General features: G+C 31.8%; 23 protein-coding genes across 32 annotated transcripts in view; 15 read left to right on the plus strand and 8 right to left on the minus strand.

Moving 5' to 3' along the window:
- LOC125069565 (carbohydrate sulfotransferase 4-like) overlaps positions 1-855 on the plus strand; it is an 11772-nt gene extending 10917 nt beyond the window's left edge. Inside the window, exon 5 of the mRNA XM_047679093.1 lies at positions 511-855. The gene's annotated coding sequence lies outside the window, so the exon portion shown is untranslated. The remainder of the gene's footprint in view (positions 1-510) is intronic.
- An 8370-nt stretch (positions 856-9225) lies between these two features.
- LOC125074142 (kynurenine formamidase) lies at positions 9226-44814 on the plus strand. 2 transcript variants are annotated; one of them, XM_047685381.1, is made up of 5 exons: positions 9226-9415; positions 25622-25757; positions 29017-29118; positions 36766-36979; positions 44049-44814. In XM_047685381.1, exons 2-5 carry the CDS (start codon positions 25640-25642, stop codon positions 44506-44508), a joined length of 894 nt encoding a protein of 297 aa, XP_047541337.1. In that variant the 5' UTR covers positions 9226-9415; positions 25622-25639; the 3' UTR covers positions 44509-44814. The 2 variants fall into 2 exon arrangements, with proteins under 2 accessions (XP_047541337.1, XP_047541329.1); XM_047685373.1 differs by lacking the exon at positions 44049-44814 and adding an exon at positions 41361-42179 and having other exon boundaries at positions 9231-9415.
- A 6255-nt stretch (positions 44815-51069) lies between these two features.
- On the plus strand, positions 51070-105991 carry LOC125073729. The gene is made up of 3 exons (XM_047684744.1): positions 51070-51250; positions 104640-105378; positions 105775-105991. The coding sequence occupies exons 1-3, from the start codon at positions 51242-51244 to the stop codon at positions 105987-105989; spliced, it is 963 nt and encodes a 320-aa protein (XP_047540700.1). The 5' UTR covers positions 51070-51241; the 3' UTR covers positions 105990-105991.
- Positions 105992-107082: 1091 nt separating this feature from the next.
- LOC125071904 (probable maleylacetoacetate isomerase 1) lies at positions 107083-119081 on the plus strand. The gene is made up of 5 exons (XM_047682336.1): positions 107083-107243; positions 107531-107717; positions 115148-115266; positions 116331-116548; positions 118942-119081. The coding sequence occupies exons 1-5, from the start codon at positions 107229-107231 to the stop codon at positions 119054-119056; spliced, it is 654 nt and encodes a 217-aa protein (XP_047538292.1). The 5' UTR covers positions 107083-107228; the 3' UTR covers positions 119057-119081.
- A 1706-nt stretch (positions 119082-120787) lies between these two features.
- Positions 120788-136966, plus strand: LOC125069772 (collagen alpha-1(I) chain-like). Of its 2 annotated transcripts, none has more exons than XM_047679346.1 (32): positions 120788-121025; positions 121654-121875; positions 121997-122159; positions 122516-122678; positions 123132-123468; positions 124111-124217; positions 124946-125068; positions 126138-126335; positions 126419-126493; positions 126585-126695; positions 126780-127040; positions 127127-127324; positions 127401-127517; positions 127593-127683; positions 127799-127896; positions 127977-128138; positions 128287-128331; positions 128924-129130; positions 129281-129532; positions 129871-130051; positions 130597-130739; positions 131336-131552; positions 131778-131938; positions 132199-132468; positions 132791-132952; positions 133228-133443; positions 133615-133873; positions 134417-134566; positions 135758-135912; positions 136082-136197; positions 136282-136384; positions 136654-136966. In XM_047679346.1, exons 1-32 carry the CDS (start codon positions 120959-120961, stop codon positions 136789-136791), a joined length of 5268 nt encoding a protein of 1755 aa, XP_047535302.1. In that variant the 5' UTR covers positions 120788-120958; the 3' UTR covers positions 136792-136966. The 2 variants fall into 2 exon arrangements, with proteins under 2 accessions (XP_047535302.1, XP_047535310.1); XM_047679354.1 differs by having other exon boundaries at positions 120794-121025; positions 122000-122159.
- LOC125069788 (repetitive organellar protein-like) lies at positions 136657-143731 on the minus strand. The gene is made up of 6 exons (XM_047679366.1): positions 143495-143731; positions 141998-143408; positions 140924-141089; positions 140527-140789; positions 139677-139860; positions 136657-139602 (listed from the first exon to the last, which is right to left on the minus strand). The coding sequence occupies exons 1-6, from the start codon at positions 143558-143560 to the stop codon at positions 138243-138245; spliced, it is 3450 nt and encodes a 1149-aa protein (XP_047535322.1). The 5' UTR covers positions 143561-143731; the 3' UTR covers positions 136657-138242.
- A 724-nt stretch (positions 143732-144455) lies between these two features.
- LOC125072508 (NEDD8-conjugating enzyme Ubc12) lies at positions 144456-149334 on the plus strand. Its single transcript, XM_047683160.1, has 4 exons — positions 144456-144641; positions 144811-144944; positions 145811-145978; positions 149123-149334. Exons 1-4 carry the CDS (start codon positions 144533-144535, stop codon positions 149261-149263), a joined length of 552 nt encoding a protein of 183 aa, XP_047539116.1. The 5' UTR covers positions 144456-144532; the 3' UTR covers positions 149264-149334.
- Positions 149335-149652: 318 nt separating this feature from the next.
- Positions 149653-174856, plus strand: LOC125070077 (2-oxoglutarate-Fe(II) type oxidoreductase ppzD-like). The gene is made up of 7 exons (XM_047679774.1): positions 149653-150404; positions 169867-169982; positions 170369-170503; positions 170989-171142; positions 171821-172038; positions 172644-172757; positions 173816-174856. The coding sequence occupies exons 1-7, from the start codon at positions 150335-150337 to the stop codon at positions 174041-174043; spliced, it is 1035 nt and encodes a 344-aa protein (XP_047535730.1). The 5' UTR covers positions 149653-150334; the 3' UTR covers positions 174044-174856.
- A 10893-nt stretch (positions 174857-185749) lies between these two features.
- On the plus strand, positions 185750-187662 carry LOC125073918 (zinc finger protein GLIS3-like). Its single transcript, XM_047685028.1, has 4 exons — positions 185750-186130; positions 186227-186453; positions 186592-186739; positions 186897-187662. The coding sequence occupies exons 1-4, from the start codon at positions 186002-186004 to the stop codon at positions 187623-187625; spliced, it is 1233 nt and encodes a 410-aa protein (XP_047540984.1). The 5' UTR covers positions 185750-186001; the 3' UTR covers positions 187626-187662.
- Positions 187663-187885: 223 nt separating this feature from the next.
- On the minus strand, positions 187886-196404 carry LOC125073896 (probable nucleoporin Nup54). Its single transcript, XM_047684983.1, has 13 exons — positions 196165-196404; positions 195929-196048; positions 195020-195115; positions 194168-194397; positions 193758-193911; positions 193440-193596; positions 193051-193159; positions 192716-192899; positions 192362-192450; positions 192088-192255; positions 191780-191899; positions 188370-188457; positions 187886-188221 (listed from the first exon to the last, which is right to left on the minus strand). The coding sequence occupies exons 1-13, from the start codon at positions 196223-196225 to the stop codon at positions 188088-188090; spliced, it is 1710 nt and encodes a 569-aa protein (XP_047540939.1). The 5' UTR covers positions 196226-196404; the 3' UTR covers positions 187886-188087.
- Positions 196405-196696: 292 nt separating this feature from the next.
- LOC125073963 (endothelial differentiation-related factor 1 homolog) lies at positions 196697-197506 on the plus strand. The gene has a single exon (XM_047685099.1). It carries the CDS (start codon positions 196813-196815, stop codon positions 197251-197253), a length of 441 nt encoding a protein of 146 aa, XP_047541055.1. The 5' UTR covers positions 196697-196812; the 3' UTR covers positions 197254-197506.
- Positions 197507-202126: 4620 nt separating this feature from the next.
- On the plus strand, positions 202127-203803 carry LOC125073947 (general transcription factor 3C polypeptide 6). Of its 3 annotated transcripts, none has more exons than XM_047685070.1 (4): positions 202127-202439; positions 202538-202732; positions 202860-203033; positions 203535-203803. In XM_047685070.1, exons 2-4 carry the CDS (start codon positions 202576-202578, stop codon positions 203660-203662), a joined length of 459 nt encoding a protein of 152 aa, XP_047541026.1. In that variant the 5' UTR covers positions 202127-202439; positions 202538-202575; the 3' UTR covers positions 203663-203803. The 3 variants fall into 3 exon arrangements, with proteins under 3 accessions (XP_047541026.1, XP_047541035.1, XP_047541043.1); XM_047685079.1 differs by having other exon boundaries at positions 202127-202274; XM_047685087.1 differs by having other exon boundaries at positions 202127-202265.
- LOC125073927 (cyclic GMP-AMP synthase-like receptor) lies at positions 203536-206530 on the plus strand. Of its 2 annotated transcripts, none has more exons than XM_047685039.1 (2): positions 203536-203666; positions 205197-206530. In XM_047685039.1, the coding sequence occupies exon 2, from the start codon at positions 205205-205207 to the stop codon at positions 206372-206374; it is 1170 nt and encodes a 389-aa protein (XP_047540995.1). In that variant the 5' UTR covers positions 203536-203666; positions 205197-205204; the 3' UTR covers positions 206375-206530. The 2 variants fall into 2 exon arrangements, with proteins under 2 accessions (XP_047540995.1, XP_047541004.1); XM_047685048.1 differs by lacking the exon at positions 203536-203666 and having other exon boundaries at positions 204889-205539; positions 205744-206530.
- A 1433-nt stretch (positions 206531-207963) lies between these two features.
- On the plus strand, positions 207964-214404 carry LOC125073901 (zinc finger protein ZFP2-like). 3 transcript variants are annotated; one of them, XM_047685006.1, is made up of 11 exons: positions 207964-208097; positions 208475-208660; positions 208775-209084; positions 209258-209383; positions 209800-209943; positions 210099-210242; positions 210767-211070; positions 212142-212232; positions 212556-212632; positions 213028-213185; positions 213468-214404. In XM_047685006.1, exons 2-11 carry the CDS (start codon positions 208529-208531, stop codon positions 213602-213604), a joined length of 1623 nt encoding a protein of 540 aa, XP_047540962.1. In that variant the 5' UTR covers positions 207964-208097; positions 208475-208528; the 3' UTR covers positions 213605-214404. The 3 variants fall into 3 exon arrangements, with proteins under 3 accessions (XP_047540962.1, XP_047540970.1, XP_047540952.1); XM_047685014.1 differs by lacking the exon at positions 207964-208097 and adding an exon at positions 208240-208356; XM_047684996.1 differs by lacking the exon at positions 207964-208097 and having other exon boundaries at positions 208367-208660.
- A 369-nt stretch (positions 214405-214773) lies between these two features.
- On the minus strand, positions 214774-215403 carry LOC125073938 (nucleoside diphosphate kinase). The gene has a single exon (XM_047685059.1). The coding sequence runs from the start codon at positions 215291-215293 to the stop codon at positions 214832-214834; it is 462 nt and encodes a 153-aa protein (XP_047541015.1). The 5' UTR covers positions 215294-215403; the 3' UTR covers positions 214774-214831.
- Positions 215404-218677: 3274 nt separating this feature from the next.
- LOC125074008 (DNA-3-methyladenine glycosylase 1-like) lies at positions 218678-219505 on the minus strand. The gene has a single exon (XM_047685177.1). It carries the CDS (start codon positions 219303-219305, stop codon positions 218721-218723), a length of 585 nt encoding a protein of 194 aa, XP_047541133.1. The 5' UTR covers positions 219306-219505; the 3' UTR covers positions 218678-218720.
- Positions 219506-222227: 2722 nt separating this feature from the next.
- Positions 222228-223629, minus strand: LOC125075102. The gene is made up of 3 exons (XM_047686721.1): positions 223497-223629; positions 222549-223264; positions 222228-222476 (listed from the first exon to the last, which is right to left on the minus strand). Exons 1-3 carry the CDS (start codon positions 223627-223629, stop codon positions 222228-222230), a joined length of 1098 nt encoding a protein of 365 aa, XP_047542677.1.
- Positions 223630-225189: 1560 nt separating this feature from the next.
- LOC125073988 (anaphase-promoting complex subunit 15-like) lies at positions 225190-226351 on the plus strand. Its single transcript, XM_047685140.1, has 3 exons — positions 225190-225478; positions 225727-225823; positions 226085-226351. The coding sequence occupies exons 1-3, from the start codon at positions 225359-225361 to the stop codon at positions 226258-226260; spliced, it is 393 nt and encodes a 130-aa protein (XP_047541096.1). The 5' UTR covers positions 225190-225358; the 3' UTR covers positions 226261-226351.
- Positions 226352-226817: 466 nt separating this feature from the next.
- On the minus strand, positions 226818-230148 carry LOC125073973. 3 transcript variants are annotated; one of them, XM_047685112.1, is made up of 7 exons: positions 229892-230148; positions 229599-229795; positions 229275-229388; positions 228699-229102; positions 228473-228607; positions 227527-227775; positions 226818-227431 (listed from the first exon to the last, which is right to left on the minus strand). In XM_047685112.1, exons 1-7 carry the CDS (start codon positions 229913-229915, stop codon positions 227301-227303), a joined length of 1254 nt encoding a protein of 417 aa, XP_047541068.1. In that variant the 5' UTR covers positions 229916-230148; the 3' UTR covers positions 226818-227300. The 3 variants fall into 3 exon arrangements, with proteins under 3 accessions (XP_047541068.1, XP_047541087.1, XP_047541078.1); XM_047685131.1 differs by having other exon boundaries at positions 228699-229057; positions 229892-230147; XM_047685122.1 differs by having other exon boundaries at positions 226820-227431; positions 229599-229777; positions 229892-230147.
- Positions 230149-232400: 2252 nt separating this feature from the next.
- Positions 232401-233470, minus strand: LOC125069504 (venom serine proteinase-like protein 2). Its single transcript, XM_047679024.1, has one exon. The coding sequence runs from the start codon at positions 233468-233470 to the stop codon at positions 232463-232465; it is 1008 nt and encodes a 335-aa protein (XP_047534980.1). The 3' UTR covers positions 232401-232462.
- An 893-nt stretch (positions 233471-234363) lies between these two features.
- Positions 234364-242727, plus strand: LOC125071724 (ATP-binding cassette sub-family F member 1). The gene is made up of 17 exons (XM_047682077.1): positions 234364-234710; positions 234785-234901; positions 235119-235220; positions 235452-235574; positions 235806-235907; positions 236028-236125; positions 236465-236648; positions 237169-237456; positions 237540-237616; positions 238060-238208; positions 238410-238493; positions 238740-238977; positions 239813-239993; positions 240580-240758; positions 241333-241566; positions 241993-242151; positions 242599-242727. The coding sequence occupies exons 1-17, from the start codon at positions 234476-234478 to the stop codon at positions 242698-242700; spliced, it is 2652 nt and encodes an 883-aa protein (XP_047538033.1). The 5' UTR covers positions 234364-234475; the 3' UTR covers positions 242701-242727.
- A 15294-nt stretch (positions 242728-258021) lies between these two features.
- On the minus strand, positions 258022-259526 carry LOC125074103 (dynein axonemal light chain 1-like). Its single transcript, XM_047685334.1, has 4 exons — positions 259372-259526; positions 258655-258766; positions 258351-258497; positions 258022-258171 (listed from the first exon to the last, which is right to left on the minus strand). The coding sequence occupies exons 1-4, from the start codon at positions 259524-259526 to the stop codon at positions 258022-258024; spliced, it is 564 nt and encodes a 187-aa protein (XP_047541290.1).
- A 3016-nt stretch (positions 259527-262542) lies between these two features.
- Positions 262543-271866, plus strand: LOC125074643 (probable ATP-dependent RNA helicase DDX31). The gene is made up of 12 exons (XM_047686024.1): positions 262543-262653; positions 262723-263261; positions 263335-263503; positions 263887-264044; positions 264315-264594; positions 265190-265427; positions 265627-266336; positions 267645-267733; positions 267814-267915; positions 268766-268917; positions 269548-269767; positions 271671-271866. The coding sequence occupies exons 1-12, from the start codon at positions 262615-262617 to the stop codon at positions 271804-271806; spliced, it is 2832 nt and encodes a 943-aa protein (XP_047541980.1). The 5' UTR covers positions 262543-262614; the 3' UTR covers positions 271807-271866.
- Positions 271867-288358: the final 16492 nt, after the last annotated feature.

Here is a 288358-nt window from a genome sequence, read left to right on the forward strand (position 1 = left end):
GTAGATATTTAAAAGATCTACAATTAATTTGAACATTTTATGGTTCTATCTTTTATAGTATAGGTAGCGTTCGCAAAATATGTAATTTTTTTGGTTGATTTTTTACACCTTGTGTCCGAAAAACCCAAATATCTTACGGAACCCTATTTTTTTTCAAAATAAAATTTAGCCTATGTTACTCGTAGATGTTGATGTAGATTTCGAATGAGAGTTTTTGAGCCAATTCATTACAAACAAACAAACAAAATGTTCCTCTCTATAATATTAGTATAGATTACAGTAAATGACACTTTATTTTTCGCATTGTCAAATAGCCTATTGTGATAAATTTTCGAAGTAGTTTTCGACGGTCACATAGCGATTGCTTGTTGCCGGTTACACTTAAAATAGGAGAAAATACATTGCTCGTCGAGTAGCTTCGTTTGTATAAATACAATGTAAAGATTTAAAACGACTATTGTTTTATTTTGAACACCTGTATATCTAATGTACAATATTATCTATTTACAGATGATGCTGCATTATTTTCACATCAACAAGTATTTTTAATCGTCATTAATATTTTTTTTAATTTAGTTTGTTACGAGGATATCGCTCGGTGACTTCTTTATATTATAAGTATATGAAAGAAATGTGGCTTACATTTTGGTGTAAAATTTAATTGTAAGTTTATTTTTTGTGATTCCTGTATTTCCTTTTTTCGGTTTAATGATTATTATGAGATTAGCTGGCTAAACCCAATGATAAAAACTAAATATATAAAAAGATCACATAAATGAAAATAATCTGACGTCATCGTACGTATATAATATAGGAGCAATTATTTAAAAATTAAAATTAAAGGCAACTAAGAAGATATATAAATTAATCTCCCTGTTTAGCCGACTAATCGAAAACTTTAAATATGAAAGAAGGTACTAGATGATTTTCAAATTATAATATTTAAACAAAAAATGATAATAAACAAAGATTATAGGTGTAGTGAGCGTGTATTGTGTAAACGCAATGGGTGTGTTATATCAAAAAGGTCCGTCCATTAGGTAATAAAAAACCTCCGACAGTAAATATTGAGGTGATCTTAAATTAATTCTCAATTTGATTGTAATAATTTTCACCTCTTCCTCTAAACGTTTCTAGTTAGGCTTTAGATTTTAACATAACCGAATTAGTTTTAACAATACACCAATATATTATTATTATTAAAGTAAATATATACAATTAAAGTCTTCGCTTTAGCACATAAGAACTTTTATGCGATTTTTCGCTTATTAACGCAATAAAACGAGTGCCTCCTTAATTGTGATGAACGTGCACGCTCAATGCATTAGTATTTTTACACTTTGAACGCCTTAATACGTATATTTTGTTCACCGTGAATAGTGCACTTGTTACACAATGGACGATAGTTATTAACATTTTCTGGAAATTCGTTACATTTTAAAACGTTAATTTACAAATATTTCCCAGTCATATAATGTAACCGTTTTATTTAATTAAACTTTCAATGACTATAGTCCATTCACAGTGATTTTACCTATGGCTCTTAAGCCAAATGGAGAATTATATTTTAACCCATATACAGTGGTGGTCATATACCTGCATAATTCGGTGCAACCAGTGGTAGCCAGAGGAGACAGGCCCGTAGATGGATGTAGGCGTGGCGTGTAATACATGTAATTATATCTGTACCAATACTTACCTTGTATAGTCATAAACATCTTATTGTAACTATATAATTTTTTGGTAATAAATAAAAACAAGTATGGATTGGTCAAAGCTTTTATTTAGAATAAGAAGGATCTAAATGGACATCATTAGAAGAGAATGAATAATCAGAAGTGCTATCAGACTCAGTATGCGAGCCATCATTTACTTGTATTATATTTATTTTCAATTTCTTCGTCTACGTATCCATGTGTTTGGTAAAATTTATCTTCAATATGATGAACATGTTTACATTGTCTTTATATAGCTTAGGCTGGGTTTATACTGTCATTGAAAGTGAGATAATTATACATTTCTTAAGATATCCTTGCAAATAATAGTAAATAATATAATTGCAGCCACTAATAGCTTGGTTCGTATTTTTTTTTGTCTTATTGTTTCTTTAAGGAAAAGGGAAAGGCACCATAAGTCAAGATATACCTATCTTGGCCTTGACTTCTTTAATTAAAATCTAATTTATTATTATTTTTTAAATGATTGTTACAAATAAAATCCTTATGATGGTAAAATGGCATTGACTGTCAAATTATAAAACAAATATATTGAATCACTCAGAACAAATTAAAGACAAAATAAATGATTTTGATTGAAAGATGTTTATGTGGACTCAATAGCTACTCAAAATAATTTAACTAATTATTATTGCTTATAGTAATAAGTAAAAACGATCTAAGTCAGGAAGCGGCAAAAGCAGGGCTTAAAATCAACATCCGGAAGACCAAGGAGATGAGAACTGGTTTGAAGAATCGCTCACCGTTGCTGATAGGCACAGAGGCAGTGGAATGCGTCCACAAATTTACATACCTCGGGAGCGTCGTGTCAGAGACTGGTGGAAGTGAAGAGGACATCGCTTCACGGATAGCCAAAGCCCGAACTACCTTCGCGCAGCTGAGACCTGTTTGGCAATCACGGAAACTGACTCGAAGGATTAAACTTAAGATATTCGGGTCCAACGTAAAATCCGTGTTGCTTTACGGGTGCGAAACGTGGAAGGTTACAAAGAACATCTCACGCCAAATCCAAGTTTTCGTCAACCGCTGTCTTCGTCGCATTCTCGGTATTTACTGGCCCGAGACCATCTCAAACTTAGAGCTGTTGGAGAAATGCCATGAGAGCCCGATCGACAGTCAGATCAAGCGTCGTAAGTGGAGATGGATTGGACACACGCTCCGAAGGGACCCCGACCATATTCCCAAACAAGCTTTGGACTGGAATCCCCAAGGGAAAAGAAAGCGTGGCCGTCCCCGTCCCGTCAAACCTGGCGACGCTCCGTTTTGGCAGAGGCGGCGAGCATCGGAATGACGTGGAGCGTGAAGGCTGAAGCCCAAGACCGATCGCGATGGAGGACATCTGTGGACGCCCTCTGCCCCATCTAGGGGACATAGGACATTCATCATCACTATAAGTAAATATCAACTCTGGTAACACAGTATTTCTCTAAATAAATGCTTGTTTAAGAAAATAAATTGTATTAGGCTATGAAGTAGTCCGTTCGGCTTCATTAGGTTCATTGAATCGAATGTTTAAAAATGTTTCACGGTGACATGTAATCCTACATTTACAATGAACATGTTTACATTGTCTTTGTCATTCCTCTGTAGTAATTGATTGGAAAGCTTCATTGGACATTGGTCTCACATTTTTACAGGCTATTCACCTTTTTAGCAGACTCCATATAAATTTGAATAGTTTAGTCGCATGGTATGGTATAGGGGCAATTTAGCCAGTTTGTGTCCATGAGCCTCAAGTATTTGGTCAGCTTTATATATTGGCATATATTGTCTTTCTGTATTACTTTTTATTCAATGTGTTTCTTTCTCGGTGTAGAGATTTTTCGAGACATGGAAGCAGCAATGTCACCTTCTTTATTAATGGTGCTGATGGTTTTCTCAGACAAACCTGAAATTTGAAAAGCCTTAATTAATATAAACTTACAACATTTAATAAACACTTACACATAATGTTACCGTTCACCATTAAATTAACGATTTCTCTTGTACGCACTTAGAAAATACTTTTACTAGATATAGTGTGCCGTGGATGAAAGGTGAATAACCCCATAACTTACATTGGTACAAATCTATTCATTTTGTAAAAATCGTAATTTTATGTAATAATCATTTATCTTAAATCATAGCATTTCACTAAAGTGGAGAATAATTTTTCAACATACCGGAATTGATTAATAGTAGGTAATATTATTGTACATACCTGTCATGGAAGCTACCCGTTTCAAACGGAATTTCAGAACCTTTATTAGCTTTTTCCATTTCACAAAATTCACGGACAGCTAGCACGATTTTTCTTCCACTACTCTGAATTATTTTTGGCATGATTAAATGTTATTAATCACTGAATTTATCACATAACGCGAGGAGCTCTGAAGTCTGAACAATTAGACCGTCACCGTCAGTAATGCCAAGTTGCCAAGTGTCAACTAGTGCTGGGATTGCCAACCTAACGCGTAGCCTCAATGATAGATGAAATATCAACTCGGGCAACACAGTATCTCTCTAAATAAATGCTCGTTTAACGGCCGTTTTCAATAACCTATCTAAGTTCACGGATACATTGCTATCTCCGATTATCAGCGAGAACTTATCTATCTTTAATTTGCTTTTCAGAATCAAGGATAAGTGTTATCTATCGTTAATCAATGACAGATTAATTTTTCCCTCTCACCTATCTAAACTTTTTCGAACGTTTCGTTTTACTACAACTACTAACCCAATTGTATGCTAAACATATGTTTTAATTTTTTTTTAATTGCTTATTATATATAATTCAGCAATAAATTGTTTTAAATACAAATAAAGTTTTAATAGATAAATAGATTTTTTTTCGTTTGATTTACTTTGATTTTTATCGAACCAATTACTAAACGCAAATCAAACGTCAGATTGTTGACATTATACCTTTAGTCAAAAGATATACCGACATGTTTACAAATTATGTAATTAATTCTAACGGAATCCGAAATATAGTTATAGTATTATAATTATGGCAACTAAACAAAAAATAGAATAGCTACTACTACTACTACAACTTATGTCATTGAATAGTAAAAAAACATTTTAAAGGAACAAAGAGGACAAAATTAACAAAACGAAAACTTACTTTTTAATGGTTCTCTTGCTTCGTATAGCCTGAGTGGATTTGGCAGATTTTAAAATCGAGTCGACAGAACTGATACCAGCAGCAGCAGCAGAATTAGTTGCCAAGGGAACGTCATTCGGTGTGCGATTGACTAAGTTAAGCTCAACTTTTGTGACAACCCAACTTTTCGTCCAACATTTTGAAACTTTTGTTTATTTTTTTAATTGTTTTTGCTTTACATAATGCAATTAAAAATTAATGATATCCTTTTTGAAGAAAGGTTTCTATTTATACTTGAATTACCTACACATTGGTTCGTTTGTTTATGGAACTTAAAAATATATACCTACTAGTTGGTGACGAGTCGGTAAAGCCGATTATCCGGCCGCTTTCGTAGTCGGTGACTATTCGGTTAAGAGTGCCGAATAACTGGCTTCTTTTGATATACATATATTCCTTGATAAAGTGTATATAGGAGGAATTACATTATTACAATAAAAAATATTTTAGGTAAATTACCATTTGTTTCTGGTTATATTTGACTTTACATATCTAATTGGTCAAAAAAACTGAAATTTAAATCTCTTAAGCTCTTGAGCCTTATTTTAATTATCATATGCTCTTTTACTTATTTTATTCATTAAAACAATAACACTTTATTTTTTACACAAAAACAACTCTCTGACCCGTACAAAACAAAAGAGGCTGATTAGTAGATCGACTAGTCGGTTTCTGTACAACTGACTACTTCGTTAGACGGCTAGTCGGCCAAACTTATAATCGGCACATCTCTAAAATTTGTAATTGGTTGGTATTTTCTAAACTTAATAGATTAATATCATTTTCGTAAAATGTTCTTTCCTGACACTATATTTTTCTTATGTACTTATAATATATTTGAAACATACACTTTAAACTTTCGCAATGAATGTTATTCATTTTAAATATTTAATTTCGATATAATTTTACATGATGAATTGCATTTCACGAGATGACTCTCTGTCGAAATATAAAACTTTTGGTTTCGGTCACGATTAAAACTCAATCAAAATTTAATTAAATACAAAATTATCTTCTACTGATCTAATTAATCTGAGATTTAAATCTAATTATTCTGACTTAATTAGCATTGATATGGCATATAATAATTTTAACAATTGAAAGAAAAAAAAACGAAATTTTCTGCTGATTTTAAGCTAAAAACTAATAATTCATGACCTCAAGATTTTGTCATATTCAATTTTCTATTTTTTAATAATTTGACATATTCCTAACATATTTTACAGGGTGGGTTGTATACAAATTGTAAATAAAAGAATTTTATATTAGGTCAACATCATTGGCTTGTAGCAAATATTAACACAGATATTATTAACTAGCCTACTTGACATTTTTGATTCAAACAATGGAATCTTAATCAGGTTTTAAAATGCACTCTCGGTTATTTTGCAATTGTTTTAAATTCAGATATAGCAGTTTCTAAAACCCACATATCACAATATCTAATTATATTTAGTATGTATTTAAATTAAATGTGACTTACATGACTACAATAACAAACAATAAAATGTTTTAAAATTAATAAAAGATGTTTGAAGTTGTTATACAGATACACATCATACTATACAATATTTATATACAACAGTAACAGTCTGTAAATTATTAATTTTCTACTGCTGGGCTAAGGCCACCTCTCCCTTTGAGAACAAGGTTTGGAGCATATTCCACCACCCCGCACCAATACGGCTTGGTGGATACACATGTGGCAGAATTTCGTTGAAATTGGGCATGCAGGTTTCCTCACACAAATTAAGCACATGAAAATTTAGTTGTGCTTGTCTGAGTTTGAACCCGTTGTCATCGGTTAAAGGCATCTCGGATATAAAATTTAATATTTATATGCAGAAACATTTTTAACATTACTTTGTTTCCGACGCATGAAAGTTTCGATGCCATTAAAAGCTTAAAAGCTACAGGCTGAACTAAATCGCAACCAATGTTATATAGTCTGTCAAAATTCGAACAAAACAATAACAAAATGAGTAATACGAATTCTGTGCAAATGTTCACTAAAAGAATATAAAATGTTATAATTATAATATATTAAATCAAATAAAAATAATTGAATAAATATTCATGCATTACAGACTGTAGCCTAGCTCGCCTCTTTAGTGACGTAGTAACCCACCACTGCACAAACTATCATTCGTGTCGTGTTTTTTTAATTATTCATTTGTATTCTTATTATTATTTCAAAGTTAGTTGTATGAAGGAAATAATCAATCTTTTTTTAATTGAAGTAGTTTTCAAATATCATCATTCGAATAGTATCAATTAACTTTTGCAAGAATGAATTGTGTTTTTCTGACTGATTCCGACTGGCAGTAGGTTATTCTCGATGGAGACAAGAGAAGTGATTGTATATGTCGCAATTCACAGATGTGTTCGCAAAAACAGATGAATTCTACGAAATAACCCATTACACGTTCAAGATTAAATCTTTATAAAACCCTTTTTTGATCTTTATTTGAAGAGATTTCTATGTCTCTAATTTAAAATCTAACGATACTTCTCTTTTTCTTCCCCTTTTTTAAACTCATGATAGATGCCCTAATAGATATTTCTTTTTTCTTTATTTAGCGCTGTGGTTTGGGCATTTATTAATCAGTCATGACATTAAGTTTATGAATAAGTACTGAACATTAAATAAAAACTTTATATAAAAACCGATAACATTGACCGATAAAAAATATTATAATTTATAGAAATAATAATAAAATTCTGAGTCGAACTAGTTTAACTTATAACATCATCTAATTACACCGAAAGCTTATCCAATTTACTTATCTCGTAAGATAACCTTTTAAGATACACTTCTATTATTACGTTAGCTAGAATCTTGCACCAGTTTCGGTCTTTGTTTCGAACTCTGTACTAATTTTCATACTGGCTATTTATCTGTACAGTCTATTCCAATGAAAGTAGGAAAAAAGATAAACAAACCTTAGATTAAAAAACCTTAAGATTTACGTATTTTGTGCGAATTGCTAATAACTCAGCTATATTGTGCCCTACTATGAGTCTAAGATTAATACATATATCTTTATAATACAACACTATTACACTTAACTACTTATTTCCACTTTAATTTTACTTCTAATTCCGATAACAGTTTCGTCGACGTTTTCGCAAATCCATAGTGAATATCATAGATTAATCAAGCTCTCGACCAATGATATTGCGTCAATTTGCTGTGAAATGTTGTTTATTTGGCTCTTTTCCTCTTGTGTTTGGAATAAAGTGTATGTTTTGATTAATTATTAACGCTATCTATATTAAATCATACAATGTCATGATTCGTTTAACGTTATAACTCAAAAGTTAATTTCCTATGTTTTAAACTTTAAATTAAGTTATCAAAATTAAGTTTTTAGATAAATTGTTAGATAACAATCAAAACGGCTCGACCTTGTTCTAAATATAGTGAAGTTAAAATATGATACCTAGATATACAAATACATTTGTCTGAAATTTAATGCTAACTTAAAATAAAAAAGACTGTGACAAAAATGACAGTCTTTTTTATTTATTAACGATTATAGATTATATGCCATCTTCGCTTTAAAAAAAGTACTTTAATAATGTAATAATGTTTGACAAAGCAACTGACCCACCCTAACTTTTAAGTATCTCATGTAGGTATAATAACATGGATAATTGTTATAAAATGTTCAAAACTCACTAAAAATTTTTACTTAATGGCTTTATGCAAGCCTGTCTGAGTAGGATGAAAAGAAACCACTCTGCGGATATTCTACCGCCAAACAGCAATACTTTGTATCGATGTAGCCTGGTTTAATAGCGCATTGGCGATGTAAGGGTTGATTAATATTTCATATACCACCAATGTCTATGGGCGGTAGTGATTACTTCAAATCGTGGTGATTTGTCCACCCGCTAACTTATATTATATATATATATAATCCGTTCCCTCTACCAATGTTGCTTGCGCAGTTATTACTGAGACCGGTATGAAGATTCAAGTTTTAATTAGATAAAGTAAGCTCGATCCGTACTATAAGGTCTACCGAAGAATTGTTGGACGTTTTATTCTTATTTGTCACGAATCCAACGCGCGACAAGTTATACTGCTAAATTACATCATATATTAGTGTTTCCTTTATATTATGTTGGTTTGTTGAAAGAAATTACTAAGCATGTGTGTAGAGAAACAAAATAATTGATATGCGAGATTATGATCATACCCCTCTGGGATAATATTATTATTTCAAAACGTCTTATCTTTCTTGTTTAAGCATATTGGCTACTTCATATTGCGTTTATTACATAAATTCTTTGTTTATTGCACTTATAATGCGTATCCAGCCGAGCGGTTACGTAGCTTGTCGCAGAGCGGAGGCGTGGTCACACGCACGTACGAGTCTCACTCCGACCGGCGAGAGAGTTGAGCGTGCGCATGTGCGTCGGTTACCTACTCTTTGTTTATAAACAAATTTATTCTTTTTGACCCTCGATTTTTTATCGCGTCAGTTCACAAAAATTGTCATTGAATAGTGGATAAACACATTTGAAGGTAAGCTATATTGTTTAATTCACTATTGTTTTGTTCTTAATATAACTGATTAAAATATTTATAACAAAATAAGGTTCAGTTTTAGAATCGTATTGCGTCCTTTCTATGTCATTCTGGCAGCGTATCAAGTTTCTATATCGATTTATATTCGTTTTGGTTTTATTTCTGCTGCTTTTATTACTTTGAACTTAAACGAGTTACAAATTGACGGTATTTGACAAAGATAAAGTATGCGACCAATGCAAGTTAAGATAATATTTTATTTTTGGGCGCTAAGTGGTCAATAAAAATGAAGCGGCAGCAGATCGTTGAGGTTTTAAATGAGTTATGTCCCCCGAAGAGACGGATAGGGTACCGTTGTTGTTTGAGGTCGAGGTCACTGGGGAGGCCCACATTCACTCCGCCCCACTTCATGTAGGTGAAAAGCAAAAGATGTATTTCCTGCGAGATACAAAAAAAGGATAAACAAATGAAATCAGATGTAAAGTCCAGAGTCCAGGACGTCATATAGGAAAATAAAGGCTTTTCAGACAAAATGATATACCTACTTATATTTTGAAAAACAATACCTATATTATAATTTTTTTTTTATAAAATATTTTATTTAAAAAAAAACGTTTGAGTTTTTGACATTTATCTACGACTACTTTCTATATATTGAACTGCATCATAAAACTTTTATTAAAACAAGTGTTTTCAACAACGTCATTTATTTTTATAAGCTCGTAATGCCTTATAAATAGACTTGTCACGTCGTATATCTTTCGTAAAAAAAACAAATATTAGCATTCTTTAAAGATACAATTCACCTTTGTAAAACTTCGATATCTAAATATAGACGATGTTACATTTAATATTTAAATACAAGTTTCCAATATTGCCCAAGCGTACAATATTTTATATCATACTTAACTTTGAAGTTTATATCGTAAAAATTCTCATCCAGATGTGTAAAATTGAGAGCTCCATAAAAATCTGTTAGGATTTGGTATTCGAGATTAACCCTCGCTGACGATGAATAGTATTTCCGGATAATTCTAACTTTACGAATTCAAAATTCTCGCAGTTGCTCAACTGAATATTATATAATATTTTTTTAGGTGTAGTTACTTAAACTACGGTTTGTTCGATGGTCGTAATTCGTAATTCGTAATTATAATCATCATTGAAAATTTTAGGTAAGCTTAAACGAGTTTGAATGTTTCGAACATTTTTGGGTGTATTTCCGTTTCCTGTCATATTCGTTATCAGCGCGTCGAAATCGATATGTATAACAAAACTTAAATTAATCTGAGAAAAAACTAAAACCGGTTTAAACGGAAGTTTATCCCATTTTTGTCTACTCTTATGTCGATTTACATTTACCCAATATAAAAAAATAAGGATGTTATCTATTTGGTCTTTTTTTGAAGATTGTTACCTCATGTTTTATGTTTGAGAACTCCGTCATTAAAGAACTGACTGGGACGATTTTTTTAGTTTGGAATAATTATAAAAACTGCAGAATATTACTGTGAAGGAACAAAAGTGATTGCAAATTTCCGGTAGTGGGACAAGCCGCGTCTGTTTGTAAAAACGTTAAAAGTGTTGTCACTTTATTTAGTAATTTACTTATTATTCGATTTTGTTTGTTCCTCTCGTCCTACGTACTTAGTCCTTACCACCGATTGTTTAATCTAGCGTAGATATAGATAAGAATCAATGAAATTACTTAGCTTGAAATTGTAATATAAGAATATAAGTATTCAAAACTACCAAAAAAAAGGGTTATTCACACGCACACAATCATATCTCAAGACAAGTGCCAGCTACTGGTACTGATGTTAAATAAAATATTGACGTTATAATAATGATTAACATTAAGTCCTTAAATATATACAAATATGAATTAAAAATAGTTACAGCAGATATCTTGACCTTGGAATGGTGGCAAGAATGCTAGTAGCATTTACCCGTTGAATCGCAATTCTCCTCCTCTCCACCTCTCCTGTCACCAGTGGAGGTAATTTATAAAAATAAATAGTTAATATAGTTTGAATTACTTTGTACTTATTATTTAAATTACTAGCGACATGTGTATTGTTTTTATTCTAGATTATTTATAGTTGAAGGTAAATTTTAGCTGAATTAATGAGAAGCACACGGAATGTGCTTTATGTATTCAAAGCTCTTGCGCCAAGTTCTCCGACAAGTTTGGTTCAATTTTCCAAACAAAACAATTAAGATAAAATGAAGCAATCATGATGTAATGTACATATTTAATATTATTATTATTATGATAATTAATCATTATTATACCTACTACCTGCTAAGCATGTTTAATTGTTTAAATACCTATTCATTTATTTATTTGAGAAACATTGATGGAATGCCCAATATTCAATCGTATGAAACGTTACAATTTTTTCACCGATAGTTAGAAAAAAAATAGAACAATAATAATATATCTTCTGTCCTTTTATATATTTATATTTATTTATTTTTAAGATAAACAAAACGTAGTAGAAACGTGGATATTCTCGGGATGTTACTATTAAATTATAACGTTTACAGATTGGGTAAAGGAATCGTTGTGATTTAATAGTTTTACAATTTGTTACTTGAATTTGACATTTCAAATGAAGGGTACAGTTTTTACGTTCATACTTAAACATCGATTTGTTGTCGAGAGTGTGACTTACGAATAGATCTCGGTAAACTTGTTTCCAATTATTTATAAACTACATACAGTAACAAGTTTTAAAACTGATTAAAAAGGTTTATTTATAGCTCAAGGTTTAATTCATGAATAATAAAATACAATATACTTTGGAGTAAAAATTTCTTTTGCATTATGTGAGTAGACTTCAAGTTCAAATATTAGAGCAGGATTTTTATAGTGATAAAATTTGATGATAATCATATTCTGATCAATTTCGGTCTCGGCGGCAAAGCTCGGAGTCGAGCTAAGAATAGATAAAATTGGATTCGTCGCAAGATATACAGAACTTCTTCGGAAGACATTTTATGCGGAAACACAGGTTAAACAGGGAACCTCGAATAGAGGTTCAGTCCCAGGACCAATGGCTTAACGTGTTTTCCATGGCACGTTCCAATTTCAAAGTTTGCCTAGATTTACAATCATACTCCTTAAAATAAATTTTTGCTGCAATTTAATTTAATGATTACATTTTTTTTTTTTAAAGTACATGCTTTTATTTTTATTTGAAACAAATACATTGCTACATGCTAGATTATATTGTCCCGTCACCAAAATTACAGATGCAATGATCAGTTGAACGAGTTTTATATTTCACCTGCTAGATTTGTCTCTGAATTGAATACATTTTTGTAATTAATTTATTAAAAAGAGTAAAATAAAATTTAGTGTGTAGAAATTATACTGCTAAAATCTAGATCTACTATATTTACCCAGAACGTAAACGTGTTTGATTTAAACTGGGTGAAAATTGATTATGTAGATATCATACGTTCATATTTTATTTATATTTTATCATGTTTATATTTGGCCCATTCCTAGTTATGACTACAAGTTAAAATTTAAATATATTCTAATGTACTTTTTATACTGTTTAACTCCGTTATACTTATATAGTGTATATAGTCAAATTAAAATAGTTCCCTCAAAATCCGAGCCACATGTGGAATTTAATTTTGTGCAGCGTCACTGCGAAAACTTACGTTATGAACGAATTCTGTAGACATAAGATGCCTAACGACTAAATTGCGTTTCAGCGGTGTTACACACTGAGGCCTTTTACACTTGCAACTGGCAAACTTAAAAATATAAATATGAATAAGAAAATAAAAAATAATAATAAATGACATAACACGATAAAAATATTTACGCTATACAGCTCACATTGCGTAAAAGTGAATATTTAAATGTGATCGCTATGTATACTAATATTATAAAGGCGAAAGTAATTCTGTCTGTCTGTCTGTTACTCTTTCACGGTCAAACCACTGAACTGAACTTAATAATTCGCTAGCTGAAACTCTAAGGAAAGACATAGGCTACTTTTTATACCTAATACCTGACGACAAACCCTTATTCCCCTATAATGCAAGCGAAGCTGCGAGCGACACCTAGTTATTTTATAATATTTGTACAACTAAATACTTTAAAACATGAAAGAAATAAGTATGTACAAGTTATAAAACTAGTACGACGATGTTATTGTTAATGACAACATGACACGTATTTTACGCACATGTGTTGTAAAGGCCGGCAACGGAACTGCGAGCCCCCTGGTATTGTGGTAGTTACTTTCCATCAGGTATATATAGGTCCTATGACTTAAAAAAAAAACGCACGACACTAGCATGTTATGTTCGGACGATCAGGAAAAAGCTTTTTAATAAATTATTTATTTCACAAAAATATTAATTCGTCTGTTAACATTATTTATTTATTTCACAAAAATGTTAATTCGTCTGTTAACAAGCAGATCTGAGACAAAAGTGATTTATTAATATGTAAAAGATATACAAAACAAATATCCTGCGTTAGCATTTCTTTTGTTTGTGGAATTTACAGCTAGGCTAATTCGTGGTGCTGAGGTGCTGGTAACGCACTGATGGCTTTAAAACCTCAAAACATATTATAGGAATAACTCAAGAATTAATTATAATTATTTCTTGCAACATTGATAACGATGTTTTGAATACAAATACACGCATCCAAGCCATTAGGATTAGCTAATATATCAATTATTAATATTATGCTTAAGATAACACGCGTAGTTTATAAATTCATGATCACTACGTAAATGGACCCAGTGATTGAATGTATGTATATATATAATATATTAGCCGTCTCCCGCGGCTCTGTCGCGTTTTAGGAATCGGTTGTCATGTGTTAGGCAGAAAGAGTAGCCTATGTCCAAGTTCAAATTTCATCAAATTCGGTTCATTGGTTTGGTTGTGAAAGAGTGACAGACAGATTTACTTTCACATTTATAATATCAGTATAGACTGTATCTCATTTACTCGGTGGTAGAACTTTTTGCAAGCCCGTCTGGGTAGGTACCACCCACTCATCAGATATTCTACCGCCAAACAACAGTACTCAGTATTGTTGTATTCCGGTTTGAAGGGAAAGTGAGCCAGTGTAACTACAGGCACAAGGGACATAACATCTTAGTTCCCAAGGTTAATGGCACATTGGCGATGTGAGGAATGGTTAATATTTTTTACTGCGCCATTGTCTATGGGCGGTGGTAGCCAATTACTTACAGGTGGTCCATATGCTCGTCTCCCAACCAATGCCATAAAAATCTTGTTTAAAAACTTGGTACACTTGGTGGTAGACTTTGTGTAAGCTCGAATGCATAGGTATCCCCCACTAATCATATATTCTAACACCAAACAGCAATATTTAGTATTATAGTGTCCGGTTTGAAGGGTGTATGAGCCAGTGTAACAGACACAAGGGAAATAATATCTTGGTTCACAAGGTTAATGTAATGGCGCATTGTTTTTATGATGAATGATTATTATTTCTAAAGTACAAATGTCTATAGGCAGTGGTGACCACTTACCATCACTTGTCATTTGCCAGTCCTATATACATATATAACAAAAACATCTTTCGATTAAAAGTCCTCAGCAACATTACGCATCTTTTGATACCGTTTTTTTTTAAATATAAATCGTAATTAACGCCAAGTACGAAATTAATGATAATAGCAAATCAAGCACGTGAATATTCAGTGGTACTTGCTCGGGTTTAAACCCACAATCTTCAATTTTTCTACCCACTTTGCCGACGACGAGCCGAAATAAATAGAAAATAAATTAACTTAAATATTGAATTTCTAAAGACTGAGCAGTTACGGGTATTTGGCAAACCATAATCTCTTGTCCTTAGATTTATTTGAGCGCTTAATTGAAATGTCTCAGCACACCTGTTACCTTAGAGCTGTTTCCCGAAATATAATGTGAACGCTCCACATGAGTTCATTTGTTAAGATGGCTTATAAACTTTGACTACGTCGCAAAATTAATGCTTCAAATTGAGAACATAATATTAGGACTTGATTAGTTGTTCTAACAAACATCAATTTGACGTCACTGTCCATTAAAAATTTATTTTTAAAATAATTTAAGACATAGTACTGCTTGACAAAATGTTTTTTTTTTAAACATTTTAAAGAAGTAGTTTTAATATAGTCTGCGAATATTTTTAATTAGCGAGATATTCGTTTCCGGCGAAGTTGAATACAAGTAAAGTTAGCTTTAAATTTATTGCACTTTTAAAATGGGAAATTCTTAAAGATATTAATAGTGGTTATGAAACAACTCCAAATTTTTAACAAATTTGAAAATAATTCTCGAATGAAAAAGGTTTTATCACCAAGCAAAGTGAGGCGGTTTTTTTTATAAATACATTATCCTAATAATCCCTCAATACAAGTACAGTTTATACATACACATAAACACATTAACTAAATTAAGTTTCAGTTCAACTGTTAGTAGGGCTTTGTGCAAGTCCATCTGGGAAGGTACAATCAATATAAGATCATTTCCAAAAATGGGGGGCCATTATAAATTGTCCCACCAAACAGCAAAAGTTAGTATTGTTGTCTGGTTTGAAGGGTTAGTGAGCCAGTATGACAGGGTTGTCGCATTTTCGATGTAAGGAATAGTTAATATTTCTCACAGCGCCATTATGTTTGGGCGGTGGTGACCACTTACCATCCGGTGACCCATAAATCTTTCCTACATATATTATAAAAAAAAACTATGTAAGTTTATATCAAAAATCATTTTTTTTTATAATAAAGTTCATTTCGAACAGTGAAGTTTCGCAGAAGCGAAATATGCTATTATATCTACTTCAGAAGTACTAATTGGCATTTCTAAAGTGTACAAAGAACACAAGAAGCGTGTTTTTATTTCCCGTATTTTCCAAAACGTACTTCGTACTTCGTACCTTTTTAATTGTGGATTCATGCACGAGGTCACTTTAGCAATTCTAAATGTAATTATGCCATGATATCAAGTTATCAATATCACGCAATTTAGATCTATTCGTAATCGTATTAATTTAATCTCACTACGCCGATTGGCGGCTAGAGTAAACTCCTATAAGATAACGAACCCTTTACGAAGCTGCATTGAAGTGTTCTATCACCGAAACACAATAAACGGGAAAAGTTCAAGTTAGCCCTAATATTAGTTAGATATTCGCCTTTGTCTAAACACGCACACAAAACAAAAATGTTTTTAAAAATGTACGTATTATTTGTAAATGCTTATAAATATAAGGTCTAAGATAAATTACATTACGTCTGAGTACAAATATCAAAGTGTAAACATTAAGATTTTAAGATAAAGTCTTGTGTTAATAGTGAATATATTTATTTTGATAAGGGTTAACACCTTGTCACAAGGTATTTGAATTTAAGTTAATGTTATTTTCTTATTTCTTAAACATAAAAAGGTTACTATGACTTATCCATTAGATACACTGACGCAGACAAATCTTACTTGATACAAGTTTTCGTGTACCTGTCTGCTGATAGTTTTGGCAGATTAGTTGAAAATGTTCGAAATGACAGTTTTTCCGCTGATAATTCGTTGGTATAACAAATAAATATGCTATAAGAATCTATAACCATATAAGTTAATCGAAAAAAAAACTTTGTTTTTTATAATACATATTAGTGTATATGTAAGATTCAAGTAAAGTATTTCAGTTTTGAATCATCATGATACAATTTGATCGAAAGCGAATGGATACCATTCAAGCAAGAGAACCAGGCAAAATATCCCAGCAGTTCAGGCCTGTCTAAATCTGCAAAAAAACCATAACAACGCGCTATGGAGCTACCTGATAATGGTCAAGTCTTGGGCCATAGGTTAGGTGCTCTAGAAGGTATCTAAAAATATTTTTTTGATGCAAGCGACGTCATAATGTAATACTCGTAAATCTATTTTAATAATAACATACATAAAAAAAGAAGATTGTATTTACATATTAGCCTAAAAAAAAATTATAACTCTCCAATATATTTTTTTAAATTATTATATGATTAAAAAATGCCACTCATTATAAAGTATGAATCTTTTCTACTAATTATTTAAAATTATGACTTATTAAAATCAAAAATAAATGCAATTTCTCCTTATATTTCATAAAATATAAACGATTAAGTAATAACTACGATAAGTTTAATAACATGCCTGAGACAGTGTTTACTTAAGATTACATTAGTATTTAAATATTATGACTTTGTTAACTTTAATCAATGAAACTGAAGTAAATATACATTTACAGACATAAAGTCACTTTGTTATCACGTTTCGCATCATGCAACATTTTGTTTAAATAAATTAGTATATTATTTTATTATATACGAGATGCATTTATATACACCTTTAAGTCATCTGCATAAAAATTAAAATAGCTATATTTGAAGAACTTAATAGCATTGTTAATGAGAATATTAAATAATAATGGACCCAAACACGAGCCTTGGGGAACTCCAGAAATGCCATGTTGTAAATAGGTGTCATAATACAAGAAAATAAAAAGAGACATCAAAATATTAACACTATTTAATTAGTACACCTGCAACAATTGTTTTTTGATACCCTAAATACACTCCTGTCATCCAGTTGTTTCAGTTGATTCTCCATCCTGTCTATATACTTTATATCTTCTTTAAATTAATTATTATTTATCTGTATGTTTAACCAAGTTTTTGAAAAGACAATTATATCAAATTTCGAATTAGATCAAAGTATCATCGTGTGTCTTCAGAATTAGTTCTACTAAAATTCTAAAAACGCCAGTCAAAAATCTATATTTTTAGATTGGCGCTGGGAATTTTACTAATATGATTCTCGAAAGCTTAAAATTATTATTTATTTTAACACCATGCCTACATTTACTACTACTTCTTTTTTCCACTTTGGTACGTAGTGTAATTCGTGCTGTGTGCAAATGTTATTTGCTTTTGTTTTTTTCGTTTGTTTTTTTTTGTAATTATACCAATATGATTGTTGATTATTTCTCTTAACTCACTGTTACTCTTCCTACTACAGCGAATTTCACCGTTCGCATCTTCTAATACTTGTTCTATAGTATTGCATAGATTTGAAAACAACTCGATAGAGTCTTAACTAGCCAGTAAACCTTTGAATTAATCTCTTATTTTCTTTAATTCTGCACTTACGTTTATTATTATTAATTCGTTTATGTTCATGTTTTTCTAACATGCCGACTATATTTGCAAATGATGATTCCTCTATAATAAAAGAATGAGACGCCAAATACCTCGACAGCACTGGAGATTGTGTTATTGTGAACTAATTACTTCTTTTATATTGTATATACAAACACTTTAACTACATTTGCGTATATCCGAATAACATCATAGAACAGACTCCGTGTAGTCAATTAATCGCTTTTAGGTATTATTTGTGGATTTGCTGCATTTGATTCTTTTCTGTATAACTTGTAAATTACATTTACACTAAAAACATATTTTTCAATGAAAATTTTGAATAAATTACGAACCTCACTTTGATTTTATTACTTCTAGCACAAATATAACTTTTCACACTTGGTCTAAAGCATCAATTGCATGGGTTAATTGCCTGGGTAGCGGCTCGATTCTATCCTATCTTCTTAGCTATAATTAAATAAAATTATGCAGTCCAGCATTTTACTTAAAGGTATCAATCAACTACATGTTTCGGTAGTTATATACATATTTGCAATGACATTAAATAATAGTTTATTTACATAATTATGTTAATTAAGGGTTTGTGTACAAACTTATAATTCATAACAAAGCCATTACGGTTGCTCCTCGTTATATATTTACTGAAAACTAATAGCTGCTCTGTTGCCAGCCGTTATCTTAGAAATTATAAGATTGTGATTATACACCACTACATAAAACCCGCGGCTTTGTCTGCGTGTGGGAAGGGGAGGTACCTACCTTTTGGCGACAGGTGAAAGGTGACAGGTTTATTTTATTATGATGACAACAAGGCTAACGTTTCTTAAAAAAAAAACAGATGCAATACTAGATGCAAAAATATATAATTCAACTTAAATCAATGAAAACATTAACATTTAACAAATATTATTATTAGGTATATTAAAATTTTCAGGACAATATTAGAAGCAACAACTTGTATTAACCCTATTAAAAAACTCACTTTATAGGTACATTATGTATTGAGTACCGCAAGTACCGGAATTACTTGTATTCCCAGTATCGCTTTCAACAGTACTACGTGTAATTTTGATCCTCTAAAAAGTAGTATTGAAATGCAACTTAAAAACTTATAATAAAGTTGAATTTACTCCGTTAATCTCAAGAAAAAAAAACCTGTGTAATCCGTCCGTAATACAATTAGCTTGTATTTCCATATTTGTATTTAAGTCCTACCAGATTTAAATGACCTTGCCTTTAGATTAAAAGGAAAGTTCTAACTTCTTGTAAGGAAGGAAAATAAATAATGACAGCCTAGAATTTTTCTTTATATTTTAATATGTACTTACAATAAAATATAAATTAATAATTTACAAGCGCATTTTTAGTTGTCTGTTGTCAAGAATTTGCTGATTCATATGCATTTAGCAGTAGGCCTATAAGATTACATTGCGAGTAATACGACACTTATTAAGTAGGTCGATAACCTTTGATTGTAACGGTAAATCTATATATTTATAAAACCTGTGTTGTACGAATCCGACTCGGATGTATGCACCGAAGATTCTGAAAAATGTTTATAATGGAAGGTACCTGTATATGTATTAAGATGTTTTTATAAGGTTGTTCATGTTTCTCCAGAGGAGAACTCCGTCGAGCTATGAGCGGAGCACAGCACCTGAGGGGCCGCAATTAGAGAGGCCGCGGGCCGGGACACGAACCCGCAGCCTCTCTAATCCTTGCTAAAGACTGCCATCGCAGTGGTTTTAGTGGGTAGGAACCTCACATAATCCGGTTCCCTTCCCAGGGACTCGAGTACCTTTCGAAGGTACCCGGCCCACTGCGTAAGAGTATTTAAAGGTCGTCTTAGGATATACCACTAATTTTACCAGCTTATAACTTAGTATTGTAGTGTTACGGTTTGAAGGGTGTACAAGCATAAGGGGTATAACGTCTTAGTTCCCAAGGTCATTGTATCATTTACGTTGTAGGCGTGCTTAATATTCTTTACAATTTTCGACCATACACTATACTATACAATATAACTTGCTATACTATACACGAAACAGCGATGCGATTCTTTAAAAAATCACTTCTTATCTTACACGTGAAATTTTGACAAACGACTTACGGTGATACGCCATTTTGATGCGTGTTTACTGTAAATTTTATGCTTATTAAAGTCAATATCGCATAAAACACTTTGACACTTCAAACTCGTTTTCTGTGGTTAGTTTCGAATTTCTATTACAGAATAGTTCTACAGGTCCGTTGCAGTGTGAAAGAAGTAATGTTAGTGAGAATATAGACTGAGTTATATGAAATTAAATAAATAAATCATTATTTATTTTTTCATTCTCTTTTTTTTTTTTCTTTTTTCTGGCTTTTATTTGTGCCAAAAAGACACAGATTATATCGCCAATGTCACGTGCGATGGAGAAGACACGGTAGAGATTGATCGGTGCGGTCGAGATTTCTCATTTTATTATAACGTAACTAAATTATGGCACTAACAGCGTTTCACGCCAACATTTTCTTTACATGCGTTTTGTACCTTTCGATTTTGTTATCTTAATAATTTAACAATCACTATCGAAAGGCTACATGTTTTAGCTTTGATTATTTATATATCTAAATCGTCGAAAAACATTGTGTCCAACGGTTGGCCCATAAGCACACGAACACTAGTAAATGACGATGAAGTAGTATGACGTGTCAACCGCAGCTGTCACGCACACGACACATTACAGATAATAAAGTTCGACCCCTTGTTTAGTTCATTTGTAGTGCTCTATTCATACACATATATATAAAAATCTGAGTGTAGTAGACAAAAATATATACCGTACTTTTCAAACCGCACTGAACATTTATTATTATTATTAGATAAAAATTAAAATATGAACAATGGGCAAATCATTTCAGTTCATTGTGTATCATTTTTATTTTTTTTTTTTTTTTTTTTTTTTTTTTTTTTTTTATGTTATAAGGTGGCAAACGAGCAGGAGGCTCACCTGATGGAAAGTGACTACCACCGCCCATGGACATCTGCAACACCGGGGGGCTTGCAGGTGCGTTGCCGGCCTTTCAGGAAAGAGTACGCTCTTTTCTTGAAGGTTCCCAAGTCGTATCGGTTCGGAAAAACCGCCGGCGAAAGCTGGTTCCACAGAGTGGTTGTGCGAGGCAGAAAATGTCTTAAAAATCGCGCTGTTGTGGATTTTCGGACATCTAGGTGGTGCGGGTGATATTTGGAATTTTGACGAGATGTCCGAAGGTGAAATTCAGCAGCCGGGATTAATTCGAACAATTCCTCGGAACATTCCCCGTGATAAATTCTGTAGAAGATGCAGAGCGATCCAACATCTCTACGCAAAGCCAAAGGATCAAGCAGATCGGAAAGGGCTTGATCGTCGATAATTCGAGCCGCTCTACGTTGGATACGGTCAAATGGAAGGAGCTGGTACTGGGGAGCACCCGCCCAGAGGTGAGAGCAGTATTCCATGTGAGGCCGAATTTGCGCCTTATATAGTCTTAGACGATGGGCCGACGTGAAATACTGTCTTGCCTTGCTGAGCACACCAAGCTTTTTTGATGCCAATTTGGCTTTGCCTTCCAATTGACCGCGGAACTGAACGAGACTCGAAACATCAACGCCAAGTATTCCGATACTAGCTGTAGCGGCTAACGGAATGTTCTCGAATCGTGGAGATACGACAAATGGTGTTTTTTTAGCAGTTAACGCGCAAACTTGCGTCTTTTTGGGGTTGAAGTGAACTAGGTTTAGCCGACCCCAGTTCGAGACTTTGTTTAACGAAGACTCGATTTCAGATACAAGTTTGTTCCGGTTTTCTTCGACGTTTTCCCGAGAAATATTAGCACGGCCGGTGTATGAGGTGTCTACGGTGCTGTCGTCTGCATAGCAATGAATGTTACTGATTTGCAACAAGTCATTGATATGCAGAAGAAACAGAGTGGGTGATAGAACGCAGCCTTGTGGAACACCAGCATTGACGAATTTTAAGTCAGAGCATGCACCGTCGACAACGACCTTGATGCTCCGATCTGCCAAAAAACTGGTAATCCAATTGCATAATTTTCCGGGAAGCCCATAGGAAGGAAGCTTCGAAAGAAGCGCTTTGTGCCACACGCGATCGAAGGCCTTCGCTATGTCCAGACTGGCTGCTAATGCCTCCCCTTTGCTCTTAACTGCTTCCGCCTTTTTATAAAAAAAATATTTAAAAAGAGACGCAGTCGTTTTTATATTCCACCTTTAAAAAGTTCGGTAATTATATATGATTTGAAAGCTGCTTCTCCTTAATAAGATAAATTAATTTACAGTGAGTTGAAAATGTCTAAAAAATCCGATAATAAAAGACGAAAAATTAAACTGATTAAAGTTTTCCTTACCTTAAAGATTTCTTGAATAACTAATTAATCAAATTAATCAATTGTTAATTCAACGCCTAGGCAGCTATACCTATTATATCATACACACATGTAATACTACTCTCAGCGTACAGCTTAAATTATATGACATACAAGACTTATGATATGATATACGTATCGAATCGCACTGAGAAAGTTAAAGAAGTTGGGGTTCACCAATATTGTGTTAAAAATGTATAATTTATTTTATTAATAAGTGTGTGCGACGTTGCTTCTTGTAGTGCACGCTTTTGTTTAAAATTGGACACATGCAGCTAGCCCTCATCCGCAATTAAGACTATACTAATTGCCAGATAGAGTCGCTATGAATGTGAAATTTGTAATCTTTAACACGTAGTCCTAAATATTTTGTCTTCCAAGCCAAGTTCGATTGTATGTTTAGACATCAAGTGATTCTATTATCTTAACAATGATTTCACTTAACGACTACCAACATGTTGATAACACATTGTCTTTAACCGAATGATAACATTTAAACTGTGACAATACAAATTAAACATCGATATTTATTCTTAACGCAATAATTATTTCCGCATTGAACGATCCTTTTATCAGCAGGATAATGAGTCAATTATACTATCGTGACCACGATAGTTACCCATGAACCAAGAATCTATAATTCAAATATTATCAATACTTTTTTTAAATGTTAATAAAAGAAAATAATTATTAAATGATTAATTTTTATATTTCACTTATTGGTAGGGCTTTGTGTGAGCCCGTCTGGGAAAGTAACCAAATAAATCCACTCATCAGATATTTTGTCGCCAATCAGCAATATTCAATTGTCGGTGTAAAGGATGCCAGCGTGTCCCTCATTAATAATGTTATTTTTTATTTGAAATGTTTTTATTTTAGATTTTTTATTAAATTTTAATTTTAACCTTTTTTATGCTAAAACGTTTATGTTGCCTGTTCATGTAGTTACCGCTTATGATTCGGGCACAACTGTTTATTTTTATTTTCTCAACTATATTTTCATGTATTTATGTGAATTACATGCGTGAAAGTTATAAATGTTAACACATAAAAATTCGGTGGTACTCGATTATGTAACTGTTTAACTTCGGTTAAGATATACTTTTACATGGGACATAACATCTTAGCTCCTAAGGTTGGTGGCGCATTGGTTATGAAAGAAACTGTTAATATTTATTAAAGCTTTTATGTCTATTAGCGGTGGTGACTAATTACTATCAGGGGGCACATGTGTCAGTCCACATTTTTTTTTTTATTAAGAGCTGTGAAAATAACTTTAGAATTAAAGTTGCGCCATGTAAGAAAATGTTTCACTATTTACCCAATGACTGTGCTACTATTTTTAGATTAGTATGTGTCTTTATGTTTAAAATACGTTTAAATATGAATGTTAAATTAAAATTAAACATAAAATTATTAGAATCTATTGTTCTTTTTAAAACCACAACTAACAGACCGCTAATTTTTGCAGCATAATTCTTGTATTGAATTTGTATTAAAACTGTGAATTTGTAAATTAAAAAAAAGTGAGAGAACCGACTCGATTTTTTTTTTAATTTATTTTAAATGAATTTATACCTTCACTAATTAAACAATCTGAAGCCTCGTTCTTTTGTAATAGTTCAATGGACCCTTCTTCGGAACAAAACAATAAACGTCATCGAACTGAGGATTATCGTCTACTCTGCGTCGTCTTCTCTCTGATTAAGATTCCTTTATCCAGCAGATTTTTCTGACAATAAAGTATATGTAAAATCTTAGTTCACTAGGAACCCTCTTATCATTTAGAATAATTTTCTAGGAACTCTTTTAACATTAGGAGTACCAAACGACAGTACTTTGTAGTGTGGACTGAGCTAGTGTAATTACCGGACATAGCAGCTATAGGCTTATAAGAAATGGTTAACTTTTCTTACAGTAAGTACAATGTATATTGAACTATTTTGACTCAAGGTTGAACCAATGAAAACACCCTTGACCTAATAATAGTAAAATTAAAAAAAAAGTTAGACGAAAGACTCGTTTTTTTTCTTAATAGAATAATGATCACCTTACCACTAATGGGTAGAGAACAAGTTTGGTTGAAAGCAAAGATAACAAATGGATAACAAGTACGTTAATTAATTATTAATATGTTTTCGAAATTCGAGTTCACTTTTGGTCGTGACTTTCTACTAAAAGGACGGTTTCAAATACGAAATTTTGAATTTATTATTAAATTCTTAAAATTAAAGTGCGTGTTTTGAGTTAACATAATACTTTTGTTTGTTAATATGTCGAGACAAATGGTTTAGACCTATATAAAGCTGATTAGATAACGCGAAATAGCGTTTTTTAAACTATCTATAAAGATACTTTACCTTTATCTTTGTGATTGAATGTTTTCTGTGCTCCGTTTCATTAATAACACAAATAAGCGTGACTGCGCCGTTAAAATGTCAAATAAACAAACAACAAACTTTAATTATTTAATAAACAACTTTTCGAATTTATTTTCAAAAAGAAATATATCTTACACGCCTATTATCACAGAAGAGGTAGATATTTATCGTCTGAAGTGAGGATATCATTTGAAAAATATTCAGTCAAATAATTTAATTCTCAGGCCAGTGAACCGAAAAAAATGGCACTGATAACAGAAAATATGGATCTGGAAAGAGAATACTCTCCCAGCATGTGGTCGACTAGGTTTCCGTCAGCCAAGGAAGTACTTCAGCATCACATTAACTTCGTTACCGCAGGTATGTCTTTTTGTTAATTTTGAAATATATTTTTTTTTAATTTTAACTCAATGTTACTTTCTGTGAGATTCTCTATACAAGTTGGTCTCCCGCTAAACTTTGCGTTTATTCAAAAGATTTTTTAGAAGTTTCGTACCTATTTTCCTCTTTCTAAAATGAATTCTTTGTTAAATTGTAATAATTTAGTAAATTCCAATCAAGAATCCTCTTTCATTTCTGCACATCTTCGGCTGGAGCTCTTCAAAATGAGACCATAAGGATTTTTTATGTGCAGCAGTCGTCCCATAATCACTGGGATAAAAATCGGCTTACGCTATTAGTTTAATCTCTATAAATTATAAAACAAAAGTCGCTGCCCGCTATCTGCAAAGACATGTCACTTTCTATGTTGACATCTGTTAAGCTACGCATCTGTTTTTAATGACATTTTCAGCAATAAACAATCATTTGAGAAGAAGGTTCACATGTATACTTAATAGATGCATATTATAGTAGAGAACATCCAAGAATTTAAATTTTCCTATAGAGAAAAATAAATTCACATTTTATGCTTTTCTTTCATATAAATTTTGGGTGTAGACGATTATTGTAACGGCGTGAAGCCGGGATGGGTGACTGGTAAAATTATAAAGCCAAAATATGGCAGTGGCTACAAAAAGCAAATCTTAACCAAAGTTAAACGGATACAAAATACGAGTACCACGGAATTTTTATGTGTTAACATTCATAACTTTCATGCGTTTGTGTGTAATTCACATAAATACATGAAAATAGATAGTTGAGAAAATAAAAATAAACAGTTGTGCCCGAATCATAAGCGGTAGCTAAATGAACAGGCAACATAAAAGTTTTAGCATAAAAAAGGTTAAAATAACAATTTAATAAAAAATCTAAAATAAAAACATCTCAAATAAAAAATTACATTATTAATGAGGGACATTATGAGCTGCCCAATGACATTATGGTCCTTCTAAATTTGCGTAACCTGCTTGTAAAAATATCGACATCCTTGTTGGAATCAATAAAATTATAGGTTTTTATGATTCTATTGACCGATTTTAAATTAAATATTTTGCGCCAGTTCAAGCGTAAGTATTTTATATATTAAGTCAGAGTGAGCGTAAGCGGCTTGAGTGAGTGAGTTAGTGAGTGTAGTCCAAAATACAATTAATAAGTTTATACATTTATAAAAAGGCTGTATAGCAAACATCTTCGGTCAGCAAGCTCATTATAGATTATAAATATAATTTTGAAATGAATTAAGCTATATTTATAGGATATTTATAGGATACATATACTCGAATATAAAAAAATCTAAACATAATTATACGCAGAATAATACATTCATTATATAATTGCGTATAAGATTAGTCCAAAGAGATTTCTGTAATTGATTTTATTATGTGTAAATTCCTATACAATATAACCTCGTCGATATAAATCGATTAACGTCATTGTATAATTCCCAATCCCCTTTACCTTCGGGAATTGAAAAGGTAATATCAAATCCATCGCAATTAATTGCGTTGTGATTATACCTGACCACGTGTAGAGTCATAGATAAAGTATTTATGGGTCAGGAATTCGATTTTCAATTTCGTTAGGTTTTATCGCACGAAATGTCAAAGTTATACTACCTTTGGACAAAAATATAATAACGAAATAAATATGTTAATATACATACATAGATAAATAAATATACATATAGTATTTTATGAAATATAAATTCTAATTAATTATTTTATTAATGATGTTTTGTTATTGTTAATAATTATTATTATAATTATTATCAATTACTTGAAAAAATAAAAACGGAAGCAGTTTTTCTTTAGCTTATAATACAATATACGGTTATATTTATAACATTTTTACATTTTTATTGGAACCATGTTATTAAAAGCAGATCTCCAGAAACCTTCAAAATCCGGGATAAGAAATTGTGCTCATAAACATACTTAGTTTACCCATCAAGAAACAAGTAAATTCGTTAGCCTCGCGCTTGATTTGTCACCGATACTCTCAGACACGTCTGACTTCGCTTCCACCAAACTACATACATACATACATACATACATACATATATACATACATACATACATACATACATACATACATACATACATACATATTTATATAAGAAATGTAAATAACGTTACATAGTAGCGTGGCCTTAATTCGATCAAGAGAGCCGATAAATGAATTTCGGACAGGTTTTTTCAATTTTCATCAACGTTTACAATTTATTAAATAAATTAACACTTTATTACATGGAAAATATTTTGTTTTTAACACTAGTAGTGTTAATAAAAAATAGATTAAGTACATGAAAATTTACTAAGTCAGTATCAAAGACAAATCTTGTCGCGATGTATATCAAGGTTATAGTATTTTAATTAATTCATAAAAGGCGAAGTCGGAAAGACAATGACAGGAAAATGAAAATTAATTTCTTACCGTCACAGATAAAGAAAATACAAATTCAATAGAAGAATTTTATTATACTGCAAATATTCGGGGTCTGTTAGTTGTTGTTTTAAAAAGAACAATAGATTCTAAAGTCTTTATGTTCCATTTTAATATAGATATTCAAAATTAAATGTATAACTGTTCAAAATCTTGCCTTTGTGGAATTGCGAGTTACATTATGGTGGCAGACGTTGAATAACAATTTCAATTTTGTGGGTGGAAAATTCACTAGCTCTCCTGTCAGTCCTATCAGCAAAGGAGACAAAGATACAAACACTTCTTTTATTCGCACAAATTCTCCAAGACAATAATGTATAGCTTTTGTAAAAGGTGAAAAAAAAACAACTTAGTGATTTTTATTGGAAAGATGTAGGTGAACCTACCAGCACTTAATTTGACTGTTGGTACTTACAAAATTATTAGCACTTGACACCTGTGACAATAATTGCTTATATTTCGGACTAGAGGTTATTAATCACGTACTATAACAAAACACAAAGACATACATATATGTGAGATTATATTGAGTGAAACGTTTTAAAAAGAGTCATATTTCTTTAATAACTTCCGAATCAAAATCAACACGTCTTACATCGGGCTACATTTTATGACAGCTGTTTAGTGTCACCATGCTTACAAAAAATAAATCCTCCAGTAAAGAGATGTAACATTAAAATTAACTTATCTTAGTGTACCATATATATTTCAAGCGAATAGTTTCCCCCTCCGTAAACAACATAGTCAACATAGACAACAGTCATTATCTAAAAGGTTCATGTTTGTGATGTTTCAGCAAGCGAAGTAGTGGTGAACAACATACCTCACAAACTGGAAATCGAGTATGGTTCTACTCCGGGACAGAAACTAGACATACTGGGAACTGATCTACCAGATGGTGAGTACTTATTGTTTACGTGTTCAATTTCTTTCGAGATCACGCGAAGCCAATTATTTCATTAAAATAATATGTCAGAGTGAACGGTAAAAGTACACGTATGTCACAACTTCGATGTTGAATTGAATACTTTCAGTAGATTCTAGAGAGATATCGTTTCCAAAATTATTTCTTAACCTCGATATTTGATATCATTAAAGTAATACGTAATTTACAAACACGGTCCTCTTATCGTCTTTTTACTTTCTTTTTTTAATAATTGATTTCAAAACACAATCTGAGGACTAAGACTAGACTAAGATATATTGCTTTAACTATAAACTGACTAGTTTTCGCCTATGCATATGTCCTTCCTTGGAGCTCAAACTTACTTCGTATCAATTTAGTTTAATCATATAATTATTTACGTCGTCCAGTTGATACAGGACATAGTAGAAAATACCAGATCGTTTTTAAGAGATTGTTATGTCGAGATTTTTTCAAAATTTCCTCTACCTTTACGTTGCCTTTCATATAGGTAAATGCTAATGCATCTGAACGTAGGTTTATAAGCGATAAACAAGTTTTCTGACTATAAAAGTTGATCTAAATGCACTTTATTGGTGGTAGGAACTTGTTTGGGTGGGTACCATCGAATATTTTAACGTAGAAAAGCGAAATATGATTATCACTAGAGATATAGTGTCTTTAAATCCTCAGGCAGCTATATAATTCAAATTAGAATGGAACTTTTATAAAAACACACAAAAACTTATTAAAGTGTTGTTACACTATATATTATAATCTTGAATGTAGTTAATAAATATAAAGTCAATAACTCATTTTTTTTAATTACTCAGACGAAATAAATTAACACCTTTTTAATGTTAATTGCAATACAATAAAAATACGTCATTCTAGAATAATAAATAATATATTAATGTAATTATAACTAGCATATTTGTTTAAAAGAACCATGAAAAATATGCAACAATTTTATACGTTTCATGTTTCCATTTATCATTCTTTCTATTCATAAAGTTAACAAAGCATAAATAAAATGTTTTTCTGTATATGCCTGGTTAAAAATATGTATGCCGATTGGCAAGGGGGCCTGGTGGTGAGGTCACATTCGACCATATACATTGGCGTCAACAATAAGCTACGAATCTTGGGAACCAATTTTATGTCCTTTGTATTTGTATTTAAGCTGGCTCACTCACCCTTCTAACCAGAACACAATAATATCAATTATTGCTGTTTGGTGGTAGAAAATGTGATGCTTGGTTGATACCTACCTAGAATTTGTACGAATACCTAACACTAAATTTTTTATTTATTTATTTACTAAAAATTACAATAATAATTAAGTACCTAATTATCAGTTATATGTTTTTAGGTCTTGGCCTTAATCAAAGAAACATCGTTTGTTTTTATAACATGGTAATTGTTAATAATAGATAATTGAGCGCCATTTTGATCTCTTTTACCATGAAATTGTGTTTTTTTTGCCTTTTAACATAATATAAAAAGAAACCAGTACTCTTTGAATCAAGGTCTAAATAACCTTGATAAGTTAATTTAAAATTTGTCTCGATATGTTCCAAGGCTAATGTTTTCTAAATAATTTAATTTTCGAATTATCACTTTTTTTAATTTAATGTATTAATTGAGGTTAAACTTAGTTTTGTAACTCGTCTGCTATCATTTTTTTTATATTTGTTTTTAATTGGATAAATGATAATAGTTACATTAAGTTAGTAGCATTATTATAATTATTATGTTTACTTTTAACAGACTTGAAAAAGAGAAGAAAATTATTCATTTGGTTGTATTTTTTTATGTTAGTTCAGAACATCGTCGTTTATTTCGAGTTACATTTAAAAATTAGTTTTTAATTTCGGAGGATACGTTTTGTTTCCTCTTAAAAATAAATTTTTATCGTCGCGGTTCCACTGGGTTGGTGGACACAATTTTAACGGAATTTCATCCTACAAACGCAGATTTCAGATACGGAAATTACATACAAAATTTAAAGAAATCTTGGTAATATCTTTTATATCATGGGTTTGGTAAATTGGCAAATGGGCCACCTGACAGAAAATGGTAAATTATTGTAGCTTAGTAATAACTATATAAATATGTATGATATTCAAAAACCTCTTTACTGTGTAAGGAATATTGACAGAGCTTGTTTGCTAATAGGATTCATAGAAATAAATTCATAGCTTTATTATGAACTAGCGACCCACCCCGGCTTCGCACGGGTGCAATGCTCATACTAAATATACTACAGAATGTCTTTCAACGTTCATAATTTTTCAGTCATTAGACAATACAAACCGTAATGTCCCTGCTTTTTAATCTGTAATATCTTTGAAAATATTCATTTTAATTACATGCTGTAATGGGCCATATTGATCGTTATTAAATGCACAATGTATTTTACTTATATGGATAAGGATTAATGCTGTATTGCTTTAAATCGTTTCGAAAATAAGCCATTATTTCTCGTAAAAAGTAAAGGATAAAAATGATTATTGTGGGTAATAAACTAAGCGATAAACATCCCTGATATATATAACATACCATCCCTGGCTGTTTTGAAGACCTTTATGTGTACAATACTGTAGTACATTATTTTTATCTATCTCAGGGTTCAGATAGCGTTTGCAATGTGAGCGCAAGAAAAGTGTTTGTATACGTTATCACTTTAGAAACGTCAAAAAATATCAGTGTTTCTCTGAATTTCCTCCTCCTCAAACTTTCCTCTTGAATCAATCTATCTATTAAAAAAACCGCATCAAAATCGGTTGCGTAGTTTTAAAGATCTAAGTCCCTGTGTATACAGGGACAGACAGCGGTAAGCCACTGTGTGTGTGTGTGTGTGTTTTATACTATGTATCGATACACATAAAAGCTTACTTATATTGCGAAGGACTTGCGATAGCAATTATTTCAGCTGAGTGATAACTGGCTGTTGAGAAGGGTGAATCTGGTGCGAGATTACTATCAAAAATATATTTTATTGTTATTGTTTTCTTACTGTTTGGACGACGTTCCAGAAGCACTCTTTTCTCTTATTAACTTTCTCTTATCGTTCATTCTTCATGGTCAACTCTTAACGATCATTGTTCTCAGTAATAGTATGATATCAAACATATAACCAACGCATGCACTAATACGTAAATCCTATTTTAATCGTAGAAGTATATATAAACAGTGCTTACATTTACATTTATCATGCGATTTGCTAAAACTTTGCTATATTATACACTACAAACAATTCTTGATAAACATATATTTATCTTCAATACAAAATTATTCCACTTGAGTACTTATATCCACTTTTAATTTTATTCCGAAAGTTCCGATAGCGCCATTTGTTACGAAGCCATATTAAATACCATAGACTAATATTGCTCAGGTTAAAATAATCTATGGTGTCATCAAAGAATTATACGATTTAAATATCCAAGTTTGTCTGTATACATCCAGCGATTGGGATGGGCTATGTAACAATTATTACAGTGACAGATTTACGGATAGCCGTTTATTTTATTAATCAGACGTACTTTTAAACATTGCGTTTTATAATTGTAATTTTAATACAGAAAAACTCAGTTAAATTATTAAATAATTCTCACTACAGATCTAATTATTATATATAAATGACATCATGGAGTCACGTGATACTTTATTATTATTATTTTTTTATAATACAAAATCATATTGCACGACATATTTCATTATTATTAAATGAATACTAAAATAGAGCAAATTTATTATCATTAAAATAAGTAATAGTAATTTATCAATATCTAAAGACAAAGAGGTTCGATTGTTCTGGTAAGATTAAGCAAAAAACGACAGACTTTTATAGAGCAGTTATTCTTTTCCTCAAATTAAATTACCAAGTAATATAAAGTTAAGTACAGGAAATATGAAATTTCCCATGTGGAAATCAACGATGAGGTCTTTTTATTTCATCTATTACTATACAATTTCAATAGATACAGAAGGATGCAATTATAAAACTCTAGGTATTGCTGTGATTCAGTTTAAAGTATAAGTTAGCGGTTTAATATATAGACAAACAGATAAAATAAACAATTTCGATAACATAATTATGAATGCGCGCAAGGTATATTTGTATTTATATAACATAGGTCTGGCTGAAATAAAAAAAGAAATATTTGTAAAAAATTTAAAGTAATGTTTTAGAAATTATGTTTTAGAAAATGTGTCAACTTTATTGAAACAAAAAGTGAATCGCCCGCGAAAAATATAAAAAAAACGTTCTAACCGGCCAGTGACTTTTTTCCGCTCTCTAAAATTGATTATTTCTTACATATTTATTAAATTGCAATCAAGAATCCTCTTTAATTTTCTACACATCTACGACTGGAGCTCTTCAAAATGAGACCATAACCGATTTATGATGTGCAGCTATCGTAATCACTGGACCAAAAATCGGCTTACGCTATTAATATATAAGATACGCGGCTTATTCTAACAGAAAAAAAGAACGTAATGATAGAGAAAGCGAACTCCCTTCTCTATCGGTTAGTTATTAAATAAATTATACCTCAAAGCTTGTCTAACTTGCGACCTGCCCTGTCCCCGTACGGGTGAAATGTATTTGATAAAATATAAGTAATGTGTGTAACTCAGGATTAATTTACCTTTCCCCCTATATACAAACAAAAAATTGTACCACTATGTAATATTAGTATAGATATATTTTTTTTTTTCGATACCAAATTTATATAATATATACGGTGGCGTAGGTATCAAACTCTTGTAGTTACATATTTGATCGTGAGTCTAACGCCTACACTAAAGTACGTACGTACGTAATAGGTAGGTATATGTCTGATTTTAAGCTTTAAAACAACAGTACGATATGGAATATATTTCGTATTATAAATAAGACAAGCAAGTGTTTTGCGTGTTGATAAACTCATGATTAATTACAATGTTAATTCAAAATTTATCTCAGACCAAACAGGTTGTATAAATTACGCAAGCTGATAATGCCCTTAATAAAAATGCTAATTTTTATTATAGAGTTTGACAAAATGAATATAATTTTGAATGTATATTAGTAGACAAGCCATCGGAAAATTTCGATTCCAATATTTCAAGTAAAGGTCAGTCGCACAAAACAAGCACATTTATTGTGTTTTATAATGTCATTATGACGTATCACCATCGAAACGATTCAAACTTCTATTGTACTCAAAGTAAAAACGAACCTGGAACTATAGTTGAATTTTTTTTTAAATATAACTTAAATAAATTACCAGAACTAGTTACTTTTATTTAGGTAATTAATTTTGTGTAAGTTTAAGGTTAAATAGTTTCGTTACGTAATCAAATAAATATGTTTTCTACTCAATAAGATAACCAGAGGAGTGACGTACGATAGCCAAAAACATCACGCTTCAACCAAACGTAAATTTTAAAATATTACATCATACGATTAATTGGAGTTTATCATTCTTGGTCTATTGGCTATCACGAGGTCTTGGGTTCAAACCCCAGATCGGGCCGATAAAAAGTTTTTCGGGTTTTCTAACGATAAGTTCTCTGTAACAGTTTGCACACTCGTCTCTCGGAAAGTACGTAAAGCCGTTGGTCCTGTGCCTACACTTTCGATCGTGTCGGACTATGAGAGTGATGAAGACCTGTGTGTACATACACACTTTTGTACAATAATACGCAGGACATTGAGTAGCTGGCTAGTCTTTCTCGAGGTTGGGCGCCGTGATCGAAATTGCTCAGGACGACTTTCTTCATGTCATGTACTATATGTTTAAAATGGTAGAGCCTGTTACCTTGACCGATTAACAAAAATTAAGTATTCCTTATTCGTTATATTTGATACTGAATGTATTCGGACTGAAATTGACTGTAACATATATCTATATATATCTAATAAAAAGCAATACGTGGAACTTCCAGATTAGTTAGTCTCTAAGCTATAAACCAGCCAAAAACCGGCGCCACACTCTCCGTCGAAGTTTGACGCCACAATATCGCTTTTGTAGTTATTACTACTGTGATTCCAATTAATTACCGAAAAGTTACACTTTATAGTTTTAATCGAATTTATCAAAATAATCTTTGAAATGGAAATTTTATATAGATTTACTTGTCACACTGTCATGGCATTTCCGTTTTGGTCGGAAATCGTAATTCACCTATTCTACAATGTAGCGATGTTGTTTTAAATTGACTGGTTTCATTAATTTACAATTTGATTAAACTATTTTAAATTTAATAAATGAAGTTAAACTTTAAGAAATGATTGATTGGAAGTCCATTATTTTTATGTGTATGTATGTGTACGACACATAGATATGGTAGGGGTGTAATTATAGTAAGTAAAATATATACTGTGAAAACGATACATTACGGCTGCGCTCGGCGTGATTTTTTTTTTATCAATATAAAAAAACGTACCCGATATCCTATTCATGATATAATCTACATATAGACCAAAATATATCAAATTACGACCAGCTGATCGAGCGTGATTGAAGGACAGACATCCTTTCACAGCTCTACTAATAAAATCGTTTGCCCTGACTGACTATCTATCAACGCACAGACAAAGCTTCTAAGTCTAGAAAGTTGAAATTTGAAACAGGTTTATTTCATAACGGAAGCATCAACATAGAAAATATTTTTTGATATTTCAACTTGGAGTAATTTTGGTTTTTTATTTTATTTTTTGTTTTTTGAAGTTAGAAACACGAAAATTTTAACCCTAATTTTTATTATTAGTTAGTTTGAACATTATGATTACCGAATCAAAAAACCTTTCGTTATTATAACCTCAGCTGATCCATTTTCCCTTAACCATAAAATATTGTTTTAATTGACTACTCAAGGTAAAAATAACTGAGTTCATAATTATAACCTCTTAATAAATAACACAGGAAAATTGCAAACATCTTGTTATTCTTTGTTAAATATTATAATTGCTTTGTATTTTTATCGTTTATAATTATTGAGTAATATCTAAAAGTCTTCGTATTTTTAAAGTCATTAAAACAGAATAGATAACGTAATTAAATGTATCGAAATCTATTAGACCAAAGACATCACGTTTTGATAATTATATTTTATGACAAGTTTGACAGTTTATAATTACCTACTTATGAAACTCTACGATTAATAATTGAAATATCGATATTTATAGGAATTAACTATGTGGCTCTGTGCCCGTCTGGGTGGATACCTCATTATTAAAGGTGGTCTATACGTCGACAATACGTATCGTATATATGCCAACGAGTACAACGATGGAAACTTTTTTATCAATTCATCTTATTGCCGGCTAATATTTTTATTGCTATTTCTGTTTGAAGTTAGGGGCGACTGACTACCATTGACGTAATTTGTAAGGAATGGTGTATTGATCCGTCAATGGCCTTGATAAGAAAACAAAAATTTAAGAAGTGCATAGAACTCTTCGTTCTTTGGAACACGGCACAAATAGGGCACCGTATGTTCTTACGTTTCCGCAGTCTCTCCAATCCGTGTCGAGGTTAACAAATGCAGTGATTATAGTTACAAAAAGGCGTAAAGACCTTTAAAACAGAAATCCATAATTTAATAATTTATTATTAACAAGTTTTTTTTAAATTATATTTTTAGATTCCCCTATACTAGTCTTCGTGCACGGTGGTTACTGGCAGGAGCTATCGCGAGAAGTGTCACGGTATCCAGCACAACCGCTCCACAGATTCAGAATCAAGACAATCGTTGTTGGATATGATTTGTGTCCAACCGCCACATTACCAGAGATCGTCAACCAGATACTCAACGCGGCAAGATTCGTGTTCGAGTATGCCGAGAAGATGGGATCAAGGTAATTTAAAATATGTCAAAGAAATACAGGTAATATTCGTGCTGACGGGCAAATTGCCTCTTATAATATCGAAAAGAACGAATATTTCATAGCTCTGATTTCAATTTGGAAAAAATTAGTATATACTATTATAGATGTTTGTTTTTTGTCAAAACAATAAAATTGATTTCAATAATAAGATAAAAACCACAACCACAACCACACACAACATTTAAACGCATTAAGTACACACGCAAGTATAGCACCATTATAAAAAACAATAATATTTCATTAAAATATGAGCATATATATCAGATTGGTAAATTTCCCACTGCTGGGCTAAGGCCTCCTCTCCCTTCGAGAAGATTGGAGCATATTCTACCACGCTGCTCCAATGCGGGTTAGTGGAATATACATGTGGCAGAATTTCATTGAAATTAGACACATGCAGGTTTCCTCACGAGGTATAGCTTCACCGCTGAGCACGAGATGAATTATAAACACAAATTAAGCACATGAAAATTCAGTGGTGCCTGCCTGAGTTTGAACCTGCAATTATCGGTTTAGGTGCACGCGTTCTAACCACTAGGGCATCTCGGCTCTTTCATGCACTTACAGTATACATATTTTAAATAAGTAAAAATAACATAATTTGTATCACGCACTAATAACTAATGTTCAGAACATTTACAATTTATAAAAAGTGTCATGATGACTTAATTTTACCTGCCCTTATAATTAATTACATAATAAGTAAAATATAAAATAAGCACAATAATTAAATTTACAAAGTAATTCAATTACAATTTCTGATTATATAATAATCAGAATCGGAAAGTACTCACATTTACGAAGTGAGAAGCTAATAAAAGAAGTTATCATTTTCATTTTATTATTAAGGCACGATGAAAATTATGAATGATTTTGATGCCAAGTATTGATTTATATATTTTCGTTATTTACTTAGCATATATTTATATATAATGCCAATTATATAATGAGAGATTGATTCGCAAGTTTTTGTGAAATGTTTCGATACACGGAACTAATAATGACACGCAACCGTCTGGTCGCCGCAATTTACTGTGTTTTATACTACTTTATGTTGGAAACGAAGATCAAGATATTCTCGTCTACATCGAAGAGATATTCATTGAAATTCAGTCAGTCGTTTTTTGTAAGGATGTCTATGAGAGATACAACTGTCGTGAAAAGCCTTGCGATTGCACCCTAAAAGATGGTTGCCAGACAGCACCGACGAACTCAACCTCACTTCTCATAAAAGCCTTATATAAAATATATTCAGTATAAGATGAAAACTGTTTCGTTGTTCGTATTGAGTTAATGAACTCTAACTGCGCGTTTTTATTAAAGACTAGCTGTGCCCGCGACTGCGTGCGCGTTTGAATTTAATAAAAAAGCGTGTCTTTATTATAATTTTACATATAATTCTAAAATTAAAGTAGCATAAGTTCCTCCTTATTACATCAGCTATCTGCCAATAAAAGTCCTTTCAAAATCCGTCCAGCCGTTCCAGAGATTAGCCGGAACAAACAGACAAACAGACAAAAATTGTAAAAAAAATATTTAGGTATATGTACCGTGTATACATACATATGCATTTAGTAAAAAGCGGTTATTTTAAAATTACAAACAGACACTCCAATTTTATTATATGTATAGATAATGTTTGTATGAGTTTTTATTGTAAAAGAAAAATAATATCATGTTATTTTGTGGACAAATCAAATAAAACATCAAATTATAACTTGACGCTGAACAAAAATCTGCACAGCCGAAGCCATGGCATTAACTAGTTTATTATATATCTCTCGATACTTTGTATAGATCGTTTTCAGTTATCAACGTAAATGATGGTTATAATTTAAATAAAATGCCCCTCGAATTTCATGCTGTCAAACTCATCTAATCGAATTTATCTTAAATCGAATCTTATGCATTCAATTTTGTCACCGACGTCAATGTCATTAAGACTTTTAAAGGTCGGCATTAACGTTTAATTTAATAAAAAAACTCAATGAAATTTATCCTTTTTTTATATATTTTATCTCTACCGAACAGAAGTGATGACTTTTTAAAAAGAATAGATAGATAATGAATAACTGACTTGACAATAACAAATAACAATCAACGATATCAATAATTACTTTAAATGAAAAATAATTTATAACAAAAATCAATTAAAACGGTATATTTTCTGTGAGTCAGAAATACTATGGCAAACTTCGCTCCAAAAAGTATAATCGAGTTTAGGACTCGCATGATCTGTCGCGTATACACGAAGCAATCGTCTGAGCAATGTTGCTTTATGCCACAGACTCGTGAACACTTATGAATGAAGGACGAAGGAGAAATAAATCGTTTTTACACCTTTCAAATTAGATTACGCTTACTTTTCCATGTGAAGTGACAAAACAGCGCGTCCGACATGGAAGTATTATAAAGAGCAAAGCCCTACAGAAGCCATACTAATAAATTGTCTGTTGAGACAGCACGGTCAAGTTCGTATGACTCCAGACTGCAGCGGTCTTCTACTCGGAATTTAAACAGGGAAAACAAAACTCTAAGGAGTCAATTTGTACTTTTGAGGCAAAAATAGCGCCGATTTACTGATACTTTCTAGAGTAAACAATCTAAAAACTTCCAAAAAAATATTCGTACGATATTTAATTTTAATATATAAATAAAAAATGGTAAATAATTTTTTGCTGCTTTCGTTAAAATAGCAAATTACTTGAATATTTTTGCAATAATTGGTTATATTTGTATCGAGCCTTTCGTATCAAAACCGGCAAATTAACTCAAAATAGTTTGATATTAATTAAAAGTCATACCACTTCTGTCGCTTCACTTGAAAATATACAATAATTAAAGAGAAATTCAATAAACAAAACCCATCGATCTTGTTTCGAAAGTACCCACTAATTAGGAATCACAAAAGGTGTCGATCCCATTGTAACCGCGACCTCCTTTACTTGGTCGTCTCTATTCATTTTTCAATAAAGATGGTGTTATTAATTAGTTTCTCGTAATTTTTGTTTAAAGGTTTTTTAGTGTTAAAAGCGTCGGCCACCAGATCATTTGACTTTTGATCTAAGGCCAGAGTCTCTTAGGTTCTGGGTTGGTTATTTCTAATAAGAGTATTTTCCTAACTTTAAGTGTTTGTGTCCGCGTAAACCATAGGAACAATAAATTTGATTTGAAAACATATTTTTGCGATTATCATTCCATTTTATAAGGAAGATTTAAAAAAAGACTATATAAGATAATGCAAAGGCTTTATTATAGAGTGGATCAGCGACACCAACAGTTAAGAGCGGCAATATATAACGTCTATAACGTCAAATAATATGACAAACTGTTCAACACGTATAAACGAAATAGAACGCTGATGAAACTGCGAAGAACAGCTAGCAAAACATAATGTTTTCGATATATTTAAATTGAAAACCGATGTACAACAGAGATGAACTTAATCGAACGCGCAATTAGGCAATGAACTATTTCTAAAGATAAGTGTGAATGAATCGCACACAAACTTTCAATTGTCAATATTATCCTATATATCGCTGGGCAACTTGCTGGTGCACATTAACTAAAACATAATATAGTTTAATCACCGTTCTTAGTCTTTCGACGATTTACAATATCGTATTTTAATTGATTATAATTTCAAGGTGATGTATATTTTTATCTCACAATAACAATAAAATATGTTAAAATTTCAAACCACATGTTTTAACAAACTCGCAAAATTTTGCCTATAAAAATAGAATACAAACGACATCAGCGACGGATTCTAGGGAGGAGCGACTAAGGGTTTTAAGACAAGAATTTTGTGTTGCCATATAAAAATTTCGAACGTCAGCCTGATCAAGTGAAAAAGATATTAAGTACTGATTTGGTATTATAGGCAAAGATTTGTCCCGAGACAAAGTTTGAGCATCTGCCGAGACCATAAAAGTTAACCTATAAGGCCAACTTCTAAAATTATTGTAAAATCCTAATTTAAATATGACACAGGTGAGACCGTTGAATGCCGGCAGTAAAATATAAAATTTTGCGGTATATTAAAATTGAAAAATCATTGTCAGTTTTAGGCAGAAACTATATTACCTATTAATGAATATTTGGAATTAGGTATGTGTTTTAGTCTCGCATATCTTAAGTACAAATATTGATATAACTAAATTTTTTGCAACACACAATTACACAAAGAACACTTGACTAAAATTTAATTTACCTAATTCAATTACTATTTAATCAAGTGTTTTATTTTTTAACATTACATCAGTGACATTAGTGTGTATAAATATCTCGCACACAGCCTATTATTTCAATTATTAAGACACGCAAAGTCATATATATATATATTTTTCAGAGGTGTATACTTCGCCGGTCATTGCGCTGGAGCATATCTGGTTGCAAAATTGCTATCAAATTCAGATTTTCTCGAGAACACACCAGGATCTCGCAGGCTTCAAGGAGCTTTCCTCATCTCCGGAATTTTTGACTTACGTGAATTAGTACACACCACTATGAATATAGCTATCCAGCTCCCACGTGAATGGGCTGTCCCGCTTTCGCCTCAGTTCGACTGCTTCACCCACCTCCAAGCGAGAAAAGTAAGGGTGTATATTTTAGCTGCACAAAACGACAGTCCCACATTCAAGAAACAATCCAGAGAGTTCTATGAATTGCTCTACAACACTTGCTTAATGCAGAACATGTACTTAGAAATAAAGGACGATATGGACCATTTCGATATCGTGGAATGCTTCACGAATAACGACAACTATTTGAAGAATTTATTGGTACACGATATTCGTAAGCATTTATAAATCAGAAAAAAGACCATTATATGTACAAGTCGAATATATATTTGTGAAAATTTTATATAATTTTATAAGATTAGATGCGCTAGATAACTATACAATATAATATAGTATTTAATTCGATTGTTTCGTGTTGAGTTTAAATATTTTAAACCATTATTAATTAATAATTGTATTGTTGCTGTGTTTTGCGTAACGTAACGTTATTTGTTATTGTGTAAAAATTATAACAATAACATTATAATGGAACATATAAATACTCGAAATTAAAGGAAAACAATGTAGTTTTAAAATTGACTATAAAATAACATTCCATATTATAACGTTATTTAACGTTAATAAATATAACATAATAATTATGTTCTTTATTACCCTGCTTGGGTTAGGTTATAATAATTGTTACTAAGATATGTAATATGTTTTAATAATAAGAATTTATATTTGATATTGTTGCCAAAATAATATAAGTATAATAATGAATCGTTTAAAATTAAAATTTTCTTTTTAATTTTTTTTATTGTTGTACCCATCATTTATTTTTGTACTTCACATAATCAGTAGCAATGATTACTCTGGCTAATTTTATTACAATAATGATATATAATCTTTCGTATTTATATGGTATAATTGTTGCATTTTACGTAAAATAATTACTTATTTTAATTTTTCAAGAGATCAAAGTTATCTGATGAATCAATAATTTAACTTGATTAGCTATCGTCCATGAAACATAAACTACACAACTGATAAATCATATGCGATTGTTTCTAAATTTCTCTGTTGATCAACTTGGTATTCCACAGTAAGTGTCGAAGGGGGCAATTCTACTAACTTATTACAGTAATGTGTCCCGATTCTACTCCTAAAATGGTCACCCCCGCCCATAGACATTGGCGCTGTTAGAAATATTAACCATCCCTTACTTCGCCAATGCGCCACTAACCTTGAGAAGTTATTTCCCGTGCCTGTAGTTACAATGGCTCACTCATCCTTCAAACTGGAACACAACAATACCAAGTATTGCTACTTGGCGGCAGACTGGAACACAACAATACCTATTTTTAAAGATAAGTGTGAATGAATCGCACACAAACTTTCAATTGTCAATATTATCCTATATTTCGCTGGGCAACTTGCTGGTGCACATTAACTAAAACATAATATAGTTTAATCACCGTTCTTAGTCTTTCGACGATTTACGATATCGTAATTTAATTGATTATAATTTCAAGGTGATGTATATTTTTTACTCACAATAACATTAAAATATGTTAAAATTTCAAACCACATGTTTTGACAAACTCGCAAAATTTTGTCTATAAAAATAGAATAAAAACGACATCAGCGACGGATTCTAGGGAGGAGCGACTAAGGTTTTTAAGACAAGAATTTTGTGTTGCCATATAAAAATTTCGAACGTCAGCCTGATCAAGTGAAAAATATATTAAGTACTGATTTGGTATTATAGGTAAAGATTTGTCCCGAGACAAAGTTTGAGCATCTGCCGAGACCATAAACGTTAACCTATAAGGCCAACTGCTAAAATGATTGTAAAATCCTAATTTAAATTTGACACAGGTGAGACCGTTGAATGCCGGCAGTAAAATATAAAATTTTGCGGTATATTAAAATTGAAAAATCATTGTCACTTTTAGGCAGAAACGATATTACCTTTCAATGAATATTTGGAATTAGGTATGTGTTTTCGAGCCGAAATGGCCCAGTGGTTAGAACGCGTGCATCTTAACCGATGATTTCGGGTTCAAACTAGGCAAGCACCAATGAATTTTCATTTGCTTAATCTGTGTTTATAATTCATCTCGTGCTCGCCGGTGAAGAAAAACATCGTTAGGAAACCTGCATGTGCCTAATTTCAACGAAATTCTGCCACATGTGTATTCCACCAAACCGCATTGGAGCAGCGTGGTGGAATATGCTCCAAGCCTTCTCCTCAAAGGGAGAGGAGGCCTTTAGCCCAGCAGTGGGAAATTTACAGGCTGCTAATGTAATGTATGTATGTATGTATGTAGGTGTTTTAGTCTCGCTTATCTTAAGTACAAATAGTGATATAGACTAAATTTTTTGCAACACACAATTACACAAAGAACACTTGACTAAAATTTATATATATATATTAACATTACATCAGTGACATGAATGTATATAAATAACTCGCACACAGCCTATTATTTCAATTATTAAGACACGCAAAGTCATATATTTTTTTTTTCCAGAGGTGTATACTTCGCTGGTCATAGTGCTGGAGCATATCTGGTTGCAAAATTGCTATCAAATTCAGATTTCCTCGAGAACACACCAGGATCTCGCAGGCTTCAAGGAGCTTTCCTCATCTCCGGAATTTTTGACATACGTGAATTAGTACACACCACTATGAATATAGCTATCCAGCTCCCACGTGAATGGGCTGTCCCGCTTTCGCCTCAGTTCGACTGCTTCACCCACCTCCAAGCGAGAAAAGTAAGGGTGTATATTTTAGCTGCACAAAACGACAGTCCGACATTCAAGAAACAATCCAGAGAGTTCTATGAATTGCTCTACAACACTTGCTTAATGCAGAACATGTACTTAGAAATAAAGGACGATATGGACCATTTCGATATCGTGGAATGCTTCGCGAATAACGACAACTATTTGAAGAATTTATTGGTACACGATATTCGTAAGCATTTATAAATCAGAAAAAAGACAATTATACGTACAATTCGAATATGTATTTGTGAAAATTTTATATAATTTTATAAGATTAGATGCGCTAGATACTATACAATATAATATAGTATGTAATTCGATTGTTTCGTGTTGAGTTTAAATATTTTAAACCATTATTAATTAATAATTATATTGTTGCTGTGTATTGCGTAACGTAACGTTATTTGTTATTGTGTAAAAATTATAACAATAACGTTATAATGGAACATATAAATACTCGAAATTAAAGGAAAACAATGTAGTTTTAAAATTGACTATAAAATAACATTCCATATTTTAACGTTATTTAACGTTAATATATATAACATAATAATTATGTTCTTTATTACCCTGTTTGGGTTAGGTTATAATAATTCTTACTAAGATATGTAATATGTTTTAATAATAAGAATTTATAATTGATATTGTTGCCAAAATAATATAAGAATAATAATGAATCGTTTAAAATTAAAATTTTCTTTTTAATTTTTTTTATTGTTGGTCCCATCATTTATTTTTGTACTTCACATAATCAGTAGCAATGATTACTCTGGCTAATTTTATTACAATAATGATATATAATCTTTCGTATTTATATGGTATAATTGTTGCATTTTACGTAAAATAATTACTTATTTTAATTTTTCAAGAGATCAAAGTTATCTGATGAATCAATAATTTAACTTGATTAGCTATCGTCCATGAAACATAAACTACACAACTGATAAATCATATGCGATTGTTTCTAAATTTCTCTGTTGATCAACTTGGTATTCCACAGTAAGTGTCGAAGGGGGCAATTCTACTAACTTATTACAGTAATGTGTCCCGATTCTACTCCTAAAATGGTCACCCCCGCCCATAGACATTGGCGCTGTTAGAAATATTAACCATCCCTTACTTCGCCAATGCGCCACTAACCTTGAGAAGTTATTTCCCGTGCCTGTAGTTACACTGGCTCACTCATCCTTCAAACTGGAACACAAAAATACCAAGTATTGCTACTTGGCGGTAGACTGGAACACAACAATACCAAGTTACTTGGCGGCAGACTATCTGATTAATAGGGGGTAACCTACCCAGACGGACTTGCATGAAGTCCTACCACCTCGGTAATCGAATGAAAGGAACGATTACCTTTGAATTCGATTGTGATAAACTGACAATTTGTTTGTCGAATTGGGGCCCTAGTTGCCAGCACGCTAATGGACACGTAGGCCGTGGTAAATTTCGACAATCACGACTGCTGGCTTATTAAGCGTGATGGCGAATTTATAAACACACCTACATTTTCTAAGACGTGAAATAAGTTATTTGCGTAATTATTAAAAGTAATCATGCTTAGCTTATTTTTTTATTTTCAGTGCATTATAAAAGTATCAAAGAAATGAACACGAGTGTCGTGTCGAAGTTTAGAGAAATAATAAACAGTTCACAACAGAAAACAGTAGAGTAAAACAACAAACACGATTTTTCCAAACACGAGTTTTGCTCGGTTTAGAATGTAGATTAAATAAAATCGTTTTAAAATTGCTTAAGCTTGACCTTTTTTCTTTTATATATATTTTTAAACGAAAACGAGAATAAATTATCATCATCTAGTAAGATACTTAAGGTGATTAATATTTGCATATTGTTTCGCAATTTTAAGCACGTACTGCCTTTTTTGTAGATAACATCGTCCATAAACAGAAATAAACCATTGTGATACATTGTCATTTTAAATTATTCGAAATGTCTCTCTATTAAGTACATCTTATAAATATGCCAAAACTGCCAAAAAACGTAACAATATTTTATAACCACGATTTATGTTCTCGTAAAAGTATTAGATAGGTCTAAGAAAATTTACGACCGACGTCTGTACCTACTTTAAGATGTAATTAATTTACCGGATTCAGGTTTCCCTTACAAACAAGTATAAAACAGTTCGAAATTGTATACAATTGTATTAAAGTTTTCTACAATGGTTCTGTTTCCGCAATATCAATATTGTCAAAGTAATTCGCTCTATACTTTCTATCGGAGTCGATTAAGATATGTAAACTTGCCTAATCGACTATAAACAAATTCCTGTATTATTCGTTTACAGGATACAGTCAAAAATAACTTTGTAAATGGGTAACAAATGTCACGTATTTATTTTACTTATGAAGATCCTGTTTATAATTCATCTCACACTCGACAGTGAATAAATCTTGATGTGAACGTTGCGGACGAAATTCTCCAACAAGGATTAAAGCAACGTGGGAAAAAGGTTCAATCATTTACCTCAAAAGGAGAGGAGGCTTAAGCCTAGGACTGGGACTCATACAGAGTTACTTTAGTTTATTTTGCATGCTATACAAGGCCAAATGATCCACCTAATAAATGAAACGATATTCTTACTGTACGACACATCGATTCATGTATTATTTAAAAAAAAAAGTAGTTTTTAAAAAAACATTAAAAAATTGCTTCTTACGACGACAATATTTTTAAAACTGATAATTTTTTTTATTTCATTCATCACTTTCATCACTGTCAGTCGTCTTATAGGTGGTAACAATTAATTACCTATAGAAAAATAAAAACAAAACATATCAGAAACAAAAGTAATACATAAGTAGTAAACCTAAAATAAAACTAATATTAATTAACAGTTAATATTATAATTAAAAAAAAAATCAATTTAAATATCAGTAAATATCAGTGATCAAGTTTATTTTTCATACATACTCGGATATATGTACATATATACATACATATGTTTCAAATTTCCAACAGGCAGTGGTGGCGTGACAAAGATAATTATATTGAAATATCAATTGCTTTCCAAGGCTCTTTTCAAATTCCATAGCGTTGTATCGGCTACTCGAAGAACATTTTAATTTAAACCAGCGGTCTATCTATTATTTAGATAATGTACCAATAGCTATATATCCAAAATCAAAATGGTAAAATTACTTTTAAGAAACATCAACTTAGCACCTTTTAAAACTAAGTTTTATGCTAAAACTCAATTTTAGAAATAAACGTATTTTATTATATGTGTTGATCTTTATTCAATAAAATACTCTCATATTATAATCTTCAATCTTTTTGCAGATGTACCTCTTTTTTATATTCAAAAGAACTTTGAGTAATCACAGCTAATGGGTATAAGGCATTCAAATTCCGGCGTTTTTTAACGAAATGGTGACAAAAGAACCATTGTCTGGGCAGACCGTGGACGGTTTTAACGTAATTAGTCCACAAGAATCCGCCCCTTGAATGGGACATTAAAAGAGTTTTTGCGTCTTATATCCACATCGCTGAAACCACAAAGTTTTTGTTCATGAGTTATCTAGAAATTAAATTTCTTCTAAAATGAAAAATTATCAACACCAAAAATTTTTTTTTTTAATAAAATAGAATTTTGTTTTAGTTGCGACAAAAGCCGATGCTTACTTATTAATCGATCTGGCGTATCACGACACCTCAATTCAACTTCAAGATAAATAATGTGGTTGTCACGGGACAACGTACAGGTTTCCGATGATAATATAATTAAAGAAAACTTATAAATTTAGAGTAAAATAAATTAAAAATATATATTAATATACTTGTATATTTTTCTTAATATTAAAATAATATATAGAAACGAAGAATATGATAGTCACGAATACAAGACAACACAAAAGTGTTGTACGGCAGCGGAGAGAGAGGCAGTTTGTTATAGTCAATTTTACCCCCATGTCACTCCAGTAGATCTTTTACATTAATAATCCCTTAATGTACTATATTCCAAACTATAGCTCTTAAACGATAATAAAGAATAATTCTTATTTAAATAAAGTAGTTTTATGTAAAAAACAATCATAATTAAAAAAAAAAAAATGTTATCTATGACAGAGTGAGAAACTTGTACAATATACTTGTACAGTATTTAGTAAAAGAAAAATAGAAGCGTATCAGTGTGTATATGTCAGTTACAATCGTATTTAAAAATAAAACAAAAATCTGCCTATTCACTATAAATATTACGACACTGTTTTTCCTATCGTACATAAGTTCACGACAGAAACTGTCATTTATAATAATACATCGAAGCATCATAAAGTTTAATTAGGATTTATTTATTTTTATCGTACATGCTGGCAACGTCAATATTACTTAGAGAAATACGTGACAGCCGAAAGCATCATAAGTTAAAGGAATAACAAAAAAGAGATATTACGAGCGTGAATGAATAGACTTACAATTCGGATATCATATCAATTATATATTATTTTAAATAAAAAAAAGTGTCAAAAAGAAGACGTCAAGCTCGAAGTCCAGCGAATATCTGCTGATGTTCAGTAAAAATATAAAATAACGCCATAATTTATAAAAATAAAATGTAAAAAAGGCACAGGCAACTGTGAGCCCGTGGATGTTGTAAATTAAATACAAAAAAAATGTCTGATAATGAGTTGATGCCTAACCACTTTCAATATATATGCCTTCCTTTGCCTTTCTTTAGGGATACAATTTTCAAATTCCAAAATAAAATTACATTAAAGCTTAAGACTAATTATTTAATAAGCATACAAATTGCAATAGGCAGACATTATAATTCCACACTCCTTTGAGGTATGAGAATCAGTAATCTGTAAATCGGTGAATGAAATGATTTTTTCTCTACTTTCTAAAGTCATCTTATCAGCCAGGTACAGGTTTATTTTAGAATGAAGCCCGCCTATGTACAAAGTGTTTTGTCTTTCTATCGTATTAAAGTATTGAATAAGTTAAAAGTGTACTTCTAGACACCCACATTGAAAAATGCGTACGTAAATATATGAAATAATAATAAATATTTGAAAAAATCAGATTATGCACAATCTATTAATAAAATCTAGGTATAAATATATCAATGAAAGAAAAAATGAAGTTTTCATAAATGTTATTTGATATTTTCTGAATCTTTGAAGGTTGACTTGTTTGTGAATTAAATGTTACACCAACTACTAAAAAAACAGTCCACAACCATTTTTGCTGCCCCCTAAATTTAGGCGCCCTAAGCCCAACTTACGCTATAGAGAAATCCACCCCTGAGGGTATATGGTGAATGAGAGGGATCTACATAGACCGACTTGCAAAGCCATATCACCAAATTAAATGTAGAATATTTTGGATGAATCGGTATCAAAATATTTCAAGCACAAAAATATTCACGTAAGTAAACGTAAAATACCACAATAAAAAATAAAAATAATACAATACATAAAGCACTTATACACATATAGTAGGTACGAATGTTTGTCACAATCTCTAAAATAATATTTAGGCAAAATCATTTAAACATAAATAGGAGGCTGCACGAGACATTATAATTAAATTTCATCAACGATACGAGAATTCAATTAAGTAAACAGCCGCATGTCATTGTATTTACGTTACCGGCAACGCTTTGTAATGATGCTTTATTAACCCCAAATTTATTAATCGGGGATCATATTCGTGGTGTCATCCTGTACCAGTCTCGGTCGGAGCTATATGCTTCACAAGAATCGACAACAACGGCTTATTATGTTCCAGTGCACATTTTGCACGAATAAATGTATTTGTAGCTTTCATACATAAAATAATAATTACTAGTGTTAGCCCAGTGTTACGTCATAATTTTCTCAGCTAAAATTATTTTGTACCAATGAAGCGTATCTTTTTATTTTATTATCTTTAAATATTCTATTAATAATATAATATATATATCATTATTATATTGCTGATATCAATTGGCGTTTTATTAGAAACCTCTGTCAAACGTTTTTAATATTAAAGGTTTGTCGAACGTCCTTTCTAACCTTTTAGGTACCAATAATTTTCTCTAATTAAACAGGGAATATACATATCAAATACTGATAAAATTAAAACGTTTTTTAATTATATATCATACGATAAAAAAAAATGCAATGAAAATATTTTTAATACAGTTTTAAAATCAAGAAAGAAACACAATCTCTAACATTATAAAGTTTATTTTTCGAATAACTTACCTAATAGTATCGGATTTGTTTCGAAGGTACATTAAAAATATAATTTATAATCAAGTCCTCAGAAAGCATTAATCAGCTCTGCAAAATTAAAAACAGATTCAAATATTGAAATAGAAAAGGCAGCGAGTAGTAAGAATAAAAAAAAGGTTAATAAATTAACACTCTGGGGAATGTGATAAATATAAAACTAAATTTTGATTGGAGTCAAATCTGTAATTTAATTATCTGAAATATGAAAAAAGCAAAAAAAACAAATATTGTACGATTTTGTCTCATAGGCATCGTTTCCGTCTCACAGCCATAGCAAGGTAAAAAATACCATCATATCAAATAGTTATGATTGTACCATCTTATTTCGCAGCTTGTAATTAACTCCGAACAAGATATAAGAAGTTGTGTAAAAGTAGTACGCACGAATAAGAAGAAATTGGAGGGAAGGTACGTGACGGAGGCAAGACTTTCGCCGTACAAAGTGCAGGTTGTTTTAGGGCGGGCGGCGCGACTGCCTGCAGATCGCCTCGCGCACTCGATCCGGTCACACACAATGTGACTCGCCATCCGTGACTAAGATCGCGAACATGCTACGAAACTAACTTGGAAACTTACCTCCAACAGAGAGGCACTAAAGCAATATCTTCAATAATCTCAGTAGAGTAGGTTTTTAGACATTTTAAATATATATCGACGACTTTAACGTCAAAGTTCCTGTGCTTTCGTCGAAAATGCTTAAGGTGAGTCGTAGATCCAAATATCTTTATGGCGTCATTTTTTTTTAGTATATATATTTTCTTTAAAAAGTTACTTCATAACTTTCAAGTTAGGACCGGATAATAAATGCAATTGATTTAACTGTTTAAATATTCAAAATAAAAAAAAAAACAACGTAAATGTAATTGCAACGAAAACTTTTCATATGTTAACAGAAACATTAAAATAAAACTCATATAAATTCTCATTCAAAAATGTAAGCATTTTATTGAAAAAATAATTACATCAGCATTTGCAAATTAAAAAATAATATTAAAATTGCTTATATTATATAAAATGTTAATGGCTATTAGCCTTTAGACCTCTTCTTGTACTTCAAATTAATTATTTACAAACATTTTTCTGTACTATTTCCTTGTGACATGTAACAAAAGTATAAATAAATATTATTATTAAATTAATTATGGTAAAAACGTGTTGGACGGGCCACATATGATGTAGCTACAGCATATTCGATATGGCAGTTTTACACGAACACCATTAACCGCATATCAATGGTATAGAACCCATTTAAATATTTAATTCATTTGAAAACCACCACATTTGTTTTCATAAAATTTACGACATTTTCCACCTTGCATGGTTAAAAATAAATGAATATATAGAAAATAAACCATAAAAACGTATAAAATAAATAAACACTGCTACATATACTATATTTAGACGGTATATATCGATTGAATTTGTATTGAATAATAACTCAATAATGATATAGTTAGTGCTAAGTGAAGTGAAGGTAAGTGCTAAGTGCTATAAATCACTTACTTCAATAAACAATTGATTTGGTTGATTGATTCTAATCAAACAATAAAAAACTATATTGTTAATATATAATTGTTTAACAATAACCATTCATACTATACATAAATATATTTTTATTTCACAGGTATTTACGTATTCAAATAAATATAATTTGAATTAGAGTTACAGAATTGAATAGGATTAAAGAACGTGATTTAAATAAAAAAAAAAAGATACAAATATTATAAACGTTTCCACTTCTTAACTTTCGATATTTTTATAAAAAAAAAAAAAAACTTACTATAAATTTAGTTAAACAACATAAAACTTTATTATGTTTAAAACTAAAATTATTTTATTGTAGATATATTGTTACCAAAAAATACAAACAAATATTTTATATTAGGTTGAAGAAAAAGTCTTTTCATATTTAATACGCAAATTACATTTTAAAGGCACATAATCAAGTTACTGTAGAAATTATGGGACCAATAATCAAAAAACTAAGACTAGTAGTTTGACAGTCCGCTCTGGAAATTAACCTACAACCATCAAAAGGCCAAAACCGGTAAAAAAATTGAGGGTGAAAGATCTATATAGAGGATGCATTACTTCCCAACGAAGTTCTCAATATTTGCTGATTGGCTAATTATTTATGTGGTCTGGCGTCGTCATTATGGAAAACCGTATCTTTTTTCTTTATTAATTCAAGAGGTATTTTCTCTTTTTCTTGCTTAAATCTTATCAGCTGTTGGCAGTAGTGACCCGAATTGAGAGTTTCTTGCCGGTGCTTCTCAGTAGAATCTACATTCCGAACCGGTAGCTTTACTTAATATAGTTTGTTAAGTAACGATTTAAAAGTGCTTGTAAAACCCTACTTGAATAAAGTATATTTTGATTTTGATGTTGATTTTAGCCGGCGGTTGAAGATCATAATAATAAAATATATTGCTTATTTTGGGTAAATCCGGGTTTCGCTATAGTCTGTGGAACTTGACTGACCTTTACCATAATGTTTCTCGCACGTTCTTGTAGGTAGGTAATCCACGTAGGTAATCCACTTTTCATCGCTGGTGATCAATCTTTTCAAAAACGGTTCGGCTTTATTATGTTTGAATAGATAATCGCAAATGAGTATACGATTAATTAGGTTTCTTTCAGTGAAAACGTGTGGCACCCAAATACATATATATATATATATATATATATATATTTACCTTTTTGAAGTAGGACAAAACAGTTTTTTGAACCTCTAAATTTTTAGCTATTTTGTAAAGCCAATTTTTCTCCACTCTTTCAAAAATTGCGTAAACTTTATCTACAACAGGTCAACCAGAGTAAGCTTCATCTTTGACATAAAAATTTCCGGACTGAAAAAGCTTGAACCAATTTTGACCCACCCTTACTGATACTGCGTTAAATCCATAAATGTCACAAAGTTTTTTCGCGGCTTGTCCGCGTTTTTCTCTGTTTTGTAATAAAATTTCAAAACGTATCGAATTTCCTAGTTCTACTAATTTTGGTGGACAGAAAACCGAAGAAAAATGGCGGGAAATCTCTTTTTAAAATGTTTTCTATTTAATGATATTAAAAACATATAGAAACAATACAACCAAAGAGATTTAACTGCAACTTTCTACTTATAAACCAATAAAAGACTTTTAGCCCGACATGTCATTCATTATATAAATATCATATTATTACTTTCAAGGATAATGGTGATAAAAATAAAATTATATTTATAAAAACACTTTGAAATAAATAACAAAAAGAAAGTATACAGAATGTATTTTATTAAAATTTATAATTATATACTTAACCTCACATTACGCGTTACGCGCCCCCTACGTGGGCCGTTGCGTGATCTTACATAACCGATAACCTTACTTTTTAATAAGGTATCTCCATAAATGAGGTTTATCGCAAAGAGATTTTCCAAATTAAGCTATTACGTTCTGAGATACGAACCAATTTTTCAACCGTATAATATAAGCACAGATACAATTATGTTATGTAGTCAACAAAATCAATATTAACACAAACATCGTATTTGAATCATAAATTTATTGAACATGAAATACATGTACGTGCGAATAGATTTACATTTTGCGTTAATTTTTATATCCGATGAATCCGAGAGGACTAAAAGGATCAAAGGAATATTTTTTTATACACACATTCACATGTTTTCCTGAGCAAACTCGAATTTCAAATGCAATAATTTTGCTCCTGTAGATTACACATTTTTTAATTTATTTATAAAAAATTGCACTGTTGATACTTTTAGTATCTAATAGTATTTATAATGATCTCAAAATAATATCTATATATTAACATGTAAAGTAAATAGAGCAGAGATGGCCCTGGTTACACGTGAACCTGAATCTAAGTTTGCAAGTCCAAACCCGGGCAAGTACTAGTTTTTTATATAAGCCATTTGTGTTCACAATTCATATCGGCAAATAAAGGAAAGCATCGCGAGGAAACCTGTATGTGTCAATGAGAGTCCTCCACATGTGGATCCGCCAAATCTTATCAGTGCAGCGAGGTGGAATATGCTCAAGCCTTATCCACAAAAGGGAGGTCTTGTCCAAGCAGTGGGACATTTACAGACATTACTATTACTTTGTAGTTCTCAAAATAATATTAATGAAAATCGAATTCAAATACCAAAATATTTAAATAAGATCTTATAAAGACCTAGTGAACCGCCCCGAATTCATACGGGTGCAATTTATGAGTAAAGAAAATATGAAGTGCGCTTAACAAGAAATATGAAGAAGGTATATTAACATGTTTTATTACGTTTATTAATTAATATAAGTATGTTGTAAATGAAAGTTATTATTAGTAATATTGTTGTGAAACATAAATCGAAATATATGCACGGCTTTTAATTTCCAATTTGGATAATTTAAACTGACACGGTAAAAATTTTATTGTTAAGTTTATTTACACGTAATTTGAAATCGGTGATCTTCTGAAGTATACTCGAACGATATTGTCTGAGACAGTTTTAATTTATATTAAAATATTAAATACCAAAGGTAACTAACATGTTAATCTGAATAAGATTTAACATTGTTTACAAATTATTTATATATTTTAATGCTAATATATCCTGGCAGGATATATTACATACATATATAATTGTATTTAACTAACATGACTGTATTTTTACTAGCTTCACTTAATATAGTTTGTTAAATGACGATTCAAAAGTGCTTGTATAAGCCTACATGAATAAAGTATAATTTGATTTGATTTAACGCTCTTTGTTTTAGTGGAAACCACATCCGATCCGTTAAAATCCGTTAAGTAGTTAAGAAGAAATTATCGGGTGATACAGACAGTGGCAGAAAGCGATTTTGTTTAATACTATTCATAAGAAAGCACTTAAATCGTCAAATTCTCATCGTAGTTACCGATTCGTAGCTAGGTATGTAAGTAGATTCTACCCACACACCACATATCAAATCTACCAATTAAATGATATAAGTGTATAATAAATCAAATCAAATATTTATATAGTAATTGTTTTAAATTATATATATAAATATTATAAATGGGAAAGTAACTCTGTCTGTCTGTCTATCCGTCTGTTTTCACAAAATTAAATTTGTTATTAAGCGAGCTCCTGCTCATCGCGTGTTAGGCTATGTCCTTCTTTGGACATGATGAGCAACCCCTAAAACGCATGCGAATCCGAGGTCGACAACTAGTTACTTATTGACTAGTTTTTACTATTTATTACTAAGGCCTTAAGCTGTACAAAATATACACTTAAAGATACGCAGTAAGTATATGCTAGAAGTAGGCGGCGAGCAAATGGGCCACCTCCATAAACAGCACCGCCCATAGACAATGGCGCTGTAAGAAATATTCACCATTCCTTACGTCGCCGATGCGAAAACAACCTAAGAACTAAGGTGTGATGTCCCTCCTGCCTATAGTTATACTATCTCACTCACCCTTCAAACCGGAACACAATAATACTGAGCACTGCTGTTTGGTGGTAGAATATCTCATGAGTGTGTGGTAGCCCAGACGAGTTTTACACAAAGCCGTACCACCAAGTGTTTGTCCTTTCCTAAACAATAAACTTTAATCCGTTCAACCAATTCAAAGTGTCAATCATTCCAGCGCACTGAGACAATAAATATGGTATTTTGGTATTACACAAACGGATCGTAGAAAAGGGACTAATGTTTTATTACTTTTTGTTAGCGGTTTTAATACCGAATTTTCATTAATAAATCCATCAAGTACTATTACAGACTAATCTAACAAAAATTAATAATCATTGAATCTAAATAGAAATGGTTATATAGGGTATAATTTGTTTGCTTTGAACCCGTTCACACTGTCTATTGAATACATTCGATTACAACCCAACTTAGTACATATTACTTTTTTTACTTGTAATCAATTCCGTTGTACTCAATACCAGCTATATTTATACAAAATACCAATCATAATCTTTATAAACAAATCTTTATAAAATATTTGTAAATGTCAACTAACAAAAACCGGCTTAACGATTTGGCTCGCTTTTTGTAATTAGATTAGATTGGATTTTACTGTTTAATTTTACCTATAAATTATGATCTAATTATTATTTAATAATAATATTTTTTTTAAATAAATAATTTTAATAAAAAAAAATCAACTTTTTTTTTATAACTAATTGTTTTTACAGCCTAGAAAAGTTCGGTCGCCCAGGTAATGGTAGCTTAACGAAGTCACAAATAATAGGTGTAATGTGTTTAAATTATATTTACTTTTGATTTGAAATAATTTATAATTTGATAAATACATATTACTTTTTACATGTTAATATTATAAGATTAATGTGCTATGGAACATATATATACATATATATAATTATCATTATATTTATTATCGGTATCATGTACGCGTATATGCTCGCAGTCATTATGAATATTCCCCAAGTTCTTTTTTCCGTGTTTACATAATACTGCAATGATTACAAACTCTTACATTATAAAAGATTGATATTAAAAGACAAAGTTGTAAAGGCTAATGCGTATGATAAGGCTAAAATATATTTTAAAATGTGGCTCAGTGAAAGTGGCTAGATTATAAGCACGGCAGATCACATAGTCCTACGTTCCAACACCAGAACGAACCGAGCAAAAATTATTGCAAGAGTCTGGAAATCGGTAGTATATATTGGGTCCAAAATCGTGCGCCTGAACACATTTCGGTCGTGTCAAATCTGACATTCCATCTGATCATAATAATGGAAGACTATAAAGTGGATTTGTGTTTGCGCACATTATACACTTATGTCTTGATATTTATTTTTTAATTTAGGAATGTTTCCGAGCCAATTCTACGCCGTTGTGCCATTACGGGTATGTTCCGAATTAGTTAATTAGCCTTTGAAATTAATCAATTATATATTGAGTTACAAATTAATTTTATAGACAAAAATACAATTTCACAGACGCAAATCTAGAACGTACTTTTGCTGTAATGATCCATATATCTCCATTATTTACCGAGGCTCAGTCTAGATTTGCAACTCTGACATTTACGATGTCTTACATGCTTATATAATAATCTTGTAATGTATCACGTATTTGTAATATATACGCATTAAAACCTGTTTACTCGATTAGGCTTAAAGCGGTACTTGTATTTACGAGTAAATTTGCGCTTTTTGATACTTTATGATATATCTATTACGCATTCAGAAAAATCTTCGTAAGTACTATCTGTATATATATTAAAATGGATTCCTGTTTCCCTTGGTCACAATAGCTTGAGATCTTATAGAAGGTTTTTACAGAAGAAAAAGGAAAATAGAATTCAGAGCGTTGAAATCAAATCAAATCGAAATATTCTTTATTCAAGTAGAAGAAGATTTTCGAATCATCATATCACAGCGTTGAATTAAATGTAAAGCTACCACCGTTATGCCGTATTAGTAGAACATCGGTTTTCTAATAAGGACTATGAGCCAATAAAAATATACAAAATTGCACCCGTACTAAGCCAGAGCGTATTGCTTGTTTTAAATAAATAGTCGTTAGGTTGCTATTTCCAACTAAAGCCCTCCTCTCCTCAAGAAAAAAGTTTTTTTTTGTGATATTGACGTTAATCTACCACGATGTTTTAGAACGGAGTCGTGGTACATGTAATCTATCATCCGTCACCTGCATAAGATTTTTATCGTTTACCGTCAGAATGAAATTAATTTTTGACGTATGAAAATTCAGTAATGTTGAATTAAGACAAAAAAATTCAGTAATGTTGAATTAAGAATTAAGACTGGTCCTATCCTATCCTAGCAGGATCCGCCCACGACCAGGACCAGTCTTGTCCAACAATGGACCACTTTTATTTTTTCACAGACTTGTTGTTCGTGCCTTAGGTGTAACAAATTGTATAATTATCGCTATTGAGTTCTTAGTCTTGTTTAGTTATTTTTAACCCTATGTACTGATTTTTACTACAGAGTCCAGCGGCAGTACTCTTACATAACCTTCTGGCGTACTGTCTGTATTTGACTATATAATATATACAAATATTATAAATTCGAAAGTAACTCTATCTGTCTGTCTGTTGATCTTTCACAGAACCGAATTTGAGGAATTTTGGTACGAAGAAAACTTAAACTCCTAGGAAGGAAATGGGCTGCTTCTTACGCCTACTATCTGATAACGACTCCCTAAAATGTGACCTAAAATCTAATCAAATATAATGGGACAATTTTTCTACATTTTACTAATAATAATTTACTAATAGTAATATTATTAACACTTATCTATATTTTGTTTTTATTATTACAGAATTCCTGCGTATACACTGAAGTACTGTTACTTAAATACAATTGTAAGATAGCGTGATATAAACTATTTTATTTTGTGATTTTATATTTGCCACGAAATTAGAAATAACAACTACATATCCACGTGTCACAGCTACAAGTAAATGATAACGAAAAATGTATTCACTCCGTATAAGCTTAAGGTATTATCACCAGCCCATTACTTACACCTACATACATAAGTTGATGTGTTCGGATTCCCTATGTAGTTCAACACCTGCGTCGCTTCGCTGACGGTGACATTAATAACAAACGTCATGGAACTTCATAACACATACTAAACTTATCGTTATATATAGAATCAGCTGTAATACGGTATGGGCATTAAAAATCTGAATAAAGGGGAAGGATCAACGGAAATTTCAAAAAAATATAGCATTTATCTATCTACGGACGGTTCCGCGCGATCATAGTCTTGTTATAATTCATAGGATACCTTCTGTCGTTTTCACGTGATTAACACACAAAGAAAAAACGAAACATATACGTAAGGTATCGTAAGTGTGACCACTTTTTCGGGAAAATCTAAATTCTTTCATATCTTGAGAGGAAATCATTTCAACAGTAAATGGCATCAAGTTTACTGTTTCCCCTTGAATTTCAGAAGATTTCTGGTCGCTACTTTGGATTGTAATCATGCATTTTTATGCTGTGTTAATTATTCTCTTTAGGCTTTGCTGATATAAGAATGGCTACTACCTCCTTGCTACAAGTCATAAGTTATTCACCAGAAAACATAGTGTTAAACATAGTTCAGTGTTTCAGTTTGAAAGGTGAGTGAGCTACCGTTACTACCGAAGTGCTTGTACATCAAAGAACATATATAAGATTTTTTTACCCTATGACTGGTGGTGGCGTTTCGACGGTGATAACTTACCATGGTAAATACTAGCTAAATTAAAAAGTTAAATAAAAAATGAGTCATAGTACTGAAATAATTTTATTGTATGACAATCAACAAAAGGCATAAACTGGGTGATTCTCACGTTACGCGAGCCAATGAAAATAAAGTACTGAAGTAACTAGAGTATCGTGTAAAGTAGACAAGATTCATCTTAACCAGCCGTATCTCTCTTCAACCCTTGCGTGTTACTCACCATTTTTATAAAAGTATGCCTCGAACACAACAAATATTTTGCAATCGCACAATATCAATTCCTTCTAGCATTTTTGCTGAATTCCGGACCGGTAATAGAATCGATAATCAAAATTCATGAACCGCAAGACAAAGTAGGCAGGCTACCCCTGATGCTAATTTACACAGATATTTTATTATTAATTTAAAATATATATATATGTATGTATAACATTAGACCAGTTGATATTTATATAATAATATTAATTAAAAAAAAGCTGATTTAATGTATATATATATAGGTATACACATTACCATTAAGTTAAAAACCCAATACATAAATCCTCTGTTGTACATACCTTGTTAGTATAGACTGAGGTTTATAGGAGGCTTACGACAGATACCCAAGTGTTGCGGTGGTCTTACTTATTGTTAGTACCCCCTTTACTCTAATAGCTTCTCTTCAACTAAGTTAATCGTTTGCGTTATGTTACGATCCGTTAAATTCGCGATTTATTGGAGCGCGGAAATGTGGATTGATTCCTGTGACATTTAAAAATAAATTACTGCTTGACATTAACCTTATCAAATTATGGTAATGCTTAAAAAGTAAAGACATTTATGCATAGCGTTTAAAATAATCTGAACGATTAATCTCTCGTGTATATCGTCTATTTAAAAAAACCGTAGGAGTTATTGACATACAGACAGCCTAAACATGATAGTACAAGAGCACAACTAGTGGAGTGCCTAGAGCGTCAAAATCATGCAAACCTCGGACTTTCGAAGAAATAAATAATAAATAAAGGAGAAGTTCACTTTTCTTTTAATTTTTTTTATCTCTTTTCAATAAAATAATTAAAAAGCACAAAAATTTTTTTGGTAAACTTTGAAAGTTATAGTGTAAAGAAGAAAATGCCAACTCAACCAAAAAAATTCATTCACTGTAACCATTTTCCGAGGTCAAAACTCTTGGGCGCTCCACTAAACATTTTTAACAACAATTACTTAAACAACTTAGAATAGACTGAATATAATGTTTACGATTAAACAACATGTTCACGAGTGAACAACAATACCACACACAGCGTAGGATGAGACCGAAGAATCATTCCCTTAATAAAACAGGAAAGTTTATATTATGGAATGTCGTTATTTTTGATGTAAGAAATAGATAAATTACCTCTTAGCTTAGAAAAAACTACCCTTTAAAAATTTGAAATAAAAAATCGTCATTTTCGAAGCTAGAAACGTGGAAGATTCATGTTACTACGAGCATTTATTTAACTTGTAATGTTTTGTCTGTTTAGGTCTAAATCTTGCTAGCCGAATTAGAACTGCGGTCTCTTATCCTAAAGATAATATATAAAACATTTTACATAACAATAATAATTTCGTCGTAGCTAATTTCAGTCACGGCAGCAAGGGAGAAGAGTCAGTCAGAGTTAGCACGACTTGGGGTTAACTCAGGACCTCGGAATCGGAATATTATGTCTAGCCACTAGACCAACGACGCAATCTATCAATTATGTTCTCGTCATGTGTATAAGGCATAAGTATATCCATATTAAAGTTGGTGAACCGCGTCACACAGCTTATCTAATAAATTCGTATACTTAGTTTTATTACATTCAATACAGCCTTAAAACCTGGAAAGGTTAATATCTAAAAAAAAATTCCGAAGAAAAAATATAATTTAAGAAGCAAATGTTTTTTGCTGATTGATATAAATAAATTAAAATAAAAACACCAGACGGTAATAATCTGTCTGATAATAAAACCCTTTAAGCTTTACATATTGTATAATTATTACTATTGAGTTCTAAGTCTTGTTTAGTTATTTACACTATCTACTGATTATTGCCGCAGAGTCCTCCGACATAGACCCTTCTCTAACATAGCCTTCTGACGTCAAATATCATATTATGTCAATCAAAGACAATGAGATTTACACATAGACAGTTTTACAACTTTTTACTAATATGGTATTTTTCTAACAGCAATCAATTTTGTGTATTTGCTCTCCATCATTCGAGTGTCAAATCAGTGATTAAAGTAAAAAGGGAACCAATTTTCTTTTTAATGCCCGCTAACAAACGTCTCAATATAACAACGTTATATTACAAAATACAAAAAGAACTATATAATATATGCTAATAAACGAAAATACTATGTAATGCGTAAATAAAAAAACTACTAACTACTAAAACAATATAAATAAAACTTATACCAGAATATACAGCACATTTCGAAGGAAGTTTCAGTACATAATATATAATATTATATAAGAATCTGTGCTTCGCAACTTCACTCAGTTGAAATTTAGACTTGACCATATATTCACCTTCTTGTATATAGTCATTCGTAGCGAATAAACTATTTACGAAAATAACCGTTTAATTCGATCGAAAGGATTGAATGTTCAATGACTTAAAAATTAATAAATCTGATGGACTTCGCAGGTCTTTTCAATACATATTTTTTTTATTTTAATTGGTTCACCAACAACATAACATTTGTATGTATCTATTGCAGTTTTAAGCTTATAAAGTACTAAAAAGAAAATGATATATACTACATGCAATAAGGATTTAGATAAAAATCAACAATTAAGAACAATAATAAGTAACAATAAGAATATACCTACGCTAAGCCTTATTATAAGAAAAGTACAAATGAATAATTATTTAAAATATACATATAAATGAAAAAAAAGGAAACATGAAACCCAATATATATGTATACTTTTACTCTACGCTCTAGTTTAAGCTACAATGATTAATTTTCGGAATTCAGCAAGAGAGTTACTATTCAAATCACGTACATCGATATTATTGTAAAGTTGACTTATTCATGGGATTTCTTGGCGAATTTGCACCCATAACTGTTGACCGCCTTGAACAATACAGTAGTGTTTTAATTGGTTTTCTTGGAAATTTTGTCGGAACCCTTAGTCTAATGCTTTTAACAAGAACGGTACAATAAATTTTGTTATTAAGAATTAAAAAAAAATTATATCATATCTAATTTTTGTCGACGTTTTTCTAAGGATTCCATGATAAAAAGTATAGTCTTAATTATAACTACGTAGAATTTTGATTTTTGTAGCTACAAAAGTAAGACTCGCTTTTGAACTCGCTCAATCCTAAGCCTAGAGTAGTGTAGTTGCCAGAAGACACTGGAATATTCCAAAATGCTAAGAACTAAGGCTTTGTTAAAAAGTATATTTGTGGTTGACTTAGTAAATTCCTTTCCATTTCTCAATACGAATCCTAACATTTTAGATGCACGTTTGATAACATTGTTAATGTGAGGTATAAATTTAAATTTCGGTCTATATATACTCCCAAATATCCAATCAATACATATGACTTGAATGTGTACATACTCGCTTTTAATAACCAATGAAACCTTATTTGAATTAGAATAGATTGTTAGACCCATAATCCACGAATTCAATAAGTCTGATATTCGTTCTTATTTGAAAACTTTTAATCCTTATGGTCATACCATGATTTTTTTTATATCAATGAATATGAATCGAATTGTAATTAAATTTGTAATGTAATACGATTTTCCTTTATTAATACGTTCTAATATAATATTCATAGAATTATATATTACTCGGATGGTATCGATCGTATTTAATTTTATATGAAGCTTCGATAGAGAAACTATTTTTCTTTAATTTTTACATAAAAACTTTTTTGTTTTAATTAAATGAATAGATATTTGATTTAATTTATCAATCGTAATGTATTCTCGGGTGCTCTTGATAACTTTGATAGTAAATAATTTAAATTTGATTAACAAATTTCGAAGACACACGTTCGACCTTTCACGAACTTGGTACTGTTTTTATAGAACTAGACAAACAAACATACATTGAGTTTAATTATTATTAAACGATTATGTACCTACCGTTATAACCATTTTGAATATCAAGTATTTGATATGATGTTGTTACTTATTAGACGATACTATTTATATGGTATGGTATGATACCATTTACGGTTTATTTTATCCATCGCTCAATGACAATTTTCTTGGAAATTGCTGTTTGGTACGAATTCCAGAAATAAAAGCCAATTAATGAAATGACTGGCAATGCAATTTAATTTAATGGCTAATTTCTTCAACCAGTGTCTATGAATAGTAAACTTTTATATTTCAACCAACTAGATGATATATGTATGTATTTAAGTAATATTCTTATTTATATTATTATATTTTTGGATCTGATGGTAATGGTAAGTCACCACACAATAGACAATGAGAACAGATATGAACTACTTCTTTCACTAGATTTTTTTTTCACCAGATAAGATTATATGCCCTTTGTGCCTATAACTACTGGAATAGAACAGTACAAAATATTGATTTTGGACTGTGTACTGTGAATAACATTTAAGTGAGTGGTACCCACGCAATTTGGTCAATCCAAAACTTTACCACTATGTGAAACATACTCCACAAACAAACGAAATCTTCGCCTAAATCAATAATTGAAAATTAATGACGGCCGCTGGAATGAAGAAATTCAACGATCAGCAATTAGTAAGCGCTAATGACTACTCATAAATTATAGAAGGCCTGGCCAAATTAAGATTTATTAAGACGCTAATAATAATTTTAGTGGAGCTATTCATTAAACGGTATATATTACTTTACGCTAGAAAATTAGGTTAGAATATTTCTTACAAAGAACACCTATACATTGTAACTATAAGGATAAATTGTTATTAGACTAGGCTATTACGACTGAGTTGTAACGTTACGAAAAACTAACGCACTAACTAACTTTTTGTAACCTTTTCACATAATATGTTGATATTGAGAACATATTAAAGTCACTTGAAATTTATTCCTTATTATTCTTACCAATTTGAAACATTTCTACATAAAAAGTTAAATTCTGTAAAGATACCACTGCTGGAATAAGGCCTCCTCTCCTTTTGAAAATAAAACTTGGAGTTTCTTCCATGATGCGGTTCCAATTTTGATTGGTGGTTGGCAGATAGCACATATGGCAGATTTTCATGGTTTGGGTGAGATATACAGTGTAACTACACATACAAAGGAAGGAACATCTTAGCTTCCAAGGTTGTTGGCGCATTGGCGATGTACGATATTGTTAATATTTCTTAATGTCAATGTATTTGTTCATTGGTGACCATTATGTTTGTTATAAATACATTTTAATTTTATAACACGTACATATTGTTAAAGATAATAATATAAATGTAAACGAATTAATGGTCTGCTAATCTTCGTGTAGAGAGACAAATTTAACTTTTAACGAAAATAGTTGTTTCTAAACGAAAGTCAAAAAATAGTTCGAAAAAAAAACCTTGGAATATTTATTTTAAAAATAAACGAATAGATATTTAATATATATTATAGATTAAGAGTATTGATTCCAACACTACCATGATATTATGGTATGGTATGCGATTTGTCTCGTATATTTATATATTAAATAAAGAAAGTGAATTGCCACTACAGTCGAACGACAATTCATCATGAAAATAAATAATTCTAAAAAATAATAGAACAACCCATAATCGTGACCCAATTTCGGCGGTTATCATCCATTTCTAACAAGTAAACCACTCAAAGGCGTTCGTAAAAGACAATATATCCATTATCTTTTATCCGTCCAAATAGCGTCGACATTTATGTTACCATTAGCTTACATTATTATGAAAGCTTTTACATTTCGTCGCGTTATTTTGTATGTCTAAGTATTTTGTTATTTAAAATGCATGACGTTTTATTTTCCTTAATGAAATTCCTTTAAAACGCCGCGAAACCTTCAGAATTTAGGACATGCCAGTTTTCATTGTAACACACCCTAAGCATACCTGAAAAACATTCCCCGACTTAATTATTTTCTTGAACACGTCAGCGAGTTTATGGAGGTTCGCAATACTTTCCTATGAGGGACCTCGGCAAATCTCATTCCACACATGGAGTTTTCATAATGGAAATTTTACAAGGAAACATACTTTTTTAGTATGAGAATGAACGTTGAAATTGTGAAACTTTAGTTTCGTATCGACAAATAAATAAAAATGTTTATATTATTCAATAAACCATTGAATATATATTGATAAATATTTCTTAAATTTTACTATCTAACCTTAAAGTGTTTGACTATCGACGCCATATTTTATTATTTATTGTTTTCTCAATTCATATAATTAAATTTATATGAAAAACATTGTATCTTTTACCAGTAAATGAGAAGTAAAAAATAAGTTTGCCTAGTTTTTAAAAATAAAAACTCTGTGACATTCTAAGATCTAAAACTTTGTTACCAAATAATCATTCAGCCTTTCAGTACGAAGATGACATTATTAAAGTAACCTATTCGTGCTATCGCGCACCATTCAAGTATCCTGAATATTATTCCAACATGAGACATCTTTGTCATGTCAACATTTTTGTCAAAATATTGTCTCACATTTTTTTTTTTAATTTGATATTCTTATTGTAGCAAGTGTCGTACACGCCTGTAATGGTGTACCACACAGAATGAGTCTGATGTTCTTTTATTAACTACTATTTTATTGTGTATATGCCGATGGTGTGTCTTTTAAATAAATAAATAAATAAATGAGTGTTACACCAAATTTTAACATAGTCTTTCTAGCCATATAGTAACGCTACGGATTTATCTCGTACCATATATTTTCCGAGATAAAGAGGCTGAGAGAGAGAGAGAAAGAAATGCAAAAAATCACACGCAAATATACTTTATTAGTTATAATATTAGCATACATTGAACATTTTTTATGATATTTTGTATATTTCCTGACAATATTTATTTTTAAATAGCCTTTGTTAAAACCCACATGTTTTCACACTGGTCCTAATCAAAGCGTTCGCCCTTAATGTAATTATTTATAACAGCGTGATAAGATAACGCCCGCAACATTGTATATCTTTTATATATATATATGTATATGGACGACTTTGTACACGTCGCTTTTGTTTATTGCTTCATATAAATATAACGTTTAGTATATTTGCAGACGAACGAATTAAGCTTAATGCTCAAGCAGTACTCATTTTAAACGGTGGTTCTTAGAAACAACCGAATAATTCTCAACATACATATAAAGATATTCATCGTATAATTTTCCACATTTTATCCGTGTAATATATTTATAGCTAATCCTAAAAAAGGAAACAATAACAACGATTTGCATCTTTTTATCCAAATTCACTCAGTTATTACTTTTCATACCAGATATATTTCATTTTAAAAAGTCGAATGTTGTGTGCAGAGATACTAGCAGATTCAACTCGATTAACTCTATTTTCGGAACTGGCGATGGCGGTGGCGATTACTTTTGTACAGTTTAATCTTGTTCATTGACGATTTAAAAGTGAAAATGTTTAGTAATACACGTGTAGTAAAAAGGGCGGACTTATGGCTAATTAGCTATTTCTTCCAGACAACCCAACCGAAAAGGAGGCTTCAAAATAGAAACCGGGTAGGTGGCTGAATAATACACATACATACAAATATATAGAAAATAATTTTATTTATTTGAAGCGTATTTAGAGTAATGGTTTACGGGCCGTATAGCGATGCAAAAGGTCGCAGGATCGGACCCCTTGGACTATTGTCGTCACCACTCGTAACACAAGTGATGAGCTTAAAACGAGATGTATATAGGAATATTAATTATTCCTTAATTCGTTTGGGGCCTTGTAAGTATCCTTTAAATATACATATAGTTATATGAATATATATATTATACCTAGTTAGGTGTAATAGACTATATATACTCATTTACTTAGAAACTTTGTAATTTCCATTACCTTTTACCTTTTAAAAGGACTAGCGGGTTACACATATTTGACCTTTGAACTTGTGTATGTTTCTAACAGATTTAGTATCGGGATTTTTATATTTCATTTGTATAGTACTCATAAGACGCAATATGCAAAGCTTATTTTTACGTTTATTGTAAATTAATATGTCTAATTTCCCTGGACTAAAGGTTATTCGCGCGATATATTCTCTAAAAGATTTGCATTGAAGCAAATAATAAATTTTCATTTATTCATTGATTAATAAACTAAAAATTTATATAAAATGTTATATATTTAAATAAATAACAAACCATAAATATATTAATTACTAGCAGCCCAGCTTTGTGCAAGTTAAATATGTTTCTAAATTGGACTCCGATCGCTGAAAAATTACATCAAATTCAGTACAGTATGTCAGTCACACATATATAAAAACGCATACATACACAAAAATAATCCATATAGTTTTTTAATTATGTTTAATTTTATTTAAATTAAATCTAAATTTTAGCTTAAACTTTGTTACTTTATTTGAATGTAAACTATATGTTCTTCTAACTGTATGTTCTACTTCAACTAAATGTTGAATTTATAAATTTGTATAATTATCTCTTTTGAGTTCCTAGTCTTGTTTAATTACTATTTAAACCATTGACTGATTACTGCTACAGAGTCCACCACTTGCCCCCTTTTTTTTTTTGTTTAACGAGGAGGAAATGCATTTACGCATGCCGCCCGGTCGGGGGACCGGGACGGGTATGTGGGACTCAACCGGGAATTAATGCCCCATGCCAGGGCACGCTAGTGCTAATGCCCCGTCCTACTCACTAAAACCATCCTCGGGTTTCCACCATGCCGCCGAGTGGTAAGGCCAGGGGATCGCCAAGGGCATGCAACCGCGACCCCACCAGCGGCGCCTATTGCGCGCCTTCCCTCTCATCCTCCACATGGGAATGTGGTGAACTCCCCCGAGTCCACCACTGGAGGCTGGGCGTCAACGAAACTGACGCCCTGCGGCGGTTAAGATGGTAGGCTCCGCTGCTGGCTGGGAGGCTGGAGTAGCGAGCCCTCCCACTCCCTCCTAGCTAACGAGGCCACTCACATGGTCCGCCCTGACGCCGACCAGGGACGTACCAGGAGCAGAACCGCGGCATCCCTCCCGCCAGTCTTAGCCGTGGCCGACGAGCAAGCTCAAGCCGGCCCCGTTGCCCAGGGTACACCACGAGGAGGTGACTGACATGTACCCCACCACATGCACCCTACTCTAACATAGACCTCTTGCTCACTGTCAAATAATAAATGTCAAAATCAAAGACAATGAGATTTAGACATAGATAATCTTACTCCTTTTTACTAATACTATTCCTAACAACAATAATCCCGTAAAGAAATTTGAAAGAAAAATCACAAATCTTATTTAATATAAATATTTAATATTCCGATATCTTATCAAATCGAAATACTTCATTATTTGTCTTGTTACTAATTTTGAAGACAAACATTCTGAGATGAACTTTGCAATTCTAATTTGCAATCCCGAAAATCTAATTTTCATTTGAAAATTTCGAGCGCAGCTCATTCACTCCTCCTGAAATTGCGCTACTTCTTACGTCGAGTTGAAAACGGTATCTCTGAAATGTCACGAGCTAACTTAATAATGATGGAATGATTTTAAAGTATCATGAAGTCTACTTCTGGATGAGATTTCATACGATTTTTCTCGCTTCTCTTAAGGACTACCACGTTTTGAATATAAAATAGAACAGAGCTTTTTATGCCACTGTTAGGCAAAGATTACATTTCATATTGAGAACAAGGTTTGGAGCTTGAAACTTATTCAGCTACGCACTACACACATGGCAGAATTACATATTACTGATGCAGGATTCCCGATGTTTTCCTTAACGCTTTCGTTGTTCTCACTGAATAAGATATGAATGAAAAACTGAAAAGAACTGGACTTAAGATCGCGGGTTTTAAGAATTCCACCAGCCCAATGGTCTGCTTGATAGATATATCGAGGGTCAATTCAATTCATTATGAATACTTTCTAGCCTAAATGTAATGAACGCTTTTTTTTTTCGAAAAATTATTGGTTTACTTTTTAAATTCTTAAGAATATTATATACATATAAACAAGTGATTTAAATGTTAAGATGGTATCTTGAATACGTAGAAGCTATATAAATGATACACACGTGTAATCTACTATTCAATGAACATCCGCACGCTTAAGTAAGCACACACTAACCCACCTGTAACAGTATGAATATGAAGATACATTATATGTTACTAGTTTATATCTCAGAAATTAATAATAATTTATTAAAATGTCATTAAATGTGAATACATTTTTAAATAATCTTGTCCGCTTGAAGCGATCAATAATAATATATAGTGATTAGCATTTTTTTTAGCATTAGCAGCCCGTAAATGTCCCACTGCTGGGATAAAGGCCTCCTCTCCCTTTGAGGAGAAGGTTTTGGAGCATATTCCACCACGCTGCTCCAATGCGGGTTGGCGGAATACACATGTGGCAGAATTTCGTTGAAATTAGACACATGCAAGTTTCCTCACGATGTTTTCCTTCACCGCCGAGCACGAGATGAATTATAAACACAAATTAAGCACATGAAATTTCAGTGGTGCCTGTCTGGGTTTGAACCCGAAATCATCGGTTAAGATGCACGCGTTCTAGCCATTGGGCCATCTCGGCTCTAAATAAATAGTGATGTTCATACAAAATGTCTCGTTTAAATGAGTGTTTCTATAAAAGTAGTTTATTAGATTGACTTAAAACGCAGGTAATATTGAGCAATCACACTGGGAATTTACGTTACAATTCTAATTACAGAAAGTTTTCTTAGTTGTATTGCCAAAAGTGAAAATATCATTTCAGCTAAATTATAAGAGGAAAAGGTAACAAATATATATATAGAGTAATTTTCATTCCATGACGAGATACAGCAAAAAAAAATTTTTTTTTTCAAGTTGGCTGAGGAATCATTAATCATGGTCGAAAGTTTTAATTTAAATTTTTCTAAGCAAAAAAAAACACATAAATCGATCTCGGTTCACATAATTCACTTTCGAGACTTGCATTGCCTAACGACTATGCTTCATGACTTAATCCAACTCTGGTTACCGCGTATTAATTTCGCCAGTAATAAATTATTGTGATGCTATTTCCGTTAACAACAACAACATTCGGGACGAACATTCGCTGATTAAGCTATAAGCCAATAAACAAGTAATTTCCTGTCTAGGCATTATAATACATGTCATTTATCTGTAGCGTTATCTACAGATAAAAATTTGTCAGTCATAAGTGAAAAAAATAGTTCTAAACTTAGAAAACACTATAAAAATTAATATACAAGTTTAATTCGACAATGTTAGGAAAATTATATACGAATAATCTTATGTAACATTATTTTTTTCTTATATATTATAATAGATTTTACATTTTCTCATCTTTAGAAAATTAATTGTGCTCCTTCAAAGATAATTTCGTATCGTTTTTTTCCCCGTATTTTGTTATAGTTTTGGTCAATTGAGATTTGGTTGTAAACGTTATGTTATTTTTTTTCGAGTAAGTGTACTTACATATTGTAGGTATATTGATACATTTGTTTTATTTATTATGTTATTGTCTTTTCGTGGGCCAATTTTTTAAGCGTATGATAATATATATAAAACAATTCAATTCAATTCTTAGTTTAATGGCTTTTAGTTGTGCCGACAGGGCACAGATTATTTCGCCAATGTCACGTAGGATGGAGAAGACACGAAAGAGATTGATTGGTACGGTAGAGGAAACAAATTCAATGAAATTTTGAAGACTAACGTAGTAGTAGTAATTTTCTTGTTAATCCTTAACCTAAAACAACACAAACATTAAGGGTTAATAATAAGGTAATTCAAATATAAAACAATATTTTGAGAAGTTTATTATGAGACATTATAGTCTAGGCTCATCTAACGTGTTATTAACAATATTTTTTTGCTATAAACGGAATATAGCTCACCGACCCTTGTAATTTTAAGAATATGACATGATTTAATCAACTTATGGAATAACTTAAATTTTCTCCAATATTATTTTAAAATTATTTTAATTGTTTTTACTGTTTATCCATCTATTGCAATATTAGAATTACATAGATTGTAATTATGTTTAATTCTGCGTAATTTTGTTAAGTATAACCTATGTATATATATATATTCCTTCCGAACCAAAAAGAGTTCAAACCTGTTTTGAATTATTTTCGAACCAACGTGTTGACGCGCTTTCACGGCATCGTAAGCGCTGCCAAATTCACACAACTTTTTAAATAGAAAATCAAATGGCAGCGCTTGAAGTTAGCCTTTTGGCATATTCGGCCTTATTAGCTAGCTACTAGACCAATGAGATGCCGAGATGGCCCAGTGGTTAGAACGTGTGCATCTTAACCGATGATTTCGGGTTCAAACTCAGGCAGGCACCACTGAATTTTTATGTGCTTAATTTGTGTTTATAATTCATCTCGTGCTCGGCGGTGAAGGAAAACATCGTGAGGAAATGCATGTGTCTAATTTCAACGAAATTCTGCCACATGTGTATTCCGCCAACCCGCATTGGAGCAGCGTGGTGGAATATGCTCCAAACCTTCTCCTCAAAAGGGCTTTAGCCCAGCAGTGGAAAAAATTTACAGGCTAATGCTAATAAGACCAATGAGATATTAAGAATGCAAACAGACAAACAGACGAACATAACTTAGTAAGGTTATACATGGAACACACTGTTATTAATATAGCCTTAGAAAGAAAAATCATTCAACAGCTGTTAACGTGATATCTATGTATATTTTATACACTTATACAATATTCATTTTTATATAGTTAACACAAATATACCATTTAATCATGACCGCATATAAGCGACAAGTATTCAAGCAACATTTTCTCGTGTAAGCACAGTCCTGAATAATGAATACAAATGAATTAAATCATTACAACAAAAGTACACACGTCTAGTAAATTTAATACGATAAATTGAACTAATCGTCCCAGCACTTACATCTTGACTAAGCGGTAGAGATTCGATAAAAGATATCTCTTAAGGTAATGAATCCATTACATTTAATAGACGGTATCTTAAGGCGCATTCACACTGGCAATTTTCGAGCAATACTTACCGGGCAATAGTCGTTGATATTTGTGAAACTTAGAATGGTGCTTTCGGAACAATTTCTAAAAAATGTTTAAGTAATTTTTTATTCAGTGTTTCATATATGTTCTGTATTGCTTATTGTAGTATGTAACCTTAAGGACGCAGATTCAAAGTTACCGTGTTAAAATTCTGTGTGGGGTCATTGTTTTTTGTAAATAAATTATCAGTAGATGGAGAGTTTAACAGGCCTTCGAAAATTACGCCCTATGTACATTTTTTACCAGTTGTATCCATCCCCTATATCCCTATCGCATTATGAAAATGAGGAAATATAAATTTCATATGCCAACGATTTCCAGATTTTGTTCATGTGTGCAATTGACTACTTGACCACTATCTTTCGATAAGGGATTAGAAATATTTTAGGAGGAGTTAAGAATTGCCGAAAATGGGAATTCTAAAACCATACCCTTTCTTTTTAATTTTTATGTTTTCGCAATGACAATCTTTCATGGCCAACTAAATTTGAAGTGCTAGCATATATATGACCTATTTTATTATAGTTTTCCAACACTCTATATAGTAAGACGGTCTCTTTGATAAAATTGTCCAGGCTTAAGCAAATGAAATCGCTCGACTAAGCGCACCTCTAGCGTCGGGTTTTTATTTGTGACTGTCCTCGCATTTCTGTCTCACTTTGTTAGTCGCGTACAAATCTTATTATTGTCTGCGATACTGTTTTCATATTCTTTGAATTAATGTCTTATATATTAAAATAGATTCTTTTTTTTGTTGTTGTCCGGATATGATATTTTTTCCAAAATTTGTATAGAGGTTTATTATAATTTAAGTTAAGATTCGTTATTATTATAAATTTAATAAAAATTACTATAAACTTGAGATTAATTTACTCTAAAATAACTGAATAAAATCACTTTCCTTTTTATGTTCTAGATTTTTGATTACCACTTAGAGAAATGGATTATTAAAATCTATAAAAATACATAATTAAAAACCCTGAAATAACCCACCATATAAGATACCATACATTATTGTCTATTATATGGTTGTTTAAAATATCGCCATACACAACGGCCGAACACTCTTAGTACATATTGAATACCACATATTATTCTGTCATCTATCATATATTGAAATATTGTATAGATTTTGGTAACATATTCGTAAAGGTTTTTGAACGAAACAAAAAATACGTTAAAAAAGCATTTGACATATATTTGACAAAAATATCTTTCAAAGCAAAAGATACACTGGATAAAATAAGCATATCACTTAAAGCAATTCGGTACGAGAAATGAACAACCTTCCAACACCTATCCACACATATATTCACTCTTGTTTTGCCAAGATCACTAAACTAACAATAAAAATGACAGTAATATAAGTAAAACAAATATAAAAAGGCTAATTCATTTAGACTGGTCGACGGTAGATCTGTCTTAAAAGCATCACTAAAGTCAGGGAGTGCACAAATAAGCTAGAGATTTGATTTACCGATATCGCATTTCTGTGATTGCATCTAACTGCATTTAAAATGAAATGAGAGCTATCTTCTTGCAAGTTTTTCATAGCGATACGGTTACGATGAGATTATTCGAAAGTCATAAATATTAATAACTTGTTCTTTTTAGATTAGATTGAGACATTGAGCTATTAGAAAAATAAAATTCAAATTTGTAATTACATTCCAAGCCACATAAATTAAACTGTGAATAAAATAGTAAAAAGAATAAGTTTTCTGAAAATATTTAAATTCATTAAAATATTCAAGACTCTTTCATTCGGCCAAAAATATCCATTGGAAGTATTTCAACAGAGATAATTTATCCAGGTTCCAACTCATTTCAAGCTTGCATTAAATCCTGAAACCAAAGAAATCTTATGCAACAATAGGAATTATAAAGTTCAACGGACAGAGGACAAGAAATTTAATTCGTGTACGAATTTGTAACATTTTCTAGCTAATTTAATACTACCTTGTATTAGCCGCTTTAGGAAGATTATACCGAGCTGCTCTTTCTCCAATATAACATTAGTAAAATATCCAAAAAGTGTATGGAAGTAAAATTAAAATAACTTGTAGAATAAAGTATTATTTTAAAAGATTACATAACACAAATACTTAGATTTTTTGTTTCGGTCTAGAATCTTATTATTCATTAAACAATACTTTTTAGAAAAAAAATGTCTGGATTTAGGCTCTGGTTCCATCGCAGGAACACTCAGTTCAATCAGTGAACACTAATAGTGAATAACAGCACTGTAAACCTGTTTATTTAAAAAAAGCAACTATGCAAGTTTCTTGCCGTTTCTTCTTGTTGGAGGATACGTTCCGAAACGGTGGTAGTGTTTAAGTATTGAAATTTCAAAAACGCTTCATTATGGAATTACTTGAATTAAATACATTTGATTTGATTTTCATTGTTTATCTATATTTAATTTTAAATCAAGCCTAAATTATTATAATATTTAAGAGCTTAGAAAAAAATCTAATTATCTTGAATTTCCGTGTTTTAGAGAACCGAAAGTACTTGGCTTGAATTAAAATTCAGGAATTTTCGTTCTTAATAGCTCTCGACAAATTAACATATTTTACCAAACTTGAATCATTAATTTTGCATCATAACTCGAATAAGAAAATTATTATCGTGATTTTATCCTGTCTTATTTTTATCCCGAAATAAAATTGAACCCCAATTTCAAAGACATGCTCTATCCTACATTTGCATAAATCGCGTAATATATATGTATATATCAATGATGATATATAAATGATTAGGTGTGATACTTCTACGGTAGGTAAGTTAGGTTAGGCAAGTATGTTAATGATCTCGAGATCAATATGCATCTTTTTAATCGTCTACATACCCTCCAGAGTCTACACAAATAGTTTGTTGTGTGAGTAAATGCGTAATAAATATTGTTCTAAATAGTCTGTGGTTTTATTTTAAACGGATACTTGTTATTATTAACTAGCGGAACCGACTGACCTGTCTTAATCTATACCTACAATAAAATTGAAGTGTCTGTTTGTAATATTAAAATAACCGCTTTTAGCTAAATGCATGTATGCATAGTACATATACCAAAATAACACTTTTTTTTTCAATTTTCTTCGGTCTGTCTGTCTGTTTATAGGCAACTAAGGATCAACGAATCACCTCATATGTCTAACGTTGGTGAACACTAAGGCAGCCTGCCTTACCAATCATATGGACAACCGATTAAAATAATATAATCTAAATGAAAATACACTTTTTAAAGTAGGCTATTAACAGGGCATTTTGATTATCCTTTTACAAGACTATATTAAAGGTAAAGCTACCACAGAGTCAACCAAAGGAACAAAAATACGAAAAAAATAACTTGAGGTACATAATATAATATTTTATATTCAATTAATTTCTTTCTTCGTGTTTATTTAACTAAATAACACCACACAATGAATTAATCAGGCTCCTCAATGAAAACGAATACAAAAATATTCAAATATTCAAGTATCTGTGTAAATATACGACAAGGTATATATAATTATATATATATAATAACATGCTTACTATTTTTGCAGTTCTGATCACCTTCCTAAGTCTTCACTACAAAATAAATGAATATATAAATAAATAAAAATTCACTTGATATTGTGCTACTAAAAAATGTATTATTAAGTCAAATTTCTTTATAGAAAGGGCACGATACCTCCTCTTATCTGATATACCCGAGTTTACCTCGATTAAGGTTTCTAAAACGAGGGTTTTTTCAATGGGCCTGATACAGAACCCTCGCACTCAGTCGAAATTGCCGAAGGGTCGGGTTGAGTACCGATCAGTATCTGATAACCCAATCTATCAGGCCGTGGACTTTTACATAAAAATACGAAATAACATTACAAATATTATGATGGTCTATCTCACACAAGTTTTCTAATTGTAATGTTTTCATATACCTTTTGTAATGAACCGATACAGCTTAGAGCATACACCACCACCATCGAAATTTTCGGGATAAAATCTTGAAAAACTGCTAGTAGTTTATTTTGAAAATGCTGCGCATGAGCACAATTGATTTGAATGTTATTCTCCTACACACATGTACATCTAGAAATTTAAGCGAATTAAGATGATGAAATAAGCTCTGAGGGGAAGCAGAAAAGGAAAAAAAGGAAATCCCAATTCTATAAACCCAAAAATAATCCATTTTTTTTTTACATAAATAATTGGTAAGAACAGGTATGGAAGAACATCCCTGTTCTTACCAATTATTAAAATGTTGTTTAGGTAATAATATAAATATATTAATAAACTTACCTCTGAACTTTGGAGGGCTATTAAAAATTAATAATACATTTTCTATTACATTAAGACAGGTTGAACGTCCTACAGAACTTACAACTTCGAATTAGCGTCGTCGGTAACACAATTATAAAACTGACGTTAAATACCTCAAATGTAGCATGAGGAGAAACATCCGCAGTAAATAAGCCCGATACAAACAGAATTTCCAAACAAGCTGCGGAGAAATCCGCAGACAAGTTTAACATTAATTTCCTGGTTCGTCAAACATTAGAAATGACCCCACTTTGAGCAGAAAATTTGTATCGGCTTCGAAAGGAATATGTAATGCGATCCGCTGAAATATTTCTACGATAGATTTATTTTAAAAAAAAAATTTGAATGTGCAAGATACTAGTATATAAAGCTGAAGAACTTGTTTATTTGTGCATATATCAGAATCTATCAGTTCGGCATAAATATTTTTTGTTTAAGTTTTTGAGAAATTTGTGTGTGGAGCAGTTATGTAATCGAAACCGCGCTGAGCAGCTAGCGTAATATGTTCATTTGTACAGTTTGTCATGTTATAAATGAATAACCTTTTACTTTTATATAGGGGCATCAGGATTAGGAAGTATATACAGTTTTATTCAAATTTATTATCATTGCGTAGAGGCATTTAATTGCAGCTTAATTTAAAGGAAAAGAAAAATATTTCTTTGATTTATTTTATCTAAAAATTTGACTTTATTTGGTATAATTACATTGGCACGGTACTAAATATATTCTTTTATTTTCATTATCAGACAATCGCAAAGCACAGTTGGACAAAGAGCTCTCAAGATCCGTCAAAGCTATTAGTTGCTAATTTTAACTTGTCTATTTTCTTAAATTGTCTATATGCAGCTAGAAAACTTAAAAAAAAAAAAATTCTTACAATTCGTGTAAAATAGAAAAATGTTGTCCGAAACATTTTTCGTAAAATAAAAATATAACCAAAAGCTTTTAATTTATTAGTATATATTAATAGACTATAAATTTTCCACTGCTGGGCAATGACCTTGTTTCCACTCAAGAACGGGAAATTATAGAGCTTAATTTAAACCGCTTCTTCAGTGTAATTAATTGGATACACAGGTTTCCTCGCCATTTCCTTTCTAAATCGACCATGAGACATTTTTTATAAGCAAGGGCTAATGTCCCCCCTCCCTTTCAAGGACAAGGTTTGAACCACACTACTTCAAAGCGGGTCGATGGTTACGCGTGGCAGAATCTCCTCCGGCATACAGGTTTCCTCGACATATTTTCCTTCATCACGGAGTACGAGATGAATTATAAAGACAATGCAATAGGGCTTGCCTGGATTTTAAACTCAGAATCATTCTCTAACCACTAGGCCATCACGGCTCACAAACAGTGTTTATATGAGCCTAGATCTTTGTTTAAAATACCATTGTTTCACTCAGCGTGACCTCGCCTCTTTATAACTTTATCGTTATAGGAGTCATTTCCAATGTGTCAAGAATAAAGCTTGTCGAAGATCGATAGTGTAATGGCGCATTAAATTTTTACAGCCGGATGGATGAATGGTCAACCATGGAACACGACTATATCGATTTGACATTAAATGCCTATAAGAATGTACGATGTTTAACTTCAACTTCTTATTAAATTTTAGTATAATAATTGACAAATTAACGTAACGTATGAGTTAAGATGATTTAGGATCAAATTACAATGTTTAATAAGAATTAATATATATTTCGAATAAGCTTATTGTACTGAATTAGCACATCTTCAGGCGATCTGTAACAAAAGGTTACTTAATACCAAAAAAAATTACAAGTACTTAATCTCATTACATCAATGTAATTTCAAATATTCAACGGTTAACCAATAGTTAACGTAATGCATATCCCATCAAAAACATAAATGTAAAAATGAGAGCCAAGTTAAATATTATGATATATACCTTGGTTGTTGACTTCAACGACAAAAGAAGTGAGATCTAAATTTGTGCCAAGTTAAATAGCCCTTCTGAAATTTATTTATAACTACATAAAATAGCATTTCTTCTTATAACTTGGGACAATATATTGTTGCCTAAGGTGTGACTTGGCTAGTTCTTATATACGAATTATATTATAGCCTTCGTAAGTTCTAAGCCTTTACAAATGAATTATAAACACAAATTAAGCACGCAAATATTCAATGGTACTTGTCTAGATATAAACTCGCAATATCTGGTTAAGATTCATGTTTTCTAGTGACTGGACCATCGCAGCTCTTAATGTACGTATATACTAACTAAGCAATACTGAGCTGTCCTCCCTTCTTCTTAGATGTTCTGAGTTATAATTTGTTATTCTAAACACAAACTACAAGTTGTGTTTATAAACATATAAGAACTAGCCAAGTCAGACCTTAGGCAACAATATATTGTCCCAAGTTATAAGAAGAAATGCTATTTTATGTAGTTATAAATAAATTTCAGAAGGGCTATTTAACTTGGCACAAATTTAGATCTCACTTCTTTTGTCGTTGAAGTCAACAACCAAGGTATATATCATAATATTTAACTTGGCTCTCATTTTTACATTTATGTTTTTGATGGGATATCACTACTTTTTGTATATAAATTATTAATAGGTACTTATTAATAACAAAATTAATACCAAATGGTTTTTGTTAAGCTATTCTATTTTCCTACGTTTACGGGGCATAATTGTCTTTTTTTTGATACATTCTTATTTTTCTTGTAGGTACCTCTGAAATGTTCGAGTGAATTGCCCATTCAGTGTCCGGATTTATTTTTACGCGTTTTCTGTTAATACTTAATTTGGCCAAGTAGGGGTGGTATAATGTGCGCAGACGGTTGTACTCTACAATAGAGCTCTCTTGTGTCTTGATTTGAATTGGACCTAAATTGATAAGATGTACTCCATCTAAGGTTGTAACTCTAGAGAGGCCAACGTAAGCCTGCTCTTTACTTAATATAGAGGAGCCTATGTCGAAAAGAGCACCGTCAAGGCGAAGGCTTTGTAATTTGTGTATAACAGTAGAATATGCTAAGCAAATAGAGAATTATTTTCTTTGAACATATATGTACATTACTTAATATCTGTAACTTGGTTTTGACTTCTAGTTCGCAAATTAAATTATGTTTAAATTGAATTGTTATTTTACGTGCGCTATTGCTGTTATCGATGTCCCCAATGTACCTTCTCTATTTTTCCATTGGACCCATTCATCAGTCCTTTGCTGACATCAGCATGCTTTCTCGATACTGTTCTTCCAAGCAATAAGGATCCCCGTTTGTAGCGCTAGAGTACAAACTTAAATCATTCCAGTTACGATATACATACTCTACTACAATCTCACGAAACCTATTTTATTGTATACTAGTATACTCAAACAAAAAATATGCAGTCGAATAGACTAGGCAGTTTCCATCGGAAGGTATTGAAATAATTCTTATGAGCGCGGTTGCCACTCGGTCAGACACGTCCGCGTTAAGGTTTAATCGCAACGCGCTGCTCCGGCGTCGCGTCGCGCGCCTTGTACCGAAATGCCTATTATTATTATTTTTTTAAGTATAATTATTTGGCACCATTGATGTGCGCTAAATGCTAGTTAATAACGTAATAAATACGAAAGTCGGCTATACTCATAAGTACTAAAACGGAAATATTTGGATTTAAAAAACTTAAGGGTGGTACTCAACTTGTTATATATTCACGTGAAGACCTTAAAATCCACATGAAGACCGGCTGTCATAAGTTTTGATTGCTGGTTCTTACATCATTTTTTTATTACAGTTATTACAGGAACTAAGTATCTAACTATATAAGTGTTCCTAATAGACCCAATAAAATGAAAAATTATAATAAAATGATAAAAAATTACCAGTTTCAGATTTTTTCCTTTATATTGGCCTAATTATCTACCTGCATGCCAAATTTGAACTTTCTAGGTCACCTGGAAGTAGGATATAGTTTTGATCTATAGGTCAGTCAGTGATAAAAATGACGATTTTTAGACGTTAATATCTAAATAACCATTTGAGATGCGTTTATGAAATTTGGAACACATATGTATCTCGCGAGTCTCAATATATGAGCCAAATTTGACACATCTATGTCAAATAGTTTTTGAGTTATGAGGAGGTCAAAAGTGGCTCCAAATGGTTCGTGTAATATTACACACGGTGCTACTAGCCAGTTCTGTTACTAGAACTTGGCTGACACGCTACCGCGTGTCTAGATAATATTTTGGTATTTAAAATACTTAAAAACCAACATTAATCAAATAAATGATTGACCGAAATTAATGAATCATCAAATTCATTGCAGTATCCATCAGCTTAAAAAAGGATGTCATAGTGCACTACTAACGTTTTTGCCATCATGCCACGTGTTCATGATTTGAACAGTAAGCGTGCCAGATTTTTCAAACATGTCGGAGCCTATTTTCGCTTAAAATATATTATTACTGCCACAGCGAAAATCTACTAATTTGGTGTTTTTTTACTATATTACGAAATATATGCCATCATACCTATAAATTTAAAAACTTATTCTCCAATTTTTGGCCAATACACGCCTCCTAGGCAGTAATGGATAATCCGCCCCTGCGTACAATGTTACCGTGCAAAGCTTTAGAACATCTGTTATAAGTTTTTGTGCTATACATGTGCAACACAATATCTCATAACAGTGTACCGGCAATTCTCAAATTACTCGTAAGTTACAATATATTTAAAAAATATCTTAATCTTTTTCTTCATTTTGTCAGTTATAATTTAAACCCCTAATAAACCAATAAAATTTGATACCGTTCGTCAACGTTGATGAAATTAGTTAAATTAATCGCGACGGTGGTGTTCGAAATTCATAAATTACATGTCCATAAAATATAGAACACAAATTGCAATATAATAATAATCATAAAAATACTTTCTGATAAAAACAAATTTGAATAAAATTTATGGAAAAGTTCTTATAATTAATTACATAAATACTTAAGAGAAAAATATTAAGTAAAGCGTATCGTGCGTATATAATATATAAAAACGATCTATAATTTTTTGATGTCGCCTTTTTCTTCATTCATTAATGTGAAAGTAACAATTTGAACCAGTACAGATGTTTTAATTATTGAAAAAGTTTATTAATGATAAAACATAATAAATATAAAATAAATCATATAAATTAAATAGTAGGCAATTTATGTACAAACTGATTTATCTTATAAACCTCCCGTTTATTATAAAAAACACTAATATTTATACTAATACTATTATATATTATAATATATTTATACTTGCAACTTATAAATGAAATATATCTTTCTATAATATAAAAATACAAAAAATAATAGCAACTTTAAATAGTAATAAGTCTAAGATGATTAATTTTAATGCCTACTTATATGATTTTTATTATATATGTTCATATTCCACCACGCTGCTCCAATTCGGGTTGGTGGATACACATGTGGCAGAATTTCGTTGAAATTAGACACATGCCAGTTTCCTTACGATGTTTTCCTTCATCGCCCAGCACGAGATGAATTATAAACAAAAATTAAGCATATGAAAATTCAGCGGTGCTTGCCTGGGTTTTAACCCGCAATCATCAGTTAAGAATCACGCGTTTTAACCACTGAGTCATCTCGGTGCATATATACATAGTTGGCTAGTCTCTATTGAGAATGGTACGTATTGTAATTTAATTTTTTTCTCTTGTAATCATGCTATTCCTTTAATGTGAGTTGGGCCTGACCATTTCCTTATCAGTTTAGAAATCTCGATAGTGAAAGCCGGAACGTTACTATATGTATGTACCTTCTTTAACTTTATTACACATCTAGACCACATGAGGTTTGCTCGTTTCCTGTAATTTAATTAAAATATGTTATGTTATACGCCAGGGTATATTTTCACGGGGAACACAAAGAATTATTATACGTGTAGATAATTTGAAAGTTCACCTGTCTTCACACTCTGCTGAGTACAACATCAAAGCGACGCCGCGGTACATTATTTTCGCTCTTTTGATTAAAGAAATTGTTTTTACTCCGCAATTTAATATTGTATAAAAATACAGACTAAATCACATCTTGTTTAAGTGATATTTTAGCATACTTGGTGGTAGGGCTTTGTGCAAGCCCGTCTGGGTAGGTACCACCCACTCATCAGATATTCTACCGCCAAATAACAGTACTCTGTATTGTTGTGTTCCGGCTAGAAGGGTGAGTGAGCCAGTGTAATCACAGGCACAAGGGACATAACATCTTAGTTCCCGAGGTTGGTGGCGCATAGGTGATGTAAGGAATGGTTAATATTTCTTACAGCGCCTTTGTCTATGGGCGGTGGTGACCACTTACCATCAGGTGGCAAATATGCTCGTCCGCCAACCAATGACATAAAAAAAAATATATATATATTCAGCAAATTCCAAATTATTATTATTATTTGAAGATGTCTAATAAGTAGGTTCCTAAAACTCCGTTTACGTGTCGTAAATAGGAGGACCAGACAAGTGCATTATACTTCGCTTCCTTCTACATTTATCAATATAATACGTTGATTGATTTATTTGATAAATCGGATGTGACATGCCGTGACATGACACGACATGATGACATGTAATTTCCATACATTTTAACGTTTTATACAAACGATACAGAATCTATGACTTTATCCCAACTCTACCCTGTATGAATGACCCACAGGTTGACCCGAAACATGACAATACCAAGTACTACTTCTTTGCAGTTGAATATCTGATGAGCGGGTGGTGTTTGCCCAGACGAACTTGCACCCAGCCTTCCATTAACCCCAAATAACGTGAATGTAAATTGCAGGAAAAGATTCGCTAGCTTTCCATAAGGATTTTGACCATTTACGAAAACCATTTGAAAAATTCATTTACACTATCTATGTATTATGTATTTTATTTTATATTTATCTACTTTGATACACTCAAAAACTCACTTCTAATCTCACTTGTGAAATTTAATAACCGCCTTATGTTGACACTCTATTTGAATAAGAATAACCGTTAAACTTTCTAACAATTTGCGATCTTGATCGAAACAGTTTCGAGCATGTTCTGAATAGCTCTGCGCTTTATTTATATTGAATCTATGCTTTGTTGTTAATTAATTATCAGTTAAATTACTTCACGATGAGCATCGCCAGATTTATGCCAGCCCTTATATGTATTAATGAAACAAACGTAGGAGCTACACAAATATATATATTTATATATGTATATTATCTACTATTTAAACTATATACCACCAAAAATAGTTTACCTCTTTAATTTATGAATATTCAAATGTAGTGATTTTTTTAAACAGTACATTTTGTTTTATGCTATTAATCCGCAATTTTTTATTTTTTTTTATTTGTTGTACCTACGATACAAAAATAGTCAAAAGATACACGTCTATATCGATACAAGAAACAGAAATGTTTCACAATTAATGTAAAAACTGTAAGTAAAACGCTATGGAACCCTTATAAATTTTTATATATTTGATTATTCAGTTCGCCAATAAGAAGCTGACCCACGTCAACGTCAGCCTTAAGTTAATAGTTGGGACTTTATCTCATTATTTTTAAATTAAACTCAGCGACCTAGAGAAGAAACTACTCATACGCTTTTCCGAATTAACTTTTTATATTTAATATAAAATATTTTTTATACAATAAGTATACATATAACCTAACATATGTAATGTGAATTCAAATATTCACAACGTGTATATATATATATATATTTGAGGAACGCAACGTGTTATGTACCTGAGTTTTCGACGCGCTTAACAAAATTCCCTCATCAGCAATCAAACGGCTTAGAAATAATTAATGAATAAATAATTTCATATACTATTTATCTTCAAAAACCTATCTAATTGGTAAAAGTATTGGATCGATAAATATGTACTAATTCGTAAATTATCAAATTAATGACGAAAGTACACACATAAGTATACATATAAGTCGGACATACATTTTTTTTAAGGTTGAGTGTATATTTATAATGTCGTGCGTAAAAGAAAATACGGCGTTGAAGAAAATGTTTGAGACCTAAAGATTACCAATCTAAAGAACCAATAAATTAAGATCACTAGACAATTTGACACTTACCTGTCTATACGCGACTAAATTCCTTGATCCAACAATTTAGCAATCGTCGATCTGAAGGAAATCAAACAATGGAATGCTCGTCACGAAATATGCCACTAAATATCAAACAATCCCCATTGCTTTCGGAATTCAGATTATTGGTCTGGAACAATCAGGTCTTCAAACAATTTAAATTAATATTTCTATTTAAATGTTTTCGACGTAATAACATCTGTAATTCATGTGTTTAGTGATAATATACCTACATATCAGCATATTTTTAATACAATTCAGTCTGTACCATTAGTATCTATTATTATTAGTATTAGAGGTAAGTCTCCAAGTCTCTCAATGCAACTAATAACTAAGAAATCACCCTAGCATTAACTAGATAAAGTTTTTTTTACAGTTAAAATGTGAGTGTTTGCATCAATTTAAATAATAAAAAAATAAAATCAGTGCAAAATTAACAAATGCGTTGCATCGAGCTCATACAAAAAACGTGAATTTAAAACCTTCTCCTGTTTTAAACTCGACGAAAAAATGTATAGTCACTGCCAGTCATTGTTCCACCGATATAAAGCCGAAAAGCAAATAATGATAGAGCAAGTTAAGGCGAAGACCTCAAGGGGAAGATTGATGATTACATTGATGCATTAGCAGTTGGGTCAATTATTTACATTTTATTTTTTCTAAGCCAGGGCCGCATTTAAAAGAGGCTCTCCCACAATGTAGATAATACAAAAAACTAACGAGTTGTGTTTAGTCAATTACAATTTCAATGTAATATATGTATAGTTTGTAGTTAAACATATATATTTAACATGTATTGGTTTGTAATATTTTTGAAGTTAATTAATTACAGTTCTTCAAAAAAAAAAAATCATCTCTGAATAAGTTATTGAAAAACCCAAATGATTTGTACTCCACAGTTTTCTTGCAGCAGCGCTTCCAGATTTCTGAATCTGGCCCTGTTCTTAGCTTAAAGTAAATACGTATAGGGATCCAATATGAAAGTAATCTATCAACATACATCGTTCTTGATGCAAGCAATTCGTTATCATAGTTTAATCTTTTTGAAGATTATATTAAAAGATTATTAATAGATAAGGAATTATACCAAAATAAGAATACATTTTTCTTTTCGAAATCTAGTTTTTATATAAAATTATTGGAAATTAAATTACGACTGCTATTAACATCATTGTATGTACTTGAAGTAAATAATTGAGTGTTCTTAAAAATAATGAAATCATATCATAATTAAAGTATTAAAATAACAACGAACTGACAAGAACACGTTAACCACTATTATTTATTAACTTAAACGATATTCAAACGGTCGTTCTATTATTCAAGCTTCAGAAAAAAATATATTACTTACGAAACAACTACAACAAAAGTACATAATACTTTGAAAATAACCCTCAATTATTATTTACAATAACATCGGAATACAAGTTTTTTTTTATTACTTTGCGTTGATATTAAAATGTAGATACGTTTTGAGTGGGTGGTATCTATCGAGACAGGTTTATGTAAAGTATGAACATGAATAAATAATCTATCTATATTAACAAATCTTTTTATTTTTGATTTAAAAATAACTGTTACCAATGTTACAAAAATTAAAATGAAAGAAAACCAACGCATACATATAATTTTGTATTGTTATATGATAATTATGGGGTCATCCTCCTCGTGGGAAACCAGTTGTCAAGCTGGTCTAATTTGACAAATCAATCAGATTTTATTACTCTAATATTAACAAACTGTGTCAGCCAAACGTATAATTATCAACTAGTAAATCCGTCACTATAGATTTCCATTCTCATAATTTTGCTGATCTTCTTTCAATGAGGTATTATATGGTATGACCATCAGATAAAAGGTGAAAAAAGGAAATTATAATTTTATGCGCTTTTCCAAAATCAAACGCGTAAAAACTAATTTTGCTTAAACCGATATGGCATATAGACTACTTATGAGGACCCCATAAGTCTTTTCATGACTGCAAAATAGTTCTAATCCTAAATACTTGTCCAATCTGCTCGGTTACAGTAAAACCGATAATCTTATGAACAAAATTAAATAAATAGTATTTAAAACATTTGTATTCACTCATTTACATACGCGATACACGACTCGATTTCATCTAAATGTATTTACGTTTTTTTATGTCTATATCTTGTGTAGTTATGCCTAGTTAGGGCCTGGTCAGGTAGATTCTGGATGCGCTCTAAGATCAAAAGAGAAAATCATCGCCTCGTTCGCGCTCGATATTCCAATAACCATCAACGGTAGGTTAAAAATGAGAACGTAAATGAAGCAATAAAAACGAATTTTATCATAATTCGCACAAAGAAAATCGAGGTCGACAATTGCAAATTAAGCTTTTCTAAGCCCCTCATATAACATATCCAAAAATCAGCCTTCTCGGTTCATTTGCATTTCCAAGTGTATATAATGACTGAACTAGACGGATTTAATTCACTTAAACTCTTGTACCAACTCTATGGGTTACAAAATACTAAACACTAAATAAAATTATATAAAAATAAAACAAAATTTGAAATTAAATACGTTTTCTATTTCATTTTTATGAAGATTAGTGGTTTAAGGAACAAAACAGAATGTCGCAATTTGGCCTACGTCTGATGTGACATTTTAAAGGGATTTTGCATAATAAAATTTTACGCATAAATAAAGGAGCTTTAGGTCATTTGAATAATTGTGAATAAATTAAAATTTCTGAGTAAACATGAGATTTGACATGCAAAATTTTATAGAAATTGATTTTCTTGCAAAATTAATTGTCCTTTTTCTAATATTTATATAATAAATATCTAGATTAAAAGGAATAATGAAGATTTTTTTTATTATACAAGATTAAAGAGGTTTGTTTTTTGTGGATTGAGCGAAATACAGTCAGACATCAGTCGAATATCAATGGAATTTTAACATTACGATAGTTTTTACTTTTAGGACAGACATAGCCTATGTACGCAGTTTGTTTTGCATAGTTTGAGATAATTCGGAGAGGAAATTCAATCAATGGAGCACTTTATAAACGAGCTCTGCCAAAGTAATACACGAAATTGTATTTGGAAGATTTATCGACCTGCAAAGGTCTAATGAAAATATTCGAAACGTATATAAATATATTTAAAAAATACGAAATAAATAAGAATATTCCTTTCCAAATATTAGTACAATAAATAAAACTAAAAAGGACTACTGTTAATAATCACTGCTGCGCCATTCCGGCAGAGCTTGCACAACGGTGATTATAATATACAAGCTGTCAAGTCTGCTGGCAATAATGCTTAGGTTATTATTAGTGCTACCACTGATTTTGCACACTAGGGTTTCGCATTTTTTACGCATCGTGGCATAAAAACAATCGATCAGCGAACATTCCCGACGCACCACAGAATTGCGACAGCGCCCAGAACGCATTGTTGTGTTGAACCTGCTGTAGGTTGTTTGGATAAAATAAGCCCACGGGCTCCATGAGTACTAAGAAGTACAGGATTATCTGAACAGAGTAGTTTTAATATCTCTAGAGCATTGTGAAAAAGTGGGGCTATTATAAATACTGTGACCAATTTTTTTTAAAATATAACACTAAAAAAGAAATACATCATACAGTACGATCTTTTTTTATACTCCTTGTAATAAGTGTTGTATAAACTGCTAACTCTCTTTTAATGTGCGTTAAACGAAGTTATGACGGCGCGAAATTCTCTAATAAATATTATCTCAAAATACAGCCTAGGTTTAAAGTTTTTTTTTTGTTTTTAAAGTGATATTTTTTTCCTAACTACGAATATATGTAGGCGTATCATTTAAGTATTATTATTTTCATAATAGAAATTTCGAGACGATATCAATATGTTACATAAATAAAATATTTATAATAATGATATAAGCTTCTTAGCAGTAAACACGGGTGCTTTAATAATATACTTACGAAAATTTCATTCTGCCACTAGTTTGAATTTGCTTCTACAGAAAACGTGTATGTCAATTTGTATTTTTTGCCATCCATAATGTTCAATTCGCCCGGCTTTGCACGGATGCAATGCTGATACTAAATATGGTACAGAATATCTTTATATACAATGTTCTCAGTTTTTTTGTCATTAAATAATACGAATCCGTAATATCTTCGAAAATATTCATTTAAATTACGTGCTGTAAATGGCCATATTAATCTATGTTAAATGCACTATATTAAGGTTCTTAGTTACATAAGGATTAATGCTTTATTGCTTAAAATTGCTTTGTAAACAAGCCATTATATCTCGTAAAAAGTAAAGGATAAAAAATGGTCTTTGTGGGTTATCCCTAGTTGATAGACATATACCACTTCGTTGGACTTTTTGTAGACCTTTTTAATTTGTACAATACTATAGTAGTACATTATTTTGATTTATCTTGTAAGGTTCAGCCCGCGTTTGCAATGTAAGCGAAAAAATGTGTTTATTTACGACATCACATTAGAATCCTCTAAAATTATCAGTATTTTTCTTCTATATTAAGCATGTATCATACATATACACCTTCCACTTGAATCACTCAATCTATTAAAAAAATCGTCCCCGATCCTCGTACAAAAATTACGCAATATCGGAGGCGTAAAATAGAAATATTAGTTATACCTTAAAACGAGTATTGGTATTATTTTCTTTTAAATATAGTTTTTATTTTATCTTGCAAATCTACTAACAACCTTGTATCTATTGCTACTTGCAAAGCTTCCACGCTAGTTGTCGTTGATAAGACTACAGATTCCGAAGTCCTAGATTCAAATCCTAGGTAAAACCCCTGGTCATGTGCCTGAACTCTTTCCGGCGGCGATAGAAGTGCCGTACCATAGGATTAGATTATCATATTATTAGGAGATTGGATAGTAATATACAGAGTTGCACTCACTTGTGCATCATAATATGTCCTACGTATTTCTCGGAAATCAGTCAGGACGTCATCATCATCACCATCACTACGTCTGGTTGGCCGGAAAAGAATGTCATCGTTACACCAATAAATAAATGAATTAAGTTAATGTAATTTGCATTTCTACGTCTGTTATTCAATCACGCCAAAAGTACAAAACTAATTCGAATGGAATTTTTGTATATAGATATAAAATAAAGTAAAGTAAAAAAGTATGTTTACTCTTGGATTTTATTTTACAAAAAAAAAATATCACGAAAGTACGATATGAACTGACAATAGAATTTAACATATTATAATGCTGAACACTGGTTAGTGATTTGAGCTGACGGGTGTAAAACGCTGAACCTTATCTTTATTAGGACTAACCTTTTAACTCAGTAAAAAAAGTTATAAAAGAAGATAATAAATATTATTCATATTTTACGCGAAATTCTTCGTTCCAGATATCTATACATATAATAAAATGTCTGTTTGTAATATTAAAATAACCGCTTTTTACTAAATGCATATTATGTTTGTATACACGGTACATATACCAAAATAACATTATTTATGATTTTTGTCTATTTGTCTGTATGTCCGGCTGTTTGTTCCAGCTTATCACAGAATAAACAAAGATAAAATTTATAAGACATAATATTAAAATACTTTAATAAATTACAGTCAAGTTATTTTAACAGTTAAGATATTTTAATTTTATTAAAAATTAATATCCCTTGCATTTTTATTGTTCTTTTAATTAATTTCAATTGAAAAATATATATTCATTGTAATAAAAGTATATTATTAATAATACAAGATTAATAAATAATGTTTTGTCATAAGATTCTAATACAGTTAAGAAATAATTATTTATGAATAATATTTATTCCAAACTACTGCTAGCACGGTCTGTCTGTGGATATACAATTAAAAGTAAGAAGAAACACATTCTAGAAATACTAACATGTTTTCGTATGAGACCTATTTGAGTCGCATGTCTTCAAACAGGTTATTTTCAAGCATTCTAATAGTTAAATATAAAAAAATACATTCATGTATTTGTAATTTTTATTTTGATCCAATAATATTAGAAAAAATATGATTTGGTTATTGAGTTACTTAAACTAAAAGGTTTTGACCCGTTTACGCCTTTCCGGGTTAACGCTAAGTGATCTGAGTTGCTTAAATAAATATTATTATAGTCATACATGCAACTAGAGCCTTATATTTCAAATGAAATAAAGTACATACATATTTACTTATCACATAAATATTTTTTTCAAAATATACCTTTGTTTTCGGTACAAGTTTATTATTTAAGCCCACGAATATTTAATGGTTTATCGATTGGTTTAAAATAAATTAATTTTAATTATTAATGTAATTTATATTTTCCAATAAAAAATGACATGGAATCGCGTTTGATAATTTCGAATCTTATTTTATAACATGAATACTAAGAAATATAGTAATATCCACAAAAAACTAGACGATGTTCTGAATCTAGTTCGAGTTGTCAATTACGTAAAGCGATAAAATCGTCATCAGAACTCCGTCAATGTGACCAGAGACACAATTCCACGATCCGATGAGATTAAGCTGAAAACGTTCAAAAAGATTGATGAACTCGTACGAGCACTTTGACGGCGTCAAGGAAAATGAGTTGATGGAGCACAAAAAACCTTTTATAATACATTCCATTTCTATATCCCTGATTTCTACTTCTGCTGTATTGTCGATATTCGTTCGTTATTTTAATAACCATTGGTAATATTACTACACGGGATTATAAGCGATTTATAAATAATTCTAAAAGGGAAAATTATTCTTCCAAGTATTTTGGTAAACGTGGAAACTTATGGCATATTGGGATTGAAAAGAACTAAGCGAATATTCATTATCACATCGAAATCGTTCGCAACAATGCCTTATCATATAAATCCCATATCATATTCTAGACCTAAATACTTCGCTCAATAAATAATTTTACAATCAATTTGGTTATTCTGTCCTGATGAGGTAAACAATAGATAGATTAGTATAATAATTATAGACAGTATAACGTCATCTTAGCTTCTTAAATTTTATCTTTTTTTTTATTTCCTTTATCCAATCCAATCGTCTGAGATTGCTGTTGCAGCAACAATGTTCTTTTGTTTTATGACATTTAATTTAATTCTATATTTCTAATACGTAATATACTTTATATCAATACAATATATTATATTTGTATTGTGAGTACAACATACGGCAATAATCAATTAAGCAGTTTTAGTCGTGTTATAGTGCTAGCTAAGTCAACACCGAAAACAAATTTACCGTGTGCACAATTAAACTCATATATATGTACAATTATACTCTACAAAGGAAATCATTCGTCTGTATATTCATCCAAACACAATACAGAGTGAGTAAGTGGAACAAACTTAGCGACTGAACTAAGTTTCCACTCTCATTAGAAGTCTGAACTACACTAATCTTATATCTAGTTAATACTCAGACAATATCATTATTTACACGAGTTACATATACAATTACATTACACAGTGTACGGCTTTATAAAGTTTTTTTTATAATATCGTACTAGCAAATAGGCCTCTTGATGTTAAGTGATATCTTGATGTTAAGAAATATTAATCATTCTTTATATCACCAATGCGCCATCAACCTTGGGAACTGTGCCTGAAGTGACACTGGCTCACTCACCCTTGAAACTGGAACACAACATACTGAGTACTGCTATATGGCGGCACAATATCTTATGAGTGGGTGGTACCTACCCAGGGCTTGAACAAAGCTCTACAATCAAGAAAATCTTGTATTTAAATCTATATGTAAAGATAATGTCTCCTGAATATAATATAAACTATGGGTGGCAAAGACAAATGTGACCAAAAATTTAATGCTTTGATTTGAAATTAGTATTTTTATAAAAAAATATTTGATGATTTGATGAATATTCAAACTTTTTTTTTGTAAATTTAAATATGTTTTAGATTTTAATTTTTCTTATAAATTTAAATATGTTTTTATTTTATCCCGTTGAGAAAGGCACCGCTTCTTTCGCGGGTTTTTAACCAGGTCAAGGATGTTCCCATTGACTCCGGTGGTAGATTTTTTTGACAGTCAATAAGTCAATAAATGTATAATAATGTATGTTCTATAATTAATGAAGATTTATGAATTTTGTTTTCAGGTAATATTTTTCTAAATCTATAGTAAAGTAGTATGTATTATGATAAAAAGTATACTTATTTTTACTATATCTATATGATAATAATGACTAGACATTAGTAAGTAATGCCAAAGGATAATTAGGAATAGTAATAGTTTCTTCATTCCATCCTTTGACAAATGAATAGTTAAACGTACAGGTTATTCTACTATTGACTCATAATAGGCCAAAAGAATTGTAGCCCCGTAGGTATTTAAAAATGTCTTCGTCGCGCGGCATCCACGATGTGAATACCGAGGCACAAAATAATGATAATATCCTATGTAAGAATAATATCAACATAATTTATAAATATGTACCAGAAATACGCAATTAAGGGAGCGGAACAAACCAAACACTCGAAAATTGCACGGACACAAAAACAAGCAAGTTGCGATCTCAAATCCGGATCAAAAAACACTGAGCTTTCCTCTTGAGAAAGCTTCTTGAAAATATTGAAAGAAATTCTGAGAAAATCAGGTATATCTATTGTATAGCGTAATAGTGATGTGGTTAAAACTACGTTAAGAGGATAAGCTATAAATAAAAGGGACTAACACTAAGGAAAAGAGTTTATACTGAGTTTCTTGCCGGTTCTTCTCGGTCAAATTTACATTCCGGACTGGTTTACATTACATTTAATTCAAAACTTAAACATGACTATTCAAAAGTGCCTTTATGAGCTTACTTGAAAGAAACATTTAGATTTTCCCCATTGAGATATTTAATGATCTAAAAAGTCAGTAAATACACAAAACAAGATAAGACAATCATAATATATTATACTGTAAACATATATACAACATAGATACTCTAAAATATTTTTTATTTTACTTTTACTATTTTAAAGATATGGTTTAGGTGTAACGAAAAATTTTAATGTTTTAATTACAAATTACAAATGTTTAATGATCTACGTATCATTTATATTTAGTACGTTTAACAAACTGTTAAGAAAGAGAGAGACAAAGTCGTTGTATGTAGGAGACTGAAATTTAAATTATTCTGGAAAAAAAATATTCCGGTAATTTCTAAAATCAAATAAGAAATATTAACCATTAAATAGCTGTAAATAAATTCTAATTTTAATACTAATTGATACAATAAAAATAAACACTAACTGAGTAATGATCTGAAAAACGCAAGTTCTAAATACGGATATAAACGTCATGACAATTATAATACTAATGGAGAATCAATACACACACTAGCGGAATGCAAATCAAACAAAATGCATACTTATTTAAAGATTGCAATCGAACACGACTGAAGTAAAAAATATACCTAGAAATCAGAAATGTTTGTCTAGTCCTATTAATGTATTGAAACTTACGAATGATGAGTTCATTTCATTATGCTGTGGTCGCAATACGATTTTTTTATCTTTTAGAATATTCACTTACCTAATTACTAAACGTGGTTTTACTCACATTTAATTTGGATTGATGATGATGTCCTCTTGACTAATTTTGTCCACGGCAGCTATTTCCAAGGAAACTAACCGACTACATAGGACATATTATACAGATATATATTCGCTCGGAGATACCCGTCATATATTCTACCACCCACCATGATTCTACCTGTGTTCTAATTTGAATGGTGAGTGAGCCAGTGTAGCTATAGGCAATAGTAATGTAAGGTATGGTAAATAATGGTAAATAATTCTTGCGCCAATTTCTGTGGGCAGTCGTGAGCATTTACCATCAGGTGACCCATTTGCCCGTTCGTCTATGCTATAAAAAAGAGGGGGGCACGTATGCGTGGGCAGACATAGGAGCACTCCCGTCACTCGCTGATGGGACTGTAAATTCGACATGGTCAGAAATAGTTCGAAATGGTTAAGGCTGCTACTGTGAATTTTTCGGCAAAGTAAAATTTTTTTTGGCCTGAATAGAGGTTCATGAACCTAGGACCAAAATCAATTCATGACATTCCCTGGTAGCGATAGTCGGCGCAAATCTTTCGTTGACTAGCGTAATTACCGCCATGCTGCCGAGCACTGCGATATGCTGGATGGAGATTTCTACAAAAGTGTCATGTCTCACAAGTAGACCGTGGACCCAGAGCGTGAGGACAGTATATCCGTTGACCTTTTCCGCCGAAGAAAAGAGAAGACGTCAAAGCTATATCGAAAGTGCCCACCTTCTCTCGCCGCCAGAATAATCTTCGGGAGTAGAGAACCCCCGGGGTCTTCTGGGGATCCAATTTCCGAGCTTGGAGGGCCGCATAGATGAGCCAACCTTTGGATCATCAAGGTAACATTTGCAAGCGATCAAGTGATCAATGCACCTCCAAGATACAGAGTGAGTACCGCTAATGTTTTAGTAGGTATTAAAGTGGCAATGCGTTTCATTGTATGGATAATCTAACCAGTTGACTGTGACATAAAGTAACTAAAATCCATTCGTACCTCAAACACACATCATGTAAGGAGGAGTTCAGTGACGTACATACGTACAGAAAAAATATATACATACATAAAGATAATAGTCATTGCGTAATGTGGCGACAAGTATTTGAAATAAATAAATTAAAAAAAAAACAATCCATTTTTTACGATTCATAAAAGGCTTAAATGTACACTTTTCATATTATTGGACTGGTTGTTTGAAGGGAACTTGAAATATGACTCGTTCCACTCCAGTGCGCGTTATGGCAGAACGAAGGCGGAATGGTGCTATTGAAGCAAAAAGCCGGGATTACAAACTTAGCCACAGAAATATACGTTTATGACTCTTAGCGCAAAGCGTATAGAAGTTATAATTGCGTGAATATAGATACACCATGTGGTCCATTGTATTTATAAGTAGGTCACATTCGAACGTATTGTTCTTACACAAAGTCAAACATTTCGTAGGCCCTTTTCTTTGAATTAAATGTTTATCAAATGATATCATAAAGAACAATTTTGAGCAATTATTTTCCTTTGTTTACACAAAGTCTTGCCCTGGCGTGGCAGATCATCTTTACATAATACACAACTTTTATTAATTTGGATAAAAAGGACCATATCGTTTTGGAACAAATTGAAATTTAGGCATATTAAATATATGTAAGAGAGGAACTTTTGAGTTACCTCTTTTATTCAAACTCAAAGAATTTTGTCAAGTAGGCTCTTATAAATACGTTTGAATTGCCATTTTGGATTACAATTAAATTGAATATAAAGCTACCGCCGGTTTGGAATGTAGATTCTACCGCGGAGAATAAAAACTAAGTGTTTATACAATTACATATTCCTAAATATATAAAATATTCTTTAGTAAATTCAACGAAGACAAATTCTTCGATTCTATTAATTACTACTATTCCATGTTTTCATGTTATCTTTTGATGCTTTTTGTGAAGAATTGTGTATAATAATTAGGAAGGAATCCAAGTTAATTCTGGAATAAGTTTACATTTAAATTAAAGTCATGTACATAATCCTATACTTTATCTTATAAAACCCTGACTGAAATAGAACTCTGCGTCATTTTATTTATATTTGTATGAACGACACAAAGTAAAATTCGTATAATACGTAATTGTAGGTTACACGTAAACAAGTTCATAGAAAATGATGTGACATTAATGGTTTTTGAATGTTTTTGTATTTTGCATCATTGCATTGATGTAATTACACACTCATAATAACCACAGTTGATCTCTATTACCTTCTTATGTTTATAAATCACTAATTTAAAAAAAAAACGAATGTAATTTGACCAACGGCTATTAATAAATAAATTGCAGCAATAACAATTGAATTTAATCCACAATAGAGCGATTTTTAAGTCATTTTTTGTCTCGCACAAGCACGCTGTAAAACCAGCTTTCGCTGGCGGTTTTTCTGAACCGATAGGACTTGGGAACCTTCTAGAAAAGATCGTACTCCTTCCTTGAAGGCCGGCAACACACCTGTAAGCTCCCGGTGCAGGTGTTCATGGGTGGTAAAAGTCACTTTCCATCAGGTGAGCCTCCAGCGCGTTTGGCTCCTATGACATAAAAAAATTAAATGACTTTTGTGCGCCAAATCATACGCCGTAAGCCTATAGCTCTAGGCTAGTTTTAAACAAAATGCTTTAACGAAAACGTAAGTAATAATCCTTGATATAAAGAATCTGATGTACCTATTATAATTTCAATGGAAATAAATTAAATGGGTTCAATAAACAGGTATACTTGCTGAAGTTAACGTGACCTCTTAAACTGCTCATGTCAACCATACAAATGATCAAAGTGTAATTCTGTTCGTCTAGCTGGAAATAATAAATATTTACTGAAATTCACTTGAATAGTAATAATAAATTAATATTGCCCTTAAAGAGCGATCTTAGATATATCGAACTAACATGTTTGTGAACTTCAAAGACTGGACTTATAATAATATATTTCGTATTTTTATAATTAGAAAAAGGGTATCTTGGCTTTGCAAACCCGTCTGGATACGTACCACCTATCAGATATTCCGATTGCCGCCAAGCAGCTATACTTGGTATTGTTGTGTTCCGGCTTTAAGGGTAAGTGAGCCAGTGTAACTACAGGCACTTAACATCTTAGATCCTGAGGTTGGTGGCGCCAATGTCTATGGGCGGTGATGACCACTTAACTTCCGGTGATCCATTTGGCGGTTCACCTATAATACATAAAAATAAACAAAAAAAAAATTTAAATTTTTGAATTATTTTCAAACACTGAATTTTAAAATAAAATAAATATTTTTATGAAACATTGTGTATAATTCTTATAGCAAATGTATTGTTATCACTATTAAGGTATTGTCTAATTTGACTACTAATTACACTACAATTGAATTCGTTTATAGTTACTCCGCCTATATTGACCAACCGTTTATTGTGACGTACTTACACTATTTACGGTACTATTTGTACGGTTTTCATATAAAATTATTTGTAACAAAGTCGTATATAATGACTTCCCTTATAATGACAGTTCGCTTAATACCACTCAATTTTAATAAATGATGTCTGGTTATAAGGACCGACATGATTCTTTACACCTTTTTTTTTTTTTGTTTAACGAGGAGGAAATGCATTCACGCATGCCGCCCGGTCGGGGGACCGGGACGGGTATGTGGGACTCAACCGGGAACTAATGCCCCGTGCCAGGGCACGCTAGTGCTAATGCCCTGTCCTACCCACTAAAACCATCCTCGGGTTTCCACCATGCCGCCGAGTGGTGAGGCCACGGGATCGCCAAGGGCATGCAACCGCGACCCCACCAGCGGCAGCCGCCCTAAGGCGGCTGAATATTCATGGCAAGCGCGCCTAGTGCGCGCCTTCCCCCTCATCCTCCACGTAAGAATGTAGCGAACTCCCCCGAGTTCGCCACTGGAGGCTGGGCGTCAACGAAGCTGACGCCCTGCGGCGGATAAGATGGTAGGCTCCGCCGCTGACCGCCGGTGTAAAACACCTGGGAGGCTCGAGTAGCGAGCCCTCCCACTCCCTCCTAGCCAACGAGACCACTCACATGGTCCGCCCTGACGCCGATCAGGGACGTACCAGGAGCAGCCCCGCGGCATCCCTCCCGCCAGTCTTAGCCGTGGCCGACGAGCAAGCTCAAGCCGGCCCCGTTGCCCAGGGTACACCACGAGGAGGTGACTGACATGTACCCCATGATTCTTTACACCTTCGGTAATGTCATTATTAACGGATTCCACTGTATATGTATACTCATTATTATTACCAAGTCCTGTGGCATACAACCCTTACTCATATATGGCCTTCTAGCATGCTGTCAAGTATAATAGATATTAATCAAAGATAATGTCATTTAGACTTAGACAATTTTAGTTCTTTTTAATAATTTGATACATTTATAGCAGCAATGAGAACAACTTGTGGAATATATTTCAGTTGAGTACAGATTAATTCAAAAATTCCTTTGTAAACATTTGCTTGAGTACTTACTTACTTACTTTTATTTATTTCACTATAGTCCATGCACGAACTATTTCCAAGTACATCTAGTTGGGTTGCCACCCACCGACCTTGATTCTTCACTCAAATAGCAATACTTTTAATTCGGTTTGAAGGTTGTGTGAGCCTGATTAATGACAAAAACACGGAACATTAATTCTTAGATAATTGTAGTTGGCGATGATTTTACAGTGAGTAACACTTTATACATTCCTTCTTTGATAAATAAAATGAAAAAAACAAAAATAGCTCTTTTAATCCTCATGTAAAGAGAACGTCACCAAATTTTATCAGAACTTCCGAATAACGTAATTCTATAAGTATGGCTGACTCATAAAAATGTTTGTACTTTTATCTTTTAAAAGAGTATTTTTTCTTATAAATACATCGCTTAACATGTACACCCCTCATTTAGCATACGCAGTCAATCGGTACAAACTCCAATTAAGTCATGCAAATGAAAGGGTCGAACCCGTTTTCAGCTTTCCGAGACATAGCCCGCCTACAAACCTTATATTGACTATTAGCAAAAGGTTATCGTACTTTCTCTTTACAACGATATTTGGTAATTTATAAAAATACTAGAAACGTTTTATTCAATATTAAATGTCAAGTCACATATTTTGTACTAGATAAATAAAGTTATGATACAATTAAAAGTGAATATTCAAGAATAATGACTAAATAGGTCGTAAGTACATACATTTTGTCGTAGTCAATCGATCTATTTAAGAGCCAATTTATTACCCGATAAATGGTAGAACGATATTGGGGACAAGCGACCACAGTCATTTTAAAATTTGCATTTGTTAAAGTAACAGGTTTGACGGAATTGTTTTGAACGTTGGTATATACTTTCAGTATCTTTGTACATATTTAATAATATCCCATGAAGAATATATCCATCGTTTAAGAAAGTAAGCCGGTCATTTTTTATATTATTTTTTAATATAAGGAGTCGATGGCTTTCGGATATTATTACATATTCAAGCACCAAAATTAAGGATTACATATTTATAATGTTTGTTATAAAGCTCAGCGCAGCTCCGCAGTTTATTCTATAAGAAAAGTTAGGCGAGTGAGAGTCGACATCCTTAGAATCATTTATTTTAGCTATTTTCATATTATCAGACGGCGTATATGGTAAAGAGAAGATAAATGTATGATATTCCTAAAAAAAGCTTGCAAGTTATTTAGAATCTAATAACCAAAGTATTCAAGAAAATTAATATTTCCGTGTCTTTTGAATATTCTCATATAAAAAAAAAGTTTTATACCAAAACAAAAATTACTTAATAATTATTTATTTTATATTATACCTATATACCTATTTTTTATTTATTTCCTCTATTTACATTTCCTTTTAAATCAGTGTTTCAAGCCAACCTAGAATAAGTTAGCTTGAAATCCAATCCATTATCCAATATCTAATCGAAACAAACTTTATTAACTAAACTAAGATAAATATTTTACTAATATTAAATAAATCAAATGTATTATTTGCAATATAAAACTTCAGCTTGTTCTTAAATTGTCGTAAATTATGACAGTCTTTAACAGTATCAGCTATTGTACTAAAGATTACCACGGCGCATTATATTTTTATTTATTTATTTATTTGGGAATCAAACAATTATAATTACACTTAATAGTAAAACAAAACAATATAAGAAAAACATAAATCAATCAAGTTTCCACTTAAAATTAATACAAACAAATGACAACTTACTTTAAATATAAAAACAAAAACAGCCAGTATAAAAAGCAAGTAAAACAGTTATAGTTTAGTAATACGACGTAAACTAAATTTAAATGCACTAATTTTTGAGTTAAATATATCTAATTCTTTACAATGTATGTTATAATTTTTATTATTGTCATAAATTTTCGTCTTTGGCTGCCAAATATTAATTCAGTTTTTCCTTTTTAGGTTATGTTTAATAACTTCATCTAGTTAAAAAAAAAATGTTACTGTAATAATATATTATCTTTTACTGTAATAATATATCATCTCCACACTATATATCTCATAAAAGGATTGGAATTATCGATTCCTTCTTAAAAAAATAATTAGTTACAAAAAAGCTACTTTACACACATATGTACATCTAATATATTACCTTTTCTTCTCGCTAGAATATATATTTCGGTGGTAGTTTTGCAAAAGTACATAGTATATAAATCCCGTCACTGTGATCGTTAGATGCTCGAAAATTATATTGAACGACAGAATCAACTGACATAACCAAAGCCGTAACAAGGGTCGATGTGACCTAAGTTTCTGAAAAGTGTCGACAATAACGTGGATAATGGGAATCCGGATGTGGAAATAAAATCTGGATAATAATCCATTTTTCACCAGACAGAGATTAGATACTCACAACTGTCACGGAAGGTGCAGTGAGATCAAGACGAAGCAAGATCTTATCAGAACCTAAAGACTATATGAGGACATTAACACAATTTTTCCCAAATAGTCTTAAACAAGCCGATTAAAAGAAGAGTTACAAATTATTGCAAATCACGAGGATCTGGGTTCACACCCTAGATCGGCTTTTTTAATTAACAAAAAAAGTTACTGGGTTTATCAGTCAAGAAATTCTGAGTAACAAACAGCCTGGAAATTGGCAAAGCTTATTACACTCCCGTGCATAAAAAAGTACGTAAAGTCTGTCATCGGCCTGCGCCTGAACTCCTTTCGGTCTTGCGAGATTTCCCATTTTGGATTATGAAATTGAAGGAATAGTCCATCGTCCATCCCTTTTACCTGAAAGTCATTTCTGTTTGAGCCTTGTGGCTTATCTTGTAGATTTCTCTAAATGTGAAAACCCAATTTAGGGAATATAATTACAAAGACTCGTTTAAAAACTAAAATTACAAAAATAGATTATGACTTTTAATATAAAAGAAAGTTTATTCTGATTGACAGCCGTAAAAACAAAGATTTTTTCAGACAACACATTACACGATTTTATTACGGTTTCACATATCACACTCACGGCTCGCTGTTACATATTGCTTTTTTTTACAACCACTGTATTGCTGTTATGTTATAAAGATAATAAAAATGCTTGACATATCTTCTCTTTAAAGTTATGTCTATTCTTTTTTATTTACAATGTTAGTAAATAATAAAGATGTATAATATGTATTATGTTGTCTCTGTATATTATATATTTAGCATCTGAAAGTATAAATGATTTTAAATAAAATAAAACACTAGATCTTACACATCGAAGTAATTTACTCATTTAATACTTATTTTAAAAATTCAAATAATACAATTGAACACTTTTTACAAATATTAAGTCGCTAATAACCTTTCCATTCAAGATACAAAAAACAAAATGGCTGTTCTGAATTATCGCTTTTTTATCTATACAATTGTAGGAATCCATGAAACTCCTAATTATATATGATATATAATTGGTGTTGCAACACTCCTATGATATAATTAAAAAGTAGACAACTTAAGAAAAAGAGGTGAAAATATATTTCTAAATTAACATTTTCAAATGATCGAGTCTTCTAAGAGTTGTTTACTGAGAGCTCTAATGCGCCATCTCTTAAGTAAATACTCAGTATCTCGTATATTTGACATTTTGTAATGAAATCTGAAAATATTGGAAATATCTGAAAAAACCCGTTATAAATTCCGCTTCAAATTCATAAAATTCTCTGGATAGAACTTATCAAGTAGAACATTAGTTACTATTACGATAATGGCAAGATATGTTAGAGTGTTATTATGTACCGGTTAACCGGTAATTTTTTAATAAGGTACGGTAACAAGAAAAAGTTTATATATTCCACGCATGGTAAAAGACAATAGAGGCGGTTGTATAGTTCCACAATGCAGCTATTCTAATAACTGTACTACATAACACGTGGCAAAATTTATCCGGATATATTATGCAGGTTTCCTCACGACGTTTTATCTTCGTCGAACAAATAAGCAATAAGAATCGTACTGGGAGGTTTATTTCCTGGAATCATACTGAACGCTGACACATAAGCGCACGTTCGATTTTATTACGACCAAGGGTTCACGTGACATGGCTCTATTCTGCGATGAACGACATAGTTGTAAAAATACTAACGGATAATACTATTTTCACGTTTTAAGTCAAACCTTCTTTTTAAGACTATTTGTTTTCCCTGTACAGAGCAAAACAATACCACCGTAAGTGACAGAAACAAATAATGAGCTTTACAACTCATTAATAACCGTGTCCTAGTTTTCACCCCGCTGTTCGTGCTACTAATTCTTAATCAAATCGATACGTCCATTACTATTTGTTCTGTTTAACTTACAGATACACCTGTTTGTTTCTCATGACTAACTGTAGTTTATTAATATTTCCTTCAAAATTATTTTGGTTTGTAATACCAGATTATAAAAAACAAAGGGCAGATGGAGCGTGCGAAACATTAAAGTGAGGCAACAAAAGCGAATACAAAATCAAAAGCATTAGGATAAATTCATATTGAATTTATTCTAATGCCAATGGACGCGTCTTTTTGTTAATACGTCAAAAATAATGTCGCTTTAATATTAATAATTAATGAAGTTACAAACGTAAAACGGACACTGATGGGAATTTGCAGCTGATTTTGATGCTGTACTATAATATTCCGCGCGCTCCATTTGCCTTTTGTTTCACCTGGGTTAGCAATATATTAGTTTAATTTCTAATACTGCCTTCATTACATATAACTTTGTTGAAAATGCTGAGAGTAATAGACACGGTCTAGCTGTATAATAAAACAACATTTATAATAGAAATAAAATTATTACAATTTTATTTTATAGTAAATATTCGATAAATAATAATATGTATAAATAATTCAATTTTAAACTGGTTTTACACCTGTGTCTGTACAAATTATATTTTTAAAAAAATTTCCGAATCTTTTGTATAATTTAATCATATTAAACGTCTGTATAGTCCTTTCGTTATTTATTACATATTATTAAAAAAAAACCACTTAGAATAAGACTAGAAACAACAACAAAAACGGTAAAAAAATCATTTAGAGAAATTTCTTATACGTACAGTAAAATACCTAATTAACAAAAAATATAAAAAGCACAAATAAAAAAAAAATATTTTCCACTCCGATTAAAATAATACACCATTTATATTTAATATCTGAATACATATTTTAAAAAAATGCTTGATTTTGTTTCAGATTCGCCAGTCATTGCTTCCAGTAGTGCTGCTGACTACAATTACATTTTCTTCAAGCAACGTTCTTCCAATATTATCTATAAACAAACTCGATACAGATTCCCTTTTGGAAGACCAAGATAATGACAATACTTTAAATAACAACAGACATACTAATAATCCAAATGTATTTTATAAAGTTTTTATTGGAACGTCTAAAGACAACTTACCGAAAAAATCGCAAATGACTAGACTAAAATATTTAGATAATGACAATAATCAGGAAAGGAAGATTTTCAATGGACTTATGGATAATGATAATAACTATGACGACGAAGGTTTTCGAAAAGAGCAATGGCATAACTACCCGAGACAGTTAGATCGACTTAATAAAAACTTATTACTTGATAAACAACTTCAAAAAGTTCTTAATAATGACGACATGGAAAAATTAAAACGAACCGATGACTCCCAAAACCTGCACCATTACATAAGCGATGATATTTATGGTAACTTTGACACAGACGTTATTGCTGGTCCGCTATTAATACTTAAGATAAAATTGGCGTACTTAACTAACAATATAAAAAATACTGATTCAAACACAGATTTTTACGCTGATTTATTACCATTAGAATCGACGACAGACAATGATAACGATAAAATAAAAGATGATGACGCGCTTTTCGAAAACAATGAAAAATCTGTCGTAAAAGTGAAGAGAAAGGGGAAACTACACAGAGAAGATTTGTCATTTTTAGGTAACGTCTCATTAATTTTATACTAACTGTTGATTTTTCTAATTGATTATAATTTAAATATGTTATCATGTAAGGACCGTTGTACTGGTCACTAAAGTGATGGATGAAACGTGACTACATTCAAATAAGAAGTGAATTGTAAGATTAATGTGTGGTGAGACGAGAAGAGAGTACGAAACGAGTACGAGATAAGAAGTTTAAAAGAGTAGATTATAAGTTTTAAGCTCGTTCTTTATAATTATAATATAACATACTCTGGTCAAAATAAGTATAGCATAAAGATAATTGATCAAATGGTAGTGTGATGTTATGTGGAGGATACAATAATTTAAATTATATTTTTATGTAAAAGTATTGCGATTTATTACAGATGCATTTAAAATTATTTTTTTCCAGAAAACTCATCAAACGAAAATAAATCGGTAAAGAAACGAATATTTTCACTATGGAGCCGTTTACAAAGTCTTTCACATAGGGGACACGAGCTCCACCACCGAAGACACTTGTACGCATTCTATGGCCTTCCTGAAGATGGAGGCGGTGGTGCCCTTACTGCGGAAACAAGAGCTACTTTAATGAGACCACCCGGCTCGCCTTTAAGATGGGGTTAAGATATCACTAATGACAAAAAGGATTTTGAAAGGAACACTGATATTTTACCTGACAAATATTTATCTATCGTTTGTTTATTTTCATCTTTCAAAATACTATGAAAACTATTTATTAAATCAAAACAATTAATATCTTTAATATAATCTTCTATAATTGATACAAAAATAGTTCTGTTATCTCTGTGAGCAAATGTATTTATCGCAATAACGATTCTTACATAATTTGTTTTATTTTTACACTTACTAAATATATATTTTACAATTTTAAGTAGGCATCATTACGAAGCTGAATAGTACAATAATGTGACCAATATTTATATTATAAATATTGTTTTACAATAAATAGTATTATGTTAATTATTTTAATTATTTTATATTCGATTTTTATATAATAAATGAAACAACAATACGTTTTAGAATAGTCTTAAGGGAATTTGGTAACCTATATAAAATATTTATAACTATTTAATATTTAATGCTAATAAAAAATAATGTACGTAGTGATATATATTATTGCAAAAACAAAAATATAAAACATTTTAAATATTATACCAGTTTTGTTAAGCTCATATAATTATAAAATTGCATGAATTATTCAGTAACCTCTCATGGCTGTACCTACCATATAAGCATCGATCGAAATAGGCTAGTAGAATTGTTTAAACTAATATGTTATACAAAAATATATTTAGCGTAGTCTACGTATTCTTTTCATATTGTATCCTCATTAAAACCTAGTGAAGCAGTGCTGTGCTCCTAAAAATCTAATAATAACAATATACCTAGATGCATAATATGTAACAATTTTAACTATAATCTAGTGCGTGTAAATAAACATCATGTATATCAGTCAATCCTTATTTTATTTTACTTAAATAACATCATATTTACCTTCGCTATACATTAAACGCTATATATATACTTTAAAGTTTCTACAGTATATTATAATAACCATTTAAAAACACAGACAATTTTATTCGAGTTTTCGAAAACCAGTAACACCATTCTAACCGAACAGCGCCATCTATTAAGAAGTTTTAAAAATTAAATCGTGAAGTAGATAATATTCGTAGTTCGTACGTACCTATGACAGCTGACAGGTCAAAGTGATATCAGTTGTTTATTTATGTTTTCTGATATGACGTTTAGATGAATACTTGATTAAAGTGTTTTATGATTAAAGCCGTCGAAGAAGGATCTATGTAAAATTACCATTTAACAATCTACTAATCATTGAAGATGGCGAGAATGGCAGTAAGTTGCTTAATACAAATATAACCTATTTTTATACATTATTATTATATTGAATTACAATTTTGAACATATAACTTAATTATCAAATAATACTTGTAATATGTTGATTTTAGAGTAATTTTATATTAAATATTTAAAGAAAAACAATATAAGCTAACTTTTCTAACCTCAATTTTAAAATTGAGTAGTTAAAATTTAACATATGTAGTTTTAAAAAAATAATCCTCGATACATATGATCTGAAAAGTTTGAAAATATGTTACCAAGTTAATTATTTCCCTCTTTAGACTGAGACTCGTGCAATCTTGTATGGATTTTGGTTATCATCATGTTCTTGGCGCGTCCGTGCTGCCTTACATCTTAAGGATATTTCTTATGTAGAGCGGTCAGTGGACATCGTCAACAAACGTTCACAGCTGACAGATGAGTACCGTGTCATTAACCCCTCGCAGAAGGTTCCCGCGTTAATTATTGGTAAGAATTAGTTTACCTTAACCTTAAGTCTATTCCAATCACAGGAGGCATAAAGATAATTAAACAATTTTGACATTGCAATGACACGATATCTTTGATCGAGATCTTGAATAATCTGTGGCCGTTTTGAATTAAGGCTTACTTGTTATTTTATCTTCGGAAGTTAAGTTGAAATAGATATAAGTAATTCAATGGAATTGTGTTGTATTATAAATACAGACATGTTAAGTATAAACCGTTTCTAGTGTATACCTAATATTATCGTAATATAATAAAGCTATTAGCTAATCGCAAGGAATATGTAAATCTAAGGTTTGTTTATATTTTCTATATATTCCGTCTGGTATCTCGATTGTCTATTTCAACGGAGGTTATACATAAAAGGCTTTGAACAATTTATCAAGTTTATATTTAAAGAATATTTTTCATTCTTAGAAAATTTTGTGAAACTTACAAATTAAAATTTAACACTGGATTTATCTGTATCTATATCTATACATATAATAAAATTGAAGTGTGTGTTTGTAATATTAAAATAACCACTTTTTACTAAATGCATCTGTGTGTATACACAGTACATATACCGAAATAACATTTTTTAATTTTTTGTCTGTCTGTCAGTTTGTTCCGGTTAGTCTCTAGAACGGCTGAACCGATTTTGACTGGATTATCACTGGCATATAGCTGATGTAATAAGGAATAACTTAGGCTACCTTTATTTTAGAATTATACATAAAATAATAATAAAATCAAAATGCAATGTCCAAATACTGTCCAATACCGCACGCAGCCCTCTAGCCGCCCGCGCCGTCACGTCAAGTTCGTCCTTTCACAATCACGACTTAATATCAAATAAAACAGAAAAAAAATTAAGAACGTTTACATGTCGAACTGTCTTTTTTACCACAATATATCCCAAACTATCCTCTTTGAATCCAAGTTAATTTTTTTATATTTATATTTCTACCTTAACAAAGAAATAACATTATATTCATATTGATATTTTTATTTATGATATAAAACCTTTACACAGTACGATGGAGGCCCAAATGTAATTCCCAAAGGCGAGAAAAATAACTTCCCTCAACCAAAATATCGTTTCACGATAAACGTGATTAAACATGGGGTACGTTCGAAATGAAATTCTGATGTCTCTTTGTATAATTTTCATATAATATTTCTTATATATTGAAGTAACTGGTACGGATGGCATATCTAACTGATAAAAGTATTTATAATATTCTTTAATATCCGTCGAATTTTTATCGGTATATGATCAAAACGTACAACCATCGAGTCGTGTTTAATAATGAAACCAAACTGCTGGAGACCGACTATATTCATGAAAGAAAACAACAAACACATTGCTTTAAATCTTGATCATGAAAAAATAAGCAATTATGATTAATATAATGTTTTTAAAAGAAGCATTAACATCAATTTTATTTTAAATGCGACTCCTTAAACATTAAAATGTCGTATTAATATTATTTAATAAATAAACTAGTTTCTATATAATTATGGACAAAAGTTTTTGAGGCTATGTGATAAAATGGCGTACCACAAAGATACATTTGACAAGAAACGTCAGTTTATCGCTCACTGATTCATGTACTCTGCGTGATCAATTTCATTCAAATAATTAAATCGACATACTGTAATAAATAATCCTTATCATAATAAATAACATTAATTTTAATTGCGATGCAAATAAAAATAAAACGGTAATTTTTGAACGCATCTTTTATATTTTTCGTACTTGTAAACGATGTTTAAAAATACACATAGGAAAGAAAACAATTCGTACGGTAAAACATTAGCACTGTCTACGGTCGGATAGATCGCTTGATAATTGACACTGATTGTTTCAATATATAATCCGATTAAATATAAATAGATTTATCCGTATGATTATTTATAGATCAGTATTGACAGAGTTATTGTAAGACATTTGAATAAACCTATGAGATAACAAAAACATGAAGTATTCGGTTAAGTAATTAAAGTCAATTCAAAAATTCAGAGCACAGGAGATTGAGCCATGCCCCAGATTCATTTTAAACATATTTCCTACATTCATACACTCAGGTATTAGTATATTAGCTCACCGCTCGGAAGCCATCGCAATTATCCCACAACATAATTAGTAATTCATTATTTTTAATTATATTCCTTAGTTAATTGATTAAATTGCTTATACTCGTAAATGTAGAACATAATTATTACACAAATGCCACCGACTTAAGACATTTTTAGTATATACATATAAAATTTTAATTAAAACCCATCCGAAGATAAATTCGTTGCTTGTCAGTAGGATTTACAAAAGTAGCAGAGGTGCACCTGGCACGCTCATCAATAAAACAGCATTCTCTTCCAGACAACCTTTGGACAGATTATAAAATATAAAATATATTTATTATATTATAAAAATATCTACATTATCACAAATACCAACAAGATAGTGTATTGAAAGTCTGATTTTGCCTGATATTTGAACATAATGAACTTATTGAGTGAAAATTCGTGTGTAAGTAACCATTGGTACGAAATTCGACTTGACAGGTAATTTGTGAGACTCATGCGGGTTTGAATCGTACCGCAAAATTGAGGCAGAATGGATCAGCCTACTCTTGATATACATGGTTATTATCACTGTTGTGTGTAAAGGTCATATTTTTTATGTGAATGCAATGATCGTCGTGCCCTACAATAAGTTTACATAAACTCAGATCAGACTTTGACTTTGATATAATATGTCTAATTCAACTATTCATTGGTGTTTAGTTGTATCAAATTAATATATAAAACTACATATTTGCTAACCAACTAGACCTATCGCGGGTATAATAATAAGGGAAGTATCAATTTTTGTTTTTAAATATATATGAACAATAACTGAGCTTATGAAAAAAATTATCTCGAGTAATACCGCGTCTTTTTTCATGTGTTCGTTCACATAATGAATTATTATATTAAAAAAGCTAATTTTGTTTAGATTTTGTCAAAAAATATACATTAGTTGAATAAAGTAAATTGATTTTGATAATGTCAACTATGATCAAGTTTTACCCGCACAACTCAGATATCCGAAAATCTACAACAGCGCGATTTCTAAGGCATTTTGTGCTTCGCTCCATGGAACCACCTTTCGCCGACGGATTTTCCGAACCGACATGACTTGGGAACCTTCAAGTAAAAAAGAGCGTATACATTTCTTAAAAGCCGACAACGCACTTGCAAGCTCCCTGGTGTTGCAAATGTCCATAGGCGATTGTAGTCATTTTACATCAGGTGAGCCTCTTGCTCGTACCATAAAAAATAAAAATATTTTTTAGAAATACTTATGCTCTATATTTAAAAAATATATCGTGCTCAATTCAGTAAGTACGTGAGTCAGAAATGAATCGTCAACAACGTTGCTCAACATTCATCTAGGTTTAAAACGATTGCAAGATATTATAAATTAGTTTAAAAACGACCAAAGCAATCTTACAACTTTAAACGGAAGCGTATTATAATATCGTTCAATTTTCTAATATTCTTCGATATAAAATATTTACGACAATGCAAGCTGTGTCCGTTGCTAAACGTTTTGTATGAAATTCAAATGTTCACCTGCAAAGCGATATTGCGAGAATTTGTATAATGCATAAATAAATTGTTATTGATATTTTTGTTGTTGTTGTTTATTGTACAGTTGTGGAACAATCCATCAGTCAAAATACTGAATAAGATTTTAAATCTAAAATTATTGTTCTAAACTATACAATACTGGCTCTCAGCCATATGTAATATATACAGTAATCTGGCGAACGAACCTACACTCGGTGATGGTCCAAGACCTAAGATTATGGGCGAGGCGTCTCCAACGCACGTTGTGGGTTGTTCGCAAGCCGTACTAGGTAAGCCGAGATGATGATAGTGGATAGAAAAGATACAAATCCAGACAAAGTTTTCATGTACATAATTTGTGTTGATAATTTATTTTGTGGTCTCGTAATCGGTCGTATGAAAAATTATTCTAAATATGTCAGTGGAAATTCTTCACAGTGGATCAATGTGGTGGGGCTCAAAGCATTTCATTTATAGGGAGTCTGACGCTCATCTGTAGGACAGTATCCAAATTTTTTAGAAATAAGCTGTAAATACGTGATAATGAATGTCAATAATCACTAGCGGTTACGCTTGAATTAACTCAGTCCATTCGTCTCTGTGTGTATTAGGCGATCACATAAGCCCCTATTAACAGTCCTTTATTGACAATATAGTAAATCCCTATTCAATAGAAATAATTACCTCTTTAGTTATGAAATGCGATTATCACATCACGGTGAATTATTGATGCATCTGACGATCAAATTACAAGACAATACGTCATAATTGGGGTTATTAGCGTGAGGGTATAGTTCAATGAGCGCTGATCTCATAGAGCCATTAGGGTTCTAGTGCTACTGCTCTCCATAATGTGCTTATAATCGAAACGAGGATTTTAAGTGTAATTTATCTTCCCCGCCACTTATTATAGTAAAAAATAATAAGGTATATCTATATAGTTCGATTTAATATTAAAAAAAATTAATGAATAACCAATTAAAAATAAAAACTTTTTAAAACCAAAAAAGCATAACCGAATTACGATATTAATTTTATTATACCGGGCTGTATTATCAGGACCAAAAGTATAAAATGTAAAATTCAACTAAAAATAGTAGTTCGTATGTCGAAATGTAGTCGTATTAACAGATCAAGTTAAATAAAAGCTCGTAGAAAAGTAACTTTCGTTTGTGCACATGAGTTAATGAACCGTCGATTTAATTAATAAATATCGGACACACGCCCGCTTCGCTTAGCTTAAAACATATACAATTTCTCAGTATTTATAAATTTAATAATTGAATTTATTACTGTTACTAAAATAATAGTTATTCTTAAAAAATAAGTATATTTACAAAAGATACCGGTCCGCACAAAGAAAGTCTCTGAGACCTAAATTTTAACCGAAAATTAAAAAAAAAAAAAAAAGAATGGTAGAATAATCCAAATCTTCTTCTCAAAAAAAGGAAGGTATTTCCTAGGAATCTAACATTTAAACGCTGTTTCTGAATGTACTGTGTGTTACACGACATTATTTAATCTTATGCCTAATTGTATTTGTATACGTCTATCCCTCCTAGTGTGATTGACGAAATAACGAAATCCAAACACTACTATTAAATACCAAAAATATGCTTAGTAATAAATCAAAGAAGTCAAAATAATTTGAATAATCAAAGAGTCTATGAGGCAGATTCAAACAGCGCCAGCATTTAATTGGTTGGGTCAATAACTTCTCATTTCAGCGAATGTGACGCTCAATAAATCTAACGGAAATATCTTCATTGAATTGTGAACTATTTGAGTGACCCAAATAGTTACGTATATTGTATTCATTGATTTTTAACGTAATGTATAAAAATACAATTATACAAGTACCTACCTTTTTAGCGTTGTTTTATACAGATATTAGCAAACCAATTCAATTTCAAGCGTCAATAGCGCAATGGTTTCCAGGCCACCGAGCGATGTAAAAAGTCGCACGTTCGAAATGCAAATTTTCTTCTTAAAAAAAATAGTATCCAGATTTTATTATTATTATTTGACTCTAAACAATCCGCATATGTAATCTAATATATGTATAACGTGATTTTTGATTCATTAATATAGAATAAAATAATAATTTGATCGCAGCACCATCTATCGGATCTTAGGTAAATGAGCCAAACTTATTATGTAAATTGATCTCAATTGGTCACTTCACACAGCCATCATGAATATATATATATATATATATAATATTTAATTCGTCTGTATGTATGTATGTTACTGAATATCTCCTAAACTTATAACTTTATGCATGTTTAAACCAGGACCTTCGATGATTTAGATTAGATTAGGTGGAACTGCGTTTGAGTTCCAGGATTACTTTTATAAAAACGAACAAAGTCAAGACGGGCTCATATATAAAGGTTGAACAAAATGGATCGTACACGCTGACAAGTAAATTTATTTTTTGTCAAAGAAATTCTAAGAGTTTTTTATTCGTTTAAATTAAAGACAAGTGAATAATTAAATAATATAATCCAAGTTATATGAGAACCATGAATTAAACGTACTTTGCGTATGATTCCCATGTACTTTTCTACCTATATATAATCCGTCTCCGTTATGAATATAATTTTAACCCATCCTTAGCGGTTTTAGATCAATATCTCGATAAAAAAATTGAGATCACATTCGAAGACGTTAAATTTATTTTATAATCATTACAGTATTAGTTCATTTCGAATACCGTGTGGACAATGTAAGATGATTTTTAAATGCAATTTACTTTCAGTTTAATGATAAAATAATTACAAGCGGAGCCGGCGAACAACACTGGTTCAATCGCGATCAAGCACCATTAAGTTTTCACGTCCTTAATTAGTGTCTGTGTTTATATTTCATTTAATCAGCGAATTAAAGTTGGTTTTCCTGGAAGAGATTGCTGTTTTAACAATATAACTGCCGTTTGTGCCATCTCTTATTAAGACTTCCCTGTTTTTATTTTTTTTGTAAAATAGCAAAATAAAATATCGTTTTATGTTTATACATTCAATAAATAACCGCCACATATATGTACATATATGAACACACAAGTTTTCACATGTGGAACAGCAAACACCCTTTTACAGCACTGGGGACTTTTTGCAAACTATACGTCATTAAGAGAGACAAAAAATATACATATGCATTACATAAAATGCTATAGCTTTTCTCGGTATAACTACATCCGAAACCATTTTAATGTATGTTGTAAAATGTTGATTTTATTGTACATAGATATTAATAAGTAAAACAATAAAAAATCTTTTTAAACGACATCACAAAGTCGACTTTCCAAAAATTTTTTTTTTATTCATAAGAGTTTTATTCCGAATTATTCTCATTAAAATTTCGCGATTGTTGGTTGTTGAGTTTATTATTATACTATATTAATGTTAAATTCTATTGAAGTAAATTTCCTTTTTTTTCTAAAAAAACTTATCTTAATAATTATTATGTAGATCAAGCATTTTAATAAAAGAACCATATTCTGTTATAATAAAGAACGTGCTAAAGGTTTACAATCCTACCAGAAGTTATCACAATCGAAAACGCTTCACGAATAGCTTTTCAACTATCACAAATCGAAGCGTGACCCGTTCTGCAGCTTTGCGGTCACTCATATTCTGTGGTTTCGTTACTTTAAATAATATACAATTTATGTATCGTTTATGTGGCTCAATATACGGAACAAATTATTTATTAAATGATCATAAACATGTAAAAATAAATATGCAATGTAATTTATCGTTACCAGAACATTGCTTATGTATTCATTGTTTATTATTGACCTTACTTTCGTTTAGATGGCGCAACAATAATAGAATCTATGGCTATACTTCAATATCTAGAAGACACTCGTCCTAAGCCCAGTCTTATGCCAAGAACACCAATATTAAGAGCTCGTATGAGAGAAATTTGTGAGGTAAGTGTAACTCGATTTAACGTCTGTTTCACTAGCGACTTGAAACTAAAAAAATCGATTCTGACTCTTCAAAGCATCTAACGTATTACATATTAAGTGTTTGCTTTCTAACTAATTAAAAAAAAAAAGCAGGTCTGTTTTATTTTTATTAATAAAGTCAAAATCGAAAATTGCGTGCCAATTTATGTTATTTCGTGGAAAAATACGTGGGACGTACTGTAATAAATTTTATAATTTTATATATTAGCACAGTACCTAAAAGCCGATACATCGTGATCGCTTGACTAAATACTTATTGCATTTAAAAATCGGTATACATATTATTTGTGAAATGTGAAATCTTTTATTAAATTATGAAAAATACGTTTCCCGTGTGAAGTCGAAATGATATCTAGTTACTCAGGTTAAAACGGTAATAATAGAACCTTCGGAACAAATGATTTATTCTTCTATTAAAACTGTTTACTTAGAATATCAAACAGTTTCCGTTTATTTATTCCAATCAAGTTGAATTTAAAATCTTTTCTCTTGTATTTTTATGGTATAATTGAATTCAAACCTGTTTATCATAAATGCGTGGGTACGAAAAACAACATTTTATTGGTGGTCCTTTGTGCAAGCTACCCAATATCGCCCACTCAACAGTTATTCCTCCTCAAAACAACGGTACTTTGTTGCTTTGTTTCGATTTAAAAGGTGAGTGAGACAGTGTTTATTATTACAGACATATGCGATCGTGTTTTCCCCACTAATCCTCCATTATCGCCCTTTGAGAATGAGGGAATAGAGAGTACACTTGTGTTGCGTTCACACTTGCTCACGTGCACTGTAATGACCCCTGCGCAGTCCCTAGTCTTTAAAACTGGCAATATATAACGAAACTCGACCAAATATAATATTATCACTATACAAATTAATTTACAAATAAATAAATTTTAATTTGTATAGTGATAATATTATATTTGGCCTTTTTTAAATGTCGTTTATCTACAAATTAATATTTTGAGTCTCACCTTAAGTTTTATGACACGGTTCCATTAAATTCAATCCATATATATTTTCAGACTGTCGTCTCTGGCATTCAGCCACTACAGAATGTTGGTTTGTTAGGTCATTTCGATTCTAAAGATCAATACATAAACTTCACTAAGTATTGGACAGAACGCGGACTGTATACCCTTGAGGATCTGCTGCAAAAATCATCAGGTCAATTCTGTATTGAAAACCAGTTAAGCATGGCTGATCTGTGTCTGGTGCCTCAACTGTACAATGCTGTTACAAGGTAAAATCGACTTATGTAATCGAGATTTGTGTATTTAAGGAATTGTCTCACACTTTTAATTTCACTCTAGTTTCATTTATTTCAAATGTAATCAAATACAATTACTCTTAATTATCCACCAAAGAACTTATATATACATACATATTACATATGTACCTACAACCCAGGAAGACGTACAAAAGGCGGCCATATTACTAAAACAGTGATTTCTTCCAAGCAACCTTAGACAGAGGAAAGAAAAAAAAAGTAATTTTTATTATTAATACAATGTATAAGAAACTACGTAAATTATTTCTATGTTACATTTTGCTTCGTTATTTTATTTTGTCCTTGAGAGAATCTATTACTTATTTTATTAATAATACTAATAATTTGTATAGTGGCTACACAGAGTTTGTCTTCTATTTTTTTCTGTGAATTTCCTACTGACAGAAGGTAATATGTAGATATCAATTCAAATACTGAGCCCGCAGCTTTTCTTGATTGTCAGATGTAAAGCATAAGATGCCTATGCCCTTCATTGCGGTTCAAGCTTCGTTTATACCAAAATTCATCATATTCAGTTCAGTTGTTTGGCTGTGAAAGAGTAACAGTCAAACATAGTATATTTTTATTACATATTTACATAAGCAGCCTGTAAATTTCCCACTGCTGGTCTAAGGCCTCTCTTCCTGTTGGGGAGAAGTTTTAGAGCATATTCCAACACGCTGCTCCAATGCGGGTTGGTGTGTATTCCCTTGAAATTAAACTCATGCAGGTTTCCTCAAGACGTTTTCCTTCACCGCCGAGCACGAGATGAATTATAAACACAAATGGATAATGGAGCCGAGATGGCCCAGTGGTTAGAACGCGTGCATCTTAACCGATGATTTCGGGTTCAAACCCAGGCAGGCACCACTGAATATAGATGATCTAAAAATTATAAATGTGCCTTCTGCAACTTGTATCGATTTTATGTTACATATACATTATTAAGAAACATTTTTTTAAATGTATCTTCTAACCACATTATAAATCGTAACGATGCGTGAAATACTTAACGAAAGCTATTAATTTAGTCGCTTCACGCATTTTATTTGAATTACCGATTCGTCTTCGTCTAGTTCGTTAAACGAAACATTATATTAATACGCTAGATTAATCCTTAAATAACACATAGCATGTTCAAAAATAACTCCCTTAAAATATTGACCGTCATACACTCCCAAGATAATTTATGGACTTGTGATACAAATGAAATCAAATTATCGGTTTGTTCCTTTGGGAAATTTAAAGGACAAGCATCTGTACTTTGTTATTGAGTTAAGAACTAGTGCTGTGTCTTTGTAAACATTTGACATATTAAGAGAGGGGCCAGTCTTGTCATGTTTCATCCTAGACTGATTCAGAGAGACCTACTTTTAAATTAACCGCCGTCATATCTTTATTAAATGATTTATTGTTTTGCTTTCTTCATATTATAATTTATAGTGTAAATAAGCACTTACTATTTTTTGTAAAACTGATTTTTGCAACTAATGGTTTTTTTAAGTTTCTCAAATATTTTGAATCAATATCAAATACAAGTTTAAATATTCGCATCTAATTCATGATATTATCGGCCCGCTCTTTATTATATTTTTTAGACCATACTGAGAGAGCCGAGATGGTCCAGTGGTTAGAACGCGTGCATCATCAAACCAAATTTTCATGTGCTTTATTTGTGTTTATAATTCATCTCGTGCTCGATGGTGAAGGGTAACATCGTAAGGAAACCTGCATGTGTCTAATTTCAACGAAATTCTGCCACCACCAACCATCCACCAACCCGCAAAGGAGCAGCGTGGTGAAATATGCTCCAAGCTTTCTCCTCAAAGAGAGAGGAGACCTTAGAAGGGAAATTTACAGGCTGTTAATGTTAAAAAATAAAAAATAGATGAAGTGACTATATGTAAACAATAGTCGTACACAAAAACAAAACCTACCTACCAGTTTCCGATTTCCAACCGCTTATTCATGACTAGCAGGTCCCCGCGGTTTAACCGGCGTTAAGCATTTTCACTGCAGGTCGTATAGGGGTTTCTAAAGCAAGTTGTTTATATGTTTTATAACAAATAAACAAATGTTCATATTTTTTAGATAGTTCACGTATTGTTATTGTTTAGAAATAGCAAATCGTAAATGCAAAAACCTAGATATTATTGACTTAGAGAGAGAAGGAGTTAACGAATGACAATACATTTTGTCTATCTGAAATGAAGATATCTATGAGTATTTTAAAATTAACACTGTAATTTGCTGCTAACTCTAATGACGTTGGCACAGACATAAATTTAACAGACACCATTGTTGCTCGATGTTATAATAGTTGATGAATTAAATCGATGCGACTTAACTTATAAATGTTATTACAGACACAAGTTGAGCTTGGACAAGTTCCCGACAATTTCGAAAGTTTACGAGACACTATTAGAAGAAAAAACTTTTAGTGATACGCACCCGGAGAACATCAAACAGAAAGATATGTAATGAAATAAACTCTTACGATATCGAACAGTTTTATTTCAGTTTGTTGCCTTATACATCGTTCCTAAAATTAAATAAATAAAGAATGAAGACCCTATACTTTTTTTATCAAGAGTAATATTCTTATATTGGTAACAAATCCACTATAAATTTAATAGTATAGGTTGTACAATGAAATAGTAATGTACTACTGAAACATTTTTTGCCCAGCAATTATTAAACCTACTTTCAAACGTTCATGATTGTTTAATGAAGAAGAATGACCTTAATAGCTTACTTTAGACCAATACATCAAAGCGGTCATAATTACGCATACAGCTTATTCAAATGAAGTTGATATGTATCTGACTTGGATTAGTGTGTCAAGGCTGACCTACATTTAGGGAAGTGGCACTCGAAAGCCTCTAAAATTGTAATCGAATCATGAAATGGAAAGACTTAATATAGCTTCGGGTTCATTAAAAAGCAAATCCTACTTAATTTGTCTGAGAAATTGAATCGTGGATAATTTCGAATAGGATATTGTAAGGAATTATATTTTATTTCAGGTAAGTTAAGCTGTATTTAGTTCACTTTATATATAAAGATAAAATAATTTTTACACCATATTATTTGTGAAATATCAAATAATGATTAGTATATACCTTAAGCTGGGCTTAGACAAACTTCAATTACTAATTGACGTTTTTCGTCATTTTACGCTGCAGTTTCAGACCACATTAATTCGTTTAATGTTTTTGTAAATAATTATACTAGTATCAAACGAATAGCAACTATAAATAATCATATTGGCTATTTCGTTTTTCGAAAAGTTTTGGGGCTATGTATTTTACGAACGTTAAAACAAAACGTCCTTATTTCTTTAAAATAAATTAGTAAATAAAATAACAATGTAGGAAAATGATTTACACATAAACTGTAAAATGTGAAAATATTTAATGAAGTCAACATTTTCAACACGAAGAAAATAAATCTTAATCTATTTGACAACGAAAGCATCGTCTGCTCTCATAATAAGAGTGTCTGTCTAATTCGTGAGGCGTCCAATTTGATTGAATCCAAGTCGCCTAATGTCAATAACCTTTTCTCAAAACAAATTCTGGAAATGTTTAATATCAAATCATTTGTATCACAGAAATCTACTTCGAATTTAATGAGATTTTCGTAAATGTAATGTAAAATTAAATATTCACATTCGTTTCTTCTACAAATAAAACAATATATAGTGTTTGTCATCAATGTATGTAGGAGAGTCCTTAGACATTCGTAATCTTGGCCACTGCTGTCAATCTCAAGGAATAACCAACTCCGCAGTACATATTTCTGTGTAAAAGTGTGCGAAACCAAAACATTCACGTTAAGGGATCTGTCACAGTGGAACGGATATTACATGCTTTCTGGGGCATGATAGTGTCAAACTGTCAACTCTCTAACTCCGGACTGCCAATATCCTCACCGGGATTGAATCCAGGACCTCGGGAACTGCATCCTTATTGCTAACTTAAATAACCGAGACGGATAAAATATCTTTTTTTTATTTTATTTACGCACTGATAACTAGCATTCACCTTAATTTTATAACAGAAAAATATTACCAAAACATAAAATGTACGAGAACCCTCTACTTTTCCCAACAAAAATAACTTCAAATTCTCCAACGCTGAATAGAACGTTTATCTCCATTCAGTAATTGATATTTATTATTTTGACACCAATGCAATTCACATAGCGATGTGTGATGCTGAATTGTACACGCATTTAAATCAGTCCAATCGTGCCCATCGGGGGCGCATCATGCCTTCTCCCTACGAGGCCTTACAGAACCACATATAACTTTCAACCCTTTACTATCGGGATGGGACCAAATGTAAATATTATCCCTTTGACATATTTATTCGGGCCGCAATGGCTCTTGAAATGAAAGGGCTCCTCCTTATATTGTTTTGCGTACTCTGCGTTGGAACTGGAAACGGTGAGTATTTTTTTTGTTTATCTTATTAAATGAAACTATTCCATTGTTTGTTCACAGTTTCGAATAAATGTTAGCAGAATAAAATTGTTTATACAAGTAGATGTGTTTATTTCATTCTTTTTGTATGATAATTGGAATGGTAATTTATTTTATTCGTAGGTTTAACTCATGTTTATTAGAATAAAATATTTCTGTACTTTATCTTGTAAAGCTAGAATGCGTTTAGTTTTTATAAATACGTTTAACTTTTTATTTTATTTTTTTATTTGATAGGTAGGCGTTCGAGCAAATGGGCCACCTGATCGTAAGTGGTCACCACCGCCCATAGACAATGGCGTTGTAAGAAATATTAACCATTCCTTACATCGCCAATGTGCCACTAACCTTGGGAACTGAGATGTTATGTCCCTTGTGCCTGTAGTTACACTGGCTCACTCACCGTTGTTTGGTTGTAGAATATCTGATGATTGGATGTTACCTACCAAGACGAGCTAGCTCAAAGCCCTTCCACCAAGTACTCTTTAAAAATGATTCTTTAGAATGCAATAAAAATCTATATGTTTATATTTTCTGAAAATTCAATAAACTTCATAAGAAACGTTGGAAAGATGGACTTTTCTAATTATAGAAAGTCTCGAAATTTTCGACGTGCTGTCCGTGGTGCAAGATGGCGCATTACCTGAAGGAGTAACACGGGTGCCAGGCCGATGTCAGTCGCCTGGCACACCCGAAACGGAATCTACGGCTTTCTCTCTCAACGAGAATGCGACTCTTCACCAACTATCGGCTGGAATGTTCTTTAACACGTTCCCTGAAGACTTCTCAATTTTAGCAGTAGTACGTCTATCGGGTAAGTATTGTTTAGTAATAAAATCAAAATACAATTAGACAAAAGTCTCTTTGGATTTTCTCATTAAGTTTTTTTTTCATATTATATTGAAAACACAAAAGTTATAGTTTATTTTTCTAAGCAGGTACAGACCAAAATCCTCTTTTTGTTCTGTATTCGGATGCCGGCGACGAACAATTGCAGTTGGTTATTGGTGAACTCATAGAGTTGTACTACGAGGATACGCGAGGCCAACCTGAAGATCACGAACTGCTCACATATCGAGTTAATATTGCTGACGAAAAGTACGACTTATTAATAGTTTTTTGATTCAGAAATACTTTTAAAAGTATCCGTTATTGACCAACGCGAGAATAAAGTTGAAATAATGATGGACTTAATGTTTATAAGCATTATTTTTAACTCAAAATATTTGCCTTTAGGAAGATATGGATGAAGTAGGATAATTAGTTTTATTCAATAAATTATTTGTATTCAAAATACAGAACAGCTTTATGAATTGCTCCCGGATAATTATTTAATATTAATTTATCACATTTTTATTAAAATAACTTATAAAATTGTCTTCAATGTTTGTCAAATATTTATGTCCCAAATAAAGATTTACTTACTTACTTACTTACTTACTTAAAATATTTAGGTGGCATAGAGTGGCAGTTAGCATTAAGGGTGATTCCGTGACATTACTCGTTGACTGCGAGATAAGTGGCACGTTGCCTCTGAGGCGACATCCTGGCAGCACTTTTAATTTAGCTGGCGTTTTAGTCGTCGGTACTCAAGTAACTCCCGACCAGTATTACGAGGTATATTAAAAGATTAGTTATAATATTTTTTGTACTATTAATTACTAATTCATCTCGTGCTCGACGATAAAGGAAAACATGGTAAGGTAACATGCATGTATTGGATGAAAAATCCGCTACATACGTATCCACCAATCCGTATTGACAGCAAAGTGGAATGACCTCTAAAGCTTCTCAAAACTTAGACAAACCTTCGACCAGCGATTTCTTTTAATCTGATAGCCCATACCTTTCAAGAATTTGCTAATGGATCTACGAGTCAGTGCAATAATAGCATCACTATTAATTGTTGTAACTATATTGTTTTTAAAATTATTTTAAGGTATTGAGTTCACACCCGTTTTACAAATAAATCAACTTTAATATAACATTGATTTGTCTCAATTAAAATTCCTTCGACATGACGAATTGATGGAAGTTTAATAGCCTTGATTCACCAATTGTTCATTACAGGGCGATATTGAATTGCTCCAATTCGCTAATCAACCGGACCTTGCGTACGACATGTGTATTTCTGTAGCACCAGATTGTGGATCATTTGGACCATACGACTATGAATCATTGAATTCGGTGAACGAATTCGATAAAGTACCTGATTACGCAGCTACACAACCATCGGTTAGCGAAAATGACAAATATGATCAGTTTGGACAACGATTATACACTGATAAAAACCAATCCGAAACCTTATGGGCAGCTGCTAGCAGAGAACTGACAACAGCGAGGCCGTATTGGCAAGTGCCAGATTCTTATGGGTTCACTGTACCATATCCGGTTTCCACCGACGACGGTAAGAACGATCACTACAATCTATTATCACAAAAACTGAGCATTTATACGCACCAGTCACAAATATTTTTTTTATTTATTTCTTACCATGTGTGAGGCGGACGAGCAAGTGGTCACCACTGCCCATAGACATTGGCACCGTTAGAAATTTTAATAAATCCACCATCCTTGGGAGATATGATGTTATGTCCCTTGTGCCTGTAGTTACACTGGCTCACTCCCCCTTCAAACCGGAACATAACAAACTTAAGTATTGCTGCTTGGTTGTAGAATATATGATGAGTGGGTGGTGGTGGTATCTGTGGTACCTACCCAGATGGGCTTGCACAAAGACCTACCAACAAGTAATATATGTTAAGTATAAGTTTAAAGAAAAAAACCAAAATATATTTTAACGGAAGGCGACTTGTCAATATATATTAATTTATAAATGAATACGCCTTATTTATCAAAGTTTTTTAACATGAAATATAAATTTATTAATTAGCAAAGCTAAATCAAAGATCAAGTGACAAAAATATCTGCTTCTTGCAAATATCTCCCTCAAATATAAAAATCAATGACGCTTGACGCTTACCAAGTGTTATTTGCTCGTAGATTTTAGGATATTTTTAAAATTATTAAATCGTAAATCTTTGTACAGATGAAAACAGCATTTTCGGCAGATTTACTGACACCGATGAATACATACCTACACTATCTAGTATTGAAGTCAGTCCCACTGGATCATCCGGTATTGTCACTGTTACGGTAAGATATACTACGACAATAATTGAAGTGAAAATTACTTTGTGTAAGATGCAGTTACTTGCACATGTAATATTGTTTAATATGTCTCTTTATATTCAAACTAAATATAAAATGTATTAAAAAAATCATATCCTAAATAAACTGTATTATAATCTATTTCATCCACAAGAGGAGTAAAGTAAAATAAACATTGAGCTGACGCGACATCATTGGTCCTGTATAGCGATTCTGTAAGAAGAAAATCGAAACTCATCGCAGAATACGAGCGTTAAAGTCAGAATTTAATATGCGACATTGACTTTAATAATTATTAAGATACACGTATCAAAATTGCGTATCACTTGTAAGTCGGTTGACAACATTTCACGAGTGATATACGAAAAAAAATCTTACAGAATCGCACGGCTAACCTTGAATACGCGCAAAAAGTGTTTTGAATGCGCAGTTGTTATAGGAAATTTGGAAGCAGGGAAGTGGAGTAATGATGTATTATATCTAAAGATATATTAATCCAAAACTGTTTGTAGTGCATAATATAGCAAAGCTAGATACAAATCTATGAAATATGTTAATCTTAGGTTTGTTTATCTTTATCGCCTCTCCTTTCGTTTCTCCGATCGGAATAGGCTATAGGTTATTTTTTACAACATATTTATGTCCTCATTATTTTTTATATATATTTACCCGCATTGAAAGGTTGACATTAATTTTTATTATTGGAAATTTAGGGGAAACGAGATATTGACAGTGATACGGAAGTCCCTACGCTTACTACGACAGAATCATCCTATCCGTCCATCACAACGACCGAAGATACCGACTGGCTCACACATTCGCCTAACTTTAGCGAGGTAATCTTCTAAATTAATCTTAAAGACTCGATTAAATTGTTATAAATTAATAAATCCATTAATTTCATTTTAGTCATAGGTAGGCAAACGGATATATGGGTCCACCCGATCGTAAGTGATCACCACCGCCCATAGACACAGGCGCTCTAAGAAATAACATAAATTCCTAATATCACCAATACGCCACGCCAGAATAGTATAATCGCAACAAAATAATGAGGCACGTATCGATCAGGCCTTAGGCACCAAAAGGGTGTGGATTTATTACAGATAATGAGACACTTCAGAATATATGTACATGAACCACATATTAATACGTGAATTTCCAATATTGTGTTATATTTTTTAGGCCTTAACATAAAAGAAGGCGAATAAAACTTTTATCATTCGAAAGAAATGAAAAATTCTGACAATAATAGAAATAAAACGATTAGAAATCTTGCGAAACAAAGACTGCAAACTTTTTTACGTACAACTTAACAAACTAACCAAATTGTAATATTATTATTAGGAACACGTGCGTTTATTATACTAATGTCTTGTGCAAGAGCAATAATAAAAATGATTATTATTACTCTTGCGCAAATACTAATGCTTGGACTACCTAGTTGGTGTGGACTACCAACTACCAAGTTCTTTGTGTGAGGAGGTATATGCGAGGTATGTATATGAGCGAACAGATGAGGAATAATAGAGAAGAATGGAAAGAAAAGAGATGCTGCGCCGACCACAAATAGATTTGGATCCGGGCAGGGAAAACAAGGTACCACCCACGCATCACTAAACCATCAAACAGTAATACTTAGTATTTTTATTTTCCGGTATAAAGGGTTTAACTTCGGGCACAGGAGACATAGCATCTTAGTTCCGAAGGTTAGTGGCATTGGCGATATAAGGAATGGTTAATATTTACTACAGCGTCAATGTCTATGGGTGATGGTGGACAGCTTACCAACATTGGTGGCCCATTGAGACGTTGATTTACCGATTTAAATAAAAAAAGAAAAATATTATTATAATCCTGATCGATTTATCTGATCTTACAAACTATTATTTTTATTTCGTACAGGGTAACGTATCAACAAGATACGACACATCAGACAGTTACTATGACTATGGAAGTACAGGGACGTATATGGGTCCACGTGGATATCCTGGGCCCCCAGGTCCACAAGGACCAAGAGGACCTAAAGGTGAACCGGGTAAGCCCGGTGGAGAGGGTCAACAAGGGTTTCCTGGAGCTCCAGGACATGTTTTCGTAGTTCCGGTTAGCTATTCTGTTAAAGTGTGCGATATTAATTTACAAATAATAATCATTATATAAGGTATTAATTCATTTGATTTTTGTAGATACAACAACCGGGCAATGAAAAAGGGCCTGATGTACAATCTGAAGCACTTCGTCAAATACTTACTCAACACATGGTACATAAAAATAATTTATCTTAAAGTTGAATTGAACGATGAATCAATATAATATGTGAATGTACATTCATACGTGCGAAAATTTTAACAGGCTGCAATGAGAGGAGCAGAAGGTCCTATGGGTCTTACAGGACCACCTGGTCCAGAGGGAGATATCGGGCCAGAAGGATCAAAGGGCGAGTCAGGAGATCAAGGAGAACCAGTTAAATAATTAGTTTTTAACAACTACAAATAGTATTATTTTTCTCTTTAATTAAATATTTATATTTAATTTGAAAATTATCAGGGACCACCAGGCCCAAGAGGCTTACAAGGACCACCGGGGCGATTGGGTCGGAGAGGCCACGCAGGTAGAGATGGTGAACGCGGTTCTCCTGGACCTCCTGGGCAGAAAGGGGAACAGGGTTATCCTGGACAAACGGGAATGCCTGGTGATAAAGGAGAAAGAGGCACACCAGGGCAACAAGGAGAAGCTGGTGCTCCTGGACTAGATGGACCTCCGGGTGATGATGGACCACCTGGTCCTCAAGGATTATCCGGGGAACTGGTAATTATACGTATACCTACAAATAGCCATTAACTTACAATAAAAAACGAAATCAAAATAAGTCATGTCCAAATATAATTTTACAGGGTCCAAGAGGCTTTATAGGACCTCGTGGATTTCCGGGATTAATCGGATATCCTGGTATACCGGGAAATGAGGGACCGCAAGGAACTAAAGGAGCTGCTGGACAGCCTGGCTCACCCGGGTCACCAGGCCAACCAGGCCCTATGGGTCCTGCCGGCTCACCTGGGCCTCAGGGTTCTATTGGTGCTCCAGGCATTCAAGTATAAATATAGAAATAACAATGGTTTAATTATAATGCTTTATTAATTAATTTTTTAATTAATATTTTTTGTTTAGGGTCCGCAAGGCAAACCAGGAATATCAGGACTTCCAGGCCCCGAAGGCTCGCCAGGAACTCCTGGTACGCCTGGACAACAAGGCTCACCTGGTGAAGTAGGATCCCCAGGACCACAAGTAATTTTCTAGTCATTTCTCAATGCTACATTGTTACAAATACTACACAAAATATTAATAATCTATTATTTATAGGGAATGTTAGGCTTTCCAGGATCTCGAGGATTAAAAGGCGACGATGGACCAAGGGGCTTATCCGGTGACAAGGGAGACAAAGGAATCAGAGGTAAGTCATATAGTCGAAAAATATACTTATTATATAACAAAAAACACGCAAAACGAATACTAAAACGTTTAACTTTTGAGAATTCACATATTATTAATTACTTTTATAAATATAGGACTTGAAGGAGAAAAGGGTGAAATAGGCCCTAAAGGAGAACGTGGATTAGTCGGAGAGTCTGGCCCGCCAGGCATTGAAGGACCTGAAGGACAAAAAGTAAACAAATTTGACTAATTATAATGATTATATTTTGGATTTATAAATATTAATACAGGATACGGATACGTCACCTACAGGGTACAGAAGGGCCTAGAGGAGAAACAGGATCTATTGGTCCTTCCGGTGAAAAGGGCGCGACTGGACCTCAAGGCCCATCTGGGTATCCTGGAACTCAAGGAGAAAAGGGAGACAAAGGAGCGGCTGGGAGGCGTGGACGACGAGGAACAAAAGGAATAATGGTAAAATACATTTTACAAATAATAATTGATACGATACACATAATACAGTAAGATTTCAGTAACAATATACAGTATTTTTTACTGCACAAAAAATAAAATACTGTTTCTCACAAATCTATAATAAACTATAATATTGTTTAATTGGCAGGGATTGATTGGAATACCAGGAGATCGTGGTGAAGGCGGACCAAGAGTAAGAACTTGTATTTATATAATTTTATTTATTTTAAAAAATATATATAATTAACATTCAATAGTAAATCGTTACCATCCTATGAATAATTATTGTATTATATTGATGACCATTAGGAATCATCGCCAAGGAGTCGTCGTTATATGTCGTTATATTTAATTTTTTTTTTTGGATAATTATTATTATTAAAAAGTTATTTTTTTTGTATTCAATAAAAAATATCCAAAAAAATATTAAATAAATATATATATATATATATAAATACAAAAAAATGCACTTGTAATAATGTTTTTGAACTTTTATTTGATGTTTTTTTATATAAATTAGCATGTACCTACTTTTTCTCGATGTTAAAACTTTAAGTTTATAACTCTCACTTACTGTTATTCATTATATACGTACTATTTTATGACAAACTTATCGGGCGTAGACCCTACTCATACATAGCCCTCTACGGCACTGTCAAATATGATATAACTAGAAACTATTCAAAGACAATGAGATGAAGTCTAGTAATGCCTAATACAATTCAATAATAATTATAAAATGGTAAGTGGAAGAAATTAATTTAAGTTTTATTTATCATTCTAAGGGCTATAGAGGGCCACGCGGACGTAGAGGTTCGGATGGGCCGCCAGGGCCTAAAGGTGATACAGGCCAACCTGGTCCCCCTGGTTCTGTTGGTGAGCGTGGCCCACAGGGATTAGAGGGTCCACGCGGATTTCCGGGCAATATGGGACCACCGGGTACAGATGGCAAACCCGGATTACCTGGTACGCCAGGAGAAAGAGGACCTACGGTACATAGTTTTTATAAGGCCTTTGAAATATTATTGTTATATTTGTCTGAAACATATTTTCAGAAACCTGATAGAATTTTTGAGTTTAGTTTGATTAGTATGAGCAATTATTTAAAAAGAAGCAATATTAACCTAGTAATACTTTTTAAGGGAGAAACTGGATCATCCGGATTACCTGGTCCGCCTGGACTAACTGGACCACAAGGACAAAACGGTGATCCTGGACCACCCGGACTCCAAGGACCTTCCGGTATACCAGGGACACCAGGAGAAGTAGGAGCGCCTGGTGACATGGGTAAAGATGGTCCCCCAGGACCATCTGGTCCCGAGGGTAAACCTGGACCTGTCGGTCCTCCTGGTTCACCTGGACCTAACGGCGAACCAGGACTACCAGGAGTGCCTGTAATTATAACTATTTAGACTTTTTATTTTATATGAGAGAAATATTATGAAATCAAATTTAGATATCTATTCACTCACGAAGGCGCGCCCCACGACATCAAATATTCGGAATGCATTTGTATAAGTGATACTCGGGCTTCCCAGATGTCTTAGTGTGCGTGAGACAATTAGCATAAGGTAAAATAATAAAAAGAAAAAACAGATTATACGCTTTTAGTTATTATTAAACGGTAATTTAACATAGATGGAGGCTTTCGTGAGCAATTAATTATATAGATGGAAATATTTGAATAGTAGAATTCAAGCAGTTTTACAAAAACAGATTTATTTAATGATAGGGAACACCTGGATCTAAAGGAGATCTCGGCCCACCGGGTCCACCAGGAGTAAGGGGTGATAAAGGTGAACAAGGAGAAGCTGGGCGAGAAGGATTACAAGGTCCCATGGGCCGTGAAGGACCACGAGGATCGCCAGGGCCAGGCGGACAGAAGGGAGAAATCGGGGAACCTGGTGCTATGGGTAATTAATTCAGTTTTTAAATTATTATTTTTTTTTGTCAAATATAGCGAAACCTAAATTTTAAATGAAAACATGATATTTTGGTTCCTCTTTTTAAATAATTATAAAAATATGTGTGTATCCGATGGGCTTTCCAATTGGCATAATATCCTGAGTATGTCATTTTTTTCTTAAATAACCTTTTTGGATAACCTTACTTTAGACTCAATGGTAAAAAATAGATCTTTTCCCATTTAGAACTAAAGTTGTTAGGTGATGATGGAAACGCCATTATGTATTTGTAATTTCAAATATAATTAAAACAATTTAAGAGCTTCCAGCATTTAAATTCGGTTCGGATGGTCCGCGAAGACCTCTGTTTCCTCTCCTTAGATTTCTATAGATTAGGGTAAAATATCGGTACCTACGAATACAAACGGAAAAGGAAATAGATTATTTTTACTCTTATTAAAACATTTTAGTTACCTATAAAATACTAAGTAAAATCCACTGTATATAAAATAATATTACAATTATAAAATAAACATTTTTTGTCACCTGTTAAGGTACTGTCGGTCGCGACGGTCTACCCGGACCAAGAGGGTTGACGGGCACTCCAGGGCCAGTGGGGCCCCCAGGGGAGGATGGTGACAAAGGAGATGCTGGGCCTCCAGGAGAAAAGGGCTTTAAGGGTGCAATGGGGGAACCAGTATGTTAATATAAATATTATTAACCTTTTGTCCAAGGCATTACTTATCAAAGTTTTATGTTAATTACAATTTAGTAGAGAACCGTTGTGTATATAAATTATATGTTCATTTTTTTATTATCAATTTAATTACTATGTAATTTAATGTTGTACGTTAAAATCCAGTGAAGTAGAACCGATGCTCCGATATATAACATCACAGTATTCTGTTCAATAGAGTGACGAGTTTAAAGCGATAAAAACTTTATTCGAATAGGTTCGTTTCTTTTTGTGTTTCTGTCACTGCATCCCCTTTGATATGTAGAAGGCTTGTGCAAACTCCATTATGAAATCGTATGAAAGAAACTATCGATTTAGTTAAGCAATGTTTGCACAATTACTGCGATACTAATATATAATACGTTTATAAGAATATTTGAATGATATCGTGAATTAGTTAGTTGTATAGTTTTATTATTATTAAATATTAACGTAATTAATAATCATCAATACTCTGGCAAACATACATACGTAATAACGTAGAGAAAAATTTAATAAAAATATCATAAATACCTATGTTATATATTGCAGTTTTATAATTGTTTGAACACGTCTAGGGTCCCATTGGCTCACCAGGAATACAAGGTTTAAGAGGAGAGCCCGGCCCTGTCGGACTACCAGGAGATAAGGGTCCCCAAGGTGATCCCGGGCCACCTGGAATACCTGGGACTGATGGCGCTCGAGGACCCCCTGGACCAACTGGAAAAAATGGACCAGAAGGCTCGAAAGGCGATCAAGGAGTAAAAGGAGACAGGGGAGATAATGGACCTATAGGTACATAAAAGTCAAGGCCTTTTATTGAGTCTAGAATTACTTTAACAAACAAAAAATAAGTAAAAATGTAAATTAAATTTGGCTTAGGAATACGAAATAAACTATCATATTATCTTTGTAAGACACATAATGTCGGTATTACAAAACTATTGTTAATAATAAAAAATATATAAATTATATTTGTAAAATATTTTATTTTGGTAAAATCGAAAAAAAAATTATTAGGGCCACCTGGGCCTGCTGGTCTTACTGGGCCTCCTGGACGACGAGGTCCAAAGGGAAATCAAGGAGATCAAGGCCTTAGAGGACCTGAAGGAGAACAGGGAGAAGTAGGAAGTCCAGGTGCTACTGGACCACAAGGACCTCAAGGGCCAGAAGGGAAAATTGTAAGTACACACTTTTATTAAGGAAAATTAAAAAAGTAAATGTTTTCTAGTTGTAAGTAAAATTATATTAATGACGAGACTGTACTTTAAAATGTCTTTGTTAATGACCTTAATTATTGCATAAGTTATTTGAATAAGTAAATATAAAAACCCTTATGTGAAATAAATTATTATTATTACATTTATGAATATTTTTAAATAACTTATTTATTGTAATTATCGGTGCTTACGGTATTTTTTTGCATTGTTACAAACAACAGGGGCCCAGAGGACCGGTCGGACCAAAGGGGGAAGATGGTGCACCAGGACTCCAAGGAGAAACAGGTTCAAAAGGCCTTCCTGGACCAGAGGGATCTAAAGGAGACCCTGGACCATCTGGTTTTCCCGGAGATCGAGGAGAACCAGGGCCACAAGGAATAAAGGGTGAACCGGGTTCAGACGGGCCAGAGGGGAGTACAGGCCCACCAGGCCCACCTGGACCCACGGGCCCAATAGGAAAACCAGGGGAAACTGGAATGCCCGGCAGCCCCGTAAGCAATAATATTATATTTAATCCTACGAGCAGTTTTCATTGTAAAGTCAATCGTTCACGTATCGTCACGTCATCGTATTCAATATATATACCGAGGCCTAATCATCAGCATACATATATATAATAATAATAATAAACTAAAAAATAAAAATATATATATAAATAAAAAAACATTAGTACGAATGTTAATCTATAGTAGCTAACTGGTAAATTATATTCTTTGTTATTTTTTAATGAAAATTTAATTATTTATTTCATTTTGCGTCACTAGATGTTTCCATTGCTAAACTACTACTATTAATAATCTTCTATATTTACAGGGCACGGAAGGACCAGCAGGCGCTCAAGGAAGCCCTGGTTTACCAGGTGAAAAGGGAGACACCGGTCCTAAGGGTTCTCCTGGTGATATGGGCCCTGCTGGTGCAATGGGATTGACTGGACCGGAAGGTCAACGAGGTTTAAGAGGACTTCCGGGCCCACCAGTAAGGCTTTTGCTAATGTTAAAATAAAACACATTACTCTGTTCCTAAAATATATTCATGAAAAATTTAATGTGTTTGGTTTTTAAAGGTTGCTTATTTTTTTAATACCACTTTCGAGTGAAATATTTTACAAATACTCAACTCAGAGTACTCGATTACAGAATCGACTATTTAATGTTGTTTAATGTAAACACATAGAAACAAATGTTACGAAATAGCATGCTTGTTGTAAATTAGTTTTTGAATGAATCTATAAATATATAATAATATTTTAGGGAGATGTGGGACCACCTGGCTTTATGGGACCATCTGGTGCACCAGGTACCTCTGGGCCGCCAGGCCTACAAGGATTAAAGGGTGACAAAGGAAACAGAGGACCAAAAGGGCATATTGGAGAAACGGGGCCAATGGGTATAAAAGGAGACCAGGGAGAAATAGGAAAGCAAGGGCCACAGGGTCTTACGGGCCCTGCAGGACCAAAAGGCGACATGGTAACAATCAATTACTTAATCAGTATAAGATTTATTCAAGATTTAACTATTAAAAACCTAGAAACATAGATAATGAAACAAAAATGGTGTATAATATAAAATAATTAAATTACTAAAATATAATATATACACATATGTAATTTATTTTTATCACTATGCATGTAATTCTAGGGTCCTGTCGGACCTGCAGGTGGTAAAGGTGATATTGGACCTATTGGGCCGGTCGGAGCAGAAGGCCCCCTCGGGCCTAAAGGTTCACCGGGACCTGAAGGTCGACCAGGTCTACCTGGACCACCGGGAGCACCTGGCCCTCCAGGTCCTCCAGCATTAGCGCCACAATTACCCGCTGGGCTATTTATGTCTAGTAGAAAACGACGAAGTCTAGATGATGATCCAATGGAGACTGCGACAGAAGATACTTTCGATGACGGTCAGTCAATTTATCTGAATAGTTAAATATTTTTTTCAATTAAATATATTACAAAACATTTGCATTTATGTAAATACAGTGGAGGACTAAGCTTGTCAGAGACCCGGAGCGGCAAAGCTCAATGAGACCCCAGCTTTAAAAATGTTTATGTTAATGTGTAAAAAGTCTTATCCGTTCGCGAAAATATCAGCACACACTAATAAACTATTAAATATTCACGTAATGAAATTAAATATATTTTAAATGAGGCCAATGTTTATTTTTCAACTTAAATATAATGTAGTGAATGAAAATGTAGGCGTACAAGAATGTTTTTTTTCACTTTTGCACTTCATTCATTCCTCCATTCAATAGTTAAATAATTGTTTCAAATCAATATAAAACAGAACAATAGCTGATGTACCTACTTAATGCAAAATAAATGTATATCAACCAATAATAAATATTATTATTATTGCAGCAAATTTTCACCATTCTCTATTAATGAATGACGTTTATTTTTAAATATTTCTAACAAAATTAACTAGGTACATTGTTTTGTAGCGGAAGAAGTTGAATGGGCGCATGAAATCATGTCAGGAGTTATCGCCGCACGAACAGCTGTGGAAACGGCAAAGAGACCTTGGGGTACGAGATCGAATCCTGCGCTATCTTGCAAAGATCTACGGACTTCACACGTCAATTTAACTGATGGTATGCATACTTTATCCTATTGGTGATACGTTGATTTATAATCTAATAAACTTTCTACGGAAAACAGAACTTATGTTTTCCGTTTGATCACAACTTGTACAAAACGTTTTTGAACTAACCAAGATCTGTAAAACGATTAAATCCTCTACAATCAATAAATGCGATATAATATTTTAACAAATACGCAAAATAAATTGTATATTGTACCGGTATTTTTATAAAAAGTGATGGGTTAAAACTGAATTATTGATTTGGCATACATAAAAGTGGTATTACTATTAATTTATTAAATAAAAGATAAGACCATGGTAGATTTTATAAATATAACTTTTATATATTTCCTTTATTATCATTAAAACTCTAAAATAATGAAATTATCGAAAACCGCACATCCCTATAATGAGACCTTATAACTTAACACGACGGCGGACACCGAGGAAAATTTTTAAAACTTTAGGGTTGAGGTGTTATTCATCGATGGTTATCAATTTCAAGTTATTCGTAGTGTTGTCCTCCACGCTACCTATTTCTGATTCTCTTGATGATTTACTACTACGTATACAATATACTTATGTATATAAATATAGTGTTCTTTCTGCAGGATTATACTTTCTAATTTAAATGACACCAAACTAGCGTAATATTAATTTCTGATTGAATTGGCTTTTGGAAATCCTTTAGACGATTTTCAACATATTAAATCTCTCATAATTCACCGCACTACAGACGTTTAAAAGCGACAACGGCGCTAGTTTCAATTAGATTGCTTCGAATTGATGACGTTTCCACAAGCACAACCAATAATATGAAAAGAAATAAATTTTTACGTATTAACTGATAGTATTCTTCGATTTCAAATTTCTAGCCAAAGTACAAGCTTTCATTTTATTTACTTCAATTAGATTAAAACCTATGGGGATAATAAAAAAAAGCTGTTAAAATAATCCGTTACAATATTTCCTGTAAATAAGCGTCAAAGGTGGAGAAGTCAGTCAAAAGGTTTTACATAGTCTTCTGACGAACTGTTAAATTTATATCTAATCAAAGACATTAAACACATTGTACATACCCCTCTATATACTGGAAATGAGAGAGGTTTTGTTACATTTTCCTATTTTCAAATCTAGTGATTCTCGATTTTTATAAACTCTACCAAAGGTTATTTCTTAACCATTTCCATTTGTACAACAGGTTACTACTGGGTTGATGCACGAGGAGGTGGTGGACGTCCCATTCGTGTGTATTGTAAAGAACACAACACCTGTCTGTTCCCCGACCATATGAGTCCTTCATCATATTCTGATGCCACCGCACATAAATTCTCACAAATAGAAAATGGATTTAGGGTAAGTATAATATATTTTCCGTCTATGACAAGAAACTGAATTATCACTTATTATAAATTATATTCAAAAATATATATTCTATGACGTCGTTTTAATGAAAATAATATTTTAATTGCATGATATTGAAAAAAAAAATATAATTATGATATGAATATTTTTTTTCTTTCAGATCACATATGATAGCGAAGGTTCTGGCTCAATACAACTTCGTTTTCTTCGACTGCTTTCGAATGGTGCGAGACAAAACTTCACCTACAACTGTGTGAACACCCAAGCTCCACAAAGGCATGCTTATATTATGATAAAAATAATAACATAATCTTAATGAAAATTTATTACTGACTTAACTAAAAAATACTTTTTTCGCAGGTCAGACATACCGGTAGATTTGATGAGAGTAAATGAACTAAAACTATTTGGACAAAACAACGTCGAGTTCAAAGAGCCAAAGATTATTAAGGACGAATGCAAGGTGTGTATTTTGTCAAGAAAATTACTGTCTAGAAAAAAAAAACAAATGTTTCTTCTAAACAATTAACTTTTTTTAAAAAAAACTCGCAATACCCTTAAGAATCTTTTTCGATTTTTATGTTTCCAAAATTAATGTGTAACAGCCAAAAATAGTTATCCACTTTTTTAATGCCATTAATACCATCTTACTAATTATTTAGTAATAAATAAGTCACAAAACGTCATTTATTTTTTTAATTCTTTATTGTATTTTTTAAAAATATCTTACAGGATGGAACAGGTGAAATAGTTCTTGAAGTGAAGACATCTCGCAGCGATAGATTGCCGATTAGTGATTTTCAGCCGCTTTCGTTTGTAGACGCTGAGCATGAGTTCTCATTTACAGCTGGACCAATATGTTTTAACTAGAGGAATGTATACATTATGTACTTAAGCTTTGATCATTGTAAATATTGTAAATAAATGTTGTGACGACTAAAAAATATTGTTTTTTTTTTTAATATACATCAATAATTGTATTCGAAATCTATAGATCTGGACTGGACTGAGCAATCAAGCTGTTTATTAAATATTGACAGAAAAATGTAAGACCAAAAATCTTCGCCTTCGTGATAACTCACTCACAAAAGTCTGCCACTATATTTATATCGAACTAACTTAGCCTCTTTAAGGGGCGTTAAGCATTTGGATCATCTTAAGACAATCCATTTGGGATCATCCTTACTAATACTATAAACGCGAATTCGTTAGTTTGCTAGTCTTTACGCCTCAACTAATAACCGACCATCGTGAAATTTTGCAATACACGGTGCCACGGATATATAAAAAGACATAGATTACCTAGCACCTGCACTTAACTCCGACCCTCACCTACCCTCCTCCCCCTCTCACACGCGGATCGAAGCCGCTGATGGAAATAGCAATATTTGCTGTATAAATTCACACCACGAAAGAAATTTAACATCTCCCAAATCGCAGCGCTTAAGACAATGAAATTTACTTTTTATCATAAGTGATTTACGCTAAGGATCGCTTCGAGCGAAACAGTTTAATATACTTATAAGGAATCCCCGTTAGAGAGTTGTCAATTGTTCAGTCCTTTCGTTTTACATTAAACCTAATACATTTACTTAAGGTAATCTAAGCAGACACTGATAACATTACACCAAGATTTGACTATGTTTATTATGGTGACACAGAGTGAATAAAATGATAATACAATTTTTACTCTCTTTAATTATTTTATAATTAATTTATTCTAATATGTTTGGGTACAATCAAATCGTCTAGATTTACTTATGAGAACTAGTGATTATAATGTTTATCTTAAAATTGTGCAATATTTGATAGAAAAAAAACACACACATTAGAAATTCACGATATCATTATAATCTGTAAAATACTCAAAATCACTAAATTGAAAAATACTAAAATCTTCATTAATTCCAGATTTCAAATTAAAATTATTTTTTTGACTATTTAACTTAACACGATATTAATCGAGAGTAGACCTTACTAACTAGTTTATTAAGAAATATAATAAATTTATATAGTATAATATAGACAGATACATTCTGTTAACCTAAGCTCAGCTTGGTATAATCAGTGTACCCGAAAGTTATTACAGTTAAGTGTTATGTATACAAGTCTTAAAATATGAAGATTCTTAGAATAAAACACCTATTTTGTTTCAACCTACGTCCTGCTTATCCATCCGTATATTATTTAAATAGGTCTAATTTAATTATAACATAAATATTTATTTACAGCATAAAATTAAAAAACTAAATTTATAAGCAATAAAGACAGTTAAATTACTGAATTGTTAAAGTTTTGTTAATTTGATAAATATATGGCTTTTATTCCGTTTCCATAGTATTATCATTACCAGTCTCAATATTGGCAGGTGAGCAATTTGCTTCAATGACATCATTCTGTGTGTCATTATTCATACTCTCACCACTTAACTCTATACTATATGATTCTATATTTTTATAACAGTCCATTTGTAAGTTTATTTCTTCTAGGTTTTGTTCAATTTGGGGATCGAGACTTTCAACTGAGTTAACATCTGATACACTTCTGTTTTCTACTTCGTCTATTGGTCGCTCGCCTGAATTATTATCATCACCAACATCAGAAATTTCCATTATAGTACCCATAATACGGTTGGTATCTTGTTTGTCTCCTTGTTCATTGATCAACATATTTGTATTGACATTTTCTAGAATTTCTAAAGCATTATTGTTCTCAAACAAGTTTTTATTGATAGTTAATCCTGTTCTTACTACAGGTGCTTCTATCATAGATTTGTTCTCGAACAAGTTTTTATTAATAGTTAGTCCTGTTTTTACAACTGATGTTTCTGTGAACGATATATCGTCGTCTTTTAAATTTATGCATGTTTCATTATAACTTGTATCTTTATTTGAGCTATCGTCGTCAGACGAAGCGAGAAGTATATTTTCAATTATGTTTTCATTTCCTTTCCGCCCAGGGCTTCTTGAGAAGTACTCAACTTCGAAAGAAGAGCTCACTAAGTTTTCGACATTGGATTTTTTTACATCATATTCTTTTGAAAAACCCTCAGCAGTAACTTCAGATTCAGAGTAACTAGAATTTTCAATGCTTATTACATCACTTAAATGCTTTTTGTTTTCTGTATCACTGTCTGATTCTAAAGTATCCGAGATAGCTATTGGCGTGTCAGAATCAGAAGACTCAAGAGTTGATGCATCACTTTCATTTCCAGAGTGCAATTTCTGCAACAGATGTAGTTCATCGATATCAGATTCAAATTCATTTACGTCACTTTCACCTTTTTTATCTTCTTCTTTATTTGTTATTATATCTTCATCAATATTTTCAATTACATCACTTGCTTCAGTAACCTGGGCGTCAATGTCTGGAATGTCTATTTTGTTTAGACTGTTCTCTTGAAATTTAGTATTACCCTCTACTTGTTTAGATTGCACCATTTTTTCATTAGTTTTAACATTATGGTTTTCTTTTTTTGTAGGATCATTTTCTTTTTCTTCTGTCTTTCTATTTTTTTCCTGGAGTAGTCTCTTGAGCCTTTCTTTACGTTTCTGTTTGTTCAATAGAGAATTGTTATCCTCAACAAGTTCCTCTTCCTCACTTTCTACAGGAGACTCTTCTGCTTCTTTGTCTCCAATTTCTTCAGCTACAAGCTTTAATTGATTCTGTCTATCCACATACCTAAAAATAAATTATCAGTCAAATTAGATTATGAATTATTAATTATAAAATCTAGTATAGAATATTGAAATTACTTGTTCAAAAGCTCTGTCTCTTTTTTCGATGCCAGAGATTGGTTTTCATCTAACTTCTTTTGAAGTTCAACATTTTCTCCTGCTGGATCTACCTCATGGGATATCCTTGAAATAGCCAGTCTCCATTCATTTTCTTGTCGGCGCCTTTGAAGTTTTTTTCCACATCTCGTAAATAAGTCGCGAGCTAAACAAATAATTAATGAATTAATTACAAACTTGAATTAACATCAAGTAATACATTTATTTGTGTAGTGAGCTCATTCACAAAGGCGCCCCGTCAAATTTTATCTGCGTGCCTTAGTATGAGTGACGCTCGTGATTACAAAATGTCTTAGTGTACGTGAGACGACTAAGAATAAGATACATGTGTATCTTATTACTAATATAATATATGTCATACTAATGTTAGGGACCAATAGTAGGTTAAAAATTTTAAAAATGTAATTCGCCTGCATTTTCAAAGTAAAACAAACATCCAAATCCTGTTTAAAAAACATTTTATACTTTCACAATTTTTATTATTAATTTAATTCTGGTTTTACAGAGTCCAGCTGACATTCATTGCCATGCTATTATGTGTAAATAAGTGTAATCATAAAAACTATGAAACTAAAACTAAAACAAAATTATAAATATATATAAAGTAACCTTAAGTAAGTAAGTAAAGTTGTGCAGTGTCACAAATTATCACAAGTACAAAGCTGGGTCGGTTAGCTAGTATTTCAAAAAGAAGAGACCATTGTTATCCCAATAGACACAGGTCTATCAGCTATTTTAGCTCTACACAGAGAAAATTTTAAACAGATAAATTAACTATACAAGATTATTACTATATATAGAGAACATATACCTTCTTCCATTATATCAACTTCATTCCAACCCAAATTATCTTCCTCATTAGCCTCCCGGACGCACCGCAAAACATCATGAAAGTCAGGAAATGGCAATGGTGTTCCTATTGGCACTTTTTTATTGACCCACTTTTCAAGTTTTCGTACAGGGCCCACTGGTCGTCCAGGTCTAACTTCTAAGTTTATACGAGGTTCTGATGGCATTTTCGTATTTGTCAACTGGCAAAACTTTGCATGGACACGGACCATTCTTTCTTTATACCTTAAATTCAAAACAATACTTATTGTATACTAATTTATATATAACTCGTCATTAGTAATTCAAAGATGACTTAGAAATTCCAATTTTATTTATCTCTACGAAAAACAACAAAAGCAAAATAATAGAAAAATTACCTTTCAGTCAATAGATAAACCGAATCTTCATCATCTTCAAAATCTACTTCTTGTTCTTCCAGTTTTTGTATAGCTCTGTGTAATTTCTTTATAGTTTTCTCTAATTTTCTTATTTGTTTTTGTCTCTTGGAGTCATATTCACTTTCCTCACCATCAATAATTTTATCTGAATAAAACACAAAAAAAATTAACAAACAACACAATACACTTATGTAAAATAACCAAATGTTAATTAATATATTTGTTGCAATGCTACTATATTATTTATTTGTAGTCTAATTGCAATACTTGTATAAACAATTACTGTATTATACAATTATAATTGTATAAAAAATCACAAAGATTTATTTATTTTATATTGACAATAAGTTCGAAACATACTTTAAATAAATATAACACTAGCTTATTAATGTAGCTTGGTACTAAAAAACTTGTGAAGGCAAAACTCGTAAAGAATGGCTAAAAGTGAATAAATTATGTTTTAAAAACATACATTGCACTTTTTCGGAATATTTGGAAAATTAAAATTAAATGTACAATATAATTATTAATATTAATCTTACCAGCTTTAAAAAAAATAAAAATAATAACTAGCTAAACTAAAATTTTACCAACAAATTACATTAATTAAAGTTACAATCAATAGATAATCAAACAAATATCCAACTAAATAACTTATTTAACTTTAAGGACAATGGTGTCTAGTCGCCAATTGAGTGCAACACCTGTCTAGCGCATTATCTCTTCCATTGCATTCTTGTGCAGTAGTAACTGTCTGTTCTAATTCAGCTTTTACTATAAACCTTTAATTTTGGTCATAACTTCCAAAACCAAAGGTCGGCTGAAGGTGTTATTATTAGCCAAAAGTAGTTTTAGTCAAAGGTTTAGTTATAATAAATACATAACCTAACCATAAGCTATATCACAATCAGGTCTAAACAGAATTAAAGGAGATAGTCTCCACTTTAGGTCCACAGTTTTAATAAACGGAGAGAAAAGAGAGAAAGAGAACTTTGAAACTAAATGATAATTACAATATTTAATGAATTGATAGCTTCAAAATATTTTAGTTACCTTGTACAATATCTGTTGTCTTTGGTCCTATAGATTTTGTCATTTTCCTTTGCAAATTCAATTCATCAACTATATCTTTAATAAACAAGTACATTTTTCCCGGTGCAGCTCTCATAGAGACTATTTTACTGGAAACCATATCAATGAATTCTTCAGACTCAACATATTCCTTTGGACATTGTTTATAATATGCTTTAATTTTCTTGTCAACAATTTTTTTCATATCCTCAGAATTTTCAAGCTCAAAACACATATCTATAAAATTTTGGTACACCGGATGGAATTCACCATCGCCACATTGGGATGAATTATCTTTGGAATCATCATTAATAATATAAGCTTCTTTATTAGAAATTACATTTTCATCATCAGGCTTATAATTATCTTGATCACAAGAATTTGATTCATTTTGTTCATTACCTATATCTTCATTATCATTATGTTTAAATGGACCCGTTTCCATGAGATCAATTTCAATTTCTACCACTTGGCGTTCATCTTTTTTAACTTTTCTTCTTGGATATACCAATTTCTTTTTACTCTGTGGTACTCTATCCTGTCCTGATTCACCGTCACTATCTATTTCCTTATTTTCAATAAGTTTGACTGGACTGTCTTCAATAGTTATAGCAAGCTCTTTCCCTATCTCATTTCTTTCTTTCAACTGCAAATGTTTTACAGGACTATCTTCTATGGTTATTTCCACAAAGTTTTTAGTTTCTGGTTCTTTATTATTTTGTTCTTCCAGTGATGGCTCGATATTATCATAAGGATTATGAATTTGGTCATCATGTTCTTTAGGTAAATTATTATCTACTTGTTCTTCAGGTCTCAGGTACCATTGAGGACTACCTATTGATGACTCAATTGCCTCCTCATCATCTATTTCTACAGTTAATACTTCACCAACAGAGTTTTTAAGAGACCTAGCATTACAGGGTTTATTTAACCCAGATGCACCAGCATGAGCTAAAGGTTTGATAGTTATGCCTGGAGGCAAATTATTCAACAGCCTTGGCCCTTGTATACCTGCAGAACTTTTGGTTTTTCTATTTAGTGCCAATTTCTTTATTACAAGTTCAGGTTTTTTCAAATTTTTTGCAATACTTATTGGATTAATGAAATTCCTACTTGGATTTGATGTAACAGGTCTTGCGACTTTAGGATTATTTTTCAAAATAGGCACACGTATTGCAGGAGTGGGCTTATGTTTATTAATATTGCGATCAAAGCTAATGTTACTTTTGCCAATCATGATTGGCTTTGATAGAATTCCCTTGGGTACATTAAAAGGTTTAGAAGGATTACTTGAAATCCTTGGTGCAGGAACTAAATTGAATTTAGCCGGTTTTATAGTAACTCCTGGAAGCTTTGTCGGTATATGAACCATAGCATTAGGCATAGGTTTTTTCTGAAATATAAAACGATCACAATAAATTACAAATGAAAAATGGCAAAATAAATATTACGAAGTGCTATAGATTATTAAATCCCGACCTTCTTTGGTGCAGGCTGGCTTTCATCGTCCGATGAGCCTAATTCGATAACATCCTCACTAGCCATTTTAAAATAAAGTATATTTTAGTTATAAACTACATACGATGACAAGCCTACGATTTAGTAGGCAAAATCTATTTTGACATTTATTGATCTTTTACACTTAATTGAAGTAAAGCACCGCATATCATATTTGGTATTTGTAGTGGATACTAAAGATATAACTTGCAAGCTGCTGTGTAGTTATGTTTGACAGACTAAAAATATGAAATATTATTGACATTGTCAAATTCTAAACCATGTATAAAATTTAGTTTAAATAAAAAGGGCAATGTTTATGTTAAGTTAGCTTAGGAAACAATTTTTTTTGGTATATCAATTATTATTATTATTTAGTTGTGCTTTAATGAGCGATTAAAAATATTTTTCTGTGTTTTTACGGGTAACAGTAAGCTTTAAGCACTGAGGCAATTAATTTGAAATACAAAACACAACATTAATTTGTTATATCAGTGTATATGCATTATTGTCTTACAGACATAAATGTCGCAATTGTTGTCTTTTATGCGGAATCTATTGGAAGTGATATATTATGACCTTTTATAACTATAACTAAATCATATTGACCTATTTACATTTAAGATTTTTTAACCTGCCATGTAAACTTACCATGGCGACTAATTCGTACACACATTAATCATTATTTGCTTTTTATAAGACACTTGATGGCAGTTTTGAATAAAAAAAAAAAAATAGTAGGTCTAGCGATAATAAATAAATAAAATTTTATAGAATATAAATATTAATTGTGGTTATTATAAAAAAAAACGAGGCTCTAATATTATACTTTATAGTATGAAAATATTAAAAAACCTATTTTGTAATACACGTAGACATGTCACTTAAAACTTTTTTAATCGAGCCACACTTCTGACTTCTCCCTTAATTTGAAGTTTCAAGTTTGAGTGAAGTATAGTTATCTGTCAAAATAATTCTTGTCGAAATCAATTTCTAATTTCTTTGGATCGAATTAGGACAATGATTAAACTTTTTTCATTAAAACAACAAAAAAAAGATGAAGAAGGCTCTGCTAGAGCAGGTGGATCACAAAAGAAAGCATCAGCAGCACAATTGCGAATCACAAAAGGTAAAAAATATAAAACTGCCGTATTATATGGTATAAATATTCGATCTGTCGTTATAATCTTTTCCCGTTTACTCTAAGTAATGATATTGTTTGATGGGATACATATTTTTAATATTGTCATAAAATGTATTTTAAATAAAAATATTAACTATCGCCTTTTCACTTACAGATTTGAATGAACTGAATCTACCTAAAACTTGTAACACAGAATTTCCAGATTCAGACGATTTACTTAACTTCAAATTGATAATATGTCCAGATGAAGGTTTTTATAGAGGAGGAAGATTTGTATTTAGTTTTAAGGTAAAATATAATAATGCTTTATTCTGATTACTATATTTTATTTATGAATACACACCTATATAAATTTTTTTATAAATTAACTACAAATATTTTTTGATATATTTATCAAGTATTGCGCTGTTGGTGCCAGTGGTCATATGTAAAAAAAGGATGTACTGTGTACTTTATAAGAGAGCTTAAAAATTGATAATTTCCTTGAATTATATCAGTATAGTATATTTAATTTTTTGATTGCTGTTTTCATAGTAATTTATATAATTTCTCATATATAAATATATTGCTATGTGAAAAGCATTAAGTTCATATAAAAAGTACAATGCATTCATTTTTACAAAGGACCCTTTGCACTCTCAGTAACTTTTTTATATTATTTATAACCTAATTTAATCTATGACATTTAACTGGCTGTTTAAATTTATAATGTATGATTTATTTTTAATATTAATTAATAATTAACATTAACACTAGAACAAAAATAGTTTATCAAATTAGTAGTACATTCTAAGTTAAGATACAAGATAAACTGAATTAACTTTATTATATTACAAGATAAATGATGTCTGACTAATATTAGAAATATGAAATGTAAAAAAATGTATCATTCTGTTATCTCATTGTGAGTACATTACAGAACCAAATGTAATAAAATTTAATATCATGTTAGCCTAGATGGGATAACACAGGATCTGTATTAAAATATGTTAAGAGCAAAGTTGAAAGGAAGACTATTTTCTAATGATTGTGTAATAATATGAAAAGCTATTCTATGTAACTATTAACCTAAGATAAAAGTTTTGATAATGACAGAAAAACATTTTTTTATGACCTAAACATTACTCAAAATCTAATATATTTATAAATTTCAGGTAGGACCAAACTATCCACATGAACCTCCAAAAGTGAAATGTGAAACGGCTGTGTATCATCCTAATATAGATTTGGAGGGGAATGTGTGTTTGAATATACTCAGAGAAGACTGGAAACCTGTGCTCACAGTTAATTCTATAGTTTATGGTCTCCAATATTTATTCTTGGTAAGTATAATGTTTAGTTATATAAATACTATATTACTATTATTATTATAAGAAAAGTATGCATTATTATTTTGTAGTTCTTGCCTAACAAATATGCAAATACTTTTATTAAATGAATAATAGTGAGTCATGTATGCATGAGAAAGTTTTTATATGACACTTGAAGATAATTATTAATTAGTCATAGAATCTCTTGCATTGATATCAGTAATAACTAATACTTATATTGATCATTGTAGTCAAAATGTGACTTAATTATTGTTGCTCATGTTTAGTGAACTAAAAGAAAATATTATTTAAAAACTATAATCATAAAATACTATATGTAAAAAACTTTAAAATTATGAAATTTTATATTGGACATTAGAATATACATAAAATTGTATTTATTACATAAACTTTTAATAAATATAGACATATACTTATTATAAAAATGACCAAAATAAATGAATAAGAAGGTAATAAGGGGATAACTCTTAATACAAAGATTGTATAAATATTTACTAAAAATAACAAAGTACAGTTTTCATTATTTTTACACACACTGTGACATCACAAGAGCGCCTTAGTGATGGGAATTCCTCATCATGTGCAATGGAGGCTAAATAGATATAATTTATTTTATACAATACAATAATTGACATGGCTATTGGCATCAGTAATCAAATCTTGTTTCTTTCCTTAAAACTGTCTTCTTTACAATGAATTGAATAAACCAAAACAATGTAGTCATTAATTATATTTTTATGTGTTAATCCATTTTTCTCTAATATTAAACTCACTTAGGAACCTGCCTACCTATATGTAATGTTATCCTGAAAAAAAAAAAACAGGAACAAAAACACATTTACTTATCGAAAAATATCCCATGTTGAAGATTATCATTTCTGTTCTCAAAATCGATTAGAATCGAGAATGTGTACATAATATATTAGTAATACCGTTAAAACAAAAAAGTCTAATAAAAAAATAATTGATTTTTTTGCTTCAATTTTTAAGTTTTATTTTAAAGATATTGTTGACAATGACATATTGAATTTTATATATATTTATTCTCATATCCTTGTAAAAATAGTTAGTGCATGATAAAAGACCGATTTGCATGATATTATTTCTTTTCAATATTTTGCACCCCATTAATACGTGTAAATTGTGTAAAAAAAAATTATATTATTTAATATAAGTTTATTAGCAAAAAAAGTAATATTCCCTTCTTTTTTTATTTGTGTCGAGAGGGCACATATTCGTAATATACCCTGTGCACCTTGTTATTAACTTTTTGACAGTTGCCTTCGAATGTAACAGTTGTAGATAACGTAAAAATTAACTTTAAAATGCGTAAAAAAAAGGCTGTCTAATTTTATTTTATTGTCTTATTTATGACTTACATTACATACATTATACATACATGACATACATTTTATTACCCTAGATGTATTTTTTTTTTAAACACATTGTCATGTTTCATAAGTATGCATTTTATTGCATTTATTGATGTGATCGAACGTATTCGCGGCAAATGAATCGAATCGGAAATAATCGTTTTATACATAGGTGGATTATTATAGGAAAATCATTTACATATATGTACTAAAATATTAATAAACAAACAATCCTAAATACCTATATATTTTGAAAATAAGCTATTGATTTTAATTTGTGGGTTTTGTGCATAGTAAATTGAACAATATAATTAATATAGTTATTATATCATAGGTTTTGTTACACTAATCTTTGCTAATATTATAAATGCGAAAGTAACTGTCTGTTAACTCTGCACGCTTAATTCGCTGCACAAATTTACATTCAATTTAGTATGGAGATAGTTTGAATCCCGGAGAAGCACATAGGTTAAATCACGCAAATATTTTTTGCGCATTTTTTGACCAATCGTACTATGTGTATTTATGTGTATACTAAATAATTGATACAGCCAACAAATTGATATTTATTTTTACGATATTATTTGCTATAAAACCTACAAAATTGAATTTAAATAGCGGCATTCTCATTTTCTTTTAACAATGATAAATTACATAGTATTGTGTCATATGGCATATTACTTTGGGATAACATTACAGATATTAAATTTGTTTTTATTTTACAAAAGATATCCGTCATATCGCCAAGCCAATATATAACGCCAAATTTCCGACGCCGCAAAGACAATAAGTTCTTGTTGGGACAATGTTCGTTTCTATGAAACAATATATTTAAGTAGATGATTCGTTTGACTCTAAACTTTATAAAATATATTAAAATTTTTTTAAAGACCTCTGACATTTTAGTGTAATTAATAAGATTGTAAAGAAATATAAGGTATAAATAGTGAACATATGAATCCTTTCTTATCGATACTCTATCTTTTATTTAATAAAGATAAGAAATGTTACACTTTAATATGAGTTCTGTGTCATTTTAATACTTGTTTGACTCATATTTATAATTAAGTAAACCTTAACGTTAGGAATATATCGCAATGCTAAAAAGTAGTACAATTATTTTTTCTAAATCTCATTGTCTTTGATTCGTTCTACTATATTTGACAGTACAATTAAATCTATTTAATTATTTATGAGTGGAGTATACAACGATTACCGAATAACTCTGTTATAACAATTACGTATCTAGTGAATAACAGTTTAACAAGACTTATAAACTTAATAGCGATATCAATAAACTTAAAACGTACATATATTTTTTCCAATTTTTCTAAAATATGAAATATCTAAGTATATCTAAAAAGATGTGGCCTTTTTCGATTTAATCAACTAATTTGACGCTAAAAGCGATCGGGCAAAGTTACCACAGTTATTGTGTGGATCTGTCGTATAATTTAATATTAAAAATATATACCTTTAAATTAAGATATGAGTCTGATCGAAGTAAGAACTAAGAATTAGAACAGAAAATTATCGAGATAAGCATTCCACTCACATAGACATAATATGCATACAAGCTCGCTTTTTCTTTTATCATGATCTACTGATAATGAGTTCCAGATAGTAGTTATTATAATACGACTGAAATCATTTAAACGACATTATAAAATGTAACGCGTAAAAGATAATTACCTCACCCTAATAGATTTATAGATCAATTCTCATTTTGTGTGAATGATAAAGTTTTTTTTTTTAATTCTAGGAGCCCAACCCTGAAGACCCATTAAACAAAGAAGCAGCCGACGAATTACAAAGTAACCGACGACTCTTCGAACAGCACGTCCAGCGAGCGATGCGCGGCGGTTACGTCGGTTCCTCATACTTCGAACGGTGCCTCAAATGATCACACGCTATTGTAAATTGATTCTCCAAGCTCTATATAAATAAATAAATCTCATTCATTTTATATACCTATGACTATCTTTGACTCTATTACTGAATACCGATTATTACGTATAGATGGCGCTGTTTACATCGTATTTTTAAACCATATGTTTCAAATGATGATGACAGATGACTTAAATGATGATGTAGATGTTACACGTTGATCTCGTTCACAATGAATTTACAGTTCCTGTATTTGGGTGCTTAGCGTATTATGTTACAATTACAAATAAAGCAGCACAACTGTTAGTTCGATCATTATTTACTATCGGTGTCAGGTGTTGAGAGTTGAGACTCGCGCCAGTGACGTGAAGTGAGCGGCGAGCGGGCGATGGCGAGTGGCCGCGTGAGTCAGTCGGTTAGAGCCCGAGGCCCGCGCTGCGCCCCTCCGCGTCAGTCAGTCTCAATCCGATCGCCGAGTAGTTCGCGCAGTTATCGTGTCCCACGCTTTCTCTACGGTACAGTGTGTTCAAGGCAGAGCTGTTTCGACACGCCATTCGGTTACGAAAGTCTGCGCGATGATATACAAGTGAGAGCTAACATCGGACGCCAGGGTAACGCTCATCGCGCACGGTGAGCCAGTTTATTAGATCAAAGACATTCGAAACTCGCCACCGGGGACGGGGGGCGCGCGACGCCGTCGGGTCGCACACGCGGGAGCAACGATTCCTACGCATACTTACTGTGAGAGAGTCACGGAAACCAATTTTTAATGTGTCAAGTCAGTTTAGCTTATTGCTGCTACGTCAGATCGCAGAACGCTTCGAGCAGGAACTACAAGGTTATGCAAATGAGTTCTGAACGCTTCTATACCAGGGGTAATCAAAAGACCATTCACAACTTTAATAAACTTTAACGTTCGGTCCTATTCTGTGTACTAAGTGCTTATCTGTATCGTAAACCTATCCTTCATTATCGTTCGGTGTCACGATCGCTAATTGCTAATTACTTACCTGGAGTCGAGTGATAAGGCGCGAGATCGGTGGACGAGTGTACGACGAACGCAGATCGGCACCAGCAGGCGACGACGATGGCGGCCGTTCAAGAGGAGACTTTGCTATCGCGCTGCGAAATACCTATCATCGACCTGGCGCATATAGGTGAGACCTGAACCTTTAGAATATTTCCTTTCTTCAAGCACAACTTGTAACTCCTGGTCATTTAGCGATATTATATCAATATTTCCAGACTCCTTCTCTACATTTTACCAATACAAACTTGGAGATTAATTATTATTATACTAGAGATGGCTCAAGAGTATACTCCGTCTTTCTTTGGGTTAATAATTCTTCCCATTCACAAAGGACTAAAGTTTACCTGCGTGTATCCCCCAATTATTATTAAAGGCATACGAGCTTAATATCGACAGCTGCATCGGCTGTAACAGGCCATTAAATCTTGAAACATTATCTTCAAATGCATCCAGTTCAATCGGCAACGAGTTCAAAGCCCTCACGGAACATTCTTTTCAGTTACTTCTTTTTCTACTTAAAATGCAAACATTTAATTGCACTCGTTAAATATCAATAAAAGAGAGTTTCTTATTATTTAAATCGATGCAAATTACGAGTTTGCAACAAGCTTAAAATAAATAATTATGACTAAGAAGTCGTTTAGTGTTTCCTAAAGGCCGTAAGTCGTATCTAAACATAAACCGTTAGTAAGTCCCAATGAGTCAAAATCAACAGATCTAATTGATGATATTTAGGAAAGTAGAGCATACCTCATGTTTGGTATGGTTAAAAGATTATTTATAAAAATATTAAATTGCAGTAATTTAAGACAATAGTTTGCTATCAAAACAAACATTATGATATGAAATAAATATTACACGATTGATACTAATCCCACAAGAGGTAAAATTGATTCTAAATTAAAAAGCATTATAAAAAATATGTAATTACAAATAATAAGTATTTTCATTAAATTATGAATAGATCGCAATTCTTCACATAGGAATTTCGCTGAGCAGATACGTTGCATAATTGTATTATTATCGTAGTTTGTTGAAGCTTTAATAAATTGAGCATGTAAAAAGCATTTATTAATTAACACGTTTTAAGCGTTCGTTGAAAAGAGAAACCTATTACTTAATGCACTAAAGTAACGAAACATTTTGCCATTACAGACTGGCACGATCAATCATTTTGACATATCGATAAAATATTTGCATCGAGACACAAAATCGGCGTTCACTTTACAATATTTTTTTAAACAAAGAAATATTTCAAAGTTCCTAATAAAAACATTTACAAATTAGTCGACCAATAGTTTGTCACTGTCGGATTACACATTTAAGTGATTAAGTGAGAATAAGATAAAGCGTGGATTACTGTCACTGTTTAATCCCTATTTATTAAGGATCTGTGGTTTAAACAAACTCGATTATTGTTATAAAACTTAAGAATACAAAGCAAATTGTAAATAACTATACCAATACCTGAATCGGAAACGAAGATAATTCAAAGGCGGCAGACAGAAAAAAAAAGTTAAGTAGAGAGGGCAACGGCCGGTCGGGCTTTTGTAGCCCCCAGTTCTTCACACGCAATACATAGCATCGCCATCTGTCAGTTGCCATTCCCTGTTACCACGTTATATTCCTACATAGAAATATTACAATGACATGACAACTAAAACTGGCAAATTTATTCAAACAATTCATTTGGTAAATGGAGATACTGAATTTGCAAGTGTGTACTGAACACATGTTTTGGTAGGAACTATTGTCCAAGATAAAGTTATTTTACATTGAAGGATGACATCTCAGAATCTATTATCTGTATAATCATATAAAGATATGATATATTCTCTGAAGTTGATTTGATATATTTTTGTGTTCCTTCGTTTGATTGATTGCTGATGTATAGATTTGATATGTTAATACGCATTTGAGCCTTTAAACCAAGTTTACGATACTAGCAGTACTAACAATTTCTGAAAACTCTTCATCATAAAGATTATTTATATCATTTTTTATTTGTTACACGTTTAGAAATAAACAGAATTGTGCTAAACGTACATGTTGCTTTAGTTCCGATGGCGGTACTGATACTATACCTAGAATTTACCCCAGACGAAGGTAATCCTCAACGGTAATCAACCCAGGCAAAATATTGTACACACATTCAATTGTCAAAGTCCGTTATGCGTGCCACCATGATATATCTACTGCACTGAGAGTTGAGAGAGAACTGGTCAATGGTTCGCGAGTATACATAATTATGTTTTGACACAAGTTATAAGCAAGAAGAAATTGTTGTAAAATATCGCAACAAGTTTTTATATCATAAAAAATGTTATAATGTAAAAATAAACAGTTTTATTCTCTGCCTTTTAGAACATTTATTTATAAATTTTTTTTTAATGAATGTAATTACTATGATTTCTTTTCCTAGTCAACTTTAATTATACATTTTATTATTTCAAATAGGTTGAAATACCACTTGATAAGTCTCGAGAAGCACGTGCAGTATAAGTAGTCTTCCTCATATAATGAAATAGCAAATAAAATCACAAAACGTATAAAACATCAAAATTCACTTTTTTCAAGTTTATTCCTAACTACTCTTCGCCTTGTGTAACATTTAGCTGACGTCAATTGGTCTAAATTGCAAGCCTTGGCTGAATTCGCGTAACATACTAAAAAAATTTTAACGAGTTGTTTAATGTTGACTCTTAAAGTTAAACATCAAATCATCACAACGTCTTTTCGAAATAATAAAGAATATTGATAAAATCGATATACATATGTACAATTAAAGTTTTTTAAACATTACTATTTTACGAGTTCTGTCTCTTTGGTTTGCCATTTAGCATTACTACCCAGAATTTTATCACCTCTAGCAACCCCGTTTGTCAGCTTTTGCAATAATATAACGTTTTTTTTTTTAATCAACGGATGTTAATCACCCAGGTTGCACCTTGAGCATTTGAACTTGAACAAAAATGATCCATATAAATATGAATACACTATTAATTTTAAATTTAAGATATGGTTTGTATGTGCAATCGACATAAAAATACGAGGACAACTTGTTCTTCATAGAATTGAATATGCAACCTTTAACATTTGTGTTTTGTTCGACGTTTAGTAAATTTTTGAAGGTTACTAATTTTGTACGAGCATGATAAGATATAGAGGTAGTCAAACTCGTATTGCAAAATCGTGCTATCGAAATATTATAAGGTCAAACTTCCACTTGATAATACAGTGTTACGTCATACTGCTTTTGTTATCTTTCATTTGCAATACATTTCAGTGTTGCTATTATTTTAATAACAATAATTAGTAAAAAAGTATAAAATTAAATCAGTCAATTGATTATTATATTATTTAAATCATTAATCTTAACAAGTACTTCAATTTAGCTATAAAATCACGTACCCCTCTTACGTGTCGTAAATATTTACGTTGAGCGTGAAAAGTGTTTATACGTTGGACTTTTATTAGGATTAGTCAGTAGTACGTAGCTGGGATATATATGTACGGGTTTAAAAATTTATTAGTAACTACGTATGTTACTAATAAATTTTTACATTCATGTACAACAGAGTATGTTTTAGAAAATGTCAAATATTTATTTAGGAGATCGCGCATGTCGCGTCTTCATCACAGTTTGGTGTTAATTGGGCGGTCACAGACTCCTTGCGGCGACTGACCCACATTCAGTTTCATTCATGTTATACTTGACATATTTACAATTGATAATGAAACAGTTTTTACATTTTATTATAATAATAATTATCATAATTCAATCAATTGTTACCTTGTATATTTGAAAGGTAGTTAAGTTATATTTTTTTTAAATTATTTTATTTATAACCACCTCGTTGGTCTAGTGGCTAGCTCATAAAGAGGTCCTGAGTTCAAACTCCGGTCAGACAGTGAAAGGCTTTACTATCAAGAAGTATGCAGTAACCCGAAGTTTGGAAACTGTCAGTTAACATTCCCCTGGCTTGGACAGCGCGTAAATCCGTTGTTCTTGCGCCTGATGTTCGTGTCGGATATGCCTACCCATTGTATTTTTAGAGTAAGGGAATAAAGAATGCACCTGTGTTTGTGCATCCGCTCGAGCACTATAATATTGCCTGTGCAATTGCGGCCTGCGTAACCGTCGCTCTTTTGACCGATCATGAACATCATGAATTCTTCCTAGTTACTATTTATCTATGTATTGAAATGCATAAGCACATTTTTTTATTAAACAAAGTTAACTGTAATCGATTCCTATTGTTTTAAAATTCATTTATATCGAGGTTAAGACGAACGATATAAAATTAAACTTATAAAAAGACAATCGTCGCCTAATAGTATGATAATATATATGAATATGCAATTTCTTAAACAATGCATATGTATTTCAGAGATAATATCAAAACTGGGAACTTTGAAAATCCCGTTTTGAATATATTTAATTAAACGGTACATTTGCGAGTCAAATTCTTTGTGGTGGAATTACTTATTACGGAACACTTTCACTAATAGCAAGGGGCGAAGTCCAATGCAATCCATACGAAAGGTAAAGCTATCTACTGCAAAAATCATAGTATCGGAGTAACGGTATATATACCTAGGTAAAATAGTAACAATCTGTAAAAGTCTCCTCATCCGCCTCTCATCTTGAGTAGAACGTTTGCCACAACGAGGCTCCAATACGGGATAGCATATACGTTTCATCCGACATGCAGGAGTTGCAAAGAAAAAGAACATGTTAATTCAGTGCTGCTTGCCGGGCTTGAAGCCGCAATCAAATAAAATAAGTAAGGTTTTGCCTTACTACGTAACAATACGATTCTTGTGAATTTCTGTGTACATTAATTTTTATAAGAAATAAATCTGTAAAAATACAATGTTTTTGTTTAAAACCTCAAATTACCAAGAAGTAATTAGATATCGTTTCCGTTACTTGTATAATGTTGAGCTAACTATATTGCAAGAACGGTTGTTATTGTATTTTAAATTTAATCCAAATTTTTTGGAAACTAAAGATTTTTTTAAAGTCTTTTACAAACAGTACACACTAAAAATTTGCATTTTTCTATCATTGTGTCTTAAGTTTCTGTTTTTATAAATTAGACACAACTAGGTATTAATGTCAGCGTTTTATAGTCAACTACAATCTATTTTGGAAATCCTTTGTTTTGACGCTTGGGTAATGTGCGGCTATGAATCATCGGTTCCTTTGTCTGAGTGGAGCTGTATTTATTTATTAACGTAGTTATTACGTATGTTATTAACGTAGTAGACTTGTCTGTCTGATAATACAAAATTTGGTGAAAACATTTTCTAGTGACAATATTTTAAACGTTTTATGCTCTAGATCCTAAGTACAATATGATGTCTCTGGTGCGTGAAATAGTTGCCTTGTGTTATACGCTTACAAGATATCAAACAAAACGTATACTACAAGGATTACTTTTATGATTAGGCAATTATTACTCGTGTAAATTCATGTAATATACATCAGTCACTAGACGAATAAGCCGTGACCAGACATAACAGTAAATAAACAGGACGTCATGTTTCAAAACGGTAACATGTGCCGCTGCTTCCGCGAAATGTACTCGCTTAATCATTTTTTTTATCTTTTGGCAGTCGGTGATTTACAAACTCGGTTAGTGGGTCATCAGTTTTGGTACAAACTTCATAGGAAAAACTGTACTTAAATCACAAATTAGCATCTCGACAAATTTCAATTTATTCATCCTCGTTTAAAGTTATTCATCCACCCGTGTGGGCCGTTATATATTCTATAATCATTATAGACTATAACAAATAAATGTAGTGAAAGAAAAAGTATTTAAAATCGGAATTGTAAATCCTTTTTTTTTGCTGGCAAAACACATTACTCTTTTCCCCGTCGTGAAAGGCGGGGTTTTGTGGAACTTCCTGATGCCCAGAGCAACTTGTACAACAAATAAACCCAGTAAAAGAGAGTTACCCTCTCCGTCTCTTCGACGGGCCCCACGGTATCGCTTTTGTATGCTACCGTGACGTGGACTTGTAACTTGTGGATCTTGAGAACGCTCTTAGCGTTCAAACAGTGTTTGAAGCCTTATATAAGAGTAACAATAGATACATTAAAAATAAAAGCGATAAAAAATGTGATTAGAGAAAGTATTCGTAAGTAAATGTACATACCATACATATAACACTAGTTTCATAAAATAGAAATGGCCGTCCGCCATATTTCATTTTATACTTAACATCTCAGTCTGTCGAATTCGTTGGAGCCGTGATTTTCTATACAAAAGAGGGAAAAAATAGGCTTTCGATATGTGTAAGTTGTAATTAAAACACAACTTTAGAAGTCAATTTTGTTTATCTAATTAATAATAGATAATACAATACTTTAGTTGTTTACAACATTATAACCATTTGATGAATTACTATGAAAAGTACTTAGTATGTACAAAAACTGATTAATATTTAGGTAGGTACTCGTTCGCCAACCTACAAAAATCAAGAAGTCAATCGAGAAATTATGCGCAGCTCCTAACTGTCAACTCCAACCTCCTATTGAAAAGATTTTGAATAGATATACACAAAATATAAATAAATAAATATATATATATATGTCTTGACAAAAACAACCACGTAACAATTATTTGTTATCTATGATTCTTTAAAACACAATCTAAAACAAACTATCATATTGTCAATATATTTCACATTTGTATTTATCAATGTTAATTTCAATATTTTGAAAGGAAAGGAAATACCCAGATATTAAAATAATGATAATTATTCTATCTATAGTTGATACAGTTTTACGTCATCGCTGACGATAGAAGTTACTCCCACCTGTATCAAATCAAGGAAATCAAAAAAAAAGGTGTGTTTATATAATTCATTTATTTATTTTGTTGCGAAAAAATAAATTTTTGTACGTGATTTCAAAATAAACTTTTGAAGATAAGAAGTTTTCACTCAGTTTTATTTATTACGTTTTATATAATAAACGATTAAACATTTTTGTATACTACAGAATTAAGAAATTAAAAAAGTATAAATTATTCTAAAGGCGTCGGGTATTATCGTCAGACAGTTCGTTTGCTTAGCTTGACGCTGTCAATATCATTATAATAATAAAAGCCTTTTATATTCTTGTTTCAATATTGAAATAGTTCCAATTTGCGCAAACCATGTTTGTCGAGTTACAATCATAAATACAACACATGGTATGCCATTGTCCTCAAAGCCGTAACACGCTGTTGACGGGTGATTTCTATCGTATTTTCATCATAATGCCTGTTTACACCAAATTTGTTACGATTTTATACGGGCAAGTACGTCATAAATGAAACAATAAACTGTTTAAAATTCACAATCGTTTTAGTCAGTGCATCCGATCACTCATTTCATTGATTCGACATAGATTGCACCCGTGCAATGTTCAATGTATCGGTCAAATATAATTTATTATCAATTAATTGCACACAACGTACAGTATTCATGACTTGTTTTTAGATATGAAGTTTCTAAGCACTGTAATAATGAGAAAAGATTTATTGAACAAGATTTGCATTGATTGCTTGACGGATATAAGGAATGTAAAACTAGAATTTCTTGTTTACTTAAAAGTAGATTTCTACAATACGATAGGAAAATTTATAGTAAATTAAAATTTTACATTTTAAAAATTTATGTACAAATTATATTAAAAAAAATGAATATTTATATTTATATACCAATAAGTCGGAATTTTTACTCGATTCTCGAGTCAACAACAACTTTATTGACTGTCAACCAAACTCTACCACCGTTTCCCCAAAAATAAATCAGAACTGCGAAAAACCAGCAAAAAACGTCCTTTATTAATGTATTTTTGACCAATAAAATATTAATTAGAATAAGTTCTTTTCATTCCCAACAAAACATTATCTAAAAAATATACCAGATACATACATTATATATTTAGGTATATAATTATATTGTGGTACAGTCATACGCAGGGTCAAAGTTTTTAGGTTGGTCGACAAATTGGAAGGTTTTTTCCGGGAAATGAACATAAATAATGTATCTCTCATTACCAACTTCATCGTTCGTGGATGCAGGCAGCAGTTCTTAACGTTTAATATTTGGGTAAAATGTAATTACGATATTAGTCATCGAAACAACAATATTTTCATATGTTTATATATATATGGATATTTCAGAGTTTATTGCGTTGCGTGCTAATGGTATAATAAAGCCTATTTTCTACACGATTACTTGGGCCAGACTGATATCTCGTTCAGATTTCCCCTCGTGTTATTAAACTGGAACATAAATAACATTGAAGCCGCTGAAATGATGCAATCTTTTGAAGACCGACCTATTTGGCTAATGTTAGGTAATATTTTTTTTGTCTGGCAAGATTACAAATCAATTATATATCTATTTATTTTAGGTATTATATTTTTACTCTAAGTATTTTTTTTTTAAATTGGTATTTATTTATTTTAGCAGTGGACCGTAAATTTAAATATGATTTATGCATTGTATTGCTATGTTGGTACTCTACGTTCTTATAATTTCTTTCAAGTCCGCTGAGGGCTTATTTTCTTATAGCATTGAGCAAACAAGACAAACCTTGTGAGATGTATGTTCATGTCAAACATTATGATCCCGTTCCTCGAGACTTATGTTAAGCCGTTAATCTTGCACCAGAAATTATTCAGAACGGACAGGACGGTACCTGTGGGTTAAGAGATCACGACCTGTCTTTGATAAAATATTTAACACTATTAGGTATATTTATTTTACAATTGAATAGAGTTCGTTGAAAATAACAGTAATCGAAATCACTTTGAAAGACATAATTATCACAAGAGTTAAATCTGAATAAAATCTTAAACGGTACATTATTTTAATTCAGATCTAAAAAACCGACCACATAAAAAGCATTTATACTATGTTTTTCTTATGATGTCAGAGACAAAACACTCGAACGCAATTAGGCAATTATGATTGAATTATTCTTCTCCTTCACGATGGAAGACCTTGCCACAACTTAGTCACATTTTAAATACCATAACTATGGATGTGTTTGATATGTACATGTATTAACATATATGAACTATAATATTTTGTATTATAGTTATTTAAACGAAGATTTCTAGTATTGTATCGTAATATCTATGTAGTGTTAATTTCCATTAAACTCTTACAGAATGAGTAACATTTACTCATACCTCTTATACATTTGAGTCATTTATTGTCTACCTTCTATTTACGATATACAGAAATAAAAATAAACTTCGTCAGTTTATAATTGAACCAATGGACACAAAAACCTTTTTCTTATTTTATATTTTTTATCTGTGGATAATGAACATTCGACAAAAAGTTATTGTTGTACGAATTTAGACTTCATGCAGTATCAATGCAATACGAAAGAGAATGGTAGTTCTAAACTTGATTTCACTTTTCATCCTTGTCAAATACTTTGTGGTTTTTTACTTTTTTGCTTTTAAATTGTACAATGCCTTCATTTTTATTTCTACATGAATTAATTTTATGGAAATATTACAAATTTTATATTTTTATTTGACTTTCTTTACCGGTTTTGATTACAAAAATGGACAACTGTAAAAATTAAATTAATATTTGCTTAAGCACAGATGGTTAAAAGACATTCTGTAAATATAATTTTAATCGACGCTCTTGAGTATACGTTTTATAAAAATCGTTGTTTTAATATAATGGATGTAAAAACTATTATATTATCTTTTATTTACATTTACTTAATAAGCATTCGAGGTAAAAAAAAATAAAAAGTATTAAAGAATGAATAATATTTACAAATAAAATATAATGACGCATTTTAGTCAATTCTGATTTCATTACTTTATCGCAAAATCGTTGTACGATAAAAGTGACCATTAATCTGATAATGCAAATGTTTTGCACGAAAATTGATAAAATTGGAACAAATTATTCCACTTCTATAAATTATTTAATTTTGTATTAATAATGAAAACAATAGCCTTTTTATTTTTGATAAGCTAGCTATATACTCTATATTATCAAAACATAAAACAATAGATGAGGATCTTCAGTAACTAGAGTAAGCTATGGACTGTGATGCTTATTGACGTCCCCATCTGATGTTTCTCCAAATTTCATAATGTTTGTTTGAATTCAAAGATTGTATACTACATAACAAAATAAATCAGAGCTAAGTGTATGTTAAGAAATAGAACATTTAATTAATTAAAATTTCCGTGTATAGATTGCTTAACGTGTATTTATATAGTTTCCAAGATTTTTTTGTGACACAATCTAAACAAAGCAAGTTTATTGACTTTTCCAATTCTGATTAAGAATTGCTCAATGCTTCGGCGAGCACGTTTAACGACCTTACAATTATCCTTTATCCATTTTCCTTAATATATGTTTTATATTTTAGCTCGATGTGACTTTATTCAGTTAATATTTATTGAATTTGTATTTCTTGTATTTTTCGATATAAATTAATGAACATTTAATAGGAATTATACTCAATCACATGGTAAATATTAGCTAAATTTAAAGTTAGCGAAACAAATCAACCAATTTACTCGGAATTGCATTTATGTTGAACTCAACCAAACATTTGTTTAAGTTATATAGACGTTTGCAAAACATCAAATAAATAAACAACATCAAAGTGTTCTTTGAATTATTATCTGCGTCAGAGAATGATACACCGGACTTAGAGAGTTAATAATGTATTTTACCATTACCAAAATAATTGAAATGGCAAGGGAAACCAAACGTCATCACACTTTTATCGCACGTTTTCTGTCCTGTTTTTTTTGTTTTAATGTTTAATGTAAGGAATAAAACCTCTATTATTGATAAAGGTACTGTATCCCGTCCAAAATAGTCTAATTTTGTCTAAAAAGTACTAGTTTCGCCCATACAAGATACAAGTATAATTATATTCTCTATGTTGCAATAATCGCCTTACATATACCATGACGTTCTTGGATATTGTAACTTAAACTTGTAAGTACCTACTAGTAACTGTATTAGGTCGATAAATCCTATTTATTAATGTTAAAACACCGCAAAACGTTAACAGCAACTTTACCAAAACGACAAATCAAAGGTCTGATAAGAAAATTAATGTTGACACACGTGTTCAACGCCATAAAACAGATGATTGTAAATATTATTTCTGCGACAAGAATGCATCAATGCATGCAGACTTTTTATTTTACAGACAGTTTTATTTATAGTATATAGCTTCTTCCAATCGAAAAAAGAATAAAGAACAACAAACCTTCGATCAACTTATTCCAATGATATCGCGTCAATTCGATGTCAAATGTAGTTTATTTAACTTTTATCCTCTTTTTTTAATAAGCTATTGATCTATTTACTCACGAAGGTGCGCCCCCTCTATGTTCAATTATTTTCGGAGTGCATTAGTATGAGTGACCATCGTGATTCCAAGATACCTTAGATTATATATGTAAAGATTATTTTAATAAAACGCCGATAATAAATTAACGCGAGGGGAACGCCTTGAAAAGAACTATATAGCTTTTTGACATAAACTACCAAAATATTTAAATACCACTTGTCTTAAAATATAAACTCGTTTGTTTCATCGGGATCGTAAATAAATATTGAATACGATTTTTAAACGACATTTACATTAAGGTAGAAATATAAATAAAATTGGTATTTATTACTCGAGCTTAAAACAATATAGATATCTATATTTTTTTCAGCCGATTCGTTATCTGATTCTCCTTTAAAAATTGGTTTTATGTTTGTTTTTGTACATTAGAATTAGCACATTGTATCAATATATTGTAAAATTTAGCTAAAGATCTAGTTCTTTAATATTATCGAAATAAATCCCACTTATCATATAATTGACAAATACTGCGTACTAAAATAAATGGAAATACCACACAAATTTCCTGCAGTTAGTCATATTGAAACTAATAAAAAAGTAGATTTATGGTATGACATTGCATATTTATGATTTGGGTTCTACAAACACCAGCTAACGTCATACTGATTTATTATTGACTGTAGACGAACTATAGATTCATAATAACAATAATTCCATAAATAATACAAGCTAAAATTGTACAGTGGCACACATGAATCTTAACTACCAATGGGATTTCGTTTGCTCAACTTGTGTTTATATTTCTTCTCGTGCTCGGCGTTGAAGGAAAACATCGCGTGGAGGCCTGAATGTATGAAGTGGTATTCTTTCACATGGGTAGCCAAACATTCTCGTAAAGAGGAGAGGAGACCTTTGCCCAAAAATGGGGACATGTACCGGCTGGATTTTACAAGTAATTTTTTCACGACTTATAAAATTCTGCCACATGTGTATTCCGCCAACCCGCATTGGAGCAGCGTGGTGGAATATGCTCCAAACCTTCTCCTCAAAGGTAGAGGAGGCCTTAAAAAAATAAAAAAACATAGTGCTGCCGCTTGTGCTAGTTACAAGAGTTAGTGCAACGTCACGAATAAAATTTAAATGCACCGCTATGACGATTATTTCTACATATTACGAACAACCTTCGGGTATACATTATATCACCCAATGACCCACTTACATAGCTACAGCATGCGTGTCATCTCGTCTTCAGATATAAATATATTTGAATTTTCAAAGCGCATCACATTACATATCCAATTAAATAGGCTCGTCTAAGCAGTTTTAAATCTTCATTTTAGAAGATCAAAAAGTTCTCTTTTCTAACAGTCGAATTACATAGTTATGCTTATTAAAGACAATTAGATTATTATCCTAAGTGAAAAATCAAAGAACGCTATCAATGTTTTCGTAATTTACATATAAGTCCATGGTAAAAAGCATTTAATTACTTTTTAAAAAGATTTTTGTTCTGAGACTTTGTGACTTCCATATACGATATGGGTAATATTATTTATTTCGTTTGACTTAGTAATAACTCGATCGAGTTTATTATAAAAGAGGTAGTAAGATTGAATTTTATATCTATCGATCAGGCGAAAAAAAAATATTGCAAAAGTAAATACTTTATATTAAATAATGCTTCGTCACGGTGCATAAAACCCATGATCTAAGCGCCTGTTTTCCTCTTTCCTTATAGCTTGTGAGTTTATATGGTGGATCGTTGGAACGCAGTCATTAAAATTTACTTTTTCCTTATATTGTATGTTCGTGATTTCTTCTAACATTGTAAGCGAATGTAGGCAGACAGACATCTTAACCGCGATTGGAACTTTCAAAGAATTTATAAATGTCAAGTTATAATATGAACATGGTTTAAAAGAACTTTGATTTGAATATAAACAAAGATTTTATTTTAATCTGTGAATCATATTTAATCTATGGAAATATGTGTATCCATATAGCAAGGTTTTCTTTGGATTTTTCCAATAATTATTGTTATTGTTGCACAAATACAATGAATGACATAACAGCCTGGCATGCGATTAGTGCACTGCAACTATTTAATTACACAATAATTATATTTATTAATAAAATGCCCCACTGATGAAAGTTTAATAAGACAAATCGATATCCTCGAATAAAATTATACCGTATATCAAAATAATAATAAGTAGCCGTAAAATTTAAGGAAAGCTTATAGGTATTTGCTTATTTCGACATTTTCATTTTTATTTTTTCTTTTTTTATGATATTAATGACAGGCTGGCAAATGGGCCACCTAATGGTAAGTGGTCCCCATACACATTGGCGCTGTTAGAAATATTTATCTTTCGTTACATTGCTAATGCACCAAACTCGGGAACTAAGATGTAACTAAGGCACTAGGGAGTGGCTGTAATCTCTCACCCCTTAAACCGGATCACAACAATACTAAGGATTGCTGTTTGGTGGTACAATATTGGATGAGTAGGCCCAGGTGGGCTTGCACTAAGCCCACCAATAGCAAAGTACTATTAATTCTAAATATTATAACAAAAAAAGAAAGAAAAACAATGGATAAACGGAGAAAAAGGATTTTCATACCTATATAGATTATGTAAATATGTTGGATGTATGTTCATTAAATTGAATTAAGATGTATTATTGAAAATTTATCCGTGAGCGTTAAGCAACAAAAATAATTAATATTTAAACAGCAATATAAAAACGTTGAAAAAAAAGCATCTGGCCTTCGTTTCGTCACAGAGACCTTTGTTATAAGACTCTAACATACGGATAAGGTTAACGTAAGCACTTCCGCGTACAAATACATACGTCTTACATGGTCTACACTTGTAAATTCAGTATATTACACTTGTACCTAACAATTATTTTTATTTTTTTAATTGTATAGAGCATACTTAGGCACTTTATATGTTTAATAGATTCTTACTTATTAGAACTAAGTATGTTAAGAAAACAAGGACGTCGATTTTAACCTATTTCTTTCCGAAAATGAAATTTACCAGAATGTTTCATTCGGAATACCCATCTCATGGCTCTACCTACACCTCTACTGCTAACGAAAAATTGTATTATGATCTGCAAACCAATTTTGTTGATCTTGTCGATATTGGGCTCATTTGGTCGAGCGAGTCCCTGAAGGTCCATAGATCTATATACATATATATATGAGAGAAAATAAAGTATGATTATAATGTTTTAAAGTGTTGTCAACTCGTATTTGATTTCATTTACTCTACCATTCGATTTAAAATACGTTATGAAGTATGTCATTGTGCTTACTTTTAAATCTATTCTATTTATACACAATTAAATTGTAAACTTTTTATGTCTACGTGTTTTACAAAGCAATAACCAACGTTTACAATAAAGAATCAAATGCAATTTTGTTTTGTAATACCACAATTCAACATATGTACTCAAGACGTACTCCAATTTCAATTCTTATGTAACAAATTGCATAATTTAATTTCCTGTCAATCATGTATAGCATACATAAAAGATTTTGTTGATATCGTAATAATAACACAGCTATTGTAATAAATAAATAATATTCAATTATTGTTTGTATGTTTGTACATTTGTTCTACTTATTGATTGATTTACTTATTTTGAATTACTTCAAAATATTATTTTAGCACGAAAGCACAGTTTTGTTTTTATCATTTTTATTGCAAACAAATGATTGATTAATCTTGTGAGTTGACGAGTCAAACGTTATGGTAATAAAACCGTTAACATTCTCTATACAATTTGACGTGGATAAGTGATTCATTACTATCATCAATTTCATACTGTCCAACAAAATCGTTTTATATACTTTTCCATTCCGTGAGTGTTTAGTAATACATTTGTAACTACAAACTACATAAATATGCATTATTTAAAATCTAGTTGTGAGTGAATCACTCGTGTGTATGTACGATGCACTTGTGTGGTCGTTATAAGACGAGCCTTATTATCAAACATTAAACTTTATTTATTGTAACACAGGTACATATAAATACTAGGAAACTAGCTTTACTCGCTTTACAGGGAAGTTGTAATCCAAGTCAAAACCAGCGTAGCGTCTAGAAACTTGATAGTCTTGAAAAACTTGGAAATAGTTAAAAGAATCTGGTTGTGTTACATTGATACTTTGAAGTGTAAGAAAGAAAATACGCTCTGAGCGTGAACGGAATATACTATGTATTTGATTACGCGAATTAAATGATTATATTTCTATTGTTGAAGGTTCTATTTTATCTCGAATAAGATGAGTTGTAATAATTTGACACGTGATACAAGCGCTGCCGCAATATCATGACAAATCATTATTATTTTGCAAACAATAAAACTTGATCTATTATCTATTATTATCTATTTATTTTTTAATTGGATATGTCAGGAAAATTACATAATAATTATGTAGCGATAATAATTAAATGAGAAGTTATTTACATAAATGTATGTCCGATTCAGCCCGCGATTTGGTATATATTCTGGTAATCAATCAAAACTGAAGTCTATTGTGTAGCTGCAATTATATTTGCTTGTGCACAATTTTGTACATAATTGAAACTTTGTAACTTAAATATTTTAAACTATTAACATTATGTACTATACTTATTAATTAAGCTTTAATAGTAATATTCCGTTTATCGAATGTACGCCAACCTTTATAACTAACCCTCAAGAGATATCATAGGACACAAGTATGTGCGCAAGCGCAGGCGATCTCTCTCTATTCCCTCAATCTCATGCTCAGTCTGATGCGATAAATCTGGCACGACAAACGTAGACTTATTCGACATAAAACTTAATGACTTGTCCCGATTCATGACTCAAACCTTGAAATATGCAGCCTTATAAGTTAAACTTTAGACCAAGGAATACTAATATATACAGAAATCAATTATGATGTATATTGAGATAAATTAAACATCTTCAATGAAATGGGTCAAACAGTTGCTCTATATCCCAATATAGGAATAAGCTCAGTGCAGATGCGAACCACTTGTGGATTCACAGGAAACCGACTTGTGAATTTGATATGTACATTAACATTTATAAAGAAAGTAGGTTATATTTGTTTTAAAACGTCTAGATGTGCGCTAATAGTAATTTAGCATGATCCAAAAGTCGGTTTTCATGTTAACGGACAATAATGGAGTCATGTTTTTATTTCGCATTTTGTTTATTAGGATTTGTTAACACACGTTAGAATTTAATAGGATAGTAATATTCTCCATAAAATGACGTCACTGTGAGTCTGACTTCGCCTAGCGTTTAATTATTGCAATGAAATTTAAAAGGTGTACAGATTTTGCTCTTCACATAACATTTTGTATATGAAGAATAATTATAACAAAGAAAAAATCTTTGACTTTTGTTTGTTAATTAGTGGAAAATGTATGCTTTTAAAAATAGTGTAACAATAAATCATTTACTTTAGATTTAATTATTAAATATAGAATCCACAAAACCTTAAAACAGTCTAAAGCTGAACCAGTAAATAACCTTTCATTCCGTTTGGAAATATTCTGCAAACATCTTAACTTTCATAATCTATATATAAATAGAAATAAATTTAAAACAATACTTTACATAGATCTTTGTATAATACCCGGCACGAATCTTGACTCTGCGCAGTAACAAAAAATAGATGTCGTTTGAGGTGCGGTCTGAGGCGAGGAGCGCGTTACTATAGCAAACAAGGCCGCCATTACTAGTAACCATAGCAACGGGTGGATGCGTGGCCCCGCGCAGTGCCACCGCGTCTCCCGTCGCCCGCGCATGTTCCTGTGTTGTCTTAGTGTACGCTCATTAACATAAGTTATTATTATATAACGGTTTTATTGTGTAAAATTGTGTTTGATTATTAACTTTGTTTTTGTATTGTTGATTTTGTGGGTTGTTTCTTTTGTTATTATAGTAAGATTTTAACGAAGTATACTAAAATGCCAAGAAAAAATAATATAGTTCTAAAAAGACAAGCTCGGAAAATGATTTACGATGTTTACTGTTTTTTAAAAAACGAAGCTAATGGCAGAAGTGATACTCAAATTAAAGAGAGAACAGCTGAAGCAACAAAAACCTCTCTATGCACTGTTCGGAGAATCGTAAAAGAAGCTGAGCAGTCAGAATTTCTCACAGTATTCCGGACGCCTGGAAAAAAACATGCTAGATCGAAACCTGTAACTGGTATAGACAATTTCGATCAAGGAGTTATCAAAAGATGCATTCATAATTTTCATTTAACAAATAATGAAATCCCAACAGTTACGAAACTTCTGACAAAACTGCGATCGGATATAAATTATCAAGGATCTGAACGGAGTCTTCGACGCATCTTAAAGGATCTAGGCTTTATATGGAAAGCAACAGAAAATAATAGAAAAGTTCTTATTGAGAAAACCAGTATAAGATTACAGCGAATCAAATATTTAGAAGCAATACAAAAGTACAGACATGAAGGAAGGCCCATAATTTATACTGACGAATCGTATGTCCACGCTTCGCACACAAGTTCCAAGGCGTGGACGGACGGTTCAAAAAAAGGTTTAAAAAAACCGATATCCAAAGGTCAACGGGTAGTTATGGTACATGCAGGGTCTGAAGCCGGTTTTATACCAAATGGTTTATTAATGTTTAAATCCGGAGCCAAAACGGGCGACTATCACGACGACATGAATTATGAAAATTATTCCAAATGGTTAACTTCACAATTAATACCAAACCTACCACCGAGATCCGTCGTGGTAGTAGACAATGCATCCTACCATAATACACAATATAATTTGGCCCCAAATTCAAACTCCAAGAAATGCGACATGCAAGCCTGGCTGACTGAAAAAGGAATTTCGTTTGATCCAACAATGTACAAGCCACAGTTGTACGAACTAATAAAAACGAACAAAGAAAATTTAAAAAATTATAATATCGATAGATTATTAGCACAACACAATCATAGTGTCCTTCGCTTGCCGCCCTATCATCCGGATCTGAACCCCATTGAAATGGCGTGGGCCGCAATCAAAGGTTACGTTAGCAGCAAAAACGTAGCGTGGAACGTCACACGCGTTATGGAACTGGTGAAACAGAAGGTAGATGCTATGGGATCAAGTGAATGGCAAAAGTTATGTTCAAAAGTAAGGTCTATTGAAGACGACTATTGCAAAAGCGACCATGTAGTGGACCAGTTGACAGACCAACTTGTTATTCAAGTGGGAGATTCAGATAGCAGCAGTAGTAGCGATTGGGAAGTCTTTGATGATGACGAACCCGGTCCGAGCACCAGTACCAACCCCAGTACCAATCCAAGAACTTCGACTTCATTTGCTGATTTTGAGGGTTTCACGCCGTTGAGTGATAGTGATTAATTTATTTTCTAATAATATTTCTAAATTTTATTTTTATTTCTTTTTATTTATTTATTGATACAATAATTACTAAATATACAATAATTAACCCGTTGTGTTTTATTACGTACCTACCCTTTAATATATTAAATATTTATTTTAAGCTTTTTAGATAGTACGTGATTTTCGCAAGGACTGTACCTGCGCAGAGGACGCCATGTTAGGTCAAGTTTCGTGCCGGGTAGTATAACTTGTTCCTCTGTATTACATGAGCAGTACACTATGCTAATTGTATTGTAACGGTCTTACCATTACAGTACAATAAAATTAGGTTATTCCATAAATACACCCAACGAAGGTGATTTATGTTTAAAACCGGGATGAAAACAAAATAAATGTATGAATAACGTTCTCAAGAAAGTACGCACATAATTGTTAACAGTTATTTTATTTACGCTTGCTGTCTGTTCCGTCATAATGTTTATTTATGTAACTAACGAATTTATGTAAGATAACGATCAGATGCTTAAAATATAAACGAATATGTAATAAGTGGTAAATTTATTACATCAGCTTTTAACTCAAGTAGACTTTCGTGAATATTTTATTAATGCACATAAATTAACAAACATTTTACTGATTAAATACTTGTGGCATTTATATCCGAAACGAAGGGTAATATCGTCATTTTTAAAACATATATATCATTATTTAACATCAGACTCTTATCTATGCGGGCAATGTTGGCCTCTAGGCCCTGTGTCGCATAGGTGCCACCACATTAGTAAAATTAGTTTTAGCGCTGCTTTGTTAAATTCTATGAAACTATTTTTTATTTTTAGGTACGGATGTTTGTCCCATGAAGTCTGTGGTGAGGCGTATTGGTCAGCAGTTATTTGCGGCTTTGAATAACAAGGGGCTTGCCATGCTTGTTAATCATGGAATCGCTGATGAGAAGGTAAATATTTCATACAATTTCGTTCTTTAATGAGAAAGTGATGATTGAATAATTTAAACTAATTTCTTAAATTTTCATTCTGTTCCCTTATATTTAATAAGAGAATATATATGCATTGACACAATTATAAAAATATTAATATTAAACTTGAATAGTTTGTTTTATTCTTATAAATACAAAATAAATGTATGAATGCTGTTGGCATGTTTGCATGCTTGATTTGACATGATTAAACGTGTCAATTTTAAATAAAAATTGCGACTATTTTTAACGTTTTAACATAGATAAAATTAAATACGAACTAATAATTGTCAATTAAGGTTTTTGGTTGGCCTTGCTTTGATATAAAGATTAATACAGATAACACTTTTATTCTATTTATTCAGCTGAAAGCCGTTTACGCTGATTTGGATAACTTTTGCGCTTTACCCGAGGGTTGTCAAGCGCAATACCTTCGCAATCCAGCCAGCAATCACGGTTACGTAAAACCCGGAATGGAACAATTTGATACGACTAAAAAGGTAATTACGAAAATAGAACAGTATGTAAATTATCCTATCGACTTCTTTGTGACAGTAAGTAAAATAAATGTATGTATTTATTATATTTTTGTAATTGTTTAAACTGAAGAAAACCATTCATTTTGTAAAAAAAAATCTTATTTTACGTAAAAACATATTATAGCATTAATAAATAAATCTAATCTTACACACAATTGAACATAAACATTACTTTAATATAGTCATTAAATAATTTTATATAATTTGATTTAATTTTAAATTAAGCTAAGGTACAAAAATAACTAAAATATTTACATTGGTTTTTAATTACTGACAATTTATCTGGTATTAGGTACCAGCTTACCGAAGGCAAATAATATTTTTTTACATATATATAAGTGGAAATATACACGAAAACAGATCGAAAAGGGAACCACATCTTCATAATATTTCCCTAAGTGTATCAATACAATAGCGTTTTTCATTGTTCTTTTCCATTTTCTTAGGAACTGCGTCATTCGTTCAACATAACGACATTATCGGCAGCATCGATGCCGGCTCAGGAGGAGGTACCGGAGTTTCTTAAGCACACAATTCCGCTCGCGCAAGACCTTACCAACCTTTCACGTGTACTTTTACAAGCTTTGGCTTACGCTTTTGGTAATTATACAATTATAAATATTCATTTTATAAACCATAACAATATTATCAATAACTTATTCGAACTTAATAAGAGTTTGTAACGGATGTTCGGTTCAAAATTGATTTCTTTGTATCTGTCGCTGATTTGAAATTTAAAAAATATTACGCAGCCCTATAACCCCTTAATAGGAAACCCATAAACAATATTTATATGTAAAGGTGATAATAATATATAAGTAATGAATAATATAATTAATTACTCAGTTTTAAAACATTTATAGTAAAGTAACAGCCCGTTAATGATGATGAAGAATGAGGAGAAGGTTTGGAGCTAATTCCACTAAGGCAGTCTCGTGCTGGTTGCTGAATACACATTTACCAGAATTTCATTGAAATGAGACACTTGCAGTTTCCTCGCGATGTTTCCTTCCTTCCGAGCACGAAGATAACTATAGACATTAAGAACATTGAAATTTGAGATTAAACCCGCAATCATCGGTTAATATACACGCGTATCGACCACTGGGCCATCTCGGCCCTCAAAAAACTCTTTGGATATCTAATATATAAGTAATTATAAAACTGATTTGAGAGTATACACTAAGATTGCGGCTTCCAATAATTTGTGGTATAAGATTCAATTGCCGTCTTTAAATACAACGAAAAAGTGCTCAATCCTATTTTCTCTTTTTTCAGGTCTTCCCCCAGCAACTCTTCTCGCATGTCACTCAGGGATGCTGAAAAGCGACGGTTGCAATCCGTCCACGATGCGGCTGCTGTATTACCCTCCCGTGCCCCCCGAGGACGAGGGACCATGTTGCCATGGTGATGGCGTAGCGTACACCCGCTGTGGGGCACATTCCGATAGGTGTACATTCACTTTGGTTGCACAGGACTCGGAAGGAGGGCTCGAGGTAATTTACTTTTAAGCTCTATTTTGTTTACAAAATGTTGACATTTACTGCTAAAAAAAACTAAAAGTCTTTTATTAAAGACTTCTACTTCTACTAAATCTTAAATCGTAATATTTTTAATGTGTAAGATATGCTTAAATAACAAATTTAGACTTTATTTCTAAATATAGTGAGATGTAGAGAAGTCTTTAACGCCCTTTTGGCTTAATACCTAGCTTATCCTCTAACTTATCCCGAGCTTAAATTAAGGTTGAGGTTAAATTAAGGTAAAAATATTTGGGTGTTTTCTGTCAAGAAATTCTCGAAAGCAGTCCGTCCGGATTTAGTAATTTTTCAGTGTTACACCCAATTGCCTCGGAAAGGTGACATTCCATCGGACTATAATAATGATGGAATTAGTGATCTACTCATTGTGTTATCGCACAATCTTCTTCACTATAAAATTTCCAGGGCAGATGGCTAGTGGCCTTGTGAAGGAATATTGTAATCACTTTTCGAACTTTAAGGTTGGTCGAGACCTAACTACAGTCAGAAGAAGGATATATTTTATGCTGCAGTTTTTTTTTTTAATTATCATTTTAATTAGTTTATCTTTATTACTTCAGGTCAAACTCAATGGAAGCGAAAAGTGGCAGGCCGTAGGACATCTGCAGGGAGCAATACTCGTCCAGACCGGAGAACTTTTAGCGTCCTGGACAACTAACTTGCTGCCAGCTCTTGTAAGTTGTATAACAAACACATTGCTGTTTTCTTGCTATTCAAGTTGCGGTGAATTTTGATAATAGTAAGCGATGACAAGTAGAATCATATGTTCAGTACACTTGAACCTCAACAGAGATTTAACATTCAAGGTGTATGTTCTACATACAATTTATTTATTTATTTATATATATATAAATCAATAAATTGAATAAAAAAAAACTTGAATAGCAAGAAAACAAAATGAAAAGTCAACCTTATCATAGAATCATAGACAAAAAAAACAAGCCATACAGAAGTGCCTTCGATGTGTAATATCTAACATCTCACCTCGGTATAAGCATATAATATAAGCAACGGTAATAACCGGACAACAGTATATATCCGGAAAAGATTTGATGGCTATCTCTAGTCATTGCAAGTAGCGTGCGCTCTCCCGCACCCTGTTACACACTTCCGTCCTATTCTCGAAATAACTCCTCTAGATAGCAGGAAGGCTTGAGAAACGATTTCACACAAAATTATAACTGACATTCATAAGTAAATGTAAAATAATGATTGCTTTAATATAAAAGTGTATAATATGTAGAGTCGACTTCAATTAATGCGTATGTATCACACGCATTTTTTAATTTATTTAAAATGATAAGATAAAAGACTACATTTACCTTTATAATATGTAACAAGGTCAAATGCCATAAATTCCGCGTTCTAATTTTATACGTATACAAAAAACTATCTAAAAATTAAGTTTGAATACATGTTTCGAAAAAAGTAAACATTTATATAAAGATAAATGAATAATGTATTTGTAATTAATGTTCGTATATAAATGACGTCACATCTTATAACACGTGACTAATCACTTATTAGAATTTCAGACGCGAGTAATTTAATGCGAAACAAACTCGAATACTGTTTTGTAATGTCAACCGGACGGTTATTACTTGTTTTTTATATTCAAAAATTTGCTCAATTCCATTAAAGATTCTACAAAGCATTAAAAATTAAATCTAAAGATTTAAAGCGTAACATGAATTCAGAGTCTTCTTTTCTAATATAACATTTGTGGGCTCAGATGCACCGCGTGGTCGTCCCGTCGGGCACGTACGCGCGCGCGCGCGGGCGCCACTGCGTCGCGTTCTTCTGCCACCCCGACAACGACGCCGTCATCCCGGCGCTGTCCCGCGTGGCGCCCGCCCCCGCGCCGCCCGTCTTCACCCCGCACACGCACCTCACGCTGCACCACCGCCTGCTCAACGCGGCGCATCATCTCCAGAAACGCTTTAGGGAAACGTACGCGTGACTAGTACGGGACAGCGGGAAGGACGCATCGTACAAAACGCTAGCCCGCCGTCATGCTTCTCCTTAAAGATTCAACGAAATAATCGGCTAGCCAAATATACGAGTCGATGGTCACACCTGTCAATCGACCAACGTTGACATGGCGCTCTCACGCAGCTGTCGAGTCTCAAATGAACATCGTAGACTTACAAAAACAAAACTATTCAGAGAAGCACAAATTCATTTTAAAAAAAACGGCTCATTATCTACGTTGGGGTTATTGACTCTAAAAATGATATTAAAATATGCAATAGTATTAAGAATATAACGGCATTGTTGCTCAAAACCTTTTCAAAGATTTATATATCATTCCAGATTTGACATTTATTTTATGTGGCCGAGATGTGAATTCGCTTTTTGAGCTTATTTTGAAAATGTATTTTGACTTTCTTTAATTTTAAGTACTTAGCAATTAGCGATGTGTGATCGCAATTTTCTGCTTATTCGTTTAATTAAATATATATGTTTCGTCTTGTGTTCTTGCTTCTGCATTTTATATCATTAAGATTTATTTAAACTGTTTTTTTATTTATTATTGTGATTATTCTTCACGTCTACTTATTATTCTTACTAAGTAAATCGTGAGATATGTTTGATAGCTCAATTTGTTATCTGTACTTAAATAGGAATATATAATTATTCCCTTTTTCTAGCTTAATATTATAATTCAAAGCTTTTACCATTACGTATTGGACATTAAAACTTAAAAAAACTGTATTAAATGAAACAGTACTTAATTATCGCCTTCGACTCTTATGAAACAGTATCAAAATTTTTCTATACTTTTTATTGTACTTAAAAAATATAGTAATTATTATTAAATTAAAATGGTGATAAATGTTAAATATTTTTTTGCAACCATTTTAAGTATCCATAGTAACAAGATACTTAATTTTATTCAAAATTTAATTTATACTTATTTTGTAAAATGTGTTCAAAAATAATTTAGTGAAATAATTATATAAAGGAATCCAAGTATTTAAACAATAAAAGTAAATGACAAAACCCACTATCAAAAACTAGATTTTTAAGTAGTAAAAATAATTTCTGAAACAATTATTGTGAATTTATATTTTAGTTAAAATTTCTGTCAAACATAGAAATGCTGTATTACTAAGATTGGGGTTGCCATATATTAATTACATATTTTTTTTATTTGTACGTATTTGCAGGTCAGGATATTATTACTAATTATAACCTTAATATTTGTTTAGTTTTTCAGTGAATAATATTATATTTTTTGGCAACCCTGTATGAAAACGAATTTACGAAGTTTATAAATGTTTAAAACGCCTTCTTTAATTTGGTCTGTTAACATTTTATACCTGAAATTAAATATCTGATTACTGAACAACATTTTTTTTACCAAGCCATCATGCATGATCACTACAAATATAATCAAATTTGACGCTATACTACATTATGTTGCCTACCAAGTAATGATGCAATATTTTTTATTATTATTAGACATTTTTTAGTCTCGCTTAAATCTTAAACTTAATATACATATATGATACTATAATATCGGCGAAGCTGCGAGTGTTGTTAGTCTTTAATTAAAAACAATTGCGTAAATGCGTTTTGTCTATGGTCTATGCTCTCTGTCAGTTTTGTTTGTTTCATGTGTACAATAACGGCGAAATGATTGATTGGCCAGACACTGATTATATCTTATTTGTTTATATCTCATTATATAACCATCGTACTAGGAAAATGAAATGAGAGTTTGAAACGGATCGTCACTGGGGTTGAGACATAAGTTTCATAAGTATCACTTTGAGCTTAAATTAAAACAAAAGTCCAGGGGTACAGCGATCTACAGGAAGTTTAAGGTGTTACGGAATTTTAATAATTAATGCTGTGGTACCGTATCATATTTTAATAAATATTATACATTACCTCAATCAACGGAGATAACTTCGCTTCAAAATAACGAAGAATAAAAGAAGCCGCCAAGGTAAAAATGTGGCCATTTCGGGACGCCAGGCCGATGTGAAACATTGAAATTGATGAAGTTATTAACGGAATATATTTGCATGGAATAAATAAATATTATTTATAATAAATAAAAACATTAAGTTAAACATATATACATACGTAACTATATACTCTAATAATAGGATACAATGAAAAGGGCTCTTGCCGCCATCGCTGTTTCTGTTCTTACTGAGCCCCGTGGAATTAGTCGTGATGGTGGTAAGAGACTTGGTGGACTGAAATTGATTCCTTGGGAACGCGGACGGGCCCTAGTATGGGACGCTTCATACACGCTGGCCTCGTCTTATATCCGAGAAACAATCTTAAGAGCCGTAGCCGCTGCGGAAAAACTGAAGCGAACAAACGTCTTGTCTGTGTCTTATTCCAATTCTTTTTTGAAATGATAACTTCTTTGTTTCGTTACGTAACGCGTTACGGCAAATTTCACTTTTTACAATTAATTGTCAAAGCCTTAATGCTCATAATCTCGCTATTATTGATTCGGTCTCTCAACGCTGTAATCTGCTTTTATTATTTGAAACGTGGTTTAAAAATTATGATACTAAAATTATTCCATCTTTTAAGCGTATTGTGTTATTATACCCTGTACAAGTTAGCTTGATCTTTTTGACAGACAGGCTAGTGATGGGAAACAGAAAATAATTAGTAACCCAAAAAATAACACTTTAAAATACTTGAAACTGTGTCGAGATGGTGTGGGTGTATTATGTGTAAAATTCTTTATTGCACTAGGCATATAAAACATTGAAGGTCGGCCGATGGATTCGCCTTCGGCATACAGGCCAATTGTGTTGCTGAACGAGACGGGAAAACTTTTCGAGAAGATCCTCGCAGCCCGTCTCGTTCAGCACCTCGAGGAGGTCGGTCCGGGTCTCTCAGAGGCTCAGTACGGGTTCAGGGCGGGCCGGTTGACGGTCGACGCTCTGAACGCCCTGAAGACTCGGACGACGGAAGCGGTAGCCCGGGGGCAAGTCATCCTGGCGGTGTCACTCGACGTGGCGAACGCCTTCAACAGTCTCCCTTTCGAGACGATACGGGAGGCACTCCGATACCATGGGGTGCCGACCTATCTCAGGAGTCTACTGGAGGCGTACCTCCAGGACAGGGAGGTCCTCTGGGCGGGGGTCGATGGGCGGTTGGTCCGGCGTCGGGTAGGTTGCGGCGTTCCACAGGGGTCGGTTCTCGGCCCAATTTTGTGGAATGTCGGTTTCGACTGGCTCCTGCGAGCTCCCGTCCTTCCCGGGATGGGGGTGTTGTGTTACGCTGATGACACCCTCGTCACGGCGACTGGGCGGGACTTTCGGGAGGCAGCTCGCCTCGCCGAGGTCGGAACGGCTCTCACCGTGGACCGTATGGGAATGCTGGGCTTGAGGGTCTCCATAAATAAAACGGAGGCCCTTCTATTCCACGGTCCACGGAAAGGACCCCCACGAGGGGCGAGTATCACCGTCCGGGGGACGGTGATCAAGGTGCAGGCCCAGATGAAGTATCTGGGCCTCATCCTGGACGGCCGATGGAGCTTCGGGCAGCATTTTGTCCATCTCGGTCCGAGGCTCATCAACGCCGCCGCCGCTCTCGGCCGCCTCCTTCCGAATGTGGGAGGACCGGGATCGCTATGCCGGCGTCTTTATTCCGGCGTAGTGAGGTCGATGGCGCTGTACGGTGCTCCGATCTGGGTTGACGCCCTCACCGCTCACAATCGGGCCCTGCTGCGGAAGCCGCAGAGGGTCATAGCGGTGAGAGGCATCAGAGGGTACCGTACGGTGTCATGGACTGCGGCGACACTTCTCGCGGGCGATCCTCCCTGGGAGCTCCAGGCGGAGGTGCTCGCGGAGGTGTACCGGTTCCGGGTCGAATCAAGGAACCGCGGCGACTGTCCAGGGTCGGCGGAGGTCGGGCGGATCAGGGCTCTAGCCCAGAAAGCCCTGATCGTCCGATGGCAGGAGGATCTGGGGTCACCCACGGCGGGCCTGGCGACAGTGGAGGCGATCCGTCCCCACTTGAGTCGCTGGGTCGAGAGAAAGAAGGGCACACTCACCTTCAGGATGACACAGGTACTTACCGGGCACGGGTGCTTTGGTAAGTACCTGCACGGAATAGCGCGGCGGGAGGTGTCACCCTCCTGCCACGAGTGTGGTGCGCCAGTCGACACGTCGCACCACACCCTGAGTGAGTGTGCTGCGTGGGGGCCCCAGAGGCACACCCTGGCGGCGACTATGGGCGGAGACCTCTCGCTGCCGAGCATCGTCAACGAAATGCTCAGTAGCGAGACGTGCTGGTCGGAGATGCGCTCCTTCTGCGAAAACGTGATGTCGCAGAAGGAAGCCGCAGAGCGGGAGCGGGAAGAGGATGCCGCTGCAGACCCGCTCCGCCGAAGACGACCAGGGAGGAGGAAGAAGCGCTACGCGCACCTTCTCCCCCCGTCTCAATAGGCGTCGCAGGGACTAGGAGGGTCTCAGTACCCTGAGAACCCCTTCTAGGTGTTGGAGGCCGACCGTCAGGGCGTCACGGTAGCATGCGTAAGCGATCCCGTGGCGCTCGCCGAAAGACGGAGAGGGTACCGCTGGTTTTTTAGTGGGTAAACCCGGCGTACCTGGGCGCACTCCGCGTCCAGGGCTCCGGGGAGTCCCACACACCCCCCCACTTACCATCACGTGGGGGAAGCGCGTAAAGCGTTTTTCCAGCGAGAAAAAAAAAAAAAAAGGCATATAAAACATTAGGTAGATAAGCGACGGTGGGTCAATATTCAAGTACCTATTTAATAAAGCTGGGTTATTTTTGGACCTCCTCCTGCCAAACTTATATAGGTGGTTCAGATCATGAAAGTAAACAACTTTCCCAAAGAAACTTCCAATCAAAGAAATCCTTTTTTTTCTAAAATGAGTTCTACTAGTTAAAAAGACCCCAACCAAAAGGACCCCTGTTCTTAACAATAACTGAACAATGATCTTTAATAATGATTTTTTGTAATCGATAATTGTAACAGTTACTGCCTGTATTCGTGTCCCATCCCATCCGTCCGACCGATGTAACATTTTACAAGCGTGTATTATTTTCAGTGTTCGTATTTAAATTTTACTTTAAAGCAATAAAAAGTTTTAAAAATTTCGGATAACGCTTGAATCTTTAGGGACTTTTGTGTCATAGGTATTTTTTTTATATTTTAACAATTTTTGAAATCATTAATTTTAGAAAATAATATGTTCGTCATTGCAAAGTTATGTCGCTCAGAAAAATTTACTGCCAAAAAAACAAGCTAACTTGAACAGGGTACAAAGCGTCAAAATATAAGGGCAGGGGGCGTAGCAATTTATTAGAATGTTCCTAATTGCATTAATATTGTCAAGTAAAACAATTTCTATAATAATAGCTCAACTTAGATTAGTTTAAGTTGACTTCTGGCGGGCGTCTCGAGACGTACATGTATTTTTTGTCCCATTTGCTGTTTTAAACACTTAGACCTTGGAGCAAACTTCATTAACAGTATAACACCTCGCCTTATTGCCTCCACTGTTGACAGGAGATCAGCTTATACAGTACAGATTTGTACAGTAACTATTTTTAATTATATTTAAGGACTTCATGTTAATAATTCTTATGTAAATAAAGAACATTGCGTCTGTTTATTTGTTTAGTTATTAAACAGTTAAGGTATTACAGACGACAATGAAGTCAATGCAATAATATTCATGAACTCATTGACTTTTTTACATTTTGACAGCAAATAAAAGTTGCTTTACAAACTTTTCTTCCCTTATATGCTAGACTATGAAACAATTAATTATTGCTTAACATTCAAACTGCTGAGGAGACATTTCAATAACCAAGTGTGTGCATAAACATAGGTGCACTAACTATCCCCTTACTATCTTAATCAGGCTCAGATTATGTAGCCATCGGCTCTATGTGCTTTCTGAGCACAGGAGTGAAAATACTACCAACTTACAAACTCCAGTTTGCTACAAATAATAATTACTGTTTGAAAACCCTAGGACTTAGTATTAGCGGCGATTTGACCCAGCAAATAGGAATATACCCTTTTATATTAGCTATTACACTGCCGAGAATTATACCACGATTTTATATCATTTTCATAATCCTATAAAATATATTTTGCCTTATCATTAGGGATTATACGAACTTTAAAATAACGTTTTAGATTTTTTTTTTTAAATGAATATCTATAAATATAAATAATCTAGAATAAGCAAAAATATACAACATATAATATTTAGTAAACAAGTAAACATAGAATAATTTAGCCCAACACAATAGGGTAGACTTCTTTATTACTTGTGCGTATACAGAATCACCACTCAATTTATATTCAATCTGTATTTTACAATATTATATAGAAATTTTAAAAACTAAGAGTTCGATTGTTTTCAAAGTGTAAATGTGTATTTGTACGTATTTTTTCTTTTGTCTCACATATTATTATGGTGTTATTCTAAATCAATTTCCAACGACTCTTCGTTTTCGTCGTGTCTTCTCCAACGCATATTAATTTATTAAATTATAAGGACAGTCTTAAAATAAAAAGCTGCACAATGTAGGTAAACACAACTGTTTAAGAGAGTTATTATATATTATATTATTTTTTCGATTTTTATTAAAATCTACGGCAACTTAAATTTATTTTTAACATTAAAATAGCAAATACTTTAAATCCAATGTTTTTTTTTTTTTAATTCAATAAATTATCGAATAATAGTATGATAAGTGGAGACTCTGTTGGGGGGAAAGCTTATTTACAAACGTTAGGCCACTGAACGCCTATTTTAATATAGCCGCCGTATAATCGCGGTGGCTATTTTCGAGTTTTTATTTTGGCGTAGTTCGCGTGTGGTCGATCGCACTATGATCTTTTGGCGGGAAAGTAAACGTCATCAGTGAATAACTGATTGTCACCAGTGCAACTGCTATACCTAATTAAACAAAAAAAAATCGACGAAAAATGGTAAGTCTTGCACGTTGTTATTTTTTTTTATAGTAAGGCAAGAAGCATTTATATTATTAATATAATATTATACAATTAATTTTAAAAAAAGGATTTAGTTTTTTTTTTAAATTATTAAACAAATAAAATATACACAAATTAAATAATGAATTTAAAAATAATTGAAACAACATTAAAAATAAACCCTCAGAACTTAATATATTTCTCTATCGATCATCGTCACCCTTAAACTTACGTAAAACGTGACGTACCTCACTAATAAAGCTTTCACAAAACCGAATAGACTTTTATAAAAAAAAGTGATTATAATAACACGTCTTTAATAACATATTTTTTATGTATTTAAATGATTTTTTCGCTTTCGTATAAACTTTAAACTCATCTCTAGTAGTTTTTATACGCACCAAAATAAGTAGGTACATATATTTTTGGATATTTAATAAGAAATTTACCACCAAGTGTTTTGTAAATTTTATCTTACTTAATTCATAGACTTCACGTATATTTTAAATGCGCAAGTGTTTGGATGTTTGTCACTGAATACAAAGGTACGCTGAAACGACTGGTCGATTTCTGATAAATTGACTCTGAACTGATTTGGTTTTAACACTCGATTACGTCGTAATATAGGACGAAATCAATATAGAATATTTATTCTAGAGAAGTATAAATATAAAAAAAGTTATTTTGATTTATGTCTAGGTCTGGAGTATGATATCTGATAATTACTAATTTAAAAATTTTAAACGTAAATTGTATTACGCTCTTAAAAATTATATTTCTACCCACGTTCATCACGTTACCTACAAATTATACCCCTTTATTGGCGGAGGTCAGTTAAAATAAAGACTAAGCTTAGTTATGGCGGACTGAAGGTACTCTTAACAAGTGATTCGATAGGAACCGTTTAAAACTAACACGCAAAAATTAAACGCAGCTGAATTACAGATATCCGAGAATTTCCTTAATATTTTGACGAGGGCTATTGTGCCCTCATCATACTAATATTATAAAGAGGTAGTAATTCATTTATTTTTAAATCACGTAACAACAGTTATCTTATAAAACCGAGAGATATGAAACCTTCACCATACGATAGTTGACGGTATAAAAGTACTGGCTTATATTAACATCAATACCAAAATGCAACGTTATTGCACAAAATTTTATATATCTTGTAAAAAAAGTCGATCCTTCAGAGTACTCAATATTACGTGTAACATTCTAGACTCTAGCACTAGGTGTATTTTTATGATGAACCATATATTTCATTATATAAGTAATTTAGAAATGAATACAAAAAATAATGAAACCAGGAAAATATAGCTTCCAAAATTCAATTGTTACATTACTATTTATAAAACAAAATAAATAATTAGCGAAAGGTTAACAACACGTTTACCCAAAATTAATCTCAGTAGTATAAATAATGTGTTGGTATAAGAACGAATTATCATTAGGTTTCCATATAAGGTAAGTAAATTCACATCACCCGGAAAACTTCACGTGCCCGTCGCGTGTTTATGATCATGCAATTCACATGCTCAGACGGGGATTAATTCCTTATCATTTATCAAAGCTATCACCATCGGTACGTGATAGTATTGTCTGTGTCGTACGTGCCAAATTTAAACAATGTCTCTGGGATAAAATTTACAAGGAGTACTTAAAACAAAAAGCACTAAACTTCATCTGACATTCTTTGCGTTTTAAATTTGAATCAGCAATTATAAAGTTAAGTTTAAAAATTTCAATGTTAGTTACTTTCAATGAGCATGAAAAATAACAGTTTAAGTTAGTATTAAACTATATAAATATTATCTATTTACGAAATTATAGTAAAATAGTGTTTAATTACAATTTAAAGAAACTTAAAAAAATGTAACTATCAAACAACACTATACAGTACAAATTAATTAACAGTTTCTAATTAAAAAAAATATTATATGTTGAAGTCAGGTATCAATGTCAGAAAATATTACAGCACCCGCACATATCGCACTGATAACCAAAATGCGGCCTCCGGTGCCGTATTGTGCTCCGCATTCATTGAGCGGAATTCTCGTACATGGAGGCGATTCCCGATGCCCTCATCTTGGTCACGCCATGTCTTTTAAACGCCTTTGCGGTCTTCGCTGAACGTTATCGACCGAGCCGCTGATTCTGTTTTCTGCCAATTCCACTCCGCACCGTCGTCCGAACTATAAAATCTTCACCCATATACGGTGTCTAGACCCTTCCCACCTACCCTTCGAAAGAATTATGTGCATAGGTCAGTAGCACGTTCCATTTTGCTAATAAGAAAATTACCAGGATAACGAACTACTTGTATGGCAACCGTCTTATAGTGTAGAATACTCACACTAAACATGCCTAGAGTGCGCCACGTGTAGGTAACTGACCTGCACCCCAAGCTAGCTAATAATATATAAATCTCATTACCTAGATGCATATATATATAATAAGAATTGTCTTTAGTGTGTTACATTATCGACTTAAACATCCCAGCGGTAAAAGTCCACAAAGTTACCTTCATTTTATCAGTTCTGTTAAAGATCGTCTGATAATTATTACAATATCCGTGTTTTCGTCGCCCTGATATCTGATGCAATTTATTTTTTTGAATTTTGAAAGAATTACTCATTTAATTTGTAAATATTATCGCTATTTCAAATTTAAAAAAAAATCACCGTTTCAAAAAGTCTAAATATCTATGACACTAAAATTGTGATTTAAATAATTCGAAATTATATTTGAATAGCTGCTATTTGAAAATGCTTAAGCTTTTATAACCAATAATCTTTTAATAATAATTAAATACTCTTAAGATTAAAAAAAATACTTTCGACTCAAGTTGGTCCTGTGCAATGTTTTACTAGTTTTTTATCTTGTTATTTTCCTTATTTACTTCGATATTAATGATGAAATACGTTTATATGGTATTTGGTTACGAGTAAGATAACTTTAAACCAGTTCAATCTAACCCCTGGAACTGCCTCGTGTTTGTGTCTCAGACGGACTTTCTGATAGCATAAAATGCATAACTAGGCCGATATAACTATGAACCCGTTTCATTTAAAAATAATAACATACAATTTTGTGAAACTCTTGAATTAACAAAAGTCACGTTCATACTCATATATATATATATTAATAATGATATAATATTTTCTTTCTTTAATAAAACAATAAATTATATTTACGAATAAGTATTTCATAACAATTAACGTTCATTATAATATCAAGTATTTGTTTACGTCCCATTCGGTTCTTCATAATGTTGTTCCACTGTCGCACCGGTGACACGAACCGTCGGCTGATAAGCGAACCGGCTGAAACCAGTGCGCGCGCCGGCCGCAGGGGGCCGCGCATTCACACAAACAAACATATACGTTTATCATCCTCACACACAAACGTAGAGGCTGATAACGGACGATGAAGTTACTCGTTCAAACAAGTAATGTAATGAGTGTCATATAATGACGCACAAATTTGCATTCTTAAATATAAGTATAAACTCTACGTGAGCTGTCATGTCTCTTTGTTTGACTGATAAATACTTACTTTAAATATATAAAGCTTAGTGCAGCGACATTAATCGCAAATGTATGGGCTCGCAAGGGACTTTGGTCTTTGTAATACAAATCAAAGACCACCGAATATAGATTGTTTTCAGTATCATTTTTTCAACGATTTTAAAGATAAATAGTCAACATTAGGTAGTAAGTTTCCATCACATATTTGATTTTTTTTGAACTTCCGGACTTTACACTGGTAGGAGTGGAAGGTGAAACGCGTTTCGGCTCATGCAGAAGATTGAATCTTTATGATAAGATAAAATTATAAATCTAAACCGTGTCTAGTGATTGCAATCAGTTGTGATATTTTTAATTTTAAATATTGTTTTCTGGTAAAAATTAATATAGTATATATTTTCAAATAAACAGTATTCTACTTGTTCATGAAATAAAAAAAGCGTTTCAACTGGAAAAGGTGCAAACTAAATCTCAATATATAAAGTAGGACTATATCCTTCGTCATTTTCTACTTTTTATATTTTATTTCCTTTACCCCTTCAATATAATGAAAGCATTAAAGAATCATATAAACTCAAACTATATCTGTAAAAAACTGGTCAATTGTTTCAAATATGATCCAAATTGTCTATGCAAACCTTGATGGCTTTTTAATCTTATCTATCATTCTCGTGAACTGCGGGTGATTTTATTCTAAAACACTACAAACTGCTCAACTCTAGTCTAATCAACTAGTCAAATAGAAATATTTTTTTGGTTTTATAATGATGAGCAAATCAATACACTAATAACGATTTAGTAAAAGTTACTACATTAAGTACTACGTTATTTAAATTAAATATAAATGAAACACATTCTTAATAGTATTTTTTTAAACCTTGATATATTTATATAATTTGTGTCGATAACATTAATAATTAAACTTCTTTAATGAAACAAAAATAAACGCTTTTAGTTTATTCGAAAACCAATCCAAACGAATGAGAGAGGTCGCTTCACATAAACATGATCATATCAGTCACCTATTGAACCGAGGCCTATCGGACTGGTAAAAACTGGACTACAGCCGCGGCAGGCGGCTCCTGATAACGTTCCTACATCGTTTTGCTACTTAGTAGATGGCGTAACTCTGTTCTATTTAGAATTAAATCTTGTTTACGAGCCAAGCTAAATTGCTAAAATCCCCGGAATTTGTGTTTTCTCAATACACGAGTTAGTGAGAAGTGATAACTGAAATCAGTTTCTAGGAAAAGTGTTAGTAATAGAACCGGCGTGTTCGCAGGGGACTCGGCGGCTTATCAGTGCGGTGAGACGTTTTATAAGTAGGCAGCGCGAGTGCGAGCCATCACTAGACGGTCCGATCGCGCGGTGGACAGTAGTTGTATATTTTGAATTACTTATAATAATTCGTGTAAACATAAGAAAAATGTTAGTGTTTCCGCAAATGCGACCGCAGATACGCGATGAAGGATGTAGGGTGTCAAAGTGGATACCGGCGGAAAGATTCGCTCCTTATTTTGCAAGGACAAACGTCTTACCTCAACTTCCACCAAAGGTGCGTTTTTTTTATTTCGGAATTTAAGTAAAACATTTGATCACGTCCATTTTAAATTTGTTGGATTATACTTATATCTTTTTTTTGTTTTCATAGGATGAAGATGAAGACTCTTTAGGAGGATCGTCTCCAGAACACACAAGCGATTCTGGATTTGAAACAAGTGAAGGATCATGTGGCTGGAGGGGATGCGGTTTGAGGTTTCCGAACGTAGCTCGCCTGTCCGCACACATTGCCCGGGTTCACGCTCATGCACACAGAGACGGCCTTTTTTATTGTTGTTGGAAAAACTGTTCAAGACCTCAACGAGGTTTTAATGCGAGGTAGGTTTTTCTACTATTTAATATTTAACTTTTATAACAAAATATAAATTTTATTATTTACCTATTTAATATAAGAAAGAAAATTATCATATTGCAGGTAGAAATGTAATTATATCTAATTTTATTTTTCTTCTACAGATACAAAATGTTAGTACACGTACGGACCCATACCAACGAACGTCCGCACACCTGCAACCAATGCCAGAAGAGTTTCTCTAGGGCTGAAAACTTGAAAATACATCTCCGTTCACACTCCGGTGAAAAACCATACGTTTGTCCTTATGAGGTAAATAATATCTTATACATATTTATGTACATGTTATTTATGTTGAATATTTATAAAAAATATTTTGTTAAAAATATATTAATAAAAACTATTAAATTGCCATCTACAATTTAAATTTGATTATTGAAATAAATTAAAAATGTTTAATTTTTAACAGGGATGCGGCAAAGCCTACTCGAATTCCAGTGACCGCTTCAAACACACTCGCACGCACACAGTCGACAAGCCATATTGTTGTAAGGTCCCCGGCTGCAACAAGCGGTACACAGACCCATCCAGCCTCAGAAAACACGTCAAGACGTATAAACATTTCATCAATGAAAAGGACAATCCAAGACGGGAATCGTCTGACGAACGCCAAAGTTCTGACAGCTATTCCCCGTTACGTGAAAATATAATTTACAACCAGCAGCCCACATCACCCTCCGCCATATCGTACAGCCCCCCTTGTATGGTGTCACCTAATTTGCCCTTTAAATCTATTACTTCATACACAGGGTCTGCGTTGGGCGCGCCTTTAAGCTATATTCCCGCTATGGACCGGGTCGCGTACATGAGACCTCTCAAGAAAGTGTACCCAATCAGGGTCCCTTCACATGAAATGTCATATTTAGAATATTCCCAGATGTACGACCATGCTTATAGAAACTATTATACATGTGGACATAACTACTCTGTATTAAGACCAACAATTAACGAAAAGTCTTTCACGACGGAACCGAATACATTTGGTGACACGTTTCAAGAATCTTCTGAGAAGTATGAATGTATTGAGGAAGTACCCCTAAATTTAATCTGTGTCAAACGCTTGGACTGCAAACCTATCGAGAAACTAGAACTAGTCAGACATACAGACTTGCCTTTAGATTTAAGTACTAAAAGTTAATTATATTATTGGAAATAAAGTATATTTATTGATTTTAGAATTTGTTTAATATTATATAATCACATATCGGCTACAATGTGTCTTACACAGCGAATGCGGAATATTTGTACAATACAACTCTTCTCCAACTAGTTCAGCATATCATCATCATGATATCAAAAGCAAATATTATTGTTGCACGATAAGACAAACCTGCAATAAATTTAAAATCTTATGAATTTTAATAACTAAGTTTAAGAAAAAATGTAAAGAAATATCTCTTTAAATTCAAAATTACAGTTTATTCAATGGACTATCAGTCGTATTTACAAAGTTGATGATTACAATTATTCAGAAGACATGTTACAAAATAAACTCGATTACATTTAACACGAGTATCGCACTAGCGGAACAGTTTCTCACAATTCAACCGAACCATTCAACGAAATGCGCGGAATAGTCATTCTTCGGTTGTACGCTCTGCTAAGTTCTCACGAGACGAGACATTCCTTCAGCAATAGTGTTGAGTGCAGACAGGTCCTTCCGAGCCGTGTCGAGCAAGTGGGCCATACCACGCTGTTGGAGGGATAAAAATTGCTTCACATCTTCTTGTGCACCTAAAAAAGACACATTAAGAACATAAATATTAGCACATATAATACAATACAGCACATACACTTACCTAAAAAGTCTGGAGAAAAAATATTTAATAGCCTATTAAATAAGAATTTACTTGATATTAGTTATGACTATGAGTAATCTCACCTGGATCTAAGTGGTATCTTTCATGCGGTGCTCCCGCACTCGCACTGCGTTGTAGTCGGACGGCGCACAGAAGTTCGTTTAATCGACCCTAGAGAAATATTTTGCGTAAGATTTTTGAATAAAATCCACAATTGTTTAATTTATATCGGGACACACTAACGATAAGGCTTTGTACCAACTTGCCCAGTCCTACTCATTAGTTATATCTGTATAATATTATCTTTCGATTAAGCTTATGTAATTAGAGGCAATATAAGCATCCAAGCAACCAGTATTGGATTCAAGAGTTGGTGACATTAGGGGATTACGGACCGTTATACATTTCTTATTATGTCATTGTCTACGGATTAAGGGTGAGTCCACGTTCACTTGCAAGTCTGCCTTCCAAAATTAGGAGTTAAAGTACCAATAAAGATTACTTTCTGATTATTATCAGTAGTGCAATGGTAAACTTTTTTAGGGACATTATCCCTAAAAAAGTACACTACTGTGACCTACTAATGTGACCTTGCACCCTGTGATTTGGATAACACTAACAAAATTTTTATTTTTCCCGTTTATTTTTGTGTACGTATGTGATTTTTATTTAAGAAGTTTAACGTTAAATCGATGGTAGGTAGTAATAGAAACTTATTCTTTAAATAAATATATATGTAAACAATTATGTACTTGAATTAAATGCCTCACAAGTTAAATTTATTAAACTTTTAACGAGATAATATAAAATCTATCGTTAAGCTTAGGTGGCTGAAGCCCTGGAACTTTTTATTCAAACCGGGAAGGCATATGACCTCCACTCCACCTGATGTTAAGTGGCAGTGGAATCCAAACGCGAAGACGGCCATTACAGTCAGAGAAAACTGCACTAGTCGCCCACGGCATACCGGCCCGCAAGATGCCTGTCCACGCCTCGTTTGAAGGAACCCAGGTTATGAGAGGAGGGGAACACGTGTGCTGGTAGATTTTTTTGGCGGTGCAGCGGTGAAGAAAAGTATTGACTTTATTATTATAATTTGTTCCAAAGACGATTAGGATAGAACCTCTTGCAATGGAGCGACGTATGTCGTGGTCAGACGCATGTAATTACCGTTAGCAACGCTTAGAGATTATACACATGTTATATTTTTTCTTAATGTAATAATACGTACGTGTTAAACATAATGACCGCTAAACAGCTAAACTTTGTTAAAACATCAAAAGGCAAAATAATAAAAAGAATGCATTCAAAACTCGAATATAAAATACAATATGTAGGCTCAAAAAGATGATGAAGAGAGATGTGCAAGAGGAGAAGAAGGATCAAATGTTATCCTTTTTAAATATTGTCACTGAATATTATATATAATATAATCACCTTCGTTACCCAAACTATAAGGTACACATTCTTTACTTAAAATTTAAACGAACTTTTTTTATAAATAATACAGAACATCTACATGTTATACTGTATTTTTTATATAAATTTATTTTAAACAAATCCAACATATTTCTGACGCTTCATACATGAGTATTGTAGGCTACAGTTTGAAAAGTTCTATCCTAAGAGAAGAATAAATATTAATCATAGAAGCCATATTTAACATTAAAACAAAGAAGGCATATACACCATACATCACCAAACATTTTAGGTACTTGACAATAATGCCTTTATTGCGTGATTATTGAAGCAATAAACTTTAGTGCATCAATCAAGGAATTACTCGTCATGACATTTACCTACCGCGCCGGTTATAACCAGATACATAGATAAGCGACATTGATATTGCTACACGCGTTCCAGCGTTCTAATTACTGATTATTTGTAAACAGGTATGTAAGTTACATAAGTACATAATGACATTTTAATGGATTATACTTAAAGTGTTTTGTATTCGACTGCAACAATGCGGTGATACAAAGACGTAAATATCGATATCATAAGCCTAATGATAATTGTTATTTTAGTACGAGTGTTATTATTGCCTTTAACTACTCACTGGTACTTCTTACAAAATATTTTATATCGTTACATTATTTCGTTTTCATAATTTCATCACATGCATATCACGATCCAATCAGCAAGAGCAACGTGAATAATCTCCACCAAAAACTCTCCTCAAAAGAAGGGGGCACAGCAGTGGGACTGGCTGTAATTACTTTTTTTTACGTAAAACCAAAATAATCTTCATCTAAAATATTGTTTTATCAAATTAAATTGACCTCCACGTGAAAATTCAATATTGATTGTTATAGAATGGCCAAATTAGAACAAAACATATACTATCATGTACAAGTCACCTATCCCCAGCATACATGTCTATAATACGTCTGGAGATAAGGGCTGATAAGACTGAGATAAAGACGCCACGCGGTCATTGAGTGTACAAAAAATCGACCAAAGTCACTTGTTTCGCAGTTTATCAATAACTTACAAATTGCCAAATTTACGTATCACATCTAGACTTGCAATATCACGTATATAAGATATTTTGAGGACGCGCACTTGAGTTCTGTCAAGTACAGTATTCCTTAATAAGCGTTATGTTTATGTTTGGCATCAAGAGTACGGTTGGGGCTAAGTCATATTAATGTGCGAGAGCAACGTTAAAATAATATTTGACTTGACATAATGTTCAACTAGGTTCTCAAGTAATCGCAAAAACCAACCATAATATTATTATATATATTCGTACAGTAGCAGTGAACACCCTCATGAGAGATAGCAAACCTTTTTTCCTAAATTATATGGTTTCGGGTTTATGTATGTGCGTCTGCTTTGGTTTGACTGAACTTTTTGTTATTCATTGTTAAATATTTATAAGTAACGGCACATATCTTTTTATTTTTCACTAAACGATCAATATGTACATATGTATATACGAAACTCTTTGATTTTATATATTTTAGTGTTATGGATAATATCGATAAGCATATCTGAATGTAATACCTGGTTGTAAGTGGTCACCACCATATACATATATCCTAATATACATTACCGCCGTTTAAAATTTGAATATTTCTTACATGCCCAATGCAACCTTGGGAACTGAGATGTTATGTTCATTGTGCCCTTAGTTACATTGGATCACTCACCCTTCAAACCAGAACGCAGGTAGGTATTATTGTTTGGCGGTAGAATATATGGGTAGTTAGTAGTATCTAGGCAGACGGGCTTGCAAAAAGGCCTACCAGCAAGTAAGACACACTACAGATACACTAACAACATATGTAAGAAAGTAGTAAGAAGAATAATGATATAATGTAGATTTTGTTTCCCTGTCTTCACTACCTCGCAATATTTTAAACTTAAAATATTGTCTTGAAATTTATTAATATTCTACATTCATATCTCAATTTTACAATTAATCTTAACTATTAAATACTATTACCAGAAATTACGTGACAAGTATAACAGTTATTTTAAAACTAACGTTGTATAATGGTGGAGCAGCCAGTTGAGATGCCAGTTCCTGCAAGCGAGCTCTGGCTGCTTCTTCTTCAGGACTCAAAGCAATACCCACACGACCGACGACTTCGAGGCGAGATATCACCTGCAATGTTATTCTATTAAATTTTTTTGTTTTTTCTTAATAAGTTATAAATAAACTTTTTTTATTGCACCCCTAAATTTTGGCATATTCATTTAAAAAGTCAACAAAGATGGTGCACACTATGTATCCGCAGTACGGTGCGCGTGCGCAGTGCGGACAGCGCGTCGGCAGTAGGCGGGAGTGTGTACCTGCAGCAGCGTGTGTCGGAGCGCGTGCAGCGAGGCCGACAGTCGCGCGAGCGACGCGGTGGCGGCGGCGCGGCGCGTGCGCAGTGCGGACAGCGTGTCGGCAGCGCGTCGCAACCAGCTCGCTTGTAACGCCGCCTCCTCGCCTTGGCATCGCGCGCGGAACTTTATCTGAAAACAATTTGCTCGAAGTTACTCATTGAAGTACGCATGTGCAATTACACTATAATATTAAATTGAAATTGAGCTAAAATATTGACATTCAAGTAATTTATACCTCTGAAAATCCAATAATGGGAACCGGTATGTAGTTTTCAGAGTCAGGATTATCAGCCTGTGCCTGCTTCCAAAGCCGCATGTCCATACCTTCCAAAGAAAAAAACTACATTAACCCAAAACAAGGGATAAAAATTATAGCAATGTAAAAATACTGCAAGGAAGTGGAATTTATTATATTATTAGTTCAAGTAAAGTAACCATATTATTATTATAGCAATTGCTAACTTGTGAAACAAAAATACAGCATTATAACATTAGTAAAAAGTACAAGTCAAGACACATTTTAATGTTCAAAATTAACAAAGAAGTTGATAACACAATGCAGCAATATTTTAAGGTAAAAAAAGTTTACCTGGTGGAGGGTTTTGCAAATATTGCTCCAGCATCTGAGGGGTAGGTCGTGTGACGGGAGTGACACTGGAACATCCCGCATTAGTGAGGTTTGTTCGAGCAACACCTGCATTCAGGAATGCAGACAACTCTGATGCACTTATGTGCTGTCCTCCAGCTCCTTTGTCCACAATATATATTACCACCTGAAAACATTATCCCTCATGAACATTCGTCTGATGCCATAGGACTACCTTAATTTTAACAAATAACCACTACATTAATTTTAACAAATTATATATTCAAGATATGTAAAAATACCTGTAGTTTTAAAATAATTGAAACAAGGTATTATACCTGAGTCTTGTTTTCTGATACAGCTTTAACAGATTCAACATTGACAGCCAAATTAGGCTTGTTGCCAAAAAGACCAGACAATGAAGTACATAATGCTTGTTGATTGTTCCTAAAAAACATCAAAATAAAATTTGAAAAAAGAAGGTGACTCTAATCTATAAAACTAATTATTAACCTGATTAAGAATTCCACCAAACAATTAGAAAAAATCTTCCTGACCAATTAGCAACAAGGGTAAACAAGTACATATATATATATATATATATATATATATATTTATTATCAATAGGGATGTCTTGATGATTGGGGATGAAAAATCGAATAGTATGGAACTTCAAATATTTTTTTTCTATGTCTACAAGTGTTTAATTAATCAAATGTTGAATTACTTTATTTCTTGTTCAGATTTATTAAACACCAGGGCTACATGCCCTTCCTTGTCTTCCTTCCCACCTAATCTTGAATATCCCACTGCCTTAAAACGACAAAGAGGATTTTGTTCATTGAGCTCTAATGGCGGAGCGGTACGACTGTAGTAGGCTTGACCTGTGAATAAGAAAACAATAGATACATAATACTAGTATAATGTCAAGTATTTAATATAACATAATGATAATTGTTTAAGCTTAAGGCGAGAAGAGGTCATTGGCCAATAATTATTTATATATACATAAATATAAATTAAAGATATAAATGTAAGAAATTACCAGTGCCCCACTGTGCCTGCAGAAGATTCCACTTGGCCAACACTTGGTCCCTCTCATCACCAAACACGCAACAGTTAAAAACAGCTGCAACAAGAGCTTCATGGGCATTTGTAGGGCCTTGTTGTTGCTGTTGTTGCTGTTGTAGTTGTTGTTGCTTAAACCAAAACAAGGTTTTATTTTAAGCTTTGAGAACATCAGTGAAACAAAAGATAATTAATACTTATTCTATAATCATATGAATAAAATGGCAAAAAATCAATTAAAAAAGCTAAACTGTAATAAAAATATATATTTTATTTGAACATGTTTTAAGTGTCTTGACTATTGACAGAAAAATTATCTTTACTGAAAAGTTTTTGCTTTCTTTTAATGCAGAAGAATTAAAAACTATTATTTATATGAAAACCAACCTGTTGTTGACCAAAACCAATTGTTCCAAGCCCTGTCCCAAAACCACCAAAACCAGTAGTTGTAGTTTTAGCACCAAAGGTTGAACCAAACGAAGATCCAGTGCCAAAAGTGTTGCTACCGATATTACTAGTACCAAATGCTGGTTGGGCACTACCAAATGTTGAGGTACCAGTACCAAAACCTGTTCCAGTCCCAAAAGTATTTGCACCAAAAGTGCCAGTTCCAAATCCTGAAATAAATTGTGTACAATTTCACATTACCATTAGAGGTAAAATTGAATAAGAATACTTATTTTCTAGCCTAGATGGTTAAGTTACAAAATATGTAATGTTTTTATATCTTGATTATAAAATAATAGATAACAAAGAACTATTAATTTTTACATGTCCCATTTAATTTTCTTAATCCGATTAGTTATCTTTCTCTCTGGGATGATATGGAGCTCCATAGCATTAACCAAAATTATTGGATATTCGAAATAACAATCTATCTTAACTTTAACCAAAATCGATAAAAATATTTGTTATAAATTTTTTCTGACTATTGTAAAACTTTAAGAGTCATTAAATAGTTAGTAGAATTTTAAAGCTATTTGTGTGTGATTTGTTTACCGTGATTATGTCTAATTGAAAATGCCTTTAAATACATTTACATATTGTAGATTTTTCTTTTACAATTTTCTAAATAATCTTATATTACTGTTATAAACTATTCAAAACAATTGGATAATCTGAAATAATTTCAAATCCCTAAGTAATAAATTTACATCCCTTATTTCACTTAAAATAATTAGACTAATAAGAGATATCAGACAAAATATTGCTAATTTTTGAAAAAAACAAAGAACTAACCTGTAGCTGGCTTAGCTGCAGTATTTCCAAAACCTGAACCACCAAAAAGTGTAGGTGCAGTTGTTGTAGCAGTATTAAGACCACCAAATGGTGTTGCTATAACAAAATAAAAAAATATTTATGCTGCTTTTTAAATGTTTTTATAACTATTTATATTTACACACAAAACACTACTAACTAATTTGTAAACAAATTAATTTTACAAAAATTATCTGTCCAGTCTATTTATAATCTTAAAAGCTCAAGACTCCCTTCAAATGTTTTAATTAAGTAGGAATACTGACAGTGGTATCGAAATATATTTACAACAATTAACACTGATAATTTTAATAGAATCAGGCATAATTATTATTGTATTAACATGAGAAGTAAGAATAAGTTTGAAACATCAATTTAACAACTCCACAAACTCCGACTCTATAAATTGTTCCTAGGGCAAGGTACTTATTTCTAAAACAAAATTTCAGACACTTTTTAGCTAATTCATAAATTCAAATTAATGGTAAAAAGTGTGGATTTAGTACTTGTTCATAATATTTTTAATTGCCAATTCTTCTCGGTAGAATCTACATTCTGAATAAATGGCAGCTTCACATTAATTACAGTTCTGTAAAATGATGATTCGAAAGTACTTGCTAAAGTTCTTCAATAAATAGATTTTCATTTAGAATCTGATATTCAGGAAGAGAATCAGCAAGATACTGTAATAACAGTAAAATATCTAACTAAGAAAATATACTTCACAGGAATATGTCTTTAAATTATTAACTAAACATAGTTATTATTTAAAAATAATTTTCTTTATTCAAAGCTCAAGATAACAGATATTACTAACGACAGTGCAGTAAAATTTAACACTAGACTAGAACGATGCTTTTATTTTATAAAAAAAAAGTATCAAATGGTAACCTGCACTGGATGTAGGTGCACCAAATGTGCCAAAACCCGACGAAGATGTTGTTGTACCAAACCCGCCAAAACCGGCAGTACTGGTAGTTGCAGTATTTGTACTTCCAAATGAAAAAGTCGCTGAAATTTAAACAAATTCAGCATAACTATTTGCTCAAATATACAATACTTCCAAGAAAGTATATATTTTTTGCATTGTATTTAATATGCATCAACGTGAATTGATTGAATCTTACGTTTAGATGCAGAACCAAAACCAGCGCTTTGGGATGTGTTGGAACCAAATGAAAACGACATTTTTGAGTTATAAACCTACGAAAAATATAAACTTTACGATATCATTCCTTTTTCCACCACCAGTTATTAAAATTGACAATTTTTCCATGTGTTTAATTCTATATCATTTCAGAATACGATATTAATTTGAACCAAGACGAATTGAAATATGAACTTTAAAGTCGCACAGACGACACTTGACGACAGACAGAACTTGGAACAGATTACAGAATCACAGATAACTCAGATAAGTGAAACCAGAATATAATCTATGGATAGATGACAATAATATAATTTATTTCAATATATTAAACACGAGTAGAGACTTATCTATATAATACAACGTACATATAACAAACTTATATACATGTAAAAAAATGATAGAATCATAAAAGGGTATGAGGTATTTTTATTTTTGCGGGTGCAGGTATGTATTAGTATACTTTTATCTGTATCAAATGTTTTTCTTTTGAAAATACGTAATCTGTGGTAACGTTAACCTTTAATATCGTCTGTGCATTTGCACATTTTGATAAAGCAGAGAATACTGTTACTAAAATTTTGGTTATTTCATTAGATCAGTACTTTATTTACATATTTTATTAAAAATGTCTGATTGGGATACCGTAACAATTCTTCGAAAAAAACCCCCAAAGGCATCAGCACTAAAAACTGAACAAGCAGTTAACGCTGCACGTCGTCAAGGTTTACCAGTGGATACTCAACAGAAATTTGGTGCTGGAACTAATAAACAACATGTTACAACAAAAAATACTGCAAAACTTGACAGAGAGACTGAGGAACTTCGACATGAAAAAATACCCCTTGATTTAGGAAAACTTATAATGCAAGGCAGACAGGCTAAAGGCATGAGTCAAAAAGATCTAGCGACAAAAATATGTGAAAAACCTCAAATTGTAAATGATTACGAAGCTGGTCGCGGTATTCCAAATAATATTGTTCTGGGTAAAATTGAGAGGGCAATTGGAATAAAACTACGCGGAAAAGAACGTGGCCAACCGCTACAGCCTCCTGGAGGACAGAAATAACGGATTCCCTGGGAGGCGAAGACTTTACTCCGATATGTTTATTGCATAATGTTTAGTCATATTTTTGCTGTTGAAATTGTTTTATTATAATATAATTCATAACGTCGTGTTAAATGATGTAAGCATTTATTTTCTTTGTATAGATTCTGGAAAGTTCTCATGATGTTACCATTCGGAAAAAGTTTCATTCATAAACGCAGCGATCGTGAAATGTGGATGTGATATGCAATAAAATAGTTTTATTTATGATTAATATTTTGTTTCTTTTAGAAGTTTAAAAAACAGCTTTAGGTAGATATTAGGTAGATATATGATTTTGTACACTACACTAAAGTATGAAGAAGATTCTTTTTTCTATTTAGATTTAACTTCCCGAGTTCGCATCATATAATTTCACGATAATATTATCGCAAAATATGTTTACATACACGAAATTCATCTATATTGGCAGCTTTGGATTTATTTTATTATTAGTTATGCACAAGTGTGAAAAATTTGAGAACTACGATATTTACTTGAGTGCTACTGGATTATTCCACTTCTTTATATTAATTACTATTCCAGAACTTGAAAAGTTGTAGTCGTTGGCTTTTGTCAGTATATTGAATGGTCTCATCGGCGCAATGTAGTCGAAATATATCAATATACCATCAATATGTCGATCTAGAATCTGAGCACTGAGCAGTGAGCGACGTGAGCATTCTTAAATCGTAATATGCAAAAGTATATAGTTATGCTTATTGCTTATATAACTTCTGCATTCCTATCACAAACAAAATTTTGTTTATATGGTGAATAAGTTATTATCAACAAAAACAAATAAGTATAATTATATTAATGACGGCAATTTTTAAGATGAGAGATTAAATTGCGAGATGGACAAACAGAAATGAATAAAAAAATAACGATTTCATAATATTTAATTGTACTATTGACTCAAATGTCATTCTTAAGGGTTCAAACTTGCTTCATACCTAATTTCATCAAATTCCATTCAATTGCTTGGCCGTGAAAGCGAAATAGTTACTTTGTCATTATAACTGTTCTGTAAAATAAAAATATGATGGAATATAATTTTTTTTAATTTTTACATGGTATTGATGACTTCAAATTTGCACATCGATAGTTCACTATTTATGAATAAATCGCATGGAATACGTTAATCTAAGGTTTATTTATCTTTTTTGCTATTTCCATTGGAATAGACATAGCATAGGCAATAACTACTTAAACGTTCCAATTTTGTCAGTCAATAATGAATATCATAGATTATTGTCGACCAATAATATAACGTCATTTATTTAATTGGCTTTGTCCTCTTGTAGTTGGAAATTTGAAATAGACTATAGAACAAACCTACGCTAAAAACGTTAAATAGGTATTATCTCTCTATCTGTCTTTAATAGAAAAATGGTCTCATATCAATTTTATTTCTATGACTATCTGGTGCCCGCAACTCCGTTAGCGTGACCTTAAGCCATAAAAGTTAGGGTATTACTATTATAGTATAAATAGTTGACATATTTGTGTATATTTGCATCTGTAGTTCCCAAAAGCATGGACAGATTATTTTTTTTATTTAGAGATGGGTTTTTAGTGCTTTGCCATCGATAAAAGTCAAACTAAACACAACCGAACGTTTTAAATTTCTAATTGAATATTGTAATATTATAATTTTCTGCCTCGCACAACCACACAGTGGAACCAGCTTTCGCCGGCGGTTTTTCCGAACCGATACGACTTGAGATCCTTCAAGAAAAGAGCGTACTCATCCTTTAAGGGGACTACATGAGCTAAATGCAAGTTTTATAATGCAAAAAAGTATATGATCCAATGCAGTAAACCAAATGAAAAAAATATATGATAATCTTCAGGATACATGCTAAGTATTTGTTATTTTGAAAACATGATGTAATTAATTTGGTACGATAGAAAAAAATCACAAAGTTACCTCTAAAAAGATCTTTTAATCAATAATAACTATACTTATATACGTTCCATAATTCTGGTTTTTTGTCAGATTATTCTACAAGCAATATACTATTTAACCTGGGTGTCACTTTTTTAATAAAATCAATAGATTTTTTTTAAAGCCGATATTCTTATTTTCGAACAAAATGCGTACGCATGTGTGCGTAAACGCCGTGTACAGACAATGCCGGCCGAGGCCTGATGCTATACAGACGTGTCGATCTTTTCGCCGCATCATTCATTACGTTACGAGATATTTTTTTGTAATTTTAATTGTAAATTCATTGTTTCATGTTTTCTTATAATAATTTTATTCTTTCTTGTAAATAAATATATTAAGTTAAAATAGTGTAGTAGTAATTAGGCATTTGTTTTTTTATTATATTATTTGTTATAAATTTTAATTGTGTAAATATGGGAAATAAAGTGAAACGCGTGAGGAAAATTAAAAAACGTTTATATAAATCAAGCGCCGAACATACATATGAACGATATTAAAAGGTAAGAGTATTTAATTAGTAAACATATTTTTTTTTTATAAATTATGAATATTGAAAACATCTATTAGAAAAATGTGCAATCAGTTCGCATATAATCAGATTTTTCGAGCCATTCTTAATAATTACGATAGAGTATTTGGTCAAAGGAAGGAAAACATCAATTGACTTTCATGGGGATCAAGTGACTACATTCGATCCCCATGAACTCGAAACATTTTTTTTTCATTATAACTACTATGACATATTAAGATACATATTTTTTAAATACATAATTTTATAATTAATAAAAATGTAATTACTAACATATATTTATTTTTTACAGAATAAAGAAAGTCGAAAACAATAACACGGAAGCTATTTATATTGCGTAAGAGTTTAATTTTATCGATTGTTTGTAATAAGAATTAAAGTTATGTATGAACTAATTTTAATAATAATAAAAAAAAGTAAAGTCTTAACAAAAAAAATGTAATTGTTGTGAACCAGAGAACTAGAATATTTAGAAGTGTCATTTGTACATAATTCATAAATTTAAATTTTTTTGTAACGTCCGCCATATTGGATTTAATATAGCAGTAATTCATGAATCGTGCATTGTCATCGAGATTAAATATGTGTGCCAACTTTCAGCTGAAAGTGGGTGTAATATTTATTCCAAGATTCCAGGACATATGTAATAACATTAATACATACAAGTGAAATTAAATAAAAAAATTTAAAAAAGAAATTAACACTAAATGTTTTTTTTTGTAGTACTAAATATAAATAAAAATATTTTAAGTTTAATTAAATCAGTTTTATTTTTTAATCATTTTCGAATAACAGTCAAAAGCAATATAAATATCCTATCTATTTTTATGAGATTTATGATTAAACCTATTATGATTAACCTTTCATTCATCAATGATTCAACCAAATCGAATTGACAACATTTTTTTCTAGTAAATAATTAGATTTTTTTTTTAAATTGAATATATATTTTTTCTTTATGAACCAATATTAATAAAACGAACAAATACTACGCTATATGTTACCCCACGGTCACTACACTACAGATTTCGAACACTTACGATTTTATTATATAAATAGATCATTAAACTTTTATAAAATGTTAAAAATTGGTATGTTTCAATATTTAGTATAAGAACTAATTGTGGTATAATAATATAAATAATAGAAAAAAAAGGTTAAAACTAACTGTCTATTTTATTGTATACAAAATATAAATAAAAATATTGTAAGTTTAATTGAATCAGTTTTATTTTATAATCATTTGTTAACTAACATCGAAAGAAATAAAAATAATTCTGTTGTCCTATCTATTTTTTATGAGATTTATGATTGATCTTACGTCGCTCGGTTTGGCGCCATCTATTAGAATATTTGGGCGTAATCTCGTTACCTCGCTTAACCCTTAGTACACGGGATTGCCGTTTTTGTCGATTTTGTAAGTGTGTGCGTGCGATTCTCAAGGGCACTTAGCTCTTGTAGTCCTCTTAAGGCCGGCAACGCACCTGCAAGCCCTCCGGTGTTGCAGATGTCCATGGGCGGTGGTAATCACTTTCTATCAGATAAGCCTCCTGCTCGTTTGCCCCCTATAACAAAAAAATATATATATTAAAAATATATGATGTATTTGTCTTACTGTGTAATGTATATATTACACGTAGTGCCGTCGGTGATTAAAGCATACATTTTTTTGCAGTTGTGAACACGCGACAGTCCCACATAAAGCTAGCCGTGTGCACTGAAAACTGGTCGCGCTTAAAAGTAAACTAAAAGTTTTTTGAGAATGAGAAGGAACCGGGGTATAAACATAAAATCATCTGCGCCGTACCTATTTATTTTTATAGAATATTTATTTTCAAATGCAAATGGATTATCCATCCTTCTGTAACACCACTCGAACTTTTTAAAAAGGTCTTAACCTCATCAGCTCTGGTTCCATAACATCCCGATTTTAATAAAAACAAACGCAATATGTTACCCCAAGGCTACTACTGTATAAATCAATGAAAACCGCATCAGATCCGAGATTAACGGTAACAAACGAATAGATAAACAGACAAAAATTCTAAAAATCATAGTTTTGTGATCTATTGCGTAAATAAATACCCCCAGTACTATTATTTCTCAAATATTTCCTATGTACAGAATTCGATAAGTTACGATTTTATTATATGTGTAGATAAAGGTAAAGGTAGATAAACATTTTAATTACGATATTTATTTTATCATCGGCCAAAGTGTATGTGTGGGGAAAATGCACAAACATCGATTCTGTATTCAAATTAAATAATCATTCTCATCAATCGTTCATTCATTATCTTGCTTTTCATACTTTTATCTTCAGAATTGTTTATTATATAGACTATATAATAGACAATATAACTAAAGTTTGACATATTTGTCAAAATATCAAAAGCAAGGTTCATAAAAATTCCAGAATTCTCATTCTTTGACCATCTTTGGCAACCAAGTAACCAACTAATAACAAAATACACTGGGATTGAAACTACGTGTTTGCTACGAGTGTTACTTGTTAGTAATGTCAGTAATTTTCTATATTCTACCCCCTAACAAGTCAATTAATAGTAAAAAAAAAAGTTTTTGGTGATAATATAAGACATTGTAAAAGTAATATAATATCAATAGAAATTAGCTGAATTTATTTGGGCTTATAATAAAACACTTGATCTGTGGACACTGGCCTCAGTACGTAATATTTTTTTTATTATATATAGCTTCAGTTGAACGTTGAAGTCGATTGAGAAAAAATTTTAATCAAGACCTATTGTTATTATTTTTTTCAGAATTATTTGATCAATATTGAATCTTAAGTCATCCAGGCATGAATAACATAGAAACTACATCAGATGATGTAGAAGAAATATTAGTTTATGCTGAATTTGAAGACAGTGTCAATTTAGAAAAATATAATAATATTCATGTATTAGGCATTGACACCAAAAATCCAATTTTTCAACTAGATGACACCTTTTTTACTGGTAATATATAAGTTATAAGTGTTTTTTTAAATATTAAATACTTATTATTGACTAACATGAAATTAACTATAAAACAACATTTATTTTCATTCATTTGAAACAACATTAACATTATTTTTGATTTAAGGTACTATAGAAAATCCATTAGGCACATATATGTTCTTTGAAGATGATCCTTCGCCTCATTGTGCGGATCCTTTATTTGACAAGTTACCTGAAAAAAATTTAAAATACTTGTGTAAAACAAGAAAGCTCATATCTGTAGAACATGCATATGTGACACATAAAGAAGGAAAAGCAGGTTTGTAGTAATTCCAATTTAAACCATGCAATATAATTAATGTTGACCATCTTTCTACATGCTTTGATATAGTGCAATTCTATGGCACTAATTTTTCTTGACCATAACCATATATGACAAAACAGAATGGCTTGTGGTAACAAATCACAGTTATAAAATTTCAAAAACATGAAAACTTTGCTATGCATCTTTTTATAACGAAGATTTCTTGTTCAAATTTAAACCTATAATCATTGATATTTCTATGCTTTAATAAAAAACCTGTGTTCCTGTATCCTTGTTTTATATTTAACACAATTAAGTTAGATTACCCAGCCAAAGCCAAGGCAAGTGTGCGGGCTTTATTATCAAAGTCAAAGTAACAGGAACACTAGTTCCTATTAAATTGAGTTAATCTTTAATCTTACTTCAGGTATACATAGATTACGATCTATTTCTAGGCAAGACATACAAAATTATGTTTTTTAAGTCAATATTTTTAATCATGATTATTTCAAACAGAAACGGACCACCCAGTTGAAGCAACAGATTCTTCTATGAATGATGAAATAAAACCAGCTGATTTTAAGACTATTCAAGAAGCAATAGAAAAATTTAAAAAAGAATGGGCGTCTAATTCAAGTCAATAATTCAGTATGATTTGTTTTCTTTAATTTATTAAAATTTTATAAATGTTTATAAAATATACACAGATAAACTATTGTAATCAAGAATTACAAAATTTAACTTTTATGTTACATAATGAAGTAGACAAGAAATCAAAAACTAGTTACAAGATCTGTAAAAAAAATTTTTTATGGAAAAGTAAAGACATTAAAAAGATTTGTTTAATTTCTTAATTTGCAGATTGACTGAATTAAAGGTGGTTGGTTTATTTATTTGTGTATACCATATTTTTACATATATTTTGCAAATAGAATTATGATATACTCTGGTTACCTTGGAATGTATGTACTCTGTATATATATTCAATCATTTAGATTTGTACTTTTTATCCATTTTGAAGATTAATCTAGACAAAAAAACAGACAGACAGAATATATTGTTTTTTTTTGTAACTTGCAAGACATGAAAGCAGATATTTTAAAATTGCCAAAATTACATTACACTAAATATCATAGGCTTAAGGCGTATGGCAACCCTAAAATTACGATATTTAACTTTCAATGATGGTAAATCCCCTTTAGAAATAATTCCCCGTATTATACCAATTGATTTAAAATGAATCGTGTTTGTAAATAACTGGTCATTGTGCAGTATTGCATTGCTTGCACGGTACGCCTATTTTTTAAATCTAGTGCCTGTGAATTTTTTAAAAAACGTGACCTGATTTTCTTTTAAAATATTAAGTGTTTTTGTGTTTGACAAAATAAAACGTAGGTACGTAAAGTTATAACATATATAATAAATACCTATTGTTTATTGTAAAATTGTCCGTGCAATCTATAAAGTTATAACTTAATGTATGTTCGTAAAAACACCATATTTATAGATAAATTTTAACGATCATACCAACATTAACTTACTACTTCCCTTATTAAAATTTTCCCGACTACATTGTCAAGGAACGTTTGTGTGCGAAACTGTGTTACTATTATTTTTCAATGATGACACACAACTCTTAATATGAAACTATCTCTTCCAAAGGTATCTAGGTAAGGTAAAAAAATGCCTCTGAATTATCCATTCTCATGCAATTTTTTACGCGAACCTGTGGTAGATTATATTTTGACAAGCAACTAGCTTCCAATTGTAAAAATATTTGAATTCTTATTATTTGTAAATAAGCATTTTTTATATAAGTATATAGATTTTTATGTAATTATGTGCTTCAAATATTTATATTCGTGATTAAAGTTTTAAGAGCCACTAAGATTGTTCTCTTGCTTTCCCTACAATTTATATAATTTCAGATTTTAAATAATGCTTCCAGAATAAGCTCGCGCTTTATGCAATATGTTATGGCTCAAAGTATGAAATTAATAAATATTAATCGGTCACGGCGGTTTTTATAGTTATTTATTTCCATTTCAGCATACGATCCGGGCTTATAACATGTTTCAATTTTTTAATTGGTATTTTAAAAATTTGTTGGTGTTTGTAATTACCGTATATTTTAATCGTTTCATACGACAAAGCTTTAATTTATGTGTATTATTTCAGGACAGAAAATGCCTCAAAAGTCAATAACTAAAACCCATGCTAAAAGTAAGAAATGTGAAGTTAAATTTCAAGAAATTAATAGACATTACATACAAATGAACAAGAATGAGAGAAAAGAAAACACTGATATAGTATTTTCTGTATTGAAAGAACTAATAAATATTATGCGAAGAAATGACAAGCTTTTTGACAGCTTAAGACCAAATCTAGATTTTTTAGGCAGTTATTTCGATGGATTACGCGTTGGTAAACCGACTGAATACGATATCAATATCATATTAAAATTTCCAGTGAATTATGGTAAAATTAAATTGGACGCGTCTAACTCGCCTCATGACTATACAGCTATAATAATGCCACCTGAGTTTCGAAGATTGGCTAAAGTGCCTTTAACAGTTAATCAAGGATTTTCCAAAACTCTGTTATGGTGTAATAAGGAGTATAAGTTATCAATGACCAAATTTCGTTCGTGGATGCAGAGCACAGTCGACGTCGCTATAAACACTCTTCCCTTAGAAGGTGAAATGAGAATAATAAAATTGAACAATAAACATAAGTATAAAGTTCACACGAAATCATCTGGTCCTGCTAACACAATAACAATTATAAAAGGCAATAATGATATAATTGATATTGATTTAGTACCAACGTTCACGTTTGTGTTACCTACAGTACCGATTGACTCTAATGTAGACTTTATAAAAGTTAAATCTTCCAACATTTTTAGGTATTTTGTAGTTCCCAAGCCAAATGTTGATGATTATAATTGGCGACTATCATTTCCATTTCAAGAAAGACAATTACTAAATAACAGAAATAATTTAAAAAGTACCATAAAGCTAATTAAACATTTCAGGGACGTACAGGGTTTCACTCAACTTTCGAGCTATTTTATTAAAACTCTTTTTCTTTGGGAATGTGCAAGTAACGACGAAAGTTACTGGACCAAGCACTCATTGTATTTTTTGGTATTTAATATGTTGAAAAAACTTAGAGATCGATTAAATCATCACTGTATAAAGAATATTTGGTGCCCAAGTCACAATGTTTTAGAAAAGATTAAACCAGAAACCTGCGAAAATTGGCACAATCGTATGTGCCGTATAATAGAAGATATAGAAAATGGATGCCATAAAAATCCTGACGTTATACTTAAATATTTTTGTAAAAAATATTAAGTATATATTGTAATAATGTATTAATATGCAATCACAAATTTAAAATACAATGTCCAGTAATATATTTTCTATAAATTAGATATACATATATGCTAAAATAATTAAGGGCTTACGATTATATGTAATTAAAATAAGATATGTACAAAAATATATTTATTTGAGGATAACTCATGCATTTTTATTATTTCAATAAATTTAAATAAAAGAACGTTTTAAAGTTTTTATAAATATCATAACAATTACTTCAAATAAGTAGGTACCTACATATAATTTATTATTTGATTCCGAAGAATTTTGATTTAATATTGAAATAACTGTATTTGTGAAACAAAATCAAATGTGAATGTGTAAAAAGAAAAAAGGACAATTTTATGACTATGTTATAAAAATAAGATGTCCGCGCAGCACTTTACCTACACAAATAGAAAGGCTATTCAGCTTATGGTGAAAGAATACAATAACCCACAAAGTTCAACGCTGATTTTTAGGGACCGCCTTAGAAGGTACCATACGAAAAACAACATGTATTAAAAATGTATTACTATAAATACTGACTTTTTTTAAAACCAACGGCCAAAATATACAAAGAGAAAAATAATATCTAATAGGTATCTTTAAAGTTATAAAGTTTGTTTTTACTTTAATTACCTCGCTTAGGTTGTACGACTGCCGCGAATCTTTGACTGTCAAATTTGATCGTTACTCGATACCGTAAAGGTTTATTTAAGCGACAAAAGTTGCAATAAATTTTACTCACTATGACAACACTGTACGACTCGAACGACCTATTTTTGTTGGTAAACTTTTATTAAGGAATTTGTCAGGTATAGTTATTACTTTGAGCTTATTCTAATTTTTCGGAAATATATATTATTTAAAAGCTATGACAGAAGTCTTTAAATATATGCTTATAAATGAGCGTATCGTCGTTTAATCTCCTAACTTTTATATGTATATTATATAAATAATTATTAATTATTAACTTAGTGTTACGCCACATCGGACGTAGCTCATATAAGATTACAAACGTGAAGATGAAATTCTTTATTTATAATAATTCCGTATTATTTTAATTTACGATTTAAAATATATGTTAAATGCACATAATAAATAAAGAATGAAACTGAAAATGCCTATTGGCAAGTATCATTTTCAGTTTCATTCTTTATGCCTGTATATCACATTTACTTATGCAGATAGTACTGCAAAAAAGTACTCTCTTGTGCCTTTTCTATGGTTCAAATATCTAATAAAAATATCGAGCGTCAATATCTTTTATTTTTGCATTTTTATTAAATTAAATTGTAGTATGCCCAAGCGATCATATAAAATAAATAATTTAATAATAATGTAATTACAAACTCAAGAAGGATAAATATTTCTATTATTTAGTTAGTTTGGCATATACGTATAGTATTATCTTAACATTTAAATTAAATAAAAAAAAAATATATATATATATATATATCGAATACATATATAAAAATTTAAAGATTATCTGAGTTAAGCATAATAATTCAAATTCAATGTTAATTTTACAACTCGCACTTGGATCTTAAATCTTAATTGTCTATACTTATTTGGCCGCCATTTTATTTGTATCGCCATTTCATTTATTCAGTGAGATGGAGAATTCAAGATTTCAAAGTGAGATAGAAATAATAAAATCATATCGCTGAATTCAGTGCATTTCGTAAAAAAAATATTTTTAATTAATATCAAGGTAAGACAATTATATTATTTTCTCTTTTTATTATCATCTCGGCCGTTCTTTGGTGGCATTTAGAGCTTTCATTCATCAAACAGTGGCAAAGAAATTAACAATGGCGACTATAGTTTACTTGAAGCGCGTCTATAGATAGTCCGTCATCCTTTTCTTACATTATATCGACACTATTTACGGAGACACTGCTTTCATCGGCGAATGATCTTTTTACGAGTAGAGTAGAATGATAAGAAATATTCCCCGTTACCTTCGCACTGTATGTTTTGGGAGTTTCTCTTTCGCGTATACAATTAGCCGCGCTTTTAAATTTGTCTAACTAATTCTCATTTAACAACAAAACCATCGCATAACTGTATATATTTTTTTATTTACAGTTTACTGTGAGACAATATTCTTTATTTATAAAAGTGTAATGAGATAAAGCTACAATGTTCACAACTAACGCTGTACAAGCCGGTTCGGTTCCGACCCTCCAATACCAGGAGCATCCACAAAAATCACAAGGAAAAAACATCGAAAATGTTCAACAGAAAACACAACAAACACAACAAACACAACAGGTATGTGTCCTCAATTTAAAAATACAAACCAAGGAAGCTGCTAAAAAGAATTCTGAAAAAAATAATGCTTTTAACAATTATTGTCTTATATTTGAAGTGTATTTTATCTTTAAGGAATTTCCAACATTCTGTTATACAACTAATGTTAATATGATTGGCAAAATTGGTACCGGGGCAGCTGGTGGAGCAGGTGGAGTCACTGGTGGTGTAAACATTGCACAACTAACTACCAGCGATGACAAAACATGCTACATAGCTCAGCCATTTTCATACAACTATGCCCTTGTAAATCAAATGCAAATTGCACCAAATGGTATTCAGAACACAATATCAAATATTAGTTTTAAATGTGATGTCTGTGGATTGATGTTCGGCCACCTCACATTACTTAATGCTCATAAAAGGATACATGCCCAAGATGCAGGTAAATAATAATTTATTTGGTTCATAATAATAATAATAAATCATATTCTATTTTCAAACAAAATTATTTTAATTTTAGTTTATATTTAATCCAACGGATTATATTTTACTGATGATTTCGACATATTATTATGATTTTTTACAAGACTAACATTTAAATTTATAAATTTTCAGATAGCAATATAACAGTCGTGGCAACAGGAGTCAGCACAGCTAATGAAGTAACAATGCCACCTCATATACAAATCCTTTCAACAGATCCAAATGATCAGCAACAACATCATGTTCAGATTCAAGACAGTAAGTGATATATATTGATTATTTAAACAACATTCATATAAATGAAAATTTTATATAATGACAAAGTTTATATTATGTTGAAAGTTATAGTTAGCAAGCCCATCTTACAATGATAATTCCATGTTTTTTTTCTATTAAGTTTTTAAATAATTTCATATTACTTAAACACTGTAGCTACTAATTATTTTTTGTGTTATCAACATAAAAAACTGAAAACAAAAGTAGAAAATATATTTAAAACATGCTAATACATATAATTGTTTCCTCAAATTGTAATAATGATTATAGTCGAATTTCGAACACTTGGTGAACGCTAGGATTTTACTATTGTATATTCTCACAGGGTATATACAGATATTTAAGAAAAAAGAAATATTTTATTTAATTAACTTTTTAATATATACTTATATTTTCAGCTAAACCAGTAATCATTGACAAAGTCCAAAAGTGTATTACATGTGGAGGACCAATAGCTAATAACCCCAAAAGAAAAGGACCGAAATTAATTAGATGTGAAAACTGCATAGCTCAAGATTCAGTTGAACAAAGAAATAACCAAAGTTAGTTGAAAATGATTTGTTATTAAAAGTTTTTTAGTCACTAATATTTTTAATAAAAAACAACCAGTTGTAATTAACTTTAAAGAAAATGGGAACTTTTCTCAGAGTTCTGTTAGAAGTTACAAATAATATTGAGGGCTTTTTTCCAATTTCAGTAAATTCAACACAAATATTTGTAGCAACAGAAAATAATGTGAAATTTGAAGTGGGTGGTGTCAGTGGAGTTCAAAATGCAACTGATCCTTTAGCAACAGCACCAAGTAATCAACAGCAACAGCAACAACAACAACAAAAACCTTGTAAGAAATTATTCAGAAACTATAAACTTATATTTTTTTTAAGACAGAGAAATATAATGCATCTTGCATTGTTTTTGTGCCAACAGCAATAAAATTTATGTTCTTTGTAATTGTTATTGCATTATATATTTTAACTGCAATAAAGCAATATAAAGTTTTACTATTTGCTGGTCGACTACCTCATGAGTGGTGGGAACACACCGGTGCACTAAGCCGTATAACTAGGAAAAGCCTTCTTGAAAAAAGTTCAATCAATATGGAATAAATATTCTTATGAAATATAGAATATAAATAATATTAAATCTTTTAAGAACTCCACACAAATCTATGAAGGTTGAGTGAACCAGTGAAACAGCAAACATAAGGGATGTTTTAGTTTTCAAAATTGGTGGAAATATTTGTGGTGTAAGAGATTGTTAATATTTCTTACAGTGCCAATGTCTAAAGGTTGTGGTGATTATTTTTCATCTTTGCTCAATTGCTGCCTACCAATTTTAAATATAAAATATATTTTCTAATTGCAGTACCTGGACATCATCCTGTGAAAAAAAGAAATTTAGCATCTGTAACAAAGTGTCAAAACTGCAATGGTTCTGGTATAGTTTTTGTTGGTGGAAATAAAAACAAAAATAACCAAGCGAATGCAGACAAACCATTTCATTGTAACATATGTGGTGGCTCCTTCTCAAGATACTCATCATTATGGTCTCATAAAAAGTTACATTCTGGTGAAAAAAATTTCAAATGTGGCATTTGTGGGATTGCATTTGCCAAGGCTGTTTATCTTAAAAATCATTCAAGAATACACACAGGAGAAAAACCATACAGGTAATCATCAATTAATCATAATTTTAATGTTTTTGTTACAGTAGTGTTCTCACAGTTTTTTTTAATAATGGAAAATGTGATTGTATCACTTGAAACTGGTCCATTTAACCATGGTCTTTTTTCATATATTTATTTTGAAGCTTGTCATTGGAAAGAACAGTAAAATAGTTCAAAAATAAATTGAATGATCATTAAAAAGTATCTCATGAACATAATTTATTGTGTAGAGATTCATTTTAAGACATTATTTCATTTCAGCAAAATGTTCATACATTTAATTTAGTTTGTACTTCTTTCTCAATGAAAGCTTGCCATTCTGAATATTACATTTATTATGTACATGTTAATGAAAAAAACAAATATTTATTTGAAGAAACAGAGTTGTATTGAGCCATAGTTTATTTAGTTGTTGTATATTTGAAGAACAATTTTTAGAAAGTTCTACTGATTTAAATAACCATAAGTATAGGCTTAAAAAAATGTCCTACTACCATAACCATATAATTAAAAGGGTTTATACATAAAAAGGATCTTCCCACTGTAAAATGAAGGCTTTATGACATGATTACACTTTTTACATTAATGATACATAAATATTATAATATAATAAAAAATTTGCAATCATGTTCAGATTCCTGTCATTTTATATATTTATGTGGTATGTTTTGTAATATTTCATGAAATATTTGGTCAATTTCACAAAGAATAAACTTAAAATTGATATAAGTTTATGATACAAATAAATTGCACTAAAGTTATTATTTGGTCATTATTTCTTATCTCTATTTAATAGGCTCTTTCATAACTTTGTAATAATTAAAGTAGCCATGTTAATGTTCTTAAAGCACATATTACCTGTAGTTAACAGATTCCAAATTTTTTTTTTTTTTTTACAATTATTGTATTCAATATAAAGACGGAATAATATTTCATATTCATATAATAATATCAGATTCACTTAACCACTGAATGTAGTTTAATAGACTCAAAAGCATCTTAAATATATTTTTGTTATGTTATTGTCAATAATTTATTTAAAAGTTTGTTATATATATAACTTTTTGTTAACAGATGTCAAACTTGTGGAATGCAATTCTCACAGTCTCCACATTTAAAGAATCACGAAAGAACACATTCGGGAGAGAAACCATATGTGTGTGAGGTAGGTATTAGAATGTACAGTACACACACTGTAACATCATTATTTAAAAGTGCTCTTATGAGCCTACTTGAATAAAAAATATTTTTAAATAGATAATAGTATAAAATAAAAAGGTAAATTTTAAGACATGCTGGTTATTAGCTATTATTGTTAATTATAATCATTTTAGAGGTATTAACTTACTCATAAAATATTATATCAAAATGTTCTCCGGTACAAAATAAATAATATGTTCAACAGAATTTTACGCAATTATCATAAATGCTTTAGAATTATAATTTATACGACAAAAATACTACATTAATTTTAATTCTGTAATGCAGGTATGTGACAAAGGTTTCGCGAGGCATGCGACATTATGGAATCATCGTCGTATACACACAGGCGAGAAACCTTACAAGTAAGTATAAATATATCTTTCATTTGTGTGTTCTAGTCACTATTTTATGTTGTGAGATTTTAATTTGAAACTCATATAGGGTCATAACATGTATTATTAACTCTCAGTAATATAGAAAATAATTGTTTTGGATAAACTAATGATAACCCATTAAACAATCATTTATAATGAGCTAGCCCAAGATCATCAGTCATTAGTGGATGCAATTTCTCTTATATTATTATATATCAATACTAAGTATTTATAGTATATTTATATTTTCATATTTAGTGTTTGATATGAAAATGTCTATAAACATATATATATATCAATATAGCAGTACTATAATAAAACTAAAAATACCTCACCATGCTTAAGCAGATAATTAACTTCACTTCTTTATTATTTTGTAATAGGTGTGACACATGCGGCTCAGCGTTTAGTCAGGCGGCTCATCTTAAAAACCATGCAAAAGTGCATTCCGGAGAGAAACCCTTCAAGTGTGATATTTGTACTGCTGCATTTGCAGATCGCTTTGCGTTGAAGCGACATAGAGGGATACACGATAAATATGGTTAGTGGTTTTTATCATTGTTTTCAAAATATTTTTTATCATAAAACTAATATTTAATTCTATAAAATATGTATTAAAACTAATCATGTGAATAATTTTTTATGTCTTTTTTAAGTCATTTTTTATAACTATAACAGCTTAGAAAGAAAACTAATAATAATATAATATTTCAACTATAACAGCTACTTAATGAATATTATTTAATGAAGTATTTGTGATTGTCTTCATACAACATATTTAAGTCAACATACAAGCTATATTTAATAACATTTAAAACTTTAGGTCAAACTGCCCCATTACCTTCAAGAATACAACAAAATCAACAAGAGCAACAAGGGTCTCAACAGCAACAATCTACTGAACAACAAGGAACACAGACCACTGTTGAAGTTGAACTTCGTAATGATCAAACTCTATGAGTTTAGTCACTAATTTAAGTTCTATATTTATTCCCCACCCACAATGTAAGATTTATATTACCTGAATATAAAAGCACATATTTATGTTTCTGTACATAATTTAACTCATAGAATCAATTCTAATTTAACAGGAGTCAGTTATAATGTATATTTAAAGACTTTACAAGGAAGTAATCATGAAATATTGTAAAGTGAATTTATTACTATGTAGTCTATATTTAGCAGATCCTTTGAAATTGTAGGAATAAATCGGTTGCATATGCAACAAAACACTGCCAATACATTTAAGTGTGAGATACAACCAATTGACAGATTTATTTTTGTATTTTTAGTGTCATATGTACATTATGTGCACCTGTATAGATGGGCTTTTTGAAGGGCTGCTTATTTGAGCCCATGTAATATATTAATAATAGGAATATCATTGGCTGTGGAATTAAGAAAATGTGTTTTATATCATCATCTTTTGATATGAAATTGAAAACACGGTACTGTTGTAACATTTCTCACACATGTAAATATTAGTATGTATGATAGATTAGTATAGATTAAAGATGACGATTTAATTAAATTAGATGGATTCAAGGAAATTTTTAGTAAATGGGATGAACTTGTTAACTTAATTATTATTAATAAAAATGTATAGTTTTTTTACAATTCTTGTAATTAGTTAATTTTGGTCAGAGGTAATACAACAAATCGTCCCATGTCAAACCATCAGAATGATGCTTCTCTGTATTAAGACTACATTTTTTAAAGTAATAATGACCGAAATACATAGTAAGAAGAAATAGAAACCATATCTTGTTTTATTTAGGCCCCATTCCTTAATAAATTAAATTTTTTTTTAACCAGTCAACATAAAAACTAGATGGCAATGGCTTTACTTAGTTTACACAGTCCGTGGAACTCAAGCACCTCTCGAGACAAGCCCTTTCTCCGGAACAACATTTGTGAGCAAACATAATTCAGGCAAAATATGCAGAACACCTCCAAATTGACTTTAAAATTGGAGAACATACGAAGCTATCTGTAGCAAATTGTTTTTTTCTAGAGTTTTTGATTCGTAATCTAAATATTGTTACAAATTAATAAGCTTTGTTTAATTTGTTAATTAGATATAATGTTAAAATTAAAAGATTTTATACAATTGTAATAAAACGAAAGTATTTTTAATTATGTGATTTATTTATTGGCTTAAATTATAATGGAATAAGATTTACTGAATTATTCATAAACCCAGTTTTCTGCAGCAGGAGTCCATCCGACGACTTCCTTTTCAGTGAACCAGAGGTCGATTTCTTTTTTTGCGGATTCTACACTGTCTGATCCGTGGAGGATATTACGGCCAACTTGAATGCAGAGATCACCACGGATGGTACCAGGTTGGGAATCAGCGGGGTTAGTTGCACCGAGCATTTGACGAGCGGTTTTCACAACGTTAAGTCCTTCCCATACCATGGGTACTACTGGCCCTGAGCTCATATACTTCACGAGACCGGGGAAGAATGGTCGTGATGAAAGGTCGCTGTAGTGTTTCTGTAGAAGTTCTTCAGACGGCCATACAAATTTAAGAGCTACAAGCTTAAAACCTTTCTTCTCAAACCTTTCAATAATTGTGCCGACGAGACCTCGCTGTACACCGTCTGGCTTAACCATGATGAAAGTCCTTTCACGTTGTTCGCCCATGTTGATGTGGTTTATTTCTACTGGTATAGGTTACTGAAGCACACGTAGCGTGGAAGGATGGTAAGAAAATAGTTCTGCAGCTGGAGCCGGTCAATGACAAAAGAGATAGGAAAAGGAAATGACATATTATTATGTCATTTCCAGTGTTGTCAGATTAATTAAATATAATCCTATTCTTATGCTTCGTCTACACTAGTAAGACAAAAAAGAAATCACTTAAAAATATTCTTATAGTATTCAAAAACACACACTTTCTAATTAAGCTTTTATTATATATTTATTCACGTCTTGCATGATACTTGAACAAGCCTGAAATAGTGGAATATTTTAAGCTGGCCGCAGCAAAAAGTCTCTTTGCCTAAATCACACTGTGGTTTTTTTTAATATTCGCTTAAAAATAATTACAAAAATCTTGATGATTGTCTTTGATGCATAAGGCATTTAATTTAATATTGTAAAAAATAATATTCAAGAGCAAAAATGTTTTTTATTTTTCTCGTAACAGGTGGCTGGTAAATGACTACACAATAAAAATTCCGATTTTTTTTTAAGAATACAAATATGCTTTCAACAATTATTGTCAGCTCTTTTCGGTCACTCACATTCAACTAAATGGTTTGTGATCAAAATTGATAACGTACCGTAACTTAGTGCGCAAAATCTCAGTACCGAACAGCGCATGATGAAATTAAATAAGCGTCTAACTTTGGCAAATATAATCACAGTAAGCAGTATTAAGAGGTGCCATCACGCAGACCACGTTGTGACAGCGGCGCCGTTAATCATAATGCAGATGAACAGGGAAGCGGACCTCAGTGGCTTTGATTACACCGAAACCAAATGTTAATGTTATGCCCAGAAAGCCCTATATAAAACAGTTTTATTTAACTCATCTATCTAATCTTTGCTTATACTCTTGTATTGATTAACTTGTTATAACATGATAAATAGCCTTTAAATTATTCATTATTTAAAAAATAACTGGCGATATCACTTAGGTTTATGTTTGATTATGCTGCAAAAGAAGTGGCACTGTCAACGAGTGACGCGGGTTCACTTTATCATGCGTTATTTGCAACTGTTATTTTATATTTCTAAAGACCGTTGCAGGACTCGTAAATCTATTGCATTTTTTTAATCATAATATTATTTTTTTACATCTATATGTAATGCGCGTAATATGCATATCCTTTCAGCGACCCACAGATTTTCACATTTCACCCCTTCTCTTCTTAGCCTTACAGTTGTGTCTCCTCCTGATCTCATTTCCAAGCACGGTCAGTGTCGTGCCGAAGCCTTTTCCTATCATGATTTAATTTTTAATTCGTATAAATTGCGCCCTTCTAAAGTTAAACTTAAGATACTTCTGAGGCGTAATTTTGCTGGAATGGATGTAAAACGATAATGTGCTGATACCTGCAATATTGATTGGTCACTAGTGGAGTCGGCGTCTTTTATTGAACATGAGGTTGATGTTTCTTGTTTGTTGCTAAAGCTGACTTTATGACGTTCAAAAAGTAAAAATATTTGGGACCACTCCTGACGCAAGCATCTATACTACATATGCCGCTACATCAAATGGAAGCAGAAGTGATCGAAAATTATTTCAAAAAATCTTTTATATCTGCTGTTAGCAAACATAGTCCTTACATAGTCTTGGCCATCGTAAACCAGTAGGTTTACGTTGTTTGTTGTAAAGGTTGTTGCAGTAGAAACAACATTTAACTACAATTGATTCTCCTGTCGACCAAAATAAGGAAATAGGATGCTTGTCATCAATAGTCCTCGATTTTATTACCAACAGAATAATTTCAAAGTTGACAAACAATATTAGAGAAATCGAGATATCCAAAACTTACAATTCATATTAATTTCATTCAATTACTATTAAATAAAGTAAAGCGGGGGTGATATTACGAAAATGACACAACGCAAAAAATAAAGAAAGCAAATAAATCACAAAATTATATGTAAAATTTCTGGTAATAGACCGGGAGATGATGACACAAAATACTAGGTCATTTGTACCAGTATGGCGGTTCTTCAGGGGTCTCATTACGTAAAGGCAAAAAGGAAAATGATGGTCATAGCGCTCGCACCGGCGGTCCAATCGCGTGGACGTTAATCGAACGCGTCGGATAAATAACGAGTGTCGAACGATTTGTTTCACAAAAATTCTTGTATTTTCAGATAGTCGAAAAAAAATGAAGTAGGTGGTAGCGTAATGCCATACTTCTCAGGTGTGACTTACAGCCCGCCATACTGACGCGAATACCTAAATTTAAATAAAACAATTCAACCATTTGTAGCAGGCTAATTTTTGCATAGTTAATCATCGTCGAGTAGCCATTCACGAAAATCACCTTGCCACTTTTCCGACAGATCCCTCCCAGTTTATTTTATTTAGTTCTAATATAATATCATCTTGGTTTGTATTCTATATTCATATACATATTATAATTTTAATTTAGTTCATATACTTAAAAATATATAAATAAGTACATATACAGTATTGCATTTGCTACTATACCGTAAGTCTGCCGATCACTGGCTCTTAGACTATGAAGATTTTAACCATTAACAAATTATTTCAAATTAATGATTTTCTGAAATGGCTGGCAGGCTTCAGGCAAAAGCATAAATGTAATTGATGTACTTTTTGTCGTACTAATCAAATACGCTTTAGTGTGTAACATTGTGTTTTTCTACATAAAACTACCCTATGATGGACATGCCCAAAAATATGGAAAACCCATATGCATGCCGTATTTAGAAGAAAAAAGTGCATAAATTAAATTTGGTGTTATTTGAACTGTGAATTATGTAATTTATATAGAGATAAATACATTTAGGATGAATTCAGTCATAAAAAAGGAATTAACTTTAAAAGGCATGCCATGGTGATTATTAAAAATAAGCATGCCAGATTCTTAATTGTAGAAGAGAGAGAATTTTATATGTATTGATAATATTTTTTTTTAATTAGTATATAATATGTGAATTCTATATTTGCATTTATTTATGAATTTTAGTTATAGATTAATGTTTTTTTATTTATTATTACAGCACTACCTATCGACCTACTACTACCATTTTTTTTTCATTTTGTGGTATACAATAAATTATAAAGTATCCTTTTTAATTATTAAACAACTTATATATAGGTTTTTTTAAGAATGATAAAATGTATTATTAACATTGAATAAAACCAATCATTTATATTATTGAAAAATAATTTAAATATCTGTATTATAAAATAATGAACAATGTAAGTACTTTTATTAAAAATAAAAAAATAACAATTACCTTCGTACTTAAATTCAAAAATTTAATCTAAATTATAACATTTAGACATAGAGATGAACTCAAGAAACAAACAAAACATATGAATAAATAATAATTTATATAAGAAACTAAATAAGAAGGTTTAATTTCTACTGATACAATCAGTAACATGGTCATTAACTAAGCCACAAGCCTGCATAAATGCATAGCAAGTAGTTGAGCCAACATATTTAAATCCCTTTTTCTTTAAAGCCTTAGAAATTGCAACAGAGATTTCGGTTGAGGATGGCACTTCTTTATCATTTGTCCAATTATTGACAATGGGAGTATTGTCAACAAAGTTCCAGACAAATTTAGAAAAATCTTCTCCATTTAATTTCATATCAATGTAACATTTTGCATTGTTTATTATTGACTCAATTTTACCTTTATGTCTAACAATATCAGGATTAGATAAAAGCCTTTCCACATCATTATCATTAAATTTAATGATTTTAATTGGATCAAAGTTATAAAAAAGTTTACGGTAGTTATCACGTTTTTTCAAAATTGTTATCCATGACAATCCTGCTTGTTGTCCTTCCAAGCAGAGCATTTCAAAAAGGTATCTATTGTCATAAGCTGGCTTTCCCCACTCATTATCATGGTATGATATATATAGTGGGTCATCATTTAGCCATCCACATCTAATTACTTTCTTATTTATATTTAATGTGTTTGTTGACATTGTGATGAAGATATATTTTTTTATTAAGTATTTATCTTAAAACAAAATAAAATATTCTTCAATTATTTCTCATCAAACAGTAGGCGTTCATTTGCACTTTTAGTCATAATTATAAATATGCATTAGTTGTAAACAAAACAAAGTATTTTTAAAAATACTAAAAGAGACAATTTTATGTCAAAAAGAATATATATAGATAGACATTGATTTTCATTAAATTAATTACAACGAACTTTGACTTTTGACAGTGACAGTGATCGCTGTGCGGTCACCGGTGGGCAGTGATAGTAATTTGGCGGGGAAGATCAACTTTTTATATTTTTTAAGGTAATATAATTATACAATAATTGAAATATTTAACTTTCATTTTAATATTCAGTAATTTCATTTATTTCAATAGTTAGTATTTCTTTCGAATTTTGTTATGTCTTCTAAAATATTTTTTTTTAATTCTAGATTTATAATTGTAATGAATTTTGAATGAGAGAATTTAAAGTATTTTAATTTTATATTAGCTATATTTCACAGTATATATATTACACAGTGACAAAAGACATTGTCAGCTCAGTTAGAACTAGAAGTCTGGCCTGCAATCCTGGTGGGGTCACAACATCTATATACATATAAAATAACATGTCCTGACTGACTGATTCATCATCGCCGAGCGTAAATTAATGATTATTAATGTTAGGGCCATGAAATTTGGGTAGTAGGGTTGTTTTATTGAATACAAACCTTACTAACACCTGTATTACTAGATTAAATATTTTGTAGACAAGTTTGTATGGAAATCCGTCAATTTAGATGATAGGAGCATGACACTTATTGAGTTGACATGACACATGAGGCTTATTTTTAGGCTACTGGAAATTCTACGCACAAGTGTAGAAATAGGATATGATATTTCGTATAGGTTAGTCTGGAAGTTCGTCATACTTGAAGTTACAAGTATGAAACTTTATTTTTGGGCTACTGATTAGAAATGAGTACATATGCATTTAAGCATTTCTGGATATTCTACCACTAAGAGGTGGAATAAGAATTGAAAGTTTGTATGGAATTCCGTCAATTTAGAAGACAGGAGCATGACACTTCATTTATAGGCTACTGATTAAAAATGAGTAGATACGTGTTTAAGCGTTTCTGGAAATTCTACGCCCAAGGGTAGAAATAGGGGATGATATGTCTTATATAGGTTAATCTTGAAGTCATTCAAATTTGAAGTTATAAGCTATTGTAATAACTTTATTTTTGGGCTACTGATGAAAAATGAGTAAATAATGTAAAATTAATGAGCTTCTGTATGTTATACCCCTAAGGGTTGAAATTGAAACCCATTAGTTTTGAATTTAGAAGATTAGCGCTCCAATAATATTACTCAGGAATTTAAAACCTCCAAATTATGCAACGGCACCAGATTAATAGTAAAGGCATTCCCTCGTAATATCGTAGAGGCTACGGTTATCACTGTATGTGTTAAATGTGAGAAACGGTGTATATTCCCTAATATATATCCAAGAGATACCATCAGAATACTCCCTTTGAGTTTAAGAGAGTACAGTTTGCGTTTAAAGTCTGCTTTGGCATGACAATTAATAAGGCAAGGATGAAATCTTTAAAATGGCCGGGAGAGACCTACGACCTCGCATGGACAGTTCTATGTAGCCTGTTCGAGAGTGAGCTCTGCGAGCAGTCTGCTGGTTGTAGCCCAATCAATTCGAACCACAAAGAGGTCTTATATGAACATGATTTTTTGAAGATTCAGTAATATAATCAAATTCCACACAAAAAAAGCTGCGGGCAACAGCTATTTTAATTTTTATATTATCTCCTACTGACGGACAAACTATAGTGTTTCGCCGAAATTCTACAATACGTTTAATATAGAGAGTTACTATGTCTTTTCTAGATTTGTAAAAGTATTTTAAGAAATAGCAATAACCAGAATCTAAAGTAGCTACTTTTTTTGTTTCAAGTAATTATTTTGTAATCCTAACCGTTACTGAAATTAATAGGAAAACGTGCCATTTTGTTTTTCGCCTGCATCATTTAAGCGTTCCATTTTTAAGACCGCCAAAATAATCATAATAAGTTTCTTAGAGACCAAACGAAGAGATTGAGACATTTGTATCGTCAAGTACAACTCGGGAGTCTATTTTTGTCCCTTAGACAGGATATATTATAACTAACATAATATCTATACTTTTTAAAATAATTGAAAGAAACGTATACCTTGGAAGGACTTTGCGAAGCTGGAAACTTGATGTTATAATTTTCATAATATACATTAATAGGTACATTTGTTTGTTGTGTATACAATGTTTGTTAGTGATTTTATCAAAATTATTTAAATTACTGTTACTATACATAGTATTGTGAGAAACCTGTCAGATTGTCACGAGCTCGAAGAATAATATAGAAAGGTCAAATCTTTTTTTTAAATGAAAAAAAGTTTCATTTTCTACTTTATCCCAAATAATATGCCGTAATAGATGTATACAGTGTAGATGACTTTTAGAGTTTGCGAGGAATAATCGAAGTTGGATCAGAATAGAATCGGGTACGCATCGTTCTCGTTACAAGTTAGTAAAATTGGCCCCCTAATAAAGTAATGCGGATTGCATTTAACAGAATGTCTCCTTAAGTTTTGAATCCAACTTGATTTAAAAATGTTGTAGTAAAGTATTATATTAGCTAAATTATATATTACTTCACGATAGCGAATTTCATTATATAACGTAATCATTACTTTTAGTAATTATATCGAAGTGCAATAGTCATATTTGATCTTCTACTATTTTTACATTAACTGTCTTGAGATACGAAGTTTATTAATGTACTTGTTAATCTGTTAAACGAATCAAAGAGGAATTCAATCTTTTGTTTTTAAATATGATAAATAAATAAGATGTTCCACACTAATTAATCATATAGGCTAGGCGTGTTTATATTTAAGTAACCAGTACAAATTAGCCATTTTGGCCCTCCATAAATTTTTGCCAGTTTTGACTGATGATTGCATCTGTGAGCTTTTATATACCTTCGTGTTTCAGGTCCAGAAATGAAGTTTTTCATAACACTTAAATTACCATCACTCATTGTTCCATCAGAAAGTTGTTGTATTAATGAAGTATACTCAGGTTTTGATAATTCATGGGAAATACGATTCATCTGAAACAATTTGTATTATTGGATTTTTGAAAGTATAACAGTTGAATGAAAAAAGAAATATAGTATACGCACTACTATTTTCAATTGATTATCTGTCAATGGAGAAGTAACTGGCCCTAGAATCAAAACACTGCTATTTTTTTCTAAGGTATCAGGATCCACAAGTACTAAATCATCATCATCCATATTTTTTATTTCGTCATTTAAAATTAGAAATATATATTCATTACTTTTTTTGTCTTTTATTTGTGGTTGTAGTTTATTTTGAGATTGGGTCAGCATTTTTTCGGCAATAATATCATTATGAACATCGTTAAATTGAGGAATTCGTTTTTTAGAAGTGCTTTTACAACATAATGTTTTCAATTGAGCAACGAGGATATCAAATAATAATTCCTTCTTCTCGTCGCTTAGTTTTTCTTCTTCAGGTTCTTGTTGAGATCGATTATATATAAGGCTATTGAGTTTTTTTAAAGCCAAAAAACTTGCGCTGTTCTTTTGTTTTTGAGGTACTATTTCTTTATGGTTCAATTTATGGTAAGCTGTTTGAGTATCGCTTATATATTCTAGTGGATAGTTTTTATTATTAACGTTTGTCACTGTATCATCAATGTATCCTTGTTTTATTTGTGCCAAAGAGGATAATTTTTCATTTTGTATTGTTTTACCTCCCACCGCTATATTAACAATATCTTTTAAATCGTAAACATTCTTCTTTGGATTAATATTTAACAACCTTATTAATTCTTCATCAGTTAATTTAGATAAAATATATGAAATATCATTTTCTGAAAGTAAATAATATATTTTTTTACAAAATCACTCTTGGGCTGCATTGATAGAATTAAACATTTAATAAATTAAATCGAAATAACTAAAATAAAAAAATTAATTTTTATGTTCTGATTTCTGTTTTCATTCAATCTTTTTATTCTCTATTTTAGTTTATGTTCAATTTATTTACTTGAGAAATGTAAAATAATAATAATAATAAAAAGTAATGCCAATTAAAATGCTCACTCGTGTTCTTCATTATTGATATTTGTGGTAAAAACTTATCGTTTGGTAAGTAGCCCTTGGAGCTCATAAAATCCACTATGTCATCTTCTGGTTTGTCGACGTTCAATAAAAAGTTGTGTTTTTGATTTGTCATTGAATCTGCTGTTTGAACCTATAATTTATATATTTACTTATGACTGTTCTCCATATTTGTCCTATTTTGCATCGATCTTAGTATATATCAGAAAAAAAATTGTATTTTTAAGACCGTAAATTTTAAGTTTAGTAATAAAATTGTTTTATTTTAGAAGGGTCTTAAACGACCACATTGGCCGATCGGGGTTAAAAATGATAACTACACCTATGAAATGAAAAAAACAAAATCTTTTAGAAAATACACTTACTATTATTAGAGTAATGATCGTAGCAAGACTGCTTTTCATGATGCCTTAATGGTTATTTGTATTTATGTGCCTATCTAATATCACGGATGAATGCTTACAATGCAATTTCTCATGAAAGATTATACCTATCTCATAAATGTTTACCAAAATAACAATGAACAAAAGATCGTTAAATTTCAGTTCACTGTTGCGATAATATTATTCTCAGTCAACTACAATAATTTCTCATGCATTCATGTTATCTTTAAAAAATAAAAGACAATTTTACGTATTGTTCTCATGTGATTAACCCTATTTAGTCATTGTTAAAGAAAAACTATATTATAAAAAAAAAACAACTAATTAAAGCAAAATGTTTTATTAAATAAACAATATGTTTCTAAAACATTTTCTTTATGAGGACAGATGATCACGATGGGCTGTTACTATTTTCAAAATAAAAGCCCTCTACCTACTTTTCTATCTTACGTAGTTATTATCTTATATAAATGCAATATTTAGAAGACGGGCTGCATAGTAAACGAAGGAAGTCTCATTTTCTTATGCCGATAACAGTACCAAACAAATTTTCTATCACCCCATCTAGTAGGCCCTTCTAGTGCATCTGGGGTGATAGAAAATATGTTACCATATAATTTGGAAAATATATAATATATATATTTTTTAAAGCCTGTTTCTATAATCATTTAACCTAGGTTTTCGGAATACATCGAGTCGGATATTGGTTCCTCGGCTATCATAGTCTCTTTTAACAAACGATCTAAATGGGTTCTAATGGGATTTTGGGGATAGGACTGGTTGTTATTTGTTTGGGTTTTTATTTTGTGTGACTCTACTTTTTAAGAGATTTTTGGTTGTACAATTATTTTAGGAATTACATCAATAAAATTTAATCACGTGATAAGTTTTTGATATTGGACAAGAGGGGTGTGCCTCAGTAAACAGATCTATACCTACATGAAAATCATTTGAAAAACTCATAGCTCCCTTTTGATATTACCAGAGTTGTACAATTACTAATTGGTGGCAACATTTTATTCTGCCGGCGCTACACAACACATAGATAGACATCATATAATGCAAAATGACCAATTTGATTAAATTTTTATTTTGTATATATTAATTACGCTTATCTCTGGAATTTCAAATTTGTCCCGCCCATAAGAATAAAAGCACAAATTGTAATTGTTTGTCAACTGGTAGTGTGAATATCCCTCGTTGTAATCTTGAATATTATTGTACAGCAATCTAGAAAACTCTAGAGAAAGAAACAAATGAATAATTACACAAACTAAAAAAAAAACATTCGTTATCAAATATTTACTTTCGATAAAAAAAAATGCTAATGACATTGACCACTGACAGTTGAGTATTGACTTAAAATTGCATTGATTTAAAATTGAGAAGCCAATTAGATACCTTTTTAGGTGTAATTAACAACAAGAGTCCTCGGTGTAATACAGAAATAACGATTTAAACATGAATATACCGTTTCCAATATTGTATCCACGCTTAGTGGATCCTTCTTGGTTTAACGCTGATAGTCCCTGTGACGAGGACGCAGAATTAACGAACATGGAACAAGCTCATCAACAATGGGTAAATATTTATATGAAAGCAATTTTATCTGTTATGGAATAAAATAAAATAATTTTACCACCGGATAAAAAATTAAGTAAAAGATTAATATTATTTAAGGCTTCTGTTTTTGTGTAGATACTGTATTTTATATCATGCGAGATGATTCAGTTTATAAATTACACATAAATAATACAATAATAGTATCAACTTTAAATATCTGTTTTATTTTATGGACTGTTACTGAAGTAACCAATTTCTTGTTATAGCTGAATTCCATTGGGCAGCAATATATGAAACGTCCACCACTGGGTAAAATTGATCCAGAACCAATGGAGGAAGAAGCTGATTCAGATGAAGAGGAGGGTATGTTGAATGGACCTATTTTCACCAATTACATATTTTGCATATTCATGTTATATGTACATTTATTTATTAAATTTAGTACTATTTAAATATCTTACTCTGAATAATTTTAAAAATGCAATTGAAATTAGACATTTCAATGGTATAATTTGCGTTACTATTTAAATTCAACTAATAAAATTATAGCAATTAATATTTTCATACAAAACATATTCCTAATAGCTTCAAATAACACAGCATTTATTGTGTGGTCAACATCAGGTAACGACGAATCTGATGAATCGGAGGAGTCACACGATGAGGATGAAGAGGAAGAACTACGTTCATATTCACCACCGAGGAATAATAATGAACTAGAGCCAGAAGCTTTAGAAGATCCCAATGAAACCCCAGATCCCAATACTCCTGACCAAAGTGCTCTTTGGCCTATTCAGTAACTAAAATGCACATGATCTTATTTCTGAGTGCATGAGTATCTTTGTATTTTGTGTATAAATGTATAAGCAAAATTAAAGTTAAACAAACTAATTTTGATGTTTTAAATAACTGTCTAGTTTTAAGACTATTAAAATAAATAGCTCTAAAGGTCTTGTCTGAGAAAGATCTGGCTAGTCCAAAATATTTGGATACATAAATTTAAGTGAAGTAATAAGGCATAATCTAGTCAACAATCAAAAATAGTTTATAGTTTTTTGTTTAATTAAAAACGAAAATTAATTCAATTTATGAAAGCTATTAATTTATTTCAGTTTGGTGAATATAAATGCTACTGATTTTTGATTTTTTTTTTCAAAAAATGTATTGAAATATATCTTCATTTCTAATTTTCTGTTAATTACATGTTAATTATTACGCGATACAAACCAATATACCTACTTTTTTTCTTGAAATAAAGATATGATTTTAGATATTTTTCGTTTTATTTTAGGTATAGCTGTTTTTTAACATGTTACTGAAACATATAAGGAATGTAGATATAAAAATATAATTTTAATTTCAAATAATTTATTATTCAACAGCATGCATTTCAATTACAATTAAAATAAATATTATCACAAGAAAAGTATTTTTTTATTATTATCAAGATAGTAATAGCATATCATATACTTTTTACTATAGAATAAAACTTTCCTTAATAATACCATAAGTGCCAACTATAAAATATACCATAAAAAGATGATTTGGCACAATTGAGAAATATTTTTTGTTAAAAATAAACATATTTTACACAATACTTGTAACTTATTAGTGAGCATTCTCAAAGTACCTGGTTGGTTAAGGGATTACGTTGAAACCTATCTTGGACTAGTAAAATCATTCAAGAGAAAAGCTATTTATGTTAAACTGACATGGAAGGTACATATGAGGTGAAAATTTAACTATTTAAATGGAAGATGCCTCATTAATGAGAAAACATTTCCAATAATACTTCATCATTTAACACAACAAAATAATTCATGCTTTTTCAATTACATGATTAAAATGTTTGTGTTACATCTACAACAATATTGACAACTCGAGTCAGCAAAGGCCCAATCTTTTCTTCACCTACACTATTCCATTTGTTTGCTAGACATTTCTCAACATACTCATGACTTGATTTTTTATCTGTAAATAAAAAAATATGAATTACATATATTTTTTAGATTTTATATATATTATCATACATAAAACAGAATATGTTTTAAAGTTTCAAAAATTACCAGAAATAATAGAACAGTTTGCTAAATTAAACGTGAAGAATATAGCACTTCTTTTGACTAAAGGGTTGTATTCATCACAATAATAGTGAAAGGCCATAGCAAGCTGCGACGGAACACTGTCAATATCTTTAACAAGCATCACACCGGTTCTCATTACTTTGTCTTGATATTGATTCATAAAATCTTTTGTAGTTTGCATCATTAACTTGGTTGTATCCACAGTTACATGGACTTCCTTACTTTCATTACCTGTAATTTAAAAACTTTTTAGTATTAGTAATTATGAATTATGATTTTTTTTATGGCATCTTATTGCTGTTAATAATGCTAGGATAATTTCAAATTGTAGAAATTATTTATAATTATAATAGCGGCATGCTATGTTGGCCGTTTTGACGTTTTTCCCGCTCATGAAGTTTCGTATTTAATAAATAATTACATCAAAGGAGCAAATTGTTGTTCTTTATTGTCAATAGTGACGTGCAGTTAGTCATAAAATTTATCGAATGTGATTTCTAAACTACAAATATTAGGGTACCGCGAAGATAACTTTTAACTATTAAATTAATAAAGGATGTTTATGAAATAAATGTGAAAATAGATAATATTTTAGAAAATGAACTTATAATTAATGTGAGTGACGATAGCAGTGAGAGTGAAAGCAGCAGTATGGACGACTCCGATTAAATATAGCCACTAGTGTTTTTGGTTTCTTTTTTTGTATCAATTTATTTCTTGTATGTAATGTGTTTATAAAGTTATTCATTTTAATTCCAATTGATTTCGTTCGAATATATTACTTAAACTTATTTTATATTTTTTATTAAACCTTTTTAATCAGATACTACTTGCAACAAAAACTTGAATTAAATTACTTGCAAAAAAAAAAAGATTTGAATATATTATATCGATAATAATTGATAATATATTCAAATTTAAAACTAACGTAAATATCTCGATGTAGTTGCAGCAATATCTTCAATGAAATTGTCAAATCTTTTTGGATTGAAGTTTATACTCTCACTGTTGTATACAAATATAAAAGATGCTGTATCTTGGTTTTCGAATATTGTTGCCACGCCTGAAATTACAAATTTAAGAAGTAAATTTAAATAATAAGTTAATAAATCAAAATTTCATTTTGACATAAATGAAATATTTAAAAAAATCACCTGTTTTTACTTGTAGGATAGAGTTCTCTTTTACTTTATATTTTTCTTTTAGATCTTTCACATCACTATCAAATCTAAACTTATCATAAACATTGTTTGTTAATGCCTTATCAGTGACGTATTGGCTGTAGAGAAACATTATAACAGCAAGAAGAAAAATAATCATTGCTATAACAATTTGATCGCTTGTATCTCTTATTGATTTAGCATTTTGTTCTAAGGAAGTTAGATATCTCTTGTGCTGATTCTCTGAGCTGATGTTGTGGCTTCTATGTGGTGACATATTATTAATGGAATGATTTGATTCATTTCTACTTCTTTGAAGCTCATTTTGTAATGCACTTGTATATAAATCTTCACTGGAATATGAAAATGTTGCAGGAGAAGATTTGGATAATACATTTCTGAAAACAAGCATTACCAGCTCACATCTAGTCCTCTAGTCAATTATTAGAAATTTTGATATATACTTCTGTTAAAATCAATAATTATGAAATTTGAATGTCAAAAGCAAATTAATGTAAGCATGAGATGGTAATGTATGTTAATTATGATCATATGTACAATAGGACTCACTCATTATCTGATTCATCGCTAGAATCATCATTATTAATACCAAATGAATTTCTTTGGTATTTTACATCATTATTTCTTCTCATTGGTATAGGGCTTGTTTGTCGAGCCATCTTACTAAAAAAGATTAACATAGTTATATGAGATATAATATATTTAAATGTATGGGATTAGGAGATAATAATAAAGTTTATAGTAAAATTAAAAAGAGAAAGCATAGTAATTGATACTCAAATAATTAACATAATTATTGTAGTTTAGATAGGTACAATCTTTACACAATATCAAAAGGCATTATATGTAATTATACTACAATGTTGACAAGACCTCATGACATTGTCTACTTCGTCTACTCCTTGTTCTTGTGAAGCATTGGCAGACTCCTCTTGCTTCTTGTGCACTTTATGGCCATACCGTACCATATTTTTAAGACAATTAATGTTGCATGTATTACAGTTACTATGAATGCTTTTTCTTGCTGATGGTTTTATGTTCATCCCCCCATTCTGTAATTCAAATTTTGACTATCTTGAGTTGGCGGAATTAAAAAAAGTAAAGTAATTGTAATATATATAAAGGCTCTTTTAATATCTTATTCACTTTGATATATAAATACTTACCACTTCCAAAGTGTTGCTATTCATTTAAGTTCCAGAACTTAATAAGATTCCTTTAAATTCTCTTTCTTTATAATTGTAATTGTTTACAAAGAGTTGCTAATTAAATTATTTTTTTTTCATTTACCTTTAAAATTATCAGGAGGTAGATACAATTATTTGTAAATTGTAACTAACTAGCAAAAGAATTAGCATTCGCATACAAGACACAAGTTACGAAAATACAAAGAGGCAATAATCAATACAACCATTGACATTTGTACCAGTCTATATGTATTATCTATGGTCATTTGGTATTTTCATTTGAATTTTTGGCATTTTGATAATCGAGTAACGAGACAAAAAAAACCTATCGAGAGCTCTATGGATAAAAAATGCCAGTAATAATTTCGAATTACAAATCAAAACTAAATGTGCTTTTGATGTACACAATCAGTAGAGATATAATTTACATGCACTATCTCGCTGTATAAATTGATTATATTTTATCCCGATTATAATAAGAATCCCTATGGAAGCAAGAATATCTATAGGCTAAATAACTGATCTTTATCGATTGTAGATCAAAAATGTCTTTCGGCATCGCAAAATCTTTTTACATTTCCTTATAAATTATCTAATGTCGATAAAACCAAAAATGGTACCTTATCGTCCAAATTGAACCATATTAGTCAATTAGATACCCAAATTTCAATTCCAAAATACTAACCACCACCACCGGCTCAAAATGTTAAGATTAAAGTATTGGATGGAGATTTTGGTCGACAGGAGTGCATTTCGCATTCTTTTTCTAGCGACGATTTTTCAAAATGAGATATTTTGTTCACATACAATTTATCGACACGTGATATCGGTTTGGCAACGGAAATCTTATATATTAATAACTACTTGTTTTGTCCTTGTGATTATGTGAAGATAGCTGAATATCTTTTTCAGTTTCATTTTGAAAAGCTGTAGCCGTAGATGTGCAGAAAATTAAAGAGGATTCTTGAGTGCTATTGACTAAATTGTTACCGTATTCCGTATATATATCATTTTTTTCTTTCTCTCTCTTCTGTATATAGCATTTCAGGCGTTAACAAAATTTAAAATCAAAATCACAAATGTTACAGAGGCGATAGAGAATTGGAAAGTGCCCTAATGATATCCTCATATCGTCAAAGTCGATCACGATTAAATGTCATTCCACTTCGAATACTCTAAATAGAAAATCCTTAGGTAGATCAGAATACTGCAAGGGCTATCAAGGAGATAAGAAGCTTTTTTCGATCGATTTAGAGATATTACAAAAAACAGCAACTTTAATATGGGGTGAGTAGATAGAACCAAAACAAAACGACCAACCCATGGGTATAACAGTACTTTTATTAGTGGTGACTTTCGTCACTCAGTATGAACACACATATATACAATACCACGAGAATGTAGGGCTGATAGGGTTAAAAGTTTTTAAAGAGTTCCAATGGTTGTACATCCCAATTCTGCATTTGACAATAAATATACAAGCGCGAATAGGAGGTAATAAAAGAGTTTTTAGATTTGTTAAAAGATAACGACAAAGATACATATCCACATCATCATCATAATTTCAGCCGTAGGACGTCCACTGCTGGACATAGGCCTCCCCCAAAGATCGCCACAACGACCGGTCTTGTGCAGACCGCAACCAGCGCCTTCGCGCGACCTTCACCAGTTCGTCAGACCACCTAGGGGGGCCACGCTGCATCTTCCGGTCCGTGGTCGCCACTCAAGAACTCGTCCGCTCCATATCCACAGGAATGAAGAATTTGAAAGTCGCCGTACCTATAATAGACTTTGATATTTAAGCCTACCAAAGCTACGCAACGGTACCAGATTCAAAATGAGGCCCCCTGTCCTCGGTGAAAAGTATGTATGTGATTCGAAAGTAGGTCTGGCTGTTTGGTTTAGGTATTTGTTATGATTGAGGAGTGATGATAAGTTATACAATCAAATAAAATTTGTGTACTTTTAAAATATTTTATATTTAAATAATTACAAAGTTAAATTATGCGATTAAAAAACCGATCTTCAAGTGTTTAGAGGCGCTATTTTTAAGTAGTATATACATAGTTTTTTTAAATTATGTTCTGAATTAATGAATTAGTTAACTAACTTTATTTTAATTTACTGTTATTTTATAACCTTAATAAATAAATAGAGATCAAAAACAACAGTTTTAAATAAAAAAATCTATTTCAATTTTGCTTGGCTTTTTGCGCGAGGCCCCTGCAAGAGCGAGGCCCCGGGCGATTGCCCCGTTCGCCACCGCTGTAAATATTTTTCAAACTCCACCTTTGCTTTGGTCTTTGATTGCTTTAGAAATAACGCGTTGGTCATTAATTCGTGAGTCATTAATTTGATGTGGCTGAATTTAAATTATTACATTCATCAAGATCAGTTTGATTTTCAGTGTAATGTAATAATTTATGAACAATGAAGTTGTATGGATCTAGAAATTATTACTATGCTGTTTTCAATTAAAAAACAAATATATTTTAGTTTTTTTCTTTATTATTAAAAAATCTATGACAAACAATTGGGATTAGGAAATTTTTAATCTAATTTTAAACATAATAACATCAAAATAGACATGACGGTACTTTTCTTTAATTCTGCTCCGCTAGTCATTACATGGATCGATGACTTTCGCGTTATAGGTTTCTTTGGATATATCTCCAAAAGTTCTTCTGCTTGTTCAGAATTTTTAGCAATTTTTTCATCAAGCCAAGCTTTAAACGTGAATGCTGGGAGTGCCTCTACTAATCGTTTGTTTATAGAATAAGTTGGAAAAATTTCATTTGTACATTCATTTTGGCCTGTAGTTATTAAGCCTATGAGTTCATTGTTAAAGATCAAGGGCCCTCCTTTATCTCTAAAACAGGTAGGTACTTTCGTGTCAATGCAATCGATGTAACCTTTAATTTGGTCACCACTTACATCTCTTGCCTCTACACCGACATACTGAAGTTCTCTTACATGCCCAACATCAACGTTTAAGCCAAATCCAAGGGCTTCTATACCACCTAAAGTATTTGTGCTAGTGTAATTGCTGACGTTAATTTTTGATGCAATTGTATTGTTATGTTTTTCGGTATAAATGACAGCAACATCTTTTACTGAGTGGATTCCAGTATAAGTAGGAAATTTTTCGTTTTTAATTATATGCAACGATATTGTATTATTATTTTTTCGATCACTCGTAGTATTAACTAGCACGTAACTTATAGATTCAGTGCATTGAGCGGTGGTAAGTATTAATCCATTAGAGATTAAGGAACCAGCACACACGTATTCATTGCGAGATGACATAATTGCTACCATGAATGGAAATTGATTTTCACTGGCCTTGCTAATTTCATGCATTTGGCTATTTTTTCTTCTCGTGCAACTTGTGACATTACTAACTTCTGCTTCACCCGCTATTTCTAAAGATTCCTCTTTAATTTCGTCTGTGATATCGTCGTCTCTGTTGTCTTCTACGCTTTTTTTTGCATGTCCACAGTTACATTTTTGAGCAATTAAAAATAAAACGAAAAGCAAATAATATACTCCGTACTTCATGATTTCAATTTTTTTCGGATGATAGAATATTTAAGTTCTTTTATTTGAAGTCCTTCTTTTTTCTCAATTACTTTGAAAATATTGCAACCAACTTTCTAATGCCAGTTCTTAATTGCTAATGAGGTTTTAAGTTGTAATATTTATTCAAAAGTCATATTTTCATATGAAATAAATGCGTTCTAAATATTTATGTGCACAAATGCATTATTATCACTCATATCGATCTCTCACAGGCAACTTTAAGTTAAAGTAGCATGTTCTTGGTATTATTGTTATTTGAACGATTCCATTAGCAAATACAGTGAAGTAAAAACTTTCTATTAAGCTCTTTAAGTGTATATATATGTATATAAAACATATATATTTTATTATCATTATTATTAATGTTGTGTACTAAAAAATAAATTGAAGTATTTATTTTAAGTTACCTCATTGCAACTTTAACTACAGATCTGTCCTCTATCCAGAGGTCATCTAGAAGTAGAAGGTCGCTATTTAAGCCCTTGGTACATCCTTCTTTAACGTTTTATATTAAATTTATTTTTGGTGAGCAATATAACATTTGTATTTATATTAGGATTTTATATAGGATTGTATATGTGATTCATTTCACAGAAAGTATATAAAATGACAAAAATAATGTCATATAAAATAATCATTTTCGTGGAAATATTTCCATAAGAAATCAAAATCGTTTAATTTTTGTACAAAAATTACAAAAAATTATTAAAAATTTGGAGTACAAAAATTAAACGATTTTGATTATTTTGATTTGTTGCATTAGCATTGACTTAATAATTTTTATCTCGAATCCAGAGCCGATATAGTTTTTTCAAATAAAGTATTGTGGCTGACAACTTGCTGAAATTGTCAAATGTCATTGTTGTCTAGATTGCAATTGTGTAGTTATTACAGCTGGTTACCTAGTGCTTACTTAATTTCTTTTGAATATATTTGTTTAAATTCTGTAGTTGTGTATTCTTGTATCAGCTTATATAATTAAAAATGTCTAAAAAGAAGGGGAATAAAAAGAATCTGGATTTTGGAGACGATTTGGACGAGAATAAGCTTTCAAATGATACCTCTGGAATAACCTCAAAAAGTAAAGGAAAAGGAAAAAAGAAAGGTAAAGTGAATATTGATGCGAGCGACAGTGATGATGGACCACCAGTTATAAATAAAACTCAAATATCTGACGAGGAAGAAGAGTTGAAACCTGTTAAAAAGTCGCAAAAGAAAGGTTAGTTAAGAAGTAGATTTACGATGACACGTAATAAAATCAAAATTTACTAAGTATTCTTGTTACTGATATAGCTAAGAAGAAAGGTGCTGAACCATCAGATGATGAAGAGGATGAAAATAAGTCAATTGTTAGTAATGCGACTAGTACAGCGTCAAAGTCAGCTTCGAAACAGAATAAAAAAAAGAAAGGTAACTTTGCGTCGTTTGATAATTTTTTGTTAATTATCCTGTTACTATAATTTCCTATGCTTGATTTATATATTTATACAATGGACTAGAAAATATGTACATTAAAAGTGCAAATATGTATTATAACAATTTATAATTATTTAATTATAAATTATTATTTTGTTGGTTGTAAAAATATACTTGTTATATATTTTAAAATAAGAATATTTTTTTAAAGGAAAAGGTAAGAAAGGTGATGACTGGTCAGATGAAAACAGTGATGTTGAACTCAAAGAAGCTTCAGATGAAGAAGTTGCTAAGCCAGTCACCAAAAAGAAAGGTTAGTTATAAGAAAAAAGTAATATTTTCATGTAAAAAGTAAACAAACAATTTGCCAATATTTCACTCCTAGGACTCCTTTCTTTTGAGGAGAAGTCTTGGAGCTTATCTATCTTGCAGCCCAAATGAAATGTAATCATGAATTAAGCACCTGAATAATAAATGGATTATCTAAATCTAAAATATACTTCCTATTACTAAATTCAAATCATGTCAAATCTATTTCTTCTAGGTAAAAATAAGAAAAAATCTATAGCAGCTGAATCATCTGATGATGAGGACCAAGATGACTCAAAATCAGTGGTCAGCAATGTGTCCAGTAATGCACAGCCAGTCAAGGCGAAGAGCAAAAAAGGTGATAAATGTTTTCCAACAGACTAGAATAAGTGTGCATTTTTACTGATCAGTTAGCTGTACCTTACTTTTCTAAAAATGTTATATTTTATTGTATATTGAATGCAGAAATGCTTTCGTTAAAAAAAAACACATGAGGAGTTGTTTAGTAATTAAAGAGGTTATCTTTAATATCATACATTGTCATAAACATACTAGCATTATTTTGAGTGACAATTTTTTACTAAAACAGGTAAAGGCAAGAAAGAAGATTGGCCTGACGAAGAAAGTGATAAGGAATTAAAAATGGAATCTGATGATGAAGATATATTAAAACCTGTTGTCAAAAGTAAAGGTAAATTGTTTATTTCTAATTTTGATTCTTTAAGTATTTTAAAAGATATAGTATTGATGTGGAACAATCTTCTTTAAGAAGTGTTTAATGAAACTGATTGTTATGTTATACTTATTATAGGTAAACATAGAAAGAAAAACAATATTGATGACATTGAAAAAGAATTAAAGAAATTTGAAATAAAAGAAGACGAACAGGAGGAAAAACAAGATGAAAAGGTATATTTTATGGTAGCTAACATGTAGATGTGGAAATCTTAGTGAAATAATTATCCTTTGGAATTGAAAATTTCAAATTATTATAACTTACAATCATAAAAGTTATTACTTATAACATTCCCTTACATACTGCTAAGGGTCAGAAAATATTATCTTTAAATAAATAGTCTTCATAAAATGTTTTAAAAAATATATAATTGTTGTCTTCATTTCACATTTGTTCTGTTTAATCTCTCATTTAGGTTAACATTAATATATATCTATAAATGTAATGAAGAATTTGTGAGACAAAATGTATTATTCAGCTTATAATGATTAAACATATTAAACTAATTTTAGACATTGGAAGTTATTGAAGATAAATCAGAGGTAGTAGAAAAGAAAATGAGTCACAAAGAGAAGAAAAAACTAAAGAAGCAACAGGAATATGAGAAGCAGGTGGAGATGCTCACTAAAAAGGGTGGGCAGGGTCACAGTGAACTGGATGCAAATTTCACAGTTAGTCAAGCCCAAAAATCTGCAGGTTAGTAGAGGTTATTACCACTTAATTCTATAAAACATTTTGTAAATAGTTTAAAATTTTAGTTTTAAGTTTAAAAATACAATTATTTGTATTTATTTTGTTGTAATATGTATGGTTGTATGTATTTATTATTAAATAAATAGTCTATGTTGCAGCCTAAGTACATTAGTGTCCAGTCAGGTCTGTATTTACAGGATTTGTTTTTAATAAATCCATTGTTATTAAGGTTATGTTTGTACTGTATTTACAGAACCATTCTTAAATCAGACTGACCAAATGGTAAAACAGACCACATGACATTTTTATGAAATTTATCTATTCTAAATAGGTTTTTATAAAAAAAAAAACCCGCTGAGTTTCTTTTGCCGGTTCTTCTCAGGTCCGAGGTGTTAAATTCCGAACCGGTGGTAGATTTTTGACTATCAATAAGCAGGTGTAAACACTTCTATATTGAATAAAGATATTTGACTTTGACTTGACTTTGATGTGATACCAAAATGTGCATGTTTTTAATTTCAAGGTCAGATGGCAGCTCTAGAGAATGCAGTCGATATTAAAGTTGAAAATTTCTCAATAAGCGCTAAAGGAAAAGATCTGTTCGTAAATGCAACGTTGCTCGTAGCTAATGGTCGTAGATACGGTCTCGTGGGACCGAACGGTCACGGCAAGACGACGCTCTTGAGACATTTGGCCCAACGTGCCTTTCCTCTACCACCTCATATAGATATTTTGCTCTGCGAGCAAGAGGTTACAGCTAGCGATTTGAGTGCTGTTGATACATTATTGGAGTCTGATGTTAAAAGAACTGGTGAGTGATGTTAATATATTAATTTTTTATACTAAATTTAATACTTTGATAATTAATACATGAATATTAATTTAACTTTGCAGAGCTTCTCAATGAATGTAAAGAGCTGGAGGCTGAAATTGAGAAAGGAGATCTTAAAAAGCAGGAGAGGTTAAATGAGGTAAAACAACAATGGTTATAAATAAAATCGGTTGGTTTTATATTTTCTGTGTCATCACACAACAGTTTATTTAAAAAAAAACCATGCAAATAATTAAGCAGAAAGAGGCAAAAGTAAATAATAATAATTAATTTATAGTTTTTACTTGGCTTTGTGAAAAACAATCTTGGTAGGTCACATCCACTAATCAGATATTCTACCGCCAAGCAGGAATAGTTTGTATTTATGTATTCTGGCTTAAAGGGTTAGTGAGGCAGTGCAACTACAGGCACCAGGGACATAATATCTTAGTTTCCAAGTTTGGTGTTGGCGCACTGTATGTCTATTGCGGTGGTGCAACCACGTACATCAGGTGACGCATTTGCCCGTACACCAACTATACCGTCCATACGATTGCAACTCGCCTATAAAAGGCGCCGAGGTACTGAGGTGCGCGTGCGCAGGTGTACGCGGAGCTGAAGGCGATCGGCGCGGACTCGGCCGAGCCGCGCGCGCGCCGCATCCTGGCGGGGTTGGGCTTCAGTCGCGAGATGCAGGACCGGCCCACCAAGAACTTCTCCGGGGGTTGGCGCATGAGGGTCTCCTTGGCCAGGTATTATCACGCTACCATACGTCATGGGAACTGCTTGCTCCTATGCAGGAATATTGAGTTGTTTTATATGTGTACACAATATACGTGAATTGATTGGATAGTTGTGGGTTTTAAATTATTTCATTATTATACATATATTTTTATTAAGATAACAGTTTAAATAATTGGAATAATTTCTAAAACCATCTCATTTTGTTACAGAGCACTGTACATAGAACCTACTCTATTGCTACTCGATGAACCTACGAACCATTTGGATCTAAACGCCGTAATTTGGTTAGACAAGTAAGTATCACTTTCTAATTATGAATCATTCGGATTATTTATCATTTATTTTTACTTGGTGAGAGGGGAGCAAGTGTAATTACAGGCAAAAGGGACATAACATCTTAGTTAACAATATTGAGGTTATATCAGAAAAGGTTAAAATTATTAATTCGGCCCTAATGTCTTTTGGCAGTGGTGACCACTGCCAGGTGGCTCGTTTGCAGATCCGTATGCAAGTAATAATAATATTTTTGTTATTTCCAGCTACTTACAAGGATGGAAGAAAACATTGTTAGTCGTATCTCACGACCAATCGTTCTTGGACAATGTCTGTAATGAAATAATACATTTAGATCAGCAGAAGCTGTTGTATTACAAGGGTAATTATTCGATGTTCAAAAAAATGTACGCACAAAAACGTAAGGAAATGATCAAGGAGTATGAGAAACAGGAGAAGCGATTGAAGGACATGAAGGCGCATGGACAGTCTAAAAAAGCAGCTGTAAGTGATTATTAATTATTATTATTTACTAGTGCTCGCTCAGTGGTCGAAGTTCGACCGTAATCGTTATTAGAGAATCTTACGCTAAACGTAATTATACCTATACTCTATTCCAACCATAGCAGAAAAAAAGACAAATAAACAACATTTGACAGCAAAATGACGCGATATCATTGGTCGAAAGCTTGATTAATTTATAATATTCACTATTGATTAATTTGCGAAAAAACGAAACTGTTATCGGAATTTTGGAAGTAAAATTAAAGTGGAAATAAGTAGTTAAGTGTTATAGTTTTGCATTGTAAATAAATATATATTAATCATAAACTCTTAGTATTGCACAATATAGCTAAGTTATTAGCCAATCGCATGTAATATGTAAATCTAAGGTTTTTTTTATCTTTTTTCCTACTTCTATTGGAATTGGCAATACTTCATAAGGTTGGAGATTATTGTTTAAGGAGACATGGAATTGGTGGTATGATATATATATTTATATTTTATCAGGGTAAAAGCTATCACTATCTTATTTAAATATCTATATACCAGCCAAAATTTCAATACATAATTATATAAATTATATAATTATTTTCATCATATTCATAGAAGAAAAAATACAGATGTTATGCAAAAGTTATAGAAGACGAAGATTATATAGAAGGATTATAAATTTTCGCTCGCGTTTCAATTTCGAATGATTTATGTTTCGTTTCTATTATATGTTAAATACTAGTAAAGTGTCTGACAAATTTCGACGTTCATTTATTTTTAAAAGTTAAAACATACATTATAGGCTTCAATATAACGTTTCTAACGTCTCTCAACAACTCTGCAGGAGAAGAAACAGAAAGAGGCGCTCACTCGCAAGCAGGAGAAGAACCGCAGCAAGTCGCAGCGGGAGGAGGCGGACGAGGGCGCGGCGCCCGTCACGTTGCTGCAGCGGCCCAAGGAGTACTTGGTCAAGTTCTCCTTCCCAGACCCTCCACCGCTGCAGCCCCCCATACTGGGATTACTCAGTGAGTTCCAGTAATACTCCTATAGATATTTCTTTACATTACACCTCGTATAAAACGCTGACAAAAGTACTTGAATATTTTTTTACGGGCATAGGAGCACATGTGCTCGTCGATAACGAACATAGGGAGTGTGCACATTGCGGCACTGCACTTGTCTTTCTAATCTGTCTCTCTTGTGCGATTTTGCTCAGTTCTCACTCGGATATTATTACATACATACATTATAATGTTTCCTTGCCATGCGAGCTTAACCCAATAAAATTGATCTGGGCTCAAGGGGTACGAAAATAAAATGAAATAAATGAATAGACCGCGTTATCACCATCAGATGGGACATTGATTGACTGACAGTTTTCTAAATATGTTAGGATGCCTTTATATTGGTGGTAATCAAATTATTTTTAATTTTAATCTAGTATTAATTCCTTTTTCAATGCTTACTAGTTGTATCGTCCATCCCAAGTGTTCAAATCAACCTTGAGGCTATGCCACCTCTGAGCCAGTTAATCTATTCAGTTTTTAATTGTAATAGTAAATTGTTATGTAACAATAATTCAATATTTTCATTTATACTGTTTTCGTTTAGATGTGGATTTCAACTTCCCTGGACAGAAGCCTTTATTCAAACAAGTGGACTTCGGTATCGATCTTAATTCTCGAATAGCAATTGTGGGACCCAACGGTGTTGGAAAATCCACGTTCCTGAAACTTTTAGTCGGAGAATTGAGCCCAATATGCGGCGAATTAATTAGAAATCATAGATTGGTGAGTAGATTATTCTACATTATATATATAAACCTGTAAAGTGAGTCATTACAATAATTAGAGGCTTATAGCCGATTGATTATGTAATCACTGTCAATATTTTTCGCAAACCATTTAAAATTCTTTTACAAAAAGTTTATTAGCATAAAATTGTTTAAAATGACTACAAAAATATAATAAATTGTAATAGCATTTTGTTCATTATTGACAAATCTTCACTGGTTTTTTTTTTATTGAAATTTGGTCTAGGCTACTATTTCTAGTATTTGCTGCTTGCTCGTGTTCTGTAGATATATTTGAAACGAAACTATTACGTTACACCTTTACATCTAATTACTACTTTTACTTCGTACTAGTAAATATCAAGGTAAGTCTCACTCGTAATAATGAATATCTTTAATGGAATTTAACATATTTTTCATATATGTACTAGTGATAAAGGAATGCTAATCTTTCAGAGATATCTTCTAGTATACTTTGAGTCGACGTATAAGATTAATTTATTACGAAACATGAGTGTCTCCAAAAAGATCCAAATCTATGGTGAACTTGACTTAATAATATGTTTTTATAGAGGATAGGTCGCTTCGACCAGCACTCTGGTGAACATCTGACTGCGGAAGAATCTCCCGTTGAGTACTTGCAGCGGCTTTTCGGTCTCCAGTACGAGAAGGCTAGAAAAGCTCTCGGCACTTTCGGTCTCGCGAGCCACGCCCATACGATCAAAATGAAGGATCTCAGCGGAGGGCAGAAGGCGAGAGTTGCGTTAGCCGAGCTCACCCTAATGGCGCCTGATGTTGTTATATTGGTATGATTTATTTCTAATAATATTTTCTTCTACAACTAGAAGGCCTTCTAGGTCTGTTCTCTTTTGAAAATTACATTATGTACAGTGATGTATAAATAAATAAAGTTTTATTGTTTAAAGGGGAATGTTCATTCTGGGCCCCCCATGGATATTACTTTAGAACGAAATCATCTTATGTACAAGATTGTTACCAATACCAATTTTATATATAATTACACATCTGCTATTTTAACAAGCAATAATTCGATTCGAATTCGAATTCGAATTCGAAGAAAGATTTTGAAAATCTCAGATATTTACCATGCTGGGTCTAAAACTGTGAAGAATGGGCAATCTTCTTTTCTATTCAATTTCTTTTGAGAATGTACTTGAATAAAATTATTATTGTATTTGTGTGAAGTGTATATAATTGATATTAATGACCAGGACGAGCCGACGAACAACCTTGACATAGAGAGTATAGACGCGCTGGCGGAGGCCATCAACCAGTACAAGGGAGGCGTCGTCATCGTGTCGCACGACGAGCGACTCATCCGGGAGACGGACTGCGCGCTCTACGTCATCGAAGACCAGACCATTAACGAGGTGAACATCACCATCATATTACAATTTTATCGAATAGGTGGTATGTAGCTCGTTGGACGGTACCACCCGTTAGTTATGCTACTCCAAAACCGCGTGTTGCCGTTTGAACGGTATATGAGCCAGTGAAAATAAATGCACAAACGATATTACATCTTAGATCCAATGCAATAATGATGTAAGATAATTAATATGTCTGACAAGTCTTGACCTTGGTAACCACTTACCATTAGGTAGCTCATTTTACTTTACAATTATGAATTGAAAAAGACGGCAAGTTCAATCTATACCGATACCAAAAAAAAATGTCTTGGATTCAGGATATATTTAATACCAAAGTAAAAAATATTTCAATAAATATAACGTTTCTTCCTACTTCGTACTAAAACATATTGAAAGGACTTTATAAATGTGTATACCTTTATATTACCTAATTAAATTTGTCTACAGGTCGACGGAGACTTTGACGACTACCGTAAGGAGCTGCTGGAGAGCCTCGGAGAGACCATCAACTCGCCGTCCATCATCGCTAATGCGGCTGTACAGCAATAGATTAAATAAATTCATTTTTTTATTACATAATTTTATTTCTTTGAGTCATATAATATCTTTATTAATTCCTGGCGATAATATTTCATTTTTTATTTATAAATATGTACATTTGATTTTTATTAAGTATCAATGTTATATAATAATAATGTTAATGAAAGCAATACTTATCGTTCTTGTAAAACACACAAGTGCCTGTTTAATTACAGTATTAAAACAACAGATGTTATCCGGTCGAATATTTAGGACAATAAATTGTTAATATTATCCATTTTATTATAACTTGTGCACATTGATTAATTAAACAAGTAAAAAAAAAATATAATTTTATCAAATAAAAAAACTGAACATGTAGATTTATCTTTGAATATAAATATAAAAGGGCCGTGTTATGCGCAGGAAGGTGCCAACTGACAGAAACACGAATAAAAATTGTTAAGATTTAAAAGAGAAAAAAAAATATTTTTTTTTCTTTGCTTTTCTCTTTTAAAATAATATGCATAACATTAGTTATTTACATAAACAATTTAACAGGGTTACTGGCAATGTAAAAGTGGTTTTCTCTTATAAATATTGAGAACTTTAGTATGGTTTGCACAACACGGTCTAATATAATTATCCAAAAAACTTTACATCTAAATTTTAACAACTACGTACTACAAAACGTTTAAAAATTAAGGCAGTTAATTAACTGTTAATTAACAACAACGATTTAATATATTTCCTATACTATATTATTTTTGACTCGTTTTTTTTTATCGAAAATAATAATATTTTTTTCGAAACAACGCTCTTTGTTAATAAATTGTACATTTTATGAAATGAATAATGCACATATAAAAAAAAATTTGAAAGAAAGAAAGTTACATACTTACGTATAAAATATCCAAAAATAGTTCTTGTTTAAAAGGCGACTTAGGTAAAAGGTTTATATGTATCATGTTAATAGATCAATGCTTATAACATTTGCACATTTGTCTTATGCTATGGTGTAAATGTTTTCCCTTTATTAAAATTGTAGAAACGTGAATAATTTTTATATATATTATTGGATATTCATTCTCATATTGTTCGAATTAAACGCAGTCAAGCTGCTAGTGATAATATTTGTATCGTAGCATAAGCTTGTTTTAATAGATATATTTAAATAAATAAATTTTGTTACAAAATTCTTTGATGTTTTATTGAGTACATCTATTATAATTTGATCCAAAGGCGTTTTGGAATCAACGACATTACAAATACGCCAGAGCAGACAACGAAGGATGGCATCAAGCCTGAATCGAATAATCAGCATTCTAGAATAAAATCCGAGCAGTTCTGTCACTGCTCGATATTTATTCATTTACGGTGATAGGTTTCTAATTGGTTTAATAAGGTAAATTGGTATGCTACAGTCGACTATAGCATAACGAATAATGTCAGAAAGCGGTATTTTTTCTCTTGGTTTTTACCTATCAACTGATTTCGTTGGTTTACGTGTGAGTGACAACAACCAGTTACTACTGTGCAGCTACTAATGTAGCTGTTTCATGTAGCATACATCCTCAAGTGTCTAAGACTTATCTAAATGAACTCTGAAACTGTAAGTAACAACGCAACGACCACATTAAATTCAAAAGTTCGGGAGGTCGCTAATGTTGCAAATATAATTCTATGTTGAATCACCAGTTATATATAACAACCACGCTTATTAAGTAATAGTAGTAATGAAGTACGTGTTTATTTATAATTTCATTTGACACGTACATTTATATACAACGTATACAGGTATGTATAATAGCTTACGCGCGTGGCATCCGCCGCGTAGTTTATGGTTTATCACCGAATTTCCACTTCGTGACTATCGGATGCCTTTAAATCAAATTATATATATATAAGGAATCATTTGTAAATGCAAAGCTTTTAAAAATGATTTTCATAGTGCAAGAGATCAACAGAAGAGGTCTACTTGGGTAATTAATCAATCTAACCAAAGATGTAGCTTCATTACGGTCTACATTCATAGTAATTATTGCGGTTTCTTTGTAATGTCAAATAATAATATTTAGTATTGTTGTGTTCCGGTTTGATGAGTGATTAAGCCAGAGTAACTACAGGCAAAAGAGACATAACATCGTGGTTCTCAAGGTTGGCGATGTAAGAGATGGTTAATATTTCTTACAGAGCCAATGTCTAGGGGCGGCAGTGACCTCTTACTAGAAACTATAAAAAATGTAAAATATAAATTTGTGAGAAATTATGATATTTCTTACTCTTAAGATTTCCGATCGCACGTAGGGCGCCCAATTGTCGCGGTCACAGGAAAACAAAACTTATTACAAAAATGTTAAAGTTATAAAATAATATTTAATAATTAATAATACAAAATCAAGGCCAATACAATTCAACAATGGATACAATACGAAATCAAATTTTTGGCCATTGATGATATCATGTAAGGATGTCAATTTTTTACTAAACTAATTACGCCTGTTTCTCGACTGCGTAGAGTCAGTATCTTTCCCTTGTCAGTGTATATGTCCTATTTCATTACATTTCATTACACTAATATATTATAATGATACATTGTAAAAAAACACTACAATCATACACTTAACTTAAAAGAGCTACAATTTACCCATTATATCGCATATACGGTCGGGGCTGTGACTGCTTCCAAAGTTTTTAGATTAAGACCCCGATTTTTCGCATGAGAAAAAAAGGTGCCTAATATTTTAGATATCATAAAATTTATTAATAAGTTTAGCGCATTATATATCATTCATCATTCGCGAAACTTAATCTTTATTGGGAACTGTATTTTTCAAAATGTCTACAGAAAAGTTTGTGATAGCTCTACGAGTACAAGAGAAATCTTCTTTTATTGCCAGTAAGCGTTAACTTTAGCTCGCTTTATAGGGCAAGCAATATATAACTTGTACGGTAAAGTCAAAGCTATTTAGTTTAATGAGAGTCAAAATTAAAAATTAAAATATAGTTTGATTTTTGTAAAGAATAAGCAAAAACTAACGTATAAATGTTAAGTAGTAACAGCGATGTAACAGAATTTAATGTAAAATATTCTCTGTAGATAATATCTTGACTTTGACATATATATAAGTAAAAAAAAAACATATACCAAAATGGACTCTTTGTTTTCTTCTTTAGTTATTTTTCATTGTAGATTATCAGACAGATTTGTATATTGTTTAAAAAACAAGATTTTTGAATATTTTAGGAATTGAAACATTATTTATAGCCCACAAAGGTTGTACCAATTAGAAACTTTAAAATATAATTCCGAAAGGCATTTTTTTAATTTTCAAGAGCACATTGCCGACAATATCGTAGCGGATTCCTTCCAACTTTTTTCCTCAATTTGTTTGCAGCCTTTCGCCCCTCCATTACAAACTTCTCAGCTTCATTAGAGGATTTAAAACGCAAATTTCCTTTTCGATTGTAACTTTTTTCCACATCTTGAAAGGAAGCTTCTTTAAGACTCGAAAGAAAATTAGTATCCTCCCCTTTGAAAGTGGAAACGTTTTTTTAAGAGATTCATTAGAATTCTTATTTTACACAATCTGATAGAATAATTATATTTCCTACGTTTTTTTATACAAAAATAATATGTTTTTAGGTAGAACATCAGATTTTTTAATAATGGCATAAAAATAGGTACACATAATTGATATATTCATTGATATGATATTTAAAATCAGTGCATCACTTATTAGCTGACTAACCGAATTTTTTTAAAAAGTAATTTTTGCAAATTACATCCTTGTTTAATTTTTTATTATTATCTTGATGTATATAATTCACGTCTTAACGTAATCAAAATGACAGCAAATGTATAACAATTCTGATTTTTAATGACATTAGTGTAAATAATTCGTTAACAAGCCAACAATAAGAGGTATGTCTATCACCCTGAGAGCCTATTACCGTCTAGAGAGCTTCCCCGCCCCTTCTTATACTATCTCAACCCCAAGCTACCTTGTCATACTAATGTAACATTAGCAAAATAGGGGTGGCTAAGGAAATGTTTGTTGCGACAAAGTTCTGAAATTCGGCAGCACCATAATTTCATACAATGTGTACACAATAGAAGCGATTACTCTCCCCAGCGACATGATTTTATTTGTGCAGTTATTACGTCGCCGAGGAGATATTTAAATTTCATTAGGTTTGTTTTACACTTAATTTGTGAGGGGAGTGCGACATCGTCGGGGTGGGGCTCGATATTGGTTTGAGTGTATTTCGTTTCCCTCCATATATTGTATTAGTGATTTAAATTCGACTTGATAAATATCAACCACCCGGTCACAATGCTAAGTGCATTTAACTGATAATCTACAATCGACACTTTGTTCGAGTCCATCAGATAATAGTATAAAATGATTTATTCATGGGATTTTAAAAATCTGATATTTATTTGTATTCTATTATCCATTTATTAGTGGAATTTATGTTAATGTATTTGTAATTTCCAAAATATGCCAATATCCTGAATATCTCCATAGTTCAAAGTTTGATTGAAGGCTGGAAGATAATTCTTACATGGCGTGAAGTCCTACTTTTATAAAAATAAAGTTTAAATAAAGAATATGACGTAAACAATACTCCAATACATCAACTAACTTTCCATTTATAATAAACACGATTCAAACAACAATAAAATAATGTCAATATTATTTATAACAAAACTAATCAGAAGATCTACTTAATAGTCTACTTATATACATAGTTACTATTTATATACTTATGTACTTAGTTCAAGTCAAGCTTAAGCTTTATATTGATTACTAGCTACGCATCTCGTCTTCACGCGGGTATATAAGGCTCTATATATGTAACAACTATTAGATTTTCCGGCTAGGAAAGTTGAAATTTTCGGCTTTTCTCTTTTATTATATGCCTTCCTCATGAATCACTTTGTTTAATGATGAAAAACGTATTAAAATTCGTTACGTAGTTTAAAAGATCTAAGCGTACAGATGGCAGGAAGCGACTTTGTTTTATACTATCTAGAGCCGAGAAATAATATAAAAAGTAATTTTATTATTTATTTTCGGCTATCCAACTTATATTCTATGAGTTAAATAATAAAAAAAAAAATATTCCTAATCAATGACGTAATCAATCACAGCAAATTTTCATTTCTGGTGCTTTCTTTCGTTTAGGATTGTTGGTGTGTAAACCTCCAATTGTACAATTAAGTATATAATATTAAACTAATCATATAATATAAAAAAGTAACTTAAAATCCAACAAAAACTTTCAAAAGAAGTAACTTCGTAACAAAATATTCTCTGTAGGTATTATTGAAAAAGAACTAAAACAAATATTATGTTCGTGGATATTTGTGCATGTGCCATTTTACGGCAGCTTTATTTGATACTTCAGAGCTTTAAGATATTAAATTTATTGATGTTATGACAAAGTATACAGCAATAAATCCATGAAAATGTCTCCTTCGGACACATGAATTCATTTCATTCTTTTTACTTAAATGACGTTCATTGTAATTTGTTCGCGGCACACTAGCTTAGTGTTTGTAAGTGGCAACATTTCGCAGACGCAGACTCCATTAGCGGTGTTCGCCGGACTGTCACAATCATTTTTCTTTCCCGCCGCCGCTAATTCTCAGCCGCGCTTCAGTGAACATACACTTCGATTAATTTTCTTGATACTTGCGCTTTTAATTATGTACTTAAAAATTACATTTGTTCTGTCAGGAAAGCTATCTTTATACCTATAAATCGATAATGTAAATTATAAGAAGGTCAATACGCTTAAGGATAAGACTGATACATTTAAAAGTTGTGCATTAGAGATTAGAGTGCAACCTCTAAGAGTTAATACTACATTAAAAAAGTTATTTTAAGAAAAGTTCAGATTAACCTAGTAGGCAGACCTTGTGGTAGAGCTCTGTGTTCCTATCTAAACTTATAGCAACTCCCATCTCTACTCATCAGTTATTCTACTGCTAATCACCAATAGCAGGTATTCTTGTCTTGTGCTCAGGGGCAGGAAATAATGTCTCTTAATAATGTAATCTTAAATCTCATGGAGCATAGAAGTCATAAGGAATAGTTTATCCCTTTTGCTTTGTGTATTTTATAATATTATTATTAGTAGAGCTTATGTTTTGTATTAAAATTTGTTTTCAGAATATTTAGTCTCATGCTCAGACGAATGATGATTCAAAAGTGCTTGTAAAAGCCTACTTGAATAAAGTATATTTTAATTTTGATTTCAGTGGTGTAAGAATTTTGGACTTGCATGTTGAAAAAAAATCTATTATGAGTAAATCCATCAACCTACGTTGGAGCAGTGTTGTAAATGTATTAAAGTTGAATAACTAAAAAGAATATCTTCTTAAATCGGTTTGTTAGTGTCGTAAGGTTCACTTTTATAAATATTTATTTGTAACAATCTGCTCGTTCCGACTTCATACGATTGAAGTAAAATGTATTTATTTTATTTCCTGGATCACAGCGCCACGTAACAGGTCCAATCTAAACCACCTAGGGAGCCACTCGGACATGTACAATAAGTCTATCTAGCCTTTTAGGAAAACACAAAAAACACATAAACTAAATCCTAATAAATATAGTTAAAATTATGGTAGCACTATTACAAAACCGACGATTAGAAGACAGCTATAATATATTATTATTTTATATATGTGTATAAAATACGTTACTTAGATAGAAATTAGTTTTATATTTAATTTGCGCGCCATTTTCTTTTTGTAGCTTACGTGATATAATTTATGTATGCAAATTATCATTAGGTAATTCCCACAAATTAAGTTTGTAGTTACTATGAGTTACTATGATTTAATATCTTCATAATCGTAAAATTACATTTTTACATTTTATTTATTGCAAAAAATATAAAGTATCAAGACATGTTGCGCAGTGGTCAGAATGCGGAGGTTGATATCGACTTTTATTACTCTGGAGGGGTTGGTCATTAGCGAGATAAAGCTCCTGCCACCTGATAAAGTGCGTTTTGTTGCTCGCTTACTTATTTCTCTATGGTCTATCTACGAGTATACCATAACATATTAAAAAGAATTACTTCTTTTTATAATTATAGTTTTATTCATACCCAACTATCATTATTGCATTATAATATATTATACGTCGTAACCTATTAACATTGTCAGTAATGTAGTCCTTATTGTTCTAAGATGAAATATTTTTTAAAGGTAATAAAATAATAATTGTAAAAATAATTAATGGCGAAATTTATGGCGACAATTATATTTTTAGTTTTTTTTCAATATCTTTAAATTTTATTTCTATAATTATTTAAAAAATATATATAACTATATCGAAATACAAATTATGTACCTAATAAAGAACAATAGTGTTGGTAACGATTATTAACACTTTACCTAGAGCGCGCTCCTAGTATGATTGATGAGTTTGCCGCTCACAATGACTAATAGAGTGCCACGAACATATGATATTCGTTACGGAGAACCGTTTTGAAATACCTTTGATATTGTTTCCATGAATTACTACACGCCTGCACCGTCTTGAGCAATAATTGAATTTTTATGCAATTGATTCGTCGGTTTTTCTCGAATCCAAAAATGGATTCTTGTAATCGTAAGTACTTAATGTGTTTCATTTATTAATTATTTAAATTATCAAATTTATAATCGTTTGAATTTCAACCTTATAAGAAGTTAAAAATAATGTTACACCTATTTTTGGGAGGCAGCGATGTAAAGAAACGTATACGCGTATAAACTTGTTTTCACGTTCCTCTGATATTGGTATGTAATATGGGAACGGTTCACCCCCTGTGCTCCGGGGCGAAAAATCCCGGGTCGGGGCAATAAACGCGATTAGACAAACATTTCCTGACGCGAGCCACTTTTTCCAAAACTTGGCGAATAAATCAGTTCGGTGGTGCGTCGCAGTTTTCGCGTCTTCTTGCCAAATTTATGTACCGATCGCCCTTTCGTATGGAGATGTAGCCCGCTATTTACATATAAATACCTCGATTATTTGAATTATTCAATCGAGAGGGGGCGGCGCTGACAAATCACTTCCTCAGGAGATGGCACAAGTCGGTAGGCTCGAGTTGTGTTTGACGTGTACGGGATACATTGAGCTAGAAAACTTTTTATGATCTTCATACTAAACCTACAAATAAAAAATAAAAATCGCATTCAATGCACTAAGTTAGAAACGACATTCAGATTGGATCAGTATAATTCCGCTTTGAATTAAATTTATGTTGTATATTTAAAAAAATGTTTTACTTTTAAAATACGTTTAGAATTTAGTATTTTTTATGTGTTATCTAAAAATGCTTTTGTGTTTTCCATGACATACTCATCTTATATACTAATTAAAATACATCCATTTTATCGAAATACGGTGGAGGAACAGGACTTTTGCTTGCCGTATGTAGTAGTTTGCCCAAATTCAGTTAATTTTTAAAATACATATATGTTAACCTAAACAAAATCTGAACAAAAAAACGATTGCTCAGTAATGTTCTACATTTAGAAAATGTAATGTGTATAGTTTTCCGTAAAAAGGGTAACATAAAAGTAAATAGTTGCTCTAACAACTAGCAGTGGAGCTTTGTGTAGTTTTCCCGCATTTTTATGTCCTCTCACGTGCCATTTAGTTCGGGAAATAGAAGTTTTTGTATGGAAATCGGATGCACTAAACCTCCGAGCCTCTGGCGCGTTCTCTGCCTATTGTTGCTACGTAACAGTCCCATAAAACTTTATCATTGGCGTATAGCTCGACAATTTTTTTATGCGTGTGGATTTTTATGTATCTCTTATATAATGCTATTAGTTTTGAATATTTATTATTCAATATAAATTAATAAATCGATTTTTTAATATTGATTATATTAAAATCTATGATACCTACTTGAAAACAACCTTTTTACTGTTCGAATAGAAATTTATATACAAGTATGTACATATCATGCTTTCCTCACTAGATTACCTTTACGCAACTAACTATGATTTTATTGGTCAAAACCATTTTGCATTAACTTTATCAATGGGAATTTATGATATAAGAGCACGTATAATCTGGTTTTAACAATCTGGGTTGAAAATACGACATATGATAAATATGCCGTTAATCGATTTAAAAGCGTTAAATAAGCATCGTATCGATACATCGCACTGATAAGCATCGATAATTCGGCAAATCCCTCGTATGGGATCCGGTTACTGTATTTTACTAATCGTGTTATTGTCTCGAGCACTTCGCTGGCCGAGTGTTCGACGGCCGTTACATCAGATAAGCATTTGATATGGTAATAGTGGTAGCAAATGTTCGTGTAATGAGCGTGCGACGGTTTAGCGCCCATGATACTTAGTGATGTAACCTTTTCATAGCTTAAGTACCCATGTTTATTTTTAACAAACTTTAAACAAATTTCTTATTTCTATAACGTTAAAAGTTACATAGTTGTTTTATTAAAAACCAACACACACTTTGTCATTCTATTAATCTTTTTCGATTAAGTCTCTCGACAATGTATCTAATGTTAACTGCAGCTTATAAGCAATTATAGTAACAATAAATTATTAAAAATACAAATATGCTACGAAGGTCTACGAACAACGGCTTAAGAGTTTAGTTACTCTTTATGATATGTTGGTTGAAGTCTTTATGTAAGATATATAACTACTTTTATCCTATAATAGAAATAAATTCATATAAAAACTTAAAATAATCCTAAAATATTATACAACATTTTTTTTAATCAAGTTGGCTGACGGTATAGTTTCATTATTTATATAAGGTAGTACATTATTTATTATTATTAGATTTTGGTTTTCAATACATGAACTGATAAAAGTTATTTTTAAACACGGAAAAAGACAAATTTTACGGAACGTAATAAGCTCCAATTACTCCATGTTGAACGACCGAAGCAGTACGTTGTCAGCAAAATACATTTAAGTACACTCGAAATGTGCTAATTCCTCGCGTATAATGTAGATGCACCCTTGTAGTTTTTGGATTAGATGTTATCACTAGCCTCGCATGGTGTGCCCGCGCGGTGGTTCGATCATCAGTTAACCGCTAATGCGCTTTAATACCGTCATTGTTCTCTAGTTTTCTCTTCTCGTCTAACATCAGAAATATTATACGACGATAATAAGTTCAGCAGATTAGCAGAAATAAAGGTAATTACGACGTCATAAAAATAAATATATATATATTTTAATAATACATCTTTGTCGATGGTATTTGTCATGACAGAATTAAAAAACAGGATCACAGGTATTTTTATATAATACATCTATCTATCTATCTTTACTATATTTTTTAACTTTTATGAAATAGATAGGTGGACCGTGGGCAAATGGGCCACCGCCCATATATACATTGGCGCCGTAAGAAATTTTAATCATTACATCTCCAATGTGCTACCAACCTAGGGAACTAAGTTATTAGGCTAGTAGTTGCACTGGCTCACTCACCCTTCAAACCGGGTCACAACAGTGCATAGTATTGCTGCTTGGCGTAGTTAATGGCGCAAGTAAGTGTAATATTTCTCCAGTTAAATGATTATACTCAAAAAATAAGCTCAAAATTATTTAATGTAGAAGCATAATTTACCTATTGATTAACAAATAAGAAACTACCACCTGCTCGGGAACGAAAATACCCGGACCTGAGAAGCGCCGGCGAAAGTAGCAAAGTATATTCTTCTCGACAAATTTTGTAATTGTTTAATATAAAATTTTATAATACAACAAAAAAGAGTCCGGATCCTTTCATTCCCAATGTATGCCATTATCCTTTAATTCACTTATTATACTTACACATCAAACCATATAAGTGTTCATTTAATATAGTTTTACATTAGTTTAACAACAGAGGCATTTTGAATGCATTCTGGGATCATAGAATATACTAAATTTTAATATGATTTATTTATAAGAGAGCAGTAGTCTGTTTTATATACTTGAGAGAGGGAGCGGGCGAACTGGCTTAAGACGGTAGATAATAAATCATACGCAAAATACATGTTATACCTATATACTAATAAAATATACACCCTGGCCTAACATAAAGTGTATTCATTTATTCCGGGGTGATCATCCAAGATGCAGTAACTACCAAAATTCGTACTAGTGAAATGACCATGACGGTAAACATTTCACATATTATACAATATACTACAGTATTTTGCTACTTTCCTTTGTATCCAATTTGGGTTCAATCGATTCTTATAAATATAAAATAAGTGACCTTTAAGTGCAGCTTTAAATTTGATTGGATCGCTTCGACTATTGATCGTGAGCGAATCTCTCCGGCTACTTCTCCACCCTCTGTAGAGTAAATCGCATTTACAACGTTTCAACCTCGCTAACATGTTAAAACAGAACTAATGGACATTCGCTTCAGTCTCAGCCCGCAGGAGACGAATAATACAAGTAAAATGGTCCCATCTCTACGCTTCATTAATTTTATTGCCCCGAGGCGCTCCGCTCAAGTCGGAACGCCGCTGGCGAAAACACGACATTATTGTGTTGCTAGTGACTTAAATTAAATAAACAAGCTAGCTATTATGCGTACTCCGGAATGCACACGCGCTCATTGTCTCTTCTGCAACTGTCAACATTTGACGCGTAATCCTTTATACGCATAGGAAGCAGAGTAGCGGGCGACAACAATGCGCTCTACGCCTAATGTAATGGAGATATTAGCGCGACCGTGGCGGAATAATTCAGATATGGTTTTTTTGTCTGCATGTCACACAATAGGATTATTCTCCATTGATCATTGCTTATTATATAAGTAGCTGCGGAGGGTGCGTTACATGAAAACTAAATTTGGTTTATCGGCTATTATGGAAAGTAGGTGTTAATGTTGAAATAGTAATTTATGATAGGATCGTGACTTCACCGTTTTCAAAGAACTTTTACGGTTTAAGTGGAACGATGTTGTTTTAGTTTATGGAATCTAATGTTGAGCTTTTAAATTAATATTATTAATAAGTGAATTCCACAAAAAACAAACTTTATTAGTACGTTATTAAAAGTGAAATACCATACGAGTAAATATTAAACGACGAATGTAAAGTAAGTATTTGTGTACCTACTGTGTTATTTATGATTCGTATTTGTGGTAGAGTTTTTATGACCAGGTTGTAACGGATTCTTCCATTAGGTAGAAAAATAAATTTCATATAGCAAAGAGTTTTTACAAAGACAAAAATATATCAAACAAACAAAAGGTAAGGAGGGCAAGTGGAAGTTATCTGGCCGTAACCTCTTAAGCCGCGGTCTTCACAATGCCCTCAACTACTAATGTTTACTCAACTCGGAGCGCGACAAAGGGCCGGAACTATTGTTTGTTGGAAAAGCTTTATTTTGCGACCCTCGCGCGCTGCGCCGCTTGCCTTGACAATAGGTTACCCAACTTAAAAATATATTATCTCACTTGACGTTAGCTAAGTGTGAATATTCTTTTGTAAGTGATTACATATTAACTTATTTTTCGATCGAAAAAATATATTATTAATTCATGTATGCTTTTAATTATGTATTGATTAAATACTTTTTATTGTATAAGTACTTAGCAATAAAAAGTGCTATAACATATTCTAATATTCAGTTTATTAAAAACGTCTTGACTCATGTCAACACAGTAATTTGTAATTTATACATTTATAATTTAAAACGACGCAGGAAACTAAATAGTATTCTACTTTAATAATCTTATCCATATAATGCTAACATTTGAGCGCGCGGGGATTTCGAGAGTTGAAAATTATCCTTTTCACGAACGACCTTAAGTATAATAGAGAAAGCACTTAAGCCATTTTCTCCGCCTTTAAGTGGCGTAAGCGCGGACGTTTGCCGAGGCTTCGCGAGCTAGAAAATCAGCCATTAGAGTCCAGGAGGCTAATTCGAAACGTCTCAGCTTCTGTAGGGGCGAGGGCGGGCGCGTGGGGAACGTTTCAGGCTAATGTGGCCATTGGGCGGCGCTAACAGCAATTATGCTACATGCGAGCAAATGGATTGTGCATTACCGACGACATGGATTGATTTATTGGCTCACGGCGAACACTCGGTACCGATCATACATTTAAATCGACCAGCTGATACGATATAGCTATTACAGAAATGGACATGAATAGGGTTTCATTATTTAATATGTTCAGTAGTTTGAAATCAAGTCTGTTAACTATCTGTTCAAGATATAATAATATTACGCAAAATTGTTTTTAATTAATGCAACATTTGATCGATGCATATTAAGATATTCTATTTTGCATATTTTGTTGATGTAATGAATAACTCAATTAGTCCTCTAGTAAAAGCAAGACATGTGTCAAGTATTACTATATAACTCGATTTAATTATACTTCAGATGTAACAAAGCCTAAAAAATCAAAACACAATACAAAAAAAGGCAACACAAACAGGAACAGATGCACAATTTTGCACAGAAAAAAAAAATTGTATTAAAAGAGGCAAGAAGGAATATACTGTAGCCGATGTTAGGAAAAAGATCTGTTTGTTTTGTTAGATCCTTAATTTTAAGATAAATATTTATTTTTCAATTTTAGAGTTCAAAGTAAAAACAGAAGGATACTGGACTTTGAAAGACAGATTTACGTTATTAGATATAAAATAGTTTCATATTGATAACATATTTTATATCCTTCACGTAAAAGATCACATCTGTTAGTGGCCGGGCGTCCATGTACTGATCTATGAATAATAAATGTGCCGAGCTAGCCGATTGGGGAAATTGAATTTTATAGTTCGTAACACATACGCGGACAGATGTCACAAAATGGCCGCGCCGGGAGCTACGCGGTATGTAATCGAAATGTCAAATACAAATCAGAATTAGGTCGATTGTATTGTTAATAATTAAATAATGAAAGGCTCGACTTATGCGCTTCATATGTGGGGAGAAGGTGTGAGTTCCTTTGTCATTAACAGAGTTAGTTCTGTTTGGACGGACAATTATCGGTCCATTACGGAGAGCACACAATAACCGATGTATCATTAATTATTGAACACTATTCAAATGTCACCAACGAACCAATATTTATTATTGGTTTTTGGACACGCGATACTTTTATCGACGCACTTAAAATCAATTAGTTTTCAGTCCAAAAGGAAGACATAATTTTTGTATATTTAAGAACTAAATAGGTACTTAAAAAATACGAGTGAATTATTATCATTGTTTTTAAAAGTAAATATTTATAAAATATGGTAGTTGTGTTGAAATATCTCGTGTTGGACGTTGAAAGAAATCATTGCAAAGATACACGCATGTGTTTGGTTAAATTTGCCACATTTGCCACCACAAACCGTATTAGATATGAAGCTGGTGAATAAGATTCAAACTTTCTCACGGGAGAAGAAGCCTTTGCCCAGCAGTGGAACATTTGCAGGTTACTTAGTAAAGTTTATATTTAGTTTAGTTTTTATTACTTTAATAAAATGAATAAAACCTTTTAAAGTTTGAATTCAACAATATCTCATTACACGAATAATTCAATCTGCGACAGATATATTGTTGTTAATTGATTTCCCCTCAGCGCTCAACTCCCTGAACGATACTAAGTTAGATAAATTCACGCTATCCGTTTACATCATTAAATTTTATTAGCAATACAATAACGGTGCCCTTGGACGACTACAGAGAGGGACTCTTCCGCCATCAAAGCCGACCCTCAACAATTCGTATTTCCTTTGGTTCGAATTAAGCAGGCTATTAAGTCGGCTTTGAGACGTGTGACGAATTATAAAGCCGGACATACAATAGTAATGCTCATGATAATTCAGACGATTTGGGATGAAAACTGTCCATTTATTTTTTTGTCATGAAATAGTATTGTTTTATCTAAACTTATTCAATTTGAGCTCTCAAAAGAGTGAAAAATTTATAAAGAAATGAGTATATACTATAATCTGTTAACCTCAATTATTCGATTAATGGATTTCAATCTTACCGTTACAAGTAAATTGCGTCACTTAATAGACAGATGGCGTGTGCGATGATTATTACTGGATTCATAATCTGTCATAAATGTCAAGTAGAGGCGATGCTACTCGGCTATTATTTCCGTTATTATTGTCATTTCAAATTCTATCCTAAGCAAGTGGTCCTCTATCGCTTTTGTTATAGAAGCGGTCACGCAATCACAGCTCATTTCGAATAATAAAATACATGAGACGACGATGATTCAGTCACAATAGTTAAATAATAGACTTACAAGATATCTAATGATTGAACATTACTAGAATAAATCAAATAAGTTTATTTAATAAATGTGTAAAATTATGTCTGTATATGTAGTCTACTCTGATTCTCTGAGTATTGGGATTCCGTCCAGTTTCAATATTTGCTGCAGTCGGTTGGACGCTTGCGTGCGCCAAGTATCCACGTCAGGTTGATTTTCACAAAGCGGATTTCCGGTGAAAACTAGATCCCTTAGAGCTGGACATTCCTTTAAAATATAATGGAGATGATGCGTCATATTCAAAAGTGAACTAATGTATTTTGTCTTTTAATTCTATTTTACATTATATAAATAAAAATGTATTTGTTTATAAAGTAGTGTATAATGTCGTGTAAGTAATGATGTATGTATGAGATTTATTAACAAATAAAAATATAGCAAATGACCTGTAGTCTGTTAAATTCCACCCACTCCTTAACCATATTATTGGCCATGTATAGTACACGCAGATTTTTAAGCGCTCCTACGCCTTTCAACTTATCGATAGGGTTGTAACTTATCCACAACTCTTCCAATGTATCGGCAACGGTTTCCTGAGCAAATACATGAATGTTATTAAAAAGTTTTTGTTTTAAATAGCGCGATAAAAAGTAAATTATGTTTTTAGTTTAAATTAATATTAGGTAAGATATCTACAAAGATATACCGTTTCTGATAAAATATGTTAGTATTTATACAGCAACAACTTACAATACCAGCTAAAGTTTTAATGTAATTTCGACCTAGCGACAGAATCTTCAAACTTCTCATTCCGGCAATTCCAGCTATTTTGTCGATCATGTTCGAAGACAGGCTTAGTTTCCTGTTTCAAAATGTTCATGTAATTTCGTACTTACATGATTAATTTATATTATTTTATTAAAAATATTATAGACAGACCATAGTTATGTTATTTCATAAATTAAAAGTGATTAAGCTAAGGTCCATATATTGCGAGAAGAAGAAGAGCAATACTTAGACTCTAATGTTGGTAAATTGTGGTTCTCAATGAGATTTCTAGATGAATTGTTCGGGAAAAGAAACATTCTGAGGAATCAGATAATCTCACATGAAATTAGTGTAACCCACACAAAAGCTGCGTGGTGGAATAAGCTCCAAAGAGTCCGCTAGGGGAAGAAGGAGGTTTTTGTTCATGAGATATTTCGGGCTATTAATTTAAAAGTTAGTATTAAACCCAAGGAATTCAAATTATCTTAAATATTCATAAATGATGAGCCACATACCTACATAGAGATGGTAAAATATTCAAATTTACATTGATACTCTTAATAAGAAAAATAGAATCCCTACTGTTTTAAAAATATTCAAGTAAATTTTAAAATATGAATTTTAAGGCTTAACTAGACTATTATAATAGACTGACTAAAATCGCTGTGACGCGATTTTTGAAAAACATTAACTACTAACTCGCAGCTGACAAGCGTGGAAAGAGCACCATCCATCTTTTCAATTGGAGGCCACTGAAACTGTAGTTCTATGACCTTGGCATCAGCAGCGCTTTCTTCTTTACTTTTCTCCCAACGTGCAATAGCTTCCTTGCAGGTTGTAGGTTTTAACGCCATTAATAAAAAATAGATCGACTAAAGAATATATAGAACTTAATTTCTCTCTTATTATTTACTTTATTATTTTATTTCGATGGACCGTAACTAATTTTAACAATCTTTATCAGATTAGTTAGCCTTAGAAAGATGCGAAATGATAATTGAACAATTAAACAATTTATCTGTTATTATTTGACAGCATTGCATTGTGTTTACCAATTATTATTTTTAATCTATTATTTCTAAAAAGGTCAATATTAAACTACATATTGCATGGTTTATTATTATTTGATTTCTATAAAATTAATTAACTACTAAACGGTAGTATGGTCAATACTTTCAATAAGTAGGAAACCTTCCGTACCGACATTTTAAAAGTAATATTAATAACCAAATATGTTATACAAAGATGAGATGATATTTTATACGTATCCGAATATAAAATTATGCTTCTTTACAAAGGAACGATTCTAAAGCGTTATATATTTCTATTGATAACTATTATTTAAACTGTTTAAAACTGTTTGTTAAAACGAGATTGACTCTAATTCAAAGAATTCTGCAATATTGATTTAGAGTCTTTATACGTACAACATGAGAAAGTGACTAATATTTGATCAGTTACTGCGTCTTCAAAAAATCATGTTGCCCCGTTCTACCTCCCGGGGTCGGGTCGTCCCGGTTGGCCGGTTGTAATCACGTCGTGCCCTCACACCTCCCTCTCCCTTCGTCCAATGTTTGCACGCGGAATTTCAAGTGCAGTATTTTGCGGCTTGCGAAAATTCACAATACAGAACTCTCTGTCTCTCAGAATTTGCGCAATGGTGAACGTTTCGTTGAATAGATTGAACTTCTCTGGACTTGAAATGTAACTCTTTCAGAGACTTGAATTATCTTTATGCCTTTGATAGATTTATTCCTTATGTTATTAAAAATAAATATTAGAACAAAAATAAACAACGATTACTTGGTTCTTAATGTTAACCTGTCCTATTATATGCGTTTTTTCTAATTGTAAGGGCCGTTTATCATTTGTATCTTGGCTACTGTGTTTCAGTTAGAGAAGTCACATAGGTACTGATGTATAAATTTAAATTAGACTTACAAGTTTTCTTTGCTCTTGAGTTAATTTTTAATTTTAATTTGTCATATCTCGTCAGTAAAAAAATATTAAGATAAATAATGAATACTCGATTATTATTATTTAAAAATATCAGAAATATTAATAACAAGTATTAAATATGGTCAATCAAGAGCTATAAAGACAGTGGGAACATGCTTTATTACAACAATTGTTAATTTTAGTTTTATATAATTATTGCGAAATACCTGACCTGATCTGACTTAAAAAACAAACAACAACAAATAATTTCAATATTTTTTATAATATAAATAAATTAACTGTTATTATTGTTTTATTTTAAAATTGGCCCTAAGAGCATCATGAGAATAGTTTTGGACAAATTAAATTTGCCTTTTTCTATTTACCGCTTTTGTTGGAACTTTTATAAGATTTCCATAATTAGGTAATTCATGATAATGACCTTAATAAAATACAATAGATTATGTATTTATTTATGCATGTGTTTTTTTTTTGTTAATAATAAAATTGATTATTTTACATAATATAATATAATAAATCCAATCGAATCATTATTCTTCTCATCGTATAACTCAAGGAGTTACTTAGCTTTAGAAAAAATGATATAAAGTAGAGAGTACACGTGTCACGGATGCATATTTCGTCTGATCACGTGCCGACGCGTGTCCACAAAACATTGCTTTATGACGCCTATGGGGTGGAATAAATATTTGTAATCTAAAAAGCCATGTTTATACTATAAAAGCCCCTCATATGTTATGAATAGGATCATTTAAGAACCAAAGCGCAAATTGATCAGCTTCATGGAACCGGAAAATGACTATCCGGTGTTTCTTATAAGTAATATATATAGTAATGCATATATAATGTGCATATATATCAAATCAGGTTACAAATCAGCATATTGCAACTATTGATATAACCAACAAAAATATATCTATAATATAATAACTATTAATTAGTTGCAGAAATATTTAATTCAATGTATTTTTATTTATTGTAAGATGTATCCACTTGGTTAGAGTCTGTCAAAGTTTACGGTTTGAAAGGCTTTAGTATCTACGAATTGAGTTGGAATTTTAATGTTTTTACTGAGTAATTTACTTCAGTGAGTATTTATTGCTTCCAACATTCAATTTATACAAGTATTCTGTACATTTTAAATCCTTAAGTCACAAAGTAACTAATAAGTATACAGATTTGAAGGTAATGGGTTTATTCCCGCTCGTATGGAATAATAAAAAAATAAAATGTATTACTGCCAAAAAAAAATTGGAATCTGGTATTATTATACTTCCATTTCCCGTAAAGCACAGAATATGTAGGTCTATATAAAGAAGACTTCTGAGTGCTTACTGCTTATTAATAATGTTGTTATCTTACATTATAAAACATTTTGTTTTAGTATGAGTTCTAGAAGTTATTAATTTTACTTTTATAATCGTATTTTAGTGTTGTTTTGTATGAAACTGCCTAAATAAATTCTCATAAATTAAATGTAGTTATAGTAAACGTTTAATTCCATTTTTCATCACGATATAGAATCATTTCATAATTAAAACGTCGAAGTAGTATCCAGCTATTCGCGATGTTTATTTACTATAATAAAATTCCTAGGTATGTAACTAAACATCTAATCGTCAAAATGAATTCTACTGTTATATACCAACAGTTATGCCCAGCCACTAAACTTACTACTACTAAACATTTTACTATGCCTTCAAATTAATATTATATTATAAATTAGATCTAAGTTAGTAGTTGTTAATACCTTAAAATATCTTAAAATCATTTGTTAATCATTATGATTTATTTCTCTATTTCTGTTTTGAACTTCTAATAAAAATATTGTACTTTTGACGTGTCTGTTTAACCAAAAGTATATGTTTTTGAACACAGCTCTTAGATGTCATAACATGTCAGAATCAAGGAAACAAATGTCACAACGTGCAAATAACCTCAAAGATTGTTTCTAATTGAGTGGCGTAGTGATATTCTATAAAAATGGATGATTTACAATTAAATATTACATCAACTATTAAGGTAAATAGATTTTATTTACTTTTTATTATAAAATATGAAACTTTTCTTATGTAAATTTGATTTTTTTAGAACCAAAATAAAACAAAAAAACAAACTATTCAAAAGAATGCTAATGAATACAAATTTAAATCAAAACCAGATTTTAGTGGTAAAATTATTGCGTTTAAAAGACCCCAAAATGCTGGCCAAAAGAACTTCTCACAGAAAAATTCAAACGAGCCGCCTAATAAAGTACCTAAACTTTCAAACATCGCTCCCTCCAAACCAGAAGATTTACAATTGAGGTTACGTGAATTAAGTGAAAATAAAGGTAAATTTCACGGGAAAAACTATCAAGACCTCAGTGACGACCTTCAGACGAAACAGAAGCCTAGAAATGGACCTTGGATATCATCTTTATTTAAGAACAACCCAGAAGTTCCAAAAATGGGTCAAAAGGCTGTAAAACCTTTGGTTGAAAAAGTTTTTGCCGGCAAGACCTTTGCTGATTTAAATATTCATCCACACAGTGTAGCAAATCTGAAACAAAATCTTAACTTAAGTGAAATGATGACAGTACAACAAAAATCTATTTCAATAATTCTTCAAGGCAGAGATGTATTGATTAGGTTTGTTAATTGTTATTAAATAATGTTTTGCTAACTATTTGAGGTATTGCTTACTATAGTTTTGTTTTATTAGGTCTCAGACAGGGTCTGGGAAAACTTTGGCATACGCGCTACCAATTGTTGAAGGATTACAGGCAATAAGACCAAAAATAAACAGAAATGATGGTGTAAAAGTTATTGTAGTAGTTCCCACCCGGGAATTAGCAGTTCAGACATATGAATTATTTGTAAAACTCACTAAGGTAAGATTTCAATTTATTCTTTTCATGTCTAGGGACGAGGCTTAGCGGTTTTAACCATTTAGTACATTATAATGATTTGTAATAAATGAATAACATGAGTATTCAATATTACATTAGGATGAATTATTGAATAGATTTTTATATACTTCTTTTTCCTAAATAACAAATATTAAAATATTCACATACATTTTATTATTTCGGACATATTTAGATAAAAAATATGTATAAAATAAAATAAAAATGCATCGTTATTATCAAACAATATTATTATTTAACTAATTATGATATGGTTTTATTTCTTTTTTAAACAAGTGAAAAATATATTACTTTTTATTGTATATTTAATTTGTTATGTTATGTTATGTATTGTCTGTATCTGATAGCCGTTTATCTGGATTGTGCCTGGCTTGCTGTCGGGAGGGCAAAAGAGAAAAGCAGAGAAGGCCAGATTGAGAAAAGGCTTAAGTATATTGGTGGGCACTCCAGGACGAATAAATGACCATTTATTACATACACACTCACTAAACTTTGCTAAAACTGGGTGAGACATATTCAATAAAATATTTTTTTTTATATTCATAAATATCAAAACCATTTTTAGTATTTTCAGGTTTGAAAGGGTATGTTTTTTATTTTTTTACTGAATACATATTAAGAAATATATCACAAATAATAATGTTGATTTAAATCAGTATTTTTTCGTAAATTTTATTTTTACATCTTTCAAAGTTTTTTATATAATTTATTTGACTGTGGAATCCATTCATTTACCAAAAAATCAAAAATTTTAAATTAACTACACTTTGTTTAGGTGTCTTGTGTTGGACGAAGCTGATAGGTTGTTAGATATGGGTTATGAAAAAGATGTAGCTGCTATTGTTAAGGCTATTGAAGACCATAAAAAAGCTGCAACATATGATCCCATGGCTCTCGTTAAACAAAATATTAAAAAACCCCTCGAGAATGATGAACAGCAAGACATTCCGAATGGTGATGACAAACCAGTGGAGCATAATGTTGAGCATGCTTTAACTAAAATATTTCAATCGACAGAAAGACAGACAATTCTTTTATCAGCTACTCTTACAAAGGTAAGAAAATTATGTCCTTAGATTTTTTATGGTATTTTTTAAGTCTTTTGTTGAAATGTAATATGAATTTGTGTGTGTTTTATTTATTAAAACTCTTGTTTTTATCCATAAGAACATTTGTAAAGTGTGTTTATAAATTTAAAACGAAACAACATGTAATTATTATGTGTGACACATACTTATATAACATATTTGTATTTTCTATTAGAGATGTTGTATTTCTGGCCCAAAAAGATGAATGAATGCAAAATAGGTAATGAAAGTGTAAAGTTATGTATTTTATAAAATGATTATGGTAAGTGCCATTGCCCATTAATGTTGTTACCGTAAGAAACACACTTTGACCACTCCTTATACCACCAATGCACCACCAACCTCGGGAACTAAGTTGTTATGTCTCTTGTGCCTTGGTTATACCAGAACACAACAACGCTAAGTAGTGCTGCTTAGTGGTAGAATATATGCTGAGTGGGTGGTACTTTGCCTGATCGAAGTAAATTAAATTATTATTTAAAAAATCTTAAAAAGGTAATATATGACCTAAATAAATTCTTAATAAAATATTAATCGTTTTAAATTATTATGTTATCTATAGGCCGTCGAAAATTTAGCGGGAATAACCATGCAGGATCCTGTCTTTGTAGATACTTCTGATGGTAAAGCGCTTGTCGCTGATTCTTTAAAAGAGACATCTAAGCATACAGACTTGAAAAAGAGTGACATAAGTTCAGAAAATATCAAAATGAGTGAAAAAAATATAGTTCCGAAGGTTATTACTGAAGAGTTAAACGCGAAACCTGACGACATTGAAGAAAAGCAGGAAAGTCGAACCGGTAGGTACAAATATTTATTACACGGATACACGGATACGTTGTTTATAACTTCGCCTCTTGGTATATTTTCTATTTCTAACGTTCAAAGTTGCCAGTGTTTTTTTTTTAATATATAAAAAAACATTTATACCTTTTTCTGTTTATGTGATTCGTATTGGAAGAGTTATATAATTCTCACTGTAAATATCTGTTGTTTTAGGTCTTAAAGCGTTTAATGGTTCTAATCACCCTGAATTGTTTGCCGGTGTTAAAAACAAAGGTCAAACTAACAATTCTACAGTTAGTGTTAGCGGAAAGAAGGACGACGAAAGTGACAGTGATTCGGATTATGAATATTTCAAAGTACAAAAAGAGTTAGAAGTTAAAGATCCGAAAGTTGATAAACTAGATGAAGCGAAAACGAAACACGAAAAAGTGGAAGAGCCCGTTGCTAATACGTTCGTAGAAGCGCTGAAAACAGCTATTACAGAAGATGAACTTATATTACCAGCGACGGTTAACCAAACGTTCTTGATAGTGCCAATGAAACTAAGATTGGTAACTTTATGTGCTCTTATAGTAGAACATTGCGTAATAAACAGGAAGGGTGGGAAAATGATCGTTTTTATGGCAACATTGGAAATGGTAGATTATCTCTCAGAATTAATTGAGACGGTTCTGACTGGTAAAGAAGATAAGGCGAAAAAGAAAAACGAGTCCGAGAAGAAAAATTCAAAAGCAAATAAAAGAAAAACTAAAGATGAGGACTCTGATTCCGAATATGAAATGGATTATGAGGCACCGGCAGAGGGAGGCATTGTGCCGCATGATTTGGACGTGTTCAGTCTGCACGGTTCGATGCCGCATGAGAACCGTATAGAAGTTTTCAAGCAATTTCGTGTTGCTAAGAGGGGTCTTCTTATTTGTACGGTAAGAAATATACATTGATTCCTAATGGGTATTCAAGTTTTCAGTGAAATGCGAAAGTGTTAGTTGAACTTGCGTGTGTAAGCGTCAATAGCGCAATAATTTACGTGGTGGTACGTGTATAAGTCGTGGATTCGATCCGAACGTCTAGATCTCGTCTAGGATTTGTATTATATAGAGAATTAGCTTTATTATTAAAATCATCTTAACTCGACGTAGAACGAGTTACTTGAGGTAAGTGTTCCTTTGAAAAATCACTTCAGTAATAGTACTGTTATTATTTAACTTGTGGATATAAGTAGTACGTTATTACATACGATAAATTAGACGAGAAAATAAATGACAAACGTAATTATGTTTACGTATGACTTAAATTGTAAAATTAGCAGCAAAGTATGGTATTCTGCTGATCGAGGAACTAAATTTTAATGTATATTAGGTTATTTTATTTTAGAATTTCGAGATAATTTGTGCTAAATTAGTCTACTTATTAATGTTTACGTCTTTGTTAAACCAAAAATCGCTTATCTTATGTTACAATCTCGTAGAGTGGTTTTAAAATTTCAGTATAATTACCGGTGTTTAGTTCAAGCATATTATTTCAATCGTATTTAATTTTTACTGAAGACTCATCAGCTGAAACTTACTTTCAAAATTGCGATATTTTACACATTATTATTTTAAAATTGTATACTTCATACTGAACTCATACCGAACTAAGACCGATTTTGATGTATTTTTTGTGTGTTTGATCGATACTCAGGTTTAGATTGGTCTCGGTAAGTGGCGCTAAGATAGAGTTCCAAGAAGTGATTTTCAAGAAAAATAAATCCTTATATAATCCGTATGAAGTCAAGCATTAGCATGCATTAGCAGCCTGTAAATTTTCCCACTGCTGGGCTAAAGACCTCCTCTCCCTTTGAGGAGAAGGTTTGGAGCATATTCCACCACGCTGCTCCAATGCGGGTTGGCGGAATACACATGTGGCAGAATTTCGTTGAAATTAGACACACGCAGATTTCCTCACGATGTTCTCCTTCACCGCCGATCATGAGATGAATTATAAACACAAATTAAGCACATGAAAATTCAGTGGTGCCTGCCTGGGTTTGAACACGAAATCATCGGTTAAGGTGCACGCGTTCTAACCACTGGGCCATCTCGGCTCCTGAAGTCAAGACTTACTTCGTATTTATCTGCCTGATATAATGCTTATATCCCTTTTACACTGAAATCTCTTTTTACATTAATTATGTATTTGTTTTATTTTGAAAGTATAATAAAGTGTTAAATAAATATTTACTATCCAAGGATGTGGCTGCGAGAGGTTTGGATGTACCACGCGTTGATCTCGTTCTACAATTCTGCGCTCCGGCGTCAGCCACAGATTATGTGCACAGGTAAGGCGTGAATCAAACTATTACGAGTGTTATGTTATGACGTCACGTATAACCAATTTAAAATTAAAAATAAATCCTAGGGTCGGAAGAACTGGTCGTGCGGAGCAAGTCGGTGCTGCTATATTGTTCTTACTACCAAGCGAATCAGAATTTGTGAGGCATTTAGAGCAGAAGCGAATAAGGTGAGATAACGTAATTATATAACAAGTCTTACGGTCTATGAAATAAACTTAGCCTAATCTGTGCGTTTATATAAAAAAACTGTTACATAACATACTTACTTTGATATATCTACTATGTATCTAATTAAATAAAAATAATATTTGTATGTTAATAATACTTCTATGCATTACTACACTATTCATCCGGTTTTGATGAAACTTTGGCGAGTTGTTCTGCGTACGTTTACGAAGGCACCTCGACCAAAAATATACTTTTTCTCTTTATATTTTTCTATTTAGACTCATTATATTCGTCATTTACTGTATGACTTATTTATCGTTTTTATCATTAACATTTTATGTTTTAATATTTAATCGATGTGTGAAAGTTCATCTGTTGTCATGTCAATCCATTAATAGCATTTGCGACATTTGAGACGCACAACATAATATTATTATTTATTTTTTGATATATTTAACTACGCTAATAAAATTATATATATAATTATTAATAAAATAAATTTATCGTTATCCTCGTCACATATTTTTTCGTGGATAAAGGAATACATATGACACCTAAGGTTAACATTATAGTATAGAAAAGCGATGTCAATGACAGTTTATATGTATGTAATCTTTTTTTATAAATGTGAAAGTTTGGATGGACGTTTGTTCCACAATCATGAGAGAAGGGTTAGACGGGTCTGAATGGAATTTGGCATAGAGCTGGAATATAGTCTGGAATGGCACACTGGTTACATTTTTTGGGATTACCCTCGAACGCGGGCGAAGTCGCGGGTGGATAGCTCAATATAATTTACTTTTAAGTAATGTTTTTTGTAGTAACAAATGTATTATATCTTTTGATTAGGTTACGTCAATCGGACGAGATGAAAGCGTTGTCCGTTTTACAAAATATAGTGCCGACAGCGCCGACTCCACAGCGAGCGGCCATCGCAGTACAAGCGCGCCTCGAACACACCGCGCACAGCTCGCGCGACTGGCTGGCCAGGGCTAGTCGGGGTAAGCGAACATATATACTAAGATTATGTATACGAAAGTAACTCTGTCTGTCTCATTAACTGTCAAACCACTGAACCGAATTTGATTAAATTTGGTACGAAGCAAGGTTGAACTCCAAGGAAGGGTATAGGCTTTTTATGCCTCATATCTAATGACCAACCCTAAAACGCTTGCAAAGCTACTGGCAACAACTAGTTGTTTATAAATCTACCTGAAATACCACTAGCTGGCGCAGCTATATTAAAAAAACGACGACTATGCTATGATGGAGGAAAGAATTGCGCACCACAGTGTTGAAATGCGATATCTGTCTTATATTTAAACAAACTGGTAAATAGTTATTTGATTGGATGTTAAAGAAGTTTATTTTGATTTAATCGATTAGATATAATAATCGGAAAAGTATTACATAATGTATGGGAAATTATTAGAATGATAATTTCAGTCAAAAATATTTTTAAAAACATATTAAATTCAGCCTGGTGTAATTCTTAAAGAAAATTATATTAGTTTGAATTTTAATGAAATTAAGAATATAGAACATAATTTTGCAAATATTAAATAACATCAACTATTATACAAATAATTTGAACCGTCAACAATCTCGTAATAATCAAACTTTCATTGAAGCGTATACATCGTGGGTTCGTTTCTACTCGACGTATCCTCGCGAGGTGCGCATGTGGCTGGACGCGAGACAACTCCACCTCGGTCACGCGGCCAAGGCCTTCGCCCTCAGGGAGACTCCCGGAGCCTTAGCAAGGAGAGCCAAATCTGACCCCAACGTTAGGAAAGAGAGACCCAATAACCGCCTTACGATTCATGACGAGGACGAGAAGAAACGGCCTGGGTGAGTGTTGCCTTAAATATAATTACAAAACGTTAAGAACTTTAATAATAATTATTAGACTCAGAATTAGAGAAAGTTACTCTTATCTAGTTTAAATGTAAGTTCGTTCAATCTTGGATATGTTCAGAGTATTCTAGCAGATCCTTCATCAGAATCTACTAGGATGCTCCTGGAGTTCTACTTAATAGCTATTAATAACAAATAATGTCAAAACCAAAGGAAAAGGGTACAATGGGACTGACTTACCTTTGTAGGACAGAAGTCCCAAAATAAAATAAGAATTAATAAATAAAAAAATTATTGTATATTTTATTAACTGAAGTTTCCGATACCTAAAGTTATTTCGTATTTTTTTGGGTATTTACGTCTGATATTTCAATAAGTGTATAATTAAATGTAAAAAAATAATAATTTTGTTGTATAAAAAATCTTTGGGAAATGTTTTAGAACATATTCTCACAGTTTACGGAAAACCCAATCAATTTTAAATTTTAGTTGCATTCAACATTTAGACGGATCACGGCGCGTATCGCGAGCCTAAGGCCTCAGCCTGAGAGCGTATTCTAATACAGATAATATGTATATAATTGTAAACTTAAGTTTATTATTACACAAGCTTTAGAACTTGGCTTAAACCAGAAGAATAAAATTGACATTACGATATTTTTTTCATTACTGTCAAAAAGCTGTGAGCCAGAACAGGTTAACTGATACAATATGTACTAACAATAGTGTTGAATATTATATTTTTTTTGGCCTCTAAAGTCATATTTGTAAATATTAAACATTAAAAAACATAATGTATGTATGTATACGGACCATGTTGTGTAGCATAGTACCAATCTACAGGAGTTCTGATGAAAATTGTCAAGATTTAAACCAGAAAACTATTATTATTTAAGTGACATTATTATATATATTTATTATTATTGAAAGTGACATTAATTTAATACATGTTCCCCCATCGTAAATATTATAAAGTAATCCCGATCACGGCACAATATCTGGGTATCCCTATCAAAAAAATTGGAAACTGACACAAATACTTACTAAAAATGCTATGCTAAAAGGAAGGTCATTTACAGCTAAACTAGTTAATCAAATGTCGAATGAACACTATTTTACATAAGTATGATCGTGTTAATTCAAGCTTCACAATTTGCTATAAAACCATATTTCAATTACCTGGTATGTACTATGTGAAAATAAAAAATCTTGACTGTGTGATTAACTCAACAGTAACAAATTGTTGCAAGCGGTTTTTTTTTTTCTAAATAAATAACAAATTAAAAAGTATATATAGGTAAAGAATTTTTGAATAAGAAAATTTTTTATTAGGTGATACATTGTGAATTTTTTTTGTGACAGAAAATAAAGTAATTATTTTCGTGCAAAATTTCATCCCATGGGATACACTGGTTTAGGATGCGTTGTATGTCAGTCGGCCATTTTAAAGTTTATTAAGTATAATTTAATAAAATATATAAGATATAATTTGATGTTAGGATTATTATTTTAAAAACATGTCACTGATTAATTTATTTCATAAAATCGGTCACCTCTTGTAAATCTTTACCACTTTTATTATTGCCATTGTGGCTTAGTAAATTTGTGTACAACATAGTCCATACATATAGCATTCGATTTTATTAGAAAGAAACACCTTCAGACACCGGAAAATTATACTATTAATTGAAAAAATTAAATTTATACTATTAATCGCTGTAAAAGCGACTGATAAAATGCGATTTCGCTATCTTATTCCTGTTATATTAAAACCACATTACAATAAAAGTTCTCGTTTTTTAATAGTCATCTTATGTTAAACAGAGAATTTTAAAATGTAATTAATAAATATTTTAGTTTTTTAAAGTTTATTAACCATTGTTATATTCCTTTACAGTTTCCCTAAAGTTAAACCGGGAATATTTGGCAAGAGAATAGTGAATAAACAAAGTTCCATGCACACCGCGAGCGAATTTGACAGCGGCTTGCCGCCAGTGGACACTTACTCTAACAAGAAGAGAAAGAACAAATAATCACTATTCTATTATATATTTATAACAAAACATTTTAATTGTAAATAAACCAATTTTTACGTAAATTGCAAATTATTTTATTTACCCAGATAATATAATGTACTTTTAATTGTAAATGCATACAAAGAAGCAGCTAATGAAACATGGACCCTGTCCAAAAATTCTAGCTGATGTAAGAGACGACTTGAGATTAATGGGAGGGCAGCCGATGGCTACCGTTTTCATTTCTGACTCGCGAGTGACTCGAATGAAAAATGATTTTAAACCATTACCGTGCCTCGTCCGGCCTTTTGATATTTAAATTTTTTTCAAGCGGCCATCATTACGACGGGATGATTTGCGAATTTCGCCCCAACTCGCGGTTTTTGTTAGTCTCAAAGACTTTTTTGTCGCTCTCATTTATGATGTTTTTATTGCTCCATAATGAAAAATTAAAAGAGTATTGTCGAGCGCTTTCATGCTGTAATCTCCGGATATTTCAAGGTTGACATTTTCTCTTCGGTGACAATTTTATATTGTTCAATCGCGACGAAGATAAATTTGTACTAAAAATATATTCCATGACTTATTACTTACATAATTTACTACTTAGTTTAAGTTGTCATGACTTAGTTTAGCGTTAAAAACTGCTTAGGTATATCTATACCCAACTGAAAAATAAATGAATGAAAGATATTTTTTTAAATAAAGAATTGCTTTATTTATTTTTACTATTTATAGATACTGGTCGAAAAGTTTTACAATATTTATATAATCTGCTATTTGTTATCTGTGCTTGTATAGTTATGTTGCGTAGCTTCGCGCATCATTAAACAGCACATTTGCATGTTAGCCGGCGCCAAAGCTCGTGAAAAGGCCTTTTCATTAGCATCAGCTCTACTGAAAAATTGTTCTGGCAGATATCGCTTATGTAAAACGAAGTATATTTTATCTGATTTAAATTATTCGACTATACGACGAATAAATTCCATTAGTTATTCAGAACATTCCAATTGAATTAGAGCTTTCATTAATAAACTATTTTTATTTGAATTGATTTATGAAAATAAATAAAAGTATATAATGATTTGCTTATGCAATGTACGATTTAGTTTTTATGGATCCATAATTACAAAGGTTATCTGAGTGTTAAAAATATTAATAACATTTTCGCTTTGACTTTAATACGGCCGAAGCGGCTTTTTGATTGATGTACTAGTGAAATGTTATTAGATTAGATAATTTATACCGACATAATAGTGGCTTTTACGGTGTGGAGTTCTATTCAAAGAGCAAGTCAATTCGGTAGTACAATAAAGCAACCTCAGGGCTGCCTCATAATAAAAATTATAATGTTTATAATGGTTCATAAATTTGACTACGATTATATATTTTTCAAATTACCTAAAATATTACAGTTAATAAATGTTTCATTGTGTAACGTATGCGTTCTGTTCTACAGTTGATGAGTCTTAAATATCTCGAACAGTATTTTCGATGTGCGAGTACTATAGGATAATTGTTTCAAAAGACTTTTGAAGGCGCATTGAAATTAAGAAATTAAGATCGTTTAAATTAGTAATGTTTCATGTTTTCTTGTTATTATATTTTAGCATTTTAAGTAATTTACATTAATATTAACTTAAAGTTAAACTTCTCGTGTGCTGGGACAGTTGGTGTATGCGTTGGGCGGTAGATTCAAAGGCGCCTCGTCATGACCCACCGAATTAAGAGCACAAAGCGCCGTTGATACCGAATATTCCATATAAATATTGAGCTAATCGCCCTTTCAATATAGCGGCCCGCTTTTTATTAATAATTGATCGCGGAGCGGCGAGTCATGCGCCTCTGTATTGTGTAGACGAACATATTTTTTGCTGTAGCCCAACTCATTAATGAGTGCCCGAGCTCTGCACATGACGGGATGGGAGGGCGTGTTCTTATAAAACTTCTCCAAAACTAATTTTCGATGAGTCCGGGATATATTTTAAATAGCGTGGAACCAATTTTTGTTTGCGTTCCCGATAGCTCATTAATATTTTTTTTATATATCTAACTATTTTGCGGCTACTGTTCCTATTTTTTGTCATCTATTGTAATATAGAAATCAAATTTATTTGATTGTTACTGAGACAAGTTAGTTAACAAGAGACAAGTATTTAATTTAAGCAAACAGGTATTTAGCGCAGTTAGTTTTAAAGTTTTTTAAGTTATAACAGTTTGCAAGACGATGTGAACAAATATTCTCTAAAACCCAAATAGCATGTGATTTTGAATGCAAGCCATCAAAACGAATCAATTTAATACTAACTAGCTGAGAGACATTTGTATATATATATATATATATATATATATATATATATATATATATATATATATATATATATATATATATATGTCGAGCCGAGATGGCCCAGTGGTTAGAACGCGTGCATCTTAACCGATGATTTCGGGTTCAAACCCAGGCAGGCACCACAGAATTTTCATGTGCTTAATTTGTGTTTATAATTCATCTCGTGCTTGGCGGTGAAGGAAAACATCGTGAGGAAACCTGCATGTGTCTAATTTCAACGAAATTCTGCCACATGTGTATTCCGCCAACCCGCATTGGAGCAACGTGGTGGAATATGCTCCGAACCTTCTCCTCAAAGGGAGAGGAGGCCTTTAGCCCAGCAGTGGAAAAATTTACAGGCTGCTAATGCTAATATATATGTCACTTTAATGTTCGCCTAGATGTACCTATACTCTATTCCAACCATAACAGAAAAAGCCAAATAACATTTGAAAGCAAATTGACGCGATATCATTGGTCGAGAGCTCGATTAATATATGATATTCACTGTGGATTTGCGTAAAATGGCGTTTGAACGTCAACGAAGCTGATGTCGAAATTATGGAAATAAAATTAAAGTGGAAATAAGTAGTTAAGTGTAATAGTGTTGTATTATAAATAAAGATATATTAATCGTACATTTTGAGTTGTGTAGAAATACGTAAATCAAGTTTTGTTTATCTTTTTTCCTACTTCCATTGGTTGGGACTATAGATGTGTTCAATATAAAAGGAAAAAATAAAACCAAGAGCCTTTCAGTAGTCGAATATAAGGTGTAACATCTGAAATTTCACCTTGGTAATAATTAACATTAGTTTATATTGTAATTAACATTATAATAAATATCTTCTCGGAAAATGTCTTGGTAGCAACTGATGGCCAACTCTAGCACCGCGCGCGGTCATTGGTCAAATCAAATAGCGCGCGCTTTCCCGGCTTCCTGTTACACATCATCCTTGTCAATGTAAGAACTCCCACGTATTGTTGGAAAGAGAGAGGAAAGACATCAACAAATAATAGTGAACAAATATTTTGGGTATGGATATAATGCCTCTTATATTTTTTATGGATCTTTTAGATTCAGATTAGAAATACTTGTTATTAAATAAGCTCGATCAACCAAATAATATTTATCAATACGATAAAGTTCATAACCGTACCTGATCGATTGATTTTCTAAGTAATCAAAGTAAAGTATAGTATTTAACAAGTGAAGGTAATTAAAAAACACATGGTAATTTTTTTATAGAATTGTGACTCATGACAGTGACTTCGAGCCTGCGTTTATTAGAAAGTGAGGTATTAATATTAAATCGTGGCTACATTATATCAAGACATGTTAGTGTCACTTTCATCGGAAATAATCTGTGTTCAGTTCCGTTTATCCCACTTATCTAATTAAACATTCCCACGCATTTATTAGAACAATAACTTTTAATTTTTAAGTGTTATGCATGCACCGCTTACAGGTAGTTAGGTTAACAGTATAACTGCTCCGTGAGAAGTCGGTTAAAAAATTACATTCACCATATTTATGTTCAGAAATAGAGAATATAATAGCAAACTAAAAGTTCTCGCTATGAAAATGCTCGCAATTTTAAAATCGATATCATTTTTTATTTCCTGTAACCGTTTGTTTATTATATATATTATATTAAGTAATAACTCTTTTCCGGTATCCGAGTGACAACGATCAAAGATAAAAGCAATATTTAAATGTATTAAGTGATTTGTATTGATAATATTCTAAGCGATTTATCTTATTGATTTACGAAATCCTGTTTTGAGTAAGAACTTATTTAATTTATTGAGCTGACCTTGTTGTGTATTACATACTAAACTAGCTAAAAATAATTGTTTTGGATTGCTATTGATGAATTATATACAGAGAAAAAACTATTAGGTTTTATAATGACAACTTACCTATAGATATGTTTTATGGTAACGCAAAAATCTAAACTTTAATATGATGTATCTTTCGAAAATTATTAAAGTGCTTCATTTTTAGTATTAACTTATTCATGGACACATTAGTAAATCGCAGTGTCATTGTTCGCTAGATGTTGCCATCTGATTATCGTTATTGTTTCAAAGCGGGAAACAGCTAACATTCACTCCATTTAATATAATTGAGTGAATGAGAAACGCTATCAATTATAATCATCGTAACATGGTACATGGGAGACAGCGCGCACTTTTTAGCAAAACATTCGAATTGTGCTTATTTTCTGACTAATTGGATATTAAATTACTTCCTTCTTATAACAAATGAAAAAAAGAAAAACCAAACGGACGTGAATATGTATTCTTATTTATTTCACTTTAAGTAAAACTATTTTAGACAACAAACACCATTATTTATACTTGATATATGCGACTCATGGTTTTAAAAGACGTTTTCTTTCATAAAAACATAAACGTAGGGGAATTGCAAATAAAAATTAACGTCCAGATAAATGAGTTTCAGACGCGCAACGCTTTGACGAGGTTAGAGTATTTAAACATACAACTGGGCCGTATCGGTTGCTATTTCGAATTTTAATACAAGTTATCTTACATACTTGTTCCGAGTAGTATATATGCAGCAATTATAAATTAAACTACATAGACGGATTCTGTATGAATTTTGGTTTGTTTTTAATTGTTTCGGTCACATAATTATAATTATTAGGTAAGGTTTTCTTATTCTGTGTCGTATTCTTTCTATTCTAATGTCAAATCAATGATGTCATGACAATGAGAAATTTGTATTTAGCTATACATCCGCTTTGTATTACCTTTGTAAGTTGGACCGTGTTTTAAATAATACACAGAGCCTCGCGCTTACTAGAGACCGCTAGTCAGGTTAAAAATTGGTAAATAAAGTATTAAAACTCACTGTTAATACAATCGTTGAAGGTATAGGTATATATCTCCTGTTTGCGTAGAGTGATGACTGTTGACATATATCCGTAATAAAGAAATAAACATTTTGTTATGTTAGAATATAATACATATACATTTTAGTAACAATTATTAACAACATAATATGACATAGCAAATAAAGCTTTAAATAGAAACGACAAGCTAAGTTACAATAATAATAAATTATAAGCTCCGTGTCAAAATGACTATAACAATAAAATTACAAATTCAATGAGAATTTCATTTAACCGTTGCAATTATAACTTCAAGTCTAAACTAATATGGTAATTTTTTATCAAGCTATACCACGGGTTAATAAACTAAGTGGTATGGTACCTAATGATGTGGAAAGCGATTTAATGTTAAACAATGAAAAACTTTATAGTTTGAGCGCTCACTTTGTAAAACACTGAGTAATAGAAAGAAATAATCATAGTGTCGAGGAAAAACACTTGCTATTAATGGTCGGAGCGTCTGCTTCTTATTATTCATGAGTTAACGGTGAGTTCTCATACAAACGAACATTAAACTTCACGGGAACAATAAAGTGGCTGAATGAAAAAAATATAATTGCACTTTAGTTAACGTTGTAGACAATAATGCCTCTTTAAGTGGAACGTGCGTCAAATTAATCAAAATTAAAGATTGTGCTTTATCAAAGTTTAATTACGTTCACTCGTTTAACTTTTTAATTTTGTTTTACCTTTTAATTGCTTGAAAAATAGTACAGAACATGAACCAATTTATATTAAATAATTTAGAAAGCTGTCATACAGATATGTTTCTTATTGTCAGTTATATTAAAAGCGTGTAAATGTACTGCAGCTGGTTATGTCCGCTCCTGTGAAGGAGAAGGTATAGAGTTAATTTCTTCACGCTATGCTTGATTGGGGGATTTAGGCACATATGGCAGAGTATATTAATAAGAAAGAGACGAAAAGAAGAAACATGAAGAAGAAACATGAAAATTTTGGTACCAAACATTTCCGTGTATTAAGCTTGCGAACTTAGGTTAGGTAGGATTCATGTGTAAATTTGTCAAGCCATTGGGCTTCCTTGGCTCATTTACACAACTACACATGTTTAATTGAAAATATATGTACTATGTATTATATTTAATAGGAGGGTATGTCTTATGTTTCCATTAACAACAAAATAAATCAATAAAATCAATGTGTTAAAATGTATTGTATTGTCATAAGTACCAAACGTGTTTGCAAAATTTAAGCCTAAGCCACACATGCTAACATGTGAAGTTTAAATTAAATAAAAAAAGTATTCATAATAATTATATGAAATACTGATTAAAATGTGTGTATAAATGTTAAATTGCAAATTGTGTACAAACAGTATTGGCACCATTTTCACTCGACGTGAAATGAAATTTCTTTTATTTAACAGATTAGTTTAAAGTATACAAACAGCGGTATTTGTTCGGGAATCTAATCGAATGTATCTCAAGTAAAGACGGAGTCAGTGATCAGCGTACCAAATGGTTGTCATTTAAAATAAAGAGGGCGTAACTTGGACGAGATTGTGAGCACTGTGAGGTGAGGTAGCCGCACGCCGTCTCAGCTTACTCGACACCGATACATTTACCAATAGTTTAACTACGATATATCGGTTTACAATTGCCCGCTTAATGTAGCTTCATTTACTTTATAGATATTTTATATCATCTATGAAAATAAAACTTCGTAGTTATTCGAGCGTATGAAATGACTGACGATTTATCGTTGCTAGTTTTTTATTGCGATATTATAATTGAAGGTTAGATTTTTAATTAAGTTACTTTTTCAATAAATAAGTGTTTATCTCTGTTGTCTATCTATTTCAATATATTGGCTACGTGATGAATTGCTGGTTCGAAGCTATGTGCACCCGCGTAGACAGAAAATACCATAAAACAAATATTTTCAAGGGATTTAATTATTTTAATATTTATATAAAATATTAAAAACACACATAACAATACAAAATGTTAGGTATTATAGTATTAATCTATGTGAAAGTATTATCGACCGGAGTCTTATAATAGACAACAATAACCTTATTGATGCTTTTTAAAAAGTAGTGTGTTTTCATTTTGTTCAATGTTATCATGTTATTCAAGGACAAGGCCCCTTGTTTTTAGGTCATTTTAATGCAATTTTAATTTTATCCAGTTTCCAACTACAAGGAATAAAATACTGACTGAAAATATAAGAATAAAAAAAAAATAAGAAATCGACCCATAATCGAACTTCAATACTGCTGAACTATCACATAGACCAGAGACGCGCGGTCCAGCAGTTGAACAGTGTTTAGTCGATATAACCGTCCGTTTACCAGCGCGCCGCAGACCGCAACGTACACACACACATTGAAACGACGTAAAAGTACGCCGCATTATGTTACATAGATAATATAATATTTTTTTTAAACTTATCAAGACTTATTTGTTTGGGAACTATATAGAAGATATAAGAATCCATTCTATGCATGTACATTTTTATCATTGCAATAGATTATTTTTTATTTATGAAATAGAATAATTCATCAAGATTTACTACTATTAACGTAAGCAGACAGACAGTAGACAGCGTTAAATTTGTCGTCTATAACGGTTATTTTTATGGCTATTATTGAATCAATTATGATTATTAAAAATGTAATTAATTAGTTTTAGCCTCATAGTTACAAATTATCCTGTTGACAACAGAAAACTTGTTTAATTTTTAATACGTTTAATTATTTTACACAAACCTTGCAGCTTTTTATGTGTGTGTCAATATTCAGTGATTTTGAGCGGAACCGTATTTACACAAAATGATCTAATCTGTAACGACAAACTCGTACCCGAATTAAAACAAATGAATTATAATCTGTGGTCAGCATTCCATCTGTATGTTTATCTGTGCTTAATAGAGTATGTGAACACGTCTCCTGATGCAGTAAGCAAGAGTTTTCAACTCAATGGTCTGACGTCGCTATGAAGATGGTTTGATGGATATATAAAGAGACACCGAGTTGCTCTGCGGTTGGCAACCACTGGAGTAGCTAGTTTCCATTTATTACTTATAAAATAAATTTGAACATGATAGTTTTCGCTACAGGGAATCGCACGATATACGTTAATTAAAGGGAAATACGTGTTAAAAGAAGCTAAAAGTCGCAGCAGAATATATTAGTAAAGTCTAAAAGATCATAAAACTGAAATAAATACAAATACGAAAATTGTAAGCGTTTTATTTTTAAATTGCTTTGATCGAAATATTTAGTGCATTTGAATTGAGGTTAAAGTGTTTGCACGTAAGTTTACGTTTCTTACTTGAAGTCTTATTCGTTCACCCGCAACTTGACCGCAGAGTTTCTAAATTTTAGCGATTGATTTTCTCACAACATTGCCTACTATTAGAGATAGTTGGCATAGCTGTGTAACTCGATCAGCTGAGAGCGTCGCGCGCGATCGGCGCGGGCGCAGCGGAGCGAGCGACACCGTCTTCCTACTTCTCATTTTACGTGCAGCCAATGGATATTGACCAAATCAGTGTTAACACTTAATTGCACAATTGTATATTTTAAATCTGTAAATTTTGTCGAAGTGTTTATCTTCTATTTGTCTGGATATGTCATCTGTTTTACGTCCTAAACCGAGGAGATACAAAAATATTACCTAAAAGATATTGGCCATATTAACCAAACCAAACATCTAAGTTCCCAAGATTGGTGTTGCATTTGCGATGCAAGGAATGGTTAAAATTTTACGGCATCAATGTCAATCAGCAGTGGTGACCATTTCCTATCAGGTGGCCCATTTTATTTTTTGTATGAAATATAATTTTTTCAATACAAGTTTACACTACAAACTATTCTTTACAATCGGCATCAAATAATTTATAAACACAAATAAGCACGTAAAAACTCAAACAGACGAATAGCGTCGTTTCCGTATTTGAATCGGCGATCTCTGGTTAAGATTCACGTGTTCCATTTCAGCTATTAAGCATATTAGTTGTAAAAAATATGATCGTCTGCAGTATATATTATGAAAATTTTATGCAAACCATCGGGACGGTTGGTTAGTCACTGTTAATGTAACATTGAGCTCACTCATATATTGATTAAAGTACGCACTACATTATATACTTATAACAAAATAGGGTGACGATATGTACATATCGTAATAAATTACAATTAAAAGAGGGGTATATCTTAAAAGCGTTTTAACTGGATTCGTTTGAAACGGACGCATCATTTTGAAACAGGCTAAAGTCAATAAAACGAACGCTTTTATTTACATGATTTGTAAACATAAAAGGGTAAATTTACATTTTGATATTCGCAAGTGCTTCGGGGACTAAAGCGGCATTCGCTCCCTAAAATTTTAAAACATCCATTTGCATATGCTTTGAGTAAATAAACGACACTTCTGTAGCACTTCAGGCGAGGGTAGGTGGAGGTCGCGGGGGCGGTACTATTAAAATCCGTTAACTTGTTATCTCTTGCGACGTCGCTGCGTTTAAAATATGTCATGAAGTTCACACATACCAATATATTATATTTACATTATACCTTCTTCAAATTTAACCGATACTGTTAAATTTATATTAAGTATTCCTCATATATTTCTGATAATACGTCAATAAGGTTAATAAAATATGAAAAATGTGTTATGAATAAAGCCTTTAATATATATATTTTTTAAATATAATATAAATACTGTTGAACGCAGACTGAGTGACGTGGCTTGGGAAGTGACGTCACCGGACAGACGACGTGGCATAAAAAAAGATATGACACGCACGCGGCGAGGCAGCCATATTTAGTTGACATAAGAGATAGAATTGAATAGTCCTTAATGTTTTTGTCATTTTCTAGAATATAATTATAACTTTGTTAACTAATGAGTACTTGTGTATATTTTTCAATATTTGATGAATGATAGATTATATCAGAAGTGGGATTGGGTTTATGCCCTATCCGACTCGCCTTCTGACATTTTCTTATATTTCTCACGCATGGACGCTCATAGCCTTCATATATTTTTTTGAATTTAACGTTTTTAAATTTTTTCTCTTTAAACGTGTGATGATTACTTTGATTTTTGATTTCAGATTTTATGCTATATGGTTATACTAACGTTGTTAGTATTTTGTTAATAATGTCTGACCAAAAGCGTGAAAGACGTAGCCGAGAAAGAGGACGAAGTCGACATGGCCGGCATCGTGACAAGTCCTCTAGTAATGTTAGACGTCAAATGGATTTGATTCTTGTACGTCTAAATAATTTAGAAGGTAATAATGTGCAACAATCACCAACGTCGGAAGCCGCGACTACACGGGTACCTTCGGACCTTCGCACACGGTAGCCGCAGGTGACAAAGAATGTGGAAGGGGCAGGCGCTGGGTCTTCCTCGAGGACTCAATCTGTGAGTGGTATCACTGATGCAGAAATGACCACCACTGAGCGAATTGTAGATGCATTTCGTTCTATAAATACTTTGGTAAATCATTCATTTTATATTTCTAACTTTGATCCCAGTGTTCATGACATTGATGTTTGGTGCGATGAGGTAGATCGCGCGATAGCTATTAACAAATGGAATGATAATGAATGCCTCCCTCGTATAGGGAATTGTCTTAAAGGTGACGCTAGATTATGGCCTAATGAGTGGGTTACAACAGATCGTAGTTGGAGTAATTTTAAGAGAGAATTTAAGCCATTATGTCCAAAAAAACCCGACGCTGCAAATATTTTATTTGATGTCATGAATACGGAATCAAATAATTATCCCACCTATGCGGATTATGCACGTCGTTCGTTACTTCGTCTCCGAATCATTCGGGGATAAAGTGATGAATTTATGTCTGCAATAATTATTTGTGGTATCACAGATTCACAATTACGCGCTGCCGTAACTAACGCAAAATTGATGCCTTATGATTTGGTAAATTGAAGTCAGAAACACGAAATAGGGACAATGTTAACTTCTGTATGGAAAAAAAAAGATACAAGCGATAATGATGTGGTAGTAGCAGCTATATGTGGTGTACCTGTAGACATTTTAATTGACAGCGGTTCTACTATTTCTCTAATTTCCTTGTCTTTACTGAAACATTTTGATTGTGTTCGGAAACCATGTTTTCTTGTTTTAAGGGGTATAGGAGGACAAGAAATAGAAATCACTCAATATGTCACTTTACCGATTGAGTTTGACGAAATTACATTAGAGGTAGAATTATTCGTAGTTTCATCAGAACTTATGAAGAGTCCTGTAATAATAGGCACTGATGTACTTAGCCGTGAATGAGCTACATACGTTCGTACGTGATCGTCAATATTTAAAACATGTTTCCAATGAGGTGACTGATGTGTTTACGGTTGAGTCTCATAGAAATATACTCTTAAAAACCAAAGTTATTGATGATAATTTACAACATTTACACGAAGTTATTCGTAAGTTTTCAGGATATTTTATAACGGTAACTTCAACAGAAAAAAGGTATTATGTCAATCAGTAAATATTCGAACGTATCGCCTTTCTTAGGTAGAGGTAAGTGTCAGCGAATTCCTCAACATAAAGATTGCAAGAGAATCCATTTAGCCACGAAAAAAGACGGCACGCATCGTATGTGCATTGATTTTCGCGAGCAACTTTTACCCCCTCTGATTGTTGAACAGTGGATAATTTTTAACAAACACCGTCACCCCGTCGAATCTGGTAAAGTCCTTTTCTATGATATTTTGAGTAACATGATTAAAGACAGGTTTACTACTAAATGTAAGTGTTGAAAATTTAAACTGATGTCCGATTTTCCATAACTTTATGAAAGCGTTTTTTCAATCAACAAGAAGTGTGTACAATAAGTTATGTCAGGAACAGCCGAGCATACAGAGGGATCTGTGGATCCATGGTACCTTGACGAGGCGAGTGAACTGCTGAAGCCTATGCTGCATAATGTGAGAGTAAGTAAAAGACATGCTTCACGTCGTGCCTCTGTCTTATGTACCTGAGATATGCTTCACGTCGTGCCTCTATCTCGTACATTTGGGATAGCCTCACGTCGTGCTTCCTCCCTTATGTTTGGTTTTTGAGATATGCTTCACGTCGTGCCTCTATCTCGTACATTTGGGATAGCCTCACGTCGTGCTTCCTCCCTTATGTTTGGTTTTTGAGATATGCTTCACGTCGTGCCTCTATCTCGTACATTTGGGATAGCCTCACGTCGTGCTTCCTCCCTTATGTTTGGTTTTTGAGATATGCTTCACGTCGTGCCTCTATCTCGTACATTTGGGATAGCCTCACGTCGTGCTTCCTCCCATATGTTTGGTTTTTGAGATATGCTTCACGTCGTGCCTCTATCTCGTACATTTGGGATAGCCTCACGTCGTGCTTCCTCCCTTATGTTTAGTTTGTGAGATATGCTTCACGTCGTGCCTCTATCTCGTACATTTGGGATAGCCTCACGTCGTGCTTCCTCCCTTATGTCACAAACTGTGAGATACGCTTCACGTTGTGCCTCTATCTCACTTGTTAATAGCTTCATAGCGTAATTTATCTTCTAAGATGTTTTATGTTTTTTTTTGGTAGGTGCAGACTCATTAAATGATGAGGCCATTCGAGACCAAGTTGCTGGAACTGAAGATGTTCAACCTAATACCTCGTCAGAAGCGGGGCCTAGCAGAGAAGTACAGACACATTCAACAAAAGAGAACGAGGACGTTCTCATGTCAGGAGAGGCCGTGTTGAACGCAGACTGAGTGACGTGGCTTGGGAAGTGACGTCACCGGACAGACGACGTGGCATAAAAAAAGATATGACACGCACGCGGCGAGGCAGCCATATTTAGTTGACATAAGAGATAGAATTGAATAGTCCTTAATGTTTTTGTCATTTTCTAGAATATAATTATAACTTTGTTAACTAATGAGTACTTGTGTATATTTTTCAATATTTGATGAATGATAGATTATAATACATTATATTATTAAAATCTTAGTAAAAGTAATGATCGGTTAATTGAACAAATCTGCGTCGCTAAAATTCTAAAAGGTTTATTTGCATACGTTTTCGTCACTTTCTGAGTAAGGCGATAAGGGGTGGAGGGGGATAATCAGCGTAATGCCAATCATGCAAATGCCGAGATCCGACTGAAAGCCTCAACCGGCTTGTTTCAGGAGTTAAAATGGAGATCCACTTAGCGGGCTACGCAACTCACATACGCAATTGATGGCGGCGTCACAGATTAAAAATACTACAGATGTTTGTCACATGTTTTGTCGAATTTAAAGTTACAATAAATTTAATAAAATTAGAAGTAAAACTATCGTTGGTAGTGGAGCTCCTTCTAAAATGTTGTTTAAAAGTGTTCTATCCTATGAGCGCAAATTACGCTGATTTTATAAGTCATAATCGACAGATCTATATTTGTTATACTATTTTTAAAAGTTATTGATATTGGTAAATACCAACCTTGAGTATTTACTTACTTTACTAAACTAAGGACTTAATTATAACATTTATTGTATATATTTAATATTTTTTTCATACTTAACAATATATATTATGTGATTCTATTTTCAAACGCGGTTTTCCTATGACAAACCTGTTTATTATAATACCAGTTTTAATTTTAAGCTTAATTTATTTTACCTATCACCAATAACTAGTTTGTGTTATTGTTTTCCGGTTTAACCTTTAAAGGGTCGAATGAGCTAGAGTAATGATATACACAACATCTTCATGATTTTATTTTATTTATAGATCATATTACTTACAGCCAATCTCTAGGCTCGGTAGTGTAGTTCAGGCGTCCCTTTTGTTCATCACGATTTCTTCAAAATGTAATTACGAATTATGTTAAGTATAAAACAATAGCACGTCTGTAAGTTTCAGTCTATGTCGAAACCGCGAACGAATACAACATTACCCGCTTCTAACGAATTTAAACGCCGGCATAAACTGACTTGTATGCTACTAATTGAGGATTTGTAACACGAACCCGTCAGCTTTGCTTTGAAGAAACTGGTAAGCCTATCTGATATTAAGTTTTCATTGTTGAAGATATTTCATGATTGATTTAAAAAGATGTAAACATTTTGTTTGTGTTTAGAATTAAATTTAAAAACTACAACCAACAACTACTAAAAACAAATCATTTTAACTTATCTACTGTACAGAATTCCATTGTAGTTCAAACCAAGTTCATACAAGTTTAGTTTTCAATTTGAGGTACCTATTTCCCTTATATAACAAAAAAGCTCCTTATTTACTTTTATGTAAATAGACATTAGAACATAAATCAATTCTTTGATTAATATTTTAATGAAAGTCTTTCATTTAACAATATTTTCCATTAAAGGGTGCTAAAAGCAATATGGCTGCCGTTTCGAGCACTTCCCGCTTTAATTTCGTATTCAGAACATGAAAACGGAGAAGAGCGAGCTTGGGTTAGTGTTGCTACTTTTAAATATTAAAATTAGATTATTGTATCGCGACAGAAGTGGCATAAATTGGTTCTAACTAGTCTCTCGCTTTACACGACTTCAAAGAAGATAAAATTTTGTTACCTTATATTATTTCTTGTTTATTATAACTGTCGAAATCTTTTTCTGCCTTTTTAAAAAACTTTACTTGAAACATAAATACAACTATATATATTTAATAACATTAAAATAAATAAAAAATAAAAAGGTCAAGTTTGTTTGTATTCTGGGGCTAATCTTCGGTTCTACTGAACCAATTCTTTTTCACTGATACAAAACTCCATTATTCCTGAGCGCTAAAGGATATAAAATATAAATTATATTTATATGATACCATATTATAAAGCCCTGTCTGATAAAAAAATAAGCTATGTAAGTCTGAAATTGTATATAATATTAAAAATATAATTTTATTCTATATATTTTAATATTTTACAAGATTTTGCTTAGAAAATTTCTAAAAAATTCTCCTCAATTCCAAAATCCCCAAATCCTTTCTCAATATATCAGATGTCAGATTCAGTCAGGGCATTTTGTATAATATAAAGATAAATTTACTAATAAAATTAGAAGGGAACAACTAATAATATATTATATAAATAAGCTAATTTCAATAAATAAAGTTCTTAGTCCACGTGTAAAAATCAGGAATTACGAAAACAACTAATATTATGATGTTCTCGTGCTCTTACTGAAATCTCTCAATAATGGAATAAATATTTATTATATTTATTCCATTTGATGACTCTTATACATATCACAGTGGTGGTCCAGTATATAGTACACGTTCATTTTAACCGAAGATCGCCGGTTCGAATAAGGACCGCACAACTGAGTCTAGTCAACCTACCTAATGTAAGAAAATCTGTTTGTGTCACATTCTGCCATATTTTTTAGGTACCGAGAGGAATAGATGATGAACATGGTGGTGGAATTATCTCCTTCTCTTTAACATGAGTGGAGACCTTTGTTTAGTTATTATTCATACTTTTCTATACGTATTATATAGTAAGCAAGACCTTTATTGTTTTGTTTCTATGTAATTAGTTTCTTGTTCCTTTTATTTAAGGATGAGTATGAAACGCATACTCAGCTTTCAATAATGTCAGGCTCATCTAAGACTGTGTGTGTGAGATAAGATAAACCCTAGGTATGAATGTTGATGGTTAATGGACTTATAGGACAGTAATTTGGCTGTGACAATTAGTTTGCGTCAACACGAATCGTGTCTTAAAGTATTTTCGGTTAAAAAGCACATTTAAAATACACGAACGATGCTGTGCAACATCGGTTGTATTTTATTTTAAAAGTTGACAATAATTAACTATTCATTTAGAGTCAATACGAAAATGTTAATCAATATAGTACGGTAGGTACATGCATTGTGTTATTATTTATTATCGTTTTTATGTACATCAGGGAAAATATATTAGGGTACAGAAAATATACGAAAAACAATCTTCGCCCTCGTGGGTGTGTCCTAAGAACCACCTCCAGTCTTTAGTTAAACGGTCGCTAAACGTTTGGGCGGCCCGCCCTGAGTACTTTGAAGCGACACAACGGTTCACATAAAATGAGTTAAACGAAAATAAACTTTAAATGCGATACATTTAAGTTGACATTACGTTGTGAATATGATCCTTATGGAACTATGTCTCAGGAAATATTTTATAATGTCTCTACGTATAGTTTAAACGGTTTAGTTATTAAGAAGGGCGTTTCTGTTTTTCGTTATGTAAGCTTTTTTTTTAAATGGGTATAGGTATTTCCGATACACCCAAGTATACCCGGAACTACAAATGAACAGATACATGTTACTATCAATATATTAATAGTTAGTACAGACTTTTACTCCATTTTTTCTTTGGG

The sequence above is a fragment of the Vanessa atalanta genome, chromosome 2 (genome assembly GCF_905147765.1).
Source record: "Vanessa atalanta chromosome 2, ilVanAtal1.2, whole genome shotgun sequence".
In the NCBI taxonomy this organism is placed as follows: domain Eukaryota; kingdom Metazoa; phylum Arthropoda; class Insecta; order Lepidoptera; family Nymphalidae; genus Vanessa; species Vanessa atalanta.

Bases quoted from the DNA above. Each gene is read 5' to 3' on its own strand.
- LOC125074142 (XM_047685381.1), top strand. From the start codon at position 25,640: ATGGCACTGATAACAGAAAATATGGATCTGGAAAGAGAATACTCTCCC. The intron at 25,758-29,016 runs GTATGTCTTTTT...GTGATGTTTCAG, and splicing joins CATTAACTTCGTTACCGCAG to CAAGCGAAGTAGTGGTGAAC. The intron at 36,980-44,048 runs GTAATTTAAAAT...TTTTTTTTCCAG, and splicing joins GCCGAGAAGATGGGATCAAG to AGGTGTATACTTCGCTGGTC.
- LOC125073729 (XM_047684744.1), top strand. The intron at 105,379-105,774 runs GTAACGTCTCAT...ATTTTTTTCCAG, and splicing joins AGAAGATTTGTCATTTTTAG to AAAACTCATCAAACGAAAAT.
- LOC125071904 (XM_047682336.1), top strand. The intron at 107,718-115,147 runs GTAAGAATTAGT...ACTTTCGTTTAG, and splicing joins GGTTCCCGCGTTAATTATTG to ATGGCGCAACAATAATAGAA. The intron at 115,267-116,330 runs GTAAGTGTAACT...ATATATTTTCAG, and splicing joins GTATGAGAGAAATTTGTGAG to ACTGTCGTCTCTGGCATTCA.
- LOC125069772 (XM_047679346.1), top strand. From the start codon at position 120,959: ATGGCTCTTGAAATGAAAGGGCTCCTCCTTATATTGTTTTGCGTACTC. The intron at 128,139-128,286 runs GTAAAATACATT...TTTAATTGGCAG, and splicing joins GAGGAACAAAAGGAATAATG to GGATTGATTGGAATACCAGG. The intron at 128,332-128,923 runs GTAAGAACTTGT...TATCATTCTAAG, and splicing joins GTGGTGAAGGCGGACCAAGA to GGCTATAGAGGGCCACGCGG.
- LOC125069788 (XM_047679366.1), bottom strand. From the start codon at position 143,560: ATGGCTAGTGAGGATGTTATCGAATTAGGCTCATCGGACGATGAAAGC. The intron at 141,090-141,997 runs GTAACTAAAATA...TGTTTTATTCAG, and splicing joins GACAACAGATATTGTACAAG to ATAAAATTATTGATGGTGAG. The intron at 139,603-139,676 runs GTAATTTCAATA...ATTTATTTTTAG, and splicing joins GAGACAGAGCTTTTGAACAA to GTATGTGGATAGACAGAATC.
- LOC125072508 (XM_047683160.1), top strand. From the start codon at position 144,533: ATGATTAAACTTTTTTCATTAAAACAACAAAAAAAAGATGAAGAAGGC. The intron at 144,642-144,810 runs GTAAAAAATATA...TTTCACTTACAG, and splicing joins ACAATTGCGAATCACAAAAG to ATTTGAATGAACTGAATCTA. The intron at 145,979-149,122 runs GTAAGTATAATG...TTTTAATTCTAG, and splicing joins GTCTCCAATATTTATTCTTG to GAGCCCAACCCTGAAGACCC.
- LOC125070077 (XM_047679774.1), top strand. From the start codon at position 150,335: ATGGCGGCCGTTCAAGAGGAGACTTTGCTATCGCGCTGCGAAATACCT. The intron at 150,405-169,866 runs GTGAGACCTGAA...TTTTATTTTTAG, and splicing joins CATCGACCTGGCGCATATAG to GTACGGATGTTTGTCCCATG. The intron at 172,758-173,815 runs GTAAGTTGTATA...TTGTGGGCTCAG, and splicing joins CTAACTTGCTGCCAGCTCTT to ATGCACCGCGTGGTCGTCCC.
- LOC125073918 (XM_047685028.1), top strand. From the start codon at position 186,002: ATGTTAGTGTTTCCGCAAATGCGACCGCAGATACGCGATGAAGGATGT. The intron at 186,454-186,591 runs GTAGGTTTTTCT...TTTCTTCTACAG, and splicing joins CAACGAGGTTTTAATGCGAG to ATACAAAATGTTAGTACACG. The intron at 186,740-186,896 runs GTAAATAATATC...AATTTTTAACAG, and splicing joins CATACGTTTGTCCTTATGAG to GGATGCGGCAAAGCCTACTC.
- LOC125073896 (XM_047684983.1), bottom strand. From the start codon at position 196,225: ATGTCGTTTTCATTTGGTTCCAACACATCCCAAAGCGCTGGTTTTGGT. The intron at 196,049-196,164 runs GTAAGATTCAAT...TTTAAATTTCAG, and splicing joins TTTTGGTTCTGCATCTAAAC to CGACTTTTTCATTTGGAAGT. The intron at 192,451-192,715 runs GTAAACTTTTTT...TTTCTTTGGAAG, and splicing joins TTTGCAAAACCCTCCACCAG to GTATGGACATGCGGCTTTGG.
- LOC125073963 (XM_047685099.1), top strand. From the start codon at position 196,813: ATGTCTGATTGGGATACCGTAACAATTCTTCGAAAAAAACCCCCAAAG.
- LOC125073947 (XM_047685070.1), top strand. From the start codon at position 202,576: ATGAATAACATAGAAACTACATCAGATGATGTAGAAGAAATATTAGTT. The intron at 202,733-202,859 runs GTAATATATAAG...TTTTGATTTAAG, and splicing joins AGATGACACCTTTTTTACTG to GTACTATAGAAAATCCATTA. The intron at 203,034-203,534 runs GTTTGTAGTAAT...TATTTCAAACAG, and splicing joins ACATAAAGAAGGAAAAGCAG to AAACGGACCACCCAGTTGAA.
- LOC125073927 (XM_047685039.1), top strand. From the start codon at position 205,205: ATGCCTCAAAAGTCAATAACTAAAACCCATGCTAAAAGTAAGAAATGT.
- LOC125073901 (XM_047685006.1), top strand. From the start codon at position 208,529: ATGTTCACAACTAACGCTGTACAAGCCGGTTCGGTTCCGACCCTCCAA. The intron at 208,661-208,774 runs GTATGTGTCCTC...TTTATCTTTAAG, and splicing joins AAACACAACAAACACAACAG to GAATTTCCAACATTCTGTTA. The intron at 212,633-213,027 runs GTAAGTATAAAT...ATTTTGTAATAG, and splicing joins ACAGGCGAGAAACCTTACAA to GTGTGACACATGCGGCTCAG.
- LOC125073938 (XM_047685059.1), bottom strand. From the start codon at position 215,293: ATGGGCGAACAACGTGAAAGGACTTTCATCATGGTTAAGCCAGACGGT.
- LOC125074008 (XM_047685177.1), bottom strand. From the start codon at position 219,305: ATGTCAACAAACACATTAAATATAAATAAGAAAGTAATTAGATGTGGA.
- LOC125075102 (XM_047686721.1), bottom strand. From the start codon at position 223,629: ATGACAAATCAAAAACACAACTTTTTATTGAACGTCGACAAACCAGAA. The intron at 223,265-223,496 runs GTGAGCATTTTA...ATTTACTTTCAG, and splicing joins ATCAATAATGAAGAACACGA to AAAATGATATTTCATATATT. The intron at 222,477-222,548 runs GTGCGTATACTA...AAATTGTTTCAG, and splicing joins ATAATCAATTGAAAATAGTA to ATGAATCGTATTTCCCATGA.
- LOC125073988 (XM_047685140.1), top strand. From the start codon at position 225,359: ATGAATATACCGTTTCCAATATTGTATCCACGCTTAGTGGATCCTTCT. The intron at 225,479-225,726 runs GTAAATATTTAT...TTCTTGTTATAG, and splicing joins AACAAGCTCATCAACAATGG to CTGAATTCCATTGGGCAGCA. The intron at 225,824-226,084 runs GTATGTTGAATG...GGTCAACATCAG, and splicing joins TGATTCAGATGAAGAGGAGG to GTAACGACGAATCTGATGAA.
- LOC125073973 (XM_047685112.1), bottom strand. From the start codon at position 229,915: ATGAATAGCAACACTTTGGAAGTG. The intron at 229,796-229,891 runs GTAAGTATTTAT...AACTCAAGATAG, and splicing joins ATAGCAACACTTTGGAAGTG to TCAAAATTTGAATTACAGAA. The intron at 228,608-228,698 runs GTGATTTTTTTA...TTGTAATTTCAG, and splicing joins TATCCTACAAGTAAAAACAG to GCGTGGCAACAATATTCGAA.
- LOC125069504 (XM_047679024.1), bottom strand. From the start codon at position 233,470: ATGAAGTACGGAGTATATTATTTGCTTTTCGTTTTATTTTTAATTGCT.
- LOC125071724 (XM_047682077.1), top strand. From the start codon at position 234,476: ATGTCTAAAAAGAAGGGGAATAAAAAGAATCTGGATTTTGGAGACGAT. The intron at 235,908-236,027 runs GTAAATTGTTTA...TACTTATTATAG, and splicing joins ACCTGTTGTCAAAAGTAAAG to GTAAACATAGAAAGAAAAAC. The intron at 239,994-240,579 runs GTGAGTTCCAGT...GTTTTCGTTTAG, and splicing joins CCCCATACTGGGATTACTCA to ATGTGGATTTCAACTTCCCT.
- LOC125074103 (XM_047685334.1), bottom strand. From the start codon at position 259,526: ATGGCGTTAAAACCTACAACCTGCAAGGAAGCTATTGCACGTTGGGAG. The intron at 258,498-258,654 runs GTAAGTTGTTGC...GTATTTGCTCAG, and splicing joins TTAAAACTTTAGCTGGTATT to GAAACCGTTGCCGATACATT. The intron at 258,172-258,350 runs GTCATTTGCTAT...TATATTTTAAAG, and splicing joins TGGAATTTAACAGACTACAG to GAATGTCCAGCTCTAAGGGA.
- LOC125074643 (XM_047686024.1), top strand. From the start codon at position 262,615: ATGGATGATTTACAATTAAATATTACATCAACTATTAAG. The intron at 263,262-263,334 runs GTTTGTTAATTG...TTGTTTTATTAG, and splicing joins GGCAGAGATGTATTGATTAG to GTCTCAGACAGGGTCTGGGA. The intron at 264,045-264,314 runs GTGAGACATATT...CACTTTGTTTAG, and splicing joins CTAAACTTTGCTAAAACTGG to GTGTCTTGTGTTGGACGAAG.